Below are 286,588 nucleotides of genomic sequence, written 5' to 3'. Positions count from 1 at the left end.
CATGCTCTGTCATGCTCCCGCACGCTCTGTCACCCTCCATCATGCTCCATCACACTCTAACATGCTCTGTCACTCTCCATCATGCTTTATCACGCCCTATCATGCTCCCGCACACTGTCACTCTCCATCATGCTTCATCACGCTCTATCATGCTCCGTCACCCTCCATCATGCTCCATCACGGTCTATCATGCTCTGTCACTCTCCATCATGCTCCTAAGGCACCACAGGGGTCACGGCCGGCTGGTCTAGGGATGGACAAGGTGGAGGGACAGAGGGAAGAGATGCACTGGGTCGTGGCTGTCTAGACACTCTGGGCGGGCAGTGCTGGGGGTGGCTGGGGTCGCCCTGAGCTGCACCCACAGGGTGGCCCACCAGGGGCCTGCACCAGGAAAAAGATGGTGGCTCTTGATGGCCCTGTGGAGCCGGGCCCGAGGTCCCTGTGGTCAGTAGCATCTATCCTGATGCAGGCCTGGCCCTACAGTTCATGTGTTCTGGGCTTAGCTAGGCGGGCTTGGCACACAGGGCACAGGGACGGCATCTGCTCTCCCAGCCCAGGCCACCTGCACAGCAGGACAAAGGTCAGGCGGCCAGGCAGGGCCAGCAGCCTGAAGTTGCCTCCCTGGGATTGCTGGGCTGTGGTCGGAGGGCACTGGACACTGGGGCTGCCTGTCCCAGGCTCAGAGGCAGGAGGAAGCGGCCGTGGGTGGGGCTGGGGACCTGGAGGCCCATCTGCTGGCTGCCAGGCCGTCTGCCCATCTGCTCGGGTGTGGGCCGTCCGCTGCCCAGGCCTGTCTGCCCATCTGTAAGCCCCGCCTGGTGCCGTGGAAAATGCAGCAGTGGCGGCCAGGGTCTGTGGTGTTTGTTTGCACGTTACTGGGGAGACGGAGAGCAGATGAGAAATGGGGTTTCCACAGACCAGACCCACCTCCCGATGCCTGTGAGCGGGCAAGGCCCCCAGCCCAGCCCGGCCCCTCACAGACTGTGGGACAGAGGACACAGCGTCGTCCAAGTGGCAGCAAGACTAGGCAAATGTGGGTGGAGAGAGGCAGAGGCCGTGCCCTGGGAGCACGTCCTGACCCGCCCACTGCCTGCAGGGGCCCCTGGGGCTCCTGCTGAGGTCCCCAGATGCAGGTCACCCAGGCCCAGGTGGCCAGTGCGGGAGGTGTCCTAAGTCAGCACACGCAGCCCGGAGTCTGCAGCCGCACTGCATCAGGACCTCTTGGGTGCACGTAGACATGCGAGCACATGTGTGTCTGTACACACGTGCAAGTGGACATAAAGCAAACATGTGCACATAAACATGAACACAGGAGCCACACGTGTGCTCATACTTACTGCACACACTAATAAACACACATGATCTAATGCTTCACAAATGCACATGTGCTCAAACATGCCTGTGTATATATGTACACCCATGTTCCCATGCATGTGTGCATGAGTGTGCTGCAGGGCAGCCCCGGCCAGGGCAGACTTCCCTCTGGGATTCCCAGAGGAGCCTTGCTGTCTAGTGTGACTCATCCTGGTCACCCTGTGACCCACTTTCCACGGGAGCCAGAAGCGGCTTCCCACGCTCCACTCTGCTGATGGCCGGAAAGGAGCCCCCACACCCCCACAGCGCATGATCCAGGAAGCCCCAGCCACGTGGCCAGCACTGCTGACCCAGGCCCAACTGGCAAGAGAGCAGAGGGGTCAGAGCGCCCATCAATGCCCACACGGCAAAGGCCTGAAACAGCCTTGGTGCAGGAAGGCCAGGCATCTGCTCAGTGTCCCACTCACCCTCGAGCCAGTCAGCAACCCCCACACCCTCGGGCTCACACACCCCATCAGGCTCACACCCACACTCTCAGGCTCACACACACACCCACACTCTCAGGCTCACACACCCTCAGGCTCACACACCCTCAGGCTCACACACACCCCCACCACTCTCAGGATCACACACCCTCAGGCTCACACATACCCTCAGCCTCACACACCCTCAGGCTCACACACACCCTCAGTCTCACACACACCCCCACACTCTCAGGATCACACACCCTCAGGCTCACACACACCCCCACCACTCTCAGGATCACACACCCTCAGGCTCACACACCCTCAGGCTCACACATACCCTCAGGCTCACACACCCTCAGGCTCACACATACCCTCAGGCTCACACACCCTCAGGCTCACACATACCTTCAGCCTCACACACCCTCAGGCTCACACACACCCTCAGGCTCACACACACCCCCACACTCTCAGGATCACACACCCTCGGGTTCACACACTCTCAGGCTCACACACACCCTCAGGCTACCACACACCCTCAGGCTCACACGCCTCATCAGACTCACACCCCCCCTCAGGCTCACACACACACCCACACTCTCAGGCTCACACTCCCTCAGTCTCACACACACCTTCAGGCTCTCACACCCCCTCAGGCTTACACCCCTTCAGGCTCTCACACACACCCACACTTTCAGGCTCACACACCCTCAGGTTCAAACACTCTCAGGCTCACACACCCTCAGGCTCACACACATCCTCAGATTCACACACCCTCAGACTCACCACTCTCAGGCTCACACTCACACACATCCACACCCTCACACTTACACACACCCTTAGGCTCACACACACCCACACACTCACACTCACACTTATACTCACTCACACCCACATTAACCCTCACTCTCACTCATACTTATACCCTCACCCTCACACCAACACCCACACCTACACGTACACCCACATCCCACATCCACACTAATGCCCTCACACAAACACACACTGTCACTCACTCACACCCTCAGGCTCACACATATTCACATCCTCATACACTTACTCCCTCACACATGCTCACACCCACACCCACACTCATACTCTCACACACCACACTTACACTTTTATGTTCACACATATCAACAACCGCACTCATACCCTCATGCTCATATACACTCACACCGACACACACACACTCACACCCACATTCATCCTCATGCTCACTCACACCCAAACTCACACCCAGGCTCACACCCTCACACTCACATATGACATCCTCACACTCTTATTCTCACTCACACCCACGCTCAACCCCCCCAGGCTCACCCTCACCCTCACCCTCAGTCTCACCCACACCATCATACATATTCTCACACACACACACACACATCTTCACACGGCCTTCACACACACTCTCACCTCCACACCCTTTTAGCCATACCCTCGCCCTCACCCTCACCCTCACCCACGTCCTCACCCCACAGCCTTACACCGATACCCTCACCCTCACCCTCGCCTCACCCTCACCCTCACCCACATCCTCACCCCCACAGCCTTACATTGATACCCTCACCCTCACCCTCGCCCTTGCCCTTGCTCTCACCCTCGCGCTCACCCAGGACCTCACCCATGCCCTCACCCTCACCTTTGCCCTTACCCACGCTCTCACCCTCACACCCTTCCACCCATACCCTTGCCCTCACTCTCGCCTTCACCCTCACCCACGCCCTCACCCCCGCCCTCACCCCTACACCCTTACACTCATACCCTCGCCCTCACCCTCGCCCTCACCCTGGTTCATGTGCAGCTGTGTGGGGCTCTCTGGCTCTGGGCTGGAGGGTCTCCTGTCCCCTGCTGTCCCCAGGCAGCAGCAGCTCAGACTCCTAGCTGTGGGGCAAGCTGGGCCTGCCCTGCCCCGGAGGCCCTCTGTGGGGTGGGCTCTCTGAGGTGTGTCTGGGGCACAGGTCCTTCAGGAGAGGGGCTGGTTTCTGGTCCCCAGGCTGATCAGGGTGCAGACATCCCTTCACTGACTCTGGCGGCCCCTGCCCTGGGGCTCAGCCTCCAGGCACCTTCATGTCAATGTGCTACCACACTGGGGGCAGTGGGGACAGGCAGTGCCAGGGAGGTGCCATCCCAGGCAGCTCGGAGCTCCCTGCTCTCACCACAAATGGCCGCTGGTGCTGGAGAGGCCGGAGAGTCCTACATGGATGCGGCCTCAGAGCAGCCCACCTGCCCAGGAGACCCGTGGGCAGGGCCACCAGTGCCGAGTCATGGCAGACCCCACTGGTGCCCAGCTTGGGGGTGCTCTGAGAGTTGGAAGGGTGCCCCTTTTCCATCTTCATGCCCTGCAGCACAGGCAGTTCCGGTCTCACCATGACCCCTTCCCGGCACCTGAGCCGCCAGCAGGTGATGGGGCTGCGGGATTCTCGTGGAAGAGCACGAAGCCGCAGCCTCCAGTGCCACCGCTGCAGTGGCGCTCACTCGGAGGCACCGTTGTAGCTTTGCGGCTTTATTGCTTTGTCTCCAACCCATCCAGCCCTCCCCAGCTCTCGTGACCTTGAGCACTGACCGTGGGGAAAGGGGCCGGGTAGACCCAGGCCCATGGAGCTGGTCCAGGCAGGATTGTGCAAATAATTTGATGAAATGTCCTTGGAAGAGGCCTGGATGGTTTGGGCTGACCCTCGAGGCTCCAGCACAGCTGTGGGCGGCTGGCAGGAGGGGGCGGGCCTGCATTAGGCCTCTGTCCCCCTACCCCCACCCCAGCCTTCTCTGGCACACGTTTCTGCTCCCGGAGAGGGAGTTTCTCAAGAAGTCCCAGAAGCAGCCCTGCAGCTGACACTTGGGCAGGGCCTGGGGAAGTCTCTGCAGCCAGGAGCTTTCCAGAAGGTTCCTCCCCCTCCTGGCCTGCTGCAGTGACCCAGGAGAGCTGGTGGGAGGCTGTTGGTGGAGAGCCACAGGGTTGGCCGGCGGAGGGGGACATGGCAGGAAAGGACTGGGGGGCATGTCAGGGAAGCGGGGGCTGTGGCGGGCAAGTACTTGGGACGTGGGTTGGGGAGCTGGCCAAAGCTGAGGACGCGAACTTGGGAACTGTGCACTGGGATGGCCACCTGGCCTCTGGTCCCCCATGCCCATACCCCTGCCCTCAGCTCCTGCCGCCCCTGAACCCTAGGGCCAGGAAGCAGATGAGTCACAGGTGAGCTTCACCACTCTCAAGCCCAGTCAGGAGACAGAGACTAAATATTTATGGGTGGTCAGCTCCACCTTGACCTCACACAGAACCGGCTCCCAGAGAGACAGACTGGGTTTCGGGGGCACTCCATTTCTGCCCCAGCTCTTGGCTTCTCTACGTGTGAGCGCCCGGCCTGAGATCTCTGCTCTGCAGCCATGCAGTGTGTGTTCTCATGTCTGTCTGCACATGTGCACGATGTGTATGAGAACATGGGTGCTGTTCTCATGTAAGAACGTCTGTGCCTGTGGTATGTACAATGCACATATACATGTGTCTGCATCATGCAGCCTGGTGCGCACACACTCACACACACACACATGCATCTCCACATGTATGCACAAATTGCCTGGTGAGTGCACGCTGCATATACTCACATGGTACACGTGTGTTCACGTGTGCAGAAAGTGCAGAGACTGTGTGTGCAGCACAAGTGTGGGAGTGTGTGAGTAGCTGTGCTGAGGTGGAGGGTGAAGAGGGTGATTTGGGCTTCTGCTGGCCCTGCCTGTCCATGGGGACCCCTGCTGGGCTCACACGCACTGGCCCTCACTGCTGAATCCTCACAGGGCTCAGAGCTCGCAGGCAGCGGGAGATGCTGCAGGACACAGGCTTGCGTGACTGGGGGCAGCGGGGGCAGGGCAGGGGACAGGTCTGGTGGCTCCCACCATTGTGCCGCTGATGTTCACGGAGGTTCCAGCCTGGCCTTGTGGTTGCTGTGTGGTTCCAGCCGCCATGGCAGGCCAGGACCGTCTCCACCCCCGTGGACTGTCTTCGTCCACTCATAACCCATAGGTTCTGGGAAGAACTGGGCCCCTGGCCAGCAGCCCCGAGGACCAGTTGTCTCTTGCTCCAAGAGGACATTCCTGGCAGCCACCAGCTGGCCTGGAGCTGTAAAACATCCCGGCCCCAAGAGGGTGGTCCCATTCCAGCGCCGCAGCCCAGTGGCCTAGGTCCAGGGAGGCAGGAGGCTCTCGTCAGCTTGACGCCCACCCGGATGCCTGAGCTGCAGCAGGAGCAGGGATGGCGGTGCCCCACCCGCCATGGTCCCAGGCAGGCAGTAGGCTCAGGGTCCCTGACTACAGCCCCCCAGCTCCTGGGCGGGTAGGACCACTGTCGGGGCTGGGTGGGGACCCCTCGTCCATCCCCCCTTGCAGCTGTGTGGGGTCGCGACCTGCTACTCCCCTTGGCTTGAGTGTGTTTAGAGCTGCTTCATGTCACAGGGAATGACTCATGTGGGCGGGGACCAGCCGTTCATTCCTGAGAGCAAGGGGCAAGACGGGGAGGCCAGGACGAAGCTCGGACTCAGCCCTGTGAAGTCCCCTCAGGTCCCTGGGGCCGCTGTGAACTGGACAAGGGCCCTCCCCAGGGTACCGAGCCTGAGCCAGGGGAGCCTCTGAGCCCAGAGGGCCAGAGGGCTGTGGGAGGGAATACTGGCTTCACGCAGAGAATATTGTATCATAGATGTTGCTTGAGTGTCTGCACTGGTAGGTATAGAACTGTAATAAAAATATGGATACCAAAAAGCACATCGGCTGAGATATATAACACTTGATATAAATGAAATGTCAATCTGACATTTTGTTGTTGCGGATCCCTTGTAGAATGGGAGTGAACAAACTTTTCTTCAACTTTTAGAGGGTAACCAAAAATGCCATGGGTGAATGACATACTCAAGCCAATGGTTTGACATACTCAAGCCAATGGTTGAAAAGTTTGTCTTGTTTTGCTTTTTAAAGACCCTCCTTTAATGCTTTGTATAAGACTGATTTCAAGGCTATGAATTCCCTCAATTATTGCCTGTCCCTGAAGCTCTGTGTCATTTCTTTAAATCTGAATAATGATCTAGTTGGATAGAGTGCTCTTGGGAAAAGTTCACTGAGTTTTTGTAGTATAGACTTTCTCTTCTGGTTTGTGGAGTCTCATTTGATAGGTCTCTTGTGAATCTTATGGACTTTCCTTTGTGTGCAAGTTCCTTTTTTGATCTTTGGCTTTTGTAATTTTGAGTACAATATGTCTTGTAGTTTCCCTGTTTGGGTCTATTTTAATTGGGATCCTTTGGACCTCTTGATCTTGGTGCCCGTAATCCTCACTGTAACACTGTAGCACTGTCCTCCCATTGTTCATCTATTTGCTCGAGTGGACACCAGTAATGTCTCCATTGTGAGACTTGTTGTTACTGTTTTTGGCATATCGAATACACCACAGGGAGCTTGCCAGGCTCTGCCATGAGGGCGGATACTCTCAGTAGCTTGCTGGGCTCTCAGTAGCTTGAGAGGGACGGAGGAATCGAACCTGGGTTGACCATGTGCGAGGCAAACGCCCTACCTGCTGGGCTATCATTCCGTGATCCTCATCTCTGAGAAATTCTTATCTATGATTTCTTTAACTATTGTTTCTTCACCAAATTTGCCTTTCTGTTTTCCAGGGATTACAATGATTCCTATATTGCTCCTCTTGAGCTTGTCCCATAGTTTTCTACTATGCTGTTCACTTATTTTCAGACTATTTTCCACCTTCTCTTCTGTTTTTTTTTTTCTAGCAGTTTCCTCTGTCTCATCTTATAGCTTTGTGATTTTATCCTTAGCTACTGTTAATCTTTTGCTCAGAGCTTCCATTGAATCTTTACATATGTATGTCACCATCTCTTCATTTCTGTTTGTCCTTTTCTCATTTTGGCTCTCATGCTTTCTTGTCCTTTGCTAACTACCTGTGCCACTATTTCTTTGAGCTCATTAAACATCCTCACAATGGCATCACTAAACTTGCTGTCTGATAGGTTACAAAGCTACTTGGTTCTGGTTGAGCCTTCTGTGTTATATTTTTTTGCTCATTGAGCTTCGTGGACTTCTATGCGTCTTCCCCATTGGGTTTGCTGTGCTTGTGCTGTGCTGAGGGTGAATCTTTGTAATAAGCCCCATTCCACTGGAATTCTCTGAGGAATCTGATGGAGAATTGTTCTTTTCTGTCTGCCTGTCTTCACCTTGTGATCACTTAATCATCACTTAAGTGATCACTTAATCCCCGTTATTCATCGATTTATTCGAGCGGGTGCCAGTAACGTCTCCATTCATCCCGGTTGCGTGCTAGCATAGCCCAATGGTATCTGTTCGTTTTAGGAACATGTAGAGCCTCAAACCGATCATTTAGGGTCTTGACGAAGAAGTCTGACCATCTTATAGGTGGGCGTCCACGTGATCTTTTGATGTCTCGTGGAATCCAATCAGTAATGGCTCTAGTCCAGCGGTTGTCTGTAAACCTCATTACATGTCAAGCCCATCTGATTTTTGATGTCTTGGCAAATGAGACAGCGTCCCTGATTCTTGAGCGTTGACGAAGATCAGAACTCCGGATTCTATCTCTCATTTGAGTGAATCGTGATATTCCAAGCATAGTTCTTTCGATTCCTCTTTGAGAGACCCGAATAGTGTTCTCATCCTGTTTTCGTAGGGTCCAGGTCTCTGAGGCATATGTTAATTTGTTAATATTTGTTAATAATGAGGCATATGTTAATATCACCTTGTGATAGGAAATGTAATTGTGAGCAGTGTGAAATTTGATGAAGGAGCTGTTGTGTGGCTGCATAAGTGGGTGCTACAGGTACTGTGGTCTAGGCCCACTGAAATGGAGGCGGTCGGGTGTGGAGGCTGCTGGGAGGGAGGGAATTCGCCCCAGCTCTGAAGGCCTTCGAGTCTCGACTCTCACCTTCTCAGAGATGGGTTCCTGCCTCTGCCTTGCTCTTCTCCCATAGGCCCCGGCCTCTGTGCAGACTCGCCCCTTCCTGCTGATGTCTGTCCTCCCCCACAGCAAAACTTCTCGGTTTTGCTCTGTTTTTATCACTGCCTCGACAGAGCACAGTGCAGCACTGTGGCTGTGGCTGAGTCAACCTCCAGCTCTGGGTTCCGGGATTGGCTGGGCCACTCACAGACCCGGTGCTCCTGAGTTCTCAGGAGTGCTCGGCCGTGGCCTCCCTTAGGGGCGGCTACACACAGACGAGGGCTGAGGGAGGTGTGACCCAAGGTGACAGCAGTGTCCAGAGTTCAGCTCCATGGCAGAGGTCGGCAGCCTTCCTTAAGGGCCGGCTTGGAGGCCATACGGGGTCACTCCCTGGGTGTCCAACAGTGAAGGTGTCAAGGCCGGTGAGGCCAGCAGGGTCATAGGTGGCAGCATGAATTTGCAGTAACATTCTACCGTGGGCGCAGCCTCTGCAGACAAGGGCTGGTGTCCTGAAATAGCTGCCTCCCTCGTGGCTTCAGGTCTCACTCGAGCCTGGCGATCTTGTGCCCAAACTAAGCGTGTGTGAGTGAGTTTACCCAGGGCAGGGACCTGGGGCCAGTCCGCTTACTAGGAGCCAGATTGTCTTCCCATTCCTCACCCCGCAGGAAGCAGAACACCACCGGCCCACGCCACTCACAGAGGCTGAGGCGGGGGCCCACTGGACAGCCGCTGGCTGGAGCCTGTGAGTTGTTAGGCGTCTGCCCACACCCCGCTGGGCCCCACCCAGGGCCCAGGAACCTCCTAACTGCCTGGTGCTGAGCTGGAACTGAGTCATGGCTCATCTGTAAGCAATGACTCAGGTTTGCAGCCAAGTGGGAGAGCTTGGCTGCCTTCCTCTCGGGAGAAGCCCAGGAGGCCAAAGGTGCCACTGGCCCTTCAGACGGAGCTGGGACATGCCTTTGGAGAAGTGGGGCTGCCGCTTGCTCACGCTGCACACTCAGGCAGGTCTTCTCTGCCTCACCCTCCTGTGAGGCCTGGAAACCGTCAGGGCCTCTGCTGGCTAGTGTGAGGTCGTGAAGGTACGACCCCAGGAATGGGGACGCTTCTGGTGGCTTTGACCTTGGGCCACCACGCAGATGCTTCTGAGGCCTGAGCACACACTGTGTGGGTCCCGCAGTCCCTTCGAGACCATGTGCTCTGCACAGTCACCTGGACCCGACACTCCCACGTTCTGGAACCAGGCCATGTTCTCTGGCAGGGCTCTGGAATGTTCCAGATCCACTTGAGTGCAGAGATGTCTAGTTCCCAGGCTGTCTCTGATCTGTCTCTGTGGCTCGGGACAGTGGTGGGAGGAGCCAGGTGGGAGGCTCCAGTGTCACCAGTGCAGGGACTTTACAGGGATGCGTGAGACGAGCCTCTCTCCCCGCCAGCACTCGCACCCCTGCCCTCTCGGCCCAGCCGGCTGCCCTCCTGGGCTCACGAACTCTTTACTGATTTTTGCAGCAATGTCCCACTTCCGGCTACTGATTCTTGACAGGGGCTGGCCTGGCGGATGCCTCCAGACCCGTCCTTACACTGACTGGGTTCCTGCACGCTCTGCCTCACTTGTGCCCAAGGGCCCTTCTGGCCCGGAGGGCTATTTGCTCCCTGGAAATAGTGCCCTGGGCCTACTCTGCTCCCCTCATGCTGCTGGCCCTCAGCGGTCATTCTCCAGTCCATACCTCCACGTTCAGTTGCTTTCATGACTTCCTTTCTGCTCCTCAAATGAACCTGGGCTGGCAATGAATCTTGAGGTTGCTGAGGTGGTTTCTCTATCGTCGTCTTGATCCCATTCATCCCTTTTGGTTTGGGTTTTTGGCCATACCTGGCAGGGTTTACTCCTGACTCAGGTGACCATAAGGGATTGAACCCGGGCGGCTGTATGCCAGGCAAGCACCCTTCACATTGTACTATCACTCTGGTTCCTCCATTACTTTTTTTTTCCCCACAAAATTAAATGGGCTGGAGCGATAGCACAGCGGTAGGGCATTTGCCTTGCACGCAGCCAACATGGCCGACCCGAGTTCGATTCCTCCGCCCCTCTCGGAGAGCCCGGCAAGCTACCGAGAGTATTCGATATGCCAGACACAGTAACAACAAAGTCTCCAATGGAGACGTTACTGGGCCCGCTCGAGCAAATCGACGATCAACGGGAGGGCCTTTACCTTTACCTATAGCCAACATGGCCGACCCGAGTTCGATTCCTCCGCCCCTCTCAGAGAGCCCGGCAAGCTACCGAGAGTATCTCGCCCGCACGGCAGAGCCTGGCAAGCTCCCCGTGACGTATTCGATATGCCAGACACAGTAACAATTGTCACAATGGAGATGTTACTGGGCCCGCTCGAGCAAATCGATGAATAACGGGAGGACTGTGACCGTGACCGTGACAAAATTAAATACTTTAGAAAACTTAAAAGTCTTAAAAAGCCTTTAAAAATTATCTATGTGTAGTTTACAGGGATGTCAGCGTTTCTGGTGTTCTGCCGCCCACCCCACTCTCAGCGCCTGCCTGGTTGCCCCCTCGCGGCTCCCCCAGGCTCTGGGCTATAGCTGGGCTCAGTTCTGTGAGGGCATGGGTGCCGTCCTCTCTGACAGGATGTGAGTCTCTTGAAACTTAGCGACAGTTTCACCAAGGCCCAGGATTCTGTGTGGGCCTTGCCCCGAGAGCAGCAGCCCAGGCTGTGCACTCAGCCCTCCCACCCACTGAGCTAAGGGTTCTGGTCCTCTTGTCACTGCGGCCTTGCCAAGCTGGGCAGAGTGACCGAAAGGACCGGAGTCAGCGCTGTGGGATGGTAGGAATGATAACACTAAGTGTGAGCTCAAACAGGCTGTCACGCGCTCTCTCTCTCCCTCTCACTCTCTCTCTTCCTCATTCTTCTCCCTATGTCTAGATCTTCCCCCGTCTGTCTCTCTCTCTCTTCTCCTTCTCACTCTGTCTCTCTCTCTTTCATCTCTCTCTCACTCTTCTCTTTATCTCTATATCCCCCATCTGTCTCTGCCTGTCTCTCTTCTCCCTCTCTCTCTCCCTCTCTCTTCTCCCTATCTCTATATCTCCCCCCTCTGTCTGTCTCTGTCTTTTTCTCTCTTCTTCTCTCTCTCTCCCCCTCTCTCTGTCTTCTCCTCTCTCTTCTCCCTATCTCTTTATCTCCCCCGTCTGTCTCTCCTTCTCTGTCTCTCTTCTCCCTCCCTATCTCTCCCTCTCTGTCTCTTTTCCTCTCTCTCTCTCCCTCTCTCTCTCCCTCTCTGTCTGTCTGTCTTTCTCTCTCTCGGTGCACTCACACGCTTTCTGAGCTCTTGGCTCCTTGCCCGTGACTGGGGTGGCACCATTGTCCTGAGATCACATAGGTGTGTTTGGGCAGAGGAGATGCAGGGCAGGTGTCTGCAAAGACTGGGCAAAAGTCACCCAGAGTCACCCCACTTTGTCAAGACTGATACTATTGAACTGGTAAAGAAAATTTCAGCCATATACTCGACACTCTAGGCCAAACAAGGGCTGAGAGTTTGTCCATGAGCTTTCAGGGCCACCGGTGCCCACACTGTATCCGAGTGCTGATCTGCGCATCCTACTGTCCCCTGACTCCGCCAGCAGCCATCTGGACCAGCCCCCTGATATGTCACGGGAAAGTGTGTCCTGACCCTGGGCAGTGCAGAGAGACCGTTTCTGTCTCCAGAACATGCGACTATGACCGTACTCTGTTCCCTTACATCTTGTTGAGATGAGAGGCCGTGCTTTGTCCTATTCCAGATCACTGTTGATCTTGTCTGCTCTTAATCAAGACTCTGAAATGAAGTTTTAGAGCATAAACGTGGTCTCAGGCTTTGAGTCACTTGCCAAGAGTTAGCGGCCCTGGCCACTGCGCAGTGTGTGGCTGGACAAACAAGGCTTCTTGCCCATCTCTCCTGTTTGACTTTGGCGGCTCTCATTGAGTTGGGAAAACTTGGGTGCAGCAGAGGACAACTGGGCACACAACTCAGGGCTGCGGGGATGCCGGCAGGGAATGATTGAAGACAACTAGTCCAGCCACCGGACATGCAGGAGAGACACGTCCTACAGAGTCTGAGGCAGCTGGGCCCAGGCTGGGCCAGCTCCTCCCACAGCCCTAGGTGGACGGGGCTTCCCATTTGTGGCCTCTTTGTCTTTGGGTTTCTGAGTCTCCAACAGATTTATAGGCGGGAGAGAGCCAGGCCCTGTTCCTGGCTCTCTCTGCGGGCTCTTTCCCAAACCCATCAGCCACGTTCTCAGGAACTTCCGAGCAAGCAGGAGGATTCAGTGCTTGGGGGAGATTTGCTTTTGCTGGCAAGTGCTGAGTCCTCCAGTTGTGGGGAGAATGACCCCTCACAGTCACATGGACTGAGAATGTCACGCTGAATAATGTTTGCTAAAAAACAGATGCTATGCAAATGGATCTAGAAAGCCACTTAAATTTGCTTCCTTTGGGACAAAGCACGTGCATGAAAGACCCTGAAAAGGCACATTAGGTGCCCTGGGTTGCTCTGCGACTGCTGTGCCTGTTACCCTTTGGGGATGTCTCAGTGCAACCTGGGTCCCCGTGAGGTCAGGTGAGGCAAGCGTGCGGCTCCAAGCAGAGGACCAGACCCAAGCGCTTCTCAGGAAAACCCTGGGAGGCCACGCTGCCCTCCGCCCCTTAGATTTCTGAAACCGAAGCTTTGAGGAGGCCAGCTCCTGGGTCATGCTTTGAAAATGCTCCCTGAGCCTATGATGACCTCACTGGGGTCACATCTGGCTTGACGGCCACACGCCAAACTCATCCCGTGCAGGGCTGAATGTGCAAGACTGAAGCCCGAGGGAAGAGGGAGGAGACAGGGAAGCAAGGAAAAGTGTGTGGACCCCAGGCCTCGCTCATGGCCAGGTGTGACTGGGGCCACCCCCCAGCAGGGCACTGGGCTAGTTCCGTGGCATTTCTTGATGGCACCTTCTGTTTTGAGAGACTTCAGGGTTTCTGCCCACTTTCATTGTGGTCATAGCTTATAGATTTAAACAACTTTCTAGATGAATGAATAAACATTTCAATCATGTTGTAACTTGTCTGTTTGTTGTGGCAGGCATGGGTCTAAATTCTTTGGTATTTAGGCATTTTCACACAGAGTTTAGAATCATCTTTTCACATTCTATTGATATTTGTGAATCTATAGTTGAATCTGGGAGAGAATTGGCATCCTAGCAATATTGATTTTTCCAGTTTTTGAGGCTCTATTTAGTTTGCTTTTTAAATTTTTTTTATCAACAATATTTTGTAGATTTCTGTGGATGAGTCTTATCCACATTTTGTTAAATTTATCTTAATGTTAATTCTCCCCACTATATGGTTTCCATTTTTCTGTTGTCATTGTTGGTGTATAATCATCTGATTTTTTATTCAAATCCCACATTAGTTAATCCACTTATTTTTTTCTTGTAATGCTTTGTTGTTGATCCTTAGCATGAGCTATACATAATAACATCCTTAACTACCAAAGACAGATCAACATCTTTCCTTTCTATGTGTGTAATTTAAATCCTCTTATCCAATTCCATTGCATGTTACTGGGCATTTCAGCAGTGTTGAACAGGAGTGGGGCTCAACATCCTGGCATAGTTCTAGTTCTGGGCTTGAAAAGTTCGGCATTTATGTCATGAGAACCGCCCCTCCCCCCCCCCCCCACACACACTGTGCTTCATAGGGGCTGGTCCAGTTTACCTCCCACCAGAGCTGTCCTGCTCTCCTTCCCCCCACTTAATCACACTTAATCACTTAACTTCCCGTTAGTCGTCGATTTGCTCGAGCGGGCGCCAGTAACGTCTCCATTTGTCCCTGTCGCGTGCTAGTGTAGCCCAATGGCATCTGTTCGCTCCGGGAACATGAAGGGCCTCAAACCGATCGTTCATGATCTTGACGAAGAAGTCTGACCATCTGGTAGGTGGGCGGCCATGCGGTCTTTTGACATCCCGTGGAATCCAATCAGTAACAGCTCTAGTCCAACGGTCGTCTTTAAATCTCATTATGTGACCAGCCCATCTGATTTTCGACACCTTGGCAAATGAGACAGCGTCCCTGATCCTTGATCGTCGATGGATGTCAGAACTCCGGATTCGTTCTCTCATTTGAGTGAAACGTGATATTCCAAGCATAGCTCTTTCTATTCTTCTTTGGGAGACCTGAATAGCGTTCTCATCTTGTTTGCGTAGGGCCCAGGTCTCTGAGGCATATGTTAATGCAGGAAGAACAGTGGAATCAAAGAGATGTGCCCGGAGCCGGATGTTCTTCGTCCTCTTAGCTATTTCTTCGACGTTCTTGAAGGCGTTCCAAGCCGCTCTCTTCCTCCTGCGCAGCTCGGGTGCCAGGTCATTTGTCATGTTGACCTCTCGACCTAGGTACACCTAGGTACACATAGCTGTTGCATTCTGAGATGGTCGTTCCATTGAGAGTGAATGGGGCGTCAGGAACAAGGCTGTTTCTCATAAACATTGTCTTCGTAAGATTCAGCTGTAGTCCTACCTTTCCACACTCACGGTCAAAGTCGGCCAGCATTTGTGCCGCTTGGCTGATGTTTGGTGTTATTAAAACAATGTCATCAGCAAAGCGGAGGTGGTGTAGTTGCCGACCATCTATCTTCACTCCCATTCCTTCCCATTCCAGTCGTTGCATGATGTTCTCGAGGGTGGCACTGAAGAGTTTCGGTGAAATGGTATCACCCTGCCGCACCCCTCTCTTGACATCAACGATCACTTCTTTGTAGATCACTTCCCCCCACACCTACCACATATTGTTCCTAGGCTTTGGAGATAGGCATGAAGCTCTCCTCAAAGGGGTGAAGCTAGTTCTCACTATAGTTTTGATTTATATTTCCCTTATAACAAATTCTATTTCTTTAATTTTTGTAAGGACTTGCTATTTGATTTGTTCTAGCCTCTTGAAATGATTTGAAGAGGGGCTGTAGTGATAGCACAGCAGGTAGGGTGTTTGCCTTGCACACGGTTGACCTGGGTTCGATTCCCAGCATCCCATATGGTCCCCTGAGCACCGCCAGGAGTAATTCCTGAGTGCAGAGCCAGGAGTAACCCTTGAGCATCGCTGGGTGTGACCCAAAAAAGCAAAAAAAAAAAAAAAAAAGATTGGCTTCTTCTTCTTCTTCTTCTTCTTCTTCTTCTTCTTCTTCTTCTTCTTCTTCTTCTTCTTCTTCTTCTTCTTCTTCTTCTTTTTTTCGGGTCACACCCAGCAATGCTCAGGGGTTACTCCTGGCTCATGCACTCAGGAATTGCTCCTGGCGGTGCTTGGGGGACCACATGGGATGCTGGGAATCGAACCTGTGTCGACCATGTTGGCTGCGTGCAAGGCAAACGCCCTACCCGCTGTGTTATTTCTCCAGCCCCCTTCTTATTTTTTAAAGGATTTGTGAATGATGTGAATTAATTATCCCTTAAATAGTTGATGTAACTTACCACTGAAGACAATTGGACCTATATTTTTCTTTGTTGTCATGTATTTCATTGTTTTATTTGGCCGTTGGCCTCCCAAGCATGCTCAGGAGCCCAGGGAATACTCCTAGCTTAATTTAACCAACATGACGAGATACTGCCATGGGTCCTTGGTGCTGGAGAGCGGACTTGGGACCTTGTGGCATGCCAGGTGTGTGGTCTGCCTCCACGCTCTCTCCCTGGCTCTGCTCTCATCTTCTAAAATCCAGATTCTATTTCTGCATATTCTTGGGTCAGTCTTCCGAGGACTTGTCTTTTACAGTTCCTTGCCTTTTATGTAAACTGCCAGATTGTTTTTGGCTCCTAGGCAGTGCTCAGGAGTCTCTCCTAGGGATCTTTCGCCAACTAGGTGGGCTATTTAATGTGAGCGTTCAAGGATAGGGTGCCCTGACCACCACAGCTGTGCTTGGGGTCTGAAGGATGGCACCTGGCAATGCTTATGCAGGCCTGAGCTGCTGGAGATCGAACTGGGGTTGGCAGTGTGCAAGCCCTTAGCTTCCTAACCTGTGTACTATTTCTCCAGCCCCGATCTGTTGCATTGATAAATAATTTTCATTTTTATGAGTGTATTTTAATTAACCTGGTGGTTAATACTGTCCTTTGAAGAGCAAAAGTTTTAAATTTTGGGGGGCTGGAGCGATAATACAGCGGGTAGGGCATTTCCCTTGCACGCGGCTGACCTGGGTTCGATTCCCAGCATCCCATGTGGTCCCCCGAGCACCGCCAGGAGTAATTCCTGAGTGTAGAGCCGGGAGTGAGCCCTGTGCATTGCCAGGTGAGACCCAAAAAGCAAAAAAAAAAATAATAATAATAATAAAAATAAATAAATTTTGATAAAATCTGATTTACCTATTTTGCCTTTCCTTATGTTTGGGTGTTATGATATGTTTTAGGAGAAAGCTAAAGGTGCTGGAGAGTATATACCACAGGTAAGACTTGCACAAACTAGATTTGATTCCCGGCACCCCCACATGGTCTCTTGAGCCCCACCAGGCGCAATTCCTGTGTACAGAGACAAGACTAATCTTTGAGTTCTACCAGGTGTGGCCCCCCAAAAACAAAACAAAAAGTATTATTGAAGGACAAAGGCTGAACCCAGTGGACTGTTAGGGCAATGAAGGGACTATGTGATACATGGTGCTGGATATAGGCTTGTGCACACCATCAGTCAACTTCGAATCAGCGTGATTCCATTTCACCCATAATATGAACACCTTAAACAGTGTATTTCTGTTCATCCCTTCCTTATTTCTGTGCTATATGTGTCTCATACTTAACTCCTAAATATATTACACAACATAAAATTTATTTATTTTTTATTTTTTATAATTTTATTTATTGAATCACCATGAGAACAGTTACAAAACTTTCAGGTTGAAGCCTCGGTCATACAATGAAACACCTGTCCCTTCACCAGTGCCCATTCCTTACCCCCCAAAGCCCCAATATATCCCCATCCCACACCCTTCCTTTACCTATGGGGCAGATGATTTCCACATTACTCTCTCTCTACTTTGATTAAATTCAATATTTTGACACCAGACCCACCATTATTATTTGGGATTTTACCCCAACACTCAGATCTGCTGAAAAGGCAACAGTAGACAATTTGTTTTCTATTGCTGTTTATGAATAACATATGATGTCGCGTGGCTGCAGTAGTTGCTGCGTGATTTTGAAATTCTGAAATTTTAACAATTAAATCTGGAGAGATTTTTGCCAAAACCTGCTGGGTTCCGAGATTTGTTCCTGAGTCTCTTGGATCATGGCTGTTCAGCAGCTTGATCAGGAGCCAGAGAGGCCATTCGTGGGCAGTGACTCGGGGTCTTGTTGTGACAGGGAGGAAAGGGTTGGCTCCACCCCCATCCCGTGAGGCCCTGCGTGTCTCATCACTGCGGTCCCAAGCCTGACTGTCCAGTGGCTTCTGGCGGATGGCAACCACTGAGCCGCCAAGGGGGAGCAGGTGGAGGGACAGCACACTTTCCCCCCTGGGGTGGCCCGCCGATAGTAACCTACTACAGGGTCCGGACACATTTCTGCCAAAAATCGCTGGGTTTCAAGATTTGTTTCTGAGTCCCTGGGATCATGACCATTAATCAGCTTGATCAGGAGCCAGAGAGGCCATTCATGGGTGACAACTCGGGGTCTCGTTGGGGTGGGAGAGAAAGGTCCGGCTCCCCACCCATCCCATGAAGCCCCGTGTGTCTCGTCACTGTGGGCCCAAACCTGACTGTCCAGTGGCCTCTGGAGGATCACGGCCACTGGGCCACCAGGAGAAACAGGCCAAGGCACGAAACCTATTCCCACCTGGGGTGGCCCAGTGCCAATAATCTACTGCAGGGACTGGACGCATTTCTGCCAAAAGCCGTTGGGTTTTGAGATTTGTTTCTGAGTCTCTGGGATCATGGCTGTTAAGCAGTTTGATCAAGAACCAGAGAGGCCATGCCTCCAATTATATAGCTGAGCCGGAGGTGGTTTGTGGGTGTGTCTCCCACATACCTAACTTTTGGCCATTTACTTTCTTGGTAAACTTTGTCCCAAGTTTTTGGGGTCTGGCCAAAGCACAGCAGCAATTTTGGGGTATCTAGAAGTTGGAAGGCACCATCAGGCTGCTGATGCACTCGCCTCACAGATACAGATAGACTTGCTGGAGGCACCATACCCCCTACAACATGAAATTTAATGTTTGTTTGCTTTTGTTTTTGGGTCATACCCAGCAGTGCTCAGGATTTACTCCTGGCTCTGCACTCAGGAATCATTCCTGGTGGGCTTGGGGGACCATATGGGGTGCCAGGGATCAATCCCAGGTCAGCTGAGTGCAAGGCAAATGTCCTACCCTACACTGTATTATCACTCTGGAAATGTAATGTTTATATTTGCTTTGTACCCAATTTGTTTTCAAAAATTAAAAACAGAAAAATAGGATTCTATACTAACTGATATCTACTATCCTAGTCAGTTGGTTGCTCTAGCAAAGGACTCATATGAAGCAGAAGTAGATTTCCAATGGCTCGGGGTGAGCTGTCCCCAGTTTGGGGTCAGCATGGTCTTCCAGGTCGCACAGAACCCAGAGGCTCTGACCCACTCAGGAGGTCCCACCCTCACCCCCAAAGAAGACCCCTTTCATTGGGGAGCAGGGCTCAACCCAAGGGTCTGAGTTACACGTCTGGCCCTTACCAGTCACCTTCCATGGATTCTTCACTTACTCCTGCCAACTGCAGTTCCACAAGAGACATTTTTGATCATTACAACAGGAAGCGGGCACTTCTGGCAGCAAGTGGGCAGAGACTGGAGAACCCGTAAAACACTACGCAAGGGCCAACCCCTGCCGTCACAGCAGAGAGCTAAATGCCAGTAGTTTCCTAGTTAAGAGCTGGCTGTGAATTCATGTTTATGTTCAACCTCGACCTACCTTTAGCATTTCTTGTAGTGGAGGTTCAATTGCTGTAGATTCTCACTTTTTAACTTTCACTTATCTGAAATTCTCTATTTGCCTGCCTTTTGTAGAGTTTATTTTTCTTATTTACAGAATGCTGGGCTGAAGGGTTCTTTCTATCATTTTATATAGTATATTGCCCTGCCTCTGCCCCACTGTTTTCAATAAGAAACCAACCATCTAGTTTAAAAAAATTCTCTGTATGTGTTGTTCTGCATTTATGTGTGCAACCATGCATACAAAGGGCTTGCTTTACTCTGTCACACCTGGTGGTACTGGGGTACCTTGTGGCACAGAGCATTGCTCGGCCTGTCCAGTCACCTCTCCAGCCTAGAGCTTCTCTTTATATTTGGCTTTTATTAGTGTGTTTATAGCTGGGTACAGTTTTCTTTGCAGTTTTTCCTTCCCTTCCCTTCCTTCCTTCCTTCCTTCCTTCCTTCCTTCCTTCCTTGCCACGCCCAGCAGTGCTCAGGACTCTCTCCTGGCTCTGTGCTCAGGGATCACTCCTGGAGGTGCTTGGGTGATCTTAAGTGGTGCCAGGGATCAAACCAGGGTCAGCTGCATGCCAGGAAAATGCCTCATATCTGCTGTATTTTCTCTCCAGCTCTATATTTATCCTATTTCAAAGTTATTATTTTCTCAGATATATAGGTTGGTTGATTTTTTTGGAAATAAGATTAAAATATTTTGGGGCTGGAGTGATAGGACAGTGGGTAGGGCATTTGCCTTGCACGCGACCCACCCAGGTTTGATTCCCAGCATTCCATATGGTCCCCCCGAGCACTGCCAGGAGTAATTCCTGTGCAATGCTGGGTGTGACCCAAAAAGCAAAAAAAAAAAAAAAAAAAGATTAGAATATTTTGACACTGATTCTTCAAAGATTATTCTGTCATTTATCTTCCTTTTTATTTTGGCATCCAAAATGCTTGTTTCTCAAACTACTTCATGTTAAACTATTTGATATTGATCCAGCACTTTACATATTTGTCTTTTGAAATTTTTTTATAGTTTGAATATTTCCACTGAACTTTTCCAGTTCACAGATCCTTTAGTATTATCCAATTGAATCTAGTTAGTGGATTCTTGCACAGGCCACAGTTTCAGCTTATCTGTACGCTTTGTGATGGTTTTCATTGTTTAGAAAAGAGTAGCAGACAGAGTTTGGACATTTCCCTTTGTCGCTCAAATGGTGGCTGGTCTCCAGGTGAGGGGCAGCTGCTGCCTGCAGGCCCTGCCCAGTCTCACTGGCCCTGGACGTCAAAGCTTCCCTTGGCTTGCACATTCCTGAGCGCAGCCCAACCTCAGACTCCTGAGCTGGAGTTTTGGCTCTTGTTGGGGCTGGGAATGGTTTGATTGTGTTCCCAGTGCAGGCAGGCCACGAATTCCGTTCATCCAGAGAAAGCACGGCTGTGACTCCCCTCTGCTTGGCGATGCCTGTGGCTGATATGGGCCCAGATCTGGCTTTGCCCCCAGCTCACCTAGTGTGCTGGTGGCAGACGCCAGCTCCATCTGACCTCAGGTGCTTCCCTCAGAACTCCGTGCTCGGGGCTGTTGCTGCCCTCTCCCCTCCCACCCCACAGCCTGGCGTCTCCAGAATCCGGAGTGCAGGTCCTTCCCAGCTGGATTTCAGGAAGGGCACTTCACTGAGGTTTGCTCATTCCCCCAGCCAGGACATGGCCAAGAGACCGTGATTTCCTCCCTCTAACCACCAATGGAGTCGCCTCGCCATTCTTAATGCTTGAACCTTTTCTTCTGTATGTCTTTTTGTGAGTGTGGCTAGGCCTGTGCAGATCAGAACTGGAAATCCTGGATGTTTCTGGGTGCCGTGACGTGTTTAAGAGAGTCCTCCTGGGAAAGGGTGTTGCCCCATTCGCCCTCTCCTCTCTGGAAAGAAAGATGGCGGCTGCATGGGAGCCTTGTGGACAGCAAGTATGAGCCGGGGGAGTGGGGGCGACTAAAACCTCATGGGAAGGGGGGCGTTCCTGTCTGTCCTTCACGCCCTACCGAGGCCACCAGTTGCCCCCCACGAGCGGCTCTCCAGCACGGCCACAGCCCCAGAAGCACAAGGATTTAATGCAGAACCCAGCAGCTTGGAGCAGAAAAGTGAACAGACCATGCGTTGATCCAGGCCATCAAGTCTGCCGGAGGGGAAAGGGTGTTGCCCCATTCGCCCTCTCTTCTCTGAAAAGAAGGATGGCGGCCGCATGGGAGCCTTGTGGACAGCAGGTATGAGCCGGGGGTATGGGGGTGACTAAAACCTCATGGGAAGGGGGGCGTTCCGGTCCGTCCTTCACGCCCTACCGAGGTCACCAGTTGCCCCCCACGAGCGGCTCCCCAGCACGGCCACAGCCCCAGAAGCACAAGGACTTAATGCAGAACCCAGCAGCTTGGAGCAGAAAAGTGAAAGGACTATGCGTTAATCCAGGCCATCAAGTCTGCCGGAGGGGAAAGGGTGTTGCCCCATTCGCCCTCTCCTCTCTGGAAAGAAAGATGGCGGCCGCATGGGAGCCTTGTGGACAGCAGGTATGGGCTGGGGGTGTGGAGGTGACTGGAGCCTCATGGGAAGGGGCGTTCCGGTCCGTCCTTCACGCCCTACCGAGGTCACCAGTTGCCCCCCACGAGCGGCTCTCCAGCACGGCCACAGCCCCAGAAGCACAAGGACTTAATGCAGAACCCAGCAGCTTGGAGCAGAAAAGTGAAAGGACTATGCGTTGATCCAAGCAATCATTTCTGCCCAGAGGGGAAAGGGTGTTGCTCCCTTCCGCCCTCCTCCCTCTGGAAAGAAAGATGGCGGCCACATGGGAGCCTTGTGGACAGCAGGTATGAGCCGGGGGTGTGGGGGCGACTAAAACCTCATGGGTCAGGGGACTTTTCAGTCCGTCCTTCATGCCCTACCGAGGTCACCAGTCGCCCCCCGCGAGCGGCTCTCCAGCACAGCCACGGCCCCAGAAGCACAAGGACTTAATGCAGAACCCAGCAGCTTGGAGCAGAAAAGTGAACGGACTATGCGTTGATCCAGCCCATCAAGTCTGCCGGAGGGGATAGGGTGTTGCCCCATTCGCCCTCTCCTCTCTGGAAAGAAAGATGGCGGCCACATGGGAGCCTTGTGGACAGCAGGTATGAGCCGGGAGTGTGGGGGCGACTAAAACCTCATGGGAAGGGGGGCGTTTCGGTCCGCCCTTCACGCCCTACCGAGGCCACCAGTTGCCCCCACGAGCAGCTCTCCAGCACGGCCACGACTCCAGAACACAGAAACCAATTTCTTAACTATCTGACTTTCAGTAGAAATACTTCCAGGGTCATTAGGTAAAATAGCAGAAATCCAAAACCAACATTTAATTCTTGAACCCAGCTGTAGAAAGCAAATCACTTCACAATGCTTTTTCAGCATGTCTGATTGGGGGGGGTAAACTCTAAATAATAGTGGTGAATCTTTTATTGAAACAATGAATCTAATCAAAGCAGATAGAGTGTTAACTAGAATTCATCGCCCTCACAGGGATGGGGAGGGGTGGGGGGTGGGGTTTTATTGGGGTTCTTCATGGTAAAAAATAAGTATTGGTTAAAGGGAAATGTGTTTGATATTTGCATGACTGAGACCTAAACCTGAAAGCTTTGTAACCTTTCCCACAGTGATTCAATAAATAAATTAAAAAAAAAAATAAATAAATAAAAAAAGAGAGTCCTCCTGGGGCTGCAGAGATCGTACAGCAGGTAAGGCTCTTGCCAAGCACAGGCCAACCTGGGTTTGATTCCCAGCACCCCACATGGTCCCCTGAGCCCCACCAGGAGTGACCCTGAGCACAGGACCCTGAGCAGCAGGCCTGCACACTGGGCCATGGCCTACATTTTGTGCCCCTGCCCAGCCCCAGTCGGCAGCTCTGCATGAGCCTCTTCTCCTTTCCCTTAGGTACTGGTTTACAAAGTCATGGCAAAGACTCAGAGACTATAAAACCCAGCTCCCGGAAGCACGCGCGGCCGCATTTGCGGCTGCGTGACATCTTATCATCTCATTTCTACTTTGGACAAACTGGCAGGCTACCGAATGTAACCTGCCCACACGGCAGAGTCTGGCAAACTCCCCGTGGCGTACCCAATATGCCAAATGCCAGTAACAATGATGGGTCTCATTCTCCTAACCCTGAAAGAGCCTTGAATATGGCACCTTTTAAAAAAATCTCAGGGCTAGGACGAAGGAGACGTTACTGGGGCCTGCTTGAGGCAATCAATGAATAACAGGATGGTCGTGATTGTGATTGTGATTGGCAAAGAGTCTGCATATCCTTACTCCAACTCTCACATTTTCATTGGTGGAAGGATCTGGGCCGAGTACCTGGAGCCCACTCACAGCCTCCCGGGAAAGTGGGAAGAGGGGAAGCGACCCCCTTCCTGGACTCCGTCCCTGACTACACGCCCTCACCCCTAGCCTCAGGTGAGCTCTGAACCTGCTACGGATCAGCCGTGTCCACTCCAGAGCTGCTGACCACGCCCACCCCATAGGGACCCCAGGGCACCGGGCCTAGGGCGGTCAGTTTCCCTTCTGGCCTGTGATTGGTCATAAATGTGCATATGAGGCCTTCCTAGCCAATCAGGTGTGGGGAAAGTCTGAAGGGCGCGGGGGAGGGGGGTAGGTGGGTGGGAGGTGCTGAGTGAGGTCCATCCCGAGTGGGTCCAGCCAGAGCACGTCCAGTCCGCTTTTCACCTGTGCTTGGGTCTAGGTGCACCGCCAGACTGGGGCCAGCCCACTGTGCGTCCAGAATTTCCTGCCTACGCTGTGTCCTTTGTTACCACTGGGCCATCCCTGTATGCTGTGCGGTTGGAAGTCTGACCCAGAGGAGCCTCTCTGGCCACATGTGGGGACCAGCTGGAGGCCGCAAGATCAAACACAGCCCTAGAGGAAACCTCATTTGACTCGACTGGAACAGAGAATCTGCCACACGCACAAAAGAGAAAGGCAGGAAGGTAAAGGGAGCGTGGCAGGGCCGAGGCCCGTGCCCTTCCCTGGCGGCTGTGCCGTGCTCATTGTCGCAGGCCTGACCTCTTTCCCACTGTCCCTACAGTGCCCAGGCATGTGCAGGTCTGTCACAAACATCACCCCCCTCAGGACCGTGGTCTGCCTGGCTGCTGTACTGCTCCTGTGCCAGAGGCGAGCAAACCAAGCACTCAGCTCGGGGCCCAGCTCTTCTTCCTGCTCATTCCAGATGTCAAGGGAGCAAGTTGATTCATTGGTGTCTTGGGACTTGATTTTCTAATGGAACCCAGTTCAGAAAGGCTGAAGAAAACTGAGCATAAAGAATTTTTTGAGAAAAAAAAAATTCAAGGCAGGAAACCCCCTGGTAACTTTAAGCTATGGAGCTGGTTGACAATTATATTTTTTTCTTTTCAAAGAAAAGCTGCAAGGGCATGTTGGTTAACAAGAGGGGGTGTGATGAGAAAACTAGAAGCACTGAAAAATCAGGCTTTTCACAGTGTTGGTTCAGGCAGGCTCTGCAGTCATTCGAAGGGAAAAAGCAGTGGAAAGGACTCAAATACGAAGCTACCCTGGATCGAGCCCCGTGAGCTCTTGTCAAATTAAACTCAAGAATGAAAGGAAAAGACGATGCACTGGATAGCAGATGGATCAGCAAAACAGAGAGGCGAGTCTCAAAAGACCCCAGTTCAGGATGAGGCAAAGCCCAGCAGAGATTAGGTCTGAGAGGGGCAGGATGAGGGTATTAGAACATTGTTCTCTCACAGTGGGAAGGCACAGAGAGAGTTTAAGAAAAAAGGAAGAAGGCCAGAGAGATAGTCCAGGGGAAAGGCACCTGCTTTATGCACAGTAGACCCAAGTTCGTTCCTCAGCACCCCATAGGGACCCCTGAACTCGCCAGGAGTGATCCCTGAGCACCGCTGGGTGTGGGTCAAAAAAAAAAAATAAAGCAAGGCATCCATGAGACAAATGAATTTTAAAGAGGAAAAACTAGAAAGTCAGTAGCTTGTGAAAGAAAGTTGTAAAGGGAAGTACTTCATTAATATTCTTATCTTTCCGTAGTAGACATTTGATTGATACTGTCTAAAAGCACAAAATCTCTGAAATGTCTTGGGATGTGGCATATGAAAGAGGAACCTCGATTAATTAAATAGCCTGACCAAAAGGAAAACAACCCACTTTATAGAGAGAAGAAAGCCATCCAATAAAAAATATGAGATGCTGGCGTGTTTGGTTAAATGCAAATTAAATAAATTCATCTATTGAGAGAAGTAGCAGCTTACATATATTTAGCATTTCACTTGAGTGTGAAATGTGTGTGAGAAATTCCACTCAAGATAAAGTGATTTAGAGAGGATTCATTAAAATCTAGAGTACGGGCCACAGACATAGTACAGTGATTAAGGCCTTACATACAATTTGCCACACAATTTGCCTTACAACTAGAGTTCAATCCAGGCTTTGTATATAGTCCTCTAAGAATTTCCAGGAGTGATCCTTGAGCACAGAGTCGGGGGGGGGGGGGGGGGGGGCCCTGAGCCAGGAGCAAGCCCTGAGAACAGATGGGTGCACTCAACTCCTCTGCTCCTCCCAATGTAGACTAATAAGGCAGATTATGAAACAAAGTGAAACATCACTGTATATTTGTAACAAAGATAAAATTGCCACAAATTTTATCACTAAGGAGTATAGCAATAAAAATACACAAAATCAGTTTTATTGTTGGGACGTGGAGTAAACATACTTTCCTGTACTCTGAAAAACTGGCACCGTCCAGAAAAAGAGCTGAAGGGCGTTCAGATTGTCAGCAAAACATTCTCAGTTCTTCAGATGATTTTACAGCTTTATGTATGGTATGTATTAGAAAAACTTAAATAATATACCTTTCCCTTTTATTCAAGATTTTAATAAAATAGGTTTGATTCTGAAGAGCAAGATTGTGTGTGAGTGAGCAACTGCTTTTATATAATGTATGCAGTTTTTATACTATCAATGAAAACCAAGAGGCTTCTTTTTTTTTCTTTCTTTCTTTTTTTTCTTTCTTTTTTTTTCTTTTTTGGGTCACACCCGGCAATGCACAGGGGTTCCTCCTGGCTCTGCGCTCAGGAATTACCCCTGGAGGTGCTCAGGGGACCGTATGGGAAGCTGGGAATTGAACCCGGGTTGGCCGCGTGCAAGGCAAACGCCCTACCTGCTGTGTTATTGCTCCAGCCCCCCAAGGGGCTTCTTAACAAAACTCCAAAGACGTGCCAAAACCAAAACAAGAAACAAAGCAAGGGGCTAGAGCGATAGCATAGTGGGTAGGGCGTTTGCCTTGCATGTGGCCAACCTGGGTTTGATTCCCAGCATCCCATATGATCCCCCAAGCACTGCCAGGAGTGATTCCTGAGTGCAGAGCCAGGAGCATCCCTGAGCATCGCTGGGTGTGACCCAAAAAGCAAAACAAAACAAAACAAAAAAAACAAACAAATCAAGCCTAAGAAGACAGCAAGGCAGAGAGAAGACGGCAACCAGCAGATTCAGAAGCTGAGGGAGACACAACCCGAGCCCCAGAGGGGCACCGAAACCATCGGCAATGCGCTGACAGAATTCCTCTCCCACAAACACCATCTTTCTGTCCAGAGTCCCAGCACCAAGGAAGACAGAGCTCAAGGACACTGAGCTCCTGCTGGGCCAGTCCCACAGAGCAGAGGAACCAAGGCCCACCCCCAGGTGGCAGACTGGTGGGCCAGACCCCGCCTTGCAGATATCACAGAGCAGTAGAGAGCTGGGCTTTCACCCCACCAATGGGTAACGATATCTGACCCCTGTCTCCTGGGGGGGGCCTCAGGCCCACCCCTTCCACAGTCCCGGGGCCACTGTCCCGCATCCTGGGATCAGAGGATTAGAATTTCTGCAGCCCAGCAGGCACAGAGCTCTGCCAGGGTGTGTCAGAGGCACCCACACAAGCCCAGACACCTGCCACCCCAGGACTCATAACCCCTCCCCTTGGGTGCTCGTGAGGTGCCCACAGTGACTACCTCCTGCACAGGGCTGGCACAGAGTCGATGAAAGCAATATCGAAAGGCAGTCCAGAGAGTCTGCTAACATCCCAACATCCAGATCCCCACACAGCCTAATAATGCAGCAAGGCGATGCCCGCCGTCACTTCGAGGAGATGCTTCTCTGACAATTCAGGGCAGTTCCTGTGGAAACTTGCCCAGCCACCACACGTGCTTGAGACAGTGCACAATGGGGACTCCAGCAAAGAGGTGAGGAGGAAGTCCCCCAAGGGGGCCCGGAGAGAGGATGGAGGGGGTGGGGGGGCACTAGTCTTTCCCTGGCTGACCCAGGTTCAATCCCCACCACCACACAGGGTTCCCCCAACTCTGCCAGGAGGTATGGGGGAAGGAGGTGCCGGGAGGGGCAGGCAGGTGGGGGAGAGGAGACACCGGAGGGGTGCCTGTGTCCCCAGGCCAGGTGTCACTGGTCAGGATTCCTCTAACTCAGCTCTTCACTGGCTCCTTGTTCTACTCGTAGACATGTTTCGGCGACGTGGATTGAGCCAGAGGACAGCCATGTAGGAAATTATACAAGGAGGGCCGAGGAGGGACATTCTAGTGCCGTTGCTCTGAAACTCTCTCTTCCACCCAGCACAGACCAGGGCACAGGGATTGCGTGAGCGCCGGGGGTGCTGGGTGCCGGGAGGGCCTCTGCTGCCTTCTCCCCTAGAGCATAGAATGTTGCGGACCTCAGATGGGCCCACAGAAGCCTGTTGCAGGGAGTACAAGAAACGGGTAAAGAGGCCACAGCAGGGACTCCAAGCCCTCGGCCTGGACCTTTAAAGTTCAGATCAGAGGATAAAAGCAAACAAATTTCAGATTTACCAGGAAAATCTAGGCAGTGTTACTCAGGCATAGGTCAGGCCTAAAGACTTATATTTAGATCAAGAAATAAAAGAAAGAAAAATTAAATGGGTAACTCAAAAGTTTCAATCAGGAATTTGCTGTTAAACAGCCAGTCAGAAATTGAGGAGTTGGAAACAAAAAGAGTTGAATAAATAAATATTTGGTTCCTTAGTAACTATCAACAAAAAAACTATAAATCACAAGCTAGCTTAATACAGAAAAGAGGAAAAACCATAAAGTTACTTAACAGAAGTAGGAGGAGGGGATGAGTTTTGAGATGGAGAAAATTAAACAAATCTTAAGAGACCCTGTGACTCTAGGCCCAAGCCCACGAAAGTCTGGTGGAAAGATAATTTCCTACCACTTAAAAATCGAGGACGTAAACATGGAATGTCCAAACAGAAACATTCACAGAGAAAAGTCACAGTTGCCCCTCCCCATCCATGTTCCTAAAGCACCAGGCTGAAGGGCTGGGGGGTGGGGTAGCTCAATCATTTCCCAAAACGCCAGACATGCTGTCTCCTGTGGACAAAACAGGCTTCCTAGTGAGCAGGCTCACAGCCGGGGCCCCAGCTCAACGTCCTGCTGGTGGTCCCGGGCGGGGGCCAGGCATGGGACACAGACATGGGAGCAGAAGGAAGAGGAAAAGTAGCCGTGACACAGATTGATGCTAGGGTGGCCCCAGGGAATGCACTGAGTGACCGTTAGACCAATCAGAGTTCAGTCACATATTGATTGATGCTACACACACACACACACACACACATATATATATATAATATAGCACAGCGGTAGGGCGTTTGCCTTGCACGCAGCCAACATGGCCGACCTGAGTTCAATTCCTCCGCCCCTCTCGGAGAGCCCGGCAAGCTACCGAGAGTGACGTATTCGATATGCCAGACACAGTAACAACAAAGTCTCCAATGGAGACGTTACTGGGCCCGCTCGAGCAAATCGATGAACAACGGGAGGGCCTTTACCTTTACCTTTTATATATATAAATATATATGGGCTGGAGAGGTAGGGCGTTAGCCTTGCATGTGGCCGACCCGACCAACCCAGGTTCAATTCCTCCGCCCCTCTCGGAGAGCCTGGCACGCTACCAAGAGTATCTCACCCGCACAGCAAAGCCTGGCAAGCTGCCCGTGACATATATGATATGCCAAACACAGTAACAACAATTCTCACAATGGAGACGTTACTGGGCCTGCTCAAGCAAATTGATGAACAAAAGGAGGACAGTGACAATGACAGTGATTGATTGATGCACTGATTTTGAACGACACCCAGCTATGCTCAGGGATCACCAGGTGACAGGGATCAAACCAGGGTAATAGTCACATGCAAGGCTATTGCCTGCCCTCCTGTTCAAGCACTTTCACAGAGACCAGAGTGGTCCTCGCAGACACCACAGACAAAGAGCAAAAAGTCCACAGATAGGGACAGACAAGAAATAAATGAAATTTGGAGGAAGGAAGCTTTAACCTGAAAGCCCTGGCAGACAATGAAAAAACAGAATGTTCTTGGACAGGGAGACTCAGCATTGCAAAGACAAAAGTGAATTCATAACTAGAGGCATCAAAGTCCCCCCTTTCCTTCAGGGCCTGGTTCTAAAGCTAATATGAGAAATAAACAAGAAGAGTCAGGAAAAGTCTGGAAAATATCAGCCACGACAGGGGTGAGCTAGCAGATGTTGAAAATGCCAGAAAGTGTCTATAGTGATAAGTGTAGCTCTGGGGACAGGGAGATGTGCAAAAGCAGAGGTGCTGTTAGCAGTGCTCGCTACCCCGCTCCACCTGGTAGCAATGCTGGCTGTGTCCCACTGGCTCTGGTGGGTAGGCAACCTGGAAACTGAAAAAAAAAAAAAAGTGTGGTTCTGATGCATAAGCCAATCAGCACAACAGACTAAAAGACCTAAGTGCATGCGTGTGCAAATGTGCACGTACACAGACACACACACACACATACATGCACACACACATATACATGCACACACACGCACGCACACACATATACAAGAATTTAAGTGTGACCAAAACAGAATCTCAAATGGGGAAAAGACAGACGTAGACATTTTCACAAGAGGCATTGGTGGCGTGGACACACATTTGAAGCTGGCCTTCATGTTGCCATGAGCAACTGCCACCTGTGGTGTCTCTCCGCCACGTGGGAACCCCAAATCTCTCCTGTTGCTGTTGCCAGCCTGGCTGCTGCAGACACAGAGACCCTGTTGGCCCAGCTCCACCGCTCAGAGTGAGGCCAAGCTGCAGCCCACGCATCTGTCCATGACTGGGAAAGAGCCGGAGCAGGAAACAGTGGTGAAGTCCCTCCCATGGCTTTTAACCTTTGACCTTTGAACTGGGCCAACATGTGACTGTCAGTGTCAGATTTAAGCAAATAAATATTCGAGGGAAAGCCCAATATTAGGCACACGCACTCTGACCTGTTTCCTGCTCTCCCCACAGGAAGCAGTGCTCTGGAGCAGCCCCTGGAAGGGGGCCCTGACCAAGCTTCAGTTTGTGGGAGCAGTGAGTGCAGGCCAGCAAGGAGCAAGGAGGGAGAAAACAAGGCCTGGTATGAACTCCCCTCACACCCTGCCATGGTGTGAGGAACACGGAGCCAGCGGGGAACACGGAGCACCTGTGTGCAGGTCCTCGAGTCACTCCCGTACACCGACCACAGGCCTCCTGCCAGTCAGCGCTGGGACAGGGGCACCCAGTTGGGGGAACAACAGAGGCTGTGGTGGGCTGTGACAGGGGCTATGACAAGGAACTGACAGGGCTGACAAGGACTGTGACAGAAGCTGTGACAGGGACTGAAAGCTGTGACAAGAGCTGACAGGGACTGTGACAGGGACTGATGGGCTGATAGGGCCTGTGACACAGGCTGTGACAGGGGATGACAAATTCTGTGACAGGAGCTGTGACAGAAGCTGATAGCGGCTGTGACAGGTGCAGTGACAGAGGCTGACAGGGATTGTGATGATGCTGTGACAGGAACTATGATAGGGGCTGACAGATTCTGTGATGGGGCTATGACAGGAACTGATAGGCACTATGACACGGGCTGTGGTGGGCTATGACAGGAATTGACGGGCTGTGACAGTGGCTGTGACAAAGACTATGACAGGTTCAGATAGGGACTGACAGGTTCTATGAAAGGGCTGTGTCAGGAACTGACAGGAGCTGTGAACAAAGGCTGACAGGGGTTGAGAGGGACTGTTATAGGGTATGACAGAGACCGTGACAGGGACTGACAGGGGCTGAAAAGGGACTATGACAGGGGGTCTTGCAGGGACTGTGATAGGGACTGTGACAGGGACTAACGGGTTCTATGACAGGGCTGTGACAGGGACTGACAGGGGCTGACAGCGACTGTGACAGGGATTATGGCAGGGAGTGTGACAGGGACTGTAACAGGGACTGACAGTGGAGGGAAGGAGGTGCTCCCTTAGGGGGTCTATGCTCTGTGAGGACAGGTGAGGTTGGGTGCGGTGGGGACAGGTCCCTCTCCTGGTGTGACTCTGATGTGTGATAGTGGCACAGCTCTGCTCTCTAGAAGTTTGCCTGTGCCTTTACTCATAAAGGTCCTGCAGGTGCTAGCGTATCCTGCAGCTCCTGTGGACACAGTTCAGGGCTCGGGGTTTCACCTGGCCTAACCTCCTCCTCCTGCACCCACTCTCGTCCTATGCCCACTCCTGCGCCCTCTGTCCTGCACTTCACTTTCCTCCTGTACCCACTGTCCTCCAGCGTCCACTATTCTGTGCCCACTCTCCTCCTGCACCCACCCTCCTGCATCCACTCTCCTCCTGCACCCACTCTCGTCCTGCGCCCACTCCTTTGCCCACTTTACTCCTGAGCCCTCTGTCCTGCACTCACTCTCTTCCTGCGTCCACTCTCCTCCTGCGTCCACTCTTCACCAAGCGCCTGCTGAGGAGTTGAGGCAGCTAGGGGGCCCTGGGTTTGATGAGCTCAGTGCTGCAGTTTTGATGACCTGAGCTTCAGCTGTGCTCAGAGGTCATGAGGGTGACCGTGAGGGTGACCTCCATGTCCACGTGGTCACAAAAGGAAGAGGGGCCCCGCGGCACAGACATGTCCCTGAGACTTGGCTGGCCCCGATGATGAAGGGCAGCATCTGATGGCCTATACAGGTGGACAGGCATGCCCCAAAGGGAGAGTCTGACCCCCCATACATCCTGTGTGGGCTTGGGGGCGCTCAAACCTTGGGTCCCTGGCCTCAGTACTGGTCAGTGTTCCTGGGAGGGCTTCTGGGGTTACCTGGGGAGTGGGTGGGGCTGTCCCAGCAGGGGCACCTTCCTGGAGGAGGGGCCCTATACAGTCCCAGGGACTGTTCCCCTGCGCATCACAACCCTAGGCCTGCCTGGGAGCCCCTGGGTGTGGACCGGGAACTGCAACCACGTTCCTGGGCCCTGAGTCACTGTCAGTGCTGCTTCCCCCTTAAAGGGGCAGTTCAGGATCTGGACTACAGACTGAGGAGGGAGGGTGGTAGGCGGCCCTGGGGGAGGGGCAGCGGATTAAGAACCAGGCCCTGTGGTTCTGAGGGAGTCTGGGGGCGTAGGCTGCCTTAGCCCCAAGTGGGGAGAAGGGTGTGTGCAGAGCATGTGTCTGTGAGAGGTCCTAGGCAGGGGCTGTTCCCAGAGCCCCTGCACAGAGATCCTCTATCCTCCATCCCCTCCACCCCTCATCTCTTTATTCTCCACACCTCCCCCTTCGACTCTACTCCTCACCCCTCCATCTTTCACTTCTTCATCCCTCATCTCCCATGTCCCCTTATTCATCACCTCTATATTCCTCCATACTCACCGCCAAGTCCCCTCCATCTCTTACCTCTCCATCTCTCCACTCCTTATCTAGCCCTCTACCCCTCACCCCTTCATTTATCCACCCTCACCCTACATTCCTTCCACCCCAGCCCTCCTCACTCCATTCCTCCACATCTACCTCCCCTGAACCCCTCACCTCTCCACTCCACCACCCCACTCCGCCCCTCTACCCTACACCCCTCCACTCCTCATCTCTCCACCTTCACTCCTTCACTACTATCCCTTCATGCACTCACCCCATCATCCCTCAACTCCCTTCCCCACACCTTCACTCCCTCGAGCACTCTCATTCTACTGGGTCCTGTCACACGTCCCGCCCCCGCCACCTGCACCCAGCAGAGGGATGGCTTGGTGGCCAGCAGCCCCTCCTGCTCCCCTATCCTGGCCTCCAGGATGTTCCGTTCCAGGATGGGGGGGGGACAGGGGCACCAGCATGGGGGGAGAACAGTGGACGGTGGAACCTTTATTTGGAAATGTGGGTGACACATACGGACAGGGAAGAAATCAGGAGTGAAGGCCCCAGACACCAGGGGTGCTGGGGTGGCCACGTGGGAGAGGCCCCTGGGGCAACGGCGGCTGCCCTCCCCCGTGTTTAGCACCTTTCTTGGGTGTGGGGGAGCTGACGCAGGACCTGTTCCGCCAGACACCCCTGCCTCATGCAGCAAATGAGACATAAATGCAGAGCCCTGGGCAGCGGGAACGCCCAGCGGAGAGGCACTTCGGACTCTGGGGTGAGGTGGGGGTAGGCTGGGCGAGTGTGCCCAGGCCCAGGGTCGTCGGGGCTTCAGCGGGCCCCATGGGGGCCTCTAGCCGAGAACCACCCTCCGGGACACAGTCTGGTAGAGGACGCCACGCATCAGGGCCTGGTAGCTGGGCACGCGGAACAGGTGGCGCTCGCCGTAGGCTACATCGTACACGCCGGACCTGCCGGTGACCAGGGCCCGCACATGCGCCTCGTTCACCTGGGGGCCCACGGCCACCACGAACAGCTCCACGTCCGCACCCAGTGCCTCCTGCACTGCCTTGCGCAGCGCCTCCTCCGTGGCGCCCTGCGAGTGGCCGTCCGAGAAGAGCAGCAGCCGCTTCCGGGCACTCTGGACCGAGGCCCGGCGGAAGAAGCGGATGGCGAAGCCCAGGGCGTCCACCACGTCGGTGGCATCGTTGAGGTAGTGGAGGCGGTCCATGGCACTCGCCAGCACCGTGAGATTCTGCTGCAGCTGGAGGGCGCCGGGACCTGGTCGCTGCTGCCCGGAGCCGCTGTACTGCGCCACAGCCACGCGCATGGCCACATCGGGGTTCGGGCTGGTGCTGCGTGCCGTCAGGAAGCGCTCGGCCAGGCGCTGCGCGAACAGCTTGGTGGTGTCAAAGTTGTGGCTGCCCACGCTGGCCGAGCTGTCCAGCAGGATGGCGATGTCCATGGGGTCGGAGAAGGTGACTATGGAGGGCGGGGGAGTTGGTGCCTGCAGGGCCCCCCAGGGCTGCACCCCAGCCCCTCCCTGCCCCACCCCCACACACACACTCACTTGGGCACGTGTAGTCTGGACACTTCTTGTCTGAGGAAGAGGAGAGGGATGTGAGCTGAGAGCACGTGGCCACTCCACATCCAGAAGTCCACCCCAATTGCCCCAGTCCCACCCCCAGTGGACAGACCCACTTCAAGGCAGGCTTGGGGGTGGGCAGGGTGACACCTGGCGCTCACAGCAACCAAGTGGTGGGGGCAGGTCAGACAGGGGGATGCAGGGCTCTGGGGGACACTGAGAGCAGCACAGGTGGTTGGGCCCAGGCGGTTGGGCCCAGGCCCCGTGTCCCCAGGGAGGGCCCAGCACCTGCACAGATGTGGGCGGCGACCTGCTTCAGGAAGGCATCATCCAGCAGCTCTGCATAGTTGTCCTTCACCAGCAAGATGCCTGGCCGGCCCTGTGGCCCCATGCCTTGGCACGAGATGGCATTGAGCTGGTCAGAGCTTGGGTTGGCACCAAATAGGTCCTTGATGCCCACAGAGACCACCTGGGGGGACAGGAGGGTAGTCATGAGACCTCACAGGGGGGTGGTGGTGCAGGGGTGAGGGTGCAGGGGTGGGAGAGCAGAGGTGGGTGTGTAGGGGTGAGGATGCAGGGGTGGGGGTGCATGGGTGGGGGTGTAGGGGTGAGGTGCAGGGGTGGGGGAGGAGAGGTGGGGATGCAGGGAAGGGGGAGGATAGGTGTGGGTGCAGGGATGGAGGAGGGGGGTGTAGGGGTGAGAGTGCAGGGGTGGAGGTGCAGGGGTGGGGATGCAGGGCATGGGAACAGGGGTGGGGTGGTGCAGGGCAGGACCTACCTGGACATTGGGGCCGCAGAGGACGCTGAGGGGGGTGGAGTCTCGCTCGGTGTCTGAGCGGCCATCAGTGATGACCAGTGCAATCTGCTTGTTCGGGGACGGTGGCAGCAGCTGGTCCCGGGTGTACTGTAGCGCCTCACCCGTGAATGTGCCCCCTGCCATCCACTGCAGCTTCTTGATGGCCCTGCGGGGTTGAAAGGACAGGGGTAGGGTCAGAGGTGGGTCAGAGATGGGGTCAGAGGTCCGGGGTCAGAGGTGGGTCTGATGAGGGTCTGAGGCGGCTCACTCCTTCAGCTCCTGTATGTTGCGGATCCCGGGACTCCGGAGGTCCACGTGCTCCTGCATCTGGTTGTGGCTGTACTGGACCACGCCCACCACCGACTTCTTGGGGTCGAACTGTAGGGAAGGCGCTGGTCAGGGGGTTCCCCACCCCACCCTCCCCGGCCATGATGCCCCTGCGCGGCCAGTCCTCACCTCCACCAGCTCATCCCTGCCCAGCCGGTCGATGACCTTGATGACAAAGTCCTTGGCGATCTCAAAGTTCTGCAGACCGATGCTCTCCGAGCTGTCCACCACGAAGAGGACGTCGATGGGGCCGCACCTGCACTCTGGGGGACATGACCATCCCGGAGAGCACTGTGAAAGGGGCAGGGCAGCCCCCACCCACAGCGGGACACGGCCATCCTGGGGAGCACTGTGAGAGGGCAGAGCAGCCCCCACCCACAGCACAGGTTGCAGTGCCCTGGACGCCAGCTCGCTCACAAAAGGACGCGGCACTCACCACAGCAGGCTGCAAGAAATGGAGGCCAGTCAGAGCCTGGCCCTGCCCAGACCCGCCACCCCACCGGGCAGGGCACAGGGAGCAGGGGACTCACAGCACATCTTCATGATGATGTCCAGGATCTCGCATTCCTGCAGGGACATGCAGAGCTGGTGCCTGGCCCCCTATGGTCCCGGGCCCCTCCATGGGCCCCTCCACAGGTCATGGTGACTCTGCCCCTCATGCACTCGATTTGTCTGCACAGCCCCAGAGGCTGCCACTGACCCCAATGGACCACAAGACCAGCAGATGGCCGCTGACCTTTGTGCCCCACCCATAGTGGAAGCCCCAGACACCCCACTTACATCTGGCCCTGGTGGTCCGGTGTGTCCTGGGGGTCCCTGTGGGAGCATAGTGGGAGGGGCTGAGAGCGGCGCCTCTAGCCCACCAGTGCAGGCTTGGGCCCCCCGATGAGCCCCCCAGTCTCCAGGGCAAGCCAGCGCCACATGCATGCCCCACCTGCCCGGCTCCCAACCAGGACCCCTTCTGCCCTGCAGCTGCAGACTCACCTGGGGGCCTTCGGGACCCTGATACCCCTTGGCTCCTTTGCTGCCTGAGGGTGGGGGGACCGTGTTCTGTGGGGGACAGTGTCTGTCACCTGGTCAGCTGAGTCTGTGCCCCTCCTTCCCCCCCCATATGTCTGGACCCAGTGGGCCTGGCACTCACGTCGTCTCCAGGGTCTCCGGCTTCTCCCTCATCCCCCTTGAGGCCGGGGTAGCCTTTGGTGCCCTGCAGATAAGGGGACAGGGTCAGCACAGCCCACACCCTGAGTGGGTGCTAGGCACCTGCCCCCCGAGCAAGCTGGTCACTCTTTCTTGGGGGTTTTTCTGTATGGTGGCCCGGTAGGTGCCAGGGACGGGCCTGTCCTTCCCTCTCTGCTCTGAACAGCTCATGGGAAGAAGGAAGGGGAGGGGAGCAGCAGGTCTGCCCAGTGCGGACGTTCTGCTCTGCAATGCCCTTGGTAAAGAAATGGGCACACACGTGACTCTGCACACGTGTACCCATGGACGCATGTGCAGCTGTGCCTATATGCTCACATGTGGATACATGCACGCATGTTACTATGTACATATGATATGCAGATACGTGCACACGTGACTATATCTTTATGTGATACACGCACATACCTGACTGTTTATACACATACATGTGGATACATGTACATGGATTACTATGTATATACACTCACATATAGGTATATGCATACATGTGATTGTTTATATATAATTACATGTGGATATACACATGATTGTATATACATGTACATGTAGATATGCACACATGAATATATAACGATCACATGAGAAAACATGCACATGTGTGACTGTTTAATATATACTCACATGTGGATACATGCACATTTGTGATGTGTGTATATACACTTAAATATGCATACACACACCTGTGTTGCTATATACACTTACATGTGGATTCATGCACATGTGTGACCATTTATATATGATTACATGTGGGGCTGGAGTGATAGCACAGCGGGTAGGGCGTTTGCCTTCCACGCAGCCAACATGGCCGACCCGAGTTCGATTCCTCCGCCCCTCTCGGAGAGCCCGGCAAGCTACCGAGAGTATCTCACCGGCACGGGAGAGCCTGGCAAGCCACCCGTGATGTATTCGATATGCCAAACACAGTAACAACAAAGTCTCCAATGGAAACGTTACTGGGTCCGCTCGAGCAAATCGATGAACAACGGGAGGACAGTGATACAGTAATACATGTGGGTCCATGCACACGTGACTATGCATAAATGTGGACATACATCTGTGCCTGCATATATGCTCACATATGAATACACACACATACATGAATGCTTACATGTGGACACACGCACATGTGTGACCACATATACACTCACATGTGAATACAAGCACACATGTAACTATGTATGTTTACATGTGGGTACACACATATGTGACTATATATATGCTTATATGTGGATGTGCACATACCTGACTATATACACTTACATGTAGATATAAACATATGACTGTGTATTTACTCTTACATGTGGGTACACACATGACTGTATATATGCTCACATGTGAATCCATGCACATGATTGTGTATATATGCTTACATGTGGATATATGCACATATGCAACTGAGTATACATGTAAGCGTGGATGCATGTGCATGCATACGTGTTGGTGTATGCATGAATCTTTATGTGTGCACTGCATGTATGTATAAACATGTGTTCAGGTATGGACATATGAATGCTAGTGCATATGTATGGGCACAAGCTTACAGACATGAGTATATGTGTGCATATGCATATATGCATGTGAGGATCTGCACATGTGTGATTGTGTTCATGTAGATATGTGTGCAGGCTATGTATTACATGTGAGTATATTCAAAGTGTGTGCACATGTGTGAGTGTGCTTTTCTGTGAGAATGTGCATGTGTGTGACATTTGTGTCTGTGAGCATGTGTGCTGCAGTGAGTGCATGTGCACATGTGAGCTGTGTGTGCTGCAGCAAGTGCATGTGTGTGTTTATGTCTGTGACCATGTGTGTGCTGTAGTGAATGTGTGTGCACGTGTGAGTATGCATATACTGCAGCGAGCATGTGCATGTGTGATCATGCATGTGCAGAGGTTGGAGAGGGCAGGGCAGTGGGCAGTTACTTACGTTGATCCCGGGTGGGCCCCTGTTGCCTGGATACCCCTGCAGGAAGAAGGCGGAATGGTCACCCAAGCCCTGTGGGGGGTCTCACCCCTAGTCCTGGGCATCCTGAGGTCTTGGGTCCGACCCTCTGCTCATGTGCTCAGTGGGCAGAAGAGGGGTCTGGGACACTCACCGGGAATCCGGGGAAGCCTTCCGTGCCATTTCCGGGGGGCCCATCTTCACCCTGGGGATAGGTCAAGTCTGTCACTGGGATGCCCAGATGCCAGATAGGGTGCCCGGGGGGCATCCTCCCAAGAGGGAGGGGCAGGGAGGGCACCCCAGGTGGGGGATGGTGCAGGGAGAACCCCTGGGCATCAGACCCACAATCCCTCAGGACCAGGCCACACTCACCCTCTCTCCCATCAGCCCGGGGTCTCCAGGGGGTCCTACGGGCCCTGGAGCACCTTTGGGACCCTGCAGAGGAGAGGAGAGGTTTGGAGCAGGAAGTCACCCTGTGGTCAGAACCTCATGCAGCGCTGAGTCTACGCAGAGCAGAGCCAGGAGAGCAGAGCCATGAGAGCCGAGTCACGAGAACAGAGCCGAGACCATGCAGAGGAGAGCCCTGCCGGCTCTGGGAGCTTGACCAAAAGGTATGGCTATGGGCATCAGCAGGGACACTTGGGTTCCAAGTGAGCTGTTCATAGGGGCACTCACAGTGGCGCCAGGCACTGAACTTGAGGCCTTGCACATGCTGCACCCCTGCACGGGAGGGTCTGGGAGCCTGAGCTGGTGCTAGTGCAGATGACAGAACTGGGCCTGCGAGTGTGGTGCCCCAAGTGGCCTGCACAAGGACCAGTCCCCTGGGTCAGGCGCTAGGCCTAGAATCACCCTGGTAAGAAAGGCCCAGGCCACAGACCTTCCTTGCAGTGTCTCTCAGGCTAGCTCAGTCCTTGCTCTGCCTGAACCATGTTTCCCAAGTTGTCCTGAAGTTTCAGCCACAGAGAAGCTGGTGCCACAAGGCAAGTGTTGGGCTAGAGCTGGGGGGTGGGGTGGAGGAGAGGAGAGCCAGGGAGCCTCCTGGGAGGGACTCACCTCGGACCCCGGGGGCCCCTCGTCACCTCGGTACCCTTTTGGTCCAATGGGACCGGCCTCACCCTGCAGAAACAGACACACATGTAGGTTTCTCCCGCCTCCTGAGCCGGCCAAGGGAGGAGGAAGCCTGCCCTGGGCCTGTCATTCCCTGCTAGAGCCTTACACATATGAACACATCTGCACAATACATACCCACCCAACACATACATGAAACCGCGCAGTGCTTTCACATATATGCATGCCTGCCTGCTCTCACCTGGACACTGTATACATACATGAACATGCCTACACAGACACATACCTACACATGGGCACAGGGCAACACAGAAACACATACATGAAAACATACGCATGCATGGAGATACATGCTCCTGAAAACAGTATACTGTGCACACACATACACATATGCAATTATAGACACGCAGACCACATATATCCTATATACTCACATATGTACATATATGCACATGACACATCTACATACCCACACATCCCACCTACTTCATATCAAATAAAGACATGGACACTCATGGATACTCACATACAAGCACACATGCACATGCACAACACATAGATATTCACATCACAGACTTACACAGCACACATGCATGTGCATACATGCATAATCACACGTGCACACATTTGCACACCCTCCCTTGCATCCTGTTCTGTGAACTGAGGTTGTCAGCACCCAGGCTAGCATTGTCCTGACCCGGCCGCTGCCCCGTGGGCCCATGTGTTGCCCGCACCCCGGCTCTACCCAGGGCTCCCAGGGTTTTGCTGGCCCTGGGGAAAGCAGGGCAGGGGGCTGTGGTCTCAGGTCAGGAACCTGATGGTTCCCAGCAGGCCCTGTGGGGGGTGGGATGAGCAGAACATGACCTGTGGCCTCTCCAGCCACCGATGGGCCCAGGGAGCACACCTGTTCTGAGCCTGACTTGCCCCCAGCCCCATCCATCCTGCCCCATGCTGGGCCCTACCGGGTCCCCCGGGACGCCGACGGGGCCTTCTCGTCCCTGGTCCCCTTGAGGTCCAGCTTCACCCTGGAGAGGAGCAAGTGGGAGTCAGTGGGGAGGGCTGCAGTTTCTCCAGCCCCCAGCTGGGGGCCTGCAGTGCACCCTGGTCTGCACTTGGCCCCACCCGCGCGGGGGTCCGGGGATCCAGGAATGAGGTGAGGACTCTGGGTCCCGGCATGCCTTAGCCCGTGGCTAAGGCGGCTCCAGGGCACCCCCAGCCCCTGTGTGAGCCCAGGCTGCCCGCGCTGGCCCCACTCACCGGGTCTCCTCTGGGGCCCCGCACGCCAGGAGTCCCCTGGGGGCCACGCTCCCCGGGGCCGCCCTGTGGGGAGAAGGGGGTGAGGCCGCAGCCAGGTGGGACCCCAGCCAGCCCACCACCGGCTCACATGACTCACCCTGTCCCCGGGTGCACCATCTGGGCCCGGATTGCCCTGGGGGAGGAAGAAGCGGGTGAGTCTAGGGGCACCTGCGAGGGTGGGGGGCAGGTGGGCAGTGGCTCACCTCGTCTCCGGCCTCCCCCTTCTCTCCAGGAGGCCCCGGCTGGCCCGGCTCGCCCTGGGGAGAGGAGGAGCATGAGCTGTGGGTACAGTCCCTCGGCCTCCCGCCCCCACCAGCCCCTCTGCTCACCTCGTCCCCAGGGGCACCCATGCTCCCCGGTCTCCCGGGTGCCCCATCAGCTCCGGGTTCACCCTGCAAAGCCCCAAAGGTCAGATAAAGATCAGGCTCAGTGGTGTGAGACCTCAAGTTTCTGGAACCCCCACCCTGGCACAGCAAGGCCAACCCCCACCACCCTCAGGGACAGGTTTGCCCCTGAGCCCACCTCTCCCATGGCCCCCTGTGTCCCAGGACCCCTGCGGCCCACCCCACGGCCCTGTGCCCCCTGTGCTATCCCTGGAGTCACAGGCTGTGCTGTCCCACACTGACCTTGTGCCCTTTCGGTCCGAAGGCACCAGCGTCACCCTTGGGCCCAGGGGGGCCTTGGAGACCCTGGAGGGGTGCAGAGGTCAGGGGGGCCACACCCCACCCAATGCCCCCCATCATAGGCCCGCTGGTTTGCACCCGCCCAGCACCCCCAGGGCTGATGTCAGAGGTCACTCACATCAAATCCAGGGGCGCCCTTGCAGCCGGGCAGGCCAGGGAACCCCATCTCTCCCTACAAGACAGAAGGGGGCCCAAGTCAAGCTCTGGGGCTTCTGACCCACCCTCCACAGATGCCTCTGCCACGTCCTCAGGTTTCACCTTCATGCCGTCCACGCCATCCACGCCGCGCTTGCCCTTCTCACCCTGTGAAACAGCAGGAGGTCAGAGGTTGGGGGTCAGAGGTCGGGGCCACAGGGTCAGCCGCCCTCAAGCAGCCCGCCTCTCCTCAGCGGCCACACTTACCTTGTAGCCCTTGGGTCCCCGGGAGCCCTGTGGACAGGAGGAGGTTGAGTGAGGGGCGCCCATTTCCAAGTCCCCCAGAATCCCCGCCTCCTCCCGGGGCACCTGTGATGGGGGTCAGCCCCCAACAGCAGGCTAGACATGGCTGGGGGTCCTGAGGGGTCTGAGGGTCAGGGCCAGTGTCCTTGAGCCTTCGTGGGCACACGCAGGTGTCGGTCCTCCTGGTGGGTGCTGGTGCTGCCTCGCTCACCTTCTCCCCACGAACTCCTTTCTCTCCCTGCACAGACAGACGCGGGCGTCAGACTAGGCCATGAGTAGGGCAGCAAGGATGCGGGGAAGCGGACACGGACACGTACCTTCATCCCCTGGTAGCCGACGGGTCCGAGGTCCCCGGGTCGCCCCTGGAAAAGAAAGGAGGTCAGGGGCTCCAGCCAGCCTCGGGGCGGCCTGTGACTGATGCAGGTGCCCACAGGGCCTTGTCCTCTGAGGTCATCACATAACTCAGTGGGCAGAGATCAGGATCCTTCTAGAAGTTTCAGCCACCCCTTCCCCAACCCCCCATCGGACACCCCCACTCACGGGGTCTCCAGCTTCTCCTTTCTCTCCTGGAAGTCCTGGTTTCCCTCGCTCGCCCTGGAATGGAAGGTCAGGTTAGGGGCTGAGAGAGGCCAGGACGCCCCGGGAGGTGGTGGGTGCAAACTCAGCTCCAGGCAGCCCTTGCCCACCCCTCCAGGCCGGGGACTGCGCCTGGGCGCTCCTCTTCCACGGGGGTGCAGGTCCCAGACTCACCTCATAGCCAGGGTCGCCCTGCGGCCCAAGGGGTCCTCTGGCAGGCTGCAGGAAAGGTGGGTTGTCAGTGGAGGGGTGGGTGGCAGGGGGTGGGTCACGGGATGGGGGACGGTCAGTGGGGTGGGGTGTGGCGCTTACCTGGCACTCGTAGGAGCAGCACTGTGGGGAATGAGGACAGGGTGTGAGCAGAGGCGGTACCCACCAGCCTGCTCTGAGGGCAGGCGCGGGGAGATAGGGCAGGGGGGGAGATAGGGTGCACAGGAAGGGGGTACAGTGCAGAGTAGGGTAGGGAGAGGTGAGTGCAGAGGAGAGGTAGAGGGGAGGGGTGCAGAGGAGGTGGGTGTAGGGAGGGAATCAGGGGAGGGGATCAGGGGAGGTGAGTGCAGGTGAGGTGGTATAAGGGAGGGGTGCGGAGGAGGGGTGTAGGGGAGGGGTGTGGGGATGGGTGTAGGGGAGGGGTTTGGGTAGAGCTGTGGGGAGGAGTGCGGGGAGAAGTGCAGTGCAGGGGAGGGGGTGGGGTATGGGTGTAGGGGGTGGGTGTAGGGGAGGGGTGTAGGGAGGGGTGCAGTAGAGGGGTGCAGGTAGGGCTGTGGGGCAGGGGTGCAGGGGTGGGGGTGCTGTGCAGAGTGGACTCACCACTTGCTCCACGTTGTCTTTCTGGAAAGGGGGAGAAGTGGGTTAGCTGTGGCCGGGCTGGACAGGGGGGCGGGGGGCTGTGGGCTGGGGCAGGTGCACTCACGATCATTTCCGTGATGGTGCTGATTGTCTGGGTGATGGCCACCTCGGCGTCCCGACTCTGGCCCCAGTCGGCAGCCGTGAAGTTACGCCGGTACGTGTGGTCACTGGCGATGATGCTCAGACGGGGCTCCTGGGGGACAGGCCGTGAGCGGACAGTGAGGGGCCATGAGGAGGCCCCGAGGGCGGCTGGGGTGGTGGGCCGCCCCCCGGAGGGCACCTACCAGGTGGTCAGGCGTGATGGCCACGGAGAAGACTTTGACGCCCAGGTGTTTGGCCTCGTTGACGGCATCCTCCAGCCCTCCGCACGGCTCCTTGTAGCCCTCCAGCGGGTGCCCATCAGTCACCACGATGAGGTACTTGTTCTCTTTCAGGTGGGAGCCCCTGCAGATGCCCCATTCAGATGGCCAGGCCGTGGGGGCCCCAACACTGATGCCTGCGGAGGGTCCCCATAGGCGGGGGACCCAAAACTGCACCCTTGGCCCACAGCGAGCGCCTCGGGCCTGCCGCTCACCACCCCTCACACTGAAGCCCTGAGTCTGGGCCACTGGCTGGAGCCTGTCTCCCAGCTCCCATGTCTGTCCCTGTGTCTGTCCCATCTGTCTCTGTCTTTGTCTCTCTGGGCCTATACCTGTGTCTATCTGTCCGTGTATCTCTCCCCTTATCTGTCCCCATGTCTGTCCCTGTGTCTGTCTGTGTCCCTATCCCTGTGTCTGTGTCTGTCCCCCATCTGTCTCTGTGTCTCTGTCTCCATGTCTGATACAGGGGAGCAGTGGGCCCCACAGCTGATGGGCAGTGTCTGCCTTCCGCAGTAGATAGTGGCCCTTGGAGGGCCCCTGAGTGACACTGTGAATGGGGAAGTTGAGGGAGGTCAATGGGTCGTGGGCCAGGGGTTAGGGCTCACCCCACCAGCAGCTCCTCCAGCCCCTTCTTGATGGCACAGTCGGTATAAGTGCCTTTGCCGAAGTACTTGATGGCGTCCACGTTGCTCTTGAGCATGTCCCGGCTGCGGGGCATGGGGCTGAGGGCCTGGACGATCTCCACCTCATCACTGTAGTGCAGCGCCCCTGCGTTCCACACCAGGTTACGGTCACACCGGTAGTACCTGCGGCACAGAGGGGCTGAGACCAAGTATCCAGGGACATCCGGCAAGGGAGGCCAAGCCAGGAGGGGGTCTCCAGTGACCTAGGGGAGGCTCTGAGGGCCATACCTGGTCCAGGGAATGGGGGTGGGGGAGTTAAGGGGATGAGACTGGGGGGGGCGCATGGAGGAGGGGACAAGGGTGAGGGAGGAAGGATCGGGTGAGGGAGGGGCATGGGGAGGGCCTGGTAGGAGAGGGAGGGGGAGGGTGGACAAGGAGCAGGGCGTGGGGCAGCTCTGTGTGGTTTCCTATGCCATGGGCATGTGTGGCTGTGCCCACATCCCATCCAGGTGAGACAGCAGAGGGACACAGCATGCAGGGGGGAAGTGTGGCTGCACTTGGAGAGAGGGCAGCATTGATGGGGCCATGGCCTCAGGCCAGCTCTGTGATTATGTGGTCTGGGGCCCCGAGTGCTGGCCCCGCATGCCCTGGCCCCATGCGCGGCCCACCTGTCCCTCAGGTTGTCCACAAAGCGCTTGGTGAAGTCCTTGACCTTGTCCACCAGAGCCCCATAGGGCTTCAGCCTCAAGGCCACACTCTCGGATGTGTCCAGCACAAAGAACAGGTCGACGGGGCAGTCTGCAGAGACGGAATGCCCAGTGCCATGGTCCAGCCCAGCTCAGCCGCAGCCTCACAGGGAGGGTCTTCCCAGTCCCCCTCACTGGGTGGGGCCTGTGCAGCTCATACTCCCCAACGACCCCCACACTCCCCAACGACCCCCACACTCCCCAACGGCATGCGGAAAGGTCACAGGACAGGAGATGGAGGGACGGAGGAGGGAGTATGAGGGGTGCTGGGGTCCGGTCCCCCCCACTGTGCTCTCAAGAAGTGTGAGCCGGCAGGAGCCCAGGGACCCTGTGCACCCCCCCGCCCCCCACCCCATGCTCTCAAACTGGGAACTGGGGAGCCGAGAGTGGCCCTGGGTCTGCCCATGGCCAGCACTTACCCTGGAAGGCCACAGACTTGGGCCTGTCCTGCGCCGAGGCCCAGCCGGCCAGCAGCAGCAGCGCACGGACCAGCCTCATGTCTGCGCTAGGCTGCGTGTCCCCGGGAGTGTCTGTGGGCCAGCCGAGCCGGAGGAAGAGGAGGAGGAGCAAGAGGAGGAGCAGGAGGAGGAGCAGGAGGAGGAGCAGCCCAGGAGGGTGGGGCAGTAGGGAAGCTGGTCAGGGCCCCCCATCTCCAGGGTCTTGCTGACTCACTGGGGAAGGAACAGGAGCTGCAGCCTAGAGGTCTGTCTCCTCCTGGGATTTGGGGACAGGGTCTGAGGTCCATGACGGGGTGCAGCCACACTCCTGCCCTGAGGGCGGTGGGGTGCTGTGCCCTGGGCCCCAGGCTCAGGCAGACACGTCCCTTTGTCACAGGGATAGATGTGTGCATACCCATGGGTCCCGCATCTAAGCAGCAAGGGACGACCGCTCCTCCCTGCCATGGCCATATGTGGCCAGACCCACTCCATCCCAGAAGAGGTGGCAGGAGGCCCCACAACATCTGACGCGTGCAGATCTCGTAGCTTCAAACACGGCCCAGAGAAAGGAGGGGCACTGCACCCCATCCCCAGGCTAGGGCTACTAAAGGGCCCAGCCCTGACCGAGCTTGGCCCTGGGGACCCTGAGCCTTGCAAAATAGAAGGGTCTGAGCCAGGGGGAGCTGAAGGCTGCAGGTGGGCACAAGCTGGCCCTGATGTCCATAGTGGGTGTCTCAGGGGGCAGGGTCCCCTTGGATGCATCCATGCCCACACTGTTGCCCCCTCTTCAGTGGCAATGCAGGGCACTGCCCCCTCAGCCTGGTGCAGGTGGAACCTGCCAGGCCTCAGCCTCAAGGTGCAGTGGGTCTGGGTGGGGGGTCTGCCAGAGGTTCTTGGGGGCCAGAACTCTGCCCAGTGTGTCTCCTGCTCCCTGTCACCGGGATCCTGAAGTACCTAGGAACCCAGGAGGGGCTGCAGGGGCCCCGGGGTCTTCTGAGCTGCTGCAGGTGGGGGTGTGAGCGAGAACCCCTGACCCCATGGGCCCTTTGGGCAGCTGCTAGTTCAGGGGAGTCGAGTGTCTGCATGTGTCTGTGTATGCTGTGTGCCCATGTGTCTATGAGCAGGTGTGTCTGTGTGCCCGCGTGCCTGTGTGTTCGTGTGTCTGTGCATGTGTCTGTCTACCCTCATGTCTGTGTGTGCATGTGTGTCTGTGCATGTCTATGTGTATGAATGTCTATGCATGTTTGTGTACACATGTATCTGTCTGTGAATGCCCAGATGTGAGTGACTCTGTGTGTCTGTGTATCTGTGTCTGTACATGTCTATATGTGTCCTGTCCAAGTGAGACTGTGAGTATCTGTGTGTCTGTGTGTATCTCTGTGTGTTATTGTGTATATCTGAGTGTATGTCTGTATGACTGTATGTCTGTGCATGTGTGTCTGTGATTTGTGTTTCATGTGAGTGTGTGTGTGTGCATGTGTCTATGTGTGCCTCTATGTGTTAATGTATGTCTCTGAGTGTGGGGAATGTGTGTGATTTGTGACTGTGGGTCTGTGTATGCACAAATGTGTATGTACCTGTATTAGTGTCTGTGTGAGAGTGTATGCACTTGTGCCGTGTCTCTCTGTGCTACTGTGTGTCCGAGTGTGGGGATGTGTGTCTGTGATTTGTGTGACTGTGGGTCTCTGTATGCATGTGTGTCTATGTATACACATATGTCTGTATGTGCACGTGTGTGTGCACATGACTGTGTAGGGGTTGTACACTCATGTGTCTATGTGTGCATGTGTGTCTGCGTGTCTGTGTCTCTGAGTGGGGAATATGTGTCTGTAACGTGTGTGTCCGTGGGTCTGTGTGTGCACGTGTGCTCCCCTGGGTGCCCACAGGAGACTGCCCCCTCAGGGACTGAGTACCCCCAAACATCCCTGTCGCTGGGAGAGACTGGAGAAGGGCAAGGGGTTGCACACGGCCCCCCTCCTCCCCGCGGAGCTGGAAGAAGGTTCTGGAAACAGGTCTTTGTGTGGCACAGCCCTTCGTGGAGCCACAGCGCCCCCTGCACAGACTCCACCCAGCCCCCGACTTTGAGGCCATTTTCGGGAAGCCTGCAGTGGAGGGGGCTGCTGCAAGCCCCCCTAGACTCAAACTTCTGGTGGGCAGATGGGGAAACTGATGTGGACACGGGCCCTGGCCATGGGCAGCCCCTGCCCCCACAGCTCAGAATATGCTGGACGAGAAGGGGGTGGCCATGCCAGCAGGCAGGCGGTCCCACCCACAGAGGAAAGTGGGGGTGAGCCCATTCCAGAAGCTTCTTTCCCAGTTCCCAGAGGCTGGGCCTCCAGGGAGGGAGGCTGAGGGGGCCAGGCCAATGCAGACGGGGTGGGGGGCTGTGGGGTCTGTGGACGACTGTGGCGTTTCCGTCCTGGAAACCAGCCGGCCTGGGTGTGGGGGCTGGAGTGCCTCCATTTGTACACACCAAAGGCCCAGGCCCTGCCCTCGTCCAACAAAACCCTTTTTGATTTCTTTTTAATGCCTCCAGGATGGAGGAATTTTCCTCCCAACTTAGAACATGATTCATCAGCAAAAGTTTCCAGGCTGCTCTGGCTTCCCTGGGGGTGCCATAGACAGGGAAGAGAAGGGGCGGCTCCAATCTCTCGAATACGACTCCCCTGCCCAGACCCACCACCTGAGGCCCCAGCCTGACCTGCATCCTGACCCCTCCCCTGGGCCCCCACTCTGACCCTGCTACACTAGCCCCTATCTCCCCTGCCCCCCGCCCCCCCGCCCCGGGGTCCCCCTAACTTGCTCCCACCCATCCTGCCTGGGGGTCCCCCTTTTCCTGTCCTTGCCTGGGTCCTCTGGCCTCAGGTGCCATGTAGTCACGCAGACACACATGGGGCCAGACGGGGGGCGGGGGGTGGCTGGAGGGTCCCTTCCTCCCCGCTTCCTGTCACCCTCTATGGGTCAGGCCTGTGAAATGGTGCTTGTCTGTGTGCCTTGGACAGCTAAGGGGCCCTGTTCCTTCCCCTGAATCACCAGTACCAGAAGAGACACCCAGGGGCCCCCAAACAGCCCAACAATGCAGAGATGCTACTGTCTCCCAACATGTCCCCCCATCACCCGGGCCCCCTCGTGACCTCCCACTGCCTCCAGTGCTACTCTGTGCCCTAATAGTTCTTGCTAGATGTGGAGGGCACGGGGACCCATGAGCCTGGGACACAGGTATGGAGCTTGTCACCCACCCCAAGGAGGAAGGCTCCTTACAGGGTGGTCTCGGGGGCCCCAGGGGAATGAGGCGTCTTCTGGCTCTGCAGGGGCCACCCAGGGAACCCCAGTGTGCCTGGAGGTGCCCAGGACAGGCCTGGAATTAACTCAAGGGGCAAGAGCATCAGGGGTAGTGGGGCTGGAGAGGATGTGGGGACCCGACTGGCAGGGAGCCTGTGTGAGGGGGCCCCACTGGGTGAGGGCACAAGCTATGGGGGCAGGGGGCCCTCCACGTCCCAGAGCACAGGGTCGTCCCCCACTCTGACACAGAGCTTCGGAGCGGCAGGGGTTAACTTGTCTGCTCCCCATTGAGGAACATCTGGGTTGCAGATGTTCTGAGTCTGTCCCACATGGATGGGAGCCAGGGGCTCGGGAATGCGGGGGAGGGGCCTTCCCTGGTGGCCTGGCCGCGACTCCCCAACTGGTCCTTCCTGCACCCAGCGTTCCCAGCAGCCAGTCTGGGGGGTCTCTGGGGTCCTTGGCTACAGCAAGCTGGGGGATGCGGTGCCCCAGGATGCCCCTCCCATCACCAAGCCACAGAGTGAGGCCTCTAGGTTCCCAGAGGCAGCTTCTCCCCACCCGATTCCTGTGCTCCAACACCCAGGAACCTGAGCCTTGCCCTGTGGGAAACTTGGAGTCCCTGGGTAGGGAAGGCGTGGGGAACATGCCAGAGAACACGGGGTTCAGGACCTGTGCCTGCCTGAGGAGCAGGGAGGGGGTGTGGACCAGTTGTCCCCAGAGTCCCCCCATTGATCTGGGGGCTTGTATGGGGCCAGTTGGGTCTGAGTCTGAGGGGAATCGTGTTCTGCCTGGGTTCGGGGCTATGAAGCACCAGCTCTCCCTTAAGGGCCCACACAAGGGGTCCAGCCTGCAGGAGGCACTCACCATTCCTCACTCCACAGCCTCAAGACAAAGCCGGACTCTCAGCACCCCGAGGCCAGGGTGACCTCTGCTGCCCATCAGGGAGAAGACACGCAGGTCTCAGGCTGTTCCCAGGGCTGTCTCAGGGGCAGTGCCCTGTGTCCCCCTGAATCAGCAGGGTGAGTTCTCGCCCCAATGATGTGGTACCTTCCCCTGCTCTCCCTGCCCTCACCTCCAGCCTACAGAGTGGACCCGGTCAGACCCAGAAGGGCATGAGGTTCCCAGGGGCATCTGACAGCACCCCCGACCTATACTTCCTGGCCTGGCTCATCTGATTAAGGCATTGAATGACCCCTGAGAGCCCGGCTCCTCTCGGGACTCTGGGGGTCGGACACAAGCCAGGAAGCAGTGGAAAGGGTCCTAGGCCACCTGCCGCCCCTGACTCCCCATCATCCTTGGGGCAGAACTGAAAGTCACCTGATGGTTTGTGTGCACCCCCTCCATTCACACCCACACAGCCTGTCACTTCCCAATCCCTATCATCTCCCCACAGCCCATCACCAGCCTAGAGTCCCATCATCTCCCACAGCTCCATCATCTCCCCACAGCCCCCATCACCTTCCCACAGCCGCCATCACCTCCCCACAGCCCCATCACCTCCCCACAGCCCCATCATCTCCCCACAGCCTCATCACCTCCCCACAGCCCCACCACCTCCCCACAACCCCCATCACCTCCCCACAGCCTCCACCACCTCCCCACAGCCCCATCATCTCCTCACAGCCTCATCACCTCCCCACAGCCCCATCACCTCTCCAGAGCCCCATCACCTCTCCAGAGCCCCTTCACCTCCCACAGCCTCATTACCTCCCACAGTCCCATTATCTCCCAACAACCTCATTACCTCCCTACAGACCCTGTCACTTCCCCACTATACCCCTCATGTCACCTCCCCACAACCCCTCCTGTCTCCTTCCCACAGACCCATAACCTCCCACAGCCATCACCTCCTCACAGACCCCATCTCCTTCTCACAGCCAGCCTCCTGTAATATCCCCACAAACCCTCCGTCACCTCCCCATAGCCACAGTTACCTCCCCACCTCATCACCTCCCCAGCCCCCATCACCTCCCACATCACTCCACGGTGATCAGGCTGGTCTCCAGGTACCTGAGGCTCAACGGCCACGGCCCTGTGTTCACTCTGAAACCACCTTGGCAGATGCTGTCAGAAGCAGGGCATGGTGACGAGAAAATCCAACCCCAGAATGGCCCAGGTAACCTGGCCCTGCACTAAGGTCTGGTGCTGGTGAAGACATGGAAGAGGCCCTGGCAGGGCACCCCAAGGTGAGACCAGGACAAGAGCACCCAGACCCCTGCCCCAGCTTGAGCCCTCGCCTGGAGCCCCCTGCACTTCCTATGGATGGTGGCAGCTGCTCACGGCTGCTTCAGGACTCCAACTGGAGTGTGGGTCCCTCACGTCCCTCACTGGGGTCCTGTGTACCTGGTGACATGGGGGGCACCTTGTGTCCTGCCCCTGCTGCATGCTCTCTTCCTAAAGCCTGCTTGTCTGCATCAGCCATGCCAGGGGGCTGGCACACCTCAGCTGGAAGGGTGTGGCCTGGACCCTCCATGGACACTTGGGGGTCCTGTTAGCCTTCCAGCAAGGTGATGCCACACTTCCAGGCATTCCTTTGTCGGTATGTTCAGTGCAAGTGAATGTGTGGAGTGAGAACGAGGGTGTGTACATTGAGAGCAGGTGTGCAGAGTGAGAGCAAGTATGTGGAGTGAGTGAGTGTTCAGAGTGAGGGCATGTGTATACAGTGAAAGGGGGTATGTGCAGTGAGAAAGGGTGTGTGTAGTATGTACAATGTGAGTGCAGTTAGACCATGTGTGCAGTTAGACCATGTGTGCAGTGAGAGCATATGTGTGCAATGAGGGAGTGTGTATGTAGTGTGCAGTGAGAACATGTATTCACTAAGAGCTGTGTGTGCATTGAGTGTATATGTGCACAGGATGGCACTCGCGCAGGTGACGGTGACAGAGCAGCCAGAGTCGGCGGGGGCAGCGCACAACATTTATTGAGCTGTATGGGGGCAGGGCACATCCCGCCCCCAGCTCTCTACCCAGCCCTCCCTGCACCCACATCCCGGTGAGCTGGGACATTCAGCGCCCTCCCCTGAATCCTGGGCCAGGTGCACCCGCTGCCAGGGCACACCAAGTTGGTAGGAGGGGCAGAGGGGGGCTCATGGCAGGCTCTGGACGTGTCAACCCCCTCCTACAGCGAGCACTGAGGCTGGGACACGTCTACACGCCAAGTGGGAGGCCCAAAGCGCAGACACAAGGACATGCCGATGCGGAGACGAAAGCATGATGGGAGGAGCGGAAGGGAGCCTGGAGCAGACGGACAGATGGACAGACGGACCTCGCTGCTGTCTCTATGGCAGATGCCTCCTGTCACAGGGAGCCTGCATTTCTACCGGTGATGAGGGCATGTCTGTCTGTGGGTCCTGGGACGCAGGGCCGGTTAGAGGGAGCCCATCCCAGTGACCTCAGACGTCAGCCTGAAAGACAGGGTGCCAGGGGGAGCGTCTGGGTGTGGACGCTCTGCCACAGTGCCCCGGGGAGCCCCTCCATGCCTGCCCACGTGTGGTCTGACAGTCCAGCCCGTGTGTGCCCGGTTTGCGTCTACTGTGCGCCCTCCCTGGACAGGCCCCGGCTGACCTGGCGTTGATGAGGTACTGGGCCAGGCTGATGTTGGCCGGGCTCCCGGTGATGGTGATCTGTCGCTCAGAAGAGCCCTCGGTGGCATTGGCGATCTTGATCTGCGCCCCAGACATCTGCCGGATCTCGTTGATTTTGGTCCCCTGGCGGCCAATGATGCAGCCGATCAGCTGGAAGTAGGAAGGAGAGGCGGGGTCGGCCTGTGGGCTCCCCACCCTCCCGCCAGTTCATGCTCCTCAGGCCACCCTCAGCTCAGCTCTGCCCCTTCCTAGTCCCCAGTCACCCGACCAGGCCATGAAGTCAGCCAACCCCACCCTAGACCCCCAGAGCTCCTCTGGCAAGGGCCAGGTGAGCAGATGATAGGAGCAGAATGGCAGAGGGATGCAGCCCACCAGGCTGCCTCCCTGCCCTACAGTCTGGGCCAAGTAGAGCCTGGGTTATGCCGGTAGCCGCTCCCCTCTCTCATCTTTCTGTTCCTTCTGCCATCACCCAGAGTGCCCCGGGCAGAGGGTTCCTCCTCAAGCAAGGCATCCGTTCTGGACACTTGGGGCTGGGGGAACATTCTGAGGGTGAGGCCCCTGACCCAAGCTAACTGCTCCTGTCACACAAAATGGCTCTACTGAGGCCTGCGCCCACCCCAGTCAGGCCAGTGCGTTTCAGCCTTCAGTCACTTCAGTCACTGGGCACCTAGACCAGGAACTGGCAGGCATCTGACCCTCCCCTGTCCACACTTGGAGGACAAGCACCTAGTGGAATCGTGGAGCTAAGCCCTGGCTGGAGGGCCCATGGGGTGGCCATACTCACATCATTGGGGATGGTGAGTTCGTGGGTGCTGGCCGGGGGGCTGGCGTCCAGACCTGGGCACAGAACAGGTGTGTTAGATGGGTCTCACCCACTTCCAGCCCTTCCCAGGGGGCTTGTGAGTGCCCCAATGGCAACTGCCTCTGGCATGGAGAGGACGCCAGAAGCAGGGTGTACCCTCATTCTGCTGGGCCCCTTCAGTCCCTGTGTGCCCCCACACCCAGCAGTGCTCCTCCTCTGCCATCTGCCAGCTCTCTGGTCAGAGTCCGACTCCCCCTACAGACCACCAGGAGGTTGGGGGCCCATGGGAGCAGTGGCGCAGGTCCAGGCGGGCCCAGATTCCATGCCCCCCTTGTGGTCTCAGGACCCTGACCAGGACAGGCAGAATCCCAACCCACAAGCCAGAAGTCTAGAGCCCCACTGCCTCCACATTTCGCCCACCTTCACATCACTCCAGAGCTTGAGCCCTCATCCCACCCAGGCTCCTTCCTTTCTGACCCCAGCTCAGTGCAGGTGTCACACAGCCCAGCGGGCCCCAACCTGCAAGTTCAGGTTCCCAGGAGTGGCCCAGAGGGCTGTGGGAGCTGGGCACAGGAGCAGGCTCAGGCTGAACCCTGAGTTCTGGGCCTTCTCTCCAACAGGCTACACAAACCCCACGCCAGCAGAGGGTGCCCGGGGAGCATGTTTTGGGAACTCCCAATGAGAGCTGGTGGTCTGAGGCGGGGGAGCATGGGCACGGCAGGGGCCCAGTTATCCCAGGAGACTTGTAAGGGGGAACGACCCAAAGCAGCACACTGGGGGACCTCTGGGAGAGGTCCCTCCCAATCAGGAAGAACAGTCTCAAATGTTCTCAACTTTGCATTCACAACACCCAACACTGATGGGACTCAAGAGACCCCAGGGAGCTGAACCTGGGCAGGCATAGCCTGTGGGGGTGGGTGGGGACTTGCACGTGCCTCAGTGGCAAACATGGCTGGTACAGCCAACACTTCAACATTCCTCTGCACTGTGCCCCGAGAGAGAGAGCTCCCAGGGAATTGGCTCCTCTGCGAGGACAAGACTCGGGATAAAACTCTTGTGTGCAGACCAAGCTCCACTGAGGGAATTAGACTCCTCTGAGAGACCAGGCTCCTCTGAGGAGAGCAGGCTCTCCTGAGGGAATCAGGCTCCTCTGAGAGCCCAGGCATCTGTGAGAGGAGCAGGCTCCTCTGAGGGAATCAGGTACCTCTAAGGGGTTCAGGCTCCTCTGAGGGGATGAAGACTCCTCTGAGGGGACCAGACCCCTCTGTGGGGACGAGAGTCCTGCGCAGACAGCAGGCTCCCATAGCTTCTGGGGCCAGAGTGGCCATGCTGGCCCTATAGCTTACCCTGAGTCCACATCCTGGCTATGGGCTACACCTTCCCCATCTGCCCCTCTTAGGAACTCAACAGCCCTCAGAGGTCTCTTCATGTCACTACCGCTGTCCACTGAGAAAGACATTCCCAGGAGCTCATGCTGGGACGGGGGGGGGGGGGGGCACTGACACAGGCTCACAGGCCATGGCCGCAGGAGATAGAGGACAACACAGATGCCCCTGACAGGGCCTGGCCAGACTCCCCGCAGTCCCAGCAGCACTGGCATGAATACGGCCTCCTTCCCAGCACGCAGGGCCCGCTGCGGTGGGGTGTTTTACCTGACGACTGGCCCATCAGATTTTGAGCTTCTTCCGAGGAGTGCAAAGGCAGCTTTTCTCCTGGAGAGCAAAGAAGACACAGATGTAAGGTTTGCCCTCAAGGAGAGAAGCAAGTTCACTTCAACTGGGGGGCTCCAAATAGGACGGGCACCCAGAAGCTCAAAATCTGCACGAGCCGGGTCGCCCGCCCCAGAGCCCAGAGGGGGCGACAGAGCCTGGACTGGCTGTCCCAGGGGCCGCACTCCGGAGAGGAGCACGCAGGGTGGGCTGGCAAGCAGTAGGAAGCACAGGCCTACGGGCTGGCCCTGGGGGCGCCTCCCTGTGCAGCCCCTGGCCAGACCTGGCCGCCCATGTCCACTGCGCAGCTCGGCAGAGAACATCCCGGGAGGAGGAGGGGGAGAGAGGGCGCTGGGTACGTACCAGGGAAAGCGGGGTTGGTCTGTCCGAGGGGAGGAAAGGGGGTTTGCTGCATGGCCAGCTGGTGGAGCTTGGTCAACTGCTGAGGGAGGAGGGACACGAGAGCTAAGAAGGTCATTGTCATCAAGCACAGTCATACCAAAGGCAAACAGGCAGTAACACGACTTAGGACGAGAGGCACAGGCCATGCGACAGGGCGGGGGCAGCGGAGTAAGGACTTGGCCTGGAGAGTGGCCACAGTGTGCTGGGCCGGCAGCTCCCACTCCGGGCCTTGGGCAGAAGGTGGGGCTGACCCCTCTCGCATAGCTCCCTCTGATGTGGGGACTCCAGATGACTCCTGACCCAATGGTGGGAATGTCCCAGAATTCCCTTTGTGGGACATTCCGTGGGACGGTGAGAGCTGCTGAGAGTACTGTTCCTGCCTTAGTACTTCACCCCTGGCCACTGGGCCTTGGGAGGACAGAAATGCAGGAGATATGAAGGTGAAACTGGGGAGACACAGCCACCTTGGTACATAGTAAGAACTCCCAGAAACTCCCACAAGGCCCCACTGGCTCTACCAGACTAGAGACCCCGAAACTCAGGCACGGTGGGTGTTTGATGTCTACACCTGCCCGTGGCTGCACCAGTGAGCCCTGGGTGAGAGTCGGTGCCTGCGCTTTCCCCTAGCCAAGCCTGCACCTTCCCAGAATCCCAGCTGGCCTGCCCAAACCTTGGACATAGGGCTGGGCCATCAGTCCGGCCTCCTTGGGGCACTACAACCTGGAGTACAGCCATGCATGGAGGGGCAGCTGGTTACTCCTGTGAGGGGTGGGGATGCGGCAGTACAAAAGCTGCTCCATCGGTTTTTCCCTGCCGGCTCCTGGTCCTGGAGGATCTAGGCTCTGCTCACGCCTGCCCACTCCCAAGCCTGACAACCTGGATCAGGTAATTGGGGTGAGGCTGCATCCTGATCTCAGGAGCCATTTGGAACATCTGTCATGTCTGGGAGAATGAGGGGCACAGTGATCCAATGTTCAGATCTAAGAGTCCCAGAGGGGTACGTGGCAGAGGTGGAGTGGGTCTCTGGGGCCGACACCATGGAGCACAGTGTTACCTGAGCAGCTGGGCAGGGAAGTACCCTAGAAAGGGGGCAGGAGAGCCTCTGGCACACAGGTATGGGAAGAGGGTGCCATACCTGTGGCTGTCTGTGGCTCAGGGATTAAGGAACTGACAGGTGACATGTGCCACGCTAGAGAGATCAGCGCCCAGTGGCATACTGGATAACTTGCGTTAAGTGCGGAGATGTCCCTGCCTACACACTGGCTGCCATGCCAGGGCAGAATTCGAGTCCAGGATAAGAAGGAAACCCCACATCTAGAGAGCAAAAGCTTCCCAGTGCTAGGCCCAGGACTCTGACAGGGTCTGTGGGCTCCTGTGTCCCACCTATGTCATTCACAGCAGGGCACAGAGTTGATTCTAACCTGCCTATCTTTTTGTGTTGGAATTTAACAGCCAAACAAGTGATGCCCCCTGTGCACAGCCCTGTGAATGAGGAGTATGGCACTGCCAAGGGACTAGGGCTAGGCTGGAGATCTGTCCTGGAGGACTCTCCTGTGACAGGCTTGCCTCAGTCTCATGCCTATTCTCCACAGGGCTAACTACTAATCCACACATCACACAGGAACCCCATTTCAGTCACATGTGCTGAGGATGGTGCTTCTAACCCCTTAGAGCGTCTTGAGATGAATGAGAAGGTCCCAATATGCGACATTCAATATTCCTGAGACTCCTGAGATGTCTCTCCCTAGTCCAAGTGGACAGACACTCTGCCGGAGTTCTGTGTGAAGAGGGCATGAGCATTTTTCCTCAGCTGAAGTTCCTGAGACACAGAGACTCTGGAAGGCTCCATTCTCCTGTCCGGGTGTCCTAGCACTTCCCCTCTGGGGGCTCTCGCTGGCAGGCCTGACCCAGATTCCCTGCCTCTGGGGTCAAGTCCCTCGAGACCCTCTGCCTGGCCCTCTGCAGAGTCTCTCCTTGTGTGGAACCATATTGCCATGGATGCCATGGACTGACGCTGTCTGTGTCTCTGCTGGTGCCAGTGTCCCTGGCACATTTCTCTTCATGGAGACCCGCCAAGGATGCCTTGCCTCTGCTTGCCCATCAACATCTGAAACAGCAGTTCCTGGAAGATTTCTGACTGGAATGATGGTGCCCTTGCACTTCCATCTGGGAGGCACTGGCACATTTGAGAGGTCCCCGTCCGCAGACATGGCCCGTGTCTCATTTATTTGGGTTTCTGTAAATTCTGACAAGGCATCATTTTAAAAAGTAATCTTTTAATTATGACTCCATTCAACTGCTTTGTCAGAGAGCCCAGGTGATGATTCCGATTTGGGGAAGATGGTTAGTCTTGTCTATGGCCCAGCCTGCGTTCAAACATTACACACATACTATGTGGGGTGTAGGTCAGACTATGCTAGTATCTTCTTTCGACTTGAGCTGTGCTGAAAAGAGGGTTTAGGTTCCAGTACAATATCGGTCCTCTATGATTCTCAACCGTTTTTTCATGATTTGAAGCTGTTCTCAAGGCATTCATTGTAATACCGAAGTGAACTGAACTTCTGATCACCACATAATGATAAAAAAACTAGATAAAAAACTTGCCTGGGTTCCACTCCAGCCCCACACGGGCATTGAAGCAACCTGGGAGCAACTCCTGAGCACTGAGTTGGGAGTAGCCTCTGAGGGATGGCTCCAAACAAATGAAACAATTTAAAAATCGTCTAAAATGGGGCTGGAGTGATAGTACAGTGGGTAGGACATTTGCCTTGTATGCAGCCAACCCGGGTTCAATCTCTGGCATCTCATACAGCCTGATCCCACCAGGAGTGAAGAGCACAGAGCGAGGAACAACCCCCGAGCACAGCTAGTGTCGCCCCCCCAAAACAACAAACTTGTCTAAGACAAAAGTGTTGTTTCTCCCTGAACCCCCAGTCTGAAAACTGGTAATAATATTGGTATAATAGGTTTCTTTTGGTTAGTATTTTTATAGAAGTGTTTCCCTTGAATTTTATATTCTACTTTGTTCTCTTTGTTGTGATTTATGTTCCTTAAAAAAAATTGTTAGAATTCCTGACTTGTTTGCTTGTCTGTTTGTTTAGTTTCAAACAGTTGAACTGCTTTTGTTCCTAACTGGAAAGTTTCCTTATTCTAATTAGCCACTGCACAGGCCAAATTCCTGCATTTATTTTGCATTTTAATTGTCCTGATTTTCTATTTTTTCTTTATTCTTCCTTTGTGTTTAATTATGTTTTCCCTCACCCCTTGCCCCGTTTCTTTATAAAATTATATAATGGAGATCTTTTACTGTCAGTTAATATTTATTTTTGTTTTCTTTTGGGGTCCTGGGGCCACCCCCAGCTCTGTCCTCTGGGGACCATGAGGACCAAGTGATTAAACACTGTACTATCACACGGGTCCCAAATCTCATTACTCTCAAAGTCTCAACTCCCTTTCCTCATCTCTTTACTGGACTCTTAGTCCTCTTGAGAGACACCATGACGATGAGGGGTCTCAGCTCCCCCTCCCCCGCCCCCATCTTACTTTCATGTTTGCAGCTATGGTCTGTCCACTTTATACTTCTACGTTAATCTCACAAATTGGCATTGGCATGATTTTACAAACAGTGTTGGGTTTCATTTACTCCAATGTTTACATTTTCATGACATCCAGATTGCCAATATTTTCTTTGTCTGGGGTAAGCTAATGAAAGAGGTGGTAATTGTCCTTGCTCACCACTCTCTTGGGACCGTGTTCCTCCGAAGAAAATCTCAGGTGAGATCGCTGACTCAGCTCTGTCTGAAATATCTGAAAGGCCTCCAGAACACCCTCTTGGCACTTCCTGGTTAACCAATATTTGTCTTCAGGTATCCCTCTGCTTCCACTGTTGCTGGTGAAGTCACATCACTTTTTCTTACTCTTTCGGAGTATCCTTTTTGAGTATGGGGCCATTTTGGGGTCTCTGATACTGTGTGGCTTTACTTGATATGGCTAAAGGGAATTCTCACCAAGGTTTGCTGGGAGTATAGGAAAGATTTCCTTACTCATTCTGAGAACTGAGAGCTGCTCTCTGCAAAGTACCTAGAGGTCCACCCGTCCTCCCTTGCTGGGCTCTGACTGGCTGGACACTGCTCTCTTCCAAGCCAGGTAGCAGAGCTCAGACTTCAGGTGCAAACAGCTCCAGGGGGACCTGGAGAAAGTACAGATTCTGCTTCCTGAGGCTGGTGGGAGGAGGACTGGGGGAGAGATCAGGGACGGCCACCCCAGAGTGGAAGCCCAGGCTCCCCCTCATTGGAGAGGAAGGGCCTGCACATGCTTTTGGTTGTAGCTGTAAACGCAGGCACCTCCAACCCTGGAGCTGTTGGTTGGAAAGAACCAGGAGCTGGGGGGAGTGCACTGCCAACTGTTCTCGCCCTGAGAAATGCAAAGGAGCACCACATAGGGTCATCCTTACGTGTGCACAGGATGAGGACAAGTGACAGGAAACACTGGTTCACTGGTTCCTGACGCTCCCACCCAGATAAGTTTCCTCACAGATCTGAACACCACAGAAGTCCTGTCCTGTGACAGCTCTGCCCCTCAGTGGCCCTTCAGCACAGCGGGCTTGGGAGATAAGCAGACTCGGCACACCAACTCCAAGCCCTCCTACCCTCTCTGCAGGACCCTCTCCACCACAGGCACCAATGCCAGCCAGCACCAGGGAACAGATCTCACTTGAAGGAGGGCTTCCGAGGTGTGGCAGCATCTCCTGGGGCCTGATCACTGCCATCCAGCACAGAGACTCGGTCAAGTACATCACCTTCCAGTTGGCTGGGCCAGGTGCCTGGGTGCTGGCTCTCCACCATCCAGCATCCCCAGGAGGTCAAACAGTGCCCATTCCCGTGGGCCGGCAGGTGAGGAGAGGGAGGTGGCTTCACACTTCAGCTCTAGGAACCCCTGGTGCAGGGGAAGAGGGAATGGCAGGGACGCTGCTGTGATGGCTGAAAGGTGGGGTATGGCTTGTGCTTCAGGGAGTCTTTATATCTGGGCTTCAAGAAGAAGAGGTGAAAGATCCCACTCAAGATGGAGTACAGGAAAACTTCTGTCCCGGCACCAGCTGATTCCTCCTCAGATGGTGATGGAGGTGCTACCCTGCTGTCTGGAGAAGCAGGGGATGGGAGGGCCACAGGTCCGGTTGCTGGCCCTGGGCTCCGGGTACCCTTGGAGGTGCTTCCAGCTCTGCGGGCCTAGGGCAATCTGTCCTGGTCAGCCCTGCTAACCAGAGCCAGTCAAGAAGTTCCCATGGGAAGAGCGAAGAAGCCAACAGTCCTGCCATGGCCCGCAATCCCTCGGGCCAGGCGCCTCCAACCAGAGGGCTCTGTTGTACCTAAGCCACTGTGCTGCCTCGCACAAGTCCTGTGCCTGCACTGCACAGGCGGGAAGCTGTCCGGCTTGCTCCTGGGTGTGCCTGATGCTCAGGGGTGATGTTGCTGACACCTGGGAGGGCCTGGGATATGCTTAAGGCTAATGTTCCTCCAGGAACCTCAGTCACCCCATCTGTGCCCCAGTGGCCCACCTGACCACCAGGGAAGCTGCAACAAGGAGTCGAGAACAAGGAGTTGAGTGGAGGCCATACCAGGTCCCAGAAGTGTCCTACAAAGGAGGCAGGCGGAACAGTGGTGGGGGATCCAGCTTGCTCTTCCAGGCCCATGGAAAGTGAAGCTAACCTGAGGCCCGGAACTGGAGGCTATGGTCACGGCGCTCCAGAGAGCTGTTGTGCTCTGAGTCATGTCTGCAGCACATGGCGGTGTGGGGTGTGCATTCTGAGAACTCGCTCTACTGGGCAGGGTAGGAAACATGCATCTGGGTCATCCAGATTAATCAAACAGTATCTCTCAGTCATATGTGGTCACTGCTCACAGTTCCTGGCTCCCAGTTCTGCAGCGAGCACTCAGGGGAGTTCTGGAAGTTGGGGTTGGGGTGGTGCCAGGGAGTTCACCAGGTAGGAGGGGCAGTTCCCAGGAGGGTAAAGCTGGTGAATTGTGCCCCATTCCAGGTCAGGAAGCCCCGCTAGAACCTCAGAACAGGGCTTTGGAGAACTGTGAGGTGAACACACCAGAGAGGGGACGCTGGTGCTCTTGCTTGGACCTCGCAGGGCTGCCTTGCCAGTACCTTCAAGGACAGGCCTTTCCTGCCCTCCATGAGCTTCTCTACCTGAAGATTCAAGCGGATGATGGTGGCTGGTGAAGAGCAGAGCAGACGCGCAGGCAGGAACCTGGGCTGGGCCATGGTCCCGACCTGAGCAGGCAACTCAGGAGCACGAGGTGAGGAGTGCAAGGGCCTGGGGAGCCAGTCCTCCCTGCAGAGGCTGATGCTGCGTATGGGGACAGAGTGTCAGGAAGGAGTAGAGCTGAGCGCCCAGATACCCCCTGTGTGTGGTGTTCTGGGGATAGGGCAGGGCTGAGTGCCCAGACACCCCCTGTGTGTGGAGCTGCAGGGTTTTAGCCATCTTTGTATGACGTGACTTGGGTGAGCAGCTCCTCCCTGTTGGGGGACTGCGGAAGGTTGGGCCTCTGGGAGAACCTTGGTGGGGTTCTCCCATATGGCCCCCATATTGGGAATGCTGCAGAGAAATGGTCCTGGAGGGGTGAGGGCCCCAGAGCACAGTTCACCTGCACAATGGGCTTCCACCATCTCCCTTAGCCCAGTTTATGCACAGTGTGATGGGGGTTGGGGGAAGGCCAGGGCCACCCCTCACCCCACATCTCAGGATTTCAGGAAGAACTCAAGGATCTGCTGGGCCTGGGTATGCCCTGGCTCTGGAAGGATTGCACAGGTCACAGTTGCAAAAAGACACAGGTGCTGAGGTGCATACCTTCATGGGTGCACAGGTGCACAGACAATAGGTACACAGACACAGGCACATAGGTGCACAGGTACACAGATGCACAGGTGCACAGACAATAGGTACACAGACACAGGCACATAGGTGCACACACACAGGTGCAGAGGTACACAGGTACACAGATGCACAGGTGTACAGACAAACAGGCACTTAGAAGCACAGATGCAAAGGAGAACAGATGCAGGCAAAAAGACAGACACATAGGAGCACAGACATACACACAGGAGTATAGATAGACACACAGGTGCACAGACACAACACAGGAACACAAACAGACACACAGGAACACAAACAGACACACAGGAGCACACACAGACACACAGGTGCACAGACACACAGGAGCACAGACACACAGGAGCACAGACACACAGGAGCACAGACACACAGGAGCACAGACACACAGGAGCACAGTGCACAGATATACAGGTCACACAGACACACAGACAGAAGCACAGACTCACAGATGCAGAGACACATAGACTTACAGACAGACACACAGGATCAGTCTCACAGGAGCACAGAAACACAGGAGCACTGATGCACTGGTGTACCAGTGCCCTTATAGCCCTTTGAGAAGCCCCATGCCACACACAGCCATCTTGAAGGTGCATAGATCCCACTATCCTTGGCATGGGCAGCTGCCAGGCGGGCAAAGCAACCCCTGCAGAGGAACCCACATCACAGAGACAGTCTAACAATATGACGTCAGGCCAAGTCCTCCCCATAAGTAGATTAGCGCTGAGAGGTTAGAGGTTATTCGAGGTCACAGGTCAATGACAAGGGTCAGATACACTGAGAAAGTATTAATATTATTGTGTAATATTAATAGTACAGCAAGTGAAAGCAGCATGCAGGTGAGGGCACTAAGAGGGAAGGAAGACGTGTGAGCACTCACATCTGGATGGGGGATGGCGTACTGTCCCTGGATGGTGTAGGCCTGGAGAGAGAGAAGGGGCGGGGTCAGGCAGAAAGAGGGACCTCTCCCCCCCACAGGGCGGGTTTCTTTAGAACGTGGCTTCTCCTTAGTCACTGGCCCCATCAAGAGATTGGGAGGACAGAAGGGGGCCCAGTACCAGGGCCCACGTCCTCAGCCATCTGAGTCCAAGCAAACAAGTGGGGAGCTGCACCCAGCTGCTTCTGAGGGATGCAGGAAGCTTGGCCAGGAAGCAGGAGGGAGGAGAGAATTCAGCTCCACTCTCCCCTCCTACTCATGCCCCAAGTGTTTTGGGGTCTCCCTGGAGATTCTCAGAGTCAGCAGAGCTATACCCACCGGTGCCTGGGACTGAGCTCTACCAGGCCCCTATGCCAACTTAGACACAAAATAATGACCTGCCCATCACAGTTACTGCTTACTAAACTCTGAAAATGTAGTCAGATGTCAAAGACTTCTATAAAACATGTGCTCCAAGAAGAGAAGGAAAAGAGAAAAGGAGAGTAGAGGTGGAGGAGGTGGAGAAGGAGAGGGGGAAGGGAAGGGAAGGGAATTAAAGGGGAGGGGAGAAAACAGGAGGGGGAAGAGATGAGAAGGGAAGGGAAGAAGGAAGAGGAAGAGGAAAAGAAAGAGAAAGAGAAAGAGAAAAAGAAAAAGAGAGAGAAGGAGCTGTCTGAGGCAACCAAGCCAGGTGTGAAACCGGGTGGGCTGGTGGACCCGGGTCAGAGTGGACCCGGGATCAAGAGTGCTGGGTGCAGCTCCCAGATGTGGGTCTCATTTGGGATCAGGACACTGACAGTCATGTTGATTGTGGCCCCTGCAGTCCCACCCCCAGGCCCATCAGCTAAGATGTTTCCAGAACCTCGAGACCCCAACCCCATGAAACACACGAAGTGGAGGAGAGTCAAGACTGAGACCTGCTCCCGGGGCTCAATGCTTAGGCCTGCAGGTGTGCCTGGGAGGACACAGCTCTGACATCCACTAGGTGTGGTGCCCTGCACTTAGAAGAGGGGTGTCCTGTGCACCCTAGAGGGAGACCTCAGGCCAGGCCCGCACCACTTCCACAGCCCCTCAGGGGCTCAAGGCCAAATACTGGTGGTGGGGGGGGGGGGCGCTGGAGCAATAGCACAGCGGGTAGGGTATTTGCCTTACACGTGGCCAACCCGGGTTTGATTCTCAGCATATCATATGGTCCCCCGAGCACTGCCAGGAGTAATTCCTGAGTGCAGAGCCAGGAGTAACCCTTGAGCATTGCCGGGTATGACCCAAAAAGCAAAAAAAAACAAAAAACAAAAACAACAACAACAACAACAAAAACCCCAGAAAACCCCAAACAAACAAAAACAAAACCAATCAACCAAACAAACAAAAACCCCAAAAAACATACTGGTGGGGGAGGCAGGCAGGTTAGGAGGGAGCAAAAATCTTCCTGCTCGGACAAATGTCTGAGAAAGACGTGGGATGATGTGGCTGTCCCTATCCAGATGACAGGGACCAGCTGGGGTGCACAAATGGGCGAGGACACTGACCCCCAAGAGCAGCCCTGGAGAGATGCGTGTGGTAAGGGAGTACCAGGCCTGTTAATGAACACAAGGCCACACTGTGTCATAGGAAGGAGCTGCTCGGGGACTCTGCACTGACATTTCCTGCTAAAGCATGTAGCTTAGGCTACAGCCCAAAGGTGGAGGTAGAGTTCCCTACCTCTGCCACTTCCTGCAGGATCAGGACATGAGGGCCCTCAGGCACAGGCTGGTGGGAAGCAGGTCCTTCCAGTGGGCACAGACAACCCCTGCTTCAGTGTGGTGGGGCCCTCTGCCCAGACCCTTCTATGGGAGAGGTTGTCCTGAGCAAACCTTTTCCACCTCTGCCTGCTGGCCGCTCCCTCAGTCCAGCCAAGTGGGTGGCCGAGTCTCACGGGAAGTCTCCGTCTTAACTCTCCATAGACAGACATGTGTGCCGTCGACTGGACGCAGAGCCCTAGCATGCCTGGGCCATGGTCGCAGGTCCTAACCCCTCTGTAGTCTCCCCAAGGCTAGAGGGAAGGCCCTGGGATGGACATGGGGTGAGCCAAACTCTCTGCACCCCTCCTCCAGCACTCCACCCTGGCAGGCAGTGGCTTCAGCCCCGCTGAGGCCAGGGGCAGCTTCCTCCCCATCCCTTGGCTTCTGGGCACAGTGATCAGGCATTTGGAGAAAGGGAGCCTGTGGGCCAGGCATGCCACTGTAAATGTGAGGCCTGGAGTATGCTCGGAGAGCTGTGGAAGAAACTGCCCTGGGCAAGCTCAGGGGGGAATGGGCACCTGCCCACCCAGGACATCCTCCCCAGTCCTTCCTGCCCGTGAACACTGGGTGCCAGGTGGTGGCTGAGTGGCTCTGCGTCCGCGCGCACGAGGGGCCCGCGCAGTGAGGAGGCAAGAAAACCTGAGAGCACTAACGGGCAGCGGCGGGGGCTGCAGTAAAAGGCTGAGGTTGGCAGTGGAGGCCGCGAGCGGGTCGGCTCTTACCTGACCACCTGCAAAAATGACAGGGGTGGAGGCGGGCTTTGGGCGGTAGGGAATGGTGGCACCTTTCGGTGGGGACTAGGAAAAGGGACAGGAGAGGGAGAGAGAGCGTTAGTGTGGCCCCACAGCGAGCACTCCTGATCTCGGGCCTTCTCCCGAGCCAGCCCATGCGCTTGCCCATCTGCCCACTGTACCCTGACCCACGGCACAGCCCCTAAAGGTGCCCCATATGCTGTGCTGGCTTTGGGAGGAATTTATGGGGTTAGACAAATGGTGCCACCAAGCCAGGGTGCCATCCATTCACATGTGACAGAACAGCACCGTTCCCGTCCCCTCCAAACAGTCACCTTCTATGCATTGCCCGTCGGGAGCAGCCTCCCTGCACCCTGGACCCCAGTTCAGGTCAGGGGACCCACCACAGAAGGGTCACAGATAACCAGTTTCACCCCCCAAAACACTTGAGTCCACTCCAGAGGCAGAAGCCTGTCCCTGCCCTCTCCCCTGATGCCCATGTCTAAGCACAGGTGCCATTTCCAGGCGGCTGCTGTCTCTGATCAAAGACACCCCCACCATCACCACCACCATGCAACTGGCACCAGCCTCATCTCCCACCCTCCGTGGCGAGAATCTGGTGGGGATACCCATTCCTTCATGAGAGCTGGGGTCCAGTCAGGCTTTGTCCATGCCTCAGCCCTCCATGTTCCCAGTGTGTACCCACCAGGCATCAGTTAGCCAAAGGGTGGATAGGGAGGCACATCTGTCTCTGTACCCAGGCCACACTTGGGCCCTTGAGCACGCCGTGACCCTGACTGACTGGAGCATGCTGGGACACTGAGCATGCTGTGATCCTGAGCACGCTGTGATCCTGTGCATGCTGTGACCTTGAACACGCCGTGACCCTGAGCATGTCGTGACCTTGATCATGCTGTGACCTTGAGCACGATGTGATCCTGAGCATGCCATGACCTTGAGCACGCAGTAACCTTGAGCACGCTGTGATCCTAACCACACTGTGACCTTGAATACACCATCATCTTGAGCACACTGTCACCCTGATCACGTGTGACCCTGAGAACGCTGTGACCCTGGGCACATGGTGACCTGCGCATGCCATGAACTTGCGCATGCTATGACCTTGAGCACACTATGACTTGTTCATGCGGTGGCCCTGAGCATGCCATGACCTTGAGCACGCTGTGACTTTGCATATGCCATGTGACTCTAAAGAATGTAAGGTGGTTGAGGGTCTCTGAGCTGATCCAGGCTAGTGTCTGGGGTGAGCCTGGGTTCCCGAAATGGTCCAGCTTCAGGATTTCCGGGATCATAACCAAACTCATCCAGAAACACCTGAGCACAGTGGATAGTATGGTCTCGGCAGGACTCAGGCAGAGCTGGAGCTCAGGTGAGAGAATGAGCTACACCTAACTGTCACTCTGTCTATTGCATTCTCCTTCTGGACCAGCACCCAGTGCTCCTCTGCTCCCCTTGGTACTCCTCTGTCCCCCTTGGTGCTCCTCTACCCTCGCCTGGTGCTCCTCTGCCATCCTGTTGATGCTCCTCTGCCCCCTGGTGCTCCTCGACCCTCCCTCGGTGCTCCTCTGCCCTCCCATTGATGCTCCTCTGCCCCCCTTGGTGCTCCTCTGTCCCCCCCTTAGTACTCCTTTGCCCTTCCATTGGCGCTCCTCTCTCCTGCCATCAGGGCCAGTACTTGATGGTCCTCTACTCAGTGGTCAGCTGACCGTGATTCTGATTCTGCCTGTACTCATGTCCTCAGACAGGGAGGAGCTCTTGGAGCACAGCTCCCGGCAAAGCTCCCATTGGAGCGGGTCCATGCGTGCTTAAGGCCCACACCATTGGACTGTCCTCTTTCTGGGGATTAGGGTGTCTGGCTCACCTCCAACATGTGCAACTCTCCAATCCCCTGCCATCTGTCCCACGGTCCCTCCTTTAGGGCCATGGTGATGGCTGCTTGCCTGGCCTGTGCCCTTATGAGAACAAGATGGCGCAGGGTCAGCCCATCACATAGGCTCACAGAGCTACATGCACCCAGCTTCCCCGGCAGAGATGAACCTTCCCACCTGGGCCTGACTTCAGACTGGGCCCTTTCCGCCACGAGGTCCAGTTTCCACAGCTGGGGACTTCAGCTCTGGCCTGCTGGAGCTGCACATTACCCATACGGCCACTAGAGGGCAGTGCCGAGAGACCGGGGAAAGGGTCCTGGGAGCCTGAGCAGGCCCCACAGGTCCCCTCAGCAGCACCTAGCACCGGGGAGCAGCCCCATCCACGCACCCCATAAGCAGTGTAGAGGAAGCTTGAAAACAACGTTTAGAGACGTGTTTCGGAGGCCACTGAGGATCATCCTTCAGGGAAAGTCCCGCAGAAACGATGGGCTCAGGCTCCGCAGTCCTGGGGGTACCCAGTGTCGTGGGGATCTCGGGTGCCGAGCAGAGGCACTGGTTGGCTACGGGCCCCTTGGCTCAGCCCAGCCCTGCGTGGCTGCTGCGGGAACCTGGACACAGTCTGGCTGCTGACGCTGTGTCCTGCCTCCTTAGCAGGCGTGCTTGCTTCTCCCGGCTCTGCCTGTTGGCTCCAGTGGCTCACTGGCCCCTCTCCACTCCGGGCACTGTCGGGCACTTTTCCTATGCCCAGCCTAGCTCCGACCTCCAGGATCCGGTGACCTGAGCTTGCTCGTCAGTTCCGTGGGCCGAGTCTGAGCGGGGACACTGCCACCGCCCTGCACTGACTCCACTGCATCACAGAGGCGAATCTCTCCCTTCCAGAGATGGGGAGCTCAGTCCTCTCTCCCTCCACACCGCTGCCCCCATGCACTCTCCCACCGCCTGTACCCTGGCCCCCTGGCCCAGTACAGGGCTCAGTGCCTGGATGCCCACTCTCCAGGCTGACCCTCGAAGGCAGTGATGGACCGGCACGCGACGACTATACCTCCAGCATGACCACACAGATCTGCTTAACGCATTGGATGATGGCATCGGGGGTCCCCGAGATGGTCACTGCCCGCTCTGTGGAGTTGGGCAGCATGTCCCCAGCCACCTGGACCTGAGCACCTGTGGACTGGAGAGACAGGTGGGGAGGGCCTGCAGTGGGGGCAGTGGACCCCAGCTTCTCTACAGGGTGCCCAGCTTCCTTCATAGCCCCTTGAAGGGCTGGCGGTGGGGGGCACACTAGACAGGGTATTTCCTGCTGGGAACAGGCAGGAGACATCTTTCCAGCGGCCTATTTCAGACATGCAGAGCTCTCCCTGCATACAGCCTCAGACAACAGGAAAGAGGGGACCTGGAAGGGCCTGGAGTAGGAGCCCTCCTGGGAAGAGGGAAGGGCTCAGTCCAGAGGGCAGAGTCAAGTGGGAAGGGAAGGTACCTTTGCAGCTCATGTGAGCTCACCTCACATGTACTCTAGCCCAGGGGTGGGGACAATGAGCTGTCACGGGGAGCCTCTGTGCCCGGGACATAGGGTCTTGATAATCACTACTGGGGGCACTATCTGGGCTCATCCCCAGTGACGGCTGTGTCAGTGCCTGTCACGTCCCCCCAGAGCTCCTGGCAAGGCCTGGGCTCAGGCAGGCTGACCCCTGGCCCTGCCAGTCCCCCAGGCAGGCAGTTCCTGTTACCTCCCTGATCTCCTTGATCTTGGAGCCGCCTTTCCCAATCAGGGATCCACACTGGCTTGCTGGGACCACCAGCCTCAGTGTCACTGGGGGTTTGCTGGTGGCAGGGCTGTTGCTCATGGAGTTGATGATGTCCTGGATAAGCAGGACATACGTGTTAGTGGTGTGGTGCCAAGGGAGGTGTGGAGCTCTGAGCTCCCATTGGGGGTGGGGGTGGGTTGTGGGGCCTCAGTGACCCAGGATGAGGGGCAGAGACACATGGAGTCTCACACAGACATGCAGGAATGTGGGAACTCAGTGTGACAAAACAGGACACGATGACCAGGGCCATACAAAAAGACAAGGGTGGACAGACAAGGGTGGAAGCCCCTGAATGCCTCACACACATGGGATGGGCTGAGGTGCTGACCCAGAACCCCACCACCACCACACCCCCCAAAAGGAACGAACCAAGGTGCCTCCCCAGGGCTTGAAGACCCATCTTACCTCCTCAAACTTGTAGGCGATCATGGCGAAGGCCTTGAAGATGGCATCTGTGGGGCCTGTAATGGTCACGATCCGTTCTGGGCAGTTTCCCTCTGAAATATTGATCCTTGCCCCACTCTGGGAGGGGTCAGAGGATTGAGAGTGAGAGAGAGAGAGAGAAAGAGCGAAAGAGAAAAGAGAGAGAGGGAGAGAAAGGGAGAGAGAAGGAGAGAGACGGAGAGAGAGGAGAGATAGGGAGAGAGAGAAGGAAAGAGAGAGGGAGGGAGTGAGGGAGAGAGAGAGAGAGGGAGAGAGAGGAGGGGAGCGCACAAGGGAGAGGTGCTTGCTTTGCACATGGCTGACCCAGCTCTATCTTTAGAACCACATATGGTCTCCTAGCCTCGCCAGAAGTGAGCCCTGAGCAAAAAGCCAGGAATGAGCCCTCCGCACAGAACCAGCAGTGATCCCTGAGCACAGACTGGCAAGTGGCCCTTGGGCACAGAGCCAGGAGTGAGCCTTGAGCACAGAGTCAGGAGTGACCCTTGAGCACAGAGCTAGGAGTGATCCCTGAGTACAGAGCCAGGAGTCAACCCTGAGCATAGAACCAGGATCAGTCTTGAGCACAGAGCCGGGCGTCAGCCCTGAGCACAAAGCTAGGGGTGAACCCTGAGCACTACCAGGTGTGGTCTAACTGCCTCCCCCCTCAAAAGGGGAGTTAAGAGTCAGGGTGGTGACAGAGTGGTTGGAGGCCTCTGTGGGGCTGTTAGGCACCCCCTAGATAGACACGCCAACACGACACAGCTTCTGGGATGCTGTGTCATCCCAGGGGACACAGCCCGGGGAGTCTGTGCACGCCCCTTGCCCCTCCCCTCACTGTCCCCCAGGAACTAGGACCGTAGAGGCCAGACTACACTCACCTCTTCCCGCATTTTCTTCACGGTCTCTCCTTTCTGGAACCAAGAGTTGGACAAGGGCAAGAGGTCACTAGGGCTCCAAGCTTGGGTTTGACATTGAAGGTGCCACATGGGGGGGAACCCTAGTGAGATCCCCCAAAATCACTAGGACGGGGCATAGGGCCTCATGGAGGGAGCCAGGACAAGGCACAGCAGCCAGAGTGGGACAGGATGGCTGCAGGGCTGGGGGATCCCCAAGGCAGGAGCACCCTTAGAGGCTGTGCCTAGAGCTGGCCTCCTCTCTGATGCGACAGGAACCCTACCCTCACCCACCATGGCATACAGAGAGATTATGGGGAGCAAGAGAGGAGGCTTTTTGGGATTCCCAGACTTTGGCAGGGGCCATGCAGCAGGGGTAGCTGGGCTGGGTCCCACAAGCTCTTGAGGCAGAAGGTTGCGCCTTACCTTCCCAATGATGCTGCCAACCTCCTGCAGGAGCAATGGAGAAAAGAGTCACAGGCAGTGGGGCAGAGCCTCACGACCTAACTGCAGCCCCTTGGGGCCACCACGAGGGGGCAGAGCAGCCCTTTCAGGCTTGAGTCAGGACTTCTGGAGGCAAAGACTGAGCAGCTGGGATAGGACTCAGGGCCAGAGTGTGGGGTGCCACACGCCAGGATGGAACGGATGCAGCAGTACAGTCTGGCACCTCCCAGAGCAACCTCCCAGGCCAAAATGACATTTTGTGGCAGTGTAAGGCTGCTCCTGCGGAAGTGCAGTGCAGTAAAGCTGACAGAGTTGCCCCGTCCCTCCCCCAGAGCTGGCTGCATGCTGGGGCCCTGCGGGTCACTGGGGAGGAAGAGGTGCTGAACCCTCCATGGGCCATGGGCTCTTTGGGGCACAGAAGTTTCAACATGGCCTACTGCTGCTTGTCCCAAGGCAGCTGGGGTCTTCTGTCATGGGTGGGCACAGTGGAACCCATACAAGAGCCGGGATGGGTGTGAGCGGTCAAACATGATGGTATATGACACACCATGTATACAAGCAGTGTACTGATGGGCATGTGTGAGCACACGTGTCTCAGCTGAGATTAATAGCGAGTCATGCCCCCCTCTGGCCGCCCAGTGGGTCCAGGACTTGATGGATCAGACTCGAGGAAGAGCTGTTTCTGCTTGGCCTGCACTAGATCAGGGCAGAGAGGGTTCTGGAAGGTGAGGGGTACCACAAGGGCTGTGGTCAGGAGCCCTCAGCAGGGTGGGCACTGGCAGGAGCCATAGCACGGCCCCACACTCCACAGCAGGGTACATGTGGACAGGAACTTGCAAAGACACCCTCAAAGTCATGGCAGGGTCACTCCCACGTGGATTCTGACACGTAGGCCACTGGGCAGCATATTGCCCCTATGCCATCCTGCAGGCTGTGCTCATGGGCCCTGGTGGGGAGCAACCTCTTTGGTCCCCACTGGATGGCCTGGGTGCTCAGGCCCCCAACAGGGTGGCAGCAAGGCCGTGGGAGCACATTAGGACTCACTGAGCTGCGAGGTCAGGGCTTGGAGAGGACTCTCAGCACTGTCCCTCTGTGGCCAGGGCTGCCCTTACCTTGCCGTGCATCAGAAGGCGGATGGTCAAGGTCACGTTCAGGCCGCCTTCCGACACCTTGGACTCCATCTTACTCCAGAGATGTGGCTGAGGGTGCGGGCTCCAGGCACCAAGCAGGGTGTACGGAAGGATAGATGGGGCCCAAAGGGGGTCACCTGGGAAGGGAGGCAGAGCCAGATGAGTGGCTCCCAGGATGGGGTTGCCAGGTCATTGCTGGAGTGCCCTGAGGTATGGGGCATGTTCAGACCCCCCTGCCTCCACAGAGTGGAACGTGGGGAGGCCTTTCTGTGAGAGAGTGTGGTCCGGGCCTTCATTTGAGGTGCTGATGTGGGGACCAGAGTGTAAGGGGAGGAGGTATGGGCACCCAGGGGCATTGGGGCATTTCATGGGGCAGAGAGAAGGGAAAGGGAGGGCAGGAGAGAAGGGTGAAGGTAATGGCAGCCACTGGTGCTGACAGTGGCCGCCAGTGCAGGGGGCTGCCCTGCACACCTGTCCTGCCCTTTGTCCGCTGCGCACCTGCAGGCAGAGACTGCAGATGAGGATGGAGGAGGGGAGCCGCACGATGAGGCAGCAGGATCCGTGGGCACGGACCTGTGCCCCCTGTGCCTCCCGGCTCTGGGCACGTTTGACCTAACCTGGAAGGTGAGACCACACGTCAGCAAAGGAGACTGTAGATGTTCCTCTGACTTGAAAGGGCTTTATTCAGCAAAAAATAAAATTAAATTAAATTTTAAAAAAAGTTTATCAAAATATTTCTGCTCAATGCGTTCAAGTGAAAAACTGTCACTGTCACTGTCACTGTCCTCCTGTTGTTCATTGATTTGCACGAGAGGGTCCAGTAACATCTCCATTGGAGACTTTTGTTGTTACTGTGTTTGGTATATCGAATACATCACGGGTAGCTTGCCAGGCTCTGCCGTGCGGGCAAGATACTCTCGGTAGCTTGCCAGGCTCTCTGAGAGGGTCGGAGGAATCGAACTCAGGTCGGCCATGTTGGATGCATGCAAGGCAAACGCCCTACCGCTGTGCTATCGCTCCAGCCCAAGTGAAAAACAAAACAGGAAAATATGAAGGGCAGAAACAGGGCAACGAAGGACCCCTGGAGGCATGAGAGATGGGCTGACACTTCTGCCTTAGGAATGCTGTGACAGCAAAACACATCCCCATGGTTGAGGACTTCCTGCAAGGATCAATAGTGGAATACACGGGAAGTTGCCAGATGCCCAGGGTCTCAGACAAGGGTTTGCAAACGGTGTGTGGGGGGACCCAGTAAAGGGAAGGGGTGAGGGTCCCCTGGGGAGCAGATGCAGCTGAACTCCATGCAGGCTTGAGGCTGACCACCATGACCTGCAGCAAGAAGCCACTCTCCTGCTCTGACCAGGAACAGCTGGGCTGTGGAGAAAGTGGGTCAGCCAGAGATTGGGCCAGGCCCTCTGTCAGCTCTACCAGTTATGGGCCAGTGGCCAGAGACAGGGCATCCTGGACAGCTCCTGACCTGACCAAAACCCTGACAGTGTACCTCTGCTCAGGGAGGCCTGTCCTCCCAATGCCCCAGCTGAGTCTCACATTTCAGATCAACACTACATGCTCTCATTCTAAGAACTCAAGGGGAAAAACAAATAAATCTGAGGAAACAGGAGGAAGAAATAAATATCTGTGATTTGAAACAGAAAACCTAGAGAGAAACCAGTGAAATAGAGTAGATTCTTTAGAAAGAAAGGAACACGGACTGGCTTACAGTGAGGTGGACAAAGGCAAAAGAAGGTAAAGTCTCAATACAAAGAACAAAAGTGAGGGATTCCCTGTGGGTGTGAGAACAGCTCTGCAGATGGCCTCACCTGCAGCACACAGCCTGGACACCCCCTTGTCCAGAAGAAAGGACCCTAACATAGCCTCTATGACTAAGGGGGTAAGCTGCATAATTAACCCCGCCCCAGAAATCTCTAACCCTGAAGGAGTCAGAGGAAAATCCGACCCACTGTTTCCAGAACAATTTCCAGTAGACTCTTGTTCAGAAAACAGAAGGAAGCAGAAACATGTCCCAGTTGAAGGAGCTGGCAGTGTGCCCTGATGCAAAAATCAAAGTGAGGACAAAAGAGGAAGGTGACACTCAGGGAGAGGCACAGAACAGCTCAGCGATAATCTAGAGTGTAAGAATGACACGGGCCGATTCTCTCGATCCTCTCCACTGAGGGGAGGCTGTTTCAGAGTTCAAGATCTAGTGATGAAATCAACCACATCCGCAACCTAGTGAAACATCACTACTACGTCAGCACAGGCAGAAAGTGTCTCACAGAATTCAACACCTCATCATGGAAAAATGGACTCCGGAGACTGGAATGGAGAGGACAGAAATCACAGGAGGCTACCGGTTCGCAGCCATTTAGCTCACCCACCGCTGTCCTTCCCTGTCTCCCCTGATCTCCCCAAACTGTCTTGTTCAATGCTCAGCACCCACGGTGGTCAGCACAAGAAGGCAGGGGCAGGATGTGAAAGATGCGATTTCCCTTTTAACCTAATCCTCAGAACTGTATCAGAATCCCGGCCTGGACTTCACACAAAGATGACTGAGTGATTGATAAGGAGAGACAAGGGTACCACAATACTCCTATGACCCTGACGAGGAAAAAGAAGCAGAATGAAATGTCTCTTCAGTTTCAAAGCTTGTTCTCTAACTGCCCAGTTGAGTTGGGCTGCATTGCTCAGGGAAATCAGAGGTGGGCACAAATGGGGAGTAAGACCACCACACAGACCTGCCAGTGGGGCCCTGACAGATGCTGAAAGGTAGCACATATACAGGCATGAAGGTGGAAGATGCCAGTGGGCAGGTCTGGGGCCTCTCGTGCAAAGTCAGTGGTTCCAGCGGATGAGGTTGAAAACCTCAGGAAGAGCTGGTCTAGGTCAGAGAGAGCCAGCAGATCAGGCTGATGACACCCGGCAGTGGCTCCGTGTGGATCCCTTTGCCCTCTCTTGCAACTTCTCTGATCGGAGACCGAGCTTGTCTCTGGCCCAGAGTTTGTGACTCCTTCCCTTCTCATTTTTCCTCAGTTTCTGATCATGGAAACTGTAATCTCTGGAGCCTCTCATTTCTGTCAGCATTTTCACACACATGGGGCCTGCAGACCAACCAACGCTTTTGACCCACAGATGCCATGTTTTGGGTTTCTGCATGACCTTGACGGTGCTCTTGACAGGCACATGGCTGAGAGTTGTGCTTTTCGTTTTCATATTCTTGGACATTTCCTCATTACCTTTAGCTATTGGCACCTAGTTTATCCACACTTATTATTTCCCAGAAGGGACTGAGTGTGCCTGGGGCAGGAGCCGTGCAACAAGCTGTACATGTGCCAGCTCCCTGCCCCTCCACTGGGCTCTGACAGGACCCGCCTTGTCTCTGAGTGCCAGGGGCTTGGTGCTCTTACCTGCAAAGATGCATTTGAGGTGGCCATGCCACCTGGCTGGCACCTGCCTTATCCTGATGTTCCATCACTGGCAGTGCAGCACGCTAGGTTCTGAGACTTAGAGTCTGTTTTCTCGCCTTTAACCCAGACTATTGTATTTCATGTCAGTATCTTGCTGATGACACAAAGCTCAGTTGTACTCTTTTTTCCCTCACTTCCAATGACCAATTGGCACAATTTCCCCCTTATATCTGCAGGGCACAGAGTGTGTGAGCTGCTGTGGAGCAACCACAGCAGCAAGACTCCAACCCGACACAGGTACACAGAGGGCACAGTGTCCAGCACCCCCTCTCCTGGGCTTGGAGCATAGGTCTATGGCATTTCTGCCCCAGTGACCCCTTTGGGGCACGCATCTCCCAGCACACAGCCCAGGCACCGGTGATTCATCCTGATCATCATCACCACACACACACACACACACACACACACACACACACACACACACAAACACACATACACACGTCCTGTAACAGGGACTCCAACAGACTGTGTGGTCTTTGGTCTCTGTCTTCTCTTGAGACCAGGTCATTGTGCAAGCCAGACTTTGTTCTCTGCTGCTGAGTGTTTCCCCCCATTTGTGAGATTGGGCACTGAACGAGGATAGGCTCATTCTACTACCTGTAACCCCAGGAACAATTGTGTGAAACACAATTGGGGTGAGCCTGTTTTCTCTTCCCTGCCCCACTCCTTCAGGCATGACTCACTCTGAGCAGCCCCAAGTCACCTGTGGTCTCTTCCCTCAATCCTGGGCACAGCCTACCCTGCAGTGCCTAGTGGTGGCCTCTTACCTGCGGGCCCTTTGCTTTCCCGGTGAGCTCCCCACCCCATCCTCCTCTCTGGCCTCTCAGGTGGTTCTCCAGCTGCACGATGCTCCCGGACAGACACCCCCACCCCAACTGACTATGGTTTAGAACGGTTTTCCAGTGAGCTCTCCACCCCATTCTCCTCTCTGGCCTCTCAGGTGGTTCTCTAGCTGCACGAAGCTCTGGGTAGACACCTCCCTCCCCCTCCATCCCTAACTGACTGTGGCTTACAAAGGTTTCAGATGCTGCTCTGTCCTTTCACATCTCACTGGGGCCTTCACAGACAGGTTGCCTGTGATGAAGGGAAAGTTCTCACTTTCTTTTGTGGATGTGTCCGTCTCCTTGACATTTCTCTGAAATCATTCATAGCTTACATTTAGTGATCTGTTCTGAGTTCATTTTTGTAGAAGGTCAAGGTTGTTTCCTTGCTATAGGATGGCTTTTTTCATATAGATCTCTTCGGGGCTGAAGCTGTGACTCAGTGCTGGATACCTTGTACTTGGAAGGCTCTGGGTTCAACATCTGGAGAGATAGAGAATCCAGGTCTCTCATTATTTCAACTCAATTCCTTGAAAATGTTTCATGAAATGCCTTTATTCGTGTCACTCACTGGCTCAGATTTCTGTGGATGTATTTGGAGCCAGCTCTATTTTGTTCATGTTTGTGCTTCCCGTCCAGCAACAGTACACTGTTGGAGTGTGCCTATTCCAGAGCACCATAATAACATAACATTTCCCTTATCTGTTCTATTTCAAAATTCTCCTGGGTTTCCTTTGTTGCTCCAGCTAGGATTCTGATAGGAGTTGTAGTTAACCTTCCAGCGACTAAAGGTCTGTTCCAGAAACATTTACGTGAGTGATCTGTGGACAAACATGGCACGTCAGTACCAAAATTTGTTTCCATGTCTCTCTCAGCACTTCAGAGCTTTCAAGCCCCATCTTTGCAAGCTGCAGAGCAATGAGTCATTTTTGTTGTTTATGTAAATGGTGTTTGAGTCTCAGTTTCTACTATCCAGTTATGACATATGGTAGGGTGTTGCTTTTCGAAGATGATTGTGCATTATTAAACAAATGAACTTAGGTTCTCAGATGCAGATACTCAGAGACTTCTGCATACAGGAGCATTTTTTTCCTTTGTAATCTGACCTACAGCCCTGGTGCTTCCTTCCTTTCTCACTGGCCTGAACAGAAGCTATGTCTGCACTGGCTTGGGAGCAGACCAGGGGACACAACTCTGCTTACTTTATTCCTCTCAGAGCCCAAACCTCATTTGCTGCCTTCTAGTGATGAAATTTGCAAAACCTGGGTTTGTGGTGGGCATGGTGAGATTCTTGAAATACAGCTCAACTGTTCTAGCTTCAGAGCTGTTCTGTGGCCCTCCCTCTTGCCAGACATCAAGCACAGCAGTCGGACGCTTTGGGAGAGGGAGGGGTGTGGTGAATGGAGGCAGGGGGGCCTCTACAGACATGTAGCCCTCGCCCACACTGGTGCCAGCCCAGTGTCCAGCTCTTACTACCACTCCTGCCACCAGGCAGAGAAACAACCTCCCTGCTACATGCTGAGGGGCTGCGGTGCTCACATGTAGTGTCTGATGGCGAAGCTGACAGGCCTTCTCTGTGGGAAAGGGGACATGGCTCTGCCCATATCCACAGTGCAGCTAGGGGTACCTGCCCTGGCCGTGTATGTCCGGTTCCCTTCTAGCTGGATTCTTACCCAGAAAATGCTGTGTGTCACCAGCATCTGGCACATGGGTGCAGGGTCATATCAGCTAGCATAGCCTCTGTGGGGGCACACAGGCGTGGGGCATGCCAGCCAGCACAGCCTCTGTGGGGCCCCTGTGTGCGGTGGTCCGTACAGAATGCATCCAGGGCCTCAGTTGTCTGTAGACTGATGGGGAAGGTCGACAAGGACACGCCCCAGGGACTGAAGCACACTTGGCTGGGCGCATTTTCCAGCTCAGTGCCCATCAGCTTCACGAGGCCAGGACGGCAGGAGCCGCCAGAGTGCATTAGCGCATTTGCTGTCGGGTGCTCTGGGAGAGGTTCTGAAGGCTAACTGTGTCCTGGCAGCCCGAGAGAGTGAGTTTGTAATACTGAGAGGAGGTGCAGGGGGCAGGGAGGCAAGGTAGAATTCTGAGAGGTGGGTGTAGAGGGGAGGAAGAGAAGATGAAATTCTGAGCAAGAAGGGTGCAGAGGGAAGGAGAGAGGATAGAATTCTGAGAAGCAGGTGCAGGGGGAGGGAAGGTGGGTAGAATTCTGAGACAGCAAGGTACAGAGGGGAGGTAGGGTGGGTGGAAAGGCACAGCCTTGCCCAGGTCAGAGAGGTGGTGAAGAGGTAGCACTGGGAAGTAGGGATGGATGAAGGGAGGGATGAAGAGAGGGTGGAAAGCACATCAGAGAGAGGTGCGTGCAGGAGGTGGGCAGAGGTGGAAGAAGCGAGGACAGGAGTGGGTGGGGGTGGGAAAGCATAGCATTACTTCCCAAAAGAAGTAGTGGCTGAGGGAGGGAGGGAGGGAGGGAGGGAGGGAGGGAGATTAAAAAAAATTAAAAGCGGTCTGCACCCTCCCCTAGGGCCAGAAGCGCACTGCAGCAGGGCTTCCTTCACCCTCACTCCAGGGTAAGCCCGCATCTGCACAGGGAACAGCCAGCAGTAGGTGCTTGTGGCACAGTGCTCCCCATGCGTACCCCCACAACATCCCCTTCGTGTGCAGTGGCTCTCAGCAGGACAAGACAGGACAGTCTCTGAGCCCCCTGCTGCCTCAGCACAGCTGTGAGGAAGAGGGAGACGTCTGAGAGACCATCCTTTCACGGTAGGGGCTGAGCCTGTGTGCCTGTCCAGGCCCTTCCTGTGGTCACTGGGCAATGGGGACAGTGCTTCCCCAATTGCTGGCAGCAGGAAGCGAGGCAGGTGGTGATCTGCACCCTCTACACCAAGAAGACAGACACAAAGGTTTTCAGATGAGCACAGGACGGCAACTACTTGATTCGTCAGCTAGAAGCAGAGCAGGCAGTGACTCCAGGGAAAGGCAAGGCCGGCAGTGAGAAGAAAGAGGTGCAGGGTCCCCCGTTGCTCCGGAGCTCAGGCTCAGGGCACCTTCTGTCCAGACCGGCCATGTCCCCCAAGGATACAGTTAAATGGGACCCCCAAAGTGCCTCCCCTCCCCCCGGAGACATGCAGTGAGAATCACCCTTGCAGGCCCAGTGATGTATGAAACTGGGAAGGTTGCCCTCTGCCCCAGGCCCAGACCGGGGAGGCTGCACCCCTTCCTCAGTGTGCCCTTTAGGGCAGCTGTGGGGCTTCAGGGGAGAGGTGGCAGAAAGGCCCCGTGATGGCATGACAGGAGGGCCTCAGGCCCCTGGCCTCCTCACAAGACCAAGTTACAGGTGCAGAGTGCAGAGGGGACAGGGGCTGGTCACAGTGCACTCTGGGCTGGAGCTACAAGAGCCAGGTCTGCTGGTTGAGCTATCCCCAGACCCTTCTGCCTGTTCCTGATGGCGAGGTCCTTGGTGGGGAATGCACAAGAAAGTAAGCCTGACAGGGAAAGCAGCCCAGTTGCCAAGAAAGTAAGGGAATGGGGTGCTAGGATGGGAGAGGGGGTTCTCAGCTGCCAGGGTCTGGGGGGATGGGGTGCTAGGGATTGGGGAGGGAGCTCTCAACTGCCAAGATCTGGGAGGATGGGGTGCTGGGGATAGGGGAGATGGCTTTCAGCTGCCAGGGTCTGGGGGCTGAGTTGCTGGGGAGGAGGGTGGGGACTCTCAGCTGCCGGGGACCTAGGAGACTGGGGATCGGGGAGGGGGCTCTCAACTGCCAGGTCCTGGCTGGCACATCCCAGGCCCCAGATGCCACTCCAAGGCTCTGTGGCAGTCTAAGCCACAGGAAGACATAGACACAACCGGGCCCTGAGCTGGGGAAAGAGTGTCATGGCAGCACCTCCTAAAGTCAGTGAAGAAGAACAAAGTGTCACGAACAAACAGGCTCTGGCTGGGGTCTGGAATGAGGGCTCGCAGATATGCAGATGTGCCTACAGTCGTCTCTCTGAGGGCAGCACTATGGGCAGCGGCCACAGCAAGGACTCATCACACACATTGACCACGGACATAGGCACAGAACATTCTAGGCCTGCAGTTGTCTCTGGCCCAGTTCCATCCACTGTCGCTCCACCCAAGCTGGACATCAACCACCTGCTCTGTGCTCATGTGTGCCCCTTACCTTCCCTCAAGTCTGCTGGGCATGGTTCTGAGACCTATCCACTGGGGTGTGGTGTCTGTTCAGTCCTGGCTGCCCTATGAGGCCCCTGTGTGGTCAGCAGCCTGTGTGGACAGGCATCAGGCTAGGTCAGGAGCTTGGAGGATTCCTGCAAACCCCTCCTGGTCTTCCTGGCATGCTGCCCTTGTGTTCCACTCCTGACTTCCATTCTGTCCTGTGCCTGCCTGCCTGTGTGACAAACGAGCCCGTGCCTCCCAGATACAAGAATTGTAAAATTCACTTTGGAATTCTGTTCTAAAATTCACTGGTGCATGGAAGACAGGTTTGTGGGCATTTGAGGGCAAGCTGGAGACTGGATGTTTGTGCCAGGGCTGTGGCTCGGCGGTGGAGCCTGTTGGTCTGAGTGAGGCCCTGGGTTTGAACCCCAGAGCCACAGAGCCTTGATATCTAACTCGGAGCCTGTTAGTAACACTGGCCATCCCTAATTTCCAGAAGGTGATCTGGTCTGTCCCCTAATTGCCTCCAGCTGTTCCCCTAAGCCCCTTCTGCCCTGGCCAGGGTCACTATCTCTAGAACGGCAGTCTCTCAGGAGCACCCCTCCTTACCTGGTCCCCCACTAAGGTGCAGTCTGGGGGGGTGGTTGCGCGTGGGCTCAGAGGGCAGGAGGGCTTCTGCCTCTACTCTGGCCTCGCCATGCCCAGAGCCCATCTGATCCTGGGTCCCCACCTCTGCTCTGAGGCGCAGCTCATGACTCTTGCACTTACACGTACCAGCTTTCTGACTGGGATGCCAAGACTGCCTCTCCAGAGAGCTCCTAGCTGACACTGGAGTGTTTTGGGCTCCATCGAGAACTGCCGACCTGCACAGTTCGTGAGGCATAAACCAGGCCACCCTTCTCCGCCCCCCCCCACCCCCCAACGAAACATTTCCTCGGAGGCTTCAGCTGCAGGTGCTGAGTCCCATGCCTTCCCCACACAGAGGCCACAACTGCCCTGGCCAAGACTGGTCTCTGGAGAGCACTGTCAGGGAACTGGAGGAACCCTCTTTCACCACTTCCTAAGTAAGACAAGCCCATCTCAAGCCCATGGGGAGATGTGGTGGCTTGTAGGTGACAAGATTCAGTTTATAATGAGGATGTGCAGTGTGAGGTCGGGGCACAGACCTGCCTGGTGGACAGGCTGTCAGGCATGGGAAGCTCATCCCCTTACATACTCTTGCATGGCCCTTAAGGCAAGGATCGAGAGCATGATCCTACTTGGTTTGGGGGCCAGGGATATTCTTTGCGAGCTGCTCAGGACCACACCCTGTGGTACTGGGGATGGCACACAGGCACCCATATCAGGGGGTGCACTTGGTCTGGTGAGCTCCCTTCAGCCCCTGTAATTCCGTTTTCATCACAGAATGAACATCTGTGCCTTTGTCTCTTGCCAGCACTCAGAGTACCCCATTAGCTCATCTTGCAGATACCTGGTGGGGGAGGGGGGGCAGGACATGGATGTGAAAGCACCCTGAAACCCATGGGCTTTCCCCAAGTAAAAAGTAGCATTTACAATCGCAAGCATGAAGGCGCAGGCATTTCCTGTGATCCCCCAGAGAAAGAGCAGAAATAGTCCCTTTCCTCCAGATGGGTAGATGGGGTGGAAATGCTGAGACACTGCTCAGTGTGCCCCAGGGAGCTGCAGACTTGCAGGCCTGCCCACAGGCCTGGCCACCAGCTATTCACAGGCAAATGGTAGAGCAAGACTTGGAGTAAGAGCATGCCTTGGAAATCTGGTTAAAATACAAAGTTCAACTATCTTATCTCTGAGAGGCAAGAAGTGTTACTTTGCTAGAACATACTCAAATCAAAGCGCTGTATAACCTCGGTTTTGGCAAATTTTCTGCAAACATGTTTTCCAGCAAATCCAAATCAGAGTAGCTGAACTGTGTGTCTGTCAAGAGCCCAGTGCTCATCCCGCATCTGCCCGCACATGTTCTGGGCGCCCCTCAATGACCCAGAAACACAGACACAGCGAAACTAGTGGAGGGCTTGGGTCCCCTGACAGGGCAGGAGGAAGGAAACCCAGTGGCTTGTAGGTGACAAGACTCAGTTTATAAATACTTTCAGGCTCTGGGTCCCCTACCCCTCACCCCTGCTTTCTTTCTCCCCAAGAAGTCTTTGCTGGCTTCCCAGAGGGCAGAGAGCCTTAACAGAAGAATCGGTCTCCAAAAGACATGCGTATGTCAGCAGCAGGCTCAGCTGGCTTACTCTAGAGCACCAGGCGCTTTGACACAGGAGGGAGCCACCCATGTGTGGACATCCTCACCCAATGGAGCTTGGGGTGCAGAACGTGTGGGTCCAAGGACCACAGCCAACCTGTATTCCAGCATGGGAACCCCATCCTTAGCCCTTCCCTAGGGCCACAAGTCACCTTGCTGCAGTTACATGGCACCTTAGTGTCCCTTAACCAGGATATAGAGGGGACCAGCCCCTCTCAATAACCGTGAAGACCAGAAGTGCCACCTGCATGTCTCAGCCACTTCTGACCATAGTTTATAATTTCCACGTCTCCACTGCACACAGGGAGGCATACAAACACGACCATGTCCACACCCCACACCTGCTCTGCAGCCGTTTGTGCCCAGTTCCGAGTCCAGCCTGTATGGACACATTTACTCCCTGGTCAGTGGTGGAGTTGCACCTGTCCCCGGCCCCAGACCCCCTTACCTCAGAACAGAGCAGCTCTGGGAGGTCAGAGGAGTGGGCTGGATGTGGTTAGACAGATGGCCAATCTCCTCCTTTAGAGAAGATGAAAATGCTAGAGGAGAAAAACCAGGGATGTTTTGTTCTAAACCAAAGGAGGCTACAAATCCCATTGGCCTCAGATTGGAAACCTCGTGACATGGGACCAGGCACATGTGACCTACTTTTTGCCCGAATCCCTTATTTTGTCGGAGGGGTGCACCCGGCACAAATGTGCTGTCATTTCAATGACTCCTTCCCCTGAACAGAGTCAGGGCACAATCGGCACACATCGGCATTGCCCGCAGGACAGAGGCTGCAGCAGCTCAGCTGGGAGAAGGGCGGGGCTGTCCTCATAAACGGAGCTGGGAGCAGCGCGGCCATCACTGCAGTCAGTTCTCGGCCTCTTTGTGGGCAGGAGTGGTAGCCATCTTCTCCCCGCCCATTCCTCTTCTGGTCCTGGGACTGGTGCACTCTGGCTGTGTGGGCCCCCAGTGGAACAATCATGTCTGTCCCCAGAAGGCCTCCTGAGCGAGTGACTCTCACACCCTGCTCACCAACTCCGGTGCCAGCCAATAAGAAAGGCATGGGACAGTGATAGGCACACACACCCAGATTGCTGCATGCTCCTAACGGAAGCCCACAGAAAAGGCCTCTGGTGGCATCTCCACAAGCAGCCATCGAAGGCCATCTTGGGCCAGTGCCTGTCTGTCTCAGAGGCCTCTCTCACGCTGAGCCTCTCCTGAAGAAGCACAAAGCTTGCCACCTCTGGCAATAAGACATAAGGGATGCAGCATGTTTGTTCTAGTGTGCATCCAAGCCTGCATGGCCCCACACACCATGCTCCAGTCATCAGTGCCAAGCAGTCTCTCTGCCTGGCTCATTCCCTTGGAAAGCTTCTCTACAGAGATAAGGAGCCAAGTGACTCAGCCATCAATGCTCCCACCAACCCCCCAGCAGTGCTCTCCCCCAACCCCACCAGTGCTTCCATCAACCTCCACCCATGAGTGCTCCCCTAAAGCCTCACCAGTGTTCCCCACCTGCACACCCACCACCTCCACTTGTGCTCCCCACTGACCTTCCAACCACCAGTGCTCCCCACCAACCTGCCATCTGTCCTCCCCACTGACCCCCACTTGTGCTCCCTGCTGACCCTTCACCCACCAATGCTCCCGACTGATTCCTGCCTAGGAGTCAGTTACCATGCCCAGGCAGAGATGGACGGCAGCAGGGAGAGAAGGATCAATACTCCTGCATGCCCAGTCCTGAGTTTGGGCAGCCAGGAGTAGGGGGAACAGCAGGAAGATGTGTTGCCAGGGAGAAGTGGCAGATGCAGAGGCAGTGTCACGTGGACAGAGTGGGTCATGTAGCAAGTGGAGTGTGCCAAAGGGCAAAGGGAATAGGAGAGGGTGAGGCAGACATCCATCTCTGACAAGGTAAGTAGAAGGAATGGAGCACCAGAGTCGCCACCAGGAGCACAGGGTGTGGGAGCCCACAAAGGCAACGCTGGGCAATGGAAGGCTGCACCACCTCCAGGCTGAATGCCTCAATGAAGAACACCCCAGGAGGGAAGAGCAGGTCCGGTGGGGGAAATGACAGCCAGGCAGAGGGCAGCTCCGCTCTGCGTATATAACTGCCTTGCCGTTGGCCACAGCTGGGCACATGGGAGCCTTTGCTGCCTGAGCCTGGGCAGACTGCCAGGGCAAGGCAGCCATCACTGACATGGGGCTCAGAGGCTGAGAGGGTTTTAACCTTCCTCCGAGGAAGAGGAACAAAACAGAGCTCAGACCCATACTGGAGGCAGGCTTATGGAATTAGGTCAAGTACCACGGGATTAAAATGCTGAACTGCATTAAAATATCCATGCTGACAGACAACATTTGGTCAGGGCGGAGCAAAGCTGGAAGTTAGAGCCATGAAAGACTCAGAACACTGTGAGCCCCGCTGTCCCTTTAGCACAGGTCTGTTCATCTGATAACCACCAGGAGGTACTTTGATTCTCGTGTCTGTGTCACGAATCAGTTTAAGTTATACATGATTGAGTTATCAGGAATTATCAGGGGTCAACTCTGATTTTAGGTAGACGAAGCCCTGACAATTGATTTCTAAGTCGTTGGCAGGTGGGTGAGGACTGCCATGTAAAATATATGGATGCATCTGTTGGAGCTTACTGAGGTCAGCAGGCAGGTGAGTCCTGGAAGAAGCTCTGAGCTGCCACTGTTGGTGGAAAGCCCAGGCAGGGAGCCAGTTCGGGAGCTGCATTTGAGGGGGATACCTACTCCCCACAGATTCACATTCCTATACACAATCCCTCCCACCAGGACACATACAAACACACATTTCTACACATACTCGTGCATGCACCGACTCCTCCACATGTGCACTTACCCCACACACGATCAAATGCTCCCGTGTACATATACCTGCACACATGCCCCCATGCAAAGTCTTGTATACACATTTCCTTATATACACACTCCTGCTCTACACACTAGCTGCCCACATACTCTTTCACACGTGTACACTTACATATGCACAGATGTCCCCTATGTCCATATTCCTACATGTGTGCACACATCCCCTAACACCTAAACACATGGCCACCCCCTCACACACACCACTGTACCTCACACATGCAAACACGCTTCTGCTCTTACACTTCCACACATGGACATACTCATAGGTACTTCCCCACAGTGATACACCTGCCACGGTTTTCTTTGTGCCACATTCCCTTTCCTGTGTATTGCCTCAGTGTGAGGCCTGCTGACACCATGTCATGGGTGCACATGGGGCGAAGGCCTCAGGCCTGGCCACCATTCCAGAGTGTGTGTGTGACTTGCTGCAGAGTAGGTGCCCAGCATGAAGGGCCCCATGCACCCACAGCGCTCAGGGCACTCACCTTCCCCCATAAGCAGAGCTCAGAGTCACAGCAGCTCCATGGGCTTGTGCTCTGAGAGCACTCTAACCCAGACTGGTGATGTATGTAGCTGGTTCTTCACAGGGAGCTCGACTACCTAAAAAACAAAACACAGGCCGTGAGCTTCCAAGTCCCAACCTGTTCAGGGATGGTGGTGCAGCCAACACTGTTCCCATGTGCAAGTAAGGTGCGAGGATGGTCGGGGGAGAACAGTTCCACAGAGGCCACCCAAGTGCCCCACACAAGGGAGGCAGCTCTGAAGAAGCTTCTTTTGTGCTCATGAGACGCTAAAGGAGTTTCTGGTAGAAGTATATAAGCGTTCAAAAGGTGAACAGGTAAACTTTCTAGGAACCATGCTCCCCATTTGGAGGAATATTACATCTCCTATAGCCATAGAAAAACACAACTGACACATTACTACAAGCATGTTACCAGTTTTCTCTTTCACAATGAGTGAAAATTTCATGCAGGGCTGAAGAGATGGGACAGAGGCTAAGACTCTTGCCTTGCGTGTAGCCAATCCCAGTCTGATCCCCTGTCTATCAGGGTTCCCCAGAGCACTGATGAATATGGTCCTGGAGGACCCGGAGTACTGCTGGACTGGACTGGATAACCCCAGGCCCCTCAGGGCTGGAAAAGACTGCAGCTTTGGGCTCTTGCATGGAGCCCCTGGCCAGCTTGGCTGGGGACTGCTGGGACTTCCAGGCCTCCAGAGAAAGACAACAGATTTCATTTGAAACCTCCCATTTCCATAGACAGTTCTGTCCAACAAACTCCTTTCTGTCCCACAAGCTCTGTTGGAGTACACGGAGCTTAGGTTTATCAGATTGTACCCATCACAGTGCTCCCGAGTCACTCCCATTACTTTGTCAGTCTGTAACCACTTCTATGCTCTCTTCCCCAACCAATTTGTAAGGTCTCATCCTTCATAGACACTGAAGCTGCACTGTAAGTTAATATTGCCTTTCTCCTCTCCTTATGTCTTTTGAGCAGTTTACTTTAATGCAGTGTCCTTTTGTATAGATACTGAAAGAATCCATATTAGGGCATCAAATTTTTGTGTACTTCAGCTAACTTGCAACATTGCTTTCTGTAAAACTGCTTGGCTGCTTTGCACCTGGGGGAGAGGGGACTTGGAAAGTGAACAGGGCATAACTTCTTTCTAAACCAAGTGTGACAGGATTCAGGTGTATTTACTGTTCCTGAAATGTATTGTCTCAGTAAAGCACCCTGCAGATTTGGGTAAAGGATAACTCAGGATGCGGGTGGTTGGGGGAAATTGCCCTTTCCTGGAGTGTATTGTCTCACTAAAGCACCCTGCAGACTTTGGTAACTCAAAATGTGGATGGTCAAGGGAGATTACCTAAGGCTTAATGATTCCGGCTATAACCTTGCTTGTGCTGATCTTTATCTATAATGCTGATCTTTATCTATAATGCTGATCTATATAATGCTGATCTTTATCTATAGGCTAAGGAGTGAGGTACTTTTAAATGGATTGGTTAAGAAAGTATACGTTGTTACAAATCTATTGGCTATGAAATGTGCGGGCCTTGCTGTACCGGCCAGTGAAGGCCTATATAAGATCCCCTTTGAAGAAGCTCGGGGCTCTCAGCCACTGCCCACTTTGGGGTATGCTGTGGAGCCCCAGCATGCTGGTCTAAATAAACCCCGGTTTTACTCCTGCAGGAATTGTGTCTATCTGGTCTCTCTGCGCCTCCCAGGGCTAGGGAACTACCGATCCCAACAATACAGGAAGACAATTAATTAAATATGCTCGGTAACTTAGGAATTGATTGGCTTTGAATATTATTCACTCCTGGGCATCTGCCTTCTCAACTTAAGCCTCAGTTGCCCTCACTTCCTAGCACCCCAAGGGCAGGGTCCCGACGTGGGACTGGATGGAACCAGGGCAAGCTGGTAAGTTATGTGCTATCCTGGCATCGCGATGGGCCAGGCCAAGGTGCCACGATTCTTAACTATAAGTTAAGAGGTTGATCATAGGCAAATGTCATGATCCAAAAGTAACGACGAGACTAGGGCCCTGCTGCTAGGAATAGGAAAGATATCTGGCCTGAGCACTGCAGTCTGAGATCGAGATGGCCCTAGGAGAGCAATTCTATAAGCTCAAAGTATTTCTTACTGTGTCCACACAAAATGATTAATACAGCGGGTAGGGCGTTTGCCTTGCATGCAGCCAACATGGCCAACCCGAGTTCGATTCCTCCGCCCCTCTCGGAGAGCTCGGCAAGCTACCGAGAGTATTCGATATGCCAGACACAGTAACAACAAAGTCTCCAATGAAGATGTTACTGGGCCCGCTCGAGCAAATCGATGATCAACGGGAGGGCCTTTACCTTTACCTTTATGTATGCTTATATGTTGGTTGGACAAGGAGAGGAGAAACACGTCCTAGAAGCAGTTTTCCTGTGTTTCCTGACTAGCTTGGATGAGACTGCTTTCTCCCCTTCAAACTGCCTTCAGTAAATGATTTCAGTATATTGAGGTAGTTTCTCTTATCTCACAGGCACCTAGCTGGCCTTAGGTATACAGATCCCAGGTGCTAAGCCAGGCCTGGTCTTTGGGATGTAGATGCCTGGCTCCAGGCTGGTTGATTTTGGAGATGTAGATTCCAAGCTCTAGCAGACTGGTCTTTGTTGTACTAATCTAAGTGCTTTTAGCTTGTAAAAAGGTGAGGCCAGGATTACTGGCCTGCGGATGTAAAGAAACAATGTGTTTTGCCTCAGTGTTCTTTCTGTAACTCCTTTTGATGACATCACTATATTGCGCCCTTTAGAGGTACTATGATCTATATAAGGGAGATTTCAGGGCTCTGGGGGGTGGGGAGACACGTGCATCAGAGAACCTGGGAAGATGGAGCTGAGGACAGAAGCTGAGAGAACAAAGGTGCACGTGCTTGAGAGATCCTGGGGCCTCCATGACATACATCTCTTCCATGTAATAAACTGCTGCTAAGACCAACCAGCCTGGCCCCCGTTTCCTTCCTTCGCCTGACCATCGCCATCGACCTTCGTTGAGTGGGGAAACGGCCTGACCGCCGGCCTTTTTATTTTTTGTGTGTTTACACAAGCTCCTTCCACCATCCTGATGTTTTCCCAAAGTGTCTCAAGTTCATCTGGTCTAATGTCTTGACTTTTTACTTACTGAATTTTCTGCCAAAACTGTAAATATCTTGTTGTCATGGCAATAGGTCTTTCCTATGTTTGGGGGTTTACCTTTGAGCATGTATTTATGAGCTCCACAAAGCATGGCTGCAGACATGGGAAAATGCCTGATTCTATAGTGCCCAATATCTGGAATTGTGGGGCCTGCCACCAAATGAATATCTTTGCTTTCTCCAGGAATTCTCAGTCATAAGCAAGAGTTCAGGGATTGTTTTGAGAAAGACATCTTATCTACAGAATACTGGGGTTCAAATGACCTGAATACAGAAACACCAAGTGTCAGAGCACCTAGGAAAGCACTGAGTGAAAGCTCCCTTCTGTCACAGGCATATGTATCTCCTGCCCAGATCAGCGAGCCCTTCTCAGTCACCTGGGTTCCAGCAAGTCCTCTCCCTTCAGGCCCCCAGCTTGTCCCCTCCCTCAGTGCTCTCAGGACCCAGCAGACAGGGCTGGAGGCTCCTAAATCACAGACACAGCAATGGTACAGATGGTGGCAGCAACTAATGCACTCAGACCAGAAGACACAGAGCTCGATAGTGTCCTCTGAGATGGCCAAGTGTGCCACTCTAGAAGCTCTGGAGTCACTTACAGAGGGTACCTGGGGAGAGGTGTTTGGGCTGGGGATCCATGCTGGGATACTACGAAGAGGGACATGGCAGACTCACACCTGCAGTGACCCAGAAAGTCACATGTCAGAGAGCAGGACACCAGTGGATGTCTCTGGTGGGAAAACTCTGCTGATCTCTTCCCACCGGGGAACAGTCAAGGGGCAATGACTCCCTCCCTCCTGTCAGCTCAAGCAGCAACAAGCAATGATGGTTCTGCCAGCCTGTGGAACAGATGCCACCTCAGATCAGCATCAACTATGCAGCCCCCAGACACGGTGCAAGCAAAGCACCATACAAAGCAGACACTCGTCTCACATACAAACACAGGAATGCACACAGACTTGACAAGCGCACTACAGGCAGGCACACACATGCAGAAACACATGTATACAGGCAGGAACTCAGGCCTACAAGTATACATAGACATGAACGCTGAAACATGTGTATACATAATTACACAGATGCACACAAGGCATGAACATGTTTCCACATGTATAAATAGGCACACATGTGCAGAGACACAGGGGAACACAGACATGCACGCAGGTGGACATGTGCACTCATGCAAACATGCAATTATGTGAAATGCACATATACACTGCGTACAATGCAGGTGCAGCACAGTCACCTTTGCCTAAGGTTATGAGCCTTGCAGATAGCAGAAACTTGGCAGTCAGGCATGGCCAAATGACATTTTCCTTCTCTCCCCCTCCATCTCCATGCTAGGGTACATAGTGTATGTGTGGTGGGGGGGGGGAGAGGATGTTGGGAGGAGACCAGGGAGGAGACCCCTGCAGGGAGGGGCCGGCTTGGTAGGCAACAGGTCTGTGCGAGGGGAGGCTATAGCAGGGTGAGGCTGGCAGGAAGAGGCTATAAGTAGCAGGAAAGGCAGCAGGGAGGAGGCAGGAGATGAGCGTCCCGAGTTGAGGCCTGGAAAAGGCCTAGGGGAGTTCAGGAGGGGTACACCCGTCAGACAGTCCCTCAGCCACAGCTCACAACTCACAAAACAACTGATTTAGAGACCCTGGGGGTAGTGCTCACGACCACACACTCTCAGCTCTCCAAGAACAAAGCTGCCACAGACTCATGTCACAGCACAGCCTGGACCCAGCAACCAGAGTTCCACTGCCACCGTTAGGAATGAGACTTGCATCATGAAATTACAAAAGAATCAGATTTCAATTATAGCAAAATCTGAAGCAAGCAGATACAAGCACGTTTCCAGGAAAATCTGGTCATACATAAGTGACACAAACTGTGACTCAGGAAGTCATCAAAGTAACCTCAGAGTGGCTGTGATCACACAGACTACATCAACAGTTTTGGGAAGAAGTGAGACAAGGAGCAAATGATCAAAGATTGGATTCTGAAAAGAGACACAAGTCCCAGCCTCTGACAGTAATGAAGGGGTCATGTGCCATTGGTGAAGAGCCCAAGAGGGCCTTGATTCTGGGCACCAGAAAGTGGGCACGTTGGCCCCTGCTAAGCACAACGCAAAGCTCTGGGCACAAGAGCCAAAGAAGCATGAGCTGGGGAAAGGCAGAGTAGAGGTGGCGGCTGGCATCTTGGGTTGGCTCTACCATAGGAACTCTTCATACTCCATGCAGCCCAGGGGACAGGACAGACACCCCCCTCCATGTTTCGGCAGAGGTTGGCTACCATGGAAAATTATATGGGACCCGGAGCATTATAATATGGTCATCCAAATTTCTAGAACATAAACAAGTCATTTGTGCTCTCCAAAAGAGAAAATCTCGATGTGAAAGAGAAAACACAAGCAAGAAACAATAAAACACAAAGACAAGAGCTGTTAGAATTCTCTAACAAGACTCATAAACATGCCATAAAAAATGGTGTTGGAACATTGCATGCCTGAAATTCTATTGGTAATAGTATTGTAAATCACAGCATCTAAGTGAAAATTAGGGGGAGAAGTTTTCTCTGGAAACTACAATGAAGTAAGGATATAAAAGACCAAAAGCTAACAACCACAACAAAACAGGTAATTTCTGCATTCTATAGTCACCAAAGAAAGAGAATGTGTAAGATGAGGCTCCAAGATTTACCCACCATTTAAGCAGAACAAGTTCAGAGAAAATCCAGGAGAATACTTCCCACTTCTTTTTCTGAGATTCCCATTACACTGATACCAAAACTGGAGATAAAGATCATACAGAAAAAGAAAGTTCTCTCACAGGCACAACGCATGTAAAAATATTTAACAGAATGAATCCAGCAACATCTATAAGAATCCCAAGCCAGGACCATGTAGGATTTATGCAGGTATGTAGGCCAGCTTCACATCACAGAATTCATCAACTTAACCCATAAGATCAACAAGCTGAAGCACAGAAACCAATGACCACACACATGGATGCATGAGATGTAGCAGCAAATTAAACGAGAGAAAATGACATCAATCCTGTAGCTCACCACATGCACAACCGTGAATTCTCCAGCTGAGAATTGAAATTTTCCAATTCTTCACCACGGGCTGGTGAGGACTGAGGCACGACTGCATGGCGAGTCAATCTCTCCACCTGACACCTGGCTCAATTTCATAAGAGACAAAAAGACAGACACGGACAGACTGGGAACGAAAGAAGGAAGAGAACTAGCTCTAGCTCTAGGTAACAGAATTTTATACTGGGAAATTTCAGGGACTCACGGGTTGTTTTGTCAAGGAAAAGAAATAGGAACTAAGAGGTAAGTTCAACAAGGCAGCTGAATGGAAGAAAGCTGCATGGACCTACTGCATTTCCATACACTGACAATGGACATGTCTGAGATCAAAATAAAAGCACTGCGTTGTTTTCACTCATAAAGTGAATCAGAAAACTGCAGAATGCACATGAAACACTGAAATGGTTTTAAAATGGAATCTGCGCTTACTAGGTGACCCAGGAGGGAAGGGAGGAAGGGAGGCAATGAAAACATTTAAGAGATAACAGACATTTGAACAGTGCAGACCCAGACCATCTCAGAAAAAAACGACTGAAAAAATTCACTTTAGCGCAGGACATTGCCTGGAAACATCCATACCAGCAAAATGCAAAAGAAGCCAATTGGGCCTACCAGCCCAATTCCAGCGGGGAGTGGGAGCACTTCCACAGGGAGCAGATACTGTGCTGTTCTGGGGAGCATCCACTGCTGTGCAAGGATACGGGGAGCCCACCCAGATGAGGACAGAGCAGGGGCAAAGAAGTCTATACAGACACCAGAAACTACAGAGTCAGAGAAGAGAACAAATAGAGCCCAATGTGTGGATCTGAACTAAGATTAGGAAAACAATCACCATGTTGGAAGAACATAAAATAGAAGAATCTAAAATGGAATTAGAACATCTCAAAAGAGGAGTTATAAGAAAACATGGTATGAAAAGGTGACTATACTCAGAAGCAAATTTTCTTCAGAAAAAAAGTAGAAGCAGCCCAAGTTGAGAGGGCATAGCAGGAAAATGGAACAAAACAAGTGGAACCATAAGGTAGAGGAAGGTGAAGAGGACCCAGGAGAGCAGGGGCACAGGAACGCTGGGACACAGGGACACTGAGGCACAGGGGCTAGGGAGACAACGTGAGTGGGACCCAGCACTGTCAGGGGTGGCCTCTAAAAAGAGACATTTTAAAAAATCTATGCGCCAGGATTTTACGCAGATGACAGATTAAAAATACATGAAACTGCAATGATGGTAGCAGTGCCTTGAGAACCTTTCTGAAGAAGCCAATAAGTGGGTTTTGGCTGACCTCGAGTGAGAGAGGGCAGTACTGGCTCAAGGCAAAGTGTCAGGTCGAGTCCTGGCAGAACCAGAATTGAGTGACAGGAAAGGTGACAGAACTGAATGCTGGACGTGCTGGAAACAGAACATTTAGACAGTCAAGAGACATGGGAGGAGAGGAGGGAGGAGAAAAAGAAAGAAAAGCAGTTTCCTGAGTGCCCCCAGCTATGAAGAAGGCAGGGGTCACTGGTAACAGACTGGGGGAGGGAGGAGACAGAAACATCCACATTCCTCCTGATTGCAAGTCCAAGCCAGAAGAGAACAGAGAGGCTTCAGCAATACTGTATAAACAACAGCATAAATGAGACGAACTCCAAATAAACAAGGGCTGAAGTGAAATTCACTTAGACTCAGGCTTTTTTTTTTTTTAAGGGAAGTCATAGACAGCTCAAGTGAGACTTATCTGAACTGACTTAGAGTAAACATTCTTCAGGAATCAGGTAAATGCAACACTATCCACAAAGAATACAAATCAGGAAACTGAGCCCAGCCCCATAGTTCTCTGTGTGTGTGTGTGTGTGTGTGTGTGTGTGTCCCCGTCCTCACAGCCTTTGGACCGGCAGCATCTCTGTGCGTGGAGGCAGCCTGTGCTCTGGACCCTACTGTTGCAGAATAACCAGCTCCAGAGGCTTCCCCCTGGGGCCCTCTAAGCAGAGCAAGTACCAGTCTCTCCCCAAGGCACCAACCTGGGGGGGTCATGCTCAGACAAAGCTAGAACATGGATGACCTCCCCGCTCCCAGCCCTGCAGCAAGGATCATTGGGGGGGGCATGCTGACAGTCCATCTCCTGCCCTCCTACATTACTGACCTTCACCTCAGGTCCCACCAGGAAGCCACATACAGAGTTCTGGGCCAAGCCGGCCACTGTGCCTGGCATGACCTCTTCATGGAGACCCTCAGTAATGTACCAGGCCTTGAAGCCAGAGACTCCAATAGATCACCTGTGTGACTGAAGGGCCAGGAGGCTTGCTTTAGGAGCATTTCAACTCCCTCCTTCCAGGCATGCACGAGAAGCTGAGTGTGGAGGTCTAACAGATACCACTGAGAAAGGCTTTTTCCCATGGACAAGCCCCCAGACCATCCCCCACGCCTATATGCACATCTGTGGGTGCACACCTCTGCCCGTGTACACATGCTTGTAAACATACACCTCTACCTATACATGCACCTGTGGGTGTACACTTCTGCCCATGTACAAAAACCTGTGAATACACACCTCTACCCCTGTGCATGTATCCGTGGGTACAAAACCTCCAACCCTATACACATACCTGTAGGCATATACCTTAAATACAGTACACACGCCTATGAGAGCACAACTCTAACCCAATATACATGTCTGTGGGTGCACACCTCCAACTCTGTACACACATCTATAAATGCACACCTCTAACCCTGTACATGCACCTGTGAGTGCGCACATCTAACCCAGTAGATCACCTGTGTGACTGAAGGGGCAGGAGGCTTTCTTTAGGAGCATTTCAACTCTTTTACATATACCTGTGATTGCACACCTCTACCCATGTACACATGCCAGTGAATACACACCTCTAACCCTATACACATGTATAAGAATACACACCTCTAACCCTATATATGCACCTTTGGGTGCACACTTCTAACTCTGTACACACGTCTGTGAATACACACCTCTACCACTATACACATGCCTGTGGGTGCACACCTCTATCCCCTTACACTGCCTGTGGGTGCACACCTCTACCCCCTTACATGTGTCTGTGGATGCACACCACTACCCCCTTACACATGTCTGTGAGTGCACACCTCTACCTGTGTACACATGCCTGTGGGTACACGCCTCTAACCCTATACACACACCTGTGGGTGCACAGCTCTATCCTCGTACAGGTGTCTGTCGGTGCACACCTCTACCCCTGTACACACCTGCAGATGCAGTTACCTATCTATAGCAGTTACCTATCTATAGGCTCCTGGACACCCACAGAGCTAAGGTGCACTAAGAGTGTCTGTCAGGAGGACGCTGCTTCCGGATGGACGTTCTATCATTCAGGTGTATGTCCTTTCCAAGGAGGTTCACAGTCTATCAGCACCTTCCACTGCAGCTGGGAGAAAGGACTGGGAAGTGCATGGAAGAAAACTGAGGGAGTCTTGCAGTGAGGCTCTCTCCCACTAGATGGCAGCCGAGCTCCACGCTAGTGTGTTATTAAGCTAGCTCAGCTCCTGTAGTTCCAACTGTGGGTTTGTCTGTTGCAGGGGTCTGTGCCTCCTCTGTCTGTTTCGCCAGCTCTGGCTCAGGGTCTCTTCTGTGCACACACATTTGCTCCTGTCCCTGGGCCATACTTGAGCAGATGCTACAGAGGACAGCTCACAGAGTCACACGACCTTCTTAGAGACCTTCTTCTTCTTCTTTTTTTTTAAATCAAAAAGCACGATTTAATTACCTTTGCTGTAGACAGTTGTTAAGGAAATAATGCTTAAGGAAAACATGTTCTGTGTTTACTTATATTTTCTTCTCATGTTTCATGTTTCACTGTAATCATTTGGTATCATACTCTTTTAGTCTCAAATCTTTGAGTTAAGTTAACTCGTCAGATTTTTGGTCTAGATGTATTTTTTATTCATATTTCTTCACATACTTGTTTTTTCATCTTGCTTTTTTCTCCCCTATAATTTTTTTTTATTAGTGAAACACCATGAGGTACAGTTGTAGATTTATAATTTTTTGTGCTTGGGTTTCGATTATACAATGATCAAATACCCATCCCTCCACCAGTGCCCATTTTCCACCACCATGGATAATATCCCTCCCACCCCCATCACCCCCATCCCACCCTGCCTCTATGGCAGGGCATTCCCTTTTGTTCTCTCTCTCCTTTTGGGTGTTGTGGTCTACAAAAGAGGCATTGAGTGGCAAACATGTTCAGTACATAGTCTACTTTCAACAAAATATGAGATTAATACCCAAGAATAGCTGAGATCAGCACCAGGAGAATTACTCCATAGCTTAGAGGCCAGCTGGGCATTCTAGGGGAAAGGGCAGCTCAGATAGAGAAGGGAGCACCAAATAAAGGGTGTTTGGAGGATCCTCCCAGGAGGGGAGATGCATGTTGAAAGTAGAGACCTTCTTTACTCCTAAACTCCTGTTTTAAACCTGTTCTTACCTGAAGCTTAGGCAGCATGGTTAAACAGGGCCAGCACACATGGTTTTGATGTACAGCTACTGCACCTCCCCTAACTGCCTGCCTCTTCCTTCCTTTCCTCCCAGAACCCTACTTTGTCAGCCAAGCCCAAGGGTCCATCACATTCAGACTGCCTGGTTCCATGTTCTGTCTCTCTAGGCCATAGATGCATAAAATCAGCAGGTACCTGTCCTGTTTCCTCTGACATTTTTGTTTCACAGAACATCTTCCTGTCCCAGACACGCTGCAGCCAGCTACACACACTGTTTCATTGTCCCTTACACTGTGTGCTATTCTGCTGTGCACACAGATAACAGGTTCTGTATCCATTCAGCTATCCAGGCCTAGTCCTAACTTCTTAAACTATGGGTCACCACCCCATATGGCAATGTGTAACTGAATGTGGGGGGGGTCATAAAAATATTAAAGGTTTTTTTTTAATGAATTGGGACAGAGCAATAATACTGTGAGTAGAGTGTTTGCCTTGCACACGGCTGACCTGGGTTCGATACCTGGCACTTATATAGTCCCCTTAAACACTGCTAGTAGCAATCCCTGAGTGTAGAGCCAGGAGCAAGGCCTGAGCACTGCTGGGTGTGGCCCTAAAACAAAACAAAACAAAGCATCCTTTTATTACTTATTATCAGTAAATGGTTTTCATACTAATTTTAATTGCCCATTTACCCAGAGTCATGTCAAACGTCCTTGACTGAAAGGGGCTGCATTCAACAAGCACATGATGCCACATTCACAACGAAGGGGTCTTTGTTTATAGCACATGATCACCACAAACCACCTTCTCCCAAGACCACCTGGCATCCTTAGCTGTCCTGCCGCCACCTGATGAGATCTCTCCTACGGATTAAATCTGGAAGGAATGCAGAGCAGTCCCACTGCTTCCAGAAAACAGTCCCTGGACACATGGTGTCTCTGAATTGGTCCAAAGTTCCTTGGGAATGGTGAGAGATCTCCACTGACCCTTCAGTGAGGGCTGACGTGGGCCGGATCTACACAGGCACCAAGGCTGAGAGCAGGTCACTGTGGAGGATCCACAGCAGAACAGAGTATACCCTCTGTCAGAGAATGCTCGGAACAAAGCAGCTCGCACCCAGCCAGGGGCTGTGAAGTGACAACCCAGACCTGCAAGACTCCCAGTTCCCCAGGAGAAGGACCAAGGGCAAAGTACCTAGCACAGCTCAGACTATCCTGCCACACACACAGCTCAAGAAGGAGCATGGAGGACCTGGCAGGAATAAGGAATAAGGATGGGCACAGGCCTGGACCCACAACATGTCCCAAACCCCACTGGAGATGCCAAAGCCAAGTCCAGCTGCATGAACCAGAGATCCCCATCACCCCCTGGGGAGTTCCCAGTTGACCAGAGCAGCTCCCAGAACTCAATGGGGCCATTTTCTCCCTGGCACATAGGTGGTAGTGGTGTTGATGCCTCCTGGCTCCAGAGACCACCCTACTCACATCACTCAGTGCGTGGTCCCCCAGCAGCACTGGCACCCCAACACAGCCTGCAGATGAGGAGTCTGTTGGGGAGGGGCTGCAGCTGACTCTGAGGAACCTAGGAGGACTGCCTGTACTCTCCCCCAGGGGGTTGGGCCACTCCGGCTCTGATGTTGGTCTCTAGGGCCTGAGGCCTTTATACTTTCCCAGGCCTGGCAGAATCTGGCCCACAAAACCTCATACTGACCTGCTGAGTTTTGGCAGGACCCACTGGAAGACTCTGCCTTAATAGAAAACCTCCCCAGTACTATGAATGGAACGGTCCAAGGCTTTGACGACCCCGCTCTTTCCAGCACCCACGGAGAGTGGGGGCTTCTCCATCACACGCAGTGGGCACTGGCCCCTTGAGTACCTCTTGCAATGGGACACTCACATTCCCAGATGACTCAGCTGTCCTAGAGACCCACACAAGTGCTGGCACCCCCACAGGCATGGGCAGTGCAGCCACCTCGGAAGTGAGCACAGCTTGTGTAGGCTCTGAGGACAGTTGTGGGCAGTGCTCCCTGAGAGCCAACCACCATCCCTCCTCTTCTTCCTGCTCCACAGGGTGGGTCTGCCCGGGTTCTCCTCCCTCTGCCACCGCTGGGACAGCATGGCCAGCACAGGGCCCTCTGCTGGGACCCAGCAGAAGGGAAGGGCTTGCTCAGGTCTGGTGCTGGAGGAACAGGCAGGCAAGTGATGAAACACCAACTTTCAGAGAACAGAAATGTCCCCAGAGGGAGCTGAGAGCTTTCCCTCCTTCAGGCCCAGTCCCCCAGCTTAGTGTCCCCAAACTGCCCTGCCAGGGAAAGGACTCCCCAGGGCCCACAGGGAGCAGCTGCCAACTTGCCCTTCACGGTGACCTGAACAAGCCCGTGTCTGGGTTTCAGGTCAGGATGCTGGAGCTCCTGTGTCTCTCCCTTGGCACAAAGCTAAGGGTCAAGCTGACTGCAAGTCCTCTGAGAATGGGGAGGGCATGCATACTTGGATCCCTCTCATTAGCCAGTACTAAGGGGGGACTGCAGTTGGCAGAGGCAACCCTCTGACCCCAAGACAGAGCCATTATTGCTGCCCTTCCCTCCCAGGCCATGGCAGCCCAGCAGCACATCCCCAGCATGGCCCCTCTCTGCTGACTTACTTGCTCTCTCATCTGCTCCCCGTCTGACCCCCATTTCCAGAGACAGGGTGGTCAGGTCAGAGCCCCACAGCTTTCCACACCCCACTCCAGGTCAGCAGTCAGGAACCTTGACGACATCTAGTGACCCCTCTTTGGGGCCCACCTCATACACATGCTTTGGGGATTCCAGCACCTGGTGAACTTGGGGTGTACCTGGGATCTGCCCTCAAGCCCCAGCTGCCTTCCTGGGAGCAGACCTGGCTGCAGAATAGGGGCCACCCTAGCCTCCAGCACTGTGCCCCCCTGGGGGTGGCTGCCTGGCCCAGGAACCCGGCTAAGGGGCGTGCTCCTGAGTGGGGGGGGGGGTGGCCCAGCTCTACTGTCAGAGCTGAGCCCTATGACTCAGCTCCTCATTCTAAATCGGGCAGAGAAAATACCGACCTTTCAGGCTGTGAACGGTACTCTGCAATTTGCAAAGTGCCACACAAATGAAGAATTTCAAGGCTTATTTTCCCTGGATAATTCTAGAGTAAGAGTAGGAGAAGAGAGAAAGGAACCGAGCAAAGTGTGAGGGAGGCATTTACTAGATTATTCTGAAAGCTTCCAGGTCCAAACAATGGCAGGGCTCCATTTCTGGGGGCAGGGAAGGGGTGTGTCATGCACTCAGGAGAGCATCCCAGTGCACGTGGCCCCAGCAGGACCAGGAGGGTCCTTCTGGCTGCAGCTCAGCCTCCAAGGAGACCCCACTTTCTCCAGCTCCTCTCTGCTCCTCAGTGATCTTCTCCCCTTGCTTCCCACAAGTGGGGAGAGTATCAGCTGTGGCAAGTCCAGGACCGTGGAGACTGGATAGGTCCTATCATCCTAGTCCATCCCATGCTCCCAGGACCCCTGAAGAGGGCTGGGCCTCAGAAACCCCTGGACCCACACCTGCACATTCTGGCACCCTCTCCCAACATCTGGCCGCCTGTCTTCAGGAGAAGCACTTCAACCAAACATGTGCCCCCCACCCCCGCCATGACCTCACATTTCTTATTGAGCCCACAAGTCTGAGGGAGAGAATTTCTGGCCTGGAGAACTCTGGCTCACAGTGAATTTTTACCTTCAGTGGCTCCTAGAGCTGCTCACTGCTCTACATGACTATTCTCATGCACCAAGAGGGACAGCAGGTATCACACTCCCACGGCCCCATAAAGAGCAAAGACATGACACTGCAAGCTAATTCCCACACCCTCACTAAGGGCCAGACTTGTACTGCACAGGCAGTGCTCAGGAAGCCTGGGGCCACCCCTGGCAGTGCTGAGGTGGGGAGCACATGTGGTTCTGGGAATCAAACTGATCTCCTGGCCCCAGGCTCTGGCAATGAGACCTGCATGCAATCAGCAGAAGCAAGAGTGAGAAAGGCTACGGCAGCAGCCACGCAGCCTTCTGAGGGGAAGAGGACAGACTTTACATCATCAGTGTTTAAAGGCCAGAGAAATGACAAACCCTACTGCCGCTAAACACAACGCAACAGCACTCATGATGAGAAATGATAATCTAGCACTTCAAAATGTATTAGAAACATTAAGATAATGAAGTCAGATGAAAAATCATAAATCAGAACTAGAAAAACTGAAAAATGACATCATGAAAGTCAGATAAGAATCTGGAAGAAAAATATTTCAAAAATCAAGAAGAAACGAGAAGACACACACATTCCAGTAAGGAAAGGGGAAGAGAGAGAAGATGGTGCTGGCGCTGGAGAGAAGTGTGGGAGCAGCAGGGGCCCGGCGGAGGCGGCTGCAGTCAGAGTCCTCGCGGCTCTCTCCACGTCTGCAGAGCTGTGCAGAAGGCACGGTGCCACACTGGTTCAAGGTTCCAGGGCAGGAGCTTTCTATCGGATACTATAGCTCCTGGGGATGGTCAGGAAGACTCTACACTTCCCATACACTCAATCAGCTCCTGAAATATTCCAGTTCTGCAGACTATAAAATTTTCCATGCCCCAGGTCCACGTAAGCCAGGAATGTACAGCAAGGGCATGTGTGCGCACGGATGCCTGCCCCATGCTGGTCACAGCTCTCCTACAACTGCCCATGTATTGCTGAGGCCATGCTCTTATTTAGTTTTTCTAGATAATGTTCCACTGCATCTAGACGTTCCCATTTCTTTGCACTGCTCTTTTGAGTTTACTAGAATCACACTTGGGGCCTGCCAGGTGTGGCCCCAAAACCAAAAACAAAAAACAACTCACACTTGCAGTTACATCTTCTTTCTAGTAAGTCAAGTTTTATTTTTATTTTGTTTATTTTTGTTTGTTTGTGGGCCACACCTAGCAGTGCTCAAGGAATACTCCTGGCTCTGTGCTTAAGGATCACTCCTGGTGGACTTGGGGAAGAAACCATTTGTGATGCTGGGAATTGAACTGGGGTTGGCTATCTTTGTGCAAGGCAAGTACTCTCACAGGTGTACTATTGCTCCAGTCCTAGTGAGTCAAATTTTAATCATTTGCCTTGCCCCCACCATGATCAAAGTTTAGATTTTTATGATCCTTTCAGAGAATTTATTTCACTAAACAACAATTTGTCATGTTCTACTATTTTCATCTGTACTTTTATCTTTACCTGGGTTATTTCTGGTTATAATTTAATGGTAATTTCCCAAGTTTTGTACTTTATGATTTCCACTACTGAAACTAAAATTTTCTTTAAATTAAGTACATGGTAAATATATTTGTGAATGGTCCTGGTGAGGAAGGAAGGAAGGAAATAAACTATTCTGTGCTAGAGAATATGTTAACAATGCTATTCAAATCCTTAATAACCATAGGATATTTCTTCTCTTCCTGATTTTTCTATAAAAGCTTCCATTATAAAGATACTGGTATTGTCCATTTCCTATTCTTAGAAGTTTTTTTCTTCATGAATTTTACATCTCTGTCATCATATACATAAAAGTTCATGAATATCATGTCTTCTTAGAGTATCTAATTTATCAAAATGAAGTTCTCTTTGTCCCATTTAAATCTTTTTCTTGAAAAAATACTGTTGTTGGGCCTGTTTTCCAGTTATTGGCATTCGTTTACATCTTCATAGCATTAAAGTTCTCTTTCTGTGTCATCTTTAAGACTGCTAAAGCTTTGCTTTTTAATGGACGTTTCCACTGAGCCTACATGAAGTGGTGCCTTAGGCATTTCCCATGATCTTGAGTCCACCCCTTGGTGAGTTGATCACTTTTCTTTGTCCAGAATTTTCCCCGGCATGATGCATGTGTACAGTCTGCCCTGTGACAAGAACTCCTTGTAAACTGTTAGCATGCTGACCAAGAGTGTGCAAATATCACATGCTTGAACAGTACCCACATATTCCCCGAGAACAACCTGAATTTTAATAATCCTTTACCTTTCTCATCGCTAGACACACATACTATTCAACAACCACCTGACCTTGCATTGGAGCTACATCAGCCACTATCAGCGCTAGGTATGCAGGCTGGCTTCCTTTCCGCCACCACTAGGGGGTGCACACACCATTCCGTTTATGGACATCTTAAATTTGCTTCATTTTGTCAGTGTCTGAGTCCTTGCCCTTCAGGGAACAAGATTCCTTTGCCTCTATTTGAATTCTACGTTGGTTGTGCCTAAAATTTCAGGTTTGCAATCATTTTTTTGCCTAGTACTGTGAAGATATCACTCTAATTAATTCTAGATTACAAATGTGTCCTTGAGAAATTGGATGCCAAGCACAGCAGACTTGTTTCTCTTGCCAAGGCGTTCTCAGGGCAACTTCTGACATTCTCATCAGCACTGCGTCAGCATCAGCCGTGCTCTGAGGATGGGATCTAGCTTTTTCCACTATCTTCTCTCTTGTCTCTGAGATGCCTATATAGCACATACGATCCTCAAACTCAAGTTGGCCTCCCATTCTCTCACACCCCACCACCTGTCCTGATTCTAGAACAGTCCTTGTCTTACTTCAATTGTAATTTCTGTCTGTGCTGTAGCTCCTGATGCTCTTTTTCATTTTGACTTTACTCTACTCTCCTTGGTTGTTTCTTTTGAAGGAGCAGCATTCTATTGACATGTGTTCTAACTCTCCCCTGGCCCCTTTGCCCACACTTGGTGCTTTTCATCAGTTCTCAAAGGGATGACAGTTCTCTGTATTGCCCATGGTGTCACTGTGATGGGTCACCCTTGTCAGGTACTCTGGTTACCTGCACTGTGGGGAGAGGTCTGGCTAGCCTCTGCCTGTCCCCGCCCTCCTACAGAAAGCACATTAACTCAACCCCTTAAGTTGCTGATTCCAGATCCCAAACGTGGGCTACAGTTCTCCATCAGCATCACCAAAGACCCTCACATGTCTTGTGTGGCTTTAATTCCACTAGCTCTCCCTCCCTCTCTCCCGCTCCCTCCTCTCTCTTTCTCTCTCTTTCTCTCTGTCTTGTTTCTCTCAAGGGGGAGCATGAACACAGTCCCCACTACCACAAATTATGCAGTCGAGTTTCCCACATTTTGGGAAACCACTGAGGCCAGCATATCCAGAGTGCCTCACCCTGGGAAAACCATCTTTGTGATTGCGCTATCTCTCCTGCCAGGTAACTATAACACTACCTGTTTCTATTTCAATAAGTAAAATTGTCTAATGCTCCAATATAGTTACTTGTTTCCTAGCATGTCAGAAATTTCTGTTGTGTTGTCTCAAAATGTTTTTTGAGGATTCTGGTAGAATTAATTAATGAATGTTCCTAATAGCCCCCAAGTTCTATCTGCAGAAGACGGATTTATGATGTCTTCCTAAAAAGAAAAAAAAAATTTTTATTTTTTTCTTCTCACAGTGCTAAAGAACCCGAAGATTAGAACCATCCCTTGAAAGTTCTGCTGCTCAAAGAAATTTTCAGAGCCTTCGCCAGCCTTGGGCCTCACCTAGGAGGAGTGTGGAGGCGTAGGTTGCTGTTTAGGGAAACAGAGGAGGAGAAGCGGCTGCAAGCAGGGAGGGGCCTCCGGTGGGGGCCCAGCAGCCCTCCAAGCTGGCAGGAGCAGTCCGCCCCATTGGGGCTTTTTGTCACTGAAGACTCACCCTGCAATTTCCCTGTTGGCTGTGATTACCCCTGTCACTACATAACACTCGCTTGCTGAAGTGGCTGGCATTCTCCATGGAAACCAGGACTGGCCCTAACTTGCAGCAGGCTCAGTACCATCTACTTGGACTATCGACTTGGGGATTAACTCACATTGCCAACCATAGCCACTGTCCCCCTTTTCTCTCCTAGGTCATACCTGAGGCACCCTCTCTGCTCTCTGCCCTCAAGCTCCTGGCTCCCCAGGTCCTCCCTCACATATCCTCCTTTCTTGGTACAAGTTACCACCTACTAAGCTGTAACTCTGGGGTACGAAGGGGTGCGGTTTCTTGGGATGTTTGAGCCCCCAGTTCGGGCCCAGCACTTTATGGCCCCAAGCAGTTGGTATAAATCTGGGGGCCCTGGCACCAGATCCAAACCCTCCAACCAGCACTGTCAGGCTAGACAGTAGGGCCAGAAGGAACCTCTGATTGCTATTTGGTCTATTACTCCTGTTACTCTGCAGCAGGTCCTGGGGGCACACATGCCTCTCACTCATACCCACATGCCAGCCACCCCTTTTCCCTGCTCTGGCCACATCCCTCCCATCTCAGTCTCCTCCACAAACTTTAGGCCAAACTTGATAATGAAACTCTCTTTGGTCCAAGAGGGATGTATTGGCAGTGACTGAGGAAGTACAGTGTCACTCTCCAGACTCCTGTGGGAGCCGCCACCCCACCACCAGTCCAAGGGCTGCAGGTGTTCCTCAGTCTCCCCTATGGACCTCACACCCACTTGTACAGAAACAAGCTCCCCTTCCCCCAATCCAGTTTTCCTTAGCCCTTCTGTTCCCCTTCTGCTCACTCCCCCAGATCCCCTGCCCTTGCTGCCCTGAGGCCCCGCTGTTCTCTGTCCATCTCCGGTCCCTCCGAGGAGGACAGAAGGGAGTCCTATGCACTCATGGCTGACTCCCAGCACCCTTGTTCCACAGTGTCTCTCTGGCTCAGCTCTAGCTACTCGCTGCTTTCAGGGTTGGGGTTCCCAGACCCCACACAGAAGGAGTGCTCTTAGGTGAGTCTTTCCTGCCTCTCTGTCGCTCCCCAGCTGGCATGTGTTTCTTGGCAAAAACCACACAGTCCAACTTGGCAAAGTATCTCCCATGGCCCAAAGCAAACTACAACCTGCCTTTTGTGGCCTCTCCGCCATCTGAGGGGAAAGTCCCTAGAGTGCCCTGATCCCTCCCTCAGGAATCCACACTGGTCCTTGTAGGACACCTGGAGACCAAGCTCTCCTGGTCTGTGCCCCCTTCCCACCACTTGTATGCCACCTCCCTAGTGGCTCCACTTCCACCCCTAAGCCAGGATGCCCCTGCACCCTGCACTCCTGGCATCTGTGGGGATGCTGCCCTGAGTCCTTGCTGGGTCCGTGCTGATTCCTCCACGCAGGCCCCACAGTCGCAGCAACCATGTGTTCTCTCACTCAGTCCAGCTCTCCCCTGCCCTCCTCTCTTCCCCCCAGAGGTCATCTCCATTCCTCTCTGCTGCCCACCGGCTCACTGGAGTTCCAAGAGCCCCACTCCTGCATCACGCAGCTAGACTGTTTAATCTAGAGTGGCCGTGGCCCCTGGAAAGGTTTTGGTCCTGCGGCTGGAGAGCAACCACTGCCATCTGCCCCACCCCCTGCCCTGATCCAAGCAGGACAGTGGCACAAGGCAGGGGGACCCAAACACAGACTCGGCCATCCAGGCTGCTCAGTGCATCACACGCCTGGGGGCCGAGTGCAACTAAAAGGAAGTCGGGGGTCAGGGTGCAGTTCAGGGAAGCATGGGGAGCAACTGAGTGAGGATGAGGTCTGATGGGGAGGGGAGATGAAGTCCCGGGCCGAGGGGGTGACCAGCAGGCACTGAGGTGGGCACAGGCAGGGCACAGTGGGCAAGCGGACCAGGAGAGGCAGGGACACAGGTGAGGGCTGCGGGCGGGTCACCAGCAGGGGAGACGAGAGTACCTGGGAGGGAGCGGCTCCTTCTCCCGGCCCGAGGCCGCCTGGCCCGCCAGCCCACCTGCTCCCCGGAGGGAGGCCACTGTCCATCTACCAAAAAGCAAGGGAGAAGCATCACGTTACCGGTGCACTCACAATGCTACCTTCAGGCCCTCCATGAAGTTCTCTCATCCCCAGGGCTGCTCCCCCAACATTGGGCTCCCAGGACACCCCGCAGACCTGAAAATACCTTAGGGCTATCAGCAAGGGCCACCTGTGCTCTTGCCCAGCATGCTGAGGAGGCCCCATGCAAGTGGTTCCAAGCCCTGCCTCAGCTCTGGCCCACTCAAACATTCCCCCCTCCCCCAACACCAGGCCCCTCCAGAGAGCATGCAGGGAAGCAGCCAAGGTACCGGGTACGCTGGGAACCCCGGTCTGTGGATGGCCTCACCTGCCCAGAGGAAAACCTATTCTAGGCCCAACTTCCACCCACTGGGAAGCTGCAGAAACACCAAAAAACTCAAAGGAAGCCTCAAGAGCCCATCATGACCCCAATCCTTTCAAATGATCCACAAACAGGCACCAAAAGATGCAAACGTGTAGCTTTGAGGGGGGGAGGGGGGGAATGGTGCTGTAGGCACCAGATTCACTCTCCTGCCCAACACTGGTCAGCTCAGAAGCATGTTTATGTCACACCACTTCCCGGAGAGCACCAAGGCCTGTGACGGGAGAATGACAAAGGGGCCACATCTCACCCTGGGAGATATCAAGGAATCCAGGGAATCATCCTAGAACCGATCCCCAGAATCCATCCCAGGGTTGCTGGCTTTCTGGGACCCACGTGTTCATGAGGAGGGAACAGAGGTATAATTCCTTCCGAGACTGGTAAATTTAGGACACAATGCTATTTACAGCATTTTAATGACTATTATTCTGTGTCCCTTTTATGGAGGAGCAGTAAAGATGCCAGAACATTCTCTGCTCTGCCGTGCTCTCCTAAGTGGTGGGTGAATGATTTCACTGCATAGTTCAGGTTCCTCAATTACCAAACAATATTAATTTAGCACAAGTTTAGAACAAACTTGGCTATCCATGTACTTTCTTTTATAAACAGCAGTAACTGTTCAAACTGTTCTCAGTCACACCAAGTTTCCCTGACTGCCCACCTACAGAGAGACAGCTGAAAAGGAAGCCAGTTCTACTCCTGAGCTGCCAGATGCCATGTCCCTGTCTGCCTGAGTGTATTCAGAAATCTGGACTCATGGGCAGAAGTGCCCAGGCATGGTCTACAGTTGGCAGGAGATTCTTTACCATCAGTTCTTAGTAGAATGGCCTGACTCAAGACATTCAAAGGTTTCTCAGCATGGGATGGGAAACACCAGCTTCAGTTTAAGAGAAGCTACACAAAAGTTTCTCCACCCAACTCTCTGCAAATGACATCCCATTGACACTTCCCTAAGGTTAAATGCCACCCTCTCACACCATTTGCTCTCCAGCATTTTTATATTTGACTAGCTGGGAGGTGGAAAATGGTGCCTGCTCAGTTTGAGAAAGACTGCTCCACTACATGGCTTCACTGAGCTGAGAGTTGGGGGTTGCATTCCCTCCTCTACTCTCTAACAGACATCTACATACAGACATCTACGTACACTCCAGAAAGAGACGGCAATCTGTGGCTCTGTTTCTGGTAATCTTCGAGTGGTGCTCCGAATGCCACGGCAGTGCTGATACTCAGCCTCACAAAGATACATGTGGACTGACATGCGCTGTCACTGTGCTGCCCCCACCCCTGCTGCCCCCAGACCTTCTGCAGAAGGAAAACTCTGGTCTGACAACTTCCTGTTCACCAGTACTGAGGGGTCCCCTCCAGTGTCTCTGACCTCTCACCCCTCACTCCGAGTTCTCACTGGGGTCTGGCTTCACCTTGGAGTTCTTGCTCCAATGGCTTCTGAGAATTGCTTTCCCTACATCTTGTGTTGTTTGAAATGTTTTATTCTGAATCCCTTCTTTCCTAAAGATTCTGAAGACTTCGCTACATTTGTGACTATGGAAATTGCTGTGGAAACACCTTGGATGGCAGATGACATATAGATGACATAATTAGAAGACATAAATAGAAAATGTACACAGAAAACATAAATAGAAAAGTGGATAATACACATGGACAAAAGTACTTTACAGAAGCGATTCATAGGTCCACATGGCAAATAGATACCCAGAAAGATGCTCATTCCATTTGTATTCATGCAAATTCAAAAATAGATGTAAATACACACCCACTAGACTACCAAAAATAGAATAGTCTGGCAATACCTTGCCAAGTGTTGGCAAGGACCAAGAGTTCTTAAACACCTTCCAGTCACATCAGCTGTTATTTTGCTCTGAAACACCTACTACACAGGAAAAGATTGTACCCACTAATTGTAAGGGGAAATTATGATGCATTTGATCCCAATGAAAGATAACAAAACAATTTTCATAGGCAGAAAAATATATCAATTGAACCAGTGAAACAAACTTACAAAAGTGACAATAACTCAGAAGCAAGTAAGCACAGTTTGCACTTGTGTCTCGGAAAGTGGCTCACCTCCAAGAGCAGGACAGGCCTTGTCTGGGGCACCAGACTCTGGAAGGCATGCTGACCTTGCTGCACTATTTTCTTCACCAATTTAGAGAAAATCTGAGATTCCAGGTTAGTTCCATGCTGGATGCATTTATGCATAGAGTTACAGCCCAGCAACACACCAGTAGGGCAATAAGATGGCATAAGGAAGCGCCAAGACACACAGTTCAGAATCCCCCCAAAGTATGACGGAGATCACTCATCCATCACAGTGCTGTACTACACAGATCCAGATCTGGTTTCAGGTGGGAAAGGCTGAATGGAGGGAATGGGGCACAGCACTCCGTAGAGTAGAAGAGGTTAAGAAGGAAAGTGAAAGGGAAAGATGTGTTCCAAAACCTGGTGTCCTGTTGAAGAGAACAGTGTGTTACCTAATGTAAATCTGAGTTTGCTGGAGTGAGAACCAACAATGAAATGCCCAAACTGCAGCAGCTCAGGAAAAAGGTGTGTGAAGCATTTCTCCCTGAGCTGCCTGCACAAGAAGAGTGGATGGCACAAGACACAGAGCACAAGGCACAGCACAGAACATGGGCACGGGGCACTGAATACAGAGCACAGGGCACAGCACAGGCACAGGGCACAGGGCACAGCATAGGGCACAGAGAAGGAAAGAGCAAGCATGGGCACAGGGCACTGAGCATCAGCACAGAGCTTGGGCACGAGGCATGCTGGAAGCAGAGGAGGAAGGGACATATCTAAAGCAGAGGAAGGGGAATGGAGACTTTGCCTTTCATTTCTAACCACCAATGACATGCTGTGCTACAAACACCCTGTCTTGTTTGTTCACCTGTTTTTCATTTACTCATTTTGGGGAGGGATGTTCAAAGCATCTAGCTTGGTGGCTCATCCAAGCTTCAAAGAACTCCATGACCTTTCTCTTTCCTGTTCCCCCACTCAACAGGCTATTTTCTGTGGAGCTCTGATTGCCCCCAGCATTTGCTGGCATCACCCATTCACCCTGCTCTGGGGCCCCAACAGGGAACCCAGTTATCTGACGTGTTCTTCTTCTGCAGTACATGCTGATCATTCAGGAATCTCAGCTCCCTGCTTCTAGTTCTACACCGTCCATTAGTTTTTGTTTTTGTGATTTACAAATGACTATTTCACTTTAAGTTCTCTATTTTTTCATATATTTTTTAATCTATTCCTTATTTTCTAAAACTTACTCATTTTGGTTATCTTAACGTTCTTCTCTGGTAGTGCAGATAAATTATCGGTGGGTCTATTTCTCACCATTTTGACCTTTTGCTCATTCATCCTGGTTTTAACTTATGTAAAAAGTTACCACTGGAGGATCAGGGAACTAGCTCAAAAGGCAGAAGCACATGGGTTGTGAGGTTGTGTGAGTACTGCTGGAGGGAGGGAGCTGGTGGAACTGCCAGGAGTGACCCCCAAATTTCCTAAACACTTTTTGAGGTTCCCCACAAGATACTGGACATGGTGGTTAAAAATGGTTTAGGCTCTGGACAGTGTTATCTTATTCCCAAGAGTAAAGGTAAAGGTAAAGGCCCTCCCGTTGATCGTCGATTTGCTCGAGCGGGCCCAGTAACGTCTCCATTGGAGACTTTGTTGTTACTGTGTCTGGCATATCGGATACTCTCGGTAGCTTCCCAAGAGTAATGCTCCCTTTTTGGAAAAAGAAAAATAATCCATTCAACTACCACTACACATATAGTAAGTGCACATATTTTAAGTAGGCAAACCAAAGTGTTTTATCACATACATATATCCTGAAACTATTTATAATCATGATAATGAACAGACTCTCAAATGATTCCTATGGTCATTTGCAATTCCTTATCCTCTTTTCTTTGCACCACCCCATCCAGAAACAAAAAAAGAACAAAACAAAAAAACAAAACTCACTATTTGCTACGGACACTGTAAAAAGTTCTGTCTTCTTTAAAGTTTACATAAATAAAATCATACACTGTAAATATTTTTGATCTGGTTATTTGTCACTTGTCACTTGTCATCCTGTTGTTCATCGATTTGCTTGAGCGGGCACTAGTAACGTCTCCATTCGTCCTGTCACGTGATGGTATAGCCCAATGGCATATTGGGGGCTCTTTCAGGCTGAGGGGAATGAGACCCATTATTGTTACTGTTTTTGGCATATCGAATATGTCACGGGTAGCTTGCCGGGCTCTGCCATACAGGCGGAATACTCTCGGTAGCTTGCCAAGAGGGATGGAGGCTTTTGTGGCCTCCAGGAAATACTGCCTACTTGTACTTAGTGTAATTCTGCTGAGATTCCAGAATGTTGAGTTTATCATGGTCACAGTTGTGCATATGTTCACATAGAATGGAGAATAAAACAAACCACTGCAGGCTTTCCTGCTTAGCGGTTTGTACAGACACATGCTTTCTGTGCTTTTGAGTAAACAGCCAATGGTGGAATGACTAGAGGGATATGTTATGGGCTTTAAGTTGTTTGCTAAACATTTTAGTTCACCACAAGCCATAAGAGATATTCTCTATCCTGCCAGTACTTGATGTGGTGGTTCATGCCAAGAGAAGTCTCACTGGATTTAATTTGAATTCTCTAATGAAAAAATGATATCAAACATCTTTTCATGTACTTATTTACCATCAACTTTTTTTCTTCGGTGAAGTGAATGCTCAGATATTTGTTTTTTTTTAATTAAAAATTTTTAATTGAATTACTGTGAGATACAGTTACAATCTTTCATATTTGAGTTACAATCACACAATGTTCAAACACCCATCCCTCCACCAGTGCACATTTCCCACCACCAATCTCCCCAGTGTACCCCCCACTTTCCCACCCTCCCCCTGCCTCCCTGGCAGACAATTTACCCCATACTCTCTCTCTACTTTTGGGAATTAGGATTTTCAATACAGATACTGAGAGGTATATTTTGTCTTCTTAAGCTGAATATCTCTGTTCCTCCCAAATGAGGTTAGGATAAACACTTGGTATCCTGAACTTTGACAAATAATGGAAAAGAATCAAGCAGTTTATCTGCTTTTTCTCAACACCCAAATGTTGCTATGAGGAAATTTCTTTTTTTTTTAAATGTTTATTAGTGAAACACCATGAGGTACAGTTGTAGACTTACAAATTTTTATGCTTGGGTTTGGGTTATTTTAAAGTATGCCATCTCTTTACTATTCCTCTTTTAGACTTTCTAATACATTCTGGATACATTAGATATTTAAATACTTGCTCTTAGTCTGTGGCTTGTCTTTCCTTTTGTCTATTGAAGTAGATTAAAAAATTATTTTATTGGGCCCTCGGTGACGAGACACGTGGGGCCTCTTGGGATGGTGGTGGAGCTGGCCCTCTCCTCCCCGTCCCAACGAGACTCCAAGTCACCACCTACTAATGGCTTTTCTGACTCCTGATCAAGCTGCTTAATGGCCATGATCCCAGAGACTCAGGAACAAATCTCAGAACCCAGCATGTTTTGGCAGAAATCCCTCCAGATTTAACTGTTAAAATTTCAGAATCTCAAAATCGCACAGCTACTACTGCAGCTGCACAACATCATATGTTATTCATAACCAGCAATAGAAAACAAATTGTCAATTATTGCCTTTTCGGCAGATCTGAGTGTTGGGGTAAAATCCCAAATAATAATGGTGGGTCAGGTGTCAAAATATTGAATGTAATCAAGGTAGAGAGAGAGTAATGTGGAAATCATCTGCCCCACAGGTAGGGGGAGGGTTTGGGATGGGGGGTATACTGGGGTGTTTGGTGGTGGAGAATGGGCACTGGTGAAGGTATGGGTGTTTCATTGTATGACCAAGACTTAAACCCAAAACTTTATAACTACTCTCACAGTGATTCAATAAATAAAATTATAAAAAATGGAAGAAAAGCAAGGTGGAGTTCATGCCCAATTCAATCAGCCTAATCAGTAGCTGAATAAATAGTAGTACTCTTACATTAAAAAATTAATTTCATGGTCATGGTCATGGTCCTCCCGTTGTTCATCGATTTGCTCGAGCGGGCCCAGTAACGTCTCCATCGTGAGATTTGTTGTTACTGTGTTTGGCATATCGAATACATCACGGGTAGCTTGCCAGGCTCTGCCGTGCGGGTGAGATACTCTCGGTAGCTTGCCGGGGTCTCCGAGAGGGGAGGAGGAATCGAACTCAGGTCGGCCATGTTGACTGCTTGTAAGGCAAATGCCCTGCTGCTGTGCTATCGCTCTGTTTTTAATATCAAAACTAAGAAAACTGGCTAGTGCACGGTCACAAAAAAATCTCTTAGTATTGAAGCAGTAGTATAGCAGGTAGGCACTTGCCTTGCATGTAGCTGACCCAGTTTCAATCCCCAGCATCCCATATGGTCCCTTGAACTTGCAAGTAGTGATTCGTGAGCATAGAACCATGAGCAGTCCCTGCGTTTTGACAGGTGTAACATGCCCTCCCCTCAAAAAAATCCCTTGACACCAGAGGCAAACCCAGGGGCAGCAGCTGGCTTTGGGGTCCAGCGTGGGGATACCTTGGTACTCAGGATCTCCATCCAGCCGCCCCCAACCCCAAGTCAGGATTATCCCTGCCCACAAAGAACTTTAATATGTGGCCACTGTGCTTTTATTTCTTCAACTCTCCAGAATTCACCACGAGTATACAAAGACCACCTAACTTTAGTGACCTAGCCACACAAAAATTAAAAAGGAACAACTTCAACTGCAATAACACAATGGAGAAACAACACAGAACCCCACCACACTTACTCAGTAAAGCTGGTAGCCCAGAAGACTCAACCAGGAATAAGGAATTTAGAGAGGAATTGAGGATGCTTAAGAAGCTCAAAGAAACAATGCAATGTATGTGTAAAACACAAGAGGATATGAGAGTAGAAATGACGAAACTATAAACAGAATGACAGATCTGAAAAACCCAAATAAAAACAAAATAAAACAAAACAAAACAAAACAAAAAACATTCACTGGAAGACCTCAGCAGCAGAGTAACAGCTGCTGGGGGCAGAGTCACTGAGCTCCAAGATCAAGTGACTCTGGGGCCAGGATGGGATATCTCCCCAAACCTCCCTGTACTTCTGGAAGCCTTGGCAGTCACACCATACCCCAAAGATCAAGTTCAGAAAACCTCCAAACAACAGCAGATGATGGGGGCGGGGAGGAAGCCTCAAAATAAACACAGCTGACAAGAGAACTTTGGGGTGATTTCAAGAAGAACAACATAAAAATCAGTGGGGACCCAGAAGGGCAGGGAGGCAACCTTGATGAAGTAGCCACATTCAAAGACATCATTGCTGAGAAGTTCCCAGAGCTGAAGACTCTATGCACTCAGATCCAGGAAGCCCAAACTGTCCCAGCTAAAAGAGACACAAGTAAAAATACTCAAAGACACATTCTAATCAGAATGATGGAAACCATAGATAGAAATAGAACATTGAAAGCAGTAAGATCAAGAAGGAAATTATATATAAAGGAGAGTCCTTAAGATTTACTGCAGGGCTGGAGCAATAGTACAGTGGGTAGGGCATCTGCCTTGCACGTGGCTGACCCCAGTTCAATCCCCAACATCCCATGCGGTCCCCACAACACCACCAGGAGTAATTCTTGAATTCAGAGCCAGGAGTAACCCCTGAGCACTGCTGGGTGTGACCCAAAAAGCACACACACTCAAAAAAATTTACTGCAGATTTATCAAACTCTCTGGGCCCAAAGATAGTAGCAAGAGATAGTAAACAAACAAAAGAAAAACAAAAATCCTCAATGAAATGAATACCTTGGAGTATGGTGCCGCCAGCAGGTCAACCTGTACCTATGGGGCAAGTGCATCAGTAGCCTGATGGTGCCTTCAGGCTTCCTGATACCCCCAAACTGCCACTGTGCCTCTGGCTGGACTCCAACAACTCAGGACCAAGTTTACCAAGAAATTAAACATCCAAAAGTTAGGCATGTGGGAGCCACACCCACAAACCACCTCCAGATCAGCTATACAAGCTCATTTATTGGCCTTATTTCAGTGACGCAGAGATTAGTCTTGAAAGAGATCAAAAGCCACAGTTAATCTCACAACTGAACATAGCTAAACAGACCAGGGTAAATCCAAAGGAGGTGGATCCAAAGCAGAGCTCCCGGCAGCCACTTGCCTCCACATCCAAAATCGCTTCCATATCCCCAGCCTGACTGACTGACTGTCTCAGGACAAGATGTAACCTGTTGAAAATTCTGGTATGTGGGTTTTTATGATGGAAGTCTCCAGGTTTTCTCGGGGCCAGGATGGGATATCTCCCCAAACCTCCCTGTACTTCTGGAAGCCTTGGCAGTCACACCATACCCCAAAGCTGTCACCCAATTGAAAAGCACTACAGCCTTACTGTCCCAATAAAAATACCAAATGCCCTGAACAAATACCATGACCTCTTAGCACCTGTATTGCAAACCATAATGCACAAAAGGAAAAGGAGAGAGAGAGCAAGAAGGAAAGTGCCTTGCATAGATGGAGGCTGGGGGTGGGGGGTGGGGGCTTGGGGGATGGTGGTGGGGAAACGGGACTATTGGTAGTGGGAAATGTACACTGGTGGAGGGATGGGTGCTGGATCATTGTATGACTGTAAGCTAATCATGAACAACTTTACAATGGTCTATCTCACATCGGATATCCAATTAAGAATTTTTTTTTTAAAAAAAGTAATGCGGAGTTCATGCCTAATTCAATCAGCTTAAGCAATGGCTGAATAAATAGTAGTACTTTTACATTGATAAAAAAGAAAAAGTAAAATAAATGAACACCTCACCACTAATACTTTACCCAGGTAGGTTCTTATCCAGATTTGAAGAAAGAACACACAACTTCACAGAGAAACAACAACTTGGAATTTCATAGACTCAAAACAATCACTACAAGAACTAAGCAGGCTACTTTAAATACAAGACAAGCCCCGCAAACACGCCAAACTCCTGAAGAAAGATGGCACAAAACTCCATGACAATCGTCTCTAATGTCAATAGGCTAGATGCTCCAATTAAGAGACAGAATGCCAGGATGAATTAGAAATTTAACCCAACATTCTACTTCCTACAAGAAACAATTTGAACAATTAGAGCAAACATAGACTAAGAGTCAAAGGTTGGAAGACAATTAATTCTTCAGGAAAACAAACAAAATACTCAAAAAGGCCAGGATGGCCAAACTAATATCATACAACAAAGACTTCAGGCTGCAAACGGTTATAAGAGGCAGCGAAGATCATTTATTATTATTATTATTAGTGAAACACCATGAGGTACAGTTTTAGACTTACAAGTTGTTGTGCTTTGGTTTCAGTTATACAATGATCGAGTACCCATCCCACCACCAGTGCCCATTCTCCACCCCCACCAATCCCAGTATCCCTCCCACCCCTCCTATCCCCCATCCCACTCTGCCTCTGTGGCAGGGCACTCCCTTTTGTTCTATCTCTCCTTTTGACTGCTGTGGTCTGCAGAAGAGACATTGGGTGGCAATCATGTTCTGTCTGTAGACTACATTCAGCATGCATCTCCCATCCTGGGTGGATCTTTCCAGCACCCTTTATTTGGTGTTCCCTTCTCTATCTGAGCTGCCTTTGCCCCTACAGTGTGCGGCTGGCTTCTAAGCCATGGAGTGAACAACCTGGTATTTATCACAGCTGCTATTAGGTGTTAGTCTCTTATTTTGTTACTTTATGTTATCCAGATGAATGCTATCTTTCTATATCTGTCCCTCTCTTTCTGACTCATTTCACTTAGCATATTTTCCATGCAGTACCACTTGTATGTAAATTTCCTGACTTCATTTTTTCTAACTGCTACATAGTACTCCATTGTGTAGATGTACCAAAGTTTCTTTAACCAGTCATCTGTTCTCGGGCACTCAGGTTTTTTCCATATTCTAGCTATTGTAAAGAGTGCTACAATGAACAAACAAGTGCAGATGTCACTTCGACTATACTTTTTTGCCCCTCTGGGGTATATTCCAAGGAGTGGTATTGCTGGGTCAAATGGGAGCTCAATTTCTAATTTTTTGAGAATCGTTCATACTGTTTTCCAAAAGGGTTGAACCAGTCAGCATTCCCACCAGCAGTGAAGGAGGGTCCCTTTCTCGCCACATCTGTGCCAACACAGGAAACTTTTGTTCTTTTGAATGTAGGCCAGTCTCTGTGGGAAAGGATATTCTCCAAATACACATACGACAAGGGGTTGATATCAAGGATATACAAAGTACTGGTTGAACTCCACAAGAAGAAAACATCCAACCCCATCAAAAAGTGGGGCAACGAAATGAGCAGAGACTTTCTGAAAGAAGAAATCCGAATGGCTAAAAGGCACATGAGAAAATGCTCTACATCATTAATCATCAGGGAGATGCAGATCAAAACAACAATGAAGATCATTTTTTAACAGTCAAGGGATATGTACATCAAGAAGGACTCAAACTCCTAAATGTAATGCACCTAATGAGAAATCAGCAAAATACTTAAAACAAATGCTAAAAGACTTGAAGAAAGACATTGATAGCAACTCAATAGATGTTGGAAACTTCAACACTGTTCTGTCACCTCTTGATAGAGCAAAAGACTAAATGAAATTGCCTCCAAAATCCAAAATCGCTGCCATACCCCCGGAGTTAGAAAATATTTGCTTTTGGGGCTGGAGTGATAGTACAGCGGGTAGGGTGCTTGCCTTGCAAGTGGCCAACTCGGGCTCAATTACCAGCATCCCATATGGTCCCCTGAGCACTGCCAGGAGTAATTCCTGAGTGCATGAGTCAGGAGTAACCCCTGTGCGTTGCCAGGTGTGACTCAAAAATATAACCATTAAAAAAAGAAAATATTTGCTTTGAAGAAATGGAAGACAGAGTTTTAGTCTATACATACATATGTATGTGTGTATATTTATACATATATATATGGCTTTTCATCCTCAAAAATCTAAATACACATACTTCTCCAATGCACCTGGGACATTCTCCAAAATGGCTACATGCTGGGACACAAAACATATCTCCACAAACAGCAAAGAAATCTTATCAACTATATTTTCAGATCATGGTGAACTGAAAGTAAAAGTTAAGCACAAAGGAAAATGGAGAAACAAGTCAAATACCTGAAAATTAAATAGCTTGTTGCTGAACAACCAATGGGTGAGAGAGGAAATCAAAGAAGAAATTAAAAGATTCATGTAAACACACGAGAGATACTTCCTACCAGAAATTGTGGGGTACAGCAAAGGTGTTGTTAAATGGAAAATTCATAGCTATGCAAACATTTATCAAGAAGGAAGAAAAGGTCCTAAAAAACTTGACTTCTTAAGAAACTTAGGAAACTAGAAAATGACCAACAAAAGGAGCTCAAAGCAGGTGGGTGGAAGAAAATAATGAAACTTAGAGCAGCAATTAGTAAACAGGAATTAAAAAAATATATCCAAAAGATCAATGAAACCAAGAACTGGTTCTTGGAAAAAATAAACAAGACTATAGACTACTAGCAAAACTCACAAAGAGAGGAGGGAGAGAGAGAGAGAGAGAGAGAGAGAGAGAGAGAGAGAGAGAGAGAGAGAGAGAAAGAGAGAGAGAGAGGGAACTCTAATAAACTGAATGCGAAAGGAAAGAGGGTTCAATGTCATGGAGGGTTCTGTCCACACTTTCCTCCATGTGTCTTATGGATATGGATTCAGGTCTGATATTGAGATTTTTTATCCTTTTTTTTTTTACTTTTTAATTGAATTTTTTCACTTTTTTTTTTTTATTGAATTACGGGCAGAGTCTGGCAAGTTCCCTGTGACGTATTCGATATGCAAAATACTGTAATGACAATAGGTCTCATTCCCCTGACCCTGAAAGAGCCTCCAATCATTGGGTAAAGACGAGTAAGAAGAGGCTGCTAAAATCTCAGGGCTGGGAGGAATAGAGACGTTACTGGCGCCCACTCGAGTAATTAGACGATCAACGGGATGATAGTGATACAGTGATATTGAATCACTGTGAGATAGACAATTACAAAACTGTTCATTGTTGGATTTAAGTCATACAGTATTCTAACACCCATCCCTCCACCAGTGTACATTTCCCAGTACCAGTGTACCCAGATTCCCTCCCATCACCCCCCACCTCCACCCCCTGCCTGCCTCTATGCAGGCAGTTTTCTTCTTTCTTCTCTCTCTCTCTCTCTCTCTCTCTCTCTCTCTACCTCCTCCCTTTTGGATTGTGGTTTGCAATATTAATACTGAAAGGTTATCAAGAACATTCCTTACCTATTTTTAACACTCAGATCTTGTCCAGTGTGATCATTCCCAGATATTACTGTAATACTGGTCTCTTCTCTATATTACCTAACCTCAGCCCCACACATACTTGTGGCTAGTTCCAACCATTGACCAGCTCTCCAAACCCGTTTTCCCTGGTCATGGATATTATTCTACTATACATTTTCATATACCACAAATGAATGCATTAATTCTATATCTATCCCTTTTCTTCTGACTCATTTCACTCAGCACGATACTTTTACATATATTTATAGGCAAATTCCATACATTTATAGGAAAATTTCATGACTTCATTTTTCATGACAACTGCATAGTACTCCATTGTGTAGATGTGCCATAGTTTCTTTAATCAGCCCTCTGTTCTTGGGTACTCCGGTTGTTTCCAGATTCTGGCTATGGTGAATAGTGCTGAAATGAACATAGGAGTACGGATGGTATTCCTGCTGTGCATTTTTGGACCCCCAGGGTATATTCCCAGAGTGGTATTGCTGGGTCAAATGGGAGCTCAATTTCTAGTTTTTTGAAAAACGTTCATAGTGTTTTCTAAAATGGCTGAACCAGTCAGCTTTCCCAGTAACAGTGAGGAGAGTCCTTTTTTCCCCACATCCATGCCAACACTGGTTGCTTTTGTTCTTTTGGATGTGTGCCAGTCTCTGTGGTGTGAGATGATATCTCCTTGCTGTTTTGATCTGCATCTCCCTGATGATTAGTGACTTTCATCCATTTTGATCTGATTTTTGGGCCTGGCATTAGAAAGAGATCTGAGTTCATTTTTTTTTTTTTGCATTACTGCCCAGCAACACTTGTTAAAAAGGCTTTTCTTGCTCCACTTCATATTTCTTGTTCCTTTATCAAAGATTGGGTGATCATATATTTGAGGGTCAGTGTCAGGATATTCAACTCTATTCCACTGATCTGTGGGTCTGTCATTATTCCAATTACCATGCTATTCTAATTACTATCACTTTGTAGCACAGTTTGAAGTTGGGGGAAATGATGCTTCCCATCTTCTTTTTTCCAAGGATCACTTTAGATATTTGTGGAGGTTTGTTATTTGATTTGAATTTTAGGAGTACTTGATCTATTTCTCTGAAAAATGTCATGGGTATCCTTATAGGAACTGCACTGAATCTGTACAATGCTTTGGGGAGTATTATCATTTTGACAATATTAATCCTCCCAATTCACTAACAGATGATGTGTTTCCATTTTCTCAGGTCCTCTTTTATTTCTTGGTGTTTTGTCGTTTCTTTGTGAGAGGTCCTTCACCTCTTTAGTTCAGCTGATTCCAAGGTACTTGATTTTCTGAGGCACTATTGTGAACCAGATTTTTAAAAAATTTTTATTCTCTTTATTTATTTCCATATAGGAAATCCGTGAACTTTTGGGTATTGTTTTTGTAACCTGTCACTCTACTATAGAAATTATTTGTTTCTAGGAGGTTTTTCTGTAGTCTTTAGGATTTTCTAAATATAGTATCATATCATTTGCTAATAGTAAAAGCTTGACTTCTTCCTTTCCTACCCGGATGCCCTTGAATTTTTTTTCCTAACTACTATGGCAAATACTCCCAGTACTATATGAAACACTACTCACCAAGCAAGTGAAAACAAAGATAAACAAATGGGACTACATTAAACTAAGAAGCTTCTGCATTTCAAAAGAAACAGTGACCGAGATACAAAGACTGCTCATGGAATGGGGAAAAAGTATTTACACCAACACCCATCTGATAAGGGGTAAATATTCATTATATATAAGACACTGACAGGACTATACAAGAAAAAAACAACTAACCCATCAAGAAAATGTGGAGGAGTAATGAACAGAAACTTCCTCAAAGAAAAAATAAAATGGCCAAGAGACACATGAAAAAATGCTCTACATTGCTAATAATCAAGGAGATGCAAATCAAAACAACAATGAGGTATCATTGCACAGAGACTGGTACACATGAAAAAGAACAAGAGCAACCAGTGTTTGTGTGAATGTGGGAAAAAGGGACTCTCCTTCATTGTTGGTGGGAATGCCGATGGTCCAGCCTTTTTGGAAAACAATATGGGCACTCCTCAAAGAGCAAAAATTGAGCTTCCATATGACCCAGCAATACCATTTCTTGGAATATACCCTGAGGGTCCCAAAATACACAGCAGAAACACACCATCAACACTTCTATATTCATTGCAGCACTATTCACCATAGTGAATATGTTGGACACGATCCAAGTGCCCAAGAACAGATGACTGAATAAAGAAACTATGATACAGCTACACAATGTAATACTACACAGCTAGAAGGATAAATGAAGTAATGAAAACCATGTATAAATGGATGGGCATGGAAAGTATCATGCTGAGTGAAATGAGTCAGAAGAAGAGGGACAGACATAGAATGACCGGAATCATTTGTGGGATATATATGAAAAAAACATAGTATGAGACAAATGGGCTGGAGCGACAGCACAGCAGTAGGGCGTTTGCCTTACAAGCGGCCAACATGGCCAACCCGAGTTCGATTCCTCCTCCCCTCTTGGAGAGCCTGGCAAGCTACCAAGAGTATCTCTCCCGCACGGCAGAGCCTGGCAAGCTACCCATGACGTATTCGATATTCCAAACACAGTAACAACAAGTCTCACGGTGGAGACATTACTGGGCCCGCTCGAGCAAATCGATGAACAACAGAAGGACCATGACCGTGACCATGAGACAAATACCCAAGGATAGTAGAAACAAGAGTCAGGAGGAATGGTCCATGGTTGGGAACTTTACACAAGTGGTGGTAGGGGGAGAGCAGCTAGGATAGAGAAGGGACCACTATAACAAAGATAGTTGGAAATGATCACTCTGTACAAGAACTGAGTGCTGAAAGGAGGTAAAGTGATAAACATGATAACCTTGCAGTATTGCAAACCACAGTGCCTAAACGGGGTGGTGGCAGGAATTGTAGACAGGCTACAAGAGTGGGGACAGGAAGGGAAACTGGGGACAATGGTGGTAGGAAACATGCACTGGTGAAGGAACAGGTACTAGACCATTGTATGACTGAAGCCCAATCATGAACAGCTTTGTAAATGTATCTCATGGTGATTCAATTTAAAAAAACTACTGAATATCAGTCAAAACATACCTTTTTATAAAAAAAAATCTCTTGTGCTTTGCATGTTCTTTAGTTTTTAATTTTAGATTTAAATTTCCAATCTACTTTTAACTTAATTTTATGTACTCTGAGAGATATAGATTAAAGGGATGGGTGGTGTTGGGCAACACTCAATGATGCTCAGTGCTTACTCCTAACTGTGCTCAGGGATTACTTCTGTATGGGGTGCCAGGGATCGAACCTGGGCTGTCCACATGCAAGGCAAATACTCTACCTACTGTCCTATTGCTCCAGCCTTAGATCAAAGACATTTTTAAAAAATTCCTTTTTAAATTGGCTGTGCATTTTTCCAGCTTTCTTTCTTTGACAATACTACTTTTTTCCCCAGTCTTGGAAATGCTGCTGGAAAAGAGTGACTATAAATGCATAAGTCTACTTCTATACTCCTTTTGATCTACTTGGCTTAGCCTTAATGCATCCCTGTCTGGTTTACTGAAGTTTATATATCATTAAATCAAGTTGTTTTAATTTTTCCTACCCCCACAATATGATAAAATTCCTACTGGAAATCTAACTGGGATTACACAGATCTGGAAATAACAAACATCTTAGCAATTCTGGGTCTTCTGAACCATGAACACAGTATATCTTCTACTTATATCTTCAATTATTCTTCTCATCAGTTTTTTAATTGAAAATATTTTTTCAATTTCTCACTATCTTTTTCCAGTATAGACAAATATTGTAAATTTTTATGTCTAGATCTTGTACCTAAGTAACCTTGCTAATAAATTTAGCAGGCTTTTAAAATTATTTTTAAAAGTTTTTATTCTACAAAAAACAACTCCCAATAGCAAAGTGGGTAGGGCGTTTGCCTTGCACGCAGCCAACCCGGGTTCGATTCCCAGCATCCCATATGGTTACCTGAGCACCGCCAGGAGTAATTCCTGAGTGTGTGAGCCAGGAGTAACCCCCGTGCATCGCCAGGTATCGCACAAAAAGAAAAAAAAAAAGCAACATTATGACTTGAGAATAAAGCTAATTTTTTACTTGTTTTTTCTCCCAATTTCAAAGCCATTGGCTTCTTACTGGATAAGCTAGAATGTTCTAGAAAATTTTATAGAGGTGAGAGCATGTTTCCTTGCTCTCTCTCTCTCTCTCTCTCTCTCTCTCTCTCTCTCACACACACACACACACACACACACAACCACTGACTTTTCTCACAGAACCACAGCTTGCTTTCACTGATTTCCTTGATTAATTCTAGTCCACACCTCACTGGCTTCTGTTCAGTCATCACTATTCTCTTCTTCTGCTTATATCATGTGAACTTTCTTCTGCTCTTAGGAGGACTGTTATTAGGACTGTTCTCCTTGTTCCTAAACGCAGAAGTGAAGTTACTAATTTGAGGTTTTTCTTCTTTCAAACAAGGTGTTTAGTGTTAGGAGTTTGTCTTTAAGCACAATCCAAATATTTGGGCATGTTTGTATTCCATTCATTCCATGATAGCTTTCATTTCCTGTTTTGGTATCTTGACCCATGGGTTAATTAGAAGTATGCTATTTGGTTTGAAGGCATTGAGATGTTTTCAGGTCTTTTCTCATTCTGATTTCTAATTTAACTTCCCTGTGGTGAAAGATGAATAGGTCCCTCATAGTTCAGAATAGGTTTTCCATGGCTCATGATATGTGTGCACTTGATACAGGATCCTGCTCATGATGAACTCTTCTCAAACATCACCCACACAGAGTGCTCTCTGGACAGGAAGTGTAGAGGTAGTCGGGAGGTGGGAAGCTGAGGTCAGCACGGGGATAAGAGGACAGCAGGCAAGAATGCCTCGAGAGGACTGTTCTTCGGACTGATCTCCTTGTCCACAGAAGCAGTTCCCAAACAGAGAAGAGGGACGTGCATCAAAGCTTCACCCAGCATGGTAGGAGCAGCTTGACAGAAGTAGAAATTCATGGGAAATTGAATCCCAGTCATGTGTGGGACATGAAGAAGAACGTTCTTATCCATGACTTCCCAGAAGATTATGAAAATCAGGGCAGCTTAGCCTAAGGAGATGGCTTCTTTGCTCCAATCTAAGATTTGTATCTCTCTTGACTGAGCTAATATTTCAGAATTAAAACTTATCTTACAGAAAAATTACTCCTTGGTCTACTGTAAGGCAAGTGTAAGAGAATGGGTGATAATTGGGCGTTTAGCCTTATCTTTGGTTGTTTTGTGAGAAACATACTGAACTGTGAATTGTCTCCTGAATTAATCTTACATGTTATGTTTTCCTCAAATTAAACTAAACACAATATATTTTATGAGAAAACATATATAATCCCATGACTCAAGAACTAAACAGGGGCTGGGCTCAGTGGCGGAGTGTGGCCAAGTACCTGAGGACTAGGCTCCGACCAGGACTGCTGAAAAAAAAAAAGGAAGAGAAAAGAACTGAACAGGAATCTTGAGAGCCATCTCAATTCACTCCACACATGACCGTATCACTTCTGACTTCCACTGGGCTGAGTGCCTCAACCAACACAGCTCACCTCACACCTCACAACTGGCTTTCAATCCCCTCAGGGTTTTCTCATGTGGTACCCACTCAGTTTCCATCATGGCTCCAGATATGCAGACACAGCTCAGAGACGTGACCAGTAATGGCTCCTCTGTCTCTCAACTCTCTGCAGCTGGGCCCATGCTAAATGAACTGGACAATGTTCCACAGAGCTCAATATATTGGCCTACCTATTCTTACTGCTTCCTCAGAGTGGGGGTGGGTACTGCACTAATAGTGTTCACCATCAGGGAACACTCTTCAATAACACTGACCCCCATACTTAGACAACCTATAGCTCTAAAAGTGTTAAACCTTGGCTCCTAGTTGCCCATCACAGGACAGTGCTCATTTAGTCAGGGTCACAGAAATCTCCTGCCTAGTCCTCTTTATGAATACGTGCCTTAAATTTGAGCATGGGGCTGGAGCAATAGCACAGTGGGTAGGGCGTTTGCCTTGCACGCAGCCAACATGGACGACACAGGTTTGATTCCCAGCACCCCATATGGTCCCCTGAGCACCACCAGGAGCAATTCCTGAGTGCATGAGCCAGGAGTAACCCCTGAGCATCGCTGGGTGTGACCCAAAAAGGAAAAAAAAATTTGAGCATGTCCTCTGAGCTCATCAGCTGGGTCCACTGTGTAGAATATTAACTAGCCCATCTTCCTGGTCTCTATGGAATATGAAGCTGGGAAATCTTTACAGTACCAAATCCAAAGACTTGTTCAAGGCAACAAGAGCAGCAATGCCCCAAGGAAGGTGTGGTTCTGTGGATGGCAAAGCCAGAGGATGAACAAGTATTTGCACTGGGTGAAGGAAGGCCTCTGGCCTGCACACATGCATGTCACCCTCCATCTCCCATACTTCTCTGAGGAGACCAAAGTCAGAATAGGGAAGCAGTTGTGGCCACAATCATGGAGCAATGACAGCTGGAGTGTTCCCACTGAGTGTTCTCCAGAGAAGCCACAATGACTCCTAGGACAGCCTGCTCAAGCTCATCTCCTGTGGATGTGGATTAGCAGGTGATGGCTATTCTGACTTGGGTTAGGCACAAGCAGCATCTGGGACTCATAGTAGATAGGAGGCAGTGAAGGCATCAGAATTGCAGGCCCAGACTCTCCAGGGAGCGTTCTCCTGCCTAGTCCTCTCCTTGGGAGGGCTGCAGGTGAGAAGAGGAGGAGGGGGTTCTGGGAGCTCTTGAACCATAGACACAGTGAACAGGGCATGCTGGGTGGCATCTGTGTTTTTGTGCTGAACAACTTTATATTACCATAAGTCTCAAAATGAAAGCCAGAGAAATTATCCTATACCAATTATCTGGACATGATCACACACAAGAATGAGATAATGATATACTGAAACATGTGACTAAATCTCCCTTTCAGATTTGCTTTGCTGTCTTTCTAAAACCATGACCGCATGGCAGTCTGAGGCTAAGTACCGAGAATGTTGCTAATGATTTTCGTTGTGTGACTGAGATGTTACACACTGCAGCAGCTTCCTGTGAGTGAAAGCAAAGGCAAATAGGCAGCATTGTCAAAGCCGGTCTCCCAGGCACAGCCTTCGTCCAGTTGAGTGCTTTTGCTGAGGCAGGTGAGGAGGCGCTGAAGGAATGAGAGCAAAGGCTACTTCAGAGTAGCCCTCACAATCACTTCTCCACCAGGGTCATGGGCTACACAAATAGATGGCCTGGGTCCAGGGCTCCCCTTTAACAAGACCTCCACCCACAGGCCCCCAGCGGTGACTTCAGCAAGCTGGGCACAGCACAATTCTGAGCTACAGGGAGTAGGTCAGACACTCCAGCTGCTCTAACCCAAGATGCCCCTCCCCGGAGGCATTCCTCCTCCCCTCCTCCTCCTCCTGGCACGTCTCTGTGCCCTGTCCACTCTCCATCCCCTGGGCCAGTGTTTGGGGAGCCCAGTCCTGGACTGACATGCACATTAGGGCAGGCACAGGCAACTTGGATGGCTGCCTGACAGGCCGGAATATACCCGCCTCTGCCACCGATGGTCTCTCACCCGGGGCACACCCTTTCTCCCCAGCTCAGGCCTTTCGTTTGCTGGGAAAATGAAGGGTGCACCGCTCTGAACACAGCCTGGTTGCCTCAGTATGTTAAATGCGCTATTACCACAGGTCCCAGAAATCCTATGCCTAGGGATCCAAGGAAAGGGAACATAGGTATCCACACAAATGCAAATATTGGGCAAAAATATTCATGGCTGTACCATCTGCAGTGGGGCTGGAGCGATAGCACAGCGGTAGGGCGTTTGCCTTACAAGCGGCCAACATGGCCAACCCGAGTTCAATTCCTCTGTCCCTCTAGGAGAGCCCTGCAAGCTACCAAGAGTATCTCGCCCGCACGGCAGAGTCTGGCAAGCTACCTGTGACATATTCGATATGCCAAACACAGTAACAAGTCTCATGATGGAGACGTTACTGGGCCTGCTCGAGCAAATCGATGAACAACAGGAGGCCCGTGACCGTGACCATCTGCAGTGTCAACAGGTAGGACAAAGCCCTACTGCTTATCACTGGATGAATCCGTGAACAAATACACAGCAAGGTGGGTCAGAATACAGCAAGCTACTGAACAAACTAAGGCTCCCAAGAACTAAGAGGGGAAGAAAGAGTGGGTGTTCCCAGTAGGAAGGTCAGGGACTTGTGTTTGTTTTGTCCAGGGGATGAAGAGATGCAAACATCCGCCTCTCCTCCAGCAGGCATTTAACAAATACTTCTACCTCCTTTCTACACATGTGCCTGACCAATTCAGGCCACACTAGTGCAGTTTCAGTACTTACCCTGAGATTTAGCTTGTGATATCCTCTCTGAGAACAGTTGGCAGTGCCACCCAATAGGTAGAGTTCAGGGGATGATCTGTGAAAAAATGACCACCCATCTGCCATTGAAGGGAGTGGCAGAGAAAGGGGACTTTGGTCAGTGATGAAAATGGCAAGACTTCAACCCCACAGAATATTCCGAAACCAGTGCCAGCTGAAACTTTCCTTGCTAGCTGTATTGTTTTGGCAGCTGGGCAGTGACAAGGAGGGCAGATTTTAGAGCCCAATGCAGCATTGTCTGCTCAAGAGTGACCTCATTTGGAAACTTGTATGAAATGTGTGTCAAAGTCAATAATAAGTAAGAAAGCAAGCATCAGGATGTTAGACACATACTGTTCTTTAAATTAGATTACCCAGACAGAAGCCTGGAACAAAGAGAGACAACGAAAACAGCCAGAGACTGACGGGCTTGAGCAGAGTCCAGGCGCCTGCTGGCATCCCACAGCCTGGTGGCAGGTCGCTCACCTACGGTTGCCCCTGGCCTCCAACGACAATGCTGGAGGCATCAATCCCTTAAGGGAGCCATGGTCCCAGCTATGTGTACAAACTCTACAACCTGAACAAGGGACAGACCCCTCCTCTGAGAGTAGAAGGCACTTAGGTCACCGGGAAAGGGGACCAGGCATCAGAAGGGATGCTAAACCTTGTGCTCCACAATTAAGACAGAGAAAATCTGTAACTTCCATCTTGCTCTCTTGGGTCACTTGCTTTGGGGAGAATGAACTGCCAAGAACACTTGAGCTACCCTAGAGAGAGGTCTCCTGTCCAGTGCCACCTGAGAACCAACCTGGAGGCAGCTCTCAGCCCTTCAAACTCTAGGCGATATCAGTCTAGTAAGCTAAGGACCGGAGCCAGGACCACTCAGCTAAGACCTCTAATCCCTAACTCACAAAACCATGAGCTAATGCACACAGTCGTTTAAGCCAAAACTGCTGTGGGTCGCAGACCCACATGAGATAGTGTAACTGACTCTGGGATTTTGACTTTGGCAATCTGGCAATGGTAAAAGATTTCTGAAGGCACAATAACCAAAATTTAATTGAAAATCCAGTGTGTGACGAATCTGAGGCATCTGTGGAGTGCCCATTCAGCCACAGTCCTGAACACGCAGAGCCTGCACAGGCTGTCATGCTACACATCATCAAGGGTCACCAAGGGCAGCAGTTTGGCTCACGTCCACACTAGAGCAGTGTTTCTGCTGTACACACTAACTTTTTGATGCTTACAGAAAAAGGGTAGCTTAATTATGGGAAATAAAGACTCCAAGCATTTTCCTACATTGTTCTTTAGCATGTCAAAATCAAATTAACCTATCTTTGGGCTGTCATATTAGAAGGACAGATTTTAAATTTTGCTGTTATCTCCTTTGACAAAAAAATTAAGTGCTTAATTGCAGCAAGTTAAAAAAAAAAGCCCTTTAATAATATTTCTCCACCATCACTGCTGTGGGAACATCATTTTTACAAATTAAAGCACAGATGCAATTTCATAAGTTAGAGCTAATATTTAAGAAATCATTAGCAATATTTATTTACAAATTAGTACAAAATATTTTGTTATGGATAAGTGACAACAAATCATAGAGGGAAATATATATATATTATATATATATATATATCTCAGAGAGTCTGGCAAACTACTGAGTGTATCCAGCCCGCACGGCAGAGCCTGACAAACTACCCGTGGCATCATATTCGATATGCCAAAAACAGTAACAATAATGGGTCTCATTCCCCTGACCCTGAAAGAGCCTCCAATATGGCAGTTTCATTGGGAAAGATGAGTAAGGAGAGGCTGCTAAAATCTAAGGGCTGGGAAGAATGGAGACGTTACTGGTTCCCGCTCGAGTAAATCGATGAACAATGGGATGACAGTGATACAGTGATATGGATAAATGGCAAAATTCAGATAGATTTAAAAATATTGAAGTCAAAAATGGCAGTCTTCCCTATCATGTTGTAGTACACCTAAATTGACGAGAAAAAGAAAATTAGTTGAATCATTTTTGTAATATGGATTTACTTCTAATAGTTGTGATGGTATGGAAAAACCTCTTTCCTGAATTTGTAATGAAGTTTTGGCTGCCGAACTAAAAAGACAATACTAAGCATGCAATATCTGCAATAAACCAAAGGAGTATTTTAAATAAAATATTTAAACCTTTTGGAATCACAAGGTTTAAATATTTTATTTACAATGTTCAACTAAAGTAAAAATGTTTTGAGAAATATTATTGACAAATACTTACCTGCATCTTACAATACTCCTTATTTAGTCACAAAAACTAAGAAGTCCTACCCAATAGATCTCATGTTACCTGTTGCTAGTAACTTGTCAGAAATATTTCATGAGGGAAAGTATGGAGATAAAATTAATAAAATTCCTTTATTGAATTATACTATTTTGAAAAAAATTCCAAATATATTATCAAGTCCAACAGCTTATTATCACACTTAAGGGTAGTTCAATGTTTGCGATTCAGATAGATGAAACAACTGATATTTCAAGTATGCACAGTTATGAGTTTATTTAAGTTATGTTTATGAAAGAAGCACAGGCAAGAAATGATTGTTTCGTCTCCCTTGGAAGGCACACAGGAGGATATGATTTTCCACAAAGGTTTACAGTGGAAAAACTGGTCTCTTCAGAGGGTGTTGGAACAATAAAACAGATAGTACAAGTTAAGATATTGGCCTTGCACCTGGTTGGCCATGGTTCCGACCCTGGTTCAATATCCTTCTCTGGATATAGACCCCCAGCACTGACAGGAGTGATCCCTCAGCATAGAGCCAGGGGTAAATCCTGAGCACAGCCAAGTGCAGCCTCCAAACAGATTAATAAATCAAGAGAAATCATGCTCTCAGTAGTCCTCTGTTTTTAAGTCTTAGCAAAGACATGAACTCTGGTTACAGAAAAGCTAATTAGCATGTACAAAGGTAAGGAGGCTCTGGAAAGCATCAGGTTAAACAGATTACTGAAACTGAAAGATGGTATTATTATATTTTTTAACAGAAGTCTGATTTAAATTATTTTTTATATATTTATATTGTAGTGCCAGAGATTGAACCAGGGCCTCATACAAGCAAGGCAAATGCTCTGCTACAGAGCTATTTATCTATTAGCAATAAATAAATTACCCAGCCTTGAATTTTGACTTTCACTTTTTTTCCATAATGACTTATCACTATCAAACCTGTGTCATTTGTCAGATATTTTTTAAATTCAATGATTCAAACATTCCACTTCAAAGGAAAAACTGTAACACTTTCATGTTAAAAGGTGAAAATGAAGGTCTTATTTAAAAAGTTAACATATGGAAGGAAAGGATAGAAAATGGTTCTTTATAAATATTTATGGCTACTGATTATTTTATAATAAAAAATAATCTTCCCAAAGATTTTAAACATTATAATTAATTATCTGAAAAGCTTGAAGACATAGCTTTGGAAATACTTTCCTTCCAAAATTTTGATTCTCAAAAACTAAGTTGGGTTCATAAACCATACTCAGTTGAAATTAAAAATATTACTATAGGAACAGAGTAGGAACAGAGTGATAGTATATCATATAAGGTGACCCAAGTTCAATTTGATGTAAAAATAAACACATTCATTCTATTAGCATGCAAATTTGTCTTCATATTTAATAAATAGCAACAATTTAATTTGAATTAAAGATTTCTAAAATAAATTTTTAATGATTTAATATCAGTCAATGTTTTATTTATTTACCTATCTTCATGGTCTGGAGTGATAGTACAGTGGGTAGGGTGTTTGCCTTGCACGCAGCCCACCCAGGTTTGATTCCTCTGTCCCTCTTGGAGAGCCCAGCAAGCTACCGAAAGTATCCCGCCCACAGAGCAGAGCCTAGCAAGCTCCCCATGGCATATTCGATATGACAAAAACAGTAACAACAAGAATCACAATGGAGATGTTACTGGTGCCTGCACGAGCAAATCGATGAACAACGGGAGGACAGTGCTATAGTGCTACCTATTTTTATATACCTATATACCTAGGATCATGTAAAAATTTCTTGGGTGAAAAGGGATCATGAATGGAAAATTTTAAGAAGCCCTGGTTTAAGTTACTCCACTTTGAATAAATTTGTTACATACCAATGAAAAAGAAAATAGAAAGAAAGCAGGTGGGATAGAATCCATGGAGAAAATTTCTAAAGAAACCCACAACATAAAAATATAAAAATGTCGCTGAGTCTGGGGGAAAAGACACAGGCTATCAGGAAACACAAGTCACAATAACAATGAGCTGCCACCTCAAGCCAGTGTGAATGGCACAGACCAATACAACAAGAAACAGTCAATGTGGGAGGGAAGGAGCCACCCTACCCTAGTGGGGATGTCACTGTGTAGCCTCTGTGGGAAGGAGCATGGGGACTTCTCATCAGAGTAAGAACAGAAATTCCACAGGACCCAATAGCCTCACTCCTTGGCACCTATACCCCAAACACGAATATTCATTCTTTCAGAAGGAGCTGGGCACACCTATGTCATGACAGAGCTTAGTACAAGAGCCAGAACAAGAAGATATTCAAAATGTCCAAGGATAGACAAGAGGATAAAGTGTGGTATATATGAAAAATGGGATATTATGAAGCTATAAGAAATGATGAAATCATGCAGTTTGCTGCAATGTGGATAGAACTGGAGGGTATCACATTAAGCAAAATAAGTCATAGGGAGGTCAAACACAAGATGATCTCACTCATCTGTGAAATCAGAGAAACAGAACAAGGAACTAAACTATTTCTAACAATGATAACTCCCTTGGCCTTGGACAAAACTGACTGTCCAGCACTAGAGGAAGTGGGGATGCAGACCAGACTAGATCTGGCATGGGAACAGAAGACGAGGGTCATGGGCATTTTGGTGGTGGTGAGCGCAGTAACTTTGTGTATCAATACCACATTCTTTATTGTTTTGTTTTGTGGCCACATCAGGGGTGCTCAGGGATCACTCTGTGTGGCTAGGAGGTCATATGAGATATGGGTGACGGACAGAACCCAGGTTAACCGCATACAAGGAAAGTGCCCCACCAGATGGGGCATCCAGTCCCCATGCTTTAACACTATTATATAAACCATCTTATAATTCTTTTTCTTTTTGGTCACATCCAATAGTTCTCAGGACTTACTCCCAACTCTGTGCTCAGGGATCACTCTGGTGAGGCTCAGAAGGCCATATGAGATGCCAGGGATCAAATCCATACAAGGCAAACATCCGCAACAGTACTATTGCTCTGACTCCTATTATATCCATCTTACCGAAATTATAATTAAAAATTAATTTGAAACCTATATGGGGCAGGAGAGATCATATAAGAGGTAAGGCAATTGCCTTGCACACAGTTGTCCCTATTCCATCCCTGGTATTGAACATATGGTCCCCAGAACACCACCAGGAATGAACCTGAGCACAGAGCCAGAAGTATGACCTGGGCACAGCTTGTTATGGTTCAAAACACTCGTCAAGTCCCCTGACCTCCACCAAAAAATGGCCTGCATGTTTAAATTAAGCTCAGTTTTTGAAAATGTGCTCATTTTGCCCTCCCTGCTGATGAATTTTCTTCAGTGTGTATTAAGCCAGGTGAAACCTTTTTGTACTACCACAGGAGGGAGCCACTGTTTTCCTGTCACCACAAATGCAGTTAAAAGCCATTTGAAGTCACTGACTTTTTCTCTGCTAAGACTGTGTTCTCATATTTAGTATTCCAGAGGTTCACCAGGAGGTTTTTATAGATATGTTTCTCTGCATTTTACCAAACTGGTATTTGTTAGGGTTTCTGAATATTTTGTTAGGTGAGTGGACTTTATCAATTCTGGAAAAAACGTTGGCTAACACCACTTCCGACTTCAAAATTTCAATCCCTGTAAGAAAGACAGACAGACAGATACACACATACACACACACACACACACACACACACACATACACTTCATCCTTCTTTGAACACCACTGAATTTGTTCTGTCTTATCTGTACCTCTCAAGTCTCTTATCCTAGCTTTCACACTTTATCCTTCTTCATCCCTCTGTGCTGCACTCTGAGTGATTACTGTAGATTACAGAAAACCTTCACAAGGATGGAAAATATAGAAAATAGGTTAAGTGAGGAGAAGTAGAAACTAAGATAGTCTGGATTGTAACCTCACTGGGCTTTGTGAAGAAGAGAAAATTGTGACAAATACTATCTAAAAGAAAGAAAATCATAAAATGTTCATGAAAGCCACTCCAAGTAAGAACGAAGATATCAAACAGAAAGACACAAATAAATGATCTCACACCCACTAAAGAAACTGAATTCACAGCTTAAAACTTTCCAACAAAGACAAGGCCACACTCAAATGGCTTTAATGGAAATTTCTAATAAATGGTTAAGGAACAGAATACTGATCCTACATTAACCCTTCCTGAAAATAAGTAAGGGGTGAGCACTTCCCCCAAAATTTTATGAGGTCAATATTACTTTAACAGTAAAGTCACATAAGGTTATTTTCAAGAGGGGGGGGTGGGAATCTTCAATTCAAAATCCCTCATGAATATACATGCAAATACCCTTAACAAAATCCCTTTTACATAATACATCATAACTAAGTAGGACTTAACCCAGTAATGTTAGTTCAACATTTGAAAACCAACCATTGCAATTCTCCACTTTTCTAGATTAAATTTAAAAACATTATTTCAATAAATGTAAAAAATAATCCAACAAAGCTAAATAAGCATTCATGAAAACAATTTCAGCAAATTCCTTAACCTATATTGCCTCTCTGACCCTGTTACTTAAAAAATTTTTTTCAGTTGTTCTGCTTTTTTTTTTTATCCCCAGTGCTATGTGAATTTTAAGGTCATCTTGCATAAAAAGAAAAGACAGATGCTTACCTTGACTATATAAATGTGGGCAATATTACCTTATTTAAATATTAATATTATCCAAAGTGCTAGAGCACAAGCTTTATATGCATGAGGCCCTGCATTCAACCCCCAGCACCAGACACACCCCACTCCAACTGCCAGGTGTGTGTGACTCTAGTGCCCTGCAGCACTGCCAGGCCCACATGACGGGAGTACTGTAGGGAGTGGTCCCAGTCCCCCATACCCCACTGGGAAGGCCCTCAACTGTAAGTGGGACTCATGATGCTGGGTAAGTAAAATCAGAAACCAAAACCTACACACTGTGATTCCATCTATAGGAACAGTCCACACAGGCCAGCTCATAGAGACAGTAAGTCTAAGAGTGGCTACCTTGGGTTTTGGGGAGGAAGCAATGCAGATTGAGTGTCAATTGGGATGGAATTTTCTTTAACAGTGATAAAATTCTGAAATCAAAGTGGTGAGAGTTGCACATACTACACAAAATAACAAAGAATTTTACACTCTGAAGTGGTGAAAGTTACAAAACGTGAATTTTATCTCAAGAAAACAAAAATTTTTTTAAAAAGTTAATTATCCCCCATATGATTTCACTTTTACTTAGTTATTTTGGTTTGGGGCCACACCCAGAAGTACTGAGGGTTTACCCCTGGCTATGCATTCAAGGATTACTCTAAGAGGGACTCAGGAAACCATATGGGATGTCAGGGACCAAATCCTGATTGGCCACATACAAGAGAACCCCTTCAAAGTAATTTTTCAATCCACCACAAATTCAATTTTAAAATATCTTTTTTTATTTTTGCAGAAGCTAACAAATTGAGGGGCCAAAGTAATAGTACAGTGGGTAGAGCATTTGCCTTGCATGCAACTGACCCTGGTTCGATCCCTGGCATCCCTTATAGTCCCCCAAGTACCCACCCTCAGGAGCATTCCCTGAGCATTGTCAGATGTGGCCCCTAAATAAAACAAGGACAAAAAAAGAGAAAGAAACTAACAAGTCGATTCTGAAATTTTACATGGAAGAGCAAAGAATAGGAAGATTGTTCTCGGAATGAAGATCACCCTGACAGATTTCAGGCCCACTCTAAAGCAGAATTTCTTTTTTTCTTTTTTTTTCCCTTAAATTTTTATTAGTGAAACACCATGAGGTACAGTTGTAAACTTACAAATTTTTGTGCTTGGGTTTCAGTTATACAATGATTGAATACCCATCCCTCCACCAGTGCCCATTCTCCACCACCACCAATCCCAGTATCCCTCTCACCCCCCAACCCCCATCTCACCCTACTTCTGTGGCAGGGCATTCCCTTTTGTTATCTCTCTCCTTTTGAGTGCTGTGGTTTGCAAAAGAGACACTGAGTGGCAATCATGTTCGGTCTATAGTCTACTCTCATCACGCATCTCCCATCCTGAGAGGAACCTCCCAACACCCTTTATTTGGTGCTCCCTTCTCTATCCGAGCTGCCTTTTCCCCTAGCCTGTGTGGCTGGCCTCAAAGCCATGGAGTAATCCTCCTGGTACTTATCTCGGCTATTCTTAGGTGTTAGTCTCCTATTTTGTTACTTTATGTTTCCCAGATGAATGCAATCTTTCTATGTCTGTCCCTTTCTTTCTGACTCATTTCGCTTAGCATGATACTTTCCATGTAGTACCACCTGTATATGAATTTCACGACTTCATCTTTTCTAACAGCTAAAGCAGAATTTCTTAACTCTGTGGGGCCCCAGGACATTCCAAGGGGCCACAGATTTAAAAAACTGAGTAAAGGTGCAGGATAGCTATGGAACAAGACTAAGGGGCCAGGAAGCCAGGAGCTTTTGGCAGAGATGTATCCAGTCCCTACAGTAGGTTATTGGCATTGGGCCACCCCAAGGGGGAAAGTGTGCTGTCCCTCCACCTGCTCCCCCTTGGTGGTTCAGTGGCCGCCATCCTCCAAAAGCCATTGGACAGTCAGGTTTAGGCCCACAGTGACGAGACACACAGGGCCTCATGGGATGGAGGTGGAGCCAGCCCTTTCCTCCCCACCTCAACGAGACCCCGAGTCGCCACCCACGAATGGCCTCTCTGGCTCCTGATCAAACTGCTTACCGGCCATGATCCCAGAGTCTCAGGAACAAATCTCGGAACCCTGCAGGGTTTTGCAGAAATCCCTCCAGATTTAATTGTTAAAATTTTGGAATTCCAAAATCACACGGCCACTACTGCAGCTGTGTGACATCAAACGTTATTCATAACCAGCAATAAAAAACAAATTGTCTGCAGTTGCCTTTCGGCAGATCTGAGTATTGGGGTAAAATCCCAAATAATGATGGTGGGTCTGGGGTCCAAATATTGAATGAAATCAAAGTGGAGAGAGAGTAATATAGAAATCATCTGCCCCACAGGTAGGGGGAAGGTGTGGAATGGGGGGTATACTAGGGTTTTTGGTGATGGAAAATGGGCACTGGTGAAGAAGGGACAGGTGTTTCATCATTTCATCATTAAGACTGAGACTTAAATCCAAAAGCTTTGTAACTGCTCTCACGGTGATTCAATAAATAAATTTATAAAAAAGAAGAAAAATAAAATCAAGGTGCAATTTATGCCCAATTCAATCAGCCTAATCAATAGCTGAACACATAGCAATACTCCTACATTAAAAAAAAAGATTAAGGGGCCAACATAGTAGGACAGGGGTCAGGGTGGGGAAGCAGGGAAATCAGAAGGGCCCCCAGGAAGAAAAAGGTAGAGAAACACAGCTTTGCAGACAGAGCCAAGACACTAAATATGGCATCCAGAAATAGATGTACCATCAAAGGCTAACTGATGTTGGAGATAAGCTAATGGATGAGGGGAGAACACATCTTTTAGCAAACATAGCTGAATGGAAGTACACACACAGGGGAATAAGAACTGCCATAGGTGACTAACTCTGCATTTCAGCCATTAATTCTAAAGACTGGAGCAGGGGTCGGGGGAGACTAAAGACCAAAAAGACCAAAGCAGGAAGTCCACCATTCAGAAGAAAAGCCAGAAGATAATTTTTGTCACATCTGGTGAGTATACAGTTTACAGCTAAGACATATGGCACTGATCATGAAAGAAAGGACTCAACTACTAATCTTACTCTACCAATATCAAACATATCTGCTCTTTGAAAGATACAGTTAAAAAAATCAACATTCAACCCTGCTCTAGAGAAAATCTGTCAGATACATATCTGGTAAATGAAGGGTGTCGGGAGCAGAAGACACACCCTCACCTCAACAACAAGAAAACAAATACTATGGGACTTTATCATGGAAAGGGACTTTCTTTTTATAAAAGGGACCCACCTACACCTCACACTGGTGACCTCCCATGAGGCCCACACTCCAGGCCAAGCTTGCTGGCAGGTAACAGTCCCACACCTCCCAACACCGCTGGCTGCGGCTCTGAAAAGGGAACAAAAATCACTAAAGAACTGGAGAGATAGAACAGGGATTAGGGCATTTTCCTCTCGTGCTTAAGCCTTGGTTCATACCGGGAACTGTATTTGCTCCCCAGTGCACTACTAGGAGTGAGACTTGAGCACTGCTGGGTGTAGCCCCAAAAATTGAAGAATAAAAACTCCACTGGCAAAAACTACACATTACATTTCCAGAAAATAACTGAAGCTGTCTTTGATTTTGATTTGATTCCAATCTTTTCTGTGTGTGGGCCAGACACCTAACCCAAGGCCTCACATGCAAAGCATGCACTCCACTGCAGAGCTCAAACCATGAACTTGGGTTTTCAATATGGACTTTTTACTAGACACTTGAACTTTTCTTCTGGTGACCCTTTTCGTTAGCAAGGTTATCTATCCATCTACCTATCTGCAGCAAAGAAAGATAAATCATTGTTCCTGCTCTAGCACACTGATGACAACTGTTTCCATTAACATTGATTTTCTTTTTGGGAGAGCAATCTTAGGTGAGATAACTTTAGAATAACAGAATAACTTAGTAGGTAAAATAAAATATATTCTAAACACTATAAATCATGGATCAGGATGAAAATAAAGGTCTTGTTGCAATGGTTTCTCCTGATATTCTTACTCGGACTCATTCTAGGAGCAGAAACATCTGTGATCCATGAAGAAACAAAACACACAGTATGACAGGAGGGGAGTGAATGTGAATGGTCACACTGGTGGGAAACTATGATGGCGGCTGTGTGGCAATAAAGGGGGCAATAGGAAACCACAGTCGGAGGTGGTAATCAGAGATCAAGTTGGGTGTAGCTAAAAATGCCAGTAAACTTTAGACACTGATAAATTAAGTACACATGTGAAACAAATACAAAATTAAGAAAAATAAAAATTATATCAAGAGGGAGAAAAACAATAAAGAAAAACATCATTTGTCAATCCAAAACGAGAAAGGAGAAAAGAAAAACATGAGACAATTGAGCTAAACAGAAAGTTCCAAGGAAGATTGTAAAAAGAAGTCTAATAAAGTAACTAAACTAAATACTCGTGTCTTTAAAGGATAAATATTATCAGGGAATACAATATTTCATTAGATACCATTTTGGAGGATAAAACTAAAACATAAAGATAAAAGAAATTTTGATAGAAAGGTTAAGGAAAACACATACAAGACCAGTACAGCACATAAAATGCATCTTGAGAGAAAAAGCATTACCCAAGATAGGACACATTACAGAAAGAAATGAAAGGTTCAACTCATGAGTAAGATACAATTCTAAACTTGCATGCCTCCAAATCAAGTCTCAACATTTTATGGAAAGCAGAAGTGAACAGAATTATAATAAAATAGATAAATCTACAATCACACTGTCACAACTGTGACTGATACAGCAGTTAGAGGAAAATATTTATAAGGCAATGAAAGATTTAAACAAGATGAGCAAACGTCATTCAATAGACCTAAGTAAATCCTCTCCTCCAAATGGCAGAACCCTTAAACACAAACATGCACATCTGATCCTACTTGAGTTCTCGGGGCTGGAGTGATAGCACAGCGGGTAGGGCATTTGCCTTGCACGTGGTCCACATGGCCAACCCAAGTTTGATTCCTCCGCCCCTCTCGGAGAGCTTGGCAAGCTACCGAAAGTATCTCGCCCACACGGCAAAACTTGGCAAGTTACCCGTGACGTGTTCGATATGCCAAACACAGTAACAACAAGTCTCACGATGGAGACATTACTGGGCCCACTTGAGCAAACTGATGAACAAACAGGAGGACAGTGCTATATACTTGAGTTCTCTGCACATGGCCAAAGTACAGAGATCTATGATCACACAACAAAGCACGGAATGGACGTAAATGTAAATGGAGGTAAATTTTACATCATGCAGGTTTTTAAACTCCCATGTGTTTGGAATTGAGAAACACTTCTAAATAACTAACAAAAAAAAATAAAGTATAAGGGAACCAAAACATTTATAAGACAAAGATTAAAAAGCACTACATCTATATATGTTTCTGCACCCCAACATACAAACAGAGGAAAATACTGACTCCAAATGCTTATTTATGACAAAAATTGATTGTCAATGACTAAACCCAAACATATTAGAAAAGAAAAACAGTACACTTCCAAGAAGCAAAATAAAATAAATAAGGATAGAAAATAATAGAAAGATAAATACCTCTAGGATATTTATTTTTTAAAAAGCAGTAAGAAATAAAACTCTACCACTACTGGATAAAACATGAATGATTTTTCCCCCATCTTAAGTAAAGGAAAAACTGCATAACTATATTAAAGCTCAAAATGTGTTAAAAGATATCATCTGACTCCTCAGGAGTCAAAAGCCTCTGGGTTGGCAAAAATGCCATGAGAAAATATTTATGTTAAATGTAAATTATTTTCACCAGGCAAGGGAAACAGTATCTCTAATATACATAAGAAAAGAACTTTTTAATTAGAAAGACAAGAAAGAACAGAAAAACAGTAAAGAGATAGAACCCTACGTCTTTACACCATGCAAAGGAGAAATGCACATTGCCAGCCCACTGAGTCACTCACTGAACAGGGCAGCCAACTTCAGAAGACCAAGGACACCATGAGCCCTGCCGCTGGCACTCTCACTCCTGAGAGGAGGTGGTAGTGGAAATGTCACAATGTAAGAGGTCACGGGAAGAGCCAGAAAACCACACAGACTCCAGCCCTTGATTCTAGGTATTTACCCAGAAAATAACAAGGTATGACACTCACATGCACTAGGAGGCTGCGCTTCAGACTGGGATAAACTATGCAGAGCTCCCAGCCTCACAGGAGAGGAACTGGATAACCATGGGAAGCCTATATGGTGAGGCAGCAAACAAAGCAGAAGGAAAGATTCTGGGGTGCAGTTGGGAGGGGTGCCAGAAGACACTGCAGTCAATGCTTCACTGGTAAAGCACCTCGACCACCAGTGGGAATGTGGCAAATACACTGATTTATTTTGACTATATTCCGCCACCATTAAAAAAAAAAAGTATATGTAGCAAAATAGAGTTCACATATTCATATGAAAAAAGAGAAAACATTTAGAAAATAGAAACATAGTTGCTTTTTAAAGTACAGGTCCTCACCCAAAGTGGCAATCTAGTCAAAGCTGTGTCTCCACTAAGGGCAACAAACTGCATCTTTACTGAGGCTGATTCTGTTACAGAGGAAGAGGGTTGGGGTCAGGTGTCAAGCTAAGACCATCTGTTTGGCCAGTTTGAATCTCACCAACCAATCAGACAGCAGAAACAGCCAAGGGCGGGGATAGGCACGCGCGCGCAGCACACACACACACACACACACACACACACACACACACACACACACACAGAGGCAGGGGCAAGCATCTTCAAATCCGTAGGCCTGCATGGACTGACAGGGAAGCTGCAGATGTCAAGAAAAAGTGGAGAGAGAACCAACTAGGAGACAACAGCCCCAACCAGCGAGGCAGAAGGGAAGAAGTAGTCAGGTAATAGCTAGCAATCTGTGTGAAGAGGTGGGCAAACCAGTGAGCTGCCAGCACAGAGAAGTAGCAAGGGCTAACGGGGCTGCTGTAGCCTACAGAGATAAAATTGCTCAAACATGATTGCCACCAATGCCTCTTTTGCAAACCACAACACCCAAAAGGAGAAAGAGAACAAATGGGAATGCCTTGCCACAGAGGCAGGGTGGAATAGGGGGGATGGGGGGTGGGAGGGGTACTGGGATCATTGGGGGTGGAGAATGGGCACTGGTGGAGAGATGGGTATTTGATCATTGTATAGTTAAAACCCAAGCACAAAAATTTGTAAGTCTACAACTGTACCTCATGGTGTTTCACAATAAAAATTAAAAAAAAAAACTCCTTGAGCTGTTAAATAAAAAGTAGTTAAATAAGAGAGTTGTAACAGAACTGCAGTTCCAGTTCCTTTGGAAGAGCAGAGGATGAGAAAAGCAGCCCGGTAGAGAAGGGACAACAGCACACTCTGCCAGGAGTGTTCCCAGGACAGGTAGCTCGGAAACTTCCTGGGTGGGGGGCGGGGGGGGGGAGTGTAGAGAGATAGCACAGCTGGAAAGTCACTTGGCTTCATGATATTCAAGCTTCTGTACCTTATATAGTCCCAAAAGCACTGCCAGAAGTGATCCCTGAGCACAGAGCCAGCAGTAAGCCCTGAGCACAGAGGAGTGTGTTAAGAGAGGAGAGGAAAGGTGAGGTGAGGTGAGGTGAGGTGAGGTGAGGTGAGGTGAGGTGAGGTGAGGTGAGGTGAGGTGAGGTGAGGAGAGGTGAGGTGAGGTGAGGTGTGAGGTGAGGTGTGAGGTGAGGCGAGGTGAGGCGAGGTGGGGCGAGGCGAGGCTAGGAGTTATTCCCTGGGGGACTTACAGGTTTAGAAATAAGGACTGTTCCCAGTGTGTTTTCAGCAGTCCCTGAAGTGCCCACCAACACCAGGTAGAGTATAGAATTTCTGGGAAATCCAAACGATACTATGTCTAGGCTAACAGCAGTACCTGTCTACGGTTTGGGATCACGGAGGAAAGTCAGCCTACAAAAGCCTAGTTCTGAGTTCAGAACTAGGCCATCACTTAGCCCTATGCAAGGCTGGCTGGTGGGCTCTCTCCTGAAAGTCAGTGAGGGAAAAGACCCTCCTCAGCTCATGTAGCCATAGTATCTGTGCCTTAGACACACCACAGCAGCTTTCTTTTTGTGCCCATCGCTTCTGCCCCACACTAAACAAGTCCCTAAACTCCAGCACTCCCATATTGTGCCAAGGACTCAACCTATACAACTGAAAGCCCAGCACTCAAGACAAACAGCCAAGACCAACATCCTAAAACTGTCCGCTGCCAAGACCAACATCCTAAAACCATCTGCTGCCACTCGACACTGATACATCAGGCCTGGGAAGGAAAACTATAGTCTGTTCCACAAAGGCAAGTATGGAGCACCAAACACATGGAGATAGAGGAATTCTCAATTGATGGATCAAGACAAACTCTGGGGAACTTTCTGATGAGCAGAACTGAAGACTTCCAAGCAACAGCTGTGAGGGTCCTGAATTAGGAGATCAACGGATGAACAAAATGAGAGCTTCAACAGATTGAGAACGATCATAATTGAGGTCACTGAGCTGAATAATGAAGCATTTAAACTAAAACCACAATGGAGGGAGGGAGAGTTCAAAATTAATCTGAAAACAGTAAACTGGAAGATAAGTTGGCAGAATTAAAAAATGCCAGAAAAAGCAAAATAAACTTTTTTTAATGAAGATAACCTGAGAGATTTAAGGGACAACATCAAAATGTTACATTCATCTGTAACACAAAAGTTCTAGAAGAAATGGAGTCAGAATATTAACAGAAGAAATAGTAACAAAGAATTCCCTATATTATAGGGCTGGAGTGATAGCACAATGGATAGGGCGTTTGTCTTGCAACACGGCCAACCCAGGTTCGATTCCTAGCATCCCATATGGTCCCCTGAGCACCGCCAGGAGTAATTCCTGTGTGCAGAGCCAGGAGTAACCCCTGAGCATCTCGCTGGGTGTTACTCCCAAAAGAAAGCAAAAAAAAAATTCCCTATATTAGAGAAGCAAACAGATATTCTGAAGGCACAGAGATGCAAACAGAATTAACCCAAACAGATGTACACCAAGTGAGAGCAAAGCAAAATCACACATAAGGGACCCCTCTTAAGACTATCAACACATTTCTCAGTAAAAACTCTACAGGCCAAAAGGGATGGCATAATCTACTCAAAAGGATACTGAATTTAAAAGACCTCCTTCCAAGAATATTCTACACGGGTAGCCTACCTCTCAGGGCTGAAGGAGGAAAAAGCTGTTCAGATGAGCAGAAGATAAAGGAGTTCATTTCCACTAACCTGGCCTTGCAAGTAATATTGAAATTATTTCTATAAAATAAAGAGAAACCCCACCTACAAGTAACAAGACACCAAAAACATAAGATGTGGGGGAAGAAGAAAATAAGAATGGAGTCTCTTAGAATGAGCTTAAGACTGATTTGCTTCACATTTAAGACAGACTATGTGCTCAGTGTAAACCTCCAGGCAACCTCTGAGCAAGAATACCTAGAGAGATATGCAAAAGGGAAAGAGAACCAAAAGATCATATAGGGGAGAAGAGATGAATAGACACTCCTCACAGAAGACACAGAGACAGTCAATAAGAATATGGAAAAATGTTCTGTGTCACGGTAGAAACATTTAAATCAAAACAACAATGAGTTATCACCTTGCACCAGTGGGAACCAGCACACAATGGGGAAAAGTGTTGGAGTGGATGTGCAGGGAACTAGAGTCCCATCCACTGCTAGTGGGAATGCCAACTTGTTCAATCTCTTCAAAAATCAATATGGATACACCCCCTCAAAAAAATCTAAGAACTGAGTATCTATATGACCCAGCAATTAATTACTCAGAAAACACATTTGTGCTCCTATGCTCATTGCTGCACTATTCACAATAGCCAAAATCTGTAGATAATCCAAGTATATAAGAACAGATGACTGAATATAGATATAAAGTACATATACACAATAAGATACTACTTAGCAGAATTGTATTTGATAAGAAAAGACAAAATTCTCAATCCCAGTAATACTGAAGGGACCATGTGGTGCTGGGGATTGAATCTGGGTGTCACACATGCAAAGAAAGCACTAAGTCCATTAATATATCCCCAGCTCCTAAAATTTACAAAGAACCACAGAAGACTCCAAATAGCCAAAGCAGTATTGACATAAGAGAAAAAGGAGGCATCATCTGCCTCTACTTCAAACTATATTACAAAATTAGAGTTATCAAAATGTGTGGGTTTAGAACAAATCTCTTTCTTTTTTTTGGGGGGGGGACACACCCAGTGGTGCTCAGGTCTTACTCCTGGCTCTGTACTCAGGAGTCACTCCTGCTGGTGCTCAGGGGACTACGTGGGATGCAGGTGATCAAACCCATATTGGCTGCATGCAAGGCAAGTGCCTTACCCGCTGTACTACTGCTCTGGCTCCTAAGTAAATTTCTTTAAATAAAACTGTTTTAATTCACTAAAAAAATCAATGGAATATACTTGAAAGTCAGAAATAAATTCATGCAGGCATGACTATTTAAAAAAAAAAACCAAGAAAATACAATGGAAAAAATATCTTCAGGGGTTAGATAATAGTACAACAGAGAGGGCTGTCTAGGTCTTGCATGCAGCTAACCCAGGTTCAATCCACAGCATCCCATAAGGTCTCCTGAACACTGTTAGGAGTAATTCCTGAGTGCAAAGCCAGAAGTAACCCCAAGCACCACCGGGTATGGCCAAAAAAGGAAGAAGAAAAAATCTCTTCAACAAATGGTACTGAGAAAACTGAAAATCCACTTTCATAGGAATGTAACTAGAGCACCAGTTACAAAAATGGACTTGTTGTTACTGTGTTTGTCATGTTGAGTAAGTCACCTTTGCCTTGCGGGCCAGATATTCTCAGTAGCTTGCTGGGCTCTCTGACAGGGGCAGAGGAATTGAACCTGGCCCAGGCCGGCTGCGCGCAAGGCAAATGTCCTACCACTGTGCTATCGCTCCAGCCCCACAAAAATGTATTCAAAGTAGGGCATTCCCTTTTGTTATCTCTCTCCTTTTGAGTGCTGTGGTTTGCAAAAGAGACATTGAGTGGCAATCATGTTCGGTCTATACAACTGTACCTCATGGTGTTTCACGAATAAAATTTAAGGAAAAATATGTATTCAAAGTAAATTAAAGAATGCTATGTAACATCTGAAATACTAAACACAGAAAGGGAAATAACACAAACACTCCACAATATTGGTGGCTACAGTGATATTTCTGAGAATTTCACTCCAATAGCAAAGGAAATAAAAGTAAAAGTAAATAACTGGGTGTACAGAAAACTAAGTCTGAACAGTAAAAGAAATCAGCAGTAAAATGAATGATATCCTACACAATGGGAGAAAATATTTGCACATTATACAACCACAAGGGCTAATATCAATACCATATACAGAACTCATAAAATTCATCAAAAATTAAATTATCTCACAAAAAACTACAAAAGAACTGAATATATACTTTTCCAAATGGCACACAGATTGATAATAAGCATATAAAAATATTCATCATCTGAGATCCAAGAGATAGTACAGGTATTAAGGCCTTTTGCCTTGCATGCAGCTGGCCCCAGTTTAATCCCAGGTACTACACGGAGTCAAGCCCTTCCAGGGGTAAATCCTGAGCACAGAGTTCAGAATTAAGACCTGAGTACAGCGGGATATGTCCAAAACTCCAATCCCCCAAATACATTCCTCATCACTTACTAATAGGGACATTCAAAGCAAAATAATAATCAGATATCACCTCACTACATGTGAGAATGACCTGGATCACAGAGACCATAAAAAGAAGTGTTGGTGAGGTATGAAAAATAAAAACTTGAATATTGCTGGTGGGAACAGAAGCTGGTCTGGTCTCCATGCAATTCTCTATGGAGGTTTCTCAAGATGCTAAAAGGAGACTTACCACATAATCAAGCATCTCCAGATATCAATCTGAAGACCATAAAAGCCACTAATTCAAAAGAATGTATGCATTCCTATGTTCACTGCAGCATACTTTACAAGTGCCAAGATCTGAACAGAATCCAAGTGTCCATCAACAACAGATGAGTAAATAAAGAATATGCTGCATATGCACAACAGAATACTATTCCTCTCTTAGAAAAGATAACATTTTCCCATTTGCAGCGCCATGAATGGGGTTGGAGGCTCTTGGGCTAAGCAAAAATAAGTCAGAAAGAGAAAGATAAATACTGGACAACCTTACCCATATCTAGGATATAAAGAAAGCTAGCAAGGCAAAAGACAAAACTAACCCAAAGCCATCCCCCAGGGCTCAGTTTAAAGAACTGAGGTTACCAAAGGGAGAGACCATGGGGTTAACAAGGGGAAGGGATTCAATTGATGGAGGAAGAGGGATACTGGCACTTTGGTAATAGATATGGTATGACACTTTCAAAGAAATAAAAAAAAGCACTTCTAAAACACAAGTAATGATGAAATCCAATGTTTCCTCTATTTAAAAAAAATGAAATTTTTAAAAGTATATGAGAAGGAAACGGTGTGAAGGGCAGAAAGGAGAGGAGGGAGGAGAGGAGAAAGAAGACAGAGGAGGAATAAGAGAAGAGGAAAAAGAAAGAAAGAAGAGGAAGGAGAAATCATGGAGAGGCGAGGAGAGGAGGGAAGAGAAGGGGAGGGTTCTGGCAAAGGGAGAGGAGGAGGGGGGAGTGGAGGAGAGGAGAAGAGAGAAGAAAGGAAGAGAGAGGAGAGGGGAGTGTCCTGTCACAGCATGCTGATAAGTGTTTATCAAAAAAAAATCTCAGATAGAAGAAAGGCCTGGTTTCTAGTGTTTGCTGGTTTCCTATGTAAATTGTCCCACTAAGGTAATTTCAGTCACAGTCACATATTGAATCTGGAGAAGAGAACGCAGGTCAGAAGCTGGGGAGTAATCACTTAGAAAAACCACTGGCACCTACAAAAGGCACTAAAAATGCTATAAATACAATCAATACTACATTTACTATACCTGTGTATATAAGTATGTGTATTTATAACTGTACATGCATGTACATATATGCACTTTTGTGTGCCAATGTATAAGCATTTATTCTTCATCTCTGTCATGAATAGGAGTTAGAAGCAAATATAACCCAATAGCAATAAGCATACCTAGTATCTAGATTTTGGTGTCCAATAGCAGTCCATACATACTACAAAAAAACAGAGACCTTCAAAGAATGCTGATGCCAGGGCTAGGCTGGTTAGAACAAGACGAGTCTGAAACATGTTAGAGGAGATGAGAAAATTTTTAATTAAAAAAATTTAATCAAGGAGAGGAAAGGGTAGGAAGAATAAAAGAAAGGGTGGTAGGGATTTCATGCTTGTGTGCCTCTCAAATTCTTTGAATTTGAATTCGAAATTCAAACCCCAAAGTGAGGGCCTTAGAGCAGGGGTAGTCATGAGAGCAGGGCCCCACAGGATGGGGTCAATGCCATAAAAGAGACTCCAGAAAGCATCCTGCTCCTTCGGTCAGAAGCCCACAGGGAACCCCCCACCCCCAGCTGTGTGGGCACTCTGTCCAAACCACATTGACTTAAGGGAGGAAGGAAGGAGAGACTGAGGGAGGTATCAGGAAAAGCAAAGAGTACACCCCAGGGACAAGGGGTCAGCCTGGAGGGGCTCTGCCAGTTGAGGCCTAGATGAGACCCCAAGTCACTGTGAACAATGACATGTTCTAAACTAGACAAGTCAAGACTAAAGAAGCAGGACTCTACTTCTAAACTAGACTAGTCAAATCTAAAGAAGCAGAATTTAAAAAAATTGCTGGGGCTGGACATTCCCCAGAAGGCCCCAGGGAGCCACCCTCCTGATGGCGACCCAACGAGGCCCATTCCACACTCAGAGCTTCCATCCAAGTTCATAACCAGAACCTCATGATAAGAAACTAGTCATCGGGCTGGAGTGATAGCACAGCCGGTAGGGCATTTGCCTTGCACACGGCCGACCTGGGTTCGATTCCCAGCATCCCATATGGTTCCCCAGCACCACCAGGAGTAATTCCTGAGTGCAGAGCCAGAAGTAACCATTGCCGGGTGTGACCCAAAAAGCAAAAAAAAAAAAAAAAGGAAGAAGAAACTAGTCATCAGACAAACCCAAAAAGGGAAACTTCTATTTTTCAGAAAGGACTAAATAATTGAAACTGTCAGTGTATTAAAAAGTGAAAGGCTGAGAAAATGTTCCAGATTAAAGGGACAAGAGCACCGAGCTGCTCCGAGGCAGGCATGGTACATGGCGTGCAGCCCAGTGGTTGGGGTGTGCACGGTACTCAGGGTCAAAGACCCCTCAAACTAGACCACAACTCCCCACATCTTAGCAAGAAACTCTGAAGAAGTCTCTGTGAGCTCTCCCCCTCCCTAACCTTCACTGTCTGTCACCACTCTCTCCATCCACTCTGTCAACAGTCAGACAGCTTCTACAAAGACAACAAACAGCCTCCTCTAGACCTGGGTTCAGCCACACAATGAGGACCCTGTGTCCCCAGCCCAACTCTGGCAGAGTAGCCTGGGTTCCCTCTCAAGCAGCAATGCTCACTTCCCTCGCCACCTTCCGTCGACATCTCTGTACTGTCTTCTTCCTCAACTTGGAAAAACAGACCATGCTTTGTGAGGGTTCAGTGTTACTATGAGGGGTCACTAAATCAGACACCACCCCAAATGCTGGTCAAAGTGGAAGAAGATTTGTTTTGGGGGAAGGTATTCTAACTGTGCATATGTGAAATGTGAACTTCTCACAAATTAACAGTAATAAAGGGGAAATAGAAGGTTCTGGAACAGGAGCTTTGGACTTGACTTTACTCTGGTGCTTTGCCATTTTCTCTCTGGACAAGATAACTAGAGACCTTGGGGATAATTGTGGGAACCCAGCGTGGGTCTTCTTCTGCCTGGCACACAGCAATTCCCAGGAAAACTGTTCTTGTGGAATAGCCAGCACCCTTCACCCTCTTGGCAGTACCACCCACTTCACTGCCCATCTCTGATAGATAGAAACAGGTGAGCAGATCCATGCAGGTGGGGTAAAAAGAGAGCCAAGGGTATGAAAAGATTTCAAAGTAGAAGGTTACCTGGGCCCCTGGGAAGACTGCACTGTCCAGATGGGTATGAGCCAGTGAGCAGGAGCTTTGCTCATAGTCATACCATCCAGGCCACCTCGACTCTGTACAGGACAGTAACCCAGATGGGCTCCTAACAGAAAGTTCTCTTCCCAGCACTTCCACTTGATCTTTGCCATGTTAATTCATGGGGATGGTGAGACAACAGCTGCTCTCCAGCTGTGTCTGCCCGTCAGATCTGGCCAGAGGTCCAGACTCCACAAAGATACAGTATGTGTTTACAGGGGTACTAAAAGGTAGGCTCTAAACCCACTCACTCGAAACAAAGTTGGGAGCAGGGCTGAAACAATAGACACAATAACTGGGAAAGAAACTTCAGGTTATAGCCTTTTATTTACTTGCAAAGGTGAGCACCCAACCCAGAGAGAAATCATAGGAGTGGATACCAGTCACCCTCATGGGCACACATAACTTAAGGTGGCATGGAGGAGCCATTAAACAGAACAATATGACCAGTAATGAAGTGTCATATTCCTGGAGTGCTTACAGAGGACAAAGGCCTGGAATAAGCAGGAGTGAGTGACTCACTGTGACAGGAGCCAGATAAACAGAGTTTCCTGACTCCAGGACAAAGTATGAGGTGCCCAGGTAAAATGCACGCAAGGTCCCACTCCCCTGGGCATACCTGCCCCCCTCTGACACTAAAGAGCAACCATCATGTGCAGAGTCAAGGTAGCCTGAATAGTATGACTATAAGCAAAGCTCCTGCTCACTAGCTCACACCCAGAAGAGACCCTTCTATACCCCATTTCCACCTCCAGTGATGAGGACTCCAATCCTGGTCTCCAGATCCACCATGTCTACACTCAGGGCTGTGAGCTAGCCTGTCAGCAGATGCACAGAGAGAGGACTGAGTCATTTATCAGGCTTCAGGAAGCTCCTCCCTTGCAGCCCAGCACTCTCCAAAACCCTGGAAGGAGAGACCAGAGAACAGGTCTAGGAGAAACACCAGCCCATTCAATGAGGCAGAAGGCAGTGGGAAGAGGACAGGGCACCATGCCCACCTGGGAACCCAGGGGTACATCCCACACCAGCTGCTACAGGGCCAGCAGCTCAAGGAGAGCCTATAGGACCAAGGGGGTCAGCAGGGAGGGATGTGCAGAGCCATGGGCTTAGAGCTGAGCTCTCTGAGAATAAAGAAAGGCCTCCTCCCCAGCAGATCCAGGGCTGATCCCTGGGATCCCCTAAGTCTTTGCCGTGCTGGCATAGGGGTAGATGGGAGAGTGACCTGGTGTAACAGCAAATATGTAGCTCCCAAAGAGGAGAGAAATCACAGAGAAAATTCTAGAACAAAGAAGGACATGACAAACCCCTGAATAAAAGCCAATAAAACTGCCGATAAAACTGTGTGGGAGATTTCAGGAAGAAGCATCTCGACAGGCAACACTCCCGATCAAAAAGTTCCATCATACCAGTGAGGGGACTCCACTCTTTGAGAAAGGGGATGCTCTCCCCTAGTCTAGCGCCTCTAGTCACCAGGTATAGGCCTTGCCTTGTGAACAGAATGCCCATATTCCTCTACCTCCTCCCTGACAGTGGTAGGCACAGGGCACCCCAGAAACTGGAGTCATATGGTGGTATACATTTGATCCTGCATGGCACCATCTAGACAGAGTAGTGCAGGAGTACTGGTGTGAACTTTCTCCTGCCTAATACCACTAGGAAATCCTGTCCCATGTAACCAACCAGGAAATAGCCATCCTGGGCACTGGATACAAACTCCCAGATGACTCGGGTCCTGCAGCACAAGCTGCGCCTCTGCAGCCTTCTTCTACCCCTGGAAGAGCACACGGGATGCACATGTGTCTTCTGGGTGGGTCTCAAAGTCCTGACCCTCAGACCCGCAGTCCCCACAGCTGGGGCCCAGATGTCATGGGTGCAACAACCTTGGGTTCACCATAGACATGCAACTGCTGCCACACCAGGTCCTCCCCTCTTCACAGAGGCTCCTAGCAGCTCCCCACTCCCCATGTCTTCACACTCTGCATGCTTCAGTGACACTCATCACCCACAGCATGTCCTCTCGGCCCTTAGCCCCACGCCCACCCTTGCCCCCACCCTGGGACAAGTTCAGATCTGAGTACAACATGACTACACAGACCCGGGACCCCTCCCTGGCTGATTCAGAGAAGCCGACATCTCTGACAGGAAGGTTCTACTGCAGCCAGCAGAAGAGTAAACACATAGCTCCCAAAGAGGAAACAAATCACAGAGAAGATTCTAGAACAAGGAAGGGACATGAAAAACACCTGCATGAAAGCAGGTCACAACACCTGAAAAAACATGTGTGGATTTAAAGCTCTGAAAGAAAACAACAGTCAAACTGTATGAGTTAGGAAACAAGCAAAAATCTCTAAAAGAAGCACTCAAGAAGACAAAGGAATGGCATAAGCTTCAGGAAAAAGAAAATAACATGCAGTAAAATGACAACAAATAAAAGAATAACTATATTAGCTGAGAGAGTTTAACTGCTCAACAGTTAATAAAAAATGACAAATTACATGGCTCTGACTGGAAGGATGAGGGAAACAATGAAACACAGGAGACAATACAAAAGTGGACGTGAGCTGGACACCAGCAGTCATCTTAGCATGGGGAAAGCTATGGTTTTGGGCTGAGTGTCTCAAACCTATAATGACAGCAGAGGCCAGTTTCTCAGCCAAAGGAAATGGTTAGCTTTCTTATTTTATTTTACAAAATAAAAATAACATAACAAAGAAGAAAAGTCCTTGGGTCAGAAAAGTCCAAAATTCAATTAAAATCCTATTGCAACTGAAAACATTTTAACAGGTAGACATATCCAAATAATAAAAAATAACTTTCCTATAAAAATCCCAATTCCAATAACCAGATAATCTATTATCTGGGACAAAAACAACAGCATGAATCATTGGCAGTAAAATGGTTTTCAATAGAATTTTCAATACTTACAAGTAAAAAACAGCATCTCCATAACAGATCACAGGTCAGTACAGAAAGTAAACACTGAAAGGGAAATGGACCAGCTGCACCAGTCAGTCATTATACAAAAAACGACATCACGAGGACTGCATCTATAGGACTGGCCCAAACACCAAGGGGAGAAACACGCAGAGACTAAACTCCAGCAAGAGTGCTCAGTCCTTTTTCCCACATCTGGGGATGCAGTGTGTGAAATGGGTGGCATACAGGGCAGCAGTGAGTAATCACCCCAGGTCATTCTGATAAGTCACTTACCACCTCTTTTGAAATGTTCCTTTCTTTTGACCAAGACTTCTCTGTGGACCAAAACTGCAATCAGACCACAGGAAGAGGCGAAGAGGACTTATGTGCAGGATACCCTGTTTGCCGCCATCAATATTAGTGAAAACTCTGGAAAAAACAAATGGCTCAAGAAAGACACCTACAACTCTAAGGCCTGAGTTTCAGCCTTGCACAGATGTTTCTTGATCAGGGGCAAGAATCTGGCAACCTCAAGTGTGCGTGCTACCCAGGTGATGTCCAGGACATGGTTCAGGACATGGTCTTGGAAATGGTCTCCTCCCTGATGGGAAGCCCCTTTCCTCTGGCACGAGGAGAGATTGCAATGAGGTTAGGTCAGAAAGCAATGGAGGAAGAAGGAACAGAAAAGCAAGGTTCTAAGCAAAACAGGCCTACCAGGAAGCAAGGGCAGACAGGAGGCCTCCGAGGCTCAGCCTTCAGGCACCTGGTGTCACATGATGCCACTTACTCCTGGACAGGGGGCAAAGCTGGGGGTGTCAGTGAGAATGCCAGCTCAGAGCAAGCCTACGAACTGCAGGCAAAGCTGCCCCTAACTAGAAGGATACAGCAGGGAGGTAGCACTAGTGGAGGAAGTCCATCAGAGCGCATTTATGCATGGGAGCTCCTGTCTGCACTCACTCTAGGTTTGCCTTTTTCCCAGTTCTGTCATGGGGGAAAAAATCCTGTAACTAGCATTACAAGAAAGCAAAGATCTTCAAGTAAATACAAATTTTAAGTTTCCCTGATCTCAGGGTAGGGGAAGGGACACAGTTTCCACTGAGTCAGGGGTTTCTGCCTCTGCCACTAAGTAGGTGAGCCTTGATTCCCTCTGCAGAACTGGGGGGTGTCCCTACTATGTGAGCGCCAGCACCCATAGAACCAAGAACTCCCATGAGCCACACTGCCCTTCACCTCACTCTAAGGAGAGTGGAATTTGCACAGAGATGTGCAAATGGAAAATGAAGTTCTTTGACAGTTACCACTTCCCTTGGGGGATCTCATGGCAGCCGAGTGCTGTTCTGGCCTGTCAGGAGTCCGGGGTGCTCAGCAAGACTCCAGCCTCCTCCAACACAGCAGAATTCCCACTCCACCTCCCACAGCAGAGCTGCTCCTACAGCCCGGTGCTTTCTGGACAGTTCTCTTAACACAAGGCCCCATACCAAGCCCATTTCATGCCATCTCTGAACCCCATCTGGGGAGCCCCAGACTCTGGCTCTCTGAATTCTCTGATGGCCTTCTAGAAAGTTCACATTGTGGTGTGCTAGTCTCTGCTCCACTACCTGACTGCTTGGGCCTGCTCTAGCTGGGCGTTTCAGTGCTGGCTAGAGCAAATGGGGTGACCGTGGGCCTGCCCATCCCACCCAAATATGAGTCTTTATTTCCAAAACTGCAGTCCAAGTAGGAACTCAGGCCCCCAGCTGCCTGGAGGAGGATTAGCACAGCACACCAGCACAGCCTACATACAGGATGAGACAGAGCTTACAAGCCTTGCTTATAGTCAGTTCCAAAGACCCTTCCCTCGGGGTTTCTGTGAAAATTAGATCTAGATCCACACAATTACAAAGTTGGTCCCAAGCCAATAAGGATCTGGATGTCTTCTAAGAAGCAGCTATTCTAACAGTTAGTTTGAAAAAACAAACCTGCATGGAGAGAAAAGACTGTCTGGCTCCCTGCTCCCACACTCATCCCAAATGAACATATAAGAGGGGATCCTGAGATGATCCTCTTGGTCCCCAGAGTGTCCCTGCTTCCCTCTGACCTGCGGTCTCCTGCCTTTGCACAGCCCAGCTCAGCCTTCAGAGCATTTTTCCCAGCCGTGACTCCCTGTAGGGCTCATGTCACACCTCCAGACCCTGTACCCATGCCCCCTGCTCACAACCTGTCCTAACTGACCTAAACAAAACTACAGGTTGCACCCCACAGTGCACCACGTGTACTTCCCCCCAGCCATCACACTGCCCCACACACTGCATGCTGTCTGTCTTTTCTCACCATGTTTATTTCTTGTGCCCCCACAGGATATGGCTACAGGAAGTGAAGAGAGATATATTCTCTCACAGTGCTCCACACCTACTGCCCCCAGGGGAACATGCTCCAGACTCCCTCACCAGCTTCTTCACCAGGGAAAATTCCAGCCCAATGCAGGCCACAGGCTGTAAGAGGTAGACAGTTCTGGTGACACTTCTGAGGGCTGAGTCAGTCTTCATGGCGGTCACTAGGACTACCAGAAAGATCCCTGAGAGGTAAGGCATTGAGTTCCAAGCTTGCCATGCCCCTTGGGAAGCTCCCAGGAGCCAATACTGGGAAGGAACCTGGGGGGATTCCTGTGGGGAAGAAGAGTCAGTACCTGATAGGCACTGAGAGGGTAATATGGGGTGCACAACTGGCTCAATGAGAGGTGCTTCTATGACCACTTCCAGGTGGCAAATGAGTGGAGAAATTAAGTTCTTACTGCAGGAAAAGAACATCTGGAAGCTTTCTAGACAAGAAAACATCCTCAGGATCAATTTGAAAGGAATCCTTTCAAGGTAGCATTGCCAGCCTGGAGTCATACCCATAAAGAGATGACACCAGGCAGGAGGCTGGCTCAGCTCTGCAGGCACAGAGCCCAGGTGAGAGCTGGAGAAGAGCTGGCTTCGGGTCCCTGATGGATAGGCAGATCAGGTTAACAGTGGAGAAGGGCCAGAGAAGCCTGGGTTATGCCGCAGCAGAAGGGGTGCTATGCATGTGTCCTTGGTGTACTGTTGCTGGGAACAAGTCCCTCACATGAGAAAAACCCACATCAGAGGAGGGGAAACAAAACTCTCCAGAGCACAGGCTGCAAAGAGAGCCACAGGCTGCCCAGCACAGCACTGGGAAGGCTCTCTGCTGTGAACACCTCAGAAGAGTATGAAAGAATGACAACTGGAGGTAAAGTACTTGTGGTGCCGGGATTAAATCCAGATCCTAACACATGCCAGGCAAGCACTCTACCCCAGCGCTTCATCCCAACCCCCACAGGTCAAATGCTACCAATGTAAGGAAGCAGAAAAAGAACAGTCACAAGTCAGCGATCTGAAAGGTCAAAGACAGTTTTCCAGAGCAAAAATTCTATGCAGAGTCATTAGATTTGACACTGAGTTTGAAACTTAAGAAACTGAGAACACTTAGAACTCCAGGCTCCCATAAACCCTGCCCATAGTCCTAACCTGATGGGTGTCTGGATAGTGAAGGGCAGACACTCCAGGATGCCCACAGGCTCTCGTTGTGGCACTGATGAGCACGTTCCTCAGAAGTCCAGCCAAGGAGCCCCACGACGCGAGGACTCAAGCAGGCAAATAGCAGGGCCAGCCTAAAGTCCTGTTGAGGTGACTGAGGACCCCAGATACGACAATTCACAGCAAACGTCCACTTGTACCTGTGACAGAAGCAGAGGGACTGGATTGGTTCTCCTGCCTCAAACAATAAGATATGATGAAAGACGGGAGGGAACAAAGTTTCATACATGGGGCAACTGACAGTGCAGGATGATATCTTGAAGGGAGGGAAACAATGTGGTGCTTTGTCCCACCACCCCTCCTGGGAAGAGTCAGCAGCCGTGGAGAGGATGGGATCCAGGCAAAGCCCACAGATTCCTGAGCTGAGGAGATGGCAGGAGACAGCTGGACTCTGGGAGGGCAAAGACCAGAGAGTAGGGAACCATGCAGAAAACAGCTCCAGAGCCCCATGGGGGTCCTGTGAGTCACACCTGACACTGACTTGTGCTGTGCAGTGGCCATGTTGCTCTCTTAAGGAAGGAGAGCGGACATCAACCAGGCAGCCCTATAGCCCCAATCCCAGAAATTTGAGTATACTACAAAGAGTCAGAGCAGCTGCAATTAGGACCATGGGGCAAACACAGGCCACCACAGGGCCTGCAGCCCAGCCCACCCCCACCCGCAACAAGCTGACAACTCAAGGATCCAGATCCAAACTCAAGTTTCACTGTATCACTGTCATCCCATTGTTCATCGATTTATTCGAGCGGGCACCAATAACATCTCCATTCGTCCCAGCCCTGTGATTTTAGCAGCCCCTCCTTACACATCTTTCTCAACACTGCCGTACTGGAGGCTCTTTCAGGGTCAGGGGAATGAGACCCATTATTGTTACTGTTTTTGGCATATTGAATACGCCACAGGTAACTTGCCAGGCTCTGCCTATTTGATTATATCCAGATTTAATTTCCAGCACCCATGTTACCTGTGTTAACAACACATTGAAATAGCACCCCCCCCCGTTCTACACTGAAGGATGTGGCCCCCAAGCATAAATAATATGAAGGGCCAGAGAAACAGTACACTGGGTAAGGTACTTGCCTCACTTGAGGCTGACCCAAGTTTGGTCCCCAGCACCATCTATGATCCACTGGATTCCACCAGGAGTGATCCCTAAGTAGAGAGCAAGGTGGAAGCCCTATGTTAGAAAAGATGAAGTCATGAAATTTGAGACTCCGACAACATGATTTTCTATGTAGTATTTCTCATCCATTCAAACATCACTGGGCTTGCATAGCAGCACAAAAATTTCGTCTTAAGGAAAGCCCATGTTCATAGTACTATCAACCTAGTAGGATCACAGCAAATCTAATTGGTAAATTGCATAAAATACCACCAAGCTCATTGAGTCTAAACAATAACACAGAAGGCTCAACTAACACTAACAAGCACAGTAGATGCTCAGACAATGACTTTAGAACACAATTGTAAGAAATAATAATTATCACAAATTATCACAAATTGACTCTCACTGATCTAACATTTGATAATTCCATTAGCCTTTGTGTTATAACAAACAATATGAATTTGTGCCTGTCAGCAGGCAGGGCAGGGTGGTGGGCAGGAAGCTGGGGTCATTGGAGGAGGGAAGGGCACACTGGTGGTGAAACTGGTGTTGGAATGTCCAAAACAATTGTATTATGAGAAACTTAGTAAATCATGGGATTATAATAGAAAATTATGTTCAAAGAAAATCCAATAAACAAGAAAAAGATTCAGAAATGACAAAATGAAATATTCATACACAAGGTCTGATAACAGCTCTTATTAGCATATTGCATGTGCTAAAGAAGACAGGAGAGAAGAGCATTCTAAGGAAAGACACAAAAAGCACTTAAACTCAAAATGACCAATGTGGAAACCTTGCAGTATGAGGGCAAATAATGGAAGGGACCAGTTTCACATCAGACACCACACAAGGCAAGTTAGGTGTGTGCACAGTCAGATCATCATGAAGAGACTCTCTACAAGGAAGCAGAGATCATCTTTCCCACAGAACAAATAAAAAGTAGAAACATGTGTGTGATTGGAGACCCAGACTAGGAGGATAGCATGGGACACAAAAAAACTTTTTTTAAAGATGATTATGAAAATTTCCCAAAATTTTACTGTTATAAACCCACAGGTCCAAAAAAAATAAAAATAAACCCACAGTTCCAAGAAGGTTAACAAAAACCATGCAGAGGATATCATGAAGAAAATTAAACTAAGACACATCAGGACCAATGGAAATCTAAAAAGGATCCAGCAAGGAAAGAAGCATTATGTTAGCAAAGTAAATGGACATGGTAACTTCTCAAAATCAGGCAAAACAGAAGTCAATGAATGACACCTCAAAGGGAAAAGTGTCAATCTGAAATGCCACACATAGTAAAAATCACTTTCAAATACAAAAATAAAATGAAGAGGCCAGAGAGATAGTACAGCAAGTATGGTGCTTGCTTTGCACATGCTGACCTGGGTTCAACCCCCAGCATCATATAGAGTCCCCCAAACACTGCATAGTGTCCCCAAACACCACGAGTAATAACCCCTGAGCACAGAAACAGGAGTAATCCCTGAGCACAGCCAGGTGTGGCCAAAAACAAGGAACAAACAAAATGAAATAAAGATATTTTCAAAAAACAAATTAAAATATTTCATAACCAACACCAAATGCTTAGATACAACATCACCAGCACTATAAATAATATTCAAATAAGTTCATTATATTAAGAAAAATTATATCAGAAGAAAACCTGTCCAAAAACAAATGAAAAATGCTAAAAATGGAAAATTCCTGAATAAATATAACAGCTTCCATGTTACCATGTCCATTTACTTTGCTAACATAATATAACAGCTTCATCATGACTAGGGGGTGGGAAGGAGCCACACACAGCTTGCTCAGGGTTTACTCCGGCCTCTGTGCTCAGGGATCACTCCTGGCAGGCTAGAGAGAACTAAGGGCATGCCAGGGACCAATCCAGGGTCAGTGCCTGTAAGGCGAGCACATTAATTGCTGATACTATGGCTCCAGCCCCCCATCACAATTTTTAATACTGCTTTAAGAGATAATCCTAAGCAAAACTATCAGCAGTGGCATGTGGAATTTGCACAATGCAGAAGTAAAGTGCTACTACATTAATACCATCATGGAAAGAGGGTGAGAGGGTAGTGGTATGTTGTACTGTAAGAAACAGCACCAGCATCGGAAGATAGACTGCCATAAGGCAGTGGATATGTGCAGAAATTTTGTAAATGAGTACGATAAATTGAAACACTACTATAACCATATTATCTGAAATATCTTTTTCTTAAGTTTTTTAAGTTAAGGCTATGTATAATGAATCCCAAAGCAACCTTTGAAAACAGATACAGCTAATAAGGTAGCAGAGATAATAAAGTTCATTAAGGTAAAAAAAGGAAGAAAAGCAAATCAAATAACAAATGAACAAATAGGGAAATTATATATTTTAATTCAATTATATCAATAAGGTAAAAATATTTTTTGTTTGTTTTCTGGCACATCCAGTGATGCTCAGGGGTTACTCCTGGCTCTATGCTCAGGAATTACTCCTGGCAGTTTGCAGGGGATCATATGGGATGCCCAAACACCCTATCCACTGTACTATCTCTCCAGCCACAATATCACTGTCACTGTCATTGTCCTCCCATTGTTCATCTATTTGCTCGAGCAGGCCCAGTAACGTCTCCATTGTGACAACTGTTACTGTGTTTTGCATATCGAACACATCACGGGGAGCTTGCCAGGCTCTGCCGGGTGGGTGAGATACTCTCGATAACTTGCCGGGCTCTCCAAGAGGGGCGGAGGAATCGACCTTGGGGCGGCCATGTTGGACACTTGCGAGGCAAACGTCCTACCCACTGTGCTATTGCTCCAGCCCAGCCCCAATATATTTTAGTGTTAAAATATAAATGGCCTAAATTTCCTAATTAAAATGTAGATAATTTAAGACTGACTAGGATGTTAATAACAAAAACAACACTGAGTTATTTATAAGAAATCAACCTTAAGTATTAACACACAGGGGTCAGAGTATAGCAGATATGGTGCTATTTGTAAACACACAACCTTTAAAAGATAAGCATTGAACAAAAGCTACAACCTGTTAAACCTAATCTAAAAACATTGAAATGGCTTCATTAATATCAGGAAAAAAATAGATTCCAGAGCTAAGATTTATTATAATTAAAAGTTTTTTATTTTAAAAAAGTTTTACTGTAACTAAGAAATAAAATCATCAAAAGAAAAATTGTGAATTATCTCCTAAAGAGCTTACAATAGATAATGCAAAAACTGATCAAACCAAAGAAAAACAAATCCACTAAGACAGTAGGAATTTACATGTTTCTCTGAAAAACTGTTAAAAAAAACCTAGAGAGAAGATTAATAAAGGATTTCAAACCTCAAACAATACTATTATACAATGTGAATTGACATTTAAAGAATATTCCACACAACAATATACATTTTACATGATTATGTAATTTTTTCAAAGATCATATTCTCTGCAAATAAATCCCTTAAGATTCACAGAAAATCTATCAAATGAGACTCTATGAGCCAGAAGAGAATGAAAGAATATAGTACAAAACTCAATGAAATGACATATCTCAGTAAGAATACTCTATCCAACTAGAGTATCATTCAGATCTGAAAGAATGATCCAAAGCTTCAGAGAGAGACAACAACTTTGGGAATTTATATTCTTGAAGCCAGTTTTGCAAGAAACATTAAAGGAGCATCTTTAAATGACATGATACTGGGGCTGGAGTGATAGTACAGCAGAGAGGGCATTTGCCTTGCACGCAATCAACCTAGGTTTGATCCTTGGCATCCCATATGGTCCCCCAAGCAACCCAGTAGTGATTCCTGAGTGCAGAGCCAGAAGTAACCCCTGAGCATCACTGGGTGTGATCCAAAAAGCCAAAAAAAAAAAAAGAAAGAAAGAAAGAAAGAAAGAAAAGAAAAAGCCAAGATACTTAGAAAACTCTGAAGTTTCTGCAAAAAAAAAATTCCTACAAATAATTGATTTGTACAGTAAAGTAGTAGGCTACAAAATAAATGTGCAGAAATCTATGGCTTTTCTATATTAAAATAATGAATTAGAAGCACTGCACTGCACTGTACTGTTCTCCCGTTGTTCATCGATTTGCTCAAGCAGGCCCAATAACGTCTCCCTTGTGACACTTGTTACTGTGTTTGGCATATTGAATACGTCATGGGTAGCTTGCCAGGCTTTGCCATGCAGGCAAGATACTCTCGGTAGCTTGATGAATTAGAAGAGAGAGAAAATTTTAAAACAACCCCATTCACAATTGTGCCTCAGAAAAATCAAGTACCAGGAAATAAACTTAACCAAAGAGGTAAAAGACTCATACAAAGAAAATTATGAAACACTGTAGCACTGTCCTCCCTTTGTCATCGATTTTCGGGCCCAGTAACGTCTCCATTGTGAGACTTGTTGTTACTGTGTTTGGCATACCTAATACGTCATGGGGAGCTTGCCAGGCTTTGCCGTGCGGATGCAATATTCTCATTAGCTTGCCGGGCTCTCCGAGAGGGATGGAGGAATCAAACTCAGGTCACCCTGGTCGGCCGCATGCAATGCAAACACCCTACCCACTGTGCTATTGCTCCAGACAGCTAAAAGAAATACTACTAAAAGAAATAAAAAAGTACACAATGGAATACTATGCAGCTGTTAGAAAAGATGAAGTCATGAACTTTGCATATAAGTGGATCAACATAGAAAGTATCATGCTAAGTGAAATGAGTCAGAAAGAGAGAGACAGACATAGAAAGATTGCACTCATCTGTGGAATATAAAGTAACAGAATGGGAGACTAACACCCAAGAACAGTAGAGATAAGTACCAGGATGTTTGCTCCATGGATTGGAAGCTGGCCTCACGTGCTGGGGGGAAAGGCAGCTCAGATAGATAAGGGAACACCAAGTGTGGTTGAAGGACCTGCTCGGGTGGGAGATGCATGCTGAAAGTAGACTGTAGATTAAACACGATGGCCACTCAATACCTCTTTTGCAAACTACAACATCTAAAAGGAGAGAAAGAACAAAAGGGAATGCCCTGCCACAGAGGTGATGTGGAGGGGTGGGATGAGGGGGAGGGATACTGGGATCATCGGTGGTGGAGAATGGGCACTGGTGGAGGGATGGGTACTCGAGCACTGTATGACTGAAACAAAAGGACGAAAATATGTAAATCTGTAACCGTATCTCACGGTGATTTACTAATAAAAAATTTAAAAAAAAGAAATAAAAGAGGACACAAGGAAATGGAAACAGACCCCCTGTTCATAGATTAGAAGGATTAAAATCGTGCAAATGACAATCTTGCCCAAAGCATTATACTGATTGAATGTAGCCCCTATAAAATAACCATGACTTTAAAAAAAAAAAAGACATAGATCAAGTACTGTTCAAAGTTATATGGAGTAATAAAACTCTCTGGATATCCAAAGCAATCTTAGGCAGGGTCTAAAGAAGAAAAAGGCTTTTATTTCCTCAACTTCAAACTATGCTACAAAACTATAGTAATCAGAACAATGTGGTACTGAAATAAGGACAGACTCTCAGACCAATGCAATAGAATTGAGAGTCAAGAGACAGAGCCTCGGGTGTATAGATAGTTAATTTCAATAAAAGGACAAAAAATACAAAGTAGAGCAAGTAAGGCCTTTTCAACAAATGGTGCTGAGAAAACTTTTATGTGCAAAAAAAAAATGAATTTAGATCCCTTTCCTAAACCATGCACAAATATCAAAACAAAATGGACTAAAGGCTTCAATTTTATACCTGGACTCATAAATTATACTGAAGAATAGGTAGGACACTTAGTGACATTGAATCTAGAAGCATCTTCAATGATTTAATGCCATTAGTCAAGCTAAGACAAAAATAAACAAATGGGACTACATAAAACTATGAAGTTTCTACACCACAAAACAATGAGCAAAATAAAAGACACCCCACAGACTGGGAGAGAATATTTGCTCACCACTTATCTGATTAAAAGTTAATATTAAAAATAGATGGAAAAAGTGCTATGCATCACTTATCAGCAGGGAAATGCAACTCAAAACAACAATGAGATACCATCTTACACCAGTGAAACAAGCACACATCACAAGAGCATAAAAATCAGTGTTGCCATGAATATAGGAGGAAAAGGACCACCATTCACTGCTAGTGGGAATGTCAACTGGTCCAGTCTTTTTGGAAAACAATATGGACATCATAAAAAACTAGGAATTAATCTCCAATATAACAATTCCACTTCTTGGAATCTATCCAAAGGGCCCAAAAACTCTATTCAGAGAAGACATGTGCACTCCTATGTTCATGGCAGTACTATTCACAATAGCCAAAATCTAGAAACAAACCAGTTTCCAAAAACAGATGAATGGATAAAGAACTGTGGTACTGTCACTGTCCTCCCACTGTTCATCGATTTGTTCGAGTGGGCCCAGTAATGTCTCCATTGGAGACTTTGTTGTTACTGTGTTTGCCATATCAAATACGTCAGGGGTAGCTTGCCAGTGTGCGCGAGATATTCTCGGTAGCTTGCCGGACTCTCCCAGAGGGGCAGAGGAATCGACCTCGGGGTGGCCATGTTGGCTGCGTGCAAGGCAAACACCCCACCCGCTGTGCTATCGCTCCAGCCCACGGTACATATATACAATGGAATAATACTACTCAGCTTCAAGTATTTTAAGAAATCATGAAATCTGCTGCTACATGGATGGATCTGGAAAGTCACATGCTGAATGAAGTTAACAAGAAGGAGAGGAGTCATCTCTCTCAGATGTGGGACTTAAACATAGTTGTGAAATAACAAATGTCCATAGGCAATAGAAACTGAAGGTTGGGGTGGAGAGAGCGGGTAAACAGAAGGTGCGGGGACACTGGGACAATGGTGGAAGGAAGCAGACACTCGGTGGAGGGTGTGGCAGTGGAATGATTTATATAAGAAACCTACCATTAACAGTACTGTAAGCCATAATACCTAAAATAAAATATTTTTAAATAATAATAAAATAATAACGGCTGGAGCGATAGCACAGCGGGTAGGGCGTTCGCCTTACAAGCGGCCAACATGGCCGACCCGAGTTCGATTCCTCCGCCCCTCTCGGAGAGCCCGGCAAGCTACCGAGAGTATTCGATATTCCAAGCACAGTAACAACAAAGTCTCCAATGGAGACATTACTGGGCCTGCTCGAGCAAATCGACAATCAACGGGAGGGCCTTTACCTTTACCTTTAATAAAATAATAACAATGAAAGACAAAGACATACTTCCAAGAGCTTGGCACTGAGGATAGCATTCACTCATGAACCTTATAATTGTCCTCATAAAATTAAGAAAAGTTTGGCAACCCTAGATTGCTAAGAAATTTTATACATCTTCAATAATGAATTCACATTTTATTTATATTGAATGCTCTATGTCTGATCAAAGGTATTTTTTAATATCTATAAAGATTTTTTTTTCTTTTTGAGTCACACCTGGCTTTGTGCTCAGGAATTACTCCTGGCAGTGCTCAGGGGACCATATGGGATACTGGGAATTGAACCCAGGGCAGCTGCATGCAAGGAAAATGCCCTACCCACTGCGCTATCGCTCCAGTTCCAACATCTATAAGAATTTTTATTATAATATTCTACTTATTAATTCAGATACTTAAGTATTATCTATAACATATTCTATTACTTTCCCCTTAAAATTTCCTTAATTCCCCTCACTCTTGCTAAATTTTTAGAATTTATCTATTTCATGCAAATTTTAAAGTTTATTGGCACAGAATTATTCATAAGATTGTTTAATTCATATACCTGTAAAAAGGGCTGGAGCGATAGCACAGCGGGTAGGGCATTTGCCTTGCACCCAGCCAACATGGCCGACCCGAGTTCGATTCCTCCGCCCCTCTCGGAGAGCCTGGCAAGCTACCGAGAGTATCTTGCCCACACGGCAAAGCCTGGAAAGCTACCCATGATGTATTCGATATGCCAAACACAGTATCAACAAAGTCTCCAATAGAGACGTTACTAGGACCACTCGAGCAAATCGATGAACAACAGGAGGACAATGACAGTGACCTGTAAAAAAAAAAAGAATGATATAGTTTTGTCAACTTTACTGACTTACAATTTTGTTTTCACAACATTTCAGGAGTTTCATTCTATTCACATATATATGTGTAGGTGTCAACCCCCACACACACCATAAATTTTTTTTGCTTTTTTGGGTCACACCTGGCGATGCACAGGGGTGATTCCTGGCTCATGCACTCAGAAATTACTCCTGGCAGTGCTCGGGGGACCATATAGGATGCTGGGAATCGAATCCGGGTTAGCCACGTGCAAGGAAAATGCCCTACCTGCTGTGCTATCGCTCCAGCCACACACCATAAATTTTTTACTTTCTCTCATACTGGAGTAAAAAAGAAACATAGAGGGAACAATAAAAGGTCTGTCAGCGGAACTGGAGATTTTGTCTATAGAGCTTACATGGGAGGGGGGTGGGATTGGAATGAGATCTATACATGAAAAGTATAATTAACAATATTGTTTCACTAATTAAAAATTTAAAAACAATATTGTTAATTCCAGTACTTCAATTAAAATGTTTTTTTTAATTTTTATTAGTGAGATACCATGAGGTACAATTGTAGACTTACAAATTTTGTGCTTGGGTTTCAATTATACAATGATCAAATACCCATCCCTCCACCAGTGCCCATTTCCCACCACCACGGATCCCAGTATCCCTCCCACCCCCCCAACCCCCCATCCTACCCTGCCTCTGTGGCAGGGCATTCCCCTCTGTTCTCTCTCTCCTTTTGGGTGTTATGGTTTGCAAAAGAGGCATTGAGCGGCAATCATGTTGAAAGTAATTTTTTTTTAAAAAAAGAAAAGAAAAAACTCCAAAACTGAGTGAATGTGGTGGCACACTGTGGAAGTGCTGAATGTCACTGAATTGGAGACTCAGATGTTATGCAAGGCTCACAACAATAAAAATAAGTTCATAGAATATGGAAAAGGCAGGGACTATTATCTGACAATGAATGTTAGGAGAACCAATCCATCAAAACTCACTCAAGAAAAATGAGATTAATTCTCAGTATCTGAGTAGTTTCAAGTCAGAGCTCCCACCAGCACCTCGGCCTCCGCGGTGTACTCCAGAACACAATACACTTGCTCCAGTCCTCTTGAACTCCCGCTGGACTCCAGCTGCCCCCCCCCCCCAACTGCATACACCCTCACCTTCAGCTCCTCTGTAGGCAGGAGCCTCCCAATGTTAACTGCACCCTTCGCCCCCCAGGTTACCCACTACAGGTTCCCCTCATGCTACCAGTCAGACTACTTCCTTGGAGGGCAGGACCCAGAAGGAGAAAACTGTAAGGAAAGTTTGCTGGGAGACCCAGGATATGCCTGCCTCCTTCAACACAGTCTTCAGACAAGGGTTAAGAGTTCAGGGTGCTGCCAGCAGAAACAGCCATCACCTGATATGCTAATGAGTGAGATTCACCAAATGCTGCCCATGAAACCACACATCCATACAATCTGATCATTAGAAAAACATTTTTCTTTGTTTTGGGGGTTGAGGATTGCACCTGGAAGTTCTCAGAGGACTACATAGTGCCAAGGGTCAAAACCAGGCCTCCTACATGCAAAGACTGCACTTAGCACTTAAGCACAGGTGAGCAATGAGGCAGAATAAATAAGCAAAATCATTATTTCTTCAGGTTTAGCCACAGGCACACAAGTCACCCTGCTAGCTTCCTTGTGATTTCCTCTGTTTAAGCACAGAGCAATTCTGTGGCATGAAGACTCAGCACTGCAACTAGAGTTTCTAACAGAGCAGGGTCATCCACCCCTTACTTGAGGAGATTCAGTCCCAACACCCCTCTTAGAACAGAACAGCCTCCACATTCCAACAGCCTAAAATCTGTCTGCATATTGATATAGATGGGATTCTTTGTGATTGTATCCCTGCTCTTATATGGCCTCATACAATGATTTTTATATCCCACAAATGAATGCAATCAGTCTATGTCTGTCCCTCTACTTTTGACTCTTTCACTCAGCCTGATACTCTCCATGTCACTCCACTTGTGAACACATTTCATGACTTCATTTTCCTGGTGGCTTCATAGTATTCCATTGTGTAGATGTACTACAGTTTCTTTATCTAGTCGTCTGATCTTGGGCACTCTGACTTTTGTGAATAGTCCTGAAATGAACATAGAAGTGCAGATGACATTCCTGAGGCTGTTTTGGGGGCCCCAGGGCATATTCCCAGAAGTAGAAGACATCAAATGGAAACTCAATTTCTAGTTTTTGAAGGATGCCATGTTGTTTTTCAAAAAGGCTGGACAGTCAGCATTTCCAACAACAATGAATGAGAGTCTTTTTCTACCTGCATCTGCAACAGCACTGTTTTTTAGTTTTTGTTTTAGTGGTTGTTTTTTGTTTTGTTTTGTTTTGTTTTTTGATGTGTGCCAGTCTCTGTGGTGTGAGATGATACCTTCTTGTTTTGATTCGCATCTTCCTGATGATTAGTGATATAGAGCATTTTTTTCATGTGTCTTTTGGCTATTTTCACTTCTTTGAGGAAGTTTCTGTTTATCTCTTCTGACCATTTATTTGATGGGATTGGAGTATTTTTCTGTAAAGTTGTACGAGTACCTTATATATCTTTGACATTAACCCATGAGTAGCAAATCTAGTCTACCTTTTGTTTCTTTCAAAATGTACTACTGTTTTGGTTCCTTCCTCTTCCATTGGTATTTTAGGATCATCTTTTCAAAATCCAAGTGAAATCCTGCCAGAATTTTATTCTGTACTGAGTGACAAATGTCATCTTTAAATATCAATTGTTCACATCATTAGCAGCCATCGCTAGTATTTTTCACTTATGCCCTTTTTGTAATTAGCTGTGAGGGACACAACCAATAGACCAATAGAGCTCTGGGGTCAAGGCAGTGACAATAATTAAACCCAAGGTCTTGAATATGAAGGGCATACTTTGACACTTATTCCTCCACTTCTTATTATCTTTTTTATTTGTGGGATGGGGCTTCTCAACCAGTGCTCAGGTAGCTAGCCATTCCCAGCCACACTCTGCCAACCAAGCTCAAGCTGAACTCTAGGTCCCACCAATTATAGCACTGCTCAGGTCCAGCAAGACTGGAGAGCTCCCAGTGGTGCTCAGGAGGGCCTTCCAGTGCAGGGATTTAAACTGGGACCCTTGTACATGACAGGCATGCTACCATGATACAGAGCTCCTCTCCTGTCTCCTTTTCTTTTTTATTTTATTTTATTGCTTTTTGGATCACACCCAGCAATGCTCAGGGGTTACTCCTGACTCTGCACTCAGGAATTACTCCTGGTGGTGTTTGGGGACCATATGGGATGTCAGGGATTGAACCCAGGTCTGCCGTGTACCAGGTAAATGCCTACCAGCTGTACTATTGCTCCCGCCCCCTCCTTTTCTTTTTTAAATCAATCTTGCTAAGAGTTTGAAATTTTTGCTTTTGTAATGAAGAAGCAACTTTTTATTTTATGAGTTTTATTTTTTGTTTTTGTTACCTATTTCACACATGTCTGCTCTTTCCACTATAATTCCTTTTCTTCTTTCTTCAGCCCTCCTGAATTAATTGCACATTTATCTGATAGAATCAGAGGCTTAACTTGTCCCAAACATGACACCAAAGGGTATGGACTTCCCTCTCAGCACTGCCATATTCTATAAGTCTTAATTCACACTGTTTGATTCAGTCAATTCTAAATATTTTTGTAGTAAGGTACTCTTAAATTCAAAGACAGTTCATGTTTAAATATCAAATTACAACCACTCCTTCTTTGTGTATTAATGATGTGACTTGATTTGGCCATAACATGGTCTCAAAGAAGTGGAAACTGACTTATGAACTTATGAACAACTCTGAGGTAGAGAGTTTAAAAAATGCCCCATGTGAGGCAAGGGGTCAAGAGGAGTCAGAAACACTAGTGGTGTTAAGGAATGATAAAGCTAAATCTACAAATCACAGCGTTAACAACACTGAAGTCATGAGACTCAGTCTTTAACAACCAGATTTAAAAAGGTGCCTGTCAAGATGGCTGATTGGGAGTTGGTAGATAGAAGGGAACCTGGGAATACTGGGGAAGGGAAGTTAATATTGGTGGGGGGATCAGTGCTAGAGCACTGTATGTCTAAAACTCAACTATGAATAACTTTGTATATCATGGTACTTAAATAAAATAAAAATTGAAAAGAAAAAAGAAAAATAAAATGTCCCACATGTTCCAAGAGCACATGGTCATATGATTGGATGCAGGATTTTATAAGACCAAACACAGAGCTCAGTATTTTTGTTATTCAAGTCTAGTAGACTTAAATCATATGTTTGTGTCTGTCCCATCAATTCCTGGGAAAGGGTCATTAAAATCCTTGGAGGATGGTTGCAGGTTTATCAATTTCTCCTTGTAGGACAATGTATCTATATATTCTAAGGTTTAATTATTAATGTCCATAAAGTCAGAATTATTCCATCTTTATTCTGATTATTTTCTCTTTTCTTTTTGACACAAAGCTATATTTTACATTAGAAAGCTTTTCATCTGTGCATATATTCATCTGATCTTAATAGTGCTATACCAGTTTGCGGGTGGGTATTAACTGCCTAGTATTTTAGTATTTTATTATATGTCAAGCTCTCTCCAGAGAGCATTAATCAAAGCAATTGTGCGAATTTTGTTCTGTATCATTGAAATCCAATAGTGAGACCTCCTATCCTCACCAGCAATCAGGGGACCCAGAATTTCCTGAGAGACTGGATACAGGGTTAGAGGTTAAGCTCCAAAGCTTTGAGCTTCCACAATTAGCAATGGTGGAAAGTCCAGTGTTCAGTTGTGAACATGTTCAGTCTCAATACTTGTTAGGCTTTCAGATCGAGATAGTAAATAGGCAACTAACTAGCAGGAGAGTTCCAGGAGCAAGCCATGAGAACATAACTGCCACATAAACAAGTAACAGGGGGTTGAGCCCGAGGAGCAAGGGAAGCAAGGTGCAATCAGCCCCAGAGAGCAGGGGAGTGAAGAAAGAAAGTAACTTTAGGACAATATGCAGTACCAAGTCAACCTCCTTAAGTGGAAGACAAAACAAGAAGACAGAATCAAGACACAGACATTCCTGCAAGCCCAAAACTGGGACAAAGTAACACAGGCAGTGTATAAATGATTAAAAATTGATAAACCTGAAACCATGTATACAAAGTAACACAGGCATATATACATGCCTCCATACATGGCTACCCCCATATATCCTGGGCAACAGGTCCCCCAGTCCCCAAACAAATAGTGAGAAAGTCACATGTTAATGTCAAACAACAGAAATTCAACCCCCCAGCAGGCTGGCTGAGTTGGCTCCTGCATAGGAAAGGTATGGGGAGGGTCCCTGATGCCATGAAAAGCCAAAACTTGATGAAAGCATTTATGTGTGGTTCTCAGGCACACTCTGGCCCACACCTCAGAACCCCTGGGCTATATAGGCTCATTTTTCTGCTAATTCTGCTCAAGTGCATGGCTGCACATAAAGCATCCTCATAGACACTGTCCTCTGAAATCTATAGCTAAGAAAACAAAGACCATTGCCCCACAGGCCTCATGGAATGCCCAGCACCATGGCCTGCTTGAGGGATCCTACCTGCACCTCACTCCTACTCTCAAGTGGGACCAGAAGTTGAAAGGCTTGGGCATTCTCCAGGAAGCTCATTCTTTCTGAAGAAAGAAAAGACTGAACCCCAGTGGTCATAATGCCAGGGTGCATATCTCCCTCTGTATAAATAAAACTGAGTTGCATGGCCAGAGAAGGTATTTTTGCCATGCTAATGGGAAGCACTGGACACAGGATCTACAGAGGCACCTCCTGAGAGATGAAGAGCAAGAAGTCAGGGACTCAGTTCAGTTTGGCTGGAACATAAACTAAACAAAAGGGAGAAGTGGGAGGTTACATTAGAGGGACAGGTGGCAGGCTAACACCAGACGATTAGAAAATTTCCTAAAGTGAAAATGATATATTTCCCTCAAATTCCATGTATGACAGGAGATGGATGGCCTGCAGAGATCACTGAAAAGACAACCATATTTCCATGCGAATTATACAGCCACAGGCCACACTAAAGATGCCCCTTCATGATTAGTGTACAAATGTAAATCTTGAAAACATCTCAAATCAATAAGATGCTGACCACAAACCAGTGTCTATTCAGTCAATGGAGGGTTCAGAGACAAATTATTTAGAAAAGAAAAATGTTAATGAGACATGGTACAAGAGTCGATCTTCAAAACTCCTTCACCAAATGAAAACTATAGCAAAGCTGCAAATTTGAGGAATTTAGGAAACTGCTCATTAAAACGTTAATATGCAACTATAAATGTGTTAGATTTGTCCCTAAAAAAAGTGACAGAACCAAATGCTGGCAAAATGCAGACAGCATAAACTTACTCTTCTTGCTGCTGGTGGACATGCAAAAGGATGAAAGGTATTTTAAAAGACAGTTCAGAAGGCTCTCAAAAAAACCAAGCACATATAAAACCGCACACCCAATAATTGTGTTCCCTAGCATTTGTCCAGAGGAGTTGAAAACGATGTCCAAACAAAAACCTACACATCAGTATTTATAGAAGTATTATTTATAACTTAAATAACTAGAAGCTACCATAACATCCTTCAGTAGGTAACTAAACAAATTGTGCCACAATGGAATACCATTCATCAGTAAAGAGAAATGAGTGGCAGGCACACGCACACACACCATACACAAACACACACACACACCCATCCACCCACCCACCCACCACCCCAACACATACACACATACACACACACACACACACACACACACACGATCAGTCATAAACAGACATTCCTAATTAAAAGAAGCCAGTTTGAGAAAACTTCATTCTGGATGATTCCAGTATGTCACTCTGGTAAAGGTGAAAACATAGATATGGTAAAAAGTTAGTAGTCATCAAGGGCTGGGAAAAGGGGGTAGATAGGTGGAGCACAGGGTACTTTCAGGGTAGTGAAATATTCTATGTAAGTATACTGCAATAATGACCACAGACACTAAGTATTTGTCCAAACTATAGTGCTTTTAGAACACACAAAGTAAACCTTAATATATGTTATTAAAACATATACTCAGGGACAAGAGAGAGCACAGAGGGCAAGGTGTTTGCTTGCCTTGCACTCAGCTCACCAAGTTCGATCCCCAATACCACATATGGTTTCCCAAGCCCCTCCAGGAGTGATCCCTGAGAGCAGGGCCAGGAGTAAGCTCTGAACACTATCAGTTGTGGCTGTAAAACTATATATATCACTTAATCACTTAATCCCCGTTATTCATCGATTTACTCCAGCGGGTGCCAATAACGTCTCCATTCATCCCAGTTGCGAGCTAGCATAGCCCAATGGTATCTGTTTGTTCTAGGAACATGCAGAGCCTCAAACCGATCATTCAGGTTCTTGACGAAGAAGTCTGACCATCTTGTAGGTGGGCGTCCACGTGATCTTTTGATGTCCCATGGAATCCAATCAGTAATGGCTCTAGTCCAGTGGTTGTCTGTAAACTTTATTACGTGTCCAGCCCATCTGATTTTTGATGTCTTGGCAAATGAGACAGCGTCCCTGATTCTTGAGCGTTGACTTAGATCAGAACTCCGGATTCTATCTCTCATTTGAGTGAATCGTGATATTCCAAGCATAGCTCTTTCGATTCCTCTTTGAGAGACCCGAATAGCGTTCTCATCCTGTTTTCATAGGGTCCAGGTCTCTGAGGCATATGTTAATGCAGAAAGAACAGTGGGATCAAAGAGATGTGCTCGTAGCTGGAGGTTCTTTGTCCTTTTAGTTATTTCTTCAACACTCTTGAAGGCATTCCAAGCCACTCTCTTCCTCCTGCGCAACTTAGGTGCCAGGTCATTCATCATGTTGATTTCTCGACCTAGGTATATATAACTGTTGCATTCTGAGATGGTGGTTCCGTTGAGAGCGAATGGAGCATCAGGAACGAGGCTGTTTCTCATAAACATTGTCTTCGTAAGATTCAGCTATAGTCCGACCTTTCCACATTCACGGTCAAAGTCGTTCAGCATTTGTGCCGCTTGGCTGATGTTTGGTGTTATTAGAACGATGTCCTCAGCAAAGCGGAGGTGGTGTAGTTGCCGACCATCTATTTTCACTCCCATGCTTTCCCATTCCAGTCGTCGCATGATGTTCTCGAGGGTGGCACTGAAGAGTTTTGGTGAAATGGTATCACCCTGCCGAACCCCTCTCTTGATATGGATGATTACTTCTTTGTAGAATGGTGAGATCCTGGTAGTGAATCCGCAATAGAGCTCATGAAGGATCCTGATGTATTGAGTTTGTACGCCTTGATTGGCTAGGGCTTCCATGACCACTTCCGTCTCAACAGAATCAAAGGCCTTCTTTAAATCAATGAACATTAGACAGAGCGGCATCTTGAACTCCCGAGAAACCTCAATGAGCTTAGTAATCATGTGGATATGGTCGATGGTACTGAATCCTTTTCGGAATCCGGCTTGTTCACATGGTTGTCCTTCATCTAGTGTTCTGCTAATCCTATTCAGGATGACTCGAGTGAACAGTTTGTAGATGACAGACAATAGGCAGATTGGGCAATAGTTGCCAATGTCATGGATGTCTCCCTTCTTGTATAGTAGTACAGTCCTGCTGATTTTCCATTGGGATGGAACCTTGCATTCAGACAGGTAGCGTGTGAAGAGCCGAGCCAGTGTATTGATGAGTACTGATGGTAAATTCTTCAGGTGTTCAGGTCTGATCTTGTCTGGGCCAGGTGCTCTTTGTTTCTTTACCGATGAGATGGCATGTTGGATTTCGGAAGGGAGAACATTGGGAACGACATATCCATCATGTGGAATGTGGTATGTGGGCAAGTGGACGTGGCTATTAAAGAGATCTGAGTAGAAGTCATGAATAATCTTCTCCATTGCCCTTCTGGAAGATGTGATAGATCCATCATGATGTCGGAGGGCAGTCATCTTGGTCTTGTAGTTGGTGAAGGACAGGCGGGCATTACGAATGCTTTTCCCAGCTTCTGCCGCATCTACTAGCACTGTTTCTCTCCTGTTTTTGAGGTCATCCTTGATGGCTTGTCTGCATTGTTTTGCCAGCTCGGATGTTCGCTTGTGGTTGCCTGAGGCATGTGCCAAGCCACGTTGGCGAATAAGTTCAAGAGTGTTCGAAGAAAGGTGGTTTTTTGTGGTTATCTCTCTCTTGGCATTCCTCGAACATCATGGAGGTGCTGAATCATTCGATCGTATTCCTCATCAATGTTGTCAATGACGGCATCTTCCCATGTTGCCGCAACAGAGCCAAAGAGCTCCCAGTTGGTGGTCGTTCTGGGAGTCCTCTTCTTAAACCTTGCATTCTTTTCTCCTCGTTCTGTGAGGTAGAATTTTGCACGAAGGAGACGGTGGTCTGATCCTGTTTGGAATTTTGGGACAACAGCAACATCGGTTAGGCAAAACCCCCGACTGAATATGATGTGGTCTATTTCATTGTGGAACTGTCCATCGGGAGACTCCCATGTCCAACGTTTAGATTCAGCCTTTTGGAACTGTGCGTTACCATGGAAGGTCTTGGTTGACATGATGAACTCAGACAGTCTGTCACCCTGTTCATTCCATTCTAGGTCATGGGGCCCGATGTGGAGTTCATTGGCTGAGCTTCTTGGTCCTATCTTGGCATTAAAATCACCGACAATGATCTTGTAGAAGGTGTGATCTTCTTTATAGAACTTCTCCAGCTCCATGTAGAACTTCTCAGTTTCTCTTTCACCATAACTGGATGTTGGTGCATAGACAACAAAGATAGAAACTGCCGGTAGTGAGCCACATCTATTCAAGTGTAATCGTCCGATTCAGGTTGTTAGGCATTCAAATGAATCAATGGTCGTGGCTAAGTTTGTGTTGACAAGGATACCAACACCACCGACGCCTCTTTTATCACATGTTCCAAGGAACAGTTCTTCTCCAGTGTTGAAAACGGCGTGATGTGATTGATGTCTTCTCGTTTCGGTCAGACCAATGATGTCGTACTTGATCTTTCGCGCTTGTACCATCAGATGCCAGCAGATGCCAGCGTACGAACATTAAAAGTACAGACAATCATTTTTGTCTTTCTTCGTTTTGGCAGCCTATTTCTGCCTTGGGATTTTATCAGCCTCTCCTTCCACATCCTTCTCGACTCTGCCATATTCAGGTTCAGGGGAATGAGATCCATTTATTACTGTATTTGGCATATCAATTTGGTCTATTTGGCATAGACCACGGATAGCTTGCCAGGCTCTGCCGTGTGGGTGGGATATTTAAAAGTACCCTGAAAACTTAGAGAAAAGTAAATAAATAGTCGTGTGGCCGCAAATGCGGCCGTGCACTCCCGGGAGCTTGTTGTGATAATCTCTGGATCCTGGCCGTTGTAGGGGTTACACGGCAGTTGGTGGGTGTAACTGTCTAGCTACTGACAGGTCCAGTCCCAAACCGTGCAGGCTTGGAGATCTCAGCCCCGGGTCCTATGTATATATATATCTAGCTGGAGTGATAGCACAGCGGGTAGGGCGTTCGCCTTACAAGCGGCCAACATGGTTGACCCGAGTTCGATTCCTCTGCCCCTCTCGGAGAGCCCGGCAAGCTACCGAGAGTATTCGATATGCCAGACACAGTAACAACAAAGTCTCCAATGGAGACGTTACTGGGCCCGCTCGAGCAAATCGACGATCAACGGGAGGGCCTTTACCATATATATATATATATATATATATATATATATAACTGTCACTGTCCTCCCATTGTTCATTGATTTGCTCGAGCGGGCCCAGTAACATCTCCATTGTGAGAATTGTTGTTACTGTGTTTGCATATCATATACGTCACGAGTAGCTTGGCAGGCTTTGCCGTGTGGGCAAAATACTCTTGGTGGCTTGCTGGGCTCTCCAAGAGGGACGGAGGAATTGAACCCGGGTTGGTCGGGTCAGCTGCACATGCAAGGCTAACGCCCTACCACTGTGCTATTGCTCCAGCCCATACATATATTATATATATATAATATATATTATATATGTGTGTGTATGTATACACACACATTAGTAGCTGGTCAGATAGTACGGGGTTAAAATACTTGTCTTGCATCCTGCTGACCCCAATTTCATCTCTGGCACCACATATAATCCCTGAGCATCACCAATGGTTACTTCTGAGCACCAAGTCAGGAATCGCCCCTGCCTGCCTCTGTTCAGTGTAGTCCAATTCTCCCCATCCACCAAAAATAAATCAAATAAACATTCAGGGGACACTGAGAGTAGAATGTAAAACAGAAGAATCAGAGCACACTGTAACATGTGAAGATTACTCCTGACATGTGGACGCAGCTGCTGACAAAGACCCTGCAGAAATGAGCGCATTCTGCAGAGTGGTGGTGGAAGGAACTACATGTGCTGTCACTACAGGTGGACAGTAGTGCCCCAGGGTCCACATGAGCAATTCTGATACTGCTGTATCTCTCTGTGAGACTGACAATGAGTAAGTGGGGTGTGGACAGGGAAAGCTCCTGTCTTACTGTCGGAGGGGGATAAGAAGCCAAACAACAGTATCACTTCCATTTAACTTATTAAACATACAGATGATTGGGTAGGGAGTTATACACAGTTAGACACAGGCTGATACAGACGTACCTCTCTCCAGTGCTCCCTCAGTTTTGAGTTTTGAATGAACAACACCCTACTAGCATCATGCACACTAGGTACCCACACTCTCTGGTAAAGGAAACAGGCTCCTTATCAAGGCTTCAGCAGGATGTGCACAGTGAACATGCAGAAAACCCATTTCCTTTTACTTGTGAAAGGTGCTAAAGTAAAAATGAGCAGGGGGGTTAGGGGTGGAGAGTGAAAAACACAGGCACACAGATAGAAGCAGAGCCAAGGGAAATGGGAGTCAGCTCCCACGGCTAAATGGCACAATTAGACAAGAATAGAAAGTGGCAAAAGATTGTGAACCAAACATGAAACAAACATCCATGAATTTATATTTATTTGAACAATTTCTGAAAATCAATAAACAAGAAGAAAACAGACAAATTCCTGAACAGAGCTGTGAATCATTTATTCAGCTCCTCTGTCCTCAAGAAAGGCAGAGTGGCTGGGGAGATGAGCCCTGGCTGACACCCTAGAGGGCATCAGCATTGTCAAGGCATTCAGTGAAGAACATACACAAGAAGATAAAAATGGCATTTCACTTCTGTTGCCCTCTTCTCTAAAAACCTAAATTCCCCAAATCAAAAAAAGGAGAAAAACATCAGGGAAATTCCAACATAGGGGCCCTCTACAGAGTATCTGCTCACTTAGCCTTGAAACTGCCCAGAATATCACAAACAAGGGAAGTCTAAGAAACTGTCACAGCTGAAACAGGACAATAAACACAAGATAGTAGAATAAATGGAAGGGATTCTGGGACAGAAATAAAGAACATTAGAGGAAGACTAAGGAACTCTCAAATATGCTCTTGAATTGATAATAATCTATCAGTACTGATTATGACAAATGTACCAGTCAGTGTAAAATAGCAAACTGAGTATGGGTTATACAGGAAGTTGCTGCCTTAGATTTAAATCTGTGCATTTAAAACTATTCAAAGAATTTTATTTAAAAAAAAAACAGCAAAGAGACAAACACATAAAAACCCAGAAACCAAATGGAAGTCCACAAGTTGCCATCAATGTGTTCTGATGGAACACAACTCTCTTAGAAACTGCCCCAGGTCTGTGTACATCAGGTTCTTGAATTTCACAGGCAAGGCCAAGGGTGTCACCTTGAGTGGATTACAAGGTCCTTCTGACCTGCAGAGGATGTGCTATGCCAGCCCAGAAGCAGACTGTCAATGTTGCCTCATCAAAATTTCTGAATTCTGACACTGAGTACACAGAACAAGACAGTGAATATTCTAGAAGGCAGATTATCAACTTTGGGACACCAAAAAGTTCTTTTCTACATTTGACATCACTCTCTGACTGTTGTCCCTTTTAGCTGAGTACCCCCAACACCCTCGATGCTCTCCTTACATCAGCTCAGCACAACTGGGACTCCTGTTCCAATTTTCCAGCCATAGGAACTGGAAAAACTGAACAGTTTGTGCAAAATCAAGGAAGACAGTGTGAACTCCAGCCTGTCCAGCACCAAGGCTGGACCCATTTCTCCACAAGCTTGTTCTGTGCTAGGCCCCTTGCACAGAGCTGCAACACAGCATAGTCGCTTCCCTGGCAGTGAGCAGAGCTCACTGGTCAAGTGAATGCTTCTGTGAAGAGTGCAAATGCTCCCAGGGGAACAAAGGATTCTTCCTACTTGGAGAAAGATCAGGAGTCATCTTGAGTCTGTGCCCTTGAATCAGAGCCAGGGTCTAAAAGCTTTTACGGAACCACATGCATCACAGTCATCAATATGCCATTAGATACTGGACATTAATTCCCTGAGAGTATTTCTGAACCTTTGAAAGGATTAACCCTTTACCCTAAAATCCCCAACCCATCTCCATAAACTCTAGCTGCCAGTTCTTTCTCTACTTAAATGAGACACTGATTTTAGTTTGCCATCTTTGTTAGGGGTCCTTGACTAAAGCTGTTTTGCAAGTGATCCCTTCTTAAACATTGGGGGGTTTTTTGTTGTTTTTTGCTTTTTGGCTCACACCTGGTGATGCTCAGGGGTTACTCCTGGCTCTGCACTCAGAAATTACTCCTGGCAGTGCTCAGGGGACCATATGGGATGCTGGGAATCAAACCCGGGTCGGCTGCGTGCAAGGCAAATGCCCTACCCACTGTGCTATCACTCCAGCCCCAATCTTCTTAAACATTGGAAGGGATCCCTTCAGCTTCCAAAAGTTCTCTGGTACACAAGTCTCAAGCCACAAAAACAGCAGTGTTCCCCTCCCAAACCGTTAGATCAGCATGGGGTCTTAAAAGAGACAAAGACCAAAAGGACTCACAGGAGCACAAGAGCCTCCAAGAGAATTATGCCATATTTTAGAATCACTTCACCTTCCCGCCTGCTGCACAAGGGCTCCCCTGTCCCTCATCCTTCTGAGACCTCCTCCCCAGACCCACGCTGAGATCCTAGGCCCACTCCTTCCAAACAGTGTGAATCTAGTCTTTGTCCAGATCTGGACCTCTCACATAGCTTGTGTTATTCTCTGCTCTGAGGAAAGAAGAAGGCAAGTGTTGCCCCTCCTCCTGAGGACAGACCTTTCTGCTATCTTAGGCACTAGGGAGCAGGACCTGGCTCTTCAGTCAGGGACATCCTGGCCAGGAAACAACTCTGGGTAAATTTGTCACTCTTACCTCTCCATCGCAGTGCTTCCTCACCTGTGAGCAGCCAGCTGGCCAGGGCTGCATGAGCAGTCACTGTGGCACAGTGATCCATTAGCCCATACTACTGACACTCCGGCACTCTGCACACTCCAGAGTTAGCCTTACTCTCTAACTACAGGCCGTGGCACTCACTGCAGGACTGTCACCTCCAGCATCTAGGTATATGCTCCCAGTACTATAATCCATGGGGGCTGGAGCAATAGCACAGCGGGTAGGGCGTTTGCCTTGTACACAGCCAACATGGCCGACCCAAGTTTGATTCCTCTGCCCCTCTCGGAGAGCCCGGCAAGCTACCGAGAGTATCTCACCCGCACGGCAAAGCCTGGCAAGCCTGGCAAGCTACCTGTGACGTATTCAATATGCCAAACACAGTAACAACAAAGACTCATGATGGAGACATTACTGGGCCCGCTCGAGCAAACCGATGAACAACTGGAGGACAGTGACAGTGACAGTGACTATAATCCATATTGGCCAAGTGCAATCTAGGACCAAGCTGACTTGGTATCAAAAAAGAATCATGTGCAATGGCCCAAAACCTGTCAGTGTGGGGTCAGAGGAACTCACTGAGAGTGCAGATCCCTAGGCCTCACAGCTTCTAGCTAAAATCTGTAATTTTTAGAACCCCAGTGATAATGAACACATTAATGTTTGATAAGCCCTGGCCTCGATTCCTAGTGACATGAAGTATTCCAGCTCCCAGTTCAGAATTAAAACACCCCATTTCTTTTCCTGCTATTAATAACGTTGATACACATCTGGTTAACATGAGGAGTGCATACAGACTAACTTCATAGCCTACAAAGGCAAGTTGTAGACAAGGAAGAAGTCCATTGACAAATCATATAACCAGGCAATCCTATGTCATTTTCTTACCACCCTCCAAAAAGAATTTCCCCTCTGGGTAGTCAGGGTTTTCAGAGACAAATATTGATTTTTTAAAAATAAACATCCAATTCCTGGACTAAGTCCCAAAGGAAATGAAACTATCAAACTGAGAAATGAGAGCAGAGATTGTCTGGTGTTTTCTGACGTCTTCTGAAAGCGCTGGGCTCACCCCCCACACACATCCTCTGTACCTGGGGTCCTCTCACTCCACCTCACCCTCGACAGACTTCAGCTTCAGATATAATCTGCTAAAAGGCATGCCACTTGGGATCTGTGCTAACAGAACCAGCACTTGCTGATTAAGTCAAAAACTCTATTTTTCATTCTAGACCATTAACTCCATGGGGAAGGAGGAGGGGAGGATTGGAGGAGATGGAGTGTGGTGGGAAAGAAAAGTGGGGCAGTGGACAGCAGGGATGGACAGAAAAGCTGGCAATAAGGAACTCCCCCCCGCCCCCCGCAGCCAGCAGTGTGTTACAAGGGCTAGGAAAGCAACCAGGTGGGATACGGATAGTCTGAACTCACCAAAGGTCTGAGTAATGGGAGGTGCACAACCCAACTCCAGGCTCCCTGCAGTCTTAGACACAAGTGCCAGTGTAGATTTGCTGAGGTCACTGCTGACAGAGCAGCATGCTGTGGGACCGAGGGCGTTTCTCAAACACAACAGAGAAGGGTTACAGGCACCTGTGTATACACAAGAATGGTGCATTCTAGACGACAGATGAAGATCCTTTCTGAAACACATCTCAGTGACACAGATGGCACATACAAAAGTAACAGTCTATCCCCTGAGATACTCTTTGTGCCTCTCCTACCTCTAAGTGGCCAAGTTCATCACCTGTGACTAAGTCAACATTTTCTATTTGCTGCCTGGACAGGAATCAGGAAAACGTTTTCTGTACCTATGAGCTAAAAATGGTCTTCATGGTTTTAAAATAAAGTGGGAAGAATGTAAGACTGAGACTACATGTAGCCCACAGCAAACTTTTCAGACTCCTGGTTTAAGGCAACCACAGAGGGTCCACATTGGTGGGCATCTTCTCTGCCAACCTCAAACTAAGAAAAATCCCAACATGTCCTGAAAGAGTAAAAGCATATGGAAATATGTTCTCAGTCATCCTAAGAGTCTCAAGGGAAAAACACTCACTGCATTGCTCTTCAGGAGCAGAGAAAGAATCTGAGGAGTGTGCATGGGCTCCAGAACAGCAAAATGAGTCAGGCGGGTCACTTGCCTGTGCCTGACCAAGTCCCCTGCACTACCACAGTCAATCTGGGGTAAGCCTGTAGCAGAAGACATTCTGAGACTAAGAAGGAACAATCAGTTCTGACTGGTTGGGGCCCACATGGGCGTATCCCACTGTTACGTGGTTTCTACATACCAGCAGCAATTGAAACTAATGGGAAAACGCAGTCTGCAAAATGTAAGATTTTTTCAGAAAGACAAGACATTCAACTTGCATGTTTTGAAGAGGACTTCAACTCTTTTCACTATATCTTTTGAGAGATAAAGTGACATGGTAAACTAGGGCACTTTACTGATCATGGAGGACCACATGAAAAATTGCCCATGCTCAAGAAGCAAAATCTAGAATACACCTTGTAGCAGCAATGCCTGCAGTGGATGGGAAGGGCATTTGCCAAGGATTTTCCTGCAACCCCCCTCGCCCCATACTCCCCTCCCACCCAGGACTTCTCTGCAGACTCTGGACTCAACTCACCAAAGCTGGGGTGGCAGTCTTCCTAAGAGGCCCCATGAAGGCTGACTGGTGAGCACTAAATGAGCCCCCAGAAAGGCAGGCAAAGCAGCTTTTGGTTCTCTCCCAATCAATTGGCATAATGCATTCAGCAGCCAGCACCCCATGCTGTATTCCTGCACTATATCACATCCCTCTGTAGGTCATTTGGCTCACAAAATTGATTTAGGAGAGATTATTCAATTCCATTTTACATTTCCATGTTCTGGATCTCAGCCAGCAGCAACTTCTGTTCTTCCAGAGGTCAGGAAGCTCTGGATAAGACTATCTCCGGCTATTGTAAACGGAACTCCACATTCCCTTTATGAATTTCCTGTCAATCTTCAGATGACTTCCCATACGCCTGCCCTTCATTTAGACAGTGTTTTATGTCTCATGTCTCCCTCCTTCCCATATCCAATTACCACCTCAGCAGACAGCTCCCCCTCGGAGCCTTTCTGGGCGCCAGGCAGAGGGAGTGAGGCTGCAGGGAGCAGCAAGCCTGCTGACTGCAGCAAACACAGACGGGTGTGTCCTGCAGTGCCCAAGTTCCTTCTCTTGCTCCCACCATCACAGGCCCTGACTGTTATCTGCAGGAAAACACATTACAGTTATTGCTCCCTTTCCTCATCCATTCTTTGTCTGCCTTTCTCCCAGGCACCAACCACTCCACATTGCTGAGTCCCAGCATCTGATCCCTATCCCCTGTCTGTTCAGTGCTCCCTGGGTAAAGAGCTCCACCAGCTGCGTGGCAGCCACTCTGGAGCACACGTCATCTCCATGAATTCTTGACATCAGAAGGTCTAGCCCCAGGGTCCTATCTCCATACCTTCTTTTCTTTTTTAACTTTTTTATTGAACCACTGTGAGATAGACCATTATAAAGCTATTTGTGATTAGATTTCAGTCATACAGTATTCCCATCACCAGTGTCCCCCGGTGCTCTCCCATCACCCCTAGCCCCCCACTCGCTGCCTGCCTCTATGGCATTTGTTATTCTTCTCTCTCTTTCTCTCTCTCTCCTCCCTCATTCCCCTCCTTCTCTATCTCCTCTTTTGGGCATTGTGGTTTGCAATATTGATACTGAAAGGTTATCAAGAATATCCCTTACCTACTTTTAACCCTCAGATCTTGTCCACTGTGATCATTCCCAGCTATTATTGTCATACTGGTTTCTTCTCTATCCTACCTACCCTCAGCCACACACACACTTGTGGTTAAGAGGACTGGTCAATGATTGGAACTATCCATACCTTCTTTCCAAAGTCCTACGCATCCTTTGAAATGCATGGCAGCCCCAAGCCTCTGTCTCCACCCATGGCCCAGTCCTCTCACCCAAACCGTGGTTTATGTGAAGAATTCTTTTGAATTGCTTTTACAGTTCCCAAAATCATTTGGGAAAATAATTTCTCAAAAAGACTGTAAACATATTCCTGTGGTTCACTAACTATACTGTTTTCCAATCTGGATTCTCCACATTGTTCTTCTGATCTATGTGTCTATCTTCTGACAATATATTTAGTCTTAAATTATTACAGCAATAAGTCTGAAAACTGAGAAGACTGATCCATCTTGTTTAATTCTTCCCTTTCAAAATTGTTTTGAATACCCTAGTACCTTTTTCCCCCCATTTATCTTAGAATAATCTTGTCTCTATATAAACATTTGCTATCATTTTAATAGAACTGCATTAAAACTGCATAATAACATGGGAAGAACCATAATAATTTGGGAAGTGATATCTTTACTAATCCATGAAAGTGGTATGCTATCTATTTAAGCAGTCTATTTAGATACCCACTGTACTATCTCTCTGGGACAGCTTAGTTATCAAGATAGAACTTACTGTCTTGTCTTGTATGTATTCACCAAACAAGTAGGAAGCCCATGGCTCTCTCTCGCCACCTGGGTTAGGTGGTCTCACACCACTTCCCCACTCGGGATGACCAATGCCATGGGCAGACAAAAGAGGAAACGAGGGCCATGCTGGTTGGTGATCAGTTGCCATTTATTCCATTCTCCCCACACGCCTGTTCCAATCTCATTAAGCTCCCCATTCCAGTCTCACACTGCCCCTCATTCCCATCTCCTCCAGTCTCCCTCACTTGGCTCTCCATGCTCTGACTCAACGCCTTAGTCTCTCTCTCATCTTTCTCAATCTCCCAGCATTGGGGGTAGCCACCACACCTAGGTCAGGTAGCACAGTCAAAATATCAAAGCCCTTGCTGATTGCCTGCAGCCAGGAGTCCTGGCTCAAGGGCGGAAATATCACCTAGGGGGTTTTCTCCTTTCCTTACTCCAATAACTTAATTGACATCTCAATTCTACTTCTTAATATTAGCTATTTTGTATGGACACGGTAAGAGATACATAAAGTTTGTAGGGTGGCTCTTCTGGGAACATCTCACTATAGATCCCAGACTACAATGCTCAGGCCAGATTAATCTTTCCTAACCCTAGCAGGGTCCTAATCTAGTTGTTACTTTTGGAACATGACAGAATTTGTCCATGACCATGCTCTTAACTTACAAGCTCACAGCTTGCCCTGGGTCCATCCAGTCTCTTGTCAGAATTCTGTTTTTGGAGTGCTAGGAACTAAGGGCAACTGAGGATTAAGTCAAGAAAACAGATGTCCACAAGTGAATATTATTCGGAGTCAATTAACTTGGGAGTTTTATAACTCCCAAGTTACAAAAGCATAGCATTAACTGTCTTCCTATGTCTATACAAAGGACATTGCTCTGAATTAACTATGCAGAGGATTTAAGGAGAAGAGAAAAACAATATTTACAAGTTAACAGAGTATGATTAGGAGATAAAGGTGATTGACTGGTTGGGGAAGCAGAGCACAAAGAAAGAGGTTACAAATAAACACAGAGGAATGGGAGTGCCTTAGGAGCACTGTGAATGGATGCAACCCAATAAACCTAAGCTCCCTGTGGCAAGGCAGAAAAGACAAACCAATGTTATCCTACATCCTTGAAAACTGAAAAAAAATAGATGAGGTGATTTCAGAAGCTGGGCAAAGGCTACTCAAGTCTATAAGATCTATCAAATCTATAATAAGGTTTCTCTATATTTCCCCTGACTTTCTTAATAAGAGCACTTTCGAGACAGCATGTCAAGGAGGAGGTTCGTGCAGAAGGCCACAGCATACTGACTTGGTGAGAAACATCAGTGCTCAAGCAAACTGAGTAAGGTGGAGGTTGTAAAGAGGCATGATGAAGAAAGTTTCTGAAAAGAGTGACTCATTAATAAAAGCTGGGTACCCTTCTGGCCATTTCTAAGAAAAGCCTAAAACTCATTGTGGCATAGCAAGAACTCACTGGTCATAAACTGAACAGTTCTCATTGCCCAACAAAGGGTTGAGAGAATTTAGAGCAGGCAGAGTGGAGTGTCCCAACTGAACCAAGACAATAAACAGAGACAGCAGAAGGGCTGCAGCTCAAAATCATGGTTATCTCAAGAGTAGAAGATACTCTACATTCAACGTAAAATAGCTCAAACTGAAAACCACAAGTAATTTATCTGCATAAAGAAACAAAGTCCAATACTGAAAATAAATGACAAAATCTAGACACTGACTATAATACTTAAAATATCTACCCTCCAACTAAAAGTTTAGTCCTACAGAGAAGTAAGAAGGAGTGACCAAAACCAAGAGCCAAAGCAATATAAAGAGACTCTGAAAGGCAGAGATGATGAACTGTCTAAATAGACATTAATTTTATAGAATACTACACAGCCGCTGGAAAAAATGAAGTCATGAAATTTGCTTATACATGGATGGACATGGAGAGTATCATGTTGAGTGAAACAGTAAGAGGGAGAGGGACAGATATAGAATGCACTCATTTGCAGAATATAAAAAAAATAATTAGACTCATACCCGAAGACAGTAGAAACAAAGGCCAAGAGAACTAGATCATGGCTGAAAGCTTGCGACAAGTGTAGGGGTCAAGGATGATCACTCCACAGCTTGGAAGCTTGCCTCATGTGCTGTGGGAGAAGATTGTTGGGATGGAAAAGGGACCACTAAGTCAATGATGGTTGGAGGGATCACTCAGGATGGGAGAAGTGTGCTGAGAGTAGAGTAAGGACCAAACTTGATGGCCTCTCAGTATCTGCATTGAAAACCATGCTGCTCAAAAGTAGAGAGAGTTAAAAGGAAGGTGCCTGCCACAGAGGCAGGGAGTGGGGTGGGTTGGGGTGGCAGGAGGGATACCCAGGACATTGGTGGTGGAAAATGCACACTGGTGGAGCGACGGGTATTTGATCACTGTATGACTGAAACTCGATCATGCAACCTTTGTAACTGAATCTCAGTGATTCAATAAAAAAGGAGAAAAATAATTGTAGGGGTGAGGGATGGAGGGCAGTTAGGACAGAGAAGAGACCATTATGACAAAGATAGTTAAAAATGATCACTCTGGACAAGAACTGAGTGCTGAAAGCAGGCAAAGTGATACACACGATAATCTTTCAATATTTGTATTGCAAACCACAATGCCTAAAAAGGAGAGAGAGAGACAGAGACAAAGACAGAGACAGAGAGAGTCTGCTATAGAGGTGGGCTGAGGGGGAGGGAAACTGGAGACAGTGGTGGTGGGAAATGTACACTGGTGGAGAGTTGGGTGTTGGAACATTATTTGACTGAAATCCAATGGTGAACAACTTTGTAACTGTGTATCTCATAGTGATTCAATAGAAAAGGGGAAACTTTTACATATATATACATATATATATAAAACTAGAAATAAAATGAAAAATTAATTAAATTAAATAACCATTATGAATGTGTACAAGTGTCTAAAAAGATAATATAAACATAACAGGACAAAAAATGCTGGAACTCTTTACAATAGCCAGAATCTGGAAAAAACCTGAGTGCCTGAGAACAGATGACTGGTCAAAGAAACTTTGGTACATTTACACAATGGAGTACTATGTAGCTGTTAGAAAAGATGGAAGTCATGAAATTCACATACAAGTGGTACTACATGGAAAGTATCGTGTTAAGCGGAATGAGTCAGAAAGAGTGGGATAGACACAGAAAGATTGCATTCATCTGAGGAACATAAAGCAACAAAATGGGAGACTGACACCCAGGAGTGGCTGAGATTAGTACCAGGAATTTTGCTCCATGACTTGGAGGCCAGCCACACGTGCTAGGGGAAAAGGAAGCTCAGATAGAAAAGAGAGCACCAAATAAAGGGTGTTGGGAGGATCCTCCCATGCTGAAAGTAGACTATAGACCAAACATGATTGCCACTCAATGCCTCTCTTGCAAACCACAAGACCCAAAAGGAGAGAGAGAGAACAAAAGGGAATGCCCTGCCACAGAGGAAGGGTGGGATGGGAGGTGGGAGGGATGCTGGGACCCGTGGTGGTGGAGGATGGGCGCTGGTGGAGGAATGCGTACTTGATCATTGTATAACTGAAACCCAAGCACAAAAATTTGTAAGTCTATAACTGTACCTCATGGTGTTTCACTAATAAGAAAAAAATGCTGCAAATTAAACAGTCAACAAGTGGAATAGACAGCTAATTAGACAGAATAGGTAGAGTGCCTGCCTTGCATGCAGCAGACCCAGGTTCAATTCCTGACACCCCATATGACCCCTAAGTACTGTTCACAGAGTGATCCCTGAGTGCAGAGCCAGGAGTAAGCCCAGGGTACTGCTGGGTGTGGCCCATGAACAAACAAAAAGATAAATACATGATGATGATGATGATGATGTACAAAGGTGAATAACTATCTAGACGTCACTGTCCTCCCATTATTCATCAATTTGCTCGAGTAGGCCTAGTAACATCTCCATTGTGACAACTGTTACTGTGTTTGACATATCGAATATGTCAGGGGAGTTTGCCAGGCTCTGCCTTGTGGGCGAGATACTCTAGCTTGCCGGGCTCTCCGAGAGGGGTGGAGGAATCGAACTCGGGTCGGCCAGGTTGGCCGCTTGCAAGGCAAACGCCCTACCTGCTGTGCTATCACTTCAGCCCTATCTAGACATAGACAATAAAAAAGATAAACTCATCAGGGCCAAGTGAGATGAAGAATGCAATTTTTTTAACATTAAAATTCAGTAAGTTTAAAGCAAAATATTTACATGACAAATAAAAATAACCTCTCATGGTCCCAAAAGGTACAGGGAAAGCATATTAAAAATTTTAACATACATTCATGTTATTTTAAAAATTAAATAAGCTGACAATATCTTATAATGAATGGCGAATGTTTTTCCTAAGATTAAGAGTAAAGCAGAAACCTCCACTCTTTCTACTTTTATTCAGTATCATAAGGAGACATTACACAATAAGGTGAGTAAATAAACAAAGGACATACATATTAGAAAGAAACAAGTAAAACTATTAGCAGATGACAAGATCATAGGGAAAAGTTAATTTAAAATAAGTTGAGACCAGGTGTGTGGACCCCAGGAGCCAACAACACCCATTCCCCAGCCCATCCCCCACCTGAACCCCGGCCTCCAACCCAAAGGGAAGCTCCACCTCCCAGCAATTTGCCCAGAAACTTCCCTCCCCTGCCAGCCATCTCCTCCAACGTGCCAACCTAACTTCTCAAACCAGGTGTGTGGACTCCCAGTGTGGGCCCCAGGTCTACCCCTCATGGCATACCTTTAAAATTTCTAACCACCAAACCATGTGAACATTATTGCATCTCCTCGAAGAAGTTACTTCATCTACACCTTACATTTGAGGTATTAGTTAACCTAGGCCTCACAGTTCTGTATCTATCCATAATCCATGGTAACACACAAGGACAGCCCCACTGCAGGCGCCAAAACATACAACACACAGGGAAAAACTACAAAATGCAAAGGTTACAATGGTAAAATAACACAGAAACTCACAAGGCTTAGTGAGTGAAGTTGCTAACCCAGATGATCAAACATTAAAAATGAACTATATAACCTCTCAGAAAAGTAATTTAGAATGGAGCTCTTAAGGATTAATACGAAGTTCAAAGAAGCAATGGAACACACTGATGATAAAATATAAGAAGATATGAGAGCAGAAATGAGAAAAAATGCAAACTAAAATACAAGCAGAAATAACTGACCAAAAATACTTGGTAGGTGAAATGAAAAACTCAGTGGAGGTCTCAGCAGCAGAGTAACAGCTGCTGAGGACAGAATCAGTGAGCTCCAAGATGAGTGCAGAGAATCTCCAGACAACAGCAGAAAATGGAAAGGAGCCTCAAAATAAACCAACAGATAACAAGAGAAAATCAGGATGAAGCCAAGAGGAATAACATAAGAATCACTGGAGTCCCAGAGGGACAGGAAGAAAATCCTGATGAAGAAGAAACTGTCAAGGACATAACTGCTGAGACGTTCCCAGGGTTGGAGAGTGAGTGCATACAAGCTGATTCAGGAGGCCCAAAGGGTACCAGGTAAAGGAAATCCAAAGAGAAAAACTCCAAGACACAACCTTATCAGAATGACAAAAACCATAGATAGAGATAAAATTTTGAAAGCAGAAAGATCAAAGAAGGAAATTTCTTAAAAAGGAGCATCCTTAAGATTTACAGCAGACTTACCTGACAAAACTCTCCAGGCCCAAAGACAGGGGGATATGTGAAAAAACTCAATTAAATGAATGCCTCACCAAGAATACTCTACCCAGCTAGTCACTCACTCATTCTTGAAGGAACAATACACAGCTTCAAAACCAAACAACTCAGGAACTTCATAGACTCAAAACCATGGCTTCAGGATAAGATGAGTCAAGCCCCCACAAACATACAAAACTACTACAGAAACATGGGACAAAACCCCCTAACAATAATTTCTCTCAATGTCAATGGGCTAAATGCACCAATTTAAAGACACAGAATGACAGGATGTATCTGAAAACTGAACCCAACATTCTGCTGCCTGCAAGAAACACATTTGAACAGTCAGAGCAAACACAGAATCAAAGTCAAAGGATGAAAAACAATTCTACAAGCAAACAACTCTCTCAAAAAAGCTGGGGTGATCATATTAGTATCAGACTACATAGACTTCAGACTGAAGAAGATTACAAGAGACAGTGAAGGTCATTTCTTAACGATCAAAGGATCTGTACATCAGAAAGAACTCACACTCTTAAATGTATACGCATCTGATGAGGGACCAGCAAAATACTTAAAACAACTGCTCATAGATTTGAACAGACACTGATAGCAACACAATGATAGTATGAGACTTCAACACTGCTTTATCACCTCTTGATAGATCAACCAGACTCAAGCTCAGTAAGGACATACTGGATCTGAGGGAAGAAATGGAAGTCAGTAGATACATATAGGAGCGATAGCACAGCGGGTAGGGCGTTCACCTTACATGTGGCCAACATGGCTGACCCGAGTTCGATTCCTCCGCCCCTCTCGGAGAGCCCGGCAAGCTACCGAGAGTATTCGATATGCCAGACACAGTAACAACAAAGTCTCCAATGGAGACGTTACTGGGCCCGCTCAAGCAAATCGACGATCAACGGGAGGGCCTTTATTTCATCCCCAAAGAGCTGAATATATATTCTTCTCAAGTGCACATGGGACATTCTCCAAGATAGACGAATGCTGGGCCACAAAACACACCTCCATAAAATTAAGAGGATAGAAATTGTATCAACAATCTTTTCAGACTATAGCACTCTAGCACTGTACTCCTGTTGTTCATCGATTTGCTCAAGTGAGCACCAGTAACGCTTCCTTTGTGAGATTTGTTGCTACTGTTTTTGGCATGTCGAATACACCATGGGGAGCTTGCCAGGCTCTGCTGTGCAGGAGGGATACTCTCAGTAGCTTGCCTGGCTCTCCAAGAGGGATGAAGGAATCGAACCTGGGTCGTCTGCATGCAAGGCAAACGCCCTATCCGCTGTGCTATCACTCTAGCACTTTCAGACCATGGTGCACTGAAAATAGAATCACACAGAGAAACAGAAATTCAAATCAAACACCTGGAAATTAAACAGCTCACTACTGAATAACCAGTGGCTTAGAGAAGAAATAAAAAGATTCCTGGAAACAAATGAGAATGAAGACACCAGTTACCAGAACTTATGGGACACAGCAAAAGCAGTGTTAAGAGGAACGATACAAGCATTCCTCAGGATGGAAGAATGAGCCCACATAAGTAACTTAACTTCACAGCTTAAGATCTTGGAAAATGACCAGCAAAAGGAGCCTAAACCAGGCAGGAGGAAAGAAATAACAAAACTCAGAGCAGAAATGAATGACATGGAAACCAAAAAAAAAAAAATCCAAAATATCAATGAAACCAAGAGCTGATTTTTTAAGAAAATAAACAAGATAGATAAATTACTAGCAAGACTCACAAAGAAACAGAGAGACCCCTAGTAAACAGAATCAGAAACAAAAAGGGGGGCATCACAACAGAACTCACAGAAATTCAAAGGGTAGTCAGAGATTACTTTGAGAATCTTTATGCCACAAAACAAGAGAACCTCAAAGAAATGGATAAACTCCTGAACTCCTATAATCTCCCAAAACTGACCCAAGAAAATCTGGAATACCTGATCAGACCTATCACTACCAAGGAAATTAAAATAGTAATCAAAAGTCTCTTTTGTTTTTTGGGAAAAAAAATCCCTGGCCCAGATGGATTCACTAGTGAATTCTTCCAAATTCTTTGAAGAGAACCTACTCCCTATCCTTTTCATGCTTTTCCAGGAAACTGAAGAAACAGAAACACTTCCAAACAGTTTCTATGAGGCAAATATGACTCTCATACCAAAAGCAGACATACAGCTCACAAATAAGAGAATTACAGGCCGATATCCCTGATGAACACAAAGGCAAAGATCCTCAATAAAACACTAGCAAATAGGATCCAACAAATCATCAAAAAGATCTTACACCATGACCAAGTAGGATTCATCCTGGGGATGCAAGGATGGTTCAGCTCTCACAAGTCAATCAACATAATATGCCATATCAACAAAAGGAAAGATAAAAAATATATGTTCATATCAATAGATGCAGAAAAGGCATTTGACATGATCCAGCACATATTAATTATAAAAAATAAAAACCTCTCAACAAAATGGTAGTCAAAGGAACTTTCCTCACTATAATCAAAGCCTTCTACCACAAGCCCACAGAAAGCATTATTCTCAATGAGGAAAAACTAAGAGTCTTCCCTCTAAAATCAGGAATAAGACAAGGTTGCCCACCACAAGGTGTGTGGTGTGTCTCACCACTTCTATTCAATATAGTACTGGAAGTACTTGCAATAACAGGCAAAAAAACAAAAAAAGGTATCAAGGCCATCCAAAGGAAGAAGTTGAACTATCACTATTTGCAGATGACATGATACTATACTTAGAAAATTCTAAAGTCTCTACCAAAAAAGCTCCTAGAAACAATAGGTTTGTATAGTAAAGTGGCAGGTTACAAAATCAATATCCAAAAGTCCATGACTTTCCTATATACAAATAATGAAAGAAAAGAAAGAGATATTTTTTAAAAATCCTGTTCACAGTAGTGCCTCAGAAAATCAAGTACCTTGGAATCAGCTTAACTAAAGTGGTGAAGGAGCTTGATCACTTGATCACTTGATACCCCATTACTCATCGATTTACTCGAGCGAGTGCCAGTAACATCTCCATTCATCCCTGTTGCGTGCTAGCATAGCCCAATGGCGTCTGCTCATTCTAGGAACATGCAGAACTTCAAACCAATCATTCAGGGTCTTGACGAAGAAGTCTGACCATCTTGTAAGTGGGCGTCCATGCGATCTTTTGACGTCCTGTGGAATCCAGTCAGTAATGGCTCTAGTCCAGCAGTCGTCTCTAAACCTCTTTACATGTCCAGCCCATCTGATTTTTGATGCCTTGGAAAATGAGACAGCGTCCCTGATTCTTGAGTGTTGATGGAGATCGGAACTCCGGATTCTATCTCTCGTTTGAGTGAAGCGTGATACTCCAAGCATAGCTCTTTTGATTCCTCTTTGAGAGATTCGAATAGCATTCTCATCCTGTTTTTGTAGGGCCCAGGTCTTTGAGGCATATGTTAATGCAGGAAGAACAGTGGAATCAAAGAGATGTGCTCGGAGTTGGAGGTTCTTTGTCCTCTTAGTTATTTCTTCAACACTCTTGAAGGCATTCCAAGCCGCTCTCTTCCTTCTGCGTAACTCAGGTGCCAGGTTATTCGTCATGCTGATTTCTCGACCTAGATATATATAACTGTTGCATTCGGAGATGGTGGTTCCATTGAGAGTGAATGGAACATCAGGAACAAGACTGTTTCTCATGAACATTGTCTTCGTGAGATTCAGTTGTAATCCGACCTTTCCGCACTCATGGTCGAAGTTGGTTAGCATTTGTGCCATTTGGCTGATGTTTGCTGTTATTAGAACAATGTCATCAGCAAAGCGGAGGTGGTGTAGTTGCCAACCATCTATCTTCACTCCCATTCCTTCCCATTCCAGTCGTCGCATGATGCTCTTGAGGGTGGCACTGAAGAGTTTTGGTGAAATGGTATCATCCTGCCGAACCCCTCTCTTGACATGAATGATTACTTCTTTGTAGAATGGTGAGATCCTGGTAGTGAATCTGTAATAGAGCTCATGGAGGATCCTGATGTATTGAGTTTGTACACCCTGATTGGCTAGGGTTTCGATGACTGCTTCCATCTCAACAGAATCAACGTTAGACAGAGCGGCATCTTGAACTCATGTGAAGGAGCTATACAAAGAAAACTACAAAACACTACTTTAAGAAGTAAAAAGGGCACTGGGAAATGGAGACACATCCCCAACTCATGGATCAGGAGGATTAACACTGTCAAAATGGCAATACTCCTGAAAGATTATACAGATTCAATGTGGTCCCTAAGGATACCCATGACATTTTTTCAAAGAAATAAACAAAATACTCCTGAAATTCATATGGAGCAATAAACCCCCACAAATAACTAAAGCAATCCTTTGGAAAAAGAAGATGGGTAGCATCACATTCCCCAACTTCAAACTGTTCTACAAAGCAGTAACAATTAAAACAGCATGGTATTGGAATAGAAATAGACCTGCAGACCAATGGAGCAGAGTTGAATATTCTGACACAGACTCTTAAGTATATGATCACTTAGTCTTTGATAAAGGAGCAAGCAATGTGAAGTAGAACAAGGAAAGTCTCTTCAACAAGTGGTATGGGAAAACTGGACAGGTACATGCAAAAAAAAAAAAAACCCCAAACATAGACCTCTGTCTAATGCCAAGCATAAAATTCAGATCAAAATGGATTAAAGACCTCAATATCGAGACCTGAATCCATAAGATACATGAAAGTAAAAGTAGGAAGAACCCTCCCTCCGTGATACTGAAGCTAAAGGTATCTTCAATTATAAAACACTACTGAGCAGCAAATGTAAAAAAATATAAACAAATGGGACCACATTAAACTAAGAAGCTTCTGCACCTCAAAAGAAACAGTGACCAAAATATAGAGAGAGCCCACGGAATGGGAAAAATTATTTACCCAATATCCATCAGGTAGGGGCTTAATATCCAGGATATACAAGACACTGGTAGAACTTTCCAAGAAAAAAAAATCTCCAAAAGAAAAAAAAAGAAAAAAAAACCTCCAAATCCATCAAAAATGGGGAAAAGAAATGAACAAAAACGTTCTCAAAAAAGAAAAATAAATGGTCAAGAAGGCACATGAAAAAAAGTGTTCTATATCACTAATCATCACTGTCACTGTCACTGTCCTCCCGTTGTTCATCGGTTTGCTCAAGCAGGCCCAGTAACGTCTCCATTGTGACAATTGTTACTGTGTTTCGCATATCGAATACATCACAGGTAGCTTGCCAGGCTCTGCCGTGCAGGCGAGATACTCTCGGTAGCTTGCCAGGCTCTCCGAGAGGGGCGGAGGAATCGAACTCGGGTTGGCCATGTTGGCTGCGTGCAAGGCAAACGCCCTACCGCTGTGCTATCACTCCAGCCCACTAATCATCAGGGAGATGCAAATCAAATTAATCATCACTAATCATCAGGGAGATGCAAATCAAAACAACAATGAGATATCATCTTACACCACAGAAACCGGCACACATCAAAAAGAACCAGAACAACCAATGCTGGAATGGATGCGGGGAGAAAGGAACTCTCATTCATTGTTGGTGGAAATGCTGACTGATCCAGCCTTTTCTGAAAAACAATATGGATATTCCTCCAAAAATTAGAAATTGATCTCTCATATGACCCAGCAATATCACTTCTGGGAATATATGCCAAGCATGCAAAAAAGCACCATAGAAATGACATCTGCACTTGTATGTTTACTGCAGCACTGTTCACAATAGCCAGAATCTGAAAACAACATGAGTACCCGAGAACAGACGACTGGTTAAAAAAACTTTGGTATGTCTACAGGATGGAATATTATGCAGCTGTTAGAAAAGATGAAGTCATGAAATTTACTTATAAGTGGATGAACCTGGAGAGTATCGTGCTAAGTGAAATGAGTCAGAAAGAGAGGGACAGACATAGGATGACTACACCCATTTGAGGAATATAAAAGAACATAATATGAGACTAATACCTAAGGACAGTAGAGACAAGGACCAGGAGGATAACTCCACAGTTTAGAAGTCTGCCTCATGTGCTGGGGGAAAAGATAGCTGGGTTGGAGAAGAGATCAGTTAAGTCAATGACGGTTGGAAGGACCACTTGGGATGGGAGATGTATGCTGAAAGACTAAGGACCAAACTAAGTATCTGTATTGCAAACCATAATGCCCAAAGGAAGAGAAAAAGTAAGAAGGAAATTGTCTGCCATAGAGGCAGAGGGTGGGTTGGGGTGGGGGTGGCAGGAGCGATACTAGGGACATTGTGGTGGAAAATGCACACTGGTGGAGGGATGGGTGTTCGATCATTGTATGACATGAAAATTTTGTAACTGTATTCACAGTGATTCAATAAAAAAAATTTAAGTAAAACATAAAATAAGTTGAAGCCAGAAAATACAGAAAAACAAATTATTTCTGACTACAAATAGAAATAAAAATATTCTCACCTGACCATTTATAATAACACTGTAAAACATTTGACAGAATAAATTTAACAAAATATGTGCTGAAAATGTCAAGAAACCACTAAATGCAATTAAAGACTTAGTACATTTACAATGTGCATTGACTGAAAGATTCTGTATTGTTAAGATATTAATTTTTCTACCTCTATTAATTAATAGAGGTATATTGCTTTTTGGCTGAGAACTCTGGGGTCTTCTCTGAATGGGGATGAGAAGACTTCCCCCACCACACACACACCTCCCTCTACTTCCAGAAGCCCTGGAAACCACACCCACATCCCACAACCACCACCAAGTAAGCTCACTACCCAATTAATATTCTGGAGTTCCTGGGGCAACCTCTCTAAATTCCACAATACTAATATCCCAGTAGGAAAACACCAAGTTATATGGAAAAGTAACATAGAATTCAACTAAGCTCAATAAACAAAAACACAGAAGGTTCAACTATCAACAAGAGCTTAGTAAACATTCAGATAAGAACTTAATTGTCCCCACAGTGAGATATAATTTTCACAAATTTTCTTTTACAAGAGTATTTTCTGATAATTGCATTAGGCATGTAGTTGTTAGAAACAATATGAAATAAATTATTGTATACCTGCTAAGGAAACAGGCTTGAGGGGTGATTAGGGAAATGGAGACCATGGTGAAGGAAAGGTCACATTTGTGGTGGAATTGGTGTTGGAATACTGAATGTCTGTAACAAATGCGTCATAATAACTTTGCAAACAATGATGTTTACATAAAGTGGAAAAAATTTTAATGTACCGTAATTCTTTCCTAACATCACAGATAGAAATTATCCTAAACAAAAAAGCTAAATCCAGGACTGGAGAGACAGCACAGCGGGTAGGGTGTTTGCCTTGCACACGGCCGACCCAGGTTCGATTCCCAGCATCCCATATGGTCCCCTAAGTACCGCCAGGAGTAACTCCTGAGTACAGAGCCAGAAGTAACCCCTGTATATCACCGGGTGTGACCAAAAAAAAATCTAAATCCATATAACTTTCAGAAGAAAATCTTTATGGCCCTGAAGTAGATAAGGATACATGTTTATAAGGTAATATTACAGTCAAAGAAAAGTGACAATTTATATTTTAATAAAAATGTTAAATTCTGCTCTTTGAAATATACTGTTTACAAAATTGAAAGTCAAAGAGCAGAACAGAAGTAGTTCTATACATATATAAACTATACTCTCCCAAATTCTGTAATAAAACACAGAATCAATAACCCAACAAACATATAGCAAAATATTTCAATGATACATTAAAGAAGACACAAGATATGGACCAGAGATATAGTAGAGTAGATAAGGTACTTGCCTTGCAAATGGCCAACCCAGGTTCAATCCCCAGCACCCCATATGGTCCCCCAAGCACCACTAGGAGTGATCCCCTAGTACAGAGTCAGGAGTCAGCCCTGAGCACCATAGGGTGTGGCAAAAAAAGACATATAAAGATGGTCACTGTCATTTGCTCTTGGGAAGACAAAAGCTAAAAGTACTTATGAAACACTAGTACTATTGGGGGGGGTGGAAAAAATAAAAATAAAACCACAAAAAGAAACCAATATACAACAAATAGAATAGTTAAAATAGAATCACTGACAATAAGTATTGACACAAATGGTAGTACACTTTAACTACTTTTTTTTTTGCTTTTTGGGTCACACCCATCAATGCTCAGGGGTTACTCCTGGCTCTGCACTCAGGAATCACTCCTGGCGGTGCTCAGGGGACCATATGGGATGCTAGAAATTGAACCCAGGTCGGCCGTGTGCAAGGCAAGTGCCCCACCCTCTGTGCTATCTCTCCAGCCCCCACTTGAACTAATATAGGTGGCAAGAGGGAGTGTAGGATCATTCAATAACACTGGAAACAATTTGGCCAATCCTTATAAAACCACTTGCCTGACCTCTCAACCATTTCACTCCTATATATTTACCCAAGGAGAATCCCACAGACAAATAATAAAAGCAGTATTATTCATAATAGCCAGGAGCCAGAAACAACATAAATATGTCATTAGGCAAGTAGACATACTACAAAGTAGAATATTACTCAGCAATAAAAAGGAATAAAATTCATCCATACAACATGAGTTAACAAAAGCATAGATGCTGAAATAAGTCAAAACACAGAAAGAAGCTAGTACACACAGTGGCGTTCTATTTATATGGAATTCCAGGGTGAGGGGAACATTAATATAACTGAGAGTAACAAAGGAATATCTAAATTGAAAAGGCACCATAACTTTTTAGGTTAATGTTTTATGTCTCTAATTATGTGTAAAATGTCAAATTTTACAAATGTCAAATGCATGTATCTGTATCCTTAAAACAGATGCATTTCACTATATACAAATTATCAATAAAGAAATTCTGCCTTCCAGTAGGATGCTGTGGAAGAACACAGGTCAATATTTTAATAGATGCCAGGACTGCCCCGGCTCCCAGGTAACCTCTGATTCCGGAAGTCATACCTCCAACCGGCCCCCCAGCGCCATCTTTACAGCACACAGCAACAGAGAAGAAAGGCCGCTGGAAGGCTCCACAGCTCCCGGAGAATGCTCCAGGTCCCAAACAGAGCCGAGATCACCGGGAAGTCCCGGCTGGGGTAGGTGCTGCATCCCGCCTGCTCCAGATGGAATCCCAGTGACCATGAGCCTCGACAAGCATAGCTCGGGCATGCGGGAACCAGGACTTTTATTCCAAACCACGCGACCGCTTACACGGCCACACGACATCTCCTTATATACAAAGTGATCAATGGAAAGTCATCCAACGTTTCTCCCTGAAAATCAGACTTAACTCTTTTACAAACCACAACACCCAATAGGAGAGAACAAAAGGGAATGCCCTGCCACAGAGGCAGGGTGGGATGGGGGGATGTGGGGTGGGAGGGATACTGGGATCCGTGGTGGTGGGAAATGGTCACTGGTGGAAGGATGGATATTCTAAATAAATAAATAAATTTTTAAAAATAAATAAAAAAGATTTTAATGGAACAAGTATTTTTTTAACAATAAGTTGCAAAAATCATATTTCTAAAACCATGGAAACAATAAAAACCATTTAAATTAAAATTTCACATGAGGAAGAGACCTTCTACATTAGCTAAAAATAGCTACTAATTCTGAACACTGGTGAAGACTCAGGCTTGATAGAAGCTAAGAGATTCAATGGGAGAAAAGAATACCCAGCAGAGCTTTTTCGTAGTCAGCTGGACTGAAACAGATTAGACACTAAGGGAATCTCTAGTACAAGGCCTGTTTCCCCCACTACACAACTGCTGAGTTTCTACACTGTCTGAAAGAGCAGGAGACTGGGTTAGTAGAAATCTTTCCCCACATCTTTGGGTGTACAGGGCACAGAATGGCTCTAAAGAAAAGCATCCTACAAGTACAAAATCCATCTCCCCTTCAAATCTTTTCTACAACGTGCACCTGTCACTGTGTGGCAGGAGATAAAAAAAATTTCAGCTCAGAATCTTTACTTGGTTGAATCTGCAGGACTAAGATGACAGAGACCTGATAAGCCTATCAAGAACCTATAAAGGTGACTCCTATGATCAGAAACAAACTAGCAGTTTGTTTTTTGTTTTTTATTTTTTTATGATTTTATTTATTGAATCACCATGAGAGCAGTTACAAAGCTTTCAGGTTTAAGTCTCAGTCATACAATGAAACACCCATACCTTCACCAGTGCCCATTCTCCACCTCCAACAACCCCAGTATACCCCCATCCCACACCCTCCCCCTACCTGTGGGGCAGATGATTTCCACATTACTCTCTCTCTCTACTTTGATCACATTCAATATTTTGATACCAGACCCAACATTATTATTTGAGATTTTACCCCAACACTCAGATCTGCTGAAAAGGCAACAGTAGACAATTTGTTTTCTATTGCTGGTTATGAATAACATATGATGTCACGTGGCTGCAGTAGTGGCAGCACAATTTTGAAATTCCAAAGTTTTAACCCTTAAATCTGGAGGGATTTCTGCCAAAACCTACTGGGTTCCAAGATTTGTTCCTGAGTCTCTGGGATCATGGCCGTTAAGCAGCTTGATCAGGATCCAGAAAGGCCATTCATGGACGGCGACTCGGGGTCTTGTTGGGATGGGGAGAAAAGGGCCAGTTCCACCCCCATCCCATGAGGCCCCATGTGTCTCATCACTGCGGGCCCAAACCTGATTGTCCAGTGGCCTCTGGAGGATGGCGGCCACCAAGCCACCTAGGGGGAGAAGGCGGAGGGACAACACCCTTTCCCCCCTGTGGTGGCCCGGTGACAGTAACCTACTGCGGGGTCCTGATGTATTTCTGCCAAAAACCACTGGGTTCTGAGATTTGTTTCTGAGTCTCTTGGATCATGGCCATTAAGCAGCTTGATCAGGAGCCAGAGCGGCCATTCGTGGGTGGGGACTCAGGGTCTCGTTGGGGTGGGGAGGAAAGAGCTAGCTCCACCCCCATCCCATGAGGCCCACATGTGTCATCACTGAGGGCTCAAACTTGACTGTCCAATGGCCTCTGGAGAATGGCAGCCACTGAGCCACCTGGGGGGAGCAGGTGAAGGGACAGCACTCTTTCCCCCCGGGGGTGGCCCGGCAACAGCAACCTACTGCAGGTCCGGATGCATTTCTGCCAAAAGCCACTGGATTTCGAGATTTGTTTCTGAGTCTCTGGGATCACAGCCATTAAGCAGCCCAATCAGGAGCCAGAGAGGCCATTCATGGGCGGCAACTCGGGGTCTCGCTGGGGTGAGGAGGAAAGGGCCAGTTCCACCCCCATCCCGTGAGGCCCCATGTGTCTCGTCACTGCGGGCCCAAACCTGATTGTCCAGTGGCCTCTGGAGGATGGCGGCCACCGGGCCACCAGGGGGAACAGGCCAAGGCACGAAACCATTCCCACCTGGGTGGCCCAGCGCTGGTAATCTACTGCAGGGACCAGACGCATTTCTGCCAAAAGCCACTGGGTTTCAAGATTTGTTTCTAAGTCTCTGGGATCATGGCCATTAAACGGCTTGATCAGGAGCCAGGGGCCGTTTGTGGGCGGGGACTCGGGGTCTTGTTGGGATGGGGAGGAAAGGGCTGGCTCCACCCCCAGCCCGTGAGGCCCCTCGTGTCTCATCACTGCGGGACCAAACCTGACTGTCCAATGGCCTCTGGCAGGTGGTGGCCACTGAGCCACCAAGGGGGAGCAGGCGGAGGGACAGCACCCTTTCCCCCCTGGGGTGGCCCAGCAACAGTAACTTACTGTGGGGTCCAGACGCATTTCTGCCAAAAGCCGCTGGGTACTAGCAGTTTGTTTTCAAAATGGCCTTTAATTTCATCTCAAGAATATTGAAAGATCAGAGAAAAGTAAACCCAAAATAAGTTGAAGGAAGAATAAAAAAGAGTAGAAATCAGCTAAATTTTTGAAAGATAAGGGCTGGAGCAATAGCACAGCGGCAGGGCATTTGCCTTGCACGCAGCCAACATGGCCGACCCGAGTTCGATTCCCCCGCCCCTCTCAGAGAGCCCGGCAAGCTACCGAGAGTATCTCGCCTGCACAGCAGAGCCTGGCAAGCTACCCGTGATGTATTCGATATGCCGAACACAGTAACAACAAAGTCTCCAATGGAGATATTACTGGGCCCGCTCGAGCAAATCGATGAACAATGGGAGGACAGTGACAGTGACAGTGATCAAAAAGAAAATATATCAAACAAAAAAGATGTTTCCAGAGTAATCAATGGTGAAAAAAAAATCATAAATTATCAACATTCAACATAAAAGGAATTTTTAAAAATTTTTATTAGTGAAACATCATGAGGTACAGTTGTAGACTTACACATTTTTGTGCTTGGGATTCAGTTATACAATATCCCAGTACCCATCCCTCCACCAGTGCCCATTCTCCATCATTTACATTTTTTTTAAATTTTTGTTAGTGAAACACCATGAGGTACAGTTGTAGATTTACAAATTTTTGTGCTTGGGTTTCAATTATACAATGATCAAACACCTATTCCTCCACCAGTGCCCATTTTCCACCACCATGGGTCCCAGTATCCCTCCCACCCCTCATCCCCCCCCCCCCCCGCCTCTGTGGCAGGGTATTCCCTTTTGTTCTCTCTCTCCTTTTGGGTGTTGTGGTTTGCAAAAGAGGCATTGAGTGGCAATCATTCAACATGAAAGGAATTAAGAGAATATACTGAACAACTTTAACCAACACAATTCAACAACAAAGAAAAATCTAATTCTTTGAAGGTAAATTCCTTGAAAGATAGTAACTAGTAAAGTTACTTCCTAGAAGAAATCTAAGATGCATGCATAGGCCCATATCTACTATAAAACTGTATTCTTAGTTTAAAATTCTAAGCTAAGAAGAATAAATGAATGAAATCAAACATTTAAGAAAGAAAAAATACTAATTGTATACACTCTATACACTCTTAGAAAACAAGAGAAAGTATTCCAGACTTATTTTGAGGCCAGTCTTATTTGAGAGAGCCAGATGAAGACATACAAAAAACAAATTTATATACCAATACTGCTCATGAAACTAGACAATGAAAGTGGATAGACATGAAGAATATCATGCTAAGTAAAATGAGTCAGAAAGAGAAGGACAGATATAGAAGGATTGCACTCATTTGTGGAGTATAAAATAACATAACACAAGACCGACACCCAATGACAGTAGATATAAGGGTGAGGAAGATTGCTCCATAGTTAGAAGCCTGTATCATGAGCGGGCGGGTAGAGGACAGCTGGAATAGAGAAGAGATCACTAAGAAAATGATGGTTGGCTGAATCGGTTGGGATGGGAGATGTATGCTGAAAGCAGATAAAGGACCAAACATGATAACCTTTCATTATCTGCATTGCAAACCATAATGCCCAAAAGTAGAGAGTATAGGGAATATTGTCTGCCATGGAGGCAGTGGGAGGGTGGGAGAGGTGGGGATATACTGGAGATACTGTTGGTGAGGAATGTGCACTGGTGGAGGGATGGGTGTCTGATCATTGTGTGATTGTAACTCAAACATGAAAGATTGTAACTATATCTCATGGTGAATCAAAAAAAATTTAAAAAAATAAAAAAGAAATAGAACATTCTCAAATATTTTTAATTGAATCACTGTGAGATGCACAGTTACAAAGTTGTTCATGAAGGGTTTCAGTCACACAATGTTCCAACACCCAGACCTTCACCAGTGTACATTTCCCACCACCAAAGTCCCCAGTTTCCCTCCTACCACACCCCCAGCCAGCCTCTGCCTCCTTGCCTCTCTCTCTCTTTCTCCCTCCCTTCCTCTCTCTCTCTTTCTCCCCCTCTCCTTTTGCCTCTCCCTCTCCCCCCTCTTTCTCTCTCTCACTCTCTCTCTCTCTTTCTGCATTCTGTTTTGCAAAATAAGTACTGAACAGTTATCATGTATATCACTTTACCTCCTTTCAGCATTCAGTTCTTGTCCAGAGTGATCATTTCCAACTATCATTGTCATAATGATCTCTTCTCTGTCCTAATTTCCCCCACTTGTGACAAGCTTCCATCCAATGGCCTGTTCTTCTGGCCCTCATTTCTACTGTCCATGGTTTTAGTCTCCTATTGTGTGTTTTTTATATCTCACAAATGATTGTATTTAGTCTACATCTGAACCTATGTTTCATTTCATTCAGTATGATAGTCTCCATGTCCACCCACGTATAAGCAAATTTCATGACTCCGTTGAGCAGATATACCATAGTATCTTTATAAAATCCAGAATTACAATCAGCTAATCAGTGGCTGAATAAATAGCAGTACTCCTACAAAAAAAGAAAAAAAAATAAAATAAAATCCAGAATTATTTTTAAAGAATTAAAAACATCAGGGCTAGAGTGATAGCACAGCGGGTAGGGTGTTTGCCTTGCACGCAGTCGACCTGGGTTCGATTTCCAGCATCCCATATGGTCCCCCGAGCACTGCCAGGAGTAATTCCTGAGTGCAGAACCAGGAGTAGCCCCTGTGCATCGCCAGGTGTGACCCAAAAAGAAAAAAAAAGAATTAAAAACATCACAACTACGGGCCAGACAAATAGTACAGTAGTTAAATCATTTTCCTGGCAGGCAGCTGACCCAAGTTCTATCCCCAGCACCCCAAGTGGTCCCCTGAGTCTGATAAAGGTAATCCCTGAGCACAGAGTCAAGGATAAACCCTGAAAACAGTCAGGTATGACCTCCCCCCCAAAAAAATTACAATTAAATGAAGTTCATTCCAAGAATACAAAGTTGTTTAGATATTCAAGATCATCCAGTATAATTTACCACATTAACAGAAGAGGGAAAAAGCTGATAATCTTGAGATGCAGAGAAACATGACAAAAATCATTATCTACTATGATTTTTAAAAAAACTCTCAGCAAATGAGAGACAGGAATTTTCTCAACCTGATAAAAGACACTTACCAAAAAAACTATACCTAACTTCATGTTTAAAGGTAAAATATGAAATACTTACTCCCTAAAACAAGCAGCAAGCTAATAATATTCACTTTCAATACTACAATTTAACACTGAACTCAAAATTATCATACCATGACTGGAGTGAGCAGGGCACTTGCCTTGCATGAAGCCGACCAGGATTTGATCCCCAACACCCCATATAGTCCTCCCAAGCACCACCAGGAGTGCAAAGCCAGGAGTAAGTCCTGAGAACCGCCAGGTGTGGTAAAAATAAAGAAAGAAAGAAAATGAAAGAAGCCTGACAGAATTGAAGTATTTATATCAGTATATGTAGCATTGTAGCACTGTTCTCCTGTTCATTGTTCATCGTTTTGCTTGAGCGAACCCAGTAACATCTCCATTGTGAGACTTGTTGTTACTGTATTTGGCATATCAAATATGTCACAGGTAGCTTGCCAGGTTTTGCCATGCGGGCGAGATACTCTCAGTAGCTTGCCGGGCTCTCCATGAGGGGTGGAGGAATCGAACCCGGGTCAACCAGGTTGGCCGCATGCAAGGCAAACGCCCTACCTGCTGTGCTATCTCTCCAGCCCATATCAGTATATAATAACATTAATATAAAACATACTGTGCTCTAAATGGCAACATGTGTGTTGCCATAGGACCTAGAGGCAGAAAATGAGGGATGAAATATAAAGAAACACAAGGAATTTTTTGAGGATAATGAAAATGCTGTCTCATGGCTATCTACAAGCTATCAAATTTCATCAAATTATCCACTTCTTGGATGTAGTTTGAACGCATGTAAATCACTCCTCAATAAATTTTATAGAAAATTATTTCTATTACTATGTTTAAAATAGGAAGAGAGGAACAAATGTATGAATGATAAAGAATTTCAATAGTATCGGGATTCTCAAAAAAGTGATTAAGTGAATATTCTATAATTGAGAAATTATCAGATTTGTTTTTAAAAAAAGCAGCCAGATTTGAAGACAAAATTAGAGAAACTAAGGTCTAGTAGACACTATTGAATGTTCAAATATTTGGATCTAAAATTGAGGTTCACAGAGAAAAAATATTTAAAATAATATAAACAACAGAGGTATAAAGCATAAGAGATACATAGGACAGCATCAAAAGAGTCTCATGTCTGTGTAATCAGAAAAAGGAGGGAGATTTGGATGACAACAGCATCTGAATGAGTAATGGCTGATGTTTCCAAACCTGATTACAAATTCAATACTCACTTCCAAAAATTCTGTTAACCCCAAATAACATACATGCAAATGCACATACAGGCACTTGACAGAAAATCTTAAAATCTGGCAAGAAAAAAAGAACATTACTTATAGAAATACATTAATAAAACAAAAGGCTGACTTCCAACAAGAAATATAAAATTCAGAAGGCAAAGAAGAACATAATGAAAATGTTGACTTGTTTTAACATGCTGATGTATAAAATGTCACCTCAGTAATTTTTTTAAGTGTTGAAAGAAACTGTTGGCCTGGAGCTCTCTGCCCAGTAAAAGTGCTTTCCAAAAGTGAAGAAGCCATAAAGGCTTCCTTAAACAAGGTTTGAGAGGCTTTGCTGTCAGAAAGACACTTGCCATGTACACAGCTGACCTGGGTTCGATCCCCAGCACTCCATCTGGTCCCCCGAGCATCACCAGGAGTAATCCCTATGTGTAAAGCCAGGAGTAAAACCTCAGAGCACCAATGGGTGTGGCCCAAAAACAAAAACAAAAAAAGAAAAAGAAATTAAATGTAGATAGATTGAACATTCCAATAAAATGTAAAACTTATCAGATAATAAACGTATTATATTCTGTCTGAAAAAAGTCATATTCTAAAAGGAAGGATGCAGTTGGTTTGGAAGTGAACTAGAAAACTACACCACATGACCACAGAGCAAAGCAAGTTAGAAAGGCTTTATTACCGCTAGACAAAACTAAGGCAAAATATATCAACAAAGCAAAAGGACACTTTCAAATGGCAGACGGTGATGCAAAGGGAAGTCATAACATCCTAAACAAGCATGCAGCTGATATTGTCTGTTTAAAATACAGACAACTCTGTACCTGCAGGGTGAGTACATCAGCAGCCTGATGGTGCCTTCAGCCTTCCTGATACCCCAGAATTGCTGCTGTGAATTTGACCAGACCCCAACAACTTGGGACCAAGTTTACCAAGAAATTAAATGTTAGGTATGTGGGAGCCATGCCCACAAACCACCTCCGCCTCAGCTATACAGGCTCATTTATTGGCCTTATTTCAGAGACCCATAGATAAATCTTGAAAGAGATCAAAAGCCAGTTAATCTCAGACCCGTGCATGGCTGAACAGACTGAGGTAAATCATGGGGGGCGGGGGGGTTGGCCTGTGCCTGCCCAGGCAGAGCCCCCAGCAGCCTCTAGCTTCCACAATCCAAAATTGCCACTATACCCCTTGCCTAATTCCACCATCTCAGGATGGACCTCACCAAGATATAATCTGAAAATTCGGGAATGCGGGTTTTGTGACTGAACTCTCCAGGCTTTCACGGAGTTGGGATGGGCTATATCCCCCCTCTTCCCAATACACATTGAAGCACTGGCAGTCATCTCCACAAACCAACTCCAGCGCCACTTTATAAACTCTATTACTGGCCTTGCTTCAGAGACTCATAAATAAATCTCAAAAGAGATCAAAAGCTAGAGACACAGCAGTGAGTCCCGGAAGACACCACAGAGCTGGAGATCTCTCCAGGCTCCATATCAAGTCAATTTCACTGGGGCACCCCAGATGGGTAGGTGCAGTCTCCCTGCTTGCTCCAGATGGAATCCCAGCAACCAAGAGCTTCCTCAAGCAAAGTTCAGGTATGCGGGTTCCAAAACTAAATCTCTATCCCACATGGCAGCAGTAGTGGCTGGGCTGTCCCTCCCCGGCTCCCCGCCCTTTCATAGCCTGGCTGTCACCCCTACAATGTCCCTCTGGGAGCCATCTTAGTGCACCAACAGCCCTGATCCAGAGATGCTCAATTGAATCCCAAAACAGATTAGGCCCTACAGAAATGTCTTTGGAACCCAACCATTTACAATCTATCAATCTAGGATCCCAGAAGCATGCGGCTGCGGCACCCATGATATTCAAAATGAGCAACAGACAATAAATGATCTAGAATCTTCCCCTGACAGGAGGAAGGCTTAAATAGTGGTGGGAAAATTTGAGCAAAACATAGGCCCCAAAATAGACAGAGTATTGGGTAAATTGCCTGCCATGGAGGCAGGGGGAGGACTGGGATGGTGGGGGGGATATACTGGGGACACCGGTGGTAGAAAGTGTGCACTGGTGGAGGGATGGGTTGTTCGATCATTATACGGCTGAATCTCAAACATGAAAGCTTTGTAACTGTATCTTTCTTTTTTTTTTTTTTTTTTTTTGCTTTTTGGGTCACACACGGTGATGTACAGGGGTTACTCCTGGCTCATGCATTCAGGAGTTACTCCTGGTGGTGCTCAGGGGAACCATATGGGATGCTGGAAATTGAACCTAGGTCAGCCATGTGCAGGGCAAATGCCCTACCCGCTGTACTATCGCTCCAGTCCTGTAACTATATCAGTGATTTAATTTTTTAAAAAAAGTAATATGGAGTTCATGCCCAATTCAATCAGCTTAATCAATGGCTGAATAAATAGCAGTACTTCTACATTTAAAAAAATTTAATAAATAAAATACAGACAACTGAAATGAGAAAAAGAAAAATCTGCTATTAAAGTTGAAGATTTTGACACACCATTATACTAAAATTTGGAAGTAAATTTAGAAGGTCATTGGATAAAAAGGACAATAAACAAAAAGCAAATGTAGTTCTACATAGTAACTGCAATAACAGAAAATTTTTTCAGAAATAAGTCTAACGAAGCCCTATAGTATCTCTAAACTCAAAATAACAAAACAAGCATTTTAAAATAACTTAGAGGAATAAAGCTTAGATTTAGATCATAAATCCTACAAAAATATCAATTATCCCCCAACTGATCCATTAAACCAAAACACAATCAACCAAAATTCCAGTCAGATTTTTGTGTAAACTGTTGATTATTCTAGACTTATAAGAATATGCAAAGGACTTAGATAATGCAGCTAATGAAGATGAATACTGATGAAGAACCTATCATCAGGATGTACAGTAAGTTCCAGTAGGGAGAGCAGAGTCAGGAACAGACTCACTCCTTTTTATTACCTCGCAGCCCAAAGCCATGATTCTTTGCTTTCTTGGTGTGCTGGTGTGGGCCCTATACACACGTCTACCTGACCATCTGGCACAGCAAAGACATATCTTCTAAGAGAAGAGGACATCTGCTAGTGCCAGTACTCATTTCTCTGGCTCAGACATGACGGTGGTGGGCAGTTTCTCAAGAAGAACAGAGCCAGTACCCCTAATGTGGCTCTCACCTCAGCATCCAACAATCAACAGGCACCTTAGTAGCTCTCTCCGGTGGATCCCATTCATGAGTTCAATAACATCCAGTCTTTAGGCCCTCTTCTGAGCTTGTTCCATCTCTGGGGACTTTTTCTCAGTCCCAAAGGGGTGTTCTCTAAACCTTCAACTCTAGTATTCTTTAAAGTAACCTTTGGGGGTATGGTGCCGCCAGCAGGTCAATCTGTACTTGTGAGGCGAATGCATCAGCAGCCTGATGGTGCCTTCAGACTTCCAGATACCCCAAAATTGCTGCTGTGCCTTTGGCCAGACCCCAAAAACTTGGGGCAAAGTTTACCAAGGAAGCAAACGGCCAAAAGTTAGGTATGTGGGAAACACACCCACAAACCACCTCTGGCTCAGCTATATAATTGGAGGCATGGCCTCTCTGGTTCCTGATTGAACTGCTTAATGGCCATGATCCCAAAGACTCAGAAACAAATCTCAAAATCCAGAGCTTTTGGCAGAAATGCGTTTGATCCCTGCAGTAGATTACCAGTGCTGGGCCAAACCAGGGGGGAATAGGTTTCGTGCCTTGGCCTGTTCCCCCTGGCCGCCCAGTAGCCGCCATCCTCTAGAGGCCACTGGACAGTCAGGTTTGGGCCTGCAGTGATGAGACACGTGGGGCCTCACGGGATGGGGGTGGAGCCGGTGCTGTCTTCCCCACCCCAACGAGACCCCAAGTCATCACCCACGAACAGCTTTTCTGGTTCCTGATCAAGCTGCTTAACGGCCATGATCCCAGAGAATCAGGAGCAAATCTCAGGACCCTGCAGGTTTTGGCAGAAATCCCTCCAGATTTAAGGGTTAAAATTTTGGAGTTTCAAAATCACACAATCACTACTGCAGCCACGTGACATCATATGTTATTCATAACCAGCAATAGAAAACAAATTGTCTACTGTTGCCTTTTCAGCAGATCTGAGTGTTGGGGTAAAATCTCAAATAATAATGGTGGGTCTGGTGTCAAAATATTGAATGTGATCAAAGTAGAGAGAGAGTAATGTGGAAATCATCTGCCCCACAGGTAGGGGGAGGGTATGGGATGGGGGCATACTGGGGTTGTTGGGGGTGGAGAATGGGCACTGGTGTGGGTATGGGTGTTTCATTGTCTGACCAAGACTTAGACCCGAAAGTTTTGTAACTGCTCTCACGGTGATTCAATATATAAAATTATAAAAAATGGGGGGAAAAAGTAAGGTGGAGTTCATGCACAATTCAATCAGCTGGTCAGTGGCTGAATAAATAGCAGTACTCCTACATAAAAAAAATAAATAAATAATGTAACCTTTACCCATCTTGATAGTTAATCCCTTCATCCAGCTAACAATTATTCACTCTAAATGGTCCCTGTTCATACTACTGCTGGTGTTAAACTCTGTGTCCTGGCTGGACCCTGATGGATAAGGTTCTTTGTTACAAGTTATTTGGCAAAAGTATCACCTGAAATCTGTTGCTGAAAGAATATTCTTCATTAAATGAGGCTAAATGGATATCTATATAAGCATGATCTGGGACTCATCTCACACCAGACACAATAGGACTGACAGAAAAGTTAAGGAATATGTAAAAATCTTCCAGATGAAAGCATGGAGAAAGTTTTCTCCAGCATCTGTAGTAAATAATTTTTTCTTGAAACAGACAAAATAAGCATTATCCATAAAAGACTGACAAATTGCACTTTATTAATAACTTCTTTTTATCGAAAGATAGAGTGTGAAAAGACAGGCTGCACATCGGAAGGTGTTTGTGATACATATATCAAACAAAGGATGCGTCTTCAGAACATACAGAAACTACAGCAAAACATTTTTTTAATTTATTTTTTTAATTTTTATTAGTGAGACACCATGAGGTACAGCTGTAGACTTACAAATTTTTGTGCTTGGGTTTCAATTATACAATGATCAAATACCCATCCCTCCACCAGTGCCCATTTCCCACCACCATGGATCCCAGTATCCCTCCCACACCCTATCCCCCCCATCCCATCCTGCCTCTGTGGCAGGGCATTCCCTTTTGTTCTCTCTCTCTTATTGGGTGTTGTGGTTTGCAAAAGAGGCAATGGGTGACAATCATGTTTGGTCTATAGTCTACTTTCAGCATGCTTCTTAAGACAACCAACAAAAAAGGGGCAAAAGACTTGAGCAGGTGCTTTCCAAAGAGGCCCTCCAAATGGACAAAAATATAGAAATAAGCACTGAGTGTGCATGAACTGTGATTCTGTGGGTTCTAATAAGAAATACCATAACTATTGTACATCACATGCCTACAGCAGAGATTCTAAACCCCTTGGAATTTCATAAATGATAAGAGGGACACAGGTGTCTTTTGCTATATAAGGTGACTTCTGGAAAACCCCAAGGTTACATAAAGATAAGGACTGGTAGCCAGAGAAAACAACCTTGAAATTTGAGGACTGGAAATTTCAGTCCCACATATCTGTCAATTTTTGAATGAACGGCCCTCTAGCACTTAAAATGTTTCTGCGTTCTGTGAGCCACTCTAACAAATTATTCCAACTGAAGTACAAAGATAAAGGGAAATCTAATTTAGAGACATTAGGTGGAAACCTGTAGGATCCAATGTTATGATATTAGAATTCAGTTGCATTCTTGCTGGTGTTGGAGAATAGCTTTGTGTGGGCAAAACATATATTACTGATGATCAGCAAAACACATATTGAAATATTAAGACCAAAATGAGATATGACCATACAATCTTCTGAAAGGTGAACATAAAAACACTTTAAATAAGTTTAGAGATTCTCATGCACTTTGAAAAACTGTCTAAACTAATTCCTTGAAACAAAATTCTACTTCTGGATGTTTCTACAAGGAAAATATCTCTTTGGATCAACACAGAAACCTACAAAAATGGTCAGAAAAGCTTTATTCTTAATGATTCAAACACCAGTCAGCCGGTGGTATGTACTCAAATTGAAACAGTATACAGCCATAAAAATCCCTCTTCACATTTTTTTGAACTTCTGCTCTGGTACAAGCTTGTTAAGAACATCCTCTCTATTCAGACCTCCCAGCCTGCCTCTCCGAAGATTCATGTCTTCTTTTGCTTTTCTCTAATGACTGTAGAGCTGCTGACACTTTGAGGGATTGGAGACATATGTCTTGTGAATAGCCACCCCCATCGGACCACAAATTCTCTAAGGGTGTGGCCATGGTTGCTTGATTGTATTTACTTCCTCAAGAATCTCCAGTATTAGGCTTTTCAATAACCAACATGCTGGGCTGAATTCCTAGCAGGGCATCTCAGAGCCCAGCCTGGTGAGACTTTCAGAAAGAGAAGGCAAAGTTTAGGGCTCATTTGATGAAATCAAAGATCAACATACAACACAGGAAGAGAAAAAGCAATCTAAGAGCTCTAGTCTGAGGCAGTGACAGCATTAATTCCAGTGAAGTTCTTGGCCAGGACCTCAGAGCCAAAAGGCTGATGAGCTCATTGCTGAAATGCTGGCAAGCATGCTGGTTCTTGGCCCAGTCCCAAAGGAATGTGATGTGAACATTACAGACCATTAAGCTGACTCAGAGAACAAATGACTAAGTTTCCGATAATCAAGGAGAAGATTTTGGCATGGCCATCCTTCACTCTGATGCAACCTGAGGTTAATGCATCGTGAGGGATGATTCCAGTCCAACCCTGCGGAGGAGTCTCTGACATGGAGTGTGTATTCTCAGCCAGTCTAACCTCACGGCAGGGGCGGGCTGAAGAACATTTTATTGTCTTTCTAATGTACTACCAGCCATTCAGAATCCTCTGTGAACAATCTCCTGGAATATCAGGCTATCAAATAGGTAATTCTGTTCTTAGGAGCTATGCTATTTATGGACCTGCTAGCTCATTAACCTCACCTGCCACAGCCCCATTTAACATAGGGACTCAAAAAAGATGGCCTAACAAATGTCAGAGGGACTAAACAGACATTGATCACCTCAGCCACACCACTGGGAGTCTCCAAGAAGTACCAGGCAGGAGCAGCACCAAAACCACCTAAAGCTCAACAATTCAGGACATTTCCCACATACTCACTGTTCTTTCATTCTGGAGAACCTGCTGGGACTAACTCTTAACAGCAAAGGTGAAGGTAATATTTAAGAGGAAACCAAGTTCCATGAGCCCAGAGATTCCTATCACACACCCGTCCTTCCTGTTTTCACTAATCAAACTTACCCTGAAACCCAGTTCAAAGGCATGTGCAGAGCAAGAGACCAGCTGCTGACTTCATCCCCACCCTGAGAAACTGCAAACAGAATTCCCTAGTAACAGTGCCAGTGTCACCCCACGGGAAAGCTAAACTGAGGATTTAGGAACCTGGGATTACCAACAGTCTAAAGTCAATGATACACATTCCTATCTTTTAGGAGGATTCTGTCACTTGTTTTCAAACATATAGGTAATAAATTAGAGAATCAATCTTATTATTTGAATTTGTTTCTAGTGTTGGTCTGGGAATGGAAAAGATAATGCATCTGATCAGAAGTCCTACTCCCCAATTACCACTAGAAGAGGTCTCACTGCTCCTTTCATGAGAACTCAACCCCAGTCTAGCACTCCCTGCACCCTCTGCAAGGAGAGGAGCATATGAACAGGTGGTTCTCCCTACAGGGTCAATTCCTGGTGCACCTCGCTGGTGCCTAGAGGCAGTGAGAAGTTCTGCTTCCCAATCCTGGGCATGAAGGTGCATCTCTGCTCAAGGCTCTCACCCACCTTACTCCCTCCACACACCAACACCGTCTCCACTATCCTCTGACTGTCTTCTCAGCAGCTTTTCAGTGGAGAGCTAGTCCTAATAACATTTTCTCCCTCAGATAGTACTGAAGAAATCCTAAGGATCAGAAAAAAATCTCTGATATCTCTGATATCCTTAGTACTTAGCAGGGGTTTCTATGTCTGAATAAGGGTGAATACTGATCAGTGTTATAGAATAACAAACCACCTGAGAAAGACCTCCCAAAGGAGATCAGAACCACCAGTAGAACCTTGTCTTAAAAAATAAATCTGACATCAGTTTCTATTAGTGAAATAGTGAAATAGAAATTAATTCCTCAAATAATCAATTCCTTATGATTTCAGTTGACATTCCTCCTATAATCCACATAGAAACAAACCAACCAACATCTTGGTCTTCACTCAGACAATGTGGGTGTCAGTATGCCACCTCTGTGGGTCTCTGAGGTTCTGCACCAATACCACCTGCTTCCACTCAAGCACCACCAGAGCCAGGGGCTCACAGGGGTTCTCAAACTTTTTGGACTTGGGAAACTCTTTTTCTCAAATTATTTGAAGTGGCTTCTATCTACTAATACTTACTGTAACTGAACACAGACCTATTTAACAATATTTAATAATTCCTTTATCATTAATAATAACTATTACATAATAACAAAATAAATAACACCTTTTATGAAAATGACCATATTTTCTAAAATAAAAACAAATCATGAATTTCTGGAACTCTTTATTGTCAAAATTAATAGAAGGAAACTGGGTTCTTGTATGTTTTTCTGTACTTGTTGCCAAAGATGTGGTTTGGGTTCAAGTGTGTGATGAGAACCATTCTCAGACAAAAGTATTTGCTTACTTTCCTGGTAAAGGTATGGATGGTCTGTTTTGATACATCAAACCCAGGCTACTGTCATTTCTTCACGATAAGTTACAACATTGAATCTGTCAAACTTTTGTGTTTTGGGGCCACAACAACAGTGCTCAGGACTTACTCCTGGCTCATGCTCAAGGATGACCCCTGGCAGTGTCTGGGGGATGATATGTAGTCATAGGAACCAAATTCAGACTAGCCCTGTACAAGGCAAGTATCTTGCCTGCTGTACTATTTCTCCAGTCCCAACAAACATTACAACATATCATCTGTCAATATTGCACCCAGAACAATATTTTGCCATGTGTCACAGTTATCACATGAAGCACCATCACTGAAAACTAGTTCTGAGTTACAGCATACCTCTCAACATTAATACATTTCAATAAACAACATCAAGCAATCATATTTATTAACATTACCACTGAGTTATCTAAAACATCCTTGAGTACCTGAGAAGCTGCCAAACTCATCACGGTAGACAGAAATTTTCTAAAATTCTAACTTTTGTCTAAAATTTCAAATATTATCACTTTCAGCAAATACAGCAGTTTATTTTCTTTGAAGTGACAAGCTCACGTGGTTCAATTCTCAGACACTGTCTGCCAAAAACACAAGCCTGAATAACCACACTGTGTCTGACAGTTATTCTTTAAAGCATAAACAGTGTTCCAGGAAAAGAGACACAGTTCAGCTCCAGAATCAAAAAAGGCACAGTACTTTTCTTCGAAACACTCATAATTCCATCTGTTGACATGTGCCATGTGAACAATTCTGTCTCTAACAATATTAAAGAGATGTACTCAAAGGTGAAGATTTAATTAAATTAATTCCCGTGTGGGTGGAGCGATAGCACAGCGGGTAGGATGTTTGCCTTGCATGCAGCCGACCCAGATTAAATTCCTCCATTCCTCTCAGAAAGCCCAGCAAGCTACCAAGAGTATCCCACCCACACGGCAGAGCCTAGCAAGCTCCCCGTGACATATTTGATATGCCAAATAACAAGTTTCATAATGGAGATGTTATTGGTGCCCACTCGAGCAAATAGATGAACAATGGGAGGACAGTGCTACAGTGCTACAATTCCTGTACACTGTCAAGGAAGTTCTTAAATAACACTGACTATTTTTGTTTTGTTTTTGTTTGGGGCTACACCAAACAGTGCGTAGGGGCTAATCCCAGGTCGCTGCTTTAGGGGACCATGTGGTGCCAGGGATAGAAATTGGACCTCCCACCTATAGTCCAGTGTGACACTGAGTTTTTCACATGAGTGGTGGCAAAGCAGAAAACCTTGGCCATTCAGGTTTGGAGCCCATCCTTGATGCTTACTGACTTTTGTACCCTCAACTCAAGGTCAAATCGTATGAAAGGAAATGTCTCAGTACCAGTATAATAACATTTTTTAATAACAACCAACACCCTGAAAGGGTTCAAGAGAGTTCCAGTTGGCCTTCACAAAAGAAGACACATGCCTACTCTGCAGAGTCTTAAGTCCAACCCTCATTAAAGCTTATAAGTGAGACCCATATCCCTATATTCCCAGGTGGAATTTAATCCTCTGCTCAATATGATTACTTGGCATTCAACTCTCTTCCAACTCAATAGCCCAATCTGGTTCTCTGCCTAATAAGGGTTGCAAACAATAGTTGTGGGGCCTCACCAACCATTTATCATGGTGGCACTCATTTGAGCCTGGATCTATATATAGAGTAAGTCTGTGTTCTGAGGTAACACAGAAAAAAGTGTGTTACCATTATGTCCTCTCTATGCCTAGAGAGAGAACAACATTGGAACCCAAAAGAAAATAGATGGTATCTGAGGCACCATGATACATGCTCACCCAACTGACCCCATACCCTGAAGGAAAGGAGGTCTGACACCAGGTTGTCCTCAACAAGTCCAATGGAGCCTAGGGCCTCACCTCAGCCACAGGTTGCCCTATACCTAGAAGGATCCCAAGAGACCCTGCTACAGAATGCTACAGATGCTCCAGGACACATCTGTTCACTTAGGAAAGGGTGCAAAGTATAAGAGAAGCAGAAATAGGGGCTGGAGCAATAACAGTGTCAGTGAAATGAGTCAGAAGGAAAGGGACCGATATAGAATGACTGCATTTGGTTTTAGATATTAAAAAAGTATAAAATTAATATCCAAAGCCAGGGAAAATGGGTCAGGAGGACTGGTCAATGGTTGGTCAATGGTGTGGGAGACTGAGGGTAGTTAAGATAGAGGAAGATCCACTATGACAATATTAGTTGGAAATGATCACTCTGGACAAGAACTGAGTGCTGAAAGCAGGTAAAGGGATATACGTGATAACCTTTCACCATCTGTATCACAAACCACAATGCCTAAAATGCGAGATAGAGAAAGAGAGACAGAAAGAAGAGAGGTGCCTGCCATAGAAGCAGGACGCAGTGGGGGGTGGCCTGAAGAGGTGGGAGGAAAACTGGGGACACTGGTGCTAGAAAATTACACTGGTGAAGGGATGGGTGTTGGAACACTGTATGACTGGAATGCAATCATGAAGAAATTTGTAATGCTCTCACGGTGATTCAGTTAAAAATAATAAAATAATAATAATAAAAGTTTACAACACAACAACACTGTCCTCCCGTTGTTCATCGATTTGCTCGAGTGGGCCCAGTAATGTCTCCATTGTGAAGATTTCTTGTTACTGTGTTTGGCATTATTGAATATATAAAAGTTTAAAAATAAAATTAAATAACAGTAGACAGGGTACTTGCCCTGCACATGGTTGGTCAGGTTCAATCCCTGGTACCCCATATAGTCCTCAGAGCCCCACTAGGAGTCATCCCTAAGAGGAGCTCCAGGAGCTGAGCACTGCCAGGTGTAGCCCATAAAACAAAACAAACAAACAAACAAAGATGAGAGAGAAGCAGAAATAGCAGCCATCAAAAGGAACACATTCAAAGGCCAGAGGGCCCTAAGGTGACAGACTTGCCAGGTAAAGGCAGAGGCTAGCTGAAGCCAGTTTTATGAGTTTCAGAATGTCAGAGGAAGAAGAATCAAAGTCAGTCTTACCAACCCTTGAAGAGTTCAGTGTCCCAAATGTCATTGCCATGCCCTCACTAAAAGCAGTTACGACAACTCCTTTCAATATCATCCTTCATGATAACCTCTGGATAATACACAAATTTGAAGATACCAATAAACCCAAACCTTCTGTTTCCTAAGTAGACCTAAAGAAATACAGCTACTACCCCAAGATTAAAAATCTCTCAGTATGCAACATAATCTACCTCACTGTCTGTCTAATGATGTTATTAATCAAATCGATAAACCTCAACATCAATTGAATAAAAAGAAAATATGGAAAAACATTAGCAAAAAACATAGATCTACTATAAAACTTATGTTCAAAACCCCATGGAAACTCCCAGTCTGGGAAATTTAAATGCTACAAAAGATTGCTCCATTCTCCTCCAGATTACCAAAGCTGCCCTCTCTGACTAGCAACATCACTTTGGACTGTTTTTATCTGCTTTAGAATAATTGTGAATAAAGCTCATAATGCTCTGGAAAAGCACCCAACTTAAAATAGACTCAACAGAAGGACTCACTCAGTAGGCCTCTTCTCTCTGTGGGGCTGTACGTTTCCTGTTTTGGTATGGATCCATTGTAGAAGGAGCTCTTGGCCTCAAATGATGGACTTAGTGTGCCACATAAATTATTTACTCCCCAAAGTGCTTTGGAATGAAATAATAATGCCAAATCTACCCAGAGAGCATTACAAGTGAGTGTATTTGTATGTCAATCATCTCATTTTACTCCCACTAAAGCCCCTAGAGAAATCCGGCTCAGAAACTCACATCCTCCTTCTTCAAGCAGAAGTGATGCAGAAGAGGGGCAGACTCAGTTTCCACAGGGGGAAAAAAGGATAGCTCTGTGAGTCCTCTATATCACTGCAGTTTGCCTTGAAAACTACTTTCCTCATTGATTTTTATCTTACTGAGAGACACCCAGCTTATTCCCCCCCCCCCAAAAAAAAAGCTGAAATGCCCTAAACTTTTCCCTCCATGCAAAAAATCAGAAAAGGCTTGTAACTACAATACAATACAATTATATGCCACATGTTTATATGACTGCCTAGGAAATTACCACACATGTACAGCTGCATTTACAAGTGGTGAAGAAGGAAAATGAGTCAAATAATTCTCAAAGAAAAATTTTAAATCAGAACTTTTCCTCATTTCAACCCTCTGTCAAAAAATACACATTTCAAAAGAGATAACTTAAAACAGAAACAGATCTTTTAATAAGAATGATGCCACAATAATAGCTTCCTTAGTCAGCTGGTAAAAAGGAAACCCCATTTTCAGCCTTGAGAAGCATTTAGTGCCAGTGCTCAAGTGAGTCCCTGATGTTGACCCTACACCTCCATTCTCATAGGAGGAAAAGAAGGCATGCTTTTCACTATGCTTAGCCAGACATCAGAGAAAGAGACAAACCTAGGCAAAAATGAGAGACAGAAAAGAAGAGAAAGTCCGGAAATAAAGTACTTGCCTAGTAGGAAAAGCTTCCCATTCTGCATATCAAAAGTAAGATTCAAGGTTGCATGTGTCCTAAAATGCAAATACTCACAAAGATTCCTGGGTTAAAGAAAAGACTTAGCTGTGCACAGAGTGGAGAAGCACTCCAGCCCCATACCTTCAGGTACCTTCATTGAAAAGAGAGACATGGGCATGAGAAAGCAAAGATATGAAATGAGGCTGGAGCATTATGACTAGGAGAAAACCAGGTGTATTCACTGGCATGCAGAACTATCATAGGAACTGATCAGAAGCTACTAGAATTTGGAGGAAATTATTCATCATCATTTTCATTTCATCATCCTGTTATTCGTCGATTGCCTCGAGCAGGCCCCAGTAACGTCTCTTTCATCCTAGCCCTGAGATTATATTCAAGGCTCTTTAGGAGAATGAGACCCATCATTGTTACTGGTATTTGGCATATTTGGTACGCCACGGGGAGTTTGCCAGACTCTGCCCTGTGGGCAGGCTACATTCGATAACCTGCAAGTTTGTCCAAAGTAGGAATGAGACAATAAGATGTCATAAAGATGTCATAAAAAAGTTCTGATAAGATGTACTGTGCCCCCGCGCCTGGGTGTTCCTTCCGGGGCCCCTTGGAGGGGAGCGGGTTGAGCTTTCCTCCCCGCCCCGACCAGGGCTCCGGCAGCCGAAGACCTCCAGGACCAGCCACCACCATGCTGAGACCACTCTCCGCACATGAAGGTACTGGCAGAGGGACAAAGCCACGCGGGTTCCGGGGCCGAGACCTCCAAGCCTACTCGGATTGGAGTCGAGCATCTTCCACCCAGATCCTCCAAATTCCAGTAGGCGGGGGTCACACCCACCACCTGGCCCCCTGGCGCCGTGTAATCCCATCAGCGGCCAAGACTCAGAGACTATAAAATCCAGATCCCGGAACTGTCATAAGATGGTACTGAAAAAAACCTTGTGCCCAAAACAAATTCAGTGGCTATCCAAATATCCCAGGACTCCAAATTTCCACAGACTGAAGCAAGATGTGAAATCTACATACCCGTCACTCTCAAGTAAGACTTTCTTTCTAGCTCCCAGGGCCCAGGCAAGGAGTTCTGAAGGACAACACCAAGAGTGAGAGAATAAGACCAGGCCACACAGGTCTCAGTATGGATCAAGAGCACAAAGAGACAAACCAGAAACCTACTTACAAACCACAAAACACCATACCCAGACTCTGTTGGCTAATACAAGTGACACCTACTCCTTGCTAACCATAGCTGCAACCTCACCACAGTCTGTCCTCTACACTGATAAGATTCATTAAAAAATCATTCATTATAAAATTAATCTACTTCCCACTTTCTTGGAGTCTTCCAAAAATCATCCAACCAAAGCCCCATTTCTTTCTAACACCCCTTTTTCTGATGCCCACCCATTTTATAGCCAGGAGAGTTCCTGGTGATCTCTGCTCAGCAGTCACCAGTGGCAGATGTTTCCGTAATAGCTGTCTACAGGGTGGCACATATTCTTAATCCCCCCCTTTAAAATAGAAGATTCTTTAAATTTTAATCATCCTGACTTATCTCCACTGCACAGTTTGAGCAATAGATAATCTGTGTGCTAGGTCAGTGACTTTAAGAGTCACTTCTGGATGAGACGCTGTCCCTGAGTAGATGAATGTATCCCAGCTAGAAAAGGTGTACCCAGATATTTTAGAGGAAAGAGTGAGGCAAGGATTATTCTTGTCAATCTCATTCTTGCAGAGAGGGGGCACTGGTGTGGCAAGGAAACATGTGGCCAGAACCACCACGAACATATGCAATTATGGTACAAGCCAGCATGGGTTAGCAAGAGAATGTCCTCCACATAGAGCTCTCCATCAGCCTTCCAGACAGAAAGCATGCTGTGGCCCTGGGGGACAATACCAATGTAGCAAATGGCAGGACCACAGCAGCAAGGATCTAGAGCCCAACTTCTAGAGAAGAGTAGGTCACTGATGAAGAAGATCCACAGTAAACTAGTACATGAAGAAAAGGGGAATTTTCTGTATAAAGTCTCGACATTTGGAGATTTTATCATAATGCTTGACATTACCCCCATGTAACCCTAAAATTGTAGGCTAGGGCCAGAGATTAACGGCATGAATCAGCTTCTAAGAAACCAGCCTTTAACTGGTCTTAAAGCCACAAAGGACAAAATACTAAATGTGAAGTCCTGAAAAAGCAAACCTCACCTTGTCTCAGGTCTACATTGTGATTAAGACACTCCTAGTGCGGTAGAAAAACTAAATAACTTTAGAGGCACATAATTAAAACATCTCCAAACATAACACAATCATCCTAGTTCTCAAAGTAACCCTTAAAATAATTCTGCAAATAAATGTCTAGCACACACAATGAAATACAAGAGCATGAACAAGAAATGGTAGGAATCACAGAAAACAAAAACAGATTGACAAAGTTACGAAAAGTTAAAATACCCAATATATACTATCCCCAAAAGTTACACTTGCAAAAAATTATCCAAAAAAAAATTTTTAAATGTACAAGAGTTTATATGGACTGAACATGTTTGCCACTCAATGCCTCTTTTGCAGACCACAACACCCAAACGGAGAGAGAGAACACAGGGGATTGCCCTGCCACAGAGGCAGGGGGGGATGGGGGGATGGGGGTGGGAGGGATATTATCCATGGTGGTGAAAAACGGGCACTGGTGGAGGGATGGGTATCTGATCATTGTATAATTGAAACCCAAGCACAAAAAATTGTAAATCTACAACTGTAAAAAAATTAATTAATTAATTTAAAAAAAAATGTACAAGAGTTTGGGGGTATGGTGCCACCAGCCAGTCAATCTGTACCTGTGAGGTGAGTGCATCAGCAGCCTGATGGCACCTTCAGACTTCCAGATACCCCAAATATGCTGCTGTTCCCTAGGCCAGACCCCAAAAAGTTGGGGCAAAGTTTACCAAGAAAGTAAACGGCCAAAAATTAGGTATGTGGGAGACACACCAACAAACCACCTTTGGCTCAGCTATAAAATTGGAGGTAAGTTCTCTCTGATTCCAGATAGAACTGCTTAACGGCCATGATCCCAGAGACTCAGAAACAAATCTCGAAACCCAACGGCTTTTGGCAGAAATGTGTCCAGTCCCTGCAGTAGGTTACTGACGCTGGGCCCACTCCAGGTGGGAATAGGTTTCGTGCCTTGGCCTGTTCCCCCTGGTGGCCCAGTGGTCACCATCCTCCAAAGGCCACTGGACAGTCAGGTTTGGGCCTGCAGTGACGAGACACACAGGGACTCACAGGATGGGGGTGGAGGCTGCCCTTTCATCCCCGTCCCAACAAGACCCCGAGTCGCCACCAACGAACGGCCTCTCTGGCTCCTGATCAAGACGTTTAATGGCCATGATCCCAGAGACTCGGAAACAAATCGCAGAACCCAGAGGCTTTTGGCAGAAATGCGTCCAGACTCCGCAGTAGGTTACTGTCTCCAGGCCACCACAGGGGGCAAAGGGTGCTGTCCCTCCACCTGCTCCCCCTTGGTGGCTCAGTGGCCGCCATCCGCTAGAGGCCATTGAACAGTCAGGTTTGGGCCCTCAGTGACAAGACACGCGGGGCCTCACGGGATAGGAGTGGAGCCGGCCCTTTCCTCCCCGTCCCAACAAGACCCCGAGTCATCGCCCACGAACGACCTCTATGGCTCCTCCTCAAGCCATAATCCAAGAGACTCAGGAACAAATCTCAAAACCCACCAGGTTTGGGCAGAAATCCCTCCAGATTTAAGGGTTAAAATTTCAAATTTCAAAATCACGCAGCCACTGTTGCAGCCACGCAACATCGTATGTTATACATAACCAGCAACAGAAAACAAATTGTCTACTGTTGTCTTTTCAGCATATCTGAATGTTGGGGTAAAATCCCAAATAATAATAGTGAGTCTGGTGTCAAAATATTGAATGTAATCAAAGAAGAGAGAGAGTAATGTGGAAATCATCTGCCCCACAGGTAGGGGGAGGGTGTGGGATAGGGGTATACTGGGGTTTTGGGGGGTGGAGAATGGGCACTGGTGAAGGTACGGGTGTTTCATTATATGACCGAGACTTAAACCTGAAAGCTTTGTAACTGCTCTCACGGTGATTCAATAAATAAAATTATAAAAAATGAAAAAAAAAGTAAGGTGGAGTTCATGCCCAATTCAATCAGCTAATCAGTGGCTGAATAAATAGCAGTACTCCTACATTTAAAAAAATGTATAAGAGTAAGATATGGAAACAACCTAAGTGCCCATGGACAGACAGATTTAAAAAATAGGACATATGTACACAATGGAATACTATACAATTTTCTAAAAAAGGAAATTCTGCCATGTATAAAAATATGGATGGAAATAGAGGGTAGCAGCACTGTGGCACTGTCCTCCTGCTGTTCAATGATTTGCTCAAGTGGGCATTAGTAACTTCTCTATTATGAGACTTATTGTTATTGTTTTTGGGATATCAAATACGTCATGGGTAGCTTGCCAGGCTTTGCCATGCGGGCGGCATACTCTCAGTAGCTTGCCAGGCTCTCCAAGAGGGGAGGAGGAAATGAACCTGGGTCAGCCGCTTGCCAGGCAAATGCCCTACCTGCTGTGCTATCACTCCAGCCCACATCAGGTATTTAACTAAAAGACATGGTATGTATGCTAAGTGAAATAAACGAAATTAGTCAGAGAAGAAAAACAAATACATATGACACGATTTTACTCACATGCGGAGTATTTTTTTTTAAAGCAAATAAGCAAACAAGACAACAAAACCTTTAGACTAACAAAACCTTGGTTACCAACAGGGGGAAAGAGAGGTAGAAGGTTGTGCAGGGAGGCTGACTGGATGGTGGTGGATGTCAACTAGTCTAGTCTTTGATGGTAGACATGAAATGGCAAACGCAGTTGTCCAGGTGAGAGGCTACACACCTGAAAGTGTTATAAATGAACATTACTCCAAAAGTAGGCAAAAGACTTTAATCAACATTCTCTAAAGAAGATATTTCAGGACCACCTCCCATAGCTGCTGCCATGTCGAATAATCCACTGGTCCTGTTCTTCATGATTCATGGCCAAATCCCTGAGGAGACGCAAGTCAAGCCACTATCATTCGTGGACACATCAGTCTTCTGGCTGAAAAATCTGGGGTGCCCTCAAGAGGGTTGCAGGCCTAGTCCCCACCCTGCCAAAACCCTGGTCCCACACCCACGCCCAAATGCCACTGCCATGCCAACAGCCCAACTCCACTGCTTCACCAGTAGTATCAGCTGCTTTACTAATAATCTCTGCAGACACACCAACTGCAGAAATTCCAGGTTCTCCAGTGTTCAGGCTGAGAACTCTGGAATCTTCTGAGTGATAGCAAGCAGCTCCACAAACCTCCCATACTTCTGGAAGCCCCAGAAACCACACTCAGCTCCCACAGCTACCACATGTCAACTTACCCTCAGCTGCTTCTCATGGTCTGCACAAGCGGAAAGTGAAGACTAAGAGTCATAAACTGCCTAATTAAGTCATGAAGCTCATCCCAGTAAACAGAGACCCTTCCAGAATTACTCGATTTACTTATTATTGACACTGAAGAAAATTTCCATGTAGTCATAGATGAACATTCAGCTAACCAAGCAGAAACTGGGATGGAAACACATGTGACAAATAAAAAAAACTATAGACATTGTTCAGGAAAATAACTATCACTGTCACTGTCCTCCCGTTGTTTGATTTGCTCAAGCAGGCCCAGTAACATCTCCATTGTGACAATTGTTACTGTGTTTGGCATATTGAATATGTCACGGGTAGCTTGCCAGGTTTTGCCTTGCGGGCGAGATGCTCTCAGTACCTTGCTGGGCTCTCCGAGAGGGGCAGAGGAATAGAACTCGAGTCGACCATGTTGGCCACTTGCGAGGCAAATGCCCTACCCGCTATGCTATCGCTCCAGCCCAGGAAAATAACTAAACAGATCAAAATTATAGAAGTAACAGCACTTGGGAACTGGAAAGATGGTACAGTGAGAAGGGTGTTTGCTGCCTTGCACACAGCCTACCAGTGTTCGATCCCATGCATTCTCTATGATCCTCCAGCACTACCAGGAGTAATTCCTGAGTGCAGAGCCAAGAGTAATTCCTGCACATCACAGATGTGCCCCCAAAACACTGTAGCACTGTCCTCCCATTGTTCATCAATTTGCTCGAGCGGGCCCAGTAATGTCTCCATCGTGAGATTCGTTGTTACTGTGTTTGGCATATCGAATACATCACAGGGAGCTTTCCAGGCTTTGCCGTGTGGGTGAGATACTCTTGGTAGCTTGCCAGGCTCTCCGAGAGGGGTGGAGGAATTACAGAGGAATTGAACCCTGCTCAGCCGGCCGACCGACCACAAGGCAAATGCCCTACTGCTGTGCTATCACTACAGCCCCCCCCCCCAAATAAACAACAAAAAGTAGCAGCATCAAAAATTTCAGGGGCTATTGCCTGAAAACTCTTTTTTTCCAAATTGCCATGTATTGGGCTGGAGTGATAGCACAGTGGGTAGGGCATTTGCCTTGCACACAGCCAACATGGCCAACCTGAGTTCAATTCCTCCGCCCCTCTCGGAGAGCCCGGCATGCTATCGAGAGTATCTCACCCGCAAGGCAAAGCCTGGCAAGCTACCCATGACTTTTCTATATGCCAAACATAGTAACAACAAAGTCTCACGATGGAGACGTTACTGGGCCCACTGGAGCAAATCGATGAACAATGGGAGGCCAGTGACAGTGACAGTGCCACATATTGTTAGATAAAATGTTCAGCTATTGAAAAATCTTTGAGACTTACAAAAAATAAGAGTGTAACCTCTCACCCCAACATTGGAAAATCCAGCAGCCCCTGCCCATGCCTGCCATCTTGCAGGCAGAGAAACAGCTCAGTGTCACATCTCCAAAGAACATACCACCAAATCTTTCCAAGTAGACTGGTCCAGGCTGAGAATTCTGGGGCCTTCTTGGAATAATGATGAGCAAATTCCCCTTTCTGCCTGAAGGCACAGCAACGCACAGTCATACCTGACACCCTCCAACATAGAAACGGCCCCCAGCTCCATAACTGAACCTCATCAAACTGCAACAAATTGTTTTCAGATCTATAGCTCTTAAACCATGCAGACTCATAAGGTACCTCCAAATTGAATATTACTGACAGCCCAGTAGGATCACAGCAAATCTGCTAGGTTACATAGAACACCACAAAGCTCAATGAGCCTAAACAATAACAGAGAAGGCTCAACTAGCACTAACCAGCACAGTAGATGCTCAGACAATCACTTTAGTAACATTATTGTTATAACAATTATCACAAATTGACTATTATCAGTGTGCTTTTTGATAATTCCATTTGCCTATGTGTTGTAACAATATGAAGAAAATTTATCTGTGCCTCAAGGGGCAGGCTGGGGTGTTGAACAGGAAACTGGGGACATTGGTGGAGGGATGTCCTACTTTGGACAAACTGGCAGGCTACTGAATGTAGCCTGCCCTCACGGCAGAGTCTGGCAAACTCCGTGGCGTACCCAATATGCCAAATACCAGTAACAATGATGGGTCTCATTCTCCTAAAGAGCCTTGAATATAATCTCAGGGCTAGGATGAAGGAGACGTTACTGGGGCCTGCTCAAGGCAATTGACGAATAACAGGATGATTTGTGATTTGTGTTGGTGGAGGGAAGGTCACACTGGTGGTGGGACTGGTATTGAACATTCAATGTCTGACACAACTGTATTGTGAACAAGTTGGTAAATCATAGTATTATAATTTTTAAAAATTTTTAAGAAAAATGTAAAAGAACATGGCTAATACCTGTAGAATGAAGGCAGGGGCTGGGAAGAAGCAATCCAGATAAACTGTTCCTTAGGATGTCTCAACATTGGACTTAAAATACAAAGAAAATATATGAAATTATATGCTCTACCAAGATATTATTAGGAATAGCTCCTATTAAATACTGTATGTTATCATTGGTGTTTGGACAGTGTTACCCAGAAACTCAATCACGAATAACTTTGTAATTCATGGTGGATTCAAGAAATTTATATGTATATAAATGTATATACTGTCACACTCACTGTCACTGTCCTCCCATTGTTCATTGATTTGCTCGAGTGGGCCCAGTAACGTCTCCATTTTGAGACTTGTTGTTACTGTGTTTGGCATATTGAATACATCACGAGTAGCTTGCCAGGCTTTGCCAAGCTACACTCAGTAGCTTGCTGGGCTCTCAAATATAAATACATATGTATATGTATATATATATATATATATATATATATATATATTCTAGTCCCCGGGCACATCTCCTTGATTCCACTGTTCTTCCTGCATTAACATACGCCTCAGAGACCTGGGCCCTACGAAAACAGAATGAGAACACTATTCGGGTCTCCCAAAGAGGAATTGAAAGAGCTATGCTTGGAATATCAAGTTTCACTCAAATGAGAGAAAGAATCCGGAGTTCCGACATCCGTCAACGATCAAGAATCAGGGACACTGTCTCGTTTGCCAAGGTGTCAAAAATCAGATGGGCTGGTCACGTAATGAGATTTAAAGACGACCGCTGGACTAGAACTGTTACCGACTGGATTCCATGGGATGTCAAAAGACCGCGTGGCTGCCCACCTACCAGATGGTCAGACTTCATCAAGATCATGAACGATCAGTTTGAGGCTCTTCATGTTCCTAGAGCGAACAGACGCCATTGGGCTACACTAGCACGCGACAGGGACAAATGGAGACGTTACTGGCGCCCGCTCGAGCAAATCGCCGATTAACGGGAAGTTAAGTGATTAAGTGATTCTAGTCCATGCCCTACCTCCACCTTCAACAGATCCAGCTACAGAGCTCTGGAACCTCTACTCACTGCACCACCGCTCCAGGTAGATGGATATCCTGGCCCACAACTCAGACCTTTTTGAGAATGTAAGCGGACTATCCACCCTGCTGGCTAGATCCCAGCAGCCTCCACACCCAACCACCTCCATTTCAATGGGTCTAGACCACAGCACCTGTAGCACCCATTTATACAGTCACACAACAGCTCCTTCATCAAATTTCACACTGCTCACAGTTACATTTCCTATCACAAGGTGAAGACTGGCAGACAGAAAAGAGCAACTCTCCATCAGATTCCTCAGATAATCCCAGTGAGATGGGATTTACCACAAAGATTCACCCTCAGCACAGTATAATCACAGCAAACCCAATGGGGAAGATGCATAGAAGTCCATGAAGCTCAATGAGCAAAAAAAATGTAACACAGAAGGCTCAACCAGAACCAAGAAGTTCTGCAAACCATCAGACAGCAAGTTTAGTGATGCCATGGTGAGGATGTTTAGTGAGCTCAAAGAAACAATGGCTCATGTAGTTAGCAAAGGACAAGAAAGTATGAGAGCCAAAATGAGAAAAGGACAAACAGAAATGAAGAGATGATGACATACAAATATAAAGATTCAATAGAAGCTCTGAGCAAAAGATTAACAGTAGCTAAGGATAAAATCATGGAGTTCTAAGATGAGACAGAGGAAACTGCAAGAAAATAACAGAACAGAAGGTGGAAAATAGTCTGAAAATAAATGAAAAGCATACCACAGAATTATGGGATGAGTTCAAAAAAAACAATAATGCAAAAATCCAACACTTAAGTCCTACTTTAAATGTCAGTAGCATATATGTAAATAAGACTGTGTTCCAGAATACTTAATAAAAAAGAGTAACATAATTAGCTTTATATAACTGTGTATATGAGTTTCACACTCTAAGCACTGAGCTAGCCAGCTAGGAAGCTTTGCAATGTACATATTTAAAGTTGTGTCATCCAGGAGAACTTTCTATTGCTGATATAAATGACCCTATTTTATTTCTAGTACCACCAACTAGCACCCAAATGTAGTGTAATGATACATGAGTTTAATTTTTTAAATTGACATGACCTTGTGTAACTAGCAAAAACAAGAAAGAAAGAAACAATGTAAGAATCATCAGAGTCCCTAAAGAATAGAAGGAAAAAATTCTGTAATTATGAAGAAAATAGTATAGCAGGTAAGTGGCCTGTCCTGCACAAGTCTAACCTGAGTTCAATCCTGGCACCCCATATGATTTCCCAAGCCAAGTCAGGAATAAGCCCTGAGCACAGCTGGATGTGTCCCCCATAAAAAATAAATAAATAAATAATTCATGATTAGAATTTCCCAGAGTTGAGGAATACAAGCTCCCAGATCCACAGGGCCAGAAGCATACCAATGAAAATAGACTCAAACAGGAAAACTCCAAAGTACATAGTACAGAGGAGCCAGAGAGGTGGAAAAAGGGTAGGGAACCTGTCCTGGATTCAGTCAACCCAGTTTAATCCCTGACACACTATACGATCCTCTGAGCATACCAGGATTGATCCCTGAGTGCAGAGCTAGAAGTAAGCCTAGAGCATTGCCAGGTGTGACACAAAAACAAAAACAAAACAAAGGAAAAAGAACAGAATATTGAAAGCAGTACGATCAAAAAAGGAACTTACACACAAAGGAAAGCCCATAAGATTCACAACAGATCTATCATATGAGATTCCACAAACCAGAAGAGAATGAAAGTCTATACTACAAAAACTCAATGAACTGTTCCAAAGAACACTCTATCCAGCTAGATCATTATTCAGATTTAAACCAATGACACAGAGCTTCAGAGATAGGCAACAACTGAGGGAACTCATAGCCTTGAAATCAGTCTTGTACAAAGCATTAAAGAAGTTTCTTTAAAAAGCAAGACAAACTCTTCAACCACTGGCTTGACGATGTCATTCACAGACATGGCCCTCTACCAGATGAAGAAAAGTTCATTTACTCCTATTCTGCCAAGTGATTTGCAATAATTAACATTCATTTACATTGAATATTATGTATCTGGTAAAATGTTATATTATGCAATAAAAACCTATTTTTACATCCATAGAAACTTAAGCAGCATCTATAATATTTTCTAACATAAAGCCAATATTCCCTTTCTTTAAAAAAGCTTTTTTAAATTTTTTTTCTTTAATCACCTGTGAGATACACTATTACAAAGTTATTCATGATTGGGTTTCAGTCCTAGGATGTTCCAACACCCTCTCTTCACCAGTGTACATTTCCCACCATCAATGTCTCCAGTCTCCCTCCCGCTACCATTCTCCTCCCACCCCAAAGCCTGCCTCCATGGCAGGTACTTTTCTTCTTGCTCACTCTCTTTCTCTTACTCTCTCTTCTTCCTCTTGGGCATTATGGTTTCCAATACTGAAAGGTTATTACTTTTAAACTCTACAGGTCCACTCAAGACTCTCCCCTTAAATTTTTCTTAACTCCAGGGGTATGGTGCTGCCAGCAGGTTAATTTGCACCTGTGAGGCAAGTGCATCAGCAGCCTGATGGCACCGTCAGACTTTCAGATACCCCAAAATTGCTGCTGTGCCTTTGGCCAGACCCCAACAACTTGGGGCAAAGTTTACCAAGAAAGTAAACAGCCAAAAGTTAGGTATGTAGGAGACATACCCACAAACCACCTCCAGCTCAGCTATATAATTGGAGGCATGGCCTCTCTGGTTCCTGATAAACTGCTTAACAGCCATGATCCCAGAGTCTCAGAAACAAATCTCGGAACCCAAAGGTTTTTGGCAGAAATGCATCCTGTTCCTGCAGTAGGTTACTTTACTGGCACTGGGCCACTACAGGTGGGAATAGGTTTCGTGCCTTGGCCTGTTCCCCCTGGCAGCCCGGAGACCCCATCCTCCAGAGGCCACTGGACAGTCAGGTTTGGACCTGCAGTGACAAGACACATGGGGCCTCACCAGATGGGGGTGGAACCAGCCCTTTCCTCCCCATCCCAACGAGACTCCAAGTTGCTGCCTACAAATGGCCTCTTTGGCTCCTGATCAAGTTGATTAACGGCCATGATCCCAGAGACTCAGAAACAAATCTTGAAACCCAGCGGCTTTTGGCAGAAATGCATTCGGACCGCATACAAGGTGGCGGCCGCCTCAGAACTTATTGGAAAGCTAGGTATGAGCCGGAGGTGACGGGGCAACTGCAGTCTCATGGGAAGAGGGGCGGTACCAGCTCTTCCTTGATGCCCTACTGAGGTCACGAGTTGCCCCCCACGAGTGGCTCTCCAGCATGGCCATGGCTCCAGAGGCAAAAGGACTTAATCCAGAGCCCGGAAGCTTGCAGCAGAAAAGTGAATGGGGCCATGTGTTAAACTACAGCGCCATGCCTCCCTGGGAGGGAAAGGGTGTTGCTCCCTTCGGCCTTTTTCCCGCCCAGCAGCAAGGTGGCCACTGCCTCAGAGCTTACTGGAAAGCCAGGTATGAGCCAGCAGTGACGGGGCAACTGCAGTCTCATGGGAAGGGGGGTGGTACCGGCTCATCCTTTACACCCTACCGAGGTCACAAGTTGCCCTCCACAAGTGGCTCTCTGGCATGGCCATGGCTTCAGAGGCAAAAGGACTTAATCCAGAGCCCGGAAGATTGCGGCAGAAAAGTGAATGGAACATGCATTAAACTACGGCGCCATGCCTCCCCGGGAGGGAAACGGTGTTGCTCCCTTCCACCTTTTTCCCCCCAGCAGCAAGGTGGCTGCCGCCTCAGAGCTTATAGGAAAGCCAGGATGAGCCGGCAATGACAGGGCAACTGCAGTCTCATGGAAAGGGGGGCGGTACCAGCTCGTCCTTCACGCCCTACTGAGGTCACAAGTTGACCCCCATGAGTGGCTCTCTGGCACAGCCATAACACCAGATGCACAGAAACCAATCTCGTAAATATCTGGCTCTTTGCAGAAATCCAAAATTGTGTGGCCGCAATAGCCATATAATAAACATTATATGATTCTCATAACCAGCTATAGAAAACAAAGTATTTCACAATGCCTTTTCAGCAATTCTGATTGTTGGGGGAGAAATTCTAAACAATAATGGTGCATCTTTTGTCGAAATAATGAATGTAATCAATGTAGAGAAGAGTTAAGTGGAAATCATCTGCCTCACAGGCATTGGGAGGGGTGGGAGGGGGATATATTGGGGATCTTGGTGGTGAAAAATGAGTACTGGTGAAGGGAGAGGTATTTGATCATTGTATGATAGAGACTTAAACCTGAAAGCTTAGTAACTTTTCCCACAGTGATTCAATAAATAAATATAAGAAGAAAAAATATATAAAATTATGAAAAAAAATTTTTCTTAACTCTCTCCACTCTTATTAAATTTCATATTTGTAGGATTTATCTATTTCATGCAAATCTTAAAATGTATTATTAGCATTTTAAGTGGTGGAGGGAAGCAGGTTCTCTAGTGGTAGCTGTGGTATTGGAATGAAGTATCAATAACAAGTATGATTAAATTATTATAAATCCCAGCACCTCAATAAAAAATGTTTAAGATACATATGTACAGATCTCATCTATTTAAAATATTTTCAAAGAACTAAAGAAAACTATATTTAAAATAGTAATGGAAAATATATATCTCACAAAAATATTAATAAATTCTGAAAAGGAACTAAAAATTCTGTTGCTAAAAAAACCATTATTGAAATGACTAATACATTAGAAGGATTAAACAGCATATTTGAGCAAACATGTTTGGCAAACCTGAAGATAGGTCAACTAAAATTTTCCAGTCTAAAGAACAGAGTCAAAAGTAGGAAGAGGGGGTATGGTGCCACCAGCAGGTCAACCTTTACCCTCGGGGCAAGTGCATCAGCAGCCTGATGGTGCCTTCAGGCTTCCTGACACCCTAAAATTGCCTCTGCAATCTCGAAAGACCCCAGCAACTAGGAACCAGGGTTTCCGAGAAATTAGAGGGCCAAAGTTAGGTATGAGGAGTCATGTCCACAAACCACCTCCAGCTCAGCTATACAAGTTCATTTAAAGGTCCTGCTTCAAAGACCCATCCCACAAATAAATCTCAAAAGAGATCAAAAGCCACAGTTAATCTCAAGCCTGCAAAAGGCTGAACAGACCAGGGTAAATCAGAAGGAGGCAGGTCAGTCTGGTGCCCACCCAAACAGAGTCACTGGAAGCTGCTTGCTTCCATAATCTAAAATTTCCACCATGCCCCTGGCCATACTCCACTTTCTCAGGACCTCACCAAGATATCAACTGCTGAAAATTCAGGTATGCCAGTTTTGTAAATGAAATCTCCAGGCTTTCTCAGAGTCTGGATGGGATACCTCCCCTTATCTCCCTGTACTTCCGGAAGCCTCAGCAGTCACATCCACACCTCAAAACTGCCACCCAGTTAAAAAAAAGTTTCTCCAGAATTACCTTCCCAATAAAAATACTGAACATCCTGAATAATTATGATATGCCTGTATTGCAAGCCATAATGCAAGAGAGAAAGAAGAAAAGTGCCTGCCATAGAGGCAGGCTGGGTGGGGAGGGATTGGGGGATGGTGGGAGGGAAACTGGGGACACTGGTGGTGGAAAATGGACACTGGTGGAAGGATGGGTGTTGGATCATTGTATGACTAAAACTCAATCATGAACAGCTTTGTAATGGTCTATCTCACGGATATTCAAAAATTTTTTAAGTAGGAAGAGAGCCTAGAGAGGAGTACAGAAAGTAAAGGCTTGTGTCACACACAACCAACCCAGGTACAATACCCAGCATCCCATATGGTCCCCTCAGCACCTCCAGGAGTGACTCTTGAGTGAAAGTCAAAGTAACCTCTGAGCATTGCCAGGTATTGGGGGGAGGGGGGCGGGAAATGGAAGAAGAAAAATGGAGCGGGATTTGATCTTGATATCCTCCTATAAAAACCCACTGTGGGGCTAGAGAGCTAGTATAGCAGGTGGGACTCTTGCCTTTCAAGAGGCCAACCTGGGTTTGAACCCCAGCATCCCATATAGTCCCACAAGTCCCTCCAGTAGTGATCCCTAAGAACAGAATCAGGACTAAGCCCTGAGCATTTCCAGGTGAGCCAAAAACAAATCCCCCCTCATAAAAACCCAGTGTAGCAACATTTTGAAAAAATCCTTGCTAACAAACAAGACAAAGAAACAGTGCTTCTGAGACCTGTGCAGGTAGCCTCACCAAGCATATTAACATGCACATAAATGAGACTGTCAGAATGAAGCAAGAATAAACATTGAAGAAATGATGGCCAAAAAAATCTCAGATTTTATGAAAAATATTATACATCCAAGAAGTTCAATGAGTTCTAAGGATAAATTCCAAGATATCCATATACCTAGACACATCATAACCTAGAAATTCAAAAACAAAAAGAGAATCTGAAAGAACCAAGAGAAGCAATTCATTGTATAAAATGGATCCTCAAGTAACACCTGACTGGGGTCGGAAGGACAACACAGAGAGTAGAGTGCTTGACTTGTATTCCATCAACCCAGATTCAATTCCTGACACCCCACATGGCCCCCCAAAGCACCACCAGGAGTAATTCCTAAGTGCAGAGCCAGGAATAATCCTTGAGCACCTCTGGGTTTGGCTCAAAAAACAGAACAAAACCAAAAAAGAACACCTGACTTCTCAACTGAACTTATAGGGGTTAGAAGTTGAGGGGTGATCTATTCAAATCATATGTAATTCTTAGTTTGTACACTGTTCACTAAAGGATTGGCCCATTGACCATAGTAGTTGGGATCCTTGCCCTAGGCTAGTTATTACCTCTAAAATGATCCACGAACATCTTTCAGAAAAGAATCTTCTAGAAGATAAATTTAAAATATGGTGTCTAAAATGAGTCACACTCCCTTTTCTGTTTGTTTGTATTTGGTTTGGAGTCACACATGATGGTGCTCAGAGCTTATTTCTGGCTATGCGCTCAGGGATCAGTTCAGTTCTGGCAGTACTTGGGGGACCATATGGGTTGCCGAGGATTGAACGTGCCCAGGTCAGCCACATGCAAGGCAAGTGCCCTGCCCACTGTAAAATCTCTCAGTCCCCGCACTTTTGTTGTTTTCTTAGGGTCAGAGCTGGTGGGATTTCTCCAGATTCGGTGCTCAGGGTACTGACCATGCAGAGCCAGGAATCATACCCAGGGCTTGTGTATGCAAAGCAAAAGCTCAGCTCACTGTGCTGTCTCTCCTACTGAAGAGTCATATTTGTATGGGCATTGAGAAGAAGGGGATTCAAGAGGACCAAAAATTTGTTGCTGTCTGAGTTAACTACATTGCATTTAGGTGCTTCCACTGTGCTTCCTAACATTTCAAGATTCTATGTGTTGAACATGTAATTTTCCTGTAGCTACAGCTTTTTTCTTATCTAGACTAACAATTTTGTGAGGGCATAAGGTCCATTTGCTCTGACTGTCAGGACATATTTGGCACAAAACTGGATTTCAATCAATGTTTAATGAATATATAAACACATGCTTCATCCCTCCAAAAAAAATAAAATTAGAATATGTTCATGTTTCAGGCTCATCAACACATAATGTTTATAAATACAAGCGTATTTCTGCAGAGATTTGTAAAGAAAATTGTTGGATAACATTGGGTTGTCCTTGGTCCTCCAGTAGGGAGCTTAAGGTTTACTGAGCCACTCCCACAACAGTACCCCTAAGGCACACCCAATTCTATCAACAAAACTATTATTCTATAATAATCCTATATTGCTTTTCTCTTTCCTTTATGTCATTTGCATGGTTTATTTAGCAATGTCCTTTTCGTAAAGACACAGGAAGAGAGTTCATGCTATGCTTTGTAATATGGGAGTTAATTGACTCCAAAATAATATTTACTCCTGGGCATCCATATTTACTTGACTTAAGCCTCAGTTACCCTTAGTTCCTAGCACTCCAAAAGCAGGGTCCCAATGAGGGTCTGGATGGACCCAGGGCAAGCTGTAAGCTATCCTGGCATCAAAATGGGCCAGGTCAAGCACCATAATACTTAACTATAAGCTAAAAGCATGGTCATGGACAAACTTCTCTGTCATGACCCAAAAAGAAGAAACTGGGTAAGGGCCCTCTAGAATTAGAAAAGACTAACCTGGTCTGAGGACTGTGGTCCGGAATAGATAGCGAGATGTCCCTAGGAAGAGCCATCCTTTAAGCTTAATATATCTCTTACTGTGTTCATACAAAATGACATTGCTATAAATATTATAAAAGGTAAAGGTAAAGGCCCTCCCGCTGATCGTCGATTTGCTCGAGCGGGCCCAGTAACGTCTCCATTGGAGACTTTGTTGTTACTGTGTCTGGCATATCGAATACTCTCGGTAGCTTGCCGGGCTCTCCGAGAGGGGCGGAGGAATCGAACTCGGGTCGGCCATGTTGGCCACTTGTAAGGCGAACGCCCTACCCGCTGTGCTATCGCTCCAGCGATATATAATATAATATAATAATATATAATATAATATATTATAATAAATAATATAATATAATATCTATAATATAATATAATAGGTAATATAATAAATATTATAATAATTAATTAATATAAATAATTAATATAAATAATAATTAAAATAATAAATATTATAAGAAGTAAATTTACTATGACTGTTTAAATTGATTACTAGCTGAGGAAAGGAGAAAGCAATACACCCTGGATGGAATCCAGCCCTTGAGCAGATCTCCTAGAATCTATAGTTATCTCCTCAGATGAGATTTTGTCCCTGAGTTAATCTCCTGAAGAAGTAGCTTTACATCTCTTTGTTGTTATGATAATGTTCAACCCCACCTTTGTATCCCCAACCTTTATGATTTCTATTAACTGTGCCATAGGGTTAAAAGGAGACAAGACGTTGAAGACGTTGGGAACTCGATGCTGAAGACTAAACATTGAGGATGAGAAAGTTGACAAGACCTTGAAGACAAGGAGGAGAACTGAGACTTTGGAGACTTTGGGACTAGGAGAACAAGATGATGACAATGACTGGAAGCAAAGGATTTTGAGATCTATGAGGAGACTAGGATGATGGAAGTCTGATGACCGGAATTACGACCAAAACTACAACTACGATTGAGCTGTGAGAGGAGAGATCGGACTATGCTGGGGAAGAGAGAGAAATAAACTGACTACCGACCAGCCTGGGGCCCAGTTCCTGTTTCTTCATTCCCCTGGCCCTTCGCGCATCCATCTGTCACCACTGTGGACCAGCTTGGGGACACAGCTCTCAGCCACAGAAAGATTGCATTCATCTGGGGAACATAAAGCAACAAAATGGGAGACTAACACCCAGGAGTGGCCGAGATTAGTACCAGGAATTTTGCTCCATGACTTGGAGGTCAGCCACACGTGCTAGGGCAAAAGGAAGCTCAGATAGAGAAGAGAGCACCAAATAAAGGTGTTGGGAGGATCCTCCCAGGGTGAGAGAAGCATGCTGAAAGTAGACTATATCCAAACATGATTGCCACTCAATGCCTCTCTTGCAAACCACAGGACCCAAAAGGAGAGAGAGAGAACAAAAGGGAATGCCCTGCCACAGAGGCAGGGTGGGATGGGGGGAATGGGGGGTGGGAAGGATGCTGGGACCCGTGGTGGTGAAGGATGGGTGCTGGTGGAGGGATGGGTACTTGATCATTGCATAACTGAAACCCAAGCACAAAAATTTGTAAGTCTATAACTGTACCTCATGGTGTTTCACTAATATAAATAAATAAATAAATAAATAAAATTTTGAAAAATAAAATAAAAAAGAATCAGGAAAAAAAGATTTAGTCATATTAACAAATTCTGAATTTGCTTTTGGCTCAAATATAGCTTACTAAATTCTTATTATGTTAATCAAGTACTTAAAAAAAAAGCCAAGCATGTAACTCAGCAATAGAGATCCCAGGTTTGGGATTTACCACCAAAAAGAAAAAAAAAAAAAAGAAAAAAAATTTAATTCAGCCTGCATATAATATATAAAAAGATATATATGACTTAAAAGATATCTTAAAAAATTTAAGAACAAAGACTAGAAACATTTTCAGACTAAAACTGCAAAATTTTCAGACTATAACATAGGTATAAATCTTTAGTACCTACCTGGGATTGGAGAATGCTGTCTTAAATATAATATCAAGAGCATAAGCAACAACAAAAAAAAATAATCTGGTCTTCATCAAAACTGAAGTCTTTTATGCATAAAAAAATATTTGAGAGTGAAAAAAAAAACTCAGTTAAAGGGAAAATACCTACAAATCATTTATCTGATAAGGGACTAGTGAACAATAAATTTGAAACCCAATAATAAAAAGATAATCTAATTGTAAAATGGAAAAAATTATTTAAATAAACGTTTCTCCAAGATGAGATGCAAATGGCCAATATGCCTACATAAAGCTGCTCAACATTACCAGTTATTAGGTAAATGCTAATCAATATCATAATAAGATACTACCTCATACCCACTAGAGATTATCATCAAAAGGTTGGAAAATAACAAGTGTTGACAAAGAAGTAGAGATATCAGAACTTCCTCACACTGTGGTAGAAATGTAAAATGATGCAGTATCACTTAAAAGGTCTATGTACATCTGGGGGATATAAAGTAACAAAGTATGAGATTAATACCCAAGAATAGCTGAGATCAGCACCAGGATGATTACTCCATAACTTAGAGGTCAGCCGGGTATCCTAGAGGAAAGGGCAGTTCAGATAGAGAAGGGAGCACCAAATAAAGGATGTTTGGAGGATCCTCCCAGGAGGGGAGATGCATGTCTAAAGTAGACTATGGACTGAACATGTTTGCCACTCAATGCCTCTTTTGCAGACCACAACACCCAAACGGAGAGAGAGAACACAGGGGATTGCCCTGCCACAGAGGCAGGGGGGGATGGGGGGATGGGGGTGGGAGGGATATTATCCATGGTGGTGAAAAACGGGCACTGGTGGAGGGATGGGTATCTGATCATTGTATAATTGAAACCCAAGCACAAAAAATTGTAAATCTACAACTGTAAAAAAAAAAAATTTTTTTTAAAAAGTATTCATAAAAAAAAAAAGGTCTATGTAGTTATTCAAAAAGTTAAACAGATGAGGCTAGAGTGACAGCACAGCGGGTAGGGCATTTGCCTTGCACACGGCCTACCCAGGTTCGATTCCCAGCATCCCATATGGTCCCCCGAGTACCGCCAGGAGTAATTCCTGAGTGCATGAGCTAGGAGTAACCCCTGTGCATCACCAGGTGTGACCCAAAAAGAAAAAAAAAAGTTAAACAGAGAAGTAATATAAGACTGAAAAATTCCATTCCTATATATAAACCAAAAGAACTAAAAATAAGAATTCATACAAAAAACAGCATATGACTATTCATAATACACATTATTCATAGTCCAAGAATGGAAACATCACAAATGCCCACCTATTAATATATGTACACAACTATTTATATATAATATACTATTAATAAAGAACTATACTAATATAGTATGTATCCTATATAATATAGTGCATATACTATGCAATATGGTACATGTAATATATAATATAGTACATAAATATACTATTATTCAATCATATAAATAAATGAAGGATTGCTATTTACTATAACATAGATGAACCTTTAAAATTAAAAGGATCCAAAAGCTCCATTCAGAGAAGACATTTGTACTTCTCCATTTGCTGCAGCACAATTCACAATGGCCAAAATCTGGAAACAACCCAAGTGTTGAAGATCAACTGACTGGATAAAGAAATTATGGTAATACACACAATGGAATACTACTCAACTATAAGAAAACACCAAATCATATGCAATTTACCACTAAGTGAATGAAACTTAAGGGTTATCATGCTGAATGAAGTCAGCCAGGAAGAGAGACAGATACAGAATCACCTCACACAATATTTGGGCTATAAAGTAGCAAAGTAAGGGAATAACAAATGACCCAAAAGATAACCCAAAACAACAGAATCTGTGAACTGATCTACAGAACTGTGCTCACCACGTAGAATCAGAGGGGAGGACCCTGAGAAAACGGTGGAGAGAAACGGATACTCATGGATATGGTATTGGAACACTGTATGCAAGAAACCCTATCATTGACAGTATAGTAACTCATGATGACTAAAATAAAACTTTGAAAATAAAATGAAACAAAATAAAACAAAATATTATGTTAAGTAAATTAATTCAGACAACATGGAATGTATGATTCCAGTCACATAAAATGTCCATAATAGTCAAATTTTCAGAGACAGAGAGTAGATTAATGGATTCTGGGGACAAGAGGAAGAGAGAAAGGAAGTTACTGTTAATGAGCATGAGGTTTCTTTATTAAGGTGATGAAAACGTTTTGGAATGAGGCAGTGGTGATTATACAACTTCTAAGTATACTAAAAGACACGATTATAAACCTTAAAGGGATAAATTTTATGGTGGGTAAATTATGTTCCCTCAAAATTTTAACTAAACTGAACCAAGAATAAAGTTAAATCAAAATACTTTAGGAACTGATAGGGAGGAATAGCTATTACCAGCTGATCAGCAATAAGGGAATTTCTAAAGGCTCTTCAGACAGAAGGGGAAAAAGGCCAAAAGGAAGGTCAGAAATATTAGAGAGAAAGAAAGAAAGAAAGAAAGAGAGAGAGAGAGAGAGAGAGAGAGAGAAAGGGGCAGATTAAGACAAAAAGAAATATAACTGAACTGTTGGTACTTTAAAAAACACTTATGATGAGCATCAGATCACTACGTTTTAGTAGAAAATATTGAAGCAAAATACTTTATAACAAATACATATAACTTTGGAAGGGGTGAGCGGAGTTCAAGTGTTCTATGAAATTATGATTTCTGCAGGTTTCTCCTGGAACCTGAAGCATCTGGATATTTAATAATATCATGATATATCACAAAAAGAAAAAATAGAATATAACCTCCAATGTATGAGAGACTGCAAAAGAAGAGCAATTTTTAAAAATCACAATACCAGTTTTAAATAACACACAAAATGTGGGGAAACAGAAGTGAAAGTAGAACAAGTTAAATAATATAATAGGAATGTGAATTTCAATTTAAGTAGATAAATAATTACAGTCAATGTAAAGTTTAATGTTCTTATTAGAAAACAAAGATTATCAAACTAAATTTAAAATTCTAACTATAACCTTTGCAAGCGTTCTTTGCTAGAGACATATCTTAATGTATAAGAATATAGGGGTCAGAGGGATAATACAGTGGGTATGGTGCTTGCCTTGCATGTGGCCAACCCCAGTAAGATCCTCAGCACCACATATGGTCCCTTAAGCCCCATCACACGTGATACAGAAGAATAGAGCCAGGAGTAAACCCTGACCACAGCCAGGTGTGACTCAAATCCTCCCTCCCAAAAGAAAGAATATAGTAGTAAAGTTGAAAGTAAAATAATATAACACAAAATACCATGCAAATATGAGCCTAAAGAAATCTGATAAGGCTATTTTAGCATCAGACATATTATAACATAAAGATTCCTAGAGATAGAAAAAACTCATAACAACTAAGTCTTGATTTATCAAAAAGACATCATTTTAAATTTGCATATCCTTGATAACATCATCTCAAAGTATATACATAAAATTAACAGAACTACTGAGAGAAATAAGACAAATCCACAATCATAATGAAATTGTGGAATTACCTAGTATTAGTATAACAAACAGTCAAAAAAAAGGAAAAGAAAACAGTATGAAAACAGAGGATGTAAATAATATAATTATCAAGTTAGCTGAATAGAATATATAAAACTTTGAACCTAGTTCATTTCAAGTAAATGGGTACACCTGTGAAAACTTATAAACCACACTATTGGCTATTCCAAGGATTAAAACCATGAAGAACAAAACCTTAGAGCACTGCAACTATGCTAGAGAAAAATAAAATAAGGAAACATGTATATGTTTGATTTTTTTATATATATTCTTCTAAATGACCTACAATTGTTTAAAAGAAGTTTAAAAAATACAGTCACAGTCCACTGTGACACCACAACAAAATACCATAAACTGAAAAGCTGGATCAACAGACTTTCTTATTTCTAATTTCTAGAGTTTGGGGTAGGTCTAAGGCAAGAGTGTGCAAGAACAGTCAGGTTCTGGCAGGAGCCTCTTTCTCCCTCGCAGAGAAGGCTGGATGCCTACCTACTAAATTCTCACGTGGCATAGACAAAAAGAGAGCCAGCTCTTTGGTCTCTTCTCATCAGGCACTAATCCATCATAAGGATCTCACACTTGTGACCTCATCTAAACCTGGTTGCCTTTCAAAGATCCCATTTCCAAGTATCATCACATTGGGGTTATATTTTCAATAAATGAATTTGATGGGGACACAATTTAACATACAGAATATATTAATGAAGTTCCTCAAATTAAACTGTATGAAACAGTTGAAAGATTATTTACAGGAATATGTACCACTTTATATATCACAGTGAAAGAGAAAAGTTAAAAATTAATAAATTAAGTCACACTGTCCTCCCGTTGTTCATCGATTTACTTGAGCAGGCCCAGTAACATCTCCATTTTTTTTTTGAGACTTGCTGTTACTGTGTTTGGCATATCAAATACGTCACGGGCAGCTTGCCAGGCTTTGACGTGCTGGCAAAATACTCTCAGTAGCTTGCCGGGCTCTCTGAGAGGGGGGAGGAATCAAACCCGGCTCAGCCAGGCTGGCTGCCCGCAAGGCAAAAGCCCTAACGCTGTGCTATCACTCCAGCCCAATAAATTAAGTATTCATCTCAAATTAGAGAACAGCCATAGAAAAGGAAAATCCTGGGTCAATTTTACCCACAGACATGGATGCAAAAATTCTGCACAAAATATTAATCATAGGAACATTATCAAAAGATCAAGCTAGGGGCTGAAGAGATAGCACAGTGGGTAGGGCGTTTGCCTTGCACGCGGCCGACCCGGGTTTGAGTCCCAGCATTCCATATGGTCCCCTGAGCACTGCCAGGAGTAACTCCTGAGTGCAGAGCCAGGAGTAACCCCTGTGCATCGCCAGGTGTGACCCAAAAAAAAAAAAGATCAAGCTAGTATTAAGCTATGCTTATACAGTGGTAATGTGTGAGTGAGAGAAATAGGCAGAACTTGTATTGTTTTTGCTAATCTTTTATTGTTTTTGCTAATCTTTTTATATAACTTTTCTAAATAAGGTGTAATTTTATGGAATCAGAAAATTTTTTATTAATAACTAATATTCTGATGCTCTCATCTTTATTAAGTCAACTAATTAATGGTGAAAAGAAAGAAACCAAGGCTAGCTCAAAATAGCCACTTCATCTGAATATTAACAAAGCTATAAGACCCTATGTGTCCTAGTGTCTGTATTTGGTTGAGAACAAAGAAAGGGTAGATAGAAGAAGAAAAGGATTTACAAAGATAGGAGTGTGATAATAGCAATCTGTAGGCTTTTTGCCCAGACATTAAGGGAGCAATCTCATACACAAATGTGTCTATAAATAGAATCCATACTGCACTTTAATGAATAATTTAAAAGCACTTTGCGAACAGGGTTAAGAAAACAGAAACCTAAATCCTCAAAAATCAATGATTCAGTCCTATCCCAAGCTGGTGAGTTACAGAAACGAACATTTGAATTTTATATTATTTGTTAAAAATCTTGGAAAATGAATAGTTAAATATCAAAAGACTTAAAGAGTCACAAGCTTTAACCTATAACTCTATGCATATAAAGTTATCCTTCAGGAATAATCAGTAATATACACAATGATCTTTCTTTTTATTAAAGTACCATGACTGGGGCTAGAGAGATAGCACAGCAGGTAGGGCGTTTGCCTTGCATGTGGCCGACCCCGGTTCAATTCCCAGCATCTCATATGGTCCCCTGCGGAGGCCAGGAGTAACTCCTGAGTGCAAAGCCAGGAGTAACCCCTGTGTATCGCCGGGTGTGACCCAAAAAAAGCAAAAAAAAAAAAAAGTACCATGACTTACAAAGCTATTCACAGCTGAGTTTCAGTCTTACAATGTTCTAGCACCAATATCACCACCAGTGTCAACTTCCCTCCACCACTATTTCCAGGTACCCTCCTACCCAACAACCTGCCTCCTTGACAAGCATATTTTAAAGTTTTTTGTTGTAGTTTGGATCTCATGCTTTCACTGTTGTTGGCTCAGCAGTTTAGATGTACAGGTACACCACATCTCTACCCAACCAATGTGCCCCTTTTGCTTCCCATCTGTCTAGTCATACTTTACCCCTCAATTTCTTTGCTTCCCTGTCCTTCTCCTTCCTATACTCTAGAGTCAACGATGTTCTAGGCATGCCCCCTTTAATATTCTGAACTGCCTCATCCTGTTATTCTATATACCACAAATAAGAGAGATTACTCTGTGTTTGTCCATCTTACTTCACAGAATATGGTATTCCTCAATGAATCATAATTTCATTGTTCCTTGCAGACACAAAATGGTTTTAACAGGGTATTTATCAAAGCATTATTTATTCTCTCTCTCTATATATATATATGTGTGTGTGTGTGTGTGTGTGTGTGTGTGTGTATCCTTTCACATATCTCTAACCAAATTTCTTTCAATAAAATCATTTTACTTCATAGGTCTGGAGAGATGGTACAGTGGATAAGGTGCTTGCCTTGCTCATGGCTGAACCGGTTTCAATCCCCAGCACTCCTATGGTCCCCTGAGTCCTCCAGCAGTGATCTCTAAGAAAAGATCCAGAAGTAAGCCCTCTGGGGTTACTGAGTACCTCTGGGTATGTCCCCCAAAATAAGTTATTTTACTTAAAAAATTTTAAATAATGTTTTATGCTAAATTAAGTAAGCCAGGAAAAAAATGGAGAGGCACAGGATGGTATCACTTATATGTGGTATTTAGAGTAACTGGATAAGGAAATGCCATGTTTAAAGGGAAGATACTTAGAGCACCCTAGGCCCCAAAATATAGGGAGAAGGAAATAAATGAGTGAAGAGGAAGGGTAGAAGAGATAGAAGAGACGCATCAGGAGAAAGGTGCAATGGGATTCAGGTACAACAGTGGTGTTAAGAAATGATGGAGATAAATATCCAAACCACAGAATTAACAACACTGAAATCATGAGGCACAAACTTTATGACCAAACATAAAAGATGCCTGTCAAAACAGCTAGCGGGGCTGGGAGGGGCGAGGGTGGGGTGGGGGGGGCTCGGAGTGGGTAGAGAGTAGGAGAGGGAACCTGGTAACACCCGTGAGAGAAATTGACACTGGAGCCAAGGATCAGTGATAAAACACTGTATGTTAAAACCCAACTATGAATAACTTTGTAACTCGTACTGCTTTTTTCAAATAGTGCCTTAATAAAATAAAATGGGGGGGGGGGAAGAAAAATCTTTTAAAAAAAGATATTAAACATTTTCCAAAATAAATCATGTTTTAGAAGAATCTACAACACAATGAAATTCTCACTAGCTAGGACAAAAAAAAGTTGTTTATAAATGACATTACAGAATAATTCCCAAATTTAAACATTGGTGATCCTTTTGTTGTAAAAATATGGATAATACTTATTCGATCCTATTAATTTTCTGCTTCCTCCAATTTTCTTACACAAAACATTTTTATAAATAAAAAAAGTTTTTAAAATTTAAAAAAAAGCTGATTATCTCAAATAGAATCAAATGTCCCTCTTCAAACCCAAACTCACTTCTAGTGAGGATAACTGGGAAGCAGGAAGATCCAATGCACTCATTTTCTATGGCTGCACAATGTACTCTAACAAACTTAATAACATAAAACAGTACACATTTATTATCTCTTTCTGCAACTGAAGAGCCTTAACAGGTATCACTAGGTCTGCTTTGGGTCTCAGAAGGCTGCAATTATGACATCTTCCAGACTACACTCTCATATAAAGACACAACTGGGATAGAATCTATTTCCGTGTGCACTAAAGAATTGGCAGAGGGGCCAGAATGACAGTACAGTTGGTAGGTTGTTTTGCCTTGCATGCAGCAACCCAAGTTCGATCCTCCATATCCCATAAGGTTCCCTGAGCACCACCAGAAACAATTCCTGAGCGCAGAGCCAGCATCGACACCAGATGCGACGCAAAAAAATTAAAAAATTAAAATTAGAAAAAGCAATTGGCAGAATTTGTGTCCTTGTTGAAGAAATGAGGACCCCTATTTCTTATTGGCTGTCTTTGGAGGACACCCTCAAATCCTAAAAGTTACATGCTGTTCTTGCCATGTAGGCTTCTCCAACATAACCCCTTATAAGACAGTAGAGTATCTCTAAGTAAGCTTCTAGCAAGATTGAAAGTAACACAACCACATCCTATCACGTTTGCTATATTCCATTGACTAGAAGCAAGCTACATGCTCTACTTTAATGGGAGGAAAATATACAAGGGCATAAACTTTAGAAGGTCGGACTGTGGTGGAGGCTCTTAACAGAGTCTGTTCACTATATCTAGTCTCCCCATGCACAGTCCAGACAAAGAAGGAAACTCTGCACTTGATCTGAAGACTCTACTGATCAATTTATAACTCATAGCCCCTGTTGAACATTGCTTTTTAAACTACTGAGGCAGGAAGATACTGTAAGAAGAAAAGGACGAGTTCTCTATGGGTGAAAAATAGTGCAAAAAATTTCAGCAGGATGCATACCAGTTTTGAAGACTGGTTAAGAACTGGATCAGGGGGCTGGAGTGATAGCACAGTGGGTAGGGCATTTGCCTTGCACGCAGCCGACCCAGGTTCGATTCCCAGCACCACTGAGCACCGCCAGGAGTGCTTCCTGGGTGCAGAGCCAGGAGTAACCCCTGTGCATCGCCAGGTGTGACCCAAAAGAGCAAATAATAATAATAATAATTGGATCAATGAGAACAAGTAGGAAAAGGAGCTTTTCTTCTACAATCAGGAGAGACAGAGGCAGTAATTACCGAGGTTGGTTCTGAACAGAGTAATAGGATGGTTTGTTCATAACAAGTATAAACCAATATTGTTCCTAGTTTCACACTCTAATTGGTCCCTTGATGAACAACATATTTTCAAAACCTACAAACAAGATTTAGAGGGAAATACAGTATGAGTGTTGGTGAACTCTGAAGTACTGATAAAAATTAGCCTCCACATTATGGCAAATATTACTAAGATTTACTAATATTCAGCTGTCCTAAACATCTTGGATATGGAAGACTCCACCTTCCTGCCCCATCTGAAATTATGTTTAGTCAGAGCAACTCTCTGGCCAATGAAATGTAAACAATTATAGACTGACAACCTTTCTAAATCTATTAACTGCTAGTGCAAGAGTTTCCATGTTCTTTAAAGGCCTAGATACATGACATTTAAGAAGTAATTTTGGGGGGCCAGAGTGATAGTACAGTGGGCAGGGCATTTGCCTTGCATGCAGCCAACCCAGGTTTGATTCCCAGCATCCCATATAGCCCTCTCCAAGCACAACCAGGAGTATTTCCTGAGTGCAGAGCCAGGAGTAATCCCTGATCAAAGCTAGCTGGGTGTGACCCAAAAAGCAAATAAATAAAATAAATAGGAGGAAGAAGAAGAAGAAGAAGAAGAAGAAGAAGAAGAAGAAGAAGAAGAAGAAGAAGAAGAAGAAGAAGAAGAAGAAGAAGAAGAAGAAGAAGGGGGAGGGGGAGGGGGAAGGGGAAGGGGAGGGGGAAGGGGAGGGGGAGGGGGAGGGGGAGGGGGAGGGGGAGGGGGAGGGGGAGGGGGAGGGAGGGGAGGGGGAGGGGGAGGGGGAGGGGGAGGGGAGGGGGGAGGGGGAGGGGAAGATAGGGAGGGGAGGGGAGGGGGAGGGGGAGGGGGGGAGGGGGAGGGGGAGGGAAGGAAGAAAGGAGGAGGAGGGAGGAGGAGGAGGAGGAGGGACCAGCAGCAGCAGCAGCAGCAGCAGCAGCAGCAGCAAGCAGCAGCAGCAGCAGCAGCAGCAGAGCAGAAGAAGAAGAAGAAGAAGAAGAAGAAAGAAGAAGAAGAAGAAAGAAGAAGAAGAAGAAGAAGAAGAGGCAACAGCAGCAAGCAGCAGCAGCAGCAGCAATCAAGGCAGCAGCAGCAATCAAGGCAGCAGCAGCAATCAAGGCAGCACAGTTGTTTGGGATCTCCAGTGTATCACAACCAAGTGTGAAACCTCTGGTGAGTACCACAATTAAGTGTGTGAGGACCACTACCACTAAGGAAGTACTGCAACGAAGTGTATAACCCCAACCACTACAACAAAAGGGGGAAAAGGTGGAAAAGTGTATGGTCAGGAAGACAGATAAGTGCTTAAGTATGTGCCTGGCACAAACAAGGCCCAGTTTGATTCTCAACATTACACAGCCTCCTGAAATCCAAGGTGTGTAGCCCTTATGATCACCAAGGGCTAATTTTATAGCATAATAAAACCATGGCCCCAGGGGGACCCAGCTCCTGCAGCTGACCTCCACTGCCCAGCCACCTCCACACTCCAGGCCGCTTTCCGGGATTGCTCAGGCCAAGCCTCACACAGGAGTGAAGTCCCACGGAACCCAGGCAATGCGGGAACTTTGTGACCTTGGACTCTAGACTCAATGGAACCCAGGAGCAGAGATCTTCTGCCTGCTTTACCCATCTCTGGTGACCCAGGGATCACACCCATAAGTCACACCCTGCCAGCACCAGATAATCTCCTCATCGAACACCCTCCAGAACTCACGGCAGCTCCGCCCAGACGGGGAGTATAAATTGAGGGCCCCCATCGCCATGCCACCGGACTCCACACCAGGCTGTTTTCACTTGGGGCACCCAGAGGAAAGGGGAGATGGGGGCAGGCGCGGAGCCCTCCCCACTCCAGGGGACCCAGCCCCGGCAGCATCATAAGTACTACCCATTTTCATAATTACCACACCATAAGACTTTTACCCATTTACATAAGCTACCACACCAGTGAGTAGGGCAACAAATCATAGAGAGAAATCTATATATATGCTTCTCGGGAAAGCCCGACAAGCTACCTAGAGTATCCTGCCCGCACAGGCAGAGCCTGGCAAGCTCCCCGTGGCGTATTCAATATGCCAAAACCAGTAATTATAACAGGTCTAATCCCCTGACCCTGAAAGAGCCTCCAATCATTGGGAAAGATGAGTAAGGAGAGGCTGCTAAAATCTCAGGGCTGAGATAAATAGAGATGCTACTGGAGCCCACTCGAGTAAATCGACAAACAACGAGATGACAGTGACAGTGATACAGTGAATAAAATTAAATTAAAATATGTACCTCAGATAGAGCTTAAAGAAAAAAATTAGTACAGAAAAACATTTGATGAAATTCAAAACCTAGAAATAATGTTTTAGTATTATATGAAACTTAGTAGATGAGACCACTTTTAACCTAATAAAAGGAATCTACAAAAAGTAAAAGATAAACTTCAATAAAAGACTTTAAAAGAATTTCTTTTAAAATGAAAGGTTGGGGCCCTCTTCTACCAATTCTAACTAAATATATGAGGCTATGCATGCCAAGCAGCATCGCCCTGGCGGTGGAAACACCAGTCTGCAGCTGAAAACTCCCAGGTGCCCTCAGGAGGCAGTATCCACCCTGTTGAAGCCCTGGCAACCACATCCACATTCCACAGCTGCAGCCATGCTAAGGGTTCAACTTCACCTTTTCACAAATATTCTCTGAACCCTCTCCCCAGCCCACCGCCCAATACCTCTAGGAGGCCTGGCAACTACACCTAACTCCCATATCCACCACCATGTCAACACACTGGCCCAGGCCATAGATTCATTAGTTTCTTGACCATGTGACTGCATAAATGACACCTCCTAATTCCTCAAATACTGCAGGTAGGCCATATGCCTTGCATGCATTGACCAGGGTTCAATCCCCAGCATACCACATGTTCCCTCAAGCAACACCACCAGTGATTCCTGAGTACAGAGCCAGAAGTTACATGTGAGCATTGCCAGATGTGGCCCCAAAACAAAAAACAAACAAACAAACAAACAAACAAAAACACCTAATTACTCAATACTGAAATTCCAGTAGGAGTACACCAAATTAGATAGAAAAGTAACATAGAAGTCAACTAAACTCAACAAAAACAAAAAAAAACACAGAAACTGGGGGGGTATGGTGCCGCTAGCAGGTCAATCTGTACCTGTGAGGCGAGTGCATCAGCAGCCTCATGGCGCCTTCAGACTTCCAGATACCCCAAAATTGCTGCTGTGCCTTTGGCCAGACCCCAAAAACTTGGGGCAAAGTTTACCAAGAAAGTAAACAGCAAAAGTTAGGTATGTGGGAAACACACCCACAAACCACCTCCGGCTCAGCTATATAATTGGAGGCAAGGCCTCTTTGGTTCCTGATTGAACTGCTTAATGGACATGATCCCAGAGACTCAGAAACGAATCTCAGAACCCAGTGGCTTTAGGTAGAAATGCGTCTGCAGTAGGCTACCGGTGCTGGGCCAACCCAGGTGAGAATAGGTTTCGTGCCTTGGCCTGTTCCCCCTGGTGACCCAGTGGCCGCCATCCGTCTGAGGCCACTGGATAGTCACATTTGGGCCCCCAGTGACGAGACACACAGGGCCTCACGGGATGGGGGTGGAGCCGGGCTTGTCCTCCCCACCCCAATGAGACCCCAAGTCATCGCCCATGAATGGCCTCTATGGCTCCTGATCAAGCTGCTTAACGGCCATGATCCCAGAGACTCAGAAACAAATCTCAAAACCCAGTGGCTTTTGGCAGAAATGCATCCGGACTCCACAGTACGTTACTGTCGCCGGGCCACCCCAGGGAGGAAAGGGTGTTGTCCCTCCGCCTGCTCCCTCTTGGCTACTTGGTGGCTGTCATCCTCCAGAGGCCATTGGACAGTCAGGCTTGGGCCTGCAGTGACGAAACTTGTTGGGCCTCATGGGATGGGGGGGGGGGGGGGGTGGAGCCAGGCCTGTCCTCCCCACCCCAACGAGACCCCAAGTCATCGCCCACAAATGGCCTCTCTGGCTCCTCATCAAGCTGCTCAACGGCCTTGATCCCAGAGACTCAGAAACAAATCTCAAAACCCAGCGGCTTTTGGCAGAAATGTGTCTGAACCCCGCAGTAGGTTAGTGTCGCTGGGCCACCCCAGGGGGGAATGGGTGCTGTCCCTCTGCCTGCTCCCTCTTGGCGACTTGGTGGCTGTCATCCTCCAGAGGCCATTGGACAGTCAGGCTTGGGCCCGCAGTGACGAAACTTGTTGGGCCTCACGGGGTGGTGGGGGGAGCCAGGCCTGTCCTCCCCACCCCAACGAGACCCCAAGTCATCACCCACGAATGGCCTCTCTGGCTCCTCATCAAGCTGCTCAACGGCCATGATCCCAGAGACTCAGGAGCAGATCTCTAAACCCAGTGGCTTTTGGCAGAAATCCCTCCAGATTTAAGTGTTAAAATTTTGGAATTTCAAAACCACATGGCCCTACTGCAGCCACAGACATCATATGTTATTCATAACCAGCAATAGAACACAAATTGTCTATTGTTGCCTTTTCAGTAGATCTGAGTGTTGGGGTAAAATCTCAAATAATGGTGGGTCTGATGTCAAAATAGTGAATGTGATCAAAGTAGAGAGAGAGTAATGTGGAAATCATCTGCCCCACAGGCAGGGGGAGGGTGTGGGATGGGGGTATACTGGGATTTTTGGTGGTGGAGAATGGGCACTGGTGAAGGTACAGGTGTTTCATTGTATGACTGAGACTTAGACCCAAAAGCTTTGTAACTGCTCTCACGGTGATTCAATAAATAAAATTATAAAAAATGGGAAAAAAAAGTAAGGTGGAGTTCATGCACAATTCAATCAGCTAATCAGTGGCTGAATAAATAGCAGTACTCCTACAAAAAAAAAAAACACAGAAACTCAGCTGTCAACAAACAGCTTAACAAATTCTTAGATAAGAACTTAACAAACTCATGACCAGATACAAGAATTTTCATATTAAAAAAATTATCTTTGTACTTATTAACTTTACTCTTAAAGCTTTGTTATCTGATCAGTTTCAACTCTAGAATTGTATCAACATTTGTGGATTTTATGGGTTGGCGACAGCACAGCGGTAGGGCGTTCGCCTTACAAGCGGCCAACATGGCCGACCCGAGTTCAATTCCTCCGCCCCTCTCGGAGAGCCCGGCAAGCTACCGAGAGTATTCGATATGCCAGACACAGTAACAACAAAGTCTCCAATGGAGACGTTACTGGGCCCGCTCGAGCAAATCGACGATCAACGGGAGGGCCTTTACCTTTTACCTTTACCTATTGACATTAAAATAAATTAAAAATAAATAAAAACTTTAAGTGAAAAAATGGATTTGGAGAAATAGTACAGGAAATAAGGCACTTGCCTTGCACACAGCTGCTTCTGCCATGAACCTAGTTTGATCCCCGGCAAAAAAATGGTCCCCTGTACACTGCCAGGGATCACTCCTGAGCACAGATGCAAACAGTCACTGAATACTGTGGGTCTGGACCCCCAAAAAACAAAAAATAAATCATAAATAACAAAGCAAAAACAATACAAAGATAAGTTTATCATAATTTGTGGGAAACTGTCTAGTAATTCAAACAAAGAGAAAAATAAATCATTTCATAAATTAAATATTAGGAAGTAATAAATCATCTTAATTGTCTAGGTTTCACAAGACAAATCAAAAATCTTGCCATACATTTGTAAAATCAGCTGTTTCAATGGGTAGAGCAATGGGTCAAGGATGATAATACTCAATATATAATACTGGTTAAACTGCTCATGCATTTACTGATGCATTTAGAAAGTCTAAAATAATATCTCTAACTCTTATATTAATCAAACACAAAATAAATTGAAATTAGTAAAAAAGAGCATATATTTGAAATTTGCTTTAAATAAGAGGGGTTGGGCTAGAGAGATAGTAGAGAGTGTAGGGAAGGAACTCTCCTTGCAAATGGCCAGGCTAGATTTGATCCCTGGCACTGCATAATGGTCCCACAAGCATCTCCAGGAGTGATCCTTGGGAAAAGAGACAAGAGTAAGCCTTGAGCACCACTAGGTGTGGCCAAAAACCCAAAAATAAAATATAAAGAGGAAGGGCTATACAAAGTTATTTAATTATTTATTAAATAATACTCAGTAACCCATAGTGTACAAGAAACACAAACCTGACTTTGTTAAAATAAATACCTGTTCATCAAAATGACATTTTTAAAAGATTAAAATACAAAATATTAATAGCTGGGGGCTTGAGCAATAGCACAGCACATAGGGTGTTTGCTTTGCACATGACTGACCCAGATTCGATTCCCAGCATCCCATATAGTCCCCCAAGCACCACCAGGAGTAATTCCTGAGTGCAGAACCAGGAGTAACCCCTGTGCAACACCGGGTGTGACTCAAAAAAAAAGAATATGAATAGTATCCAGAATATATTTTTAAAAGCTTATTTAAAAACTATAAAAAAATAACCACCCAAACAACAAACAGAAAAATAGTATAAGAATTCTGTTTATTGAATAGAATACCCAAGTGGCCAAGAAATAGAATATTTTTTAAAATCTAACTCACTAGGATTAAGTAAATGCAAATAAATATAGTAAAGTATTTATTTTATAAAGTAAAGTAAAGTCAGGGAGATAGTTCAAAGCCTGGAGCACAGGCCTGGCATGCACTGGGCCTGGGTTTGATCTCCAGCACCACCTGGCTTCCCAAGCCCCGTTGGATATAGCCATGGTCATCCCCACCAATACTGGGGATGTCCAGGAGAAAAAAAATTTAAACAGTAAGGTATTTCTTACCTACTCATCTGAGAACCATTATAACATTTGAAGACAGACTTTGAAAGATGCGGGGGGGGGGGGGGGGAATCTTTGGAAAAGACTTTGACAACAGTTCTGAGGGGTACAATCAAGCCTGCCTACAATCTCATTTGCAGATGCATTCCTGGCTCACTCTTAACCAAGTGGCCAGCACAGAGAAAAGGTACATTAGCAAGACATGGAAAATTAGTAGAGACTGAACAAGATGCAAGACGAAAGACTTCAAGTGGAACTCAAGCCAAGCACCACAATAGCAGATGACTGTCTTGACAAGAGTTAAAATGGGGGAATCAGTACCATGCGTGTCTCAAGTAGCCTCCTCCAAACAGCAGCTGGAACATTTTCCCTTATCACTGTGTCACTGTCACTGTCCTCCCATTGTTCATCCATTTGCTCGAGCAGGCCCAGTAACGTCTCCATTGGAGACTTTGTTGTTACTGTGTTTGGCATATCGAATACATCACAGGTAGCTTGCCAGGCTCTGCCGTGAGGGTGAGATACTCTCAGTAGCTTGCCGGGCTCTCCGAGAGGGGCGGAGGAATCGAACTCGGGTCGGCCATGTTGGCTGCATGCAAGGCAAACGCTCTACCGCTGTGCTATCGCTCCAGCCCCTTTCCCTTATCAAGGCCACATAATTGAGTTATTTTCTCCTTAAATTTCATGAGGTGAAACTTCTAAAAGCTAAGTACCAACTATCAGTTTTCTGTGGCTGCTCTAAAATATTACCACAGGTTTAGTGGCTACACATAATACAAAAAAATTTATCTCACAGTTCTGAAGGTTAGAAATCAGACAGAGACTTCACTGGGCTAAAATCAAGGTAAAGTCAAGGTATCAAGCTAAAAATCAAGATATCAGGATTGTGTTCCTTCCTGGAGATCCTGGGAGAGAATCCATCCCACCTTTTCCAGCCTCAAAAGGTTGCCCAAGTTCTTTGGCTGGTAGCACTCCCACTTTCAATGCCAACAATGACTGGCAAAATCTCCTGAGTTCACATAATTCTGACACTCATTCCTCTCCCTCCATATCCTATATTTAAGGACCCTATGATTACTCTGGGCCAGAGGGGTAATCCAGGATAATCTCCTTATTTTTAAACCAGCTGATTAGCAACCTGCAGTCCATCTGCTACCTTAAATCTTCTTTGTCACATAATATATTCACAGGTTCTGGGTATTAGGAATGGACAATTTGGACATTGTTCTGCCTACCACACAATCTCTCAATATTCTTTTTTCAATTAATTTTAAATTGGTTGTTTTTAATTTCATTTTAGGCATCATGATTTACAGTATTGACAATGGTAGGGTTTCCCGAATAAAACATTCCAACAACACATCCTCCACTAGACTGCCACTTCCCTCCACCATTATTTCCAGTGCCCCCCTCACCCTGTTCTATTCTCTCTCACTCTCCCCTACAGTGATATGCTTCCTACTAAAGAGAGTTCTCAATTTCTGTCACCTTTGAATATTTGTTGCTTTCTTACAATTTTTTCTATACCATATATCCTCTATGTACTTCTAAGGAAATTCCTTTCACCATGCTCCCCATACCTCCACTCTCAGTCTCACCACACATTCTATTCTCCAGTGACAACCAGCCTTTTGGTCTCTTTCTAATCAATTTATATTTGTCTATTCCAAAATATCCACAACTCATCATTCAGGAGCTAGCCAATAACCACTACCTCTTTGAAATCTTCTCTGATACCCATCTTAGTAGATCACTCCTCTTCAACCACCAGCCCTGTTTTCTGTTTGTCCCAGCTTCAGCACTTAGTGTGGCCACCTGGAACCCTGTTCACATGTCCTTTCCTCAGTATGAAGTGGTGAGTGCTTCAATAAAAATGCTGTACCAAGAACCTGGCAAGATAGTATGGTGACAAGAGAGGACACTTGTCTTGCATTGGACCCATCCTGATTTTATCCCTGATACCCTATATGGTCCCCAGGGGGACCTGTGTGCAGAGCCAGAAATAAGCCCTGAGCATTGTTGAGAGCAGCAAAAAAAAGGAAAGAATAATTCTTTAACAGTTCCCTGTGGATTCCCAAATCATAACATAGGACCTTGCAAAGAGTAGACAGAGTGCTTCTGGAGCTGGTGGAAGACAGAGAAAGATTCTTTGGGTTTTCCAAAATCACAAAGATGTCAAAGAGTAAATTTTCATGTGTACAACCAAGGGAGTCAAAGAACTAAAGTTCAAAGGCACATAGGAAAACAGCTCAACAATCCCCAGCTTGGTTCACTATGCACAATCATGTAGAAGAATCTCAGTACCACAGGTTACACCCCATACTTATTGTTACTAACCTATAAGAAAATAAGAAAGAACAAATTTACCTCAGACAAAATTAACCTCAAGAGAAATAAATGACTTATCTAAAATGATGTACAAAGAAGTCCTTAAAAGTACAAAAGGAAGAGTAGATAACAGACACTATTCCAATACGGGAATGTCCGATACAGCTGCCATGGAGGTGTCAACCCCTCTTCAGGAAGGCTGGGATATACCATAGTAGAGAACGCCAAGGGAGATGTAATCAACTCTGTTCCTGGAGAACAGATTGTCTCTGATGTACAGATATATGTCTATGTTACAACAATTGGTGCATTATTTTTAAAGTGAAGTTATGAAAACAGGGTCCTATTAAACTTCAATGGTTTGGTTACTTGATGTGTACCCTAGCAACAAAATTTCCATCCTAGTATGAAGGAAACTAATCAAGAGGAAGAAGAACAACTTTTTGTCCATACAATTACCCAACTCTAAAAAATAATAATAATAATAATGTGACGCAGACGTAATTTTTTAAATGCTTGCTGTCATTCAGTTCACTAGAACTCCCGTTTGAACTTTCATCTGTCAGATTCACAAGTGGGAACTCTGAAGTCTGTTAAAGATACGGAGTGCAAACACGGAGTCAGAAAACCCAGAGCACGCGTTCAGCACCGTGGACAGCAGACCACCGCTGCCCGGGTCAACAGTCCGCGCCCGCAGAGCCGCCCAAACGGCTCCCGGATGCGTCCTGCTGCTTAGGTCGCTGCCAGCCCCGCAGCCGAGCCGCGAGCCTCCGAGGCCGCGGCCCGAAGGAGCGGCCTTCTTCGCCCGCACCCACTAAGTGGCTAGCACGCGGTCACTCCCACAGCAAAGTGGGGTTTCTGTGAGAACGGAGCGCGGTCCAGCACTGACAGGGCGGGGGCCGACGGCGCCCGGCCTGACGCGCCCTCTGCGACTTCTGGAAACGGGAGTGGACCGCGGGGAACGCGACCGCTCCGAGGCCCCGGCGGGTCAGTGCGGGGCGCGGACAGCTCCTCCCGCCGTGCAGCTGCCCCGCCTGCGCCGCCGCCAAACTTTCTCTGTGGCGCCCCGAGTGGCCCCGACGTCGCCGCCCGGCCTCGCTAACGGCGCCCGCGCGACGCGCCCGCCTCTGCCCGGCCCCGGCCCCGACTCGGGCCCTGCCGAGACCCCGACCTGGCCCCAACCCGACCCCGGCCCCGAAACGACCCCGACACGACCCCCGCCCGACCCCGGACCCGACCACACCCCGAACCCCGCCCGAACCCCGACCTCCGTCCTCCCGACCCGGACCCGGACCCGAAACGATTCCGAAGCGACCCCGGAACGAGCCTGGACCCGACTCGGCCCAGACCAGACCCCGACCCCGGCCCGATCCCGGCCCCGGCCCCGAAATGACCCCGAAACGACCCCGACCCGACCCCGGCCCTGGCCCCGGCCCCGACCCCGACACGACCCCAGCCCCGACCCCAGCCCCGACACCGACCCGACCCCGGCCCCGAAACGACCCCGACCCCGACTCCATCCCGGCCCTGACTCGACCCCGACCCCGACCCCGACCCCGACCCCGGCCCCGACTCGAGGCTCCTCGGCCCGCCGCGGCCCCTCCAGCCGCCCGCGACCCCGGCCCCGACCCGACCCGACCCCGACCCCGGCCCCCGCCGCTCCCGCCGCCCGCGACCCTCACTCACTGTCCCGCGGGCCGGCCCGCAGGAGCCCGGGGGGCCGGCGCGGGGGCCGGCGGCCGGGGTGGCGGCGCGGCGGAGTCTGAGGCGCTCGGAGTAGCGGCCGAGCCTGAGGGGTCTGAGGCGTCTGAGGCGTCTGAGGCGGCTGAGGTGCCGCGAGCGGCTGCGGGCGCTCCAGCCCAGGCGTTGCGTGCGGCGCGGGCCCGCCCCCTCTGCGCCACTGACCAATCCTGCGCCGCCCTCTGACTTTGGCCCCGCCCGTCACAGGTGCAGGCCGCCGAAAGTGGGCGCGACCGGCCAATCGCATGGCGGAACGGCTCCGGCCGCCGCCAACCAGACGCTAGAAGCCTCCGAAAGCAGCCAATTAGCGGCACGGGGCGGCGCGGGGCGCGATCCGGGAGAGCTGGGGGGCGGGGCCGTTGGCGTGGCCGGGCCGGCGGTGGGCGGGTGTCCACCGGGAAGGCGGGCCCTCCGGCTGGCCGGTCACTCACGGTGGTCACGTGCGCGGTGACAGCGGGCGTGGCCCCGCGTGTGGTGGGACGGGGTTGGCGTCCCCGAGTGCGAGGGAAGAGTGGATCCTGCCGGCCGGGGACGAGGCGAGACCCGGCCTGGGCCAGAGGCCGGGCCGGGGGAGTTGTATCAGGCCGCTCCTGGACACTCCTGGGCACTCCTGGCCGCGCGCGCCTCCTCGGCTGCCGCGCCCGGGCGCCCGCTGGGCCAGGGCGCTGGTCGTCGGCCCGGGAGCGCACTGGACGGCCAACTGATTGCTCGGTCCACACCCGGTGGTGCTTGGGAGCTGCTTCCACATCTGTGCTTGGGGGACCCCTGCGTGCAAAGCCTGAGCCCGGTGCAGCCCCCAGAGATCGCCTTTAACGGGAAGAGTAGGAACCCGTCTGGGTTCACGGACCGCAGACAGAAGGGCTCCCTCCAGGGCACAAGCAGGGTCCCAGGTGGCCGCTGGGGGCTGGGGTGTCCCGCAGAGTCCGCTTGCACTCAGAAAGGACGGTGGGCGGCGGCGGGGGCTCCACTCCAAGACACGATCCTGGGCAGTGACAAGAAGGGCCAGGCCCCAGAGACCCAGGTGCAGGCCTCGGATCCGGCAGCTCAGCCTGCTGTCAGCCTGCTGAAGAAGGAGCAGGGGGCCCTGCCCCTGAGGCTGAGCACAGGCAGAGCACCCTCCCCTCCCCCCCCCCCGCCACGCCCCCCAGATTACAGGCTGCCAGCCTCCCACTTCCCTGTCCCCTGCTGCAGACCCCGGGCTCCCAGCTGCCTTCTGAAAGACACAGTTAGTCATTAGCAAAGTAATGATAGTGTTCCCGGGACAGCATGTTGGACCCTAACAACTCCCCATTATCTCCAGTTCCTGTGGGCCCGGAGGCAAACGTGGCTCCTCTCCTGCCCCCGCCCCTGATGCACAGACAATCCCTGTCTGCTCGCACAGTACCACAGTACCGGCAACAGGCCCACTCAGAAACCAGGCTGCAGAGCCCAGCGGCCTCAAGGGCCACCACAGCTGGGCCAGCTCCTCCTCCACGCCAGGCCCTTGCCTCCATGCTCCACTCACCACCTTCCATGGCTGCTCCCTCAGCACCACATGTGTGCACAGAGGCATGTGTGCATATGTGTGTGTGTCCATGTGACACTGCCACTGTCATCCTTCCGTGAGAAAACACCAGGGGTTTGTGTTTATAAATAACTCTGTAATGTCTTGGTGAAGGGCGCAGGGCGAGGGGCGGGAAGGAATCTCTAATTACCATCTACTTGGACCCATGACAGGGATGTGATCAAGGCCAAGGACATCTCCTAGTGCCTGGTCCTCTGATTGTCACCCACATCCCTGTCATCAGAGGCTTGGGGGTGGCCACCCTGCCACGGGCTGGAGCATCTGGGCCTGAAATGCTCTGGAGTGTGGGGCAGAAGCAGTGGCAGGGAAATGGCTGTTGTGCCTCTGACACCTCAGGTCCCCAGGCCCCATACTCAGCACCCAGACCCCCCAGCTTGTGCACTTTGTGCAGGGAAGGCCTGGAGCCAGGCAGAGCAGGGGAAGCAGGCCCTTTCCCTGCTCAGCCAGAGACTGAGACAGACCAGAACCAGAATGTCTACTGGGATCTTGGAAGTGAACCAGCAAGCCGTCCCTCCCCCCACACCCTCCCTTCCCTCCTCCTGCTCCCTCTCCTGACCTGTCCAGCTGCTCTAGGCTGAGCCCAGGTCATGCTGGGCTCTAGCACTATCCTCTTCCAAAGATACCTGCCGGATACACTGGCCACTGAGGTCCGGGCTACCACTGGGGGTGGCCCGATCCCTGTACTGTACCCATGGCTTTCCCATAAAGTCAGAGCCAAAGGGTCTTACCTGATTAGTGGTAGGTGGTGAGTGTCAGGGCAGTCAGCCCTGGGGGTGGAAGAGCTAGGCTCCAGCAGGCCTGGAGGCTCTGGTTGGGTGCTGGGTGGGAGGAGGCTCTAGGAGGGATCTGGCAGAGCACCAAGGCAGACATAGAGGAGGAGGGAGAGAAGCCATTAGCCATCCTCCTGGAGCTGGAGCAGCCCCCCGCCAACACACACACACACACACACACACACACACACACACACACACACACACTGGCCTGCACCAAGATTCTCCCCAGTTCTCACCCAAGAGAATTGGACACCCCGGTGGACACAACCTGAGAACCCCCACAGACACTGTTCACGTAGACACCTGTGCCCATCGATGTAAATCCAGCTCAGAGCCTGCATGGAAGCAGGTGACTCTGATGTCAATGGCACTTCTGAGGGGAAGCACCCCCCATCTGCCCACTCACTTCCCTGTGGACCCCCAACATTGGCATGAAAAGGACCTGTAACTGCCTCCCAGCTGTGTTAGTTCCCAGCTGTCCTAGTGCCCAGCTGTATTAGCCCCTTCCTCCAGAGGATTATCCTGTGATGAGGTCACATACGGCAGGGCTGTGTCACTGCCCTGGGGTCGAGGGGCAGGAGGCTGAAGACTCTCATAAGAACCATGGCTGCCAGTGGACCAGAGCAATTGTTCAGTGGGGAAGGTGTTTACCTCACATAGGGCCAACCTGGCTTTGATCTCTGGGACTCCTATGGTCTTCCATGCCTGCCAGGACAGAACCCCTGAGTACAAATAGCATCACATCTTCAGGCCCTCACACTTAACCTTTTCCCACAGCAGAGAAGAGATGAGAGGGGCCAGGCCACCTGAGCACAACTTGGGAGACTCAAACCCAACATACTCAAAGGACATAAATGAAAATCCAGTGCAAGAAACAAAACAGGAAAAAAAAAGATGAGGTGCTCAACCCATGAACCTAGCGCATTCAGTGGAAGCAGGACCCCATGGAGGGAGGCGAGAATCTAGGAGAGTGGCAGATGTGCCCCCTGACAGGAATAGCAGGGAGTGGGCAACCTGACAGGGGGGCTGTGGGTGGAGAACATTCGAGAGAGGAAGCACACAGGGTCTCCACACTCACCCTCAGCCCAAGCCTGAGGTTTCCTGGGTCCAACAGCACCACCAGCTCCTTGGCCCTGCACTGGGTAAATGCCACCTCTCCTGTACCCTACATGCTTGTGGTCCGTGTGTGTGCGTGCGTGTGTGTGTGAGTGTGTGTGTGTGTGTGTATGTCTTGTTCCAGTTCTTACAGGACATGAGTCAGAAGGGCTGAGGTGGCCTTGTTTTCCCCTCAGTCACCCCAGGAAATCACTGCCTGTCCCTCCAAAGAAGTTGGGGACACTGTTCAGTGCGTGACGAAAGTGACTGAAGGTTGAAAAGCAAAATCAGGGCTGGAGCAATAGCACAGCGGGTAGGGCGTTTTCCTTGCATGCAGCCTACCTAGGTTAGATTCCCAGCATCCCATTTGGTCCCCCAAGCACTGCCAGGAGTGATTCCTGAGTGCAAAGCCAGGAGTAACCCCTGAGCATCGCCGGGTGTGACCCAAAAAGCAAAAAATAAATAAATAAGTAAATAAATAAATAAATAAAAAGCAAAATCAAAACCCAGGACCTGTGAAGAGAGAAGCTCACAGGTGCCAGGATCTGGGCAGGGTACCACATCCCAGAAGCCAGGTAGCCAAGGAGAGGCCTCCAAATCAGCTTCTGGGAGGCACTGAGGCCAGGATCCTATGGGCTGGACCCAGAAGATGGGGTGTGAGAAGCAGCAATGGGCTATCACATTTATGCAGAGTAAACAAGAGGGGCCAAGGTGGGAATGTTGGAAAGTGGGAAACTGAGAAAGCAGGCCTGTGGGGGCCCGGGGCTGAGGGAGCAGGTCTGTGGGATCCCGGGGCTGGAGGAGCAAGTCTGTGGGGTCCCGGGGCTGGGGGAGGAGGCCTGTGGGGTCCCGGGGCTGGGGGAGGAGGCCTGTGGGGTCCCGGGGCTGGGGGAGGAGGTCTGTGGGGTCCTAAGGCAGGACTAGTGGGGCTGTGGGGTCCCAGGGCAGGGAAAAAGAGGCTGGGAGGTTCTAGGACCAACGGAGCTGGGGCAGTTTTATAGAGTTCCTGGAGTGGGGTGGAGTCCCCAGCCTAGACCCATTAGCTGGGGGAAGCCCAGTGCCCTGGGATGGAGCCAGCCATGCAGTCTCTGTGCCACCATGTAGATCAGTCTCCTTACAGGGGGTGCTGTTTGCAGGGAGGTGCCAAGGGCATGGAGATCCAGACGCGTGCACTCTCCTGCCATGCCCAAAAGGAGCCTGGCAGGGCAGAGACTTCACGCCCACTCCTAGTAATTTGGAGGGCATGAGAAGGCCCTCATTTAGGCCTCCAGGTGGGCTGGAGGCATCCAGCTGACCCCTAGTATTGTGCCAACCCACTCTCACTTTGCAGACAGCCAGAGGCTGGGTACACTGCTGACAGGACCTGACAGCCTATGCCAGAGGCTGCAGCTTGTTCCCATAGATGGGCCCAGAATGCCAGAGCCTGGGACCAGTTGTGGGCTACACAGAGGCCGCGTCCTCACAGCTCCTGACTCTAGTGCTGGAGAGGCCGAGAGGGGCCCAGGGCTCCTCCCAGGAATCTTGTGCCTGCGATGAGGAATGAGCCAGCTTGACTAATACTCCATAGGCATCCCACATGCGTGTATGTGAGCACACACTGCTCTCATGCGCACCATGCTTGGGCATACTCGGGTACATAGAGGCACTCCACACCTGTACACATACATGAAACACCGCACTGCCACACACAATGCACAGAGAAGCATAAACACCACACAAATGCTCACACTTGCACCTACAGCACATCCCCCATACACGTGACGGCTCACACAGGCACACGCCCAGGAGACAGAGTAGGGACAGAGGTGGCAGAGCCCAAGGCATCTTCCAAGGAGCAGTTCGACAGGCGGCAGGCCCACCATGCAGGCAGGGAGCAGCCCCTGGGAGCAGATTACATAATCAGTCCCTCGAGGTAAAAGAAGTTTTAGGCAGTGCAAAAAGAAAAAAAAAAGCCTGGCTTTTAAAGAAGACGGGGGCGTATGCTGTGACAACAGATATTTGAACCAATTTTAATGTAACTCGACTTTGTTGCCAAAACCTGTTAAATCTGTCACCTAAAACAGCTCTCACATATTTGCTCATTTTGAGCATGTAGAAATATTTCTCTAATCCATTGAAAAAAAAAGGTACTCCAGATAAAAAGCCATAGTGAGCTTCAGGCCCATGCATTAAAACTACTAAATGCAGTAAGTTCTCAAGGACAAGGCCAGAACCAGCAAAGAGAGAAACTTCCCAGCTGAGTTTGACCCTCATCTTCGCCACGAAGGATGGGCTGAACCAGTGTCAGGACACATGCAGCTTCACACTGAGGAGCATTCTGACCAGCCCCAGCTGGGGCTGCTGCCCCTGTGGTGCTATAGCATCTGGTACTCTGCTTTCTCTCTGGGCAGTAAGTACTGCAGCATGGTACTCTGCTTTCCTGCTAGATGGTACTCTGCTTTCTCTCTGGGCAGTACTGCGGCATGGTACTCTGCTTTCCTGCTAGATGGTACTCTGCTTTCACCCTGGGCAGTACTGCAGGAGTGGTACTCTACTTTCCTGCTAGGTGATACTCTGCTTTCTCTCTGGGCAGTACTGTGGCATGGTACTCTGCTTTCCTGCTAGGTGATACTCTGCTTTCTCTCTGGGCAGTACTGCGGCATGGTACTCTGCTTTCCTGCTAGATGGTACTCTGCTTTCACCCTGGGCAGTACTATAGCATGGTACTCTGCTTTCCTGCTAGGTGATACTCTGCTTTCTCTCTGGGCAGTACTGTGGCACTGGTACTCTGCTTTCCTGCTAGATGGTACTCTGCTTTCTCTCTGGGCAGTACTGCGGCATGGTACTCTGCTTTCCTGCTAGATGGTACTCTGCTTTCACCCTGGGCAGTACTATAGCATGGTACTCTGCTTTCCTGCTAGGTGATACTCTGCTTTCTCTCTGGGCAGTACTATGGCACTGGTACTCTGCTTTCCTGCTAGATGGTACTCTGCTTTCATCCTTGGCAGTACTGCGGCACTGATACTCTGCTTTCCTGCTAGATGGTACTCTGCTTTCATCCTGGGCAGTACTGCGGCACTAGTACTCTGCTTTCCTGCTAGCTGGTACTCTGCTTTCATGCTGGGTGGTACTGACGCACCAGAGACTGTGGTGAGGTGGGTGCCTGCAGTTGTTACAGAGCAAAGACATAGTCACCAACTGCCAGGCGAACCACCACCAGGCCTGCAGAGAGAAGTGATTCCAAGCAGTTTATCTCCCAGACCCGTTCTCTCTCTCACATCTCCAGTGAGCCACTGTTGGTGCCACTGCCACCCCCACCCCAGCCCCTCAAGTGCTCCCTGTGGGGCCTGTACTACCCTGGCAGGTCCTGGGAGCAGCCACCTGGAGCAGTGAGTGAGGACCAGATGTTCTGGGCACATGGGACAGGCCCAACGATGTCCTCGCTGGCTCCCCTATGCATGAGGCTGTTGCAGCCTGGCTCTGGGTGTGGTGATCTCTGGCTCACTCAGCCTTATCACACCCCAGGGCTGCTTGTCCTATGTTACCAACTCCCTCAGGGCAGACCAGCAGCCCTGTTGCCCACAATGGCCATAAGCACCAGACAGGGGCTGGTGGATTCTGGTATTTTGTGACTTGAACATATGCTGAACAGGAAAATCTGCCTCCCTCCCCCCCCCAGAGGGTCCCCTGAACTCATGCCTGACCCCTTAAGGGTTCCCAGAAGCCCAGGAGATAGCAGGCACTCAGCAAAAGCCAGGGGTGAAGCAGGGGTTCTTGAGTCCCAGGAGTGATGACACTGGGGGCCAGGAGACCCCCTAGAGGGTCACCCTGATTTTGTGCTCCCCACTGGTTGGGCAGCCGAGCCTGCTCTAGCCTGTCACCTTGAGGGGGCTCCACGACACGTCACCAGATCTGATCTTTGTGCTGAGGGGCTTCCGCAGAAGCAGAGCCATGAAGCCACCTGTTCCCACATGTGCCTGCACACCCACACACACGTGCACATACACATGCCCCCAAAGATCAAGTCCATCAGGAGCCAGGAAATGTGTCTTTCCCTGGGACAGGGATGTCGGTGCGGGGCGTATCTGCTTAGAGGATCAATGCAGGTGCAGCTGGTCAACAGGCCGTCACTAGCTTCAGGGGGACTGGGTTTGCTCAGGAGAGGACTGAAACTGGCTGTGGGGCAGCCATCAGGCAAGGCTCTGCTCATGGTCTAACACAGGGTCCAGGGATTCCCCTGCACAGCATCCTGGCAGCAGGATCCAGAGATCCCCTGTGATCTAACAGCAAGTTCCAGGGTTCCTCCGTGTTCTGGCACATGATCTAGGATCTCCCTGTGTCCTAAAGCAGGATCCAGGGATTCACACCCCCCCCCCGAATTCTAGCAGCAGGATCCTGGGACACCTCTACCCAAACAGCAGGATCCTGAGATCACCCCCATCCTCACAGCAGATCCTGGGACCACCCCTTATCCTCATGGCAGGATCCTGGGACCACCCCCATCCTCAAAGCAGGATTCTGGGACCACCCCCATCCTAAAGGTAGGATCCTGGGACCACCCCACTCTCACAGCAGGATCCTGGGGCCTCCTGTTGTACTGTTTCTCCAGCCCCAAAAGGTCTACTTTAAAATGCTTGCACTTGTGAAACGAAACTCAAGATTGCAAGATATTCAGCCCAGACTTCCTCCTACCCCTGCCAAGTACCCTCTCCAGAGACCTCGGCTTTGTCGCTGACCCGCTCCTGATCTCTGCACCCACCTGTATTTCCCTTCATGCATGTCTTCTGAGGTCAGCAGCTCATAATGATGTCCCATTAGATGAGAACGTTGGCCCTCACGTGTCTGTGTGTTTTCATCTTCCTCTCATTCAGAACCATTCCTACTCTCCCTGCAGCTTTTCCCGGTGACAGAAGCCTCACTGGCTCTGTTTCCAGTGTCTGAATATTGGAAGAGTTCTCAGAACCTCGACTTCTAATTAGTTTCCACTGTGGCTGGAGAACTCACATTGAATAAGCAGGACCCTTTGTTCTGCGGCCCAGAATATGGTTTATTTTGGCGGCTAAAAGACTGTTCACTGTAGAATATGGCTGCATATTAAGAAATAATAATTTGGTTGATTCTTATTCAAGTTTTTTTATGTACTTTCTAAGTTCCGTCAGGCTATCCTGCCAACTGCTGGTAGCACGAGAACCCCTCCCACCATGCACGTGGCTGGCACCGTCTCCCGGAGGTTTGGCGGCATGACTTCTGAAGCTTTAATAGTGACTGCATGAACGTTCAGGGTTGCCAGTTCTTTTGACTCGGTCCCTTGACTAGGAGGAAATAATTCCTTTCGTCTCTTACAATGTTCCTCCTCGGATGGCCACGTGCTGGATCGGTCGGCACCTGCTCTATGAATAGTGCTGTCATTTTCCATGCTTTTACTCCCAGCCTAATTGCATCCTTATATTTAAGGAGTCATTGCTGTTGGCAGCATATTTGGGTCTTGCTTTCTTATCCAATCTTACAATTTCTGCTCTGATTGTTCAGACCATTAGAACATCAGTGTGACTATAATCCGATTGGGTTTAAATCTCTCCTCTTGCTGTTTGTCTTGAATGTATTCCATGTTAATAGTTCCCTTCTTTCAGAGTGAAATATTAAATTCTCTTTACCTTTGTTATATTTCTTGTTTTCTTCTTTCATCTGCACACTCGGGACAGGGCAAGGGGTGTTTTGCAACAAGATTAACCCTATTCTCGGCTCCAGTGTCGTTCCGGTAAGCATGGCCACCATCTCTGTGATGAACTCCACGTCATCAATTGTGGGTTTTTGGGGGTGTGCAGCGTGCCAGGTAGATCCCAGGGCCCCACATGCACAAGGCAAACGCTCCGCTCAAACCCCAGCCCCGCCCGCGGTGAGCTGCTCTGCCTTTGCTTTAAGCAGACAGTCACTTTCAGAGAGGCTTCAAAGCTCGCTTGGATGTTTGTGCCTCTGCTTCCAGAACCTGCTGCTCCCCCCCCCCCCCCCCGCAGACTCCACCTTCCCGTGGACTGCAGGACTGTGGCAGCACCACCATCCGTGTCCACTGCTTAGCACCTCAGTGCAAGTCAGGAAGGTACGTCGGCCTCAGGTGGGCTGGAGGCTGGCAGATCTGCCTCAGGGTCCTCGTGTGTCTGAAGTAGCAGCCTGAAGCCTCTAGTCTGCGCCCCCCACCCCCCGCTTGCTCTGACCCCGGTGTTGGGAGGTCTGCCTCTGAGGGCTCTCTCTATACTTGTGCTTGGGTTTTGGGTACTTTACACCTGCGTATCTGTAAATGACACACTTCTGTATCCACACGGATTTGGGTGTTTGTATATTACAAAAGCATGAGTGTATCTTAAACTCGTGTGTATTTCTGTATTTTACACATATGTGCCTGTAGTTTACATGTGTTTCTTTAAATAACACAATTGTCTATATTACACACGTGTGTGCTACACATGTCTGTATCTTACACTGTATCTTCACATCTAGGTGTCTGTTTACCACATGTGTGTTTGTACGTTATATGCATACGAGTGTACCTTATACACGTGTCTCTTACATATATGAATGTCTATATCTTACATGCATGAATGACTGTCTTAGGCACATGTGTCTATCTTAAACACATATGAGTAGCTGCATCTTACACATATGTGAAAGTCTATACCTTAACAATTGTGTCTGTATTTGACATGCCTGAGTTTCTATACACACTGGCACCCTTGCATGTGTCATGTCTGTTGGTTTCAGCCACAAGTGATCCCAAAAATTCTTCCAGGGTCCTGATGGCCGAGTGCCTGTTCTGCATGATGCGAGGATGAGTGACCGTGGTGTGGGCTACAGACCTGGGACCCCTCCGTGTCCCCCCTCCATGCCCACAGCCCAGAGGCAGCAACAGGGGCTGAGCAGGACCCTCAGGTCTGATCAGGGTCCAGACCCCTCCCCTTCCTTCTATCACCCCTGTAGAGAGCCCCAAGGTCTCCCTCATGGAGCAACTTGGGCTCACTCTCAGGGGCAGAAAGGCACCAACCCACATCTGCTCGTACCCAGCAGGCATCCAGCTGCACGGTCTGTGTCATTCTGAGTTTTCAAAATATCCACAAGTCACTGGCACTCAGGAGGGGCCGAGTTCTGCAAGGCAGTGGGATAGGGCAGCCACCTAGGAGCCCAACCATGGCTGAGCAGGGCCAGGTTGGGGCTGGCAGACCTTCAGGCACAGAACCTTCTGGTTCCTTCTGGAGAGGGATAGCGGCCCTCACAGCTGGGTCACTCCATCATTTGTTTCCTAAACTTCTGCCAACAGCACTTGGGGCCCTGCTATCCCTTTCAGGGCCCATCCGGACCCATGGCACAGGTGAGGTGCTGGCAGTGACAGGAACCCAGCTCAGGGTCTCTGGGCTGCCAGGCCTCTGGGAAGGGCTGGAGGCCCCACCACAGTCCACCATGACATGGGGGACGCCGACACAGCAGCCCCCAATATGGCAGACCAAATACACTGTTGCCCCCAGTGAGGCAGCTCCTCCACACAGCTGACCCAGTCCAGAAGCACCCCCCACAGCTGTACCCCAACACAGCAGCCCCAACACAGCTGGCCCCCTGCATGCTCCCCCAATAGAGCAGTCCGACGCTCAGTCCCCCTAACACGCCAGCCCCCATAAGGGCGCCCCCCAGCTAGCTTACCGCCCCCATGAGCAGACGGCACAGGGTGTGGTTTAGCAGGCTGGTGCTTGGGAAGGAATTCAATTAGCTTTAATTAGTATAAGCTTAATCAATTTTAATTAGTTTTAACTAATTCGAATTTTTTAATTAGTTAAAAACCAGGGTTTTCACAGAAAGCTGCCAGCCCTCCACGTGTCCCGAGCTCTCCCAGCACAGCGACACCAGCAGGGCCACTAAGGTCTGGGCGCTCAGCCCACAGCGGCAGCCCCAGAGCCCCAGGACCCCCCTGCATCGCTCCCGTGTCCACTGCCCACGTCACGCGGCAGCCTGCAGGGGCCTCCAGGTGCTGCCCACCCTGTGCTAGGCCGGCAGCTGTGTCCTAGCCAGGCACCCCGCACGCCCTGTGGGAGGGGAGGGCGTGCTTAAGGGGACGGACGGTTGGAGAGAAGGATGAGGGAAGGTTCTGAAGTGGGTTAAAGATGGGTTCCTGCCCGAGTTGGGCCCTGGAAGGCAGTCAGGGATGGGGTTGGGTTCTGCATATGGGTTTCACTGCAGTGGGAATGAGGACAGCGGCCTGCAGGCCCACGGAGGGCACAGGGCTGGGACAGCTGCCCGGAAAAAAAGGCCACCAGGAACTCACCCTTGGACACAAGAACACAAACCCCCAAGTCGAGCCCAACCTGTCCAGCCTGATGAGTGGGTGGTGTGGGACAGGCCAGCCTCAGTGCCCATCCCTGGGTGAGTGGGGGGGGGGGCTTGACAGAGAGGGCAGCACCAGTGCAGGAAGCACTGTGCCTGGCGGATGGAGTCCCACACCCCCTTAGGGAGGGATGGGGGAGCCTGGCCTGTCCCCCCTGACCTGGAGGCTGGGTGACCCTGGCCAGGCTCCTGGACAGGTCTCTGCACATATGGGGTCCCCGGGGATGCCCTGGGCAAAACTGAAGCAGGCAGTCCATACTCCCGCCTGACTCCCTGGACTGTGACCCCTGACCTGTGCCCAGAAGTCCCCTCTCTCCGGGGCCGATAATACGCCACCAGGCAGGGCAACACCGCCCCCTAGCGGCAGGTCACACTCTGCAGTGTGTCCTGGGCCTGAGGCAAGGATGCCTGTATCTCTCTAGAAGCCCCCTCAAGGCATGTGAGCGCACCTTGGGCCAGGGCAGGCGGCCAGGGGCAGACACTCGGGCCTGCTCGGTGGGGGCCCCCTACCTGGGCTCGCAGGCTGTGACAGGAGCAGGAGGGAGAGTGGGGCCTGACCCTCTCCGCAAACGGCCCCAAATGAGGGCCTTGTGTCCTGCTGGGAGGGGACACGGGGCAGGGACTAGGGCCGGGGAAGTGTGTGGCAGGTGCTGCTTGTCTCTCTAGAAGCATCCATCTGTGGTTACCCCTAAGGGACCTGTTAGCCCTGCTACATGAGTTTCTCCTATCAGAGCCAGAGCTCACAGCCCTCCCCTTCCTCCTGGCCCACGCCTGGCTACTCTCACCTTCTGCTACACCACACACTCTACAGGAAATGCAGTGGCCCACTGCCAACTGGGCCTCCCGCAGGGCACACGGGATGTCTGGCCTGTGCATCCACACCGCAGGTGTCTGGGACCAAGGGAACACACAGCTCTGGATCTCCAGAACCTTCCTTCCCTCTGGGCATGGGGCAGACAGAGCAAAGTGACCTTTGGCTTTGGAGGAGGGCAGGCAGGTACGCGCGCCTGAGGGGACCCTCTCCCAGCCTCCGCAGCTTGGTGACCACAGCTCAGGCAAAGTCCAGCGCTGCCCGAGTGAGTCAGAAACCTTTCACCCAGGGAGGGCTTGAATCCCCATAGAGCCCAGCCTGCCTCTAGAAAGCCTGCACCATGGGGCTGGGAACAGTCTGGAAAACTGCCTCAGACTCCACACCTTGAGGGGTGCAGAGTGAGGGGAGACCCTCTGCATCCCTGCCCGCCCCTTCCGAGGGGACACAGTCATCGGCCGCTCCCTCGCCCCCAGCCCTCAGCTCTTTCCTGGGAGAAAATCATCTTTCTCTGTGCCACCACCTGGCCCAGTGTGGACCCGGGGATGGAGCAGCCTGGCACCTCTGCACCCCAGCCCTGTCTGTGGGCCTGTCAGAGCACCCCAGCTGTGGTCTCTGCCCCCTCAGGTCCCACTGTGGAAAGCTGGCCCTTTAACTGACCAAGGGCCTACGTTCCCGTGCTAGGTATGGCTATCTTGACCTACGTGACCCTCGGCAGGTAAAGCCTGTGCTATGTATGGTCATCCTGAGAAAACATCTGTCATGGCTGTAACTGACAGTGATTAACTTGGTATAAACTTTGTAATGCATGGTATGTCAAATTTATAGACTCTGTAACTTTCCTAACCACATATGGGCACGACCCTTTTTGTGTAACTGCATTGTGCTTTTCCTGTACTGATAGGTATTTAAGCCCCTGCTGCCCTGAATAAAGCTCTGTTCTGTCCTATCCTATCCTGTCTGCTGTCCTGTCTGCTCTGTCCTGTTTTCTCTGCATTATGTTTCTTGTGTCTTGTGTTCATTCGGTTGGTCCTTCCCTGCACCTGTGGATCCTAGGGCCATCTCCGTGGGCCGGAGAGTGGTCTGGCGGGGGCCCCCCCGCAACTGGTGCCCACACCGGGCGGTGTCTAGGAGAGGACTTCCGAACTCCCCTTCAGGAAGCAGTGGCCACCAGGACGAACTGAAAGGTAAATGTGCACCTAATCTGGAAAGTCCCCATCTTGATTCAAGGCCGAGAGGGTAGAAATCCCTGTCTTGTTCGAGGCTGAGAGGGCAGAAGTCCCCGTCTCGTGATCGAGGCCAAGAGGGCAGCATCTGGGGAGAATTGAGTGTTCAGTCTCATAATAGGTATATGAAACGGTCACTGGGTGAGATAAGGCCCCCCCACGTCCCTTTGTTGTGTCCTTTGTGGAATGTGTGTGTGAATGAATGAGCGGTCAGAGGTGTCCTCGTCTCTGATTCAAGTCTGTGGTTCCACAGCTGGGCACCCTTAAGGTCCCCAAAAAGGCTACGAAATCCGGTTGGGCTGTCTGTGCTTCCACGGAAAACATATGATCTATTGTGGTGCTGACTTAGATGTCGGCCGCAAGTCACCTTTGGCTGATCCACTACGGCTAAGTTTCCCACTGGCCAGACAAGCACCTATTGGGCCCTTTGTCGGGGCCTCCCCCATGTCTCACGTCTATTTTTCCAGGTATTCACGCGGGGCTACAGCCTTCCAGTGACCCATCTCCTGTCTCATCTCTCTTTATGACTTGTCTGCCTTCTATTCCTTTTGTCTGTCTTACTCCCTCTCTCCTTCCTATATTTCTCATTTTCTATATTCGTGTGTATCTATATCTTTGAACTAAGCAAGAAGGAATTGTTTGTTCCTGGTTTAAAGACCTCCCTTAAGCACCGAGTAATCTAGGTAAAGAAAAAGGACCTTGTCAATTTCTTTCTTCTTCTTGAAAATGTGTGTATAAGAAACGTAGGGGCCGTGTGGGGGACTGTAAAATCCCCCAGCCCGACCTTTTCCTACTGGAACCTTATCAATGAACACTGGGGCCATGTGGGAGACTGTCTTAAATCCTACTGGCAATGAGACTTAGAGACCTTCTTAAAGGGCTACCGCCCCTCTGCTCCGCAGTCCTGTGGCCCTTCTCGGCCTCCCCCTATCCCTTCCCCCCCCCCCATCAGCCCAAATTTGTTTTGGGTGGCCCAGTTAGTGGGCCGATCTCTCCCTCTCACTCTCTCACTTTCTCCGCTCCTTACCCCATTCCGGTTCCTCCCTGTGGGCACAGGTCAAGCACTTAAAGGCTGCTAGGGCGCTCGCTGCTAGAAGTCTCCCGTGACAGGATGAGGGGGTCACAGCCGCGATTCCTAGAATAAAATTGCGTCCCCCACAGAAGAAAAAACTGCATCTCGTCAGTTAAGCACATCCATGTCCCCACATTTAAAAACTCTGCCTTTCTCTTTTCTCTTTCCCTCTCCCTCCACCTTCCTTTCTTAGGACAATGGGAAATTCGCTTAGCAAAAGGGAACTTTTGTTGTGGGTCTTGCACTGCAGAGTAGTAGCTTTGTCATGTTAAATGAGATGATTGGGAAAAAAAAACTTGGGGGAGTGCCTGTATGATTTCTATTGGACCCTCTGCCCAGGAGAGGTCCCCAGAGCCTTGTAAATGATGTCCTGCACATAAGGCATTTTAAATCGGATATAGAGGATGTTGTGAAAGATTCAGAAGCCTTTTTACGAGAGAAAAGCCTCTCAGGCCTCCTCTCCCGTGAAGGAGAAGCCCATGTCCCAGTGCCCCTTGGTTACTATCCCCATGCCGGTTACTGAGGCTAATGTTCCTAGCTCTTAAGGACAATCCTATAGATCCACCCCCTGCTCCCCACCATGATTCCCCTTCTGTCCTATCCCCAGAGGATGAGGCAGACCTCCAGCAGGAGGCTGCCCAATATCAAGAGCCCAAATGGCCCCCACACCTCCCTACCTTTTCTTCCTGACCTCCCCCTTACAACGCTAAAATATATTTACAAGAGACAATTGACCCCTCTTTGGCTGCAGAATTCCAGAGCTAAGCGCTGCTAATTAGTAACTTGATCTGGAAAACCTGGTGCCAGGAGAAGACTTGGAAGAACTGAACCCCCCCACCCCCCCACCCCCGCCAGATGAAAATCACGTGCATGCCCTTTGGGCAAATTCGAAAATCTCTGTGTGACTGGTGAGTGTGGTGCGCACCTGTGTGAGTGAAGGACTGGTCCGAGCGAGTGTAGGAGTGTGATCTGTGCGTGTGTCCTTAGTGTGTATACTGTCTTATTATCTTTCTCCTAGTTCTGTTTATTAAGATTGTTTAATACGGGTCAAAATCAATCGACCCCCAAAGCTTTAATTCTTGATCATTTCTCTGAGATCCACAGGAAAGCTCAGGATCTGGGCTTGAGGGTCAAGAAAGGTAAGTTTATTGTCGATCAGAATGGCCTTCCTATGGTGTGGATTGGCCCTCACAAGTTTTCTTCTCACCAAACCTTGTGGCTCCAGTAGAAGAGGTAAACTGTAGAATATCTGCTGTGAAGGTATGCTCCCTTGGAAATCTCTAGGGGGCATGGGAAAGGAATGTGATAATCTCTGTGTGAATAGTCTCTGCAAAAAGGCACCCCTCTTTTGTCTGTTTTGCGTCACCATCCACTATGGGAGGGATGGCAGGAAAATCCACTAGTGAGAAAGGCTCTGGGAAACTGAGGCAGACCAATTTCCAGGCATAAGATTCTTTTCCCCACCCAGTCTCAGTCTAACTAGAAGATCAGCTAGAGGTCAACTGAAATGCTAATGAAGGCAGTTCAGATGTTAAAAAAAAAGGAGGGGGGTAAAAGGCCAAAGTAAGAGGCCAACTTACAGGGGGTTAGAATCCCCTTGGGAGAGGCCAAAATGATAGACCTGGAGAAAAGTTTTGCCAAGGAACCATCATTTTTTTTTTATAGATTATTGCTTACAATTAGAAAAACATCCTAGGAGCTTCCGACCTGGTAGTTTAGATAAAGAGTATCTTGTTGACCTCTGTAACACCTTGTGGCCTGAGTATAGTGGGGAAAGATAGAGAGAAAATGGCAGTTTGCATTACCAGATTATTTTGGAGTCAGATCTTTGCAGGTAAACTAAAGAAATAGGAGTATCAAAGCAAAGGAGGCAGGAAAATGCAAGATCTTATGATTAACTGTTTGACATCAGAAATAAAGAAGTGTGTCACTAAGGAATCTATCCCCATGTCTGATAAGAATCTCAGAATTAGTCTTGGCTGAAAAATGGTAACATCTTTGTCATAGTTTATTTTGCCAGCTCATACCAACAAAATGGGCTTTCCTGACCCATTTTTAACAGCAGGAGACTGGCTGGTCAGGCTGGGAAATGGGGAGCAGTGGTCCCAATCGGCCGATAAGGTTTCTTCGCCCTGGGGACTGAACCTTCCTTTCTCAGTCCATCAGTTTCTCCCTGTCATTTTTTGAAGGGTCAGATTGATCGATCAACTGCAGATGTGTGCACATGTACGTGTGGCGTTTTAGTCAGTTCATTGTCTTGTCTTGTCTGTCTGTCTGTCTGTCTGTCTATGTGGAACACTCGAGTGTTGGAACCAGGCTGAAATCAGAAGTAGAAATTTCAAAGAAGTCAGTGATATGCAACCCAGTGGTTTAAGAAATGCAGTTGTTTTAGGAACCTGTCAGACAAGGGTTAAAACGAAGAATTCTTATCAGAAGGTTGAGTCTACAGAGAAAGCAGAATTCTCTATCTAAATTTCTTGTTAGAAGAACATTAATGATTAAGATTACTAAAAGTTGAAATCCTTTTGTACTTAAGAGTGTGTACTATCTAGAAGAGCTATGGAACTAGAGCCTGAAACTAAAGTGAAATAAAGTTCAGCATGCAAGGCTTTATCTTACAAGCCTCAGCCAATTGTAATGAGGAATTTAGCTGTTTTACAAACAACAGAGGTACAGAAGGCATCAAAATAAACAAAGTTTTCTTATGGTTACATAAACATTGACAGTCCAAGTGTTATTTTCTATGATAATATCAAAGTTTGGTAAAAACCCCAAAAGGTTTTTTTCTGTGTCTGAAAGCATGTTTGTATTCTTGTGGAATTGCTAAAAGTATCTGGTGTAGAGAGCTCATGATTTTAAATAACTAAGGTATAAGAACTATTGAAATTAAGCCAAGGAAGGTTTTATCATGTTTTATAAAAATTGATTGTTCATAGGTCTTATGCTGTCATGTTAATGTATATATTTGTATCTGCATTGGATTAGAATATTTGACCTAGAAAATCTTGTGAGTTAAAATAACTATGACACATAAAAACAGGTTCAAAAAGTAACGGTTTAGTTTAAACATGAGTTTCTAGAGTTATAAGATTGATTGTAAAACTTGTCTTACCAGTGCTCTATCTGATCTCTGAGACTCTTGGTAACTAAAATTTCTAGAACTACTAAGAGTTATAACTATATTGTTAATCAACCTGTCCAGTGCTTGAAAGTACATGCTACTATTTTGATAACTTTATTTCATGCAAAGCCTTGTCACCAGGTATCAACCTGGCCCTGTTCTTCAGAAAGCTTTGTACACAAGTGTGAAATACTTAATGTTTCATAATAATCTATGGTTTCTTTAATCTTTTGTATTTGTGTTTCCCTGGAAATCAGAATTTTAAGATGTCTTCTGGTTAATTTCTAATGTAAAGTGATATTTTGCCCAGTGAATATACCTTGTAAGAGCTTTAATTGTGAGCATTTTTAAGGCTTTTTGAATATCTATGGAAGCACTGCAGACTATAGTTTTTGTTAAGTGAGATTAAGATAAGGTCGGCACTTCTCACAATATTTCTTTCCCCCTTCCTTCCACTACTCCCCCTTCCATTTCTGCTGCCTCTCCCTGGCTCTGCAGGCGCTCTCTGGGCCATAGTGGTCGCTGGCTTTGCCTTCAGCCAGTCCCTCCATTTTTTGATGCCATTGGCCACAATACTTCCTATGGTGTCTCTCTTTCATCTCCCTCATATGGTGGTCCCTGTATTTTGTACCACCCAACTTCCACCCTTTATGATTACTGGTCCCCACATGATGTTGCCTCACCCCGCCAACTCCACCATGAGCCTGTCACCGCCCTCACCCCCTCATCGTCACCGCCCTGTTCACCCTCGGCCTTGCGGGCTCTGGTACGAGCATCACCGCCCTGACCTCACAGCATTCCGGGTTAGCTACACTTCGTGTCGCCGTGGATGCCGGTTTAGAGTGCCTTGAACAATCTGTCTCTCACCTCGAGGATTCGCTGCCGTCTATTTCAGAGGTTGCTCTTCAAAACCACAGAGGACTGGACTTGCTCTTTATGAAAGAGGGGGGATTGTGTGCTGCATTGGGGGAAGAGAGCTGTTTCTATAATAGGGTCATCAGGGATTCTATGCGGGAACTTCGGGAGGGCCTGGACTGGACTTGCTCTTTATGAAAGAGGGGGGATTGTGTGCTGCCGTAGGGGAGGAGTGTTGCTTTTATGTTAACCACAGTGGAGTGATTAAAAACTCCATGCGAGAACTAAGGGAAGGTTTGGAGCGGAGACGACAGGAACGTGAGTCTCCTAGCTCTGGGTGGACCCTGCACTCTCTACTCCCTTACTCGTTGCCACTCTTGGGTCCCCTGACTGCCCTTTTATTGATTGCTACTGTGGGCCCCTGCATTTTTAACCAGATTATCGCTTTTGTTAGACAACAGATAGTTTCTCTATCTGCCAACCCTATACAGGTGCATTACCACCGCCTGGCAATGGAAGATGCTTCCCTGGACTATGCGGCCGAAAAATCTGCTGCTGCAGAGGTGGTTGGTTGGACCCAACCTTGAGTTGTTCATGGCCAGCTCCCCCGCCCCTCTCTGATCTGACACTGGGTATGAAAGAGTCGGACTTTACCCTATTCCATTTTTGTTCAGCTGCTAGGTGTCTGGCAAAGCACTGCAAGGGAGGCCTTGTGGCTGATTTCGACTCCCTATGGAGTACACTGGGCCTTCGTGGAGGTTTCCTCTGCCTAACACTGGCCTTTTTCCGTGGCTCCCCTCTGCTAGTAGGGTGAGCAGGGGAAAACAGGCTCTGTCTACTCTCCTCCCCTCCGCAAAACAGAGGTCTTCTTGATATCTTGGAGGGGCCCAGTCAATGCTCCCCCTAGCTGGCGTCTTTTATAATAAAGGAAGGGGGAGATGTGGGAAGCTGGTCCTTTAACTGACCAAGGACCTACGTTCCTGTGCTAGGTATGGCTATCTTGACCTACGTGACCCTCGGCAGGTAAAGCCCGTGCTATGTATGGTTATCCTGAGAAAACATCTGTCATGGCTGTAACTGACAATGATTAACTTGGTATAAACTTTGTAATGCATGGTATATAGACTCTGTAACTTTCCTAACCACATATGGGCACGACCCTTTTTGTGTAACTGCATTGTGCTTTTCCTGTACTGGTAGGTATTTAAGCCCCTGCTGCCCTGAATAAAGCTCTGTTCCGTCCTATCCTATCCTGTCTGTTGTCCTGTCTGCTCTGTCCTGTTTACTCTGCATTATGTTTCTTGTGTCTTGTGTTCATTCAGTTGGTCCTTCCCTGCACCTGCGGATCCTAGGGCCATCTCCGTGGGCCGGAGAGTGGTTTGCCAGGGCCCCCCCGCACCCCACCACAGATCCTCACAGCTAGGCCACCACAAACGCCGCCCTGGGAGCCAGCACGGGGCCTCCACCCTGCCCCACCTCCCAGCTTCCTGGGCCCCAGGACCAAAGGGGCAGCCCTGTTGGGGGGCCCCCCACGGGGTGAGTCACCACTGTGAGGAGCTGGGCGGGTCAGCAGCCCTGGGCAGCCTCCACATAAACCAGGCCTGGGGCCAGGTCTGACAGGTTCTGACCCGCCCTGGGAGCTCAGAGAGCAGCCCAGGGCCACCCACCAGGACTGCTGCCTGACCACAGGGCACAGGACAAGGTCTCCACTCCCAGACACCCACGCCCACCCTCACCCCTGCCCTCGCCCCGCACCCGCTCACTGCCCCTCTGCTGGCCGGCTGTGGGCGGACACTATGCGGGTCCACTAGGCAGGGCCCTGCAGGCTCTCAGAGGGAACCAGATGGGGATGCGGGCCTGAGGGTCACTGCCTCATCGCAGCCACCTGGAAGGCCTCTGCCCAGTGACAGGACGGCGTGGGGGTCTAGGGGCTGGTCTGGGGGCTTCCTGCCAGTGCCAGCCTATGCTGCTCAGCCCACCCGGGCAGCTGGCCGGACACCCGGACTGGGCCCTCTCCAGAGAGCACGCTGCCTGTGCTTCTGCTCTGCTTCCTGCTGGCCGGGCAGGGGGCTGGGGCAGGGGGTCGGGGCAGGAGAGGGACAGGGCGGAGGGGGATGGGGCAGGAGGGAGATAGGTCAGGGGGCCGGGGCAGGGGGTCAAAGCAGGGGGTAAGGGCAGGAGGGAGATGGGGCAGGGGTCCGGGGCAAGGGGCTGGGGCAGGAGGGGAAGGGGGGACGGGGCAGGGAGCTGAGGAAGGAGGAGGAAGAGGGAAGGAGCAGAGGGCTGGGCAGGAGGGGGACGGGGCAGGGGGTCGACGTAGGGGGTCAGAGCAGGAGGGGGGCGGGGCAGGGGGCTGGGGCAGAGTGGGACAAGGCAGGGGGCTGGCAGGAGGGGGACGGGGCAGGGGGCTGGGGCTGGAGGGGGTCGGGGCGAGAGGCCGGGGCAGGGGATCGGGGCCAGGAACCAGAAGCAGGTCCGCCGAGGGCGCGCGCCCGCCACAGACTCCGCCCTCCCGGCAGCGCCCGCGCCCGCGGTGCATTGTGGGAGTGGTGGTCCGCGCCGTGCCGCGGGGTCGGCCGGACCCGGACCGGGATCCAGGAGCCTCTGTGACCGCCCCGCGCAGGTACCGGGCCGGGCGCCCGCGGGGCCGCGTGCTTGGGGGCCGTGTGCACGGGCTGCGGTGCACGTGCTGCCGCGCGGGGGACCCGGACGTGCATGCTCGGGGTCCCCGCCTGTGTCTGGGCAGTGCGGAGCCAAGAGCCCGGCGGTGTCTGCGGTGTGGGAGGCTGGGCCGGGAGCTGGGCGGTCGCGCGATGATCCCGACGCCGCTTCTCTCCCACTGCCCCGCGGGCTCGCGCCCCGGGCCTCGGAGACCCATGAGACCTGTGCACGGACCCGACCCCACCCGGGCGGTGCCTGGACACGCACCGAGCCCACGTACTGCTCTGGCCGCCGTCCGGGCCTGCGGGCTCGGTGCCGGCTGCAGCGCGCGTCCCTCCTCCAGCTGCGCCTTTGTCCCCTATTCCCTGCTGGACTTGGAGTCTCACCGGCCTGTTCCTGCCCCCGGCCTGCCTGGCCTTGGGGTGCACGCTAGGCCGAGTGGGCACCCCGCACATGCATCTGGGAGTGGGTTCCAGGTTGCCAGCAGTGCAAGTGGGAAGTGTCCGGGGGGAGCAGGGGGCCCCGTGGAGAAGTGACCAGGAGTCCCCTGTTCCCCCAGGAGGTTGGAGGCTCCTGTGCCGACATTGCACTGTGCAGAGATCACGGACCGCCTCTGTCCACGGCCCACACGTGCAGTCCAGGCAGCAGCTCCCTGTGACCAGAAAGACCAGTCATAGGGCTCTGCCTAAAGCCCCCACCGGCACATCCCTCGCTCCCGTCCTTCTATTGCCCCCCCCAGCCCTGTAATCCATGCAGGTCTGCACCATCCAGGGGGCAGGTGCCTGAAGCCTCCTGAGCAGTGTTACTTGTGGCGTGTTGGTGGCATGTTGATGCTGACCCGTGGCCTGTTGATTGTGTGTCGGTGGTGCATTGGTGACACTTTTCTGTGAGCTCCGGCCTGGGAGAGAGCAGGGATACCCGCTGTGCCCCCTCGAAGGCTCAGAGACTGGGGCCGGTCTGGGCCCCTCACCAGCGTCTGGGCACAGGGCCACAGCGGGTGCTGGACTCTGACCCCGCCCCCCTGAGACTCGATGGTGGGCTGGGAGGAGTTGGCCTCCCGCTGCCCCACACACGGTAGCTGAGGTCAGAGAGGACAGGACGCGTGGCCCCGGCTGCTTGGCTGTGCTGGGTCCTTCTCACTCTCGGGTGCAGCAAGGGCCAGAACACTCCACCGGGCCATCACCCCAGCCCTGCGGCCTGGCACCACCCGGGAAAGAGCCTGGTAGGAGTGTCCACATTTTCCTCATAGTTTCCGTGATTAAACTGGATTTCGTGAAGCGCACGTCTGGCTCTGTGCCTGCATGGGGCCGGGGCTGTGAGGACAGCCAGCACCTCTTGTGCATGACCCTGGGGGGTAGAGCTACACCGGGTGACATGAGTGCCTGAGAGGGGCACATGTGTGTGGCACAGCCTTGGTCCCTTCTCCCGTAGGGGTCTCTGGCCTTACACATGCTGTCTGAGTTCTCACACATTGTCCCAGGTTCGTTCTCTCTCTCTCTCTCTCTCTCTCTCTCTCTCTCTCTCTCTCTCTCTCTCTCTCTGTCTCTCTCTGTCTCTCTCTCTCTCTCTCTCACACACACATACACACACACACAGTCCTGGGTTCTCACACACTCTCCCAGGTTCTCACAAAGACTGTCCCGGGTTCTCACACACACACACACACACACACACACACTGTCCTGGGGTTCTCACACTTTGTCCTGGGTTCACACACACACACACAGAGCCCCAGGTTCTTACACATTGTCCCAAGTTCTCACACACTGTCCTGGGTTCTCTCTCTCTCTCTCTCTCTCTCTCTCTCTCTCTCTCTCTCTCTCTCTCTCACACACACACACACACACACACACACACACTCTGTCCTGAGATCTCACACACACATACCACACACACACACACACAGTCCTGGGTTCTCACACACTCTCCCAGGTTCTCACAAACACTGTCCCGGGTTCTCACACACACACACACACACACACACTGTCCTGGGGTTCTCACACTTTGTCCTGGGTTCACACACACACACACACACACACACAGAGCCCCAGGTTCTTACACATTGTCCCAAGTTCTCACACACTGTCCCAGATTCTCACACACTGTCCTGGGTCCTCTCTCTCTCTCTCTCTCTCTCTCTCTCTCTCTCTCTCTCTCTCACACACACACACACACACACACACACACACACACTCTCTGTCCTGAGATCTCACACACTCTCCCAGGTTCACACACACACTGTCCTGGGTTCTCACACTTTGTCCCAGGTTCAAACACACACACACACACACACACACACACATACACGCACAAACATATACACACTGTCCTGGGTTCTCACACATTGTCCCAAGTTTTCACACACTGTCCTGGATTCTCACACACTGTCCCAGATTCTCAAACACTGACCCAGGTTCACACACACACACACACACATACACACGGTCCTGGGTTCTCACACACACTGTTCTGGGATCTCACACACTTTCCCAGATTCTCACACACACTTTCCTGGGTTCTCAAACACTGTCCCAAGTTCACACACACTGTCTTGGCTTCTCACAAACTCTTCTAGGCTCACGCATCCACTGTCCCAGGTTCTCACACATTGTACCTGGTTCCCATACACTTGTCCAGATTTTCACACATAATCCTGGGTTGTCACACACCCTTTCCCAGATTCTCATACATACACTGCCCCGAATTCTTATACACACTGTCCTGGGTTCTCACACACAAACATACTGTACCAGGTTCACACACACACACGCTGTCCCGGGTTCTCACACACACATACACACACATACACACACACACACACTGTCCCAGGTTCTCACACACACACTGTCCTGGGTTTTCACATACACACACACACACACACACACTGTCCCAGGTTCTCACACACATTCTCCTGAGTTCTCACACACACTGTCCCAGGTTCTCACACACATTGTCCCGGGTTCTCACACACACACTGTCCCAGGTTCTCACACACACTGTCCCAGGTTCTCACACACACTGTCCTGGGTTCTCAAACACACCTGTCCCAGGTTCACACACACACACACACTGCCCGGGGTTCTCACACACACTGTCCCAGGTTCACACAGACACACACATACACACTGTCCCGGGTTCTCACACACACACTGTCCCAGGTTCTCACACACACTGTCCTGGGTTCTCAAACACACCTGTCCCAGGTTCACACACACACACACACACACACACACACATACTGCCCGGGGTTCTCATACACACACACTATCCCGGGTTCACACAGACACACACACACTGTCCCGGGTTCTCTCTCTCACACACACACACACACACACGCACACACACACTGTCCCAGGTTCTCACACACACTGTCCTGGGTTCTCAAACACCTGTCTCAGGTTCTCACACACTGTCCACTGTCCCGGGTGTACACAGACAGACAGACAGACACACACACACACACTGTCCCGGGTTCTCTCACACACACACACACACGCACACACACACTGTCCCAGGTTCTCACACACACTGTCCTGGGTTCTCAAACACCTGTCTCAGGTTCTCACACACTGTCCACTGTCCCGGGTGTACACAGACAGACAGACAGACACACACACACACACACACACACACACACTGCCCGGGGTTCTCACACACACACACACATTGTCCCGGGTTCACACAGACACACACACACAAACACACACACACACACACACACTGTCCCGGGTTCTCACAAACATTGTCTCGGGTTCTCACACATATACTCTCCTGGGTTCTCCCTCTCTCTCTCTCTCTCTCTCTCTCTCTCACACACACACACACACACACACACACACGCACGCATGCACGCACGCTGCCCGAGATTCTCTCACACAGTCCCAGGTTCACACACCCTGTCCCGAAGACCCCTATGGGGACTCCTCCTCCAGCTGCCTCAGGGAATGACTGGCCAGATACGGGTCAGGGGTCTTCCTGGTTCCTCCCATGTCTCTGAGCAGGATAGGGTGGGTGCACAGTATGCCCCAGTGGCCACTGGTGTGGACTTTTCAGAGAGGCCCTGCTGAGCCCCGTAACTACCTCCAGGGATGGGAGTCCCAGTGGGGGGGGGGGGGGGGGCTGCATGTGGTGACACAGCCCCTTAGCTGCTGGGACTGGGGACATTGTCACAGCAGCCTGCACCCCCTCGTCTGAGCTCACGGTCGGCTCCTGACCATCTGCTGGGCCCTGACCCAGGCCTCCTCCTGTTTGAGGCCATCCCCGCTGTGCGGTGGTGGTGATGTGGGGACCAGCTGGGCCCTCTGGTGGGGACAGGCCCTGCCCCTCCCCATGCAGAGGCCCTGTGGACTGGCCCTGGGATAGTCCCGCCCTTGTCCTGCCCCGGCCCAGTCCCTGCCCAGCCAGCCCATGGCTAAAAAGCCCTGCCCCCGGTCAGAGGTTGTGAGTCCAGGCTGCGGCCGTGAAAGCCCAGAGCTGGACACGGAGCTGAGCACACACTCCCAGGATGACCCACTCAGAGGGCAAGTACAGCGGTGGATGGGACATTCCTGGACCTCGGGAAATGAGGTGGGGGAGGGGGTCCCCCCTCAGCCCTGAGAGATGGGGTCTCCCTGAGCCCTGAGAGATGGGGTCTCCCTGAGTCCTGAGAGATGGAGCCTCCCTCAGCCCTGAAGAGGGGGTTCCCCTGAACCCTGAGAGATGGAGTCCCCCTGAGCCCTGAGAGACGGGGTCCCCCTCAGCCCTGAGAGACGGGGTCTCCCTGAACCCTGAGAGATGGGGTCCCCCTCAGCCCTGAGAGATGGAGTCTCCCACAGCACTAAGAGATGGGGTCTCTCTTAGCCCTGAGAGATGGGGTCTCCCTCAGCCCTGAGAGATGGGGTCTTCCTGAACCCTGAGAGATGGGGTCCCCCTCAGCCCTGAGAGATGGAGTCTTCCACAGCCCTAAGAGGTGGGGTCTCTCTTAGCCCTGAGAGATGGGGTCCCCCTGAGACCTGAGAGATACTGTCCCCTGAGCCCTGAGAGATGAGCCCTCGAGGGGTGGGGCCCAGGCACCTTCTTAGTGATCTGTGCTGGGTCCATGGGGGCAGGGGTAGCTGGGGGGGAGTAAGTGGCCCTGCAGCAGCTCAGCCTCTTCTCCCTGTACGGAGCGCTGAGGCTGACCTACCCACATGCTAATGCTGAAGGGCTTCCCCTGGGGGCACCCTCGCAGGCCTGGGTGCTCTTGGAGGACCCCCTATCCAGCTGCTGGTTTTGTGTCCCAGGGCCCCAGGGCCCTCACTTCAGAACTCTCCGGCATCTGTCCTCAGGACCCCCCGCGCCCCCCCCCCCCAGACCCAGGCCTCCCAGTGCTGTGTCCTCTGTGTGCAGGCACCCTCCTGGCGTCAGAGATTGGCAGCAGCGTCTAGGCCGGAAGCCTGGGTCCCCAGGAGCCATGTCCGGTGCACAGACTGGGGCAGGGGGGCCGGAAACCCGGGCCCTATAAACAGTCCAGCACCGAGGCCGCTGGGGGCGGAAACCTTGGACTCCTGTAAGCCGCACTCAGCACTGAGGCTGGGGGGGGACCTGGCCAGCTATGATGCTTGGTGGGCCCTACCTGCTAGGCTGGACTGTGGTGCCACCACTCTCGGGGACCCAGCTCATGGCCCCTCCCACCTGTGGGCATCCCCCTGGACCCGGACCCAGCCGACCCCCCCCCACCTCCTCTCCCAGGCTGCTCCCAGACTGCTTTGGACTACTGGGGCTGGGGGTGGGGTGGGGTGGGGACCACGGCAGCAGCTGTCCCCCGCACTGGAGTGCATGGACGCTGTGAGGAGTCACACGTCCGTGTGCTCTT

General features: G+C 48.2%; 2 protein-coding genes and 1 pseudogene across 28 annotated transcripts; all 3 read right to left on the bottom strand.

Moving 5' to 3' along the window:
• Positions 1 to 33,816: 33,816 nt before the first annotated feature.
• COL6A1 (collagen type VI alpha 1 chain) lies at positions 33,817 to 46,336 on the bottom strand. The gene is made up of 35 exons (XM_056119345.1): positions 46,223 to 46,336; positions 45,726 to 45,855; positions 45,040 to 45,240; positions 44,360 to 44,519; positions 44,140 to 44,268; positions 44,037 to 44,057; positions 43,539 to 43,559; positions 43,401 to 43,445; positions 43,191 to 43,244; positions 42,968 to 43,012; positions 42,862 to 42,888; positions 42,615 to 42,641; positions 42,471 to 42,515; positions 42,331 to 42,384; positions 42,156 to 42,218; positions 41,859 to 41,921; positions 41,733 to 41,786; positions 41,627 to 41,662; positions 41,491 to 41,553; positions 41,196 to 41,258; positions 40,219 to 40,281; positions 39,538 to 39,600; positions 39,320 to 39,370; positions 39,151 to 39,186; positions 37,169 to 37,231; positions 37,012 to 37,077; positions 36,808 to 36,843; positions 36,558 to 36,594; positions 36,464 to 36,472; positions 36,157 to 36,290; positions 35,969 to 36,078; positions 35,683 to 35,866; positions 35,193 to 35,373; positions 34,890 to 34,919; positions 33,817 to 34,801 (listed from the first exon to the last, which is right to left on the bottom strand). The coding sequence occupies exons 1-35, from the start codon at positions 46,299 to 46,301 to the stop codon at positions 34,173 to 34,175; spliced, it is 3,072 nt and encodes a 1,023-aa protein (XP_055975320.1). The 5' UTR covers positions 46,302 to 46,336; the 3' UTR covers positions 33,817 to 34,172.
• Positions 46,337 to 52,555: 6,219 nt separating this feature from the next.
• Positions 52,556 to 259,310, bottom strand: PCBP3 (poly(rC) binding protein 3). Of its 27 annotated transcripts, XM_056119396.1 has the most exons (20): positions 259,184 to 259,297; positions 107,399 to 107,482; positions 87,004 to 87,118; positions 84,087 to 84,177; positions 77,549 to 77,696; positions 73,427 to 73,545; positions 72,911 to 73,065; positions 71,781 to 71,804; positions 71,340 to 71,372; positions 70,444 to 70,560; positions 69,961 to 70,092; positions 69,276 to 69,404; positions 68,227 to 68,317; positions 66,267 to 66,343; positions 63,797 to 63,838; positions 55,980 to 56,058; positions 55,560 to 55,619; positions 53,890 to 53,942; positions 53,086 to 53,255; positions 52,556 to 52,925 (listed from the first exon to the last, which is right to left on the bottom strand). In XM_056119396.1, coding segments are annotated over exons 5-20 (1,320 nt in total). In that variant the 5' UTR covers positions 77,551 to 77,696; positions 84,087 to 84,177; positions 87,004 to 87,118; positions 107,399 to 107,482; positions 259,184 to 259,297; the 3' UTR covers positions 52,556 to 52,888. The 27 variants fall into 27 exon arrangements, with proteins under 27 accessions (XP_055975371.1, XP_055975362.1, XP_055975378.1 ...); XM_056119387.1 differs by lacking the exon at positions 77,549 to 77,696 and having other exon boundaries at positions 259,184 to 259,303; XM_056119403.1 differs by lacking the exon at positions 73,427 to 73,545 and having other exon boundaries at positions 259,184 to 259,298.
• On the bottom strand, positions 104,790 to 104,940 carry LOC130029052 (uncharacterized; annotated as a pseudogene).
• Positions 259,311 to 286,588: the final 27,278 nt, after the last annotated feature.

This window comes from Sorex fumeus, unplaced genomic scaffold (assembly GCF_029834395.1).
Source record: "Sorex fumeus unplaced genomic scaffold, SorFum_2.1 ptg000041l, whole genome shotgun sequence".
Lineage (NCBI taxonomy): Eukaryota > Metazoa > Chordata > Mammalia > Eulipotyphla > Soricidae > Sorex > Sorex fumeus.
The sequence above is the reverse complement of the archived record's forward strand: the minus strand, read 5'-3'. Positions and strand labels throughout refer to the sequence as shown.

Bases quoted from the DNA above. Each gene is read 5' to 3' on its own strand.
- COL6A1 (XM_056119345.1), bottom strand. From the start codon at position 46,301: ATGAGGCTGGTCCGTGCGCTGCTGCTGCTGGCCGGCTGGGCCTCGGCG. The intron at 41,663-41,732 runs GTGAGCCACTGC...TTCCTCCCCCAG, and splicing joins AGGGGGAGGCCGGAGACGAG to GGCAATCCGGGCCCAGATGG. The intron at 40,282-41,195 runs GTAGGGCCCAGC...CTGTTTCTGCAG, and splicing joins TCGGCGTCCCGGGGGACCCG to GGTGAGGCCGGTCCCATTGG.
- PCBP3 (XM_056119387.1), bottom strand. The intron at 73,546-84,086 runs GTAAGGGGGTCT...CTCACCTTCCAG, and splicing joins CAGAGCTGCTCTGTTCTGAG to GTTAGGTCAAACGTGCCCAG. The intron at 73,066-73,426 runs GTGCGCAGCGGA...CTCCCTTCCCAG, and splicing joins TCTGCAGTCTCTGCCTGCAG to GTGACCCCCTTTGGGCCCCA.